Source organism: Harpegnathos saltator, unplaced genomic scaffold (genome assembly GCF_003227715.2).
Source record: "Harpegnathos saltator strain DR-91 unplaced genomic scaffold, Hsal_v8.6 scaffold1, whole genome shotgun sequence".
Taxonomy (NCBI): Eukaryota; Metazoa; Arthropoda; class Insecta; order Hymenoptera; family Formicidae; genus Harpegnathos; species Harpegnathos saltator.
The window spans coordinates 309,218-562,483 of NW_020229872.1; the positions used below are offsets into that span (position 1 = coordinate 309,218).

Here is a 253,266-nt window from a genome sequence, read left to right on the forward strand (position 1 = left end):
CGCGCGTCGCAGGGGGACGTTCGATTATCTGATCAGGTGGAACCGCGGGTGGGCGGCCACCGTTGCGCCATCTTCGGCTGCAGCGCGCGTTTGCAACCCCTTAGAAAATAAATAATGCGTAATCGTCGCTGCCATCTGCGGCCGCTGTCGATCTCGAGAGCGAGCGCGCATCTGCCCGCGGCTGAAAATTGATAGTGACGTGATAACTTTGTCCTCGGCTGAATATTTCGACGTTCATCTCTCCGAGAGGAGAAGGGAAGCCGCCGCTTTATACGGACGAGAGTACTCAAGGCTCGAGGTGATCCAATTTCTTCTCGCGAAGAAGCGAGTAATTGCGAGCGCGGCGGCGCATTTTCATACTAATTTCACAACAAATTTCAGAGTAGGCGCGGCGAAGGACGGCGGAGACTCCCCTCGTCAAGGCTCTGCAAGGTGACCGAGCGCGAAAGAATGAGCCGAGTAGCGAATCAATTAACGCGAGATTGAGAACCATCTTTGCTGCATTTGCTGCTCCTCGTGTCCGGCATCCCGATATAAAACTCGATAATTCGAATGGACGCCCTTCGTTCGTCCTGACAGCAGGTGCTGCCAACAAGAGAGCATTCGCGTAATGTTCGTCAACGTCCCTTCGTTAATCGTATCGCTCTTAATTGCCGCGCTTCGCGCACTCGCGGGAGAGCTTGTCAAAAATTGCCGGGCGTCCTCTTCGCGCGATTCCAGCGGCTTCAGCGACGGAGGACGAAGGACGATCGTGCACGATCGTGGATCTCGAATAATCGACGGGCCGTTTTGTACAGACGGCCACCGTGGAATTTCACCAGAGCCTGGAGGAACACTGTTGCGTAGGATAGAAGGAGGGAGGGGGAGGGGGGAGGGATGGGACAGAGGGGGTTGAAAGAGTGGCCGTAACGGATTCCCGCGGCGACATCGAGCGTCGAGATTGCGATAAATCAAACCAACGCTACGGTACGCTCTCCTCGGCGGGAGAGGATGTAAGGAAAGAGAAGTGGACCGGGGGAGGAGAGAAGGCGAGAAGAAGAGCCGGGAGAAGAAAAGGCACGCTCTGTTGTGACGCCGGATGATAATTTGTCCGGTCGTTCCGGCAGTTTGCGAGATTCGGACGCACAAAGATCTCGGCCTTCCACGTGATGGCTTCTCTGTGGGGTCCCCTCAGAGGCGGACTCTTGACTCCTCGACACGGCAGGTTCTTCGGGAATAATAAGCTTCGCATCTGTCTGTTACTCTCTCGCACCGTCTCTCTTTCTTTCTCCATCCACCTCCACGCTGAAAGAGAGCGCGTCGATACAGGTGTATGGGACGTTGGGCAGAGTTTATAATTACGGCGAGCAGGCAATCACGGGTTGATCGCGAGCTTGTTTACGATATTGCGATAGCCATGGACTCCTTTTAGCACCTAACTTGCGAAATTGCGACGATGCTCTCTCGCAATGTTTTCTTCTTTTTCTTTTCTTTTTCCGAATTGAATAATCGGTGTCATTAAGTTGCTTGCTTTTATCATAATAATCGAAAGTATCGTGACAAATATATATTGTGACGATAAAGAAGCTTTTCGAGATATGAAGCTAGTCGATATTTCCCATCAAAAATATATTCTGATTAATGGAAATATATAAAATGGAAATGTATAATCATGTATTCGCGATACAACTCGTAATAAGTGAAAAGCTAATATTCGCGCGGTAATACATGGTTTCTGGTAGCAAAAGGGACCGGCAATCAATTATATTCTTGGTTTTTTGCGCAATTACTTATCAGCGCCAGGTGAATCCCCATTGCGCTTTGAAAAAATTCCTGCAGACTGTTGTTGCACGCGTGCAGCTTTGCACACGTACACGTTGCGTCACTTATACGCGCGTGCACAAGCCTGACTAGAAAAATATCGCAGCTGCAAAACACTTCTGAGGAAGAGTGAGGCAGGATAAAGAAGAGAAAAACAACGGAAGGAAAAAGAGAGGGAGAAGGGCGGAATGGCGGAGAAGCAGAGAGGGGCGGTGCGTTTAACCGTATAAGTCGAGCCATCATGCTTAAACACTGTTTCACTATAGTGTAAGTTTTCTATTTAAATGTATCACATGTCGATCGTGTTTACATCGAAACGAGTACGCTCGGTCTACCGCAAACCAAAGACACCTGCATTTCTCCTTTATCGTGATCTGCATTTTTCGTAAGATAAATATCTCAAGTGTGCGCCAATGGTTCGGCTCTTGAGATACGTCGCAAATGGATTACGCACGTTCACCGAGTCGTTCGACAGAAGAAAAGAAGTTACAAAACGGTCCGCGGATGCGCTGACGTTTCCGGACGCGGAAAATATCTTTCCTAGCGACAACGCTGCGGCAGACATCACGCTGCGAGATCGAGCCGGCGGGGGAGGCGGGCTGTGCGAGTCGCGTTTCAGCTATCGTTTCGTTTTCATAGACCCAGTAACGCTACCCCCATCGTCTCTTATCACGAAACTTTACGGATACCCGTGCGGCAACGACTCGCGTGTAAAAAAAAAGGGGGAGAATCGGAGGAAGAGAGGCAGCGTCGGACCGGTAGACAGGCGGAGAAACAGGGAGAGGCAGAGAGAGAGAGAGAGAGAGAGGGGGGGGAGGCAATGCACTTGCCCTTATCTGATCCCACGTTTCACGACAGATTAATGTGGGATCGAGCCGCGATCGGGCACGAAGGCGAAGAAGTCGCTGCGCCTTTTATTGCGCGCGTGATGGATCACTAATAGAGCTGACCTGCCGCACGCACAGGGGATCCCAGCCGATTATTGTGTCCCGGGGTCCTTTCGACGCGACACTCTCGATATTCTTTTCTCCGTTCACCCCCTTCCCCCTGGCGTCGCGTCGCGTCACCGGGGAAGAAGCCGGCCTAAAAAGAGGGAAGGAGGCTCCTACTTGGCTTCTCCACGCGCTCGCGGATTCCCAGGCGATTATATCTGTATACGAAGAGTTAGATCTGGACACGCACGACGCGCCGCATTGTCCCTCGCCCTATATCGAGGGAATTCCTCCTCTCCGCTGCGCTCTTCTCGTCGTCGTCGATAGCCCCCTATATCTCTCACCCCCTGTCCCCTTCGCCCTTTCGTCTCTTCTTCTCCGCCTCGTCGGGAGAAGTCAATGGCTTCTCGGGCTACGAGGCCCGCTGGTGGAATCTGAAATCGTCTCTGAATGAAGACCTCAGCCTTGGCTCGACGGTGGGGAGAGCAGGTAGCCCTTTTTTCTTCGGGTAGGTGGGCTAGCACGACCGCACCGCCAAAACCGGCTACAAAACGTTTTATTTACGCTTACGGTTCCAGGGGGGGGGAGGGGAGGGGGAGGAACCTCGCTTCTCTCGGTCCGACAGCGGCGGCTCTCGTCCGTGGAAGGAGGCGTCGTCGTTCGCCTCTCCGTCTTCCTCGCGAGCGTCTTCCGCTTCCTCACACCTCACGGACCCTCCCCGAGCGCTGCGGGGCCCCCGCGAGGCCCCCGAGCCTCGAGGAGGCTCCGCAAGGTGTTACACGAACGCGACCCGATTTCGGGACTTTCGCAACAAGTGCCACTGTGCCGGTCGGTCGATCGGCCGCTCGATCTCGCATCTCGCGTCTCCGCTTTCGAAGGCACGGTTAAGGCAGCACTGATTGTCCGCGCTGTGGTATTTCTCTTGTTGTATCTCTCGACGACTTGTATTTCATCGTTATTCTCCCGGAGGACGACTTTCGTCATCCGAATCCTCCAGCGCGCGGCGTCTCTCCTCGTTGTTTCTCGTCGGCGAGCGTTGGCCGAGCGAGTTGGGACTCGACGGCGATCGACTATCGCAAGAAACGCAATGAGATTCCTCTTTAACCTCCTCTCGCGCGCGCGAGTGCACGCGTCTGTGTTTATAATTGACGATAATTGGCCGGCCGAGTTGTGTGTTTACGGGTGGATATTACGAGCCGCCTGAAGATTCCGCTAAGAGAGAAAGACGCGGCATTAAATGGTAGCCAGGCGGGCTTGTCCGGCCGACGTTTTCAGATCATTTAATGTCCGCCGTTCACCCGTAATTCGCCAACTTACGGATGTGTGTCTCCCGTCGCGCGGGCATAATCTTTCCGCCCGTTGTGCGGAGGATTCGAGAGAGTCGCGTTACGCTGCCGCGTCGTGTCGCTCGATGAGCGTCGGCGAGAATTGTCCGGTTAACAGTGTACAAACGTGTACGGCCGAAACATCGCGAAATATTTGCGAAACCGCTTCGCGAGTTGCGAAGCGGTCAAAAGTGACCTGGCAATTTCTCATAAAAGTTGCTTAAATTTTCTACAACGACGCATTTTATATTATTTTACGGATATGGAATAAAACCCCGAAGGATAGGAAGCTGAACATTTTTGTCCTTGCAAAAAGTACAACGAATTTTTCTTCCAAAACTCCATCTCTCGATTGATTTCGATCGTTTCGATCTGATGGTTACGATGATACATCGATCTCTCGGTCGATAACCGACGCAGCTGATGCAGCGAGATGCGTGTGACAAAGAGGAGGGCGTTTATTTGCGTCGTTGAGTCTCATTAGGCAGGTTACGCGTCGATACGCACGTAAAGATAAATCATGCGTTAGCGAAGTGTTAGCTTACGAGGCGACCCGAAGAAATCGAATTTACGAGTGACGCGCGAGCGACAGCATCAGCGACATTCGTCGGGAATTAAACAGCCGTTTAATGTTGCGTTAACGGTTGCGCGACACACGCCTTCGGGGTCTCTCTTCATGTTTATAGATGAATTGTTGGAGCGCTATCGCGCGAGAAGTCGCCGTATTCTCGCCGACAGCCTTTCGGGTTCGTTGCGCCGCAGGCGGAACGAACGATTTTTACGGCGGTGAGAGCAACGAATGTGCGGTGGAGCGAAGCGACTCGTATTAATATCCCATTCTAATTGTACTTTAGACCAAGTAGCGTGGTTATCTCGCCTTTGAAATCAATTCCTCCGGATCCGCGATCTCACGAGCCGCGATAATTGCTTTTGCGCGAGCAGGCGCCGCGCGCGGCAAGGCGGCATTCAACTCGCGGCTGTTATTAAAGAACGCGCGCGCATGCAACTGGAATATTACGAGGGGGAGAGCACGAGGAGGAACAAAGGGCGAGCGAGAAAAAGGTGCGATCGTTCACGCGCCTCTCTCGTCGATGACACGAATATATACGCTTGCGTGTACATACATAAACACGAAAGACGGAGCCGGCAAGGTTGGCCGAGCGACCTTCGATCGATTGTTTATCGACGATCTCCACGGAGAGCGAGACGCGTCACTATCGTTCGGAAATTTATAAGACGGCGCGGCGGCGGCACCGTTCGCGTGCGAAAGAACTCGCGCCTCTCTCGCGGTCGATTTAGCGTGGTCGCGTTAGCGCGGCCCGTTGCGAAAGTTTCGATCAGTTTTGCGACGGGAAAATAGACCGAAGGAATTTCCGTCGAGAACAATTTCCACCAGGTATTTTCCTCGGCACATTGTACATCGCCGCATGTTTTCGGCGCTGCATCGGCGCACATCTTTGAGAAGGCCTTTCGGAACTTTCGCAGCCGCTCTAACCGTCGAAGCTGACGAGCTGGCCTGGCGTTGCAGCGTCCCCGGAAACCCAGCGCCGCAGCGGCGACGGCGCATGGCTGGCGTCGGACGTGTGGCGCAATTTCGCGGCTGCGAAAAACATCCCTTTGTGCGGCCCCTGAGCGGCCAGGCGGCGTGGGCTTACGCGTTTAAAAGGATTTTCATTGCGGACTGAAGGGTTCCCGGACACGCACGTCGCGCCGGCCACGCCGGGCAGGCGCTTTTCACGGACGTGCTGCGCGCGACAGGTCGCGCGTCTATTGTGGCGAGAGCTTAATGTCGTTACGCGGAGTCGTCGCGGTGTTATACGAGCGCATTATGGCGACGCGCAGCCCGTTCGACGGGCGGCCTCGCGACCACAATGCGTACGTTGCATCGATATTCATAGGGAGAGACATCCTATATCCTTCCCGCCTCGCCCTCCGGAGCCCGCTGCCGAGGCGAAAGGCGCGTGCTCCTCGTCCAGGTGATGCCAGACCGCGCCGCGCCGCACCGCGCCGCGTCTCGCCGCGCCTCGCCGCGCCGCTCGTCCGTTTTCCTTCGTCCTTCCCGCTCGTTCCTCCGTGCACGCCCACGGGAACATATGTTTATCGAACAATGCCGATTCCCGATCGGTACAAGGGCGCGAGCGCCTCCGCGATTTAACAGAGTCCTCTTGACTCCCCCTCGGCTGTCCTTTCATCCCCGACCGCTCCCGAAGTCTTTCGATCGCGTTCTACCTCGAATTTGCTGACTCGGAGGCAGACCCGTGCGAGCTTCGAACGAATCTGTGTTTCGCTGAAATTCTCTCCCGGCGAAACGTCCCGCGCTTGATCTCGAATCGATACAGAAGAACTGTCCGCCAGCCGCGCGTGACAAAAGCTCGCTCATTATCGTAATGTCGTTAGGGATAATCGAGAGTCTGGATAGGACTCTCTGGACGGCTGCTTATCGGCGAACGTACGTTCCTTATCGAGGCACCAATGATCCTCGGGGTCGAGCCGGGGCCGATGGCTCTTCATCCCTCACTATTAATCCCCTCTTAAGCCGCGATAAAGACCGCGTCCCTTAAAGATCACGTAATCGAACGCGGTGCTCTCAATTATTGGGAAGCCCGAAGTTTCGTCGCCGTTCGAGGTGATTCGATTCGCCGCGGGCGATTCGCGGGATATATTGACGTTACGGTCGGGCCTAGCGATGCTCATTCATCAGCAATGGGGGAAAGGTTTCCGCGACACCGTGTATAGAATCTCTCGGCAGTGTGTCAGGCGTTAATCACGGCTGCCAGCTGAAGGTTAACGAAGACACGACACTTTCGGCATTGAGCGCGCGCGCGCGCGCGCGCGCGCGGCCAGGCGGCAATTTTCAAGATGAATAATTTTGCGTGCGTGGGGCTCATAATGAGACGAGGAAACGCGCGCCAGCGAGAGGAGGGATCGCGAGATGAAAGGTTAATCCGACGCAGCCTGATCGGCGCGGCGCGGCGGAAAGAGACAAGAATAGGCGTATAATCTCGCGAGGCACGCGAAAGCCAAGGAGAGGAGAGGACGCGCGCGCGTACGCAAATCGGGCCGTACCTCGAAGAAGGACGCATCTGCTCGTCTCGGAATCGCGAAAAATCCGGCCGCGGAAAAATTCCGCCAGCCGGCAGCTGCAAACTGCCACATCATGTGGCACACGCCGAACATTTATTACGTAGCTCGTTGCCAGCGCGGTGCGCGCGCGATTGCGCGCCTTCACGCTCGACTACTATTCGCCGGAGCCGCGTCCGCCCGCCGTTTAATTCGCCTCCCCCTTCGCGTTTAATTACACACGTGAATTACGTTCCACCGTCGCGTCGCCGAGCGAGCGCGGGAGATCGGTGCTTAAGTCGACGGTTGCGTAAGATTCGCGGGTCTCCGATGCTCTCGAGAGAAAAACCCGAAACTAGAAATTTATCTCATCAGTCCTGATCAGGCTAACCTCATTTGGACATCAGGTCCCAATAAGGTAATACTATCGGGTCCTAGTAAGTCATGTAACGCAGCGTGGATATCAGGACTTTAGTAAGGATTCATAGTCAGGTCCTTGTTGAGTTATCTTATTGTTGGAATCCTTATTACGTTTCTTTTGTTTCAAATTATGGCTCCTGATTACTCGCCATATATATCCTGATTACTCGCGGCTATATTGGATGATGACATTAGAAATAAGAAATGACACGCTGAAAATTCTTTCATGTCATTTCCAAATAAAAAGATACTTGCATGAAATAATATTTTAGATCGCTTGAGCATACTTGTGAAATGTTTCGGAAAAGAAATATAAAACGAATATCATAAGATCATAAAGGTGACCACAAGGTGACAAGACATAAAATAGTATTAAAGAGAAAAGTTGCATATCACGTTAATCTTACAACTATTTATTGACTGTTGAAAAAAGGATAGTTTCTAGAGCATTGTACAAATATATTCAAGTGATCTGAAGTGTTTCTTCAATGCAAACATCTTTATATTTGGAAATGACACCCAAAAATTGTTTTGTTAAAACTTGATGATGCAAATCATATTAGGTACAATGAATAAGATCCCGACAAGGATCTGACTAACTGAACCATATTATATCATACTCTAGGTTGGTGCATTAAGGACCCAATCATTATAACCTTATAAAGGTCTTCCTTACTCATTTGTCGTTAGGACATTATAAGGACTGGCTTATCTTTCATTGGATTACCTTTTATTCACGCTATTAGGTCCTTATCAATGTTAGATGAACCTGATCAAAATTTCTAGTCGGGAAAGTCCGACTCTTGATTCGGCGCGTTTGGCCTCCGCGTTACAATCCCGCAAAAATCCCGTTCTCCCGTGAGGAGATCGATGAAAAATCCCGAGATGTAACACTGTGCGAGAGCTATTTCTCCAGCCGCTGATGATACAAATTACGGTTCTACTTACGAGTAGCGTCGTTTTGCCGAGTAGCCCGCGTTCTGTGCTTGTCTTGAAAAAACTCAGCCTCCAGAATTACTCCGGATGAGACACGCGGACGAATAACGCACAGGTGGCGGGGATCCTCCTTGGAATAATAATAAATATGGACGTGGCTCGCTCATACTAACCGCGCGCGCGCGCGTGGTATCTCTTTTTGCCGGTCGCGTATAATTGGAACCCGCCGGTAAGCGTACACGGATAAAGGGGCGCGACGTCGCGTACGGCAAAATGGATTGCGAATACAACGATCCGCGCTCATAATGATAATTTATGAACTGGCTGCAAGCGGCTGATTACTTCGCCGTTGGGAATGCGGCAAAAGAGTTAAGTGCTCTATTAAGACGTGCCACGTCCTCCGATCGCGTAGGCGACGGAGGAAAGACGAAGAGTCGCGACTGCGATCGCGATCGCGATCGCGCTTACGCCGATTGCTGATCCCCGCGCGAGATTAAATTCTCGCAATCGGCGGAATCCGCCGGGAGGAGGTCGAACGGATCCAATAAAATCCGCGCGTCCGGAATCTCCCGCCCCGCTTAAGGTCGCCGCGGTAAGCCGTGCGACCGGCGCTCGTAAACGATCCCGATCGGCAATTAACGGATAATTAAAGTCCGGCAAACGGCCGGCTTTCTACACGAAACGTAGGAGAATCTCGCGAGGTGAACGAGAGAGGTATAAGACGTCTTCTCTAATTCCCGGCACGGATTTTACGCTATTTGTCGCGACGTTATTAAAGCTCAGCCGGTTACCGTATCTCTCGCGATTCGGCTTTCGCTCATTGATTTTGCCGCTCAGACAACAGCTCGGTAAATTCTAAATTCGCTGCGAGGGAACGGCAATAAGACGTCAAATTTCGATGACGTCGGTCCTCGCGCGAACTCTCGCGACGGAAAATGTGCGTCGCTTTATTAATCCTCAACGGGACCGCCTTGCGCGTTCGATAAAACGAGATGGACGACTTTCTAGAGTAGCGTGAAACAACAAGCCTCTCATTTTCTCTTAATTGGCGGCCGACTCGCAGCGGCCGGTCGTGCGAACCAGTTCCTCTGGCAGAACTGACCTACACTTAGCACGCCCGGCCGCCACGGCACGCGTAAATATCTCGGCTGAAAGAAGATCGCGACAGTTTTTGCAGCTTCTCACTCGCCCGCGGCCGCGTCATTCACCGTCGTCTCCGCCGCGCCGCGACGAGTCGTCGAACTCCTCGCGGTGCGACTGCACTCCTCCGCGAGTTGGACTTTCGCCTCTCCGCTTTCCGCCCCTTCCTTCGTCGCGTCGCGTCGCGTCGCGTCGCGTCGCGTCGCGTCGCGCGCGCGAGACAGTGTCCTGTCGTTTTCGATTCTGATTTATCCCCTTCGCTCGCTTCGATGTGTCTCCCCTTTTGTCCTTCCCGCGCGCGTCTCCGCCTCTGTCCCTTCCTGAACTCGTCCCTTGCCACTCGTCATTTTCTCATGCGTCGGCTATCCTTGAGACGCCACGCACGGCGTTTTCTTTTCCTCCTCGGTGTAACCGCGAAAAAACGTTTGACGTGTAATAAAGCGTCGCGTCGAGTAGACGCGAAGATCTTATTCAGCCCTGAGCCTTGGCCTGTTATTAAAGGAATGCTGAATTTGAGGGAAACGTGAGTGCTCGTTAAGTGATTACGCGGTGAAGACGTATCAAATTGCCATGTTACGCTCGCGCACGAGGCCGGATTTTCTTCGATCGATCGATCGATCGCCTTGAAATCGACGCGCATTCTCCACGGGGATTTTAATTGATTCGTGTTCTCGCTGAGAAACGCAATCTCAGCCGAGCGTCGCATGTTGCTCGGCTCACGGATAACGCGATGCAAATAAATCGGAGCAACTCTTTAGTCTTGCTCGTACAAAGAGAATTTTCACGTTGCAAGGTCATGTCTCCGAACGTCTCCGAACGTCTCGACGGACGCTGTCGCATCGACGACGAGTCGAGCCGAGAGTTCTACGTTAATCCCGCGAATCCCGCCGAATTTCAATGCAGACCTAGAATATCGAGTCGCTCGCGCGTTACAAAAAATTCCCAAATGCAAATGCTCAACACGGAGCTCAAGCGTCGACGTTTAGTCGTATCGAGGCTGAACAGTAGCCTTTACTTACGTGTTGTATCTGTAGATTTTTTCCATTGATCCTTCAAATTTGACACTATTTGGGGGATTGACGTGGAAACGAATGTCCCCGATTCGGCGGGGACAGTCGTTTTGTGAAGAGGCTTTCCCAAGCTAGCGCTTAAGTCAAGTACCGCACGTCAAACCCTCTTTATAGTGTGCGAACACGGCGGTCGCTACAATAACGTCGTTCGATCCCTCGAAAACCGCATCGCGTTCGAGTAGCGCTCGATAAGTGCACTCCGCGCGATCGAACGTTCGCGCTCTCGTTGGGAGAATCGGGAAAGTCGCCGGCTCGAAAGTTAAGTCCTTCGACGCCCGGCGAGTGCTCGATAATGACACGAACGAAGAAGCGAGATGAAAAAGGAGAAAAAGAAGAAAAAGACAAAAAGTACACGTTCTCTCCTCGCTGTACAATTAGCGCAAAACGGCGGCAGATATCGAAAGAGGTTGGCTTTGACTACGAGTCACCCTCCTGACCTTCTTTATTCCGAGTTCGTACGTTAGCCAACCCCTACGGGGCTGCGCAGCCGCGATTCCCGCTGTTTGGACAAATTCGATGTTATCTCGGAGAATCGCCTCGAAGGCGGACGAAGACGCGAATAAAGGAACGACCGCCAGATCCGATCTCTCGGCGTCGGTTGATCGAGAAACTCGACTGTTACGATTTCCTGAATAGACTCTGGGCGACCCGAACATGCTCGATTCCACCATTGGACTCGGGCTATTTACGTCTTGCTCGATTGTGGAATATACCTGACGCGTCAGATTTCGAAAATCCCTGACCTCCGGGAGGAAGCTAGCTGGTCGACGTGCGACAGGTATTTCTCCTCGTCACGCTCCATCGACCTTCCAACCGCGAGCGTTCAGCCTCGGCCGGGTTTGGTAAGTCGAGGGGGCGGTATTTGGGAACGAGAAGATTAACGCGCGCCAAGGAAGTCCCGGGCCAATTGTCGACCTCGCGATCCCGAAATCATGTATGTTTCCCGCTAGCGCCGCGATGCTAGAGCCGGAAGTCAAAAGATTCGGCAGGTCGTGCATGCAGGGACGCGGTACGCGGTACGAAGGTGCATGAAAAGACGGGCGTCTGGTTACATCGCGCTTCGCGCAGTGGCTTACGTTGCGCGCGAGCTCCTCGACGAGAGACACTCGTCGTGTGGAGCTCGCGTGAGATTTCGTGAAGGATTACGCGATCCTTCGCCGTCCTCGCCGCGTCTCCAACCGACATTTTGAGGACGCGCCGACGCGCCGACGCGTATTATATACGGGCTATTTGAGGGCTGCCGAGGGCATTCTCAGGGGTGTTTCTCTCCGCCGTGTGCTCGTTGCATACAATGTAACACTATCCCCCTTTGTAACGCAGCGCAGCCTTGGAGTGTCTTTAATGCAAAACCGAACGCGCAAGCGTCACGACGCTCGGCCGCCTCCCGCCCTCCCCCGGCATTACTTTTTCATGTGAATAGTTATGAGTATCTAAGAGGCCGAAGCTCTCCCTCTTTCTCTCGCCTCCCCCCGCCTCTCTCTCTCTCTCTCTCTCTCTCTCTCTCTCTCTCTCTCTCTCTCTCTCTTCGAGGCAGTGGTTTGATCTCGTGAATACGAGCGTACGAGTTTACCGTTGTTCCTTGATCCATTTTTCTCCCTCCCTCCCTCCCTCCCTCCCTGCCACTCTCTCTGGGATAATGTTTGCAAGATTGTCGCAAACGTTCCCGAGTGGACTAGCGCGCGTCAGATTATTCGTTGCGCCGATGAAATATTTTGGCACACGTCAGCAGTCATCCCCATAGCCGCTCGTTAGCATTCATTGTCCCCCTCCGGCCCTCTCTTCTTCCGCGGTGCATATTGCTCGTTTGCAAAAACGTTTGTGTACCGGCGCTTACGGCGGATCATTATGGGGAAATTTGTGCGGCATGGGATTCTACTCAATACACGTCATTTCCGCGTGCCCGCCGTGTTATAACACAAGTTTCTTACACAGAAATAGTCAGCCGTAATGTTTGAGTGTCGCGCTTATATTGTGTTTGCGACTACACATGTAGCGACATTTATTGTAGAAAAGTTGACGAAATTTCCGTAAATTCTCCTCCGGGGACGTTCTCTCCTCCGCCTTTCCAAATTTCCAAACACGGATATGCGAGCAACTTTGTACAATCCCGAATATGATTCCGGAAGCAGCGCGAAATCTCGTGACCGAGAAGCGGCTAATTGGCCGCGTCTGTTTTCCCGGCGGCGGCTTCCTGGCGAAAGCTGCGGCGAGTACGCAGCCGAATTTCGTTACAATCGGGCGTTTTGCAGCGAGGGGTGTGTTTCGCGCTCACAATAAGTCCCTGAAGTGTCTTTAGCGCGTACAGTAGCGCGCCGTTCAATGGTCGGTGCTCACAAATGCTCAGCGGGGTGTCCGGCTCTCTCTCTCTCTCTCTCTCTCGAGATTCGCCACTTCGATACGAACGCCGGTGCGATCGGGGGAAAAATTAATGTCTACCCCAGCACGGGGCCCGGGCCGGGCCGCAGCGGTCAATACTTTGGCCCACCGCGCCTGGATTTAATATGTTTATTGCTGTGAGAATGTCGGCCTCGTATAGAGGCCGCTAGAGATTTTTATCTGCTCGCGTCGCTCTTTAACTCGTCTCGTAACATTCGACGGCGATTGAAAAGCGATCCTTCGCTCTCTGTGCTCCTCTCTTTCCCTCTCCCTCTCTCTCTCTCTCTCTCTCTCTCTCTCTCTCTCTCTCTCTCTCTCTTTCTTTCTCCTCTCCTCTCCCCACAGTCGTTCTAATGACGGTTCTTTCAGTGCCGTGATTTTTCACGCGACACCGGCGCATAAATCGCGCGATATTTTCAGAGTCGGAGTGATATCTTTTCGTACGAGCTTTGTACGAGCATGAATTTGCGAACGAAAGCGGGCGAGGTAAAAAGCGATTGTCCGGCGATCGATGCGTTCCTTATCGGCGGAATTAATTAAATAATTGAGTGATTTCTTTGTGATGCTGACCCGCGCATTAATTCGCGGGTATATAATAATATAAATTGGCAAACGCGCGTTTTATCGTTTACGTTCGGCGAAACATTATCGTATCCGCGCGTGTTCGCGATTAACTGCATTACGGCGGCATTTTTGCGGATAAATTTACAACGAGATTGGTACGCCGTCGATGTCCGCCACTGTCTCTCGCAAAGAACACTTTCGATCGAGCCAATTTGCTTTTCCCACGTATTTATCGTCGTTTTACGACGAAGGGACCTCGTAAATCCTTTGTGACACGAAACCTCCTTTACGATCTTAAACCGTCGAAAATTTAACAGTGTTCGAAAGGTACGTTCGTGCAGAACGGATAGATTCTCTGTGCACATTTTTATGCGAAGCCGTTAACCGAGTTGTGGATATACGTGCGACAAAAAGCTCCATAAAACAGGGTGCTGAAAAAGCGGTTTTATTCTGGAGAAAAAAAAATCGATTGGTTCTACCGGTAGGAACGATCTCTGCTCGAGAGTCCGCATTGCGCACGCTGAAGTCATCTGCCGAGCGAGAGGCAAACTAAACTTGAGCTGTGAACGTCTCAAATACCGCTACACGTTTATTGCACGCGAGGAGTAACAATTTGGAACGATTATCCCTGACGTCCTTTTGCGTCGTCGTCTCCTCCTTTTTTATTCTCGTTTTTGGTTCCTCGTTGAGCAAACGTGTGTCCGGTGCGGAACGAGTAATACACGAATGATGAAGAGAGACGTTAACGTCACGCTGATCCGGCTCAATTTCTCACGCAAGCACCGCATTCTTTTCCCACGTAGCGAAGCAAAATGCTGAAGGCAGATCGAAAATCTCGTCGGCGGTCGTTCGCGCCCATCAGCGACAAGTATTTGGGCGCCCGGGAGAAGCGCATCGACATACCGATGGTCGACAATGAAGTATTCAGGTAAAACGTCCAGGTGAAACTTTCTCCCCTTGCTTGTCTCACCGTGTTCGTCTTCCTGCTCGCGGGAAGCTCGAACGCGCGAAATTTCGCGCGCTATATAATCAAAATTCGTCGCGCACGACGCGTAGGAAGACCTTAATCGCGCGCATCGAAGCCGTCACCCTGAAGATAATAGAGCAGATATCCGCCGGGCGGTCGCCGCGCATATCGTACGTCGGCGGGCGAAACGCGGAGGAGTCACAGGAGACTGCCCAGCCAGGACGCTCGGTCGATTCTCAGCAGGACATGGAGTACCTCGACGAATCTCCAGTCGAAGAGCGGGACGCGCGACAGGCCGACGAGAATTCAGGGAGAACGAGCGTCGATTTCGCGGCGAGGCGCAGCAGAGACAAGTTCGTCCTGATGACGATGCTGATGGCCGAGGTGCATCGCTTGCTGCTGACGAACGCGACCAGGACCAGGCGATCGTTCTACTACGACCTGAAGAGCCAAATGACCGAGAGCTTGGCGCCCAACCAGCGATACGTCGACCGCGCGTTGAACGACGTCGCGAACTTGTTGGAGTGCGCGCCGTGGGACCTGAGTAAGTTCAAGTTGCGCCTCATTAGGGAAGACACCAAATACGTGCGGAGCGAAACTAGATTAAAAGACGACGACGACGGATACGCAAGATACGCAAGCCGCTAAGCGCGGGTCTTTTCAGGATTGCTGGCGACGGCCAAGGGGTTAGCGGCGGGCAATATGAGCATCACGCTGACCGACGGTCACGTTATCGACTGCACGATCCCGGGGGGCGCGCTGATCCCGCAGATCGCCTCGAATGTGGCTTCCATCCGCGCGAAAGCCAAGTTCGTGTTGGTAGTCGAGAAGGACGCGACTTTTCAAAAGCTGCTCGAGGAGAACTGCCCCCGCGCGCTCAACTGCATTCTGCTGACGGGCAAGGGTTACCCGGACACCGCCACGAGGATGTTGCTGAAGCTATTGTCCGACAAGATGGACCTGCCGGTCTACATAGTCGCGGACGCGGATCCCTTCGGCGTGGACATCGTGTTGATCTATCGGTAATTCGCCGTCACCACACACAAAGTCGCCGCCACGGAAAAGAAATTAAAGAAAAAAAAAAAAATGCGAAATGCCAGCCGAAAATTGCGACGTTTTTACTTCTCACTCGGCGGTGGACTTCGTCCACCGAGAGGCAGCCGAGGCCTCTGAGTGTGATCGGCAATGTGTTTTCCGCAGCTTCGGTTCCATGGCGCTCTGCAGGGAGAACGAGAACCTGACGTGTCCTAATGCGCGCTGGCTCGGGATCTTTCCCACGGAATTGATCGCTTTAGGAGCGAAGACAGTCCCGCTCAGCGAGGCCGACCTCGCGAAATTGAGGTCCATCGAGGCCCGGGCTTACGTGAACGAGGCTATATCGAAGCAGCTGAGTGTGTTGCGGAAGGGCAAGGCGGAAATAGAGGCGGTCTCGACGCTCTCGACGAATTTTCTCACGGCGACGTACTTGCCTTACAAAATTGACGGCCTGGATTACATCTGAGAAACACGGAATTCTTCGATAGTTGCGTGCTTTTTGTTCTCAAGAGGTATTCTCAATTCTGTCCAATCAGTTCCACGAAATTATTTATCATCGCGTTATGTTTTACGTTTCACGTTCTAACGCAACGGGAAGACGGGGCGTTGGAGGAGATTTTCTAATCGATACGAACGATACAATTAAATTAAACAGCTTGAGGTGTCTGAAAGATCGTCTCAGAGACGTCTGGAAGATGTCCTACTTGCTTCTCAGACGTCCTCAGGATCCGCCTCTAAGTCGACGTATCGTCGACATTTGGGGAACGACGTTACACTTTCGCTCTTCACGCTGGTCCATGTTCTCGGCTGAACGACTCTCTCGGAGATCTCGGAGCAGCTCTCGTCCTCCAGCGTGATGAGCTGCGGACTTTTGCGAAACGAGCCGAGATACACGACGCTGCTGTCGGACGTGCTGCGTCTCGATGGAACGTGAGATTCCGTTCGATCTGTCGTCCTTTCCACCTCACGAAGCGTCTTCGAGCGCGTCCTGTACGGGTGCTCGTGCAGCCTTGAACATGGATTTCGCGCGACCCTTCAAGCAACACGCGTCTGATTATCAGTGAGGTGGTTTACCGATTTCTCGCACGACTGTTCCTTGCACGCTTGTGCGATCTCCGTCGTCGCTTCAGGCGTCTCTTCCTTCTTCCTCGATGAGAGACCATGACCCACTCGCGGGGTCCCCACGATTCGATCTCCCGATTTCGACGAGCTGTCGCGCCGGGCCAGGCGGCGGCCTGTCAGACGCGCACGCGTGTTCAGGAAGAATTAAGAATGCTTCAGGTAATGTAACAGTTTATTGAAAACACTTTGTCCGCCCGATGCCCGGGCCGAGCCTCGCTGATATTAAAAAACGCAGAGTCTTAATAACATGATTATCTCGTGGGTGTTACGTGGAAGATAACTCGGACGATATCCGCGAAATCGGCGACGTATGACTATCGACCATGAACGAGAAGTCAGCTATAGTCGTGTCGTGAAATTCCGGTCGGACGTGATCCTCGCGATTCCCCGCCAAACTTCACCGACAGAAATCAGATCCGAAGGTTCGCTCAATAAATGTTGATAGAATTCTACTGGATTAATAAATGCATAAGCTGATATCACGAAGAGACGTCAAATATCAAAACGTTATAAATTTCGTTTGTAGTATCTCTCCGAGATCGCGTCGTGCAACCTCGACAATTTTTTTTTCCTCCTATCTGTCAACCGCGCGAAAGAGATCGCTCGCTTTTGTTTTTTCTCTTTTTATTATCGTATTTCTTTCCTTTCATCATCAGCGTCGTACGAGCAGTTGACCGGCCGATTTCGTGGATACTTCCTGTGCAGGTCCGTGCGAATATCGCCAAAAATCGAAGTAGAAATAACTTTCGTGCCCGTTCCGCGCTACGTATCGAAGGCGAGAATCGATCGAGCGGTCCGAACGACGTCCGTGGCTCTCTCATGGAACGCGTGTCGCGCGTTTCGATGAAATAGATATAAAAAACAATCTTTCGAGACAGCCGGACACGGCGCTGAGCAAGCACAGAGCTACAAATCGTTGGAACAAAAGCGATCACTCGTCGCCGAAAAGTCGATTTGTTTTCTCCTTTCTTTTCTTTCTCACTCTCTTTTGGTCGCTAACAGGGATCTCGATCGTCAAACGATCAAGGGACCGATATTCCCTACGCGTCATCTTCCAACTTTGTTTTCGCACAGGTTCGAGGATTTAAAAAGTGTTCGAAACTCAAGTGGAAAAACGTCGATCAGATCCGAGGAGACGCTTCTCTTACTCTTACTATTTCTCTGCGCGTCGCGAATAATCGTAACGAATACGATCCGGTTCTTCCTGTTTTTTTTTTTCTTCTTTTTTCTTTTGCCTCAATTGTATTCTCTCATTGATACGACTGTCTTTCGCGATCGATTTATGCGACGAGTGCACCCAATTCATTCGTGAAGCTATCGTTCGTTCGTTCGTTCGTTCGTTCGTTCGTTCGTGCGTGCTTGCGTGCGTGCGTGCGTGCGTTCGCACGGGCCCAAATCTGACATTGCGTTCCGCGTGTGAGTTGTCGGTTTCTTTTCATATGTATTCGTGTGTCTAGATGTGCGTGCTCGTACGCGTGTGTGTATATGTGTACGCGTGTGTGTTTTGCGCTGTATTGTGTTTCTTCATGTATGTCCATATGAGTGTATCTCTTTTTGTGTCTCTTTTATGTGTTTTTTTCTCTTTAGCCTAGCGGCGATATAATACGTTACCAAAAGCTATAGATACCCTTATGCGCTGCTACCAAGGTTTCTCTGTTGCGATTAATTTCATAACTCGCGCATGCTTGTTCGCGTGCCTGCCTTCGTGACAATCGTCTTTTTTTTCTTTTTTTATTTTTCCGACGCCCTATGCTTACGTTTAATTTGCCTGTCTCACACTTTCTGCCGTTATTATATTTAATAATTGATTGTGAGATTTACATATGCACACACACACTCTCTCTCTCTCTCACTCGCTCTACCGCTCTCTTTACCCCTCTCTCTCTCTCTCTCTCTCTCTCTCTCTCTCTCTGAACCCCTCCTCCTAATTTCCTTCTCCTTCTCACAGTGCCCAGCGGTTCGTTCGTTCTTTCGATTCTCATTCAATCAACCGGTCTCGGTCACTCTTCCTCTCTCGCTCTTTCGATCGAAAGAATCGCTTTTCGATCGCTCGCGTTATAACTTACTCGGGGATAAATGGAAGCGATATTGTTGACGACGAACTTTTTGTTTTTCACTACAAACGACCATTCATTTGTCGCGTAATGGAGGGGCCTCGTCGGTGTTGCGCAGATTGCACGTGCAATCTTTCGCGTTGATTTCAGAAGCTTCCTTACGAGGGTAATATTTACTGAATGTTAAAAAGACAGCGAGGGGGGCGGACGACGGGGCGCGTCTTCGAGCCGAGGATCGAGGTCTGTTCTCTGTTCGTGGTTGTTGTCGCGCGGAAGTTGTAACGCAAAATTTTCCCGAGGCTCCGTTCCCTCCATTACGCGTGACATCTTTGTACTTTCTACGGTCAACAGCGGGCACATCGTCTCGACCTATGACGACCCTTCGCGCCTATTTTTATTCGCGCGAAGAATCGTCCTCGCGAAGCCTCCTCCTCCTCCTCCGGGTCCCGCCGACAGCTCGGCGGCACTCGGTCGGCCTCGCGCGTCTCGCGGCCTATAATTACACACGAACCACAGCGATCGTTCACGAGTATATTCATTAAAATTATTAAGTAGTTTCTCTTCTCTCCGTTTTCTATTTATTATCGTTTGATTAGTTGCACTAGCCTTGATTGTCGGCATTTAAGGGCTGCTGGGCGTGCAGCGTACACATGGCGACGTGCGACACTTCTTTGTCCGAGCGCGCCTCTCGCTCTCCTAATTAACGATCTTTACGAACTCGCGAGTTACGTGTGTTCTTTTTTTTTGTTTTTTCTTCTTTATCAGACAACGACTAGAAATCAGATCGGCGCGTTCTCGAAAATTATCTGCGATTTGATCGAGTGACCGATGGGATAAATACTGACGAAAGGGTGAGGCACAGGCCGAAGAAGTGTTGTAGGTGATAACGACGTGGTGACAGCTCTCTCTCTCTCTCTCTCTCTCTCTCTCTCTCTCTTTCTCACTCTTGCACTCTTGAACTTTGCTCTGACGGAAAGGTGTGAGCGATTCTTTTCTCTCGTGTCTACAATTCCTAACAACAACGCGCGAGTAAGATCGCGCGCCCGGCATCAAATCGCAGGACAATAATTTTCGAAATCTTCGCGAAATATCTCGACTTCCGAAATACATGTGAAAGATCGTAAAAATGTCAACACCGCCGCAGATATCTTCGAGACACTCGCACGAGTCCCGTTGTGTTCTCGAGGTTTCTGAGCATTCGCTCCGACCGTTGGTGGAACGGTAAAGTCGGCCATCGTATAATTCGGCTGTGAGAACGACACGCTACGTTATTCTTCCTCTTCGTTCTCTCCTGCTCCTTCACCATTCCACCTGAAAACGTCACGAGCGAATACTCGGGATCGCGTGCGATCGATGATTAGTCGCGCAATGCGACTGCGTGAGTACATCGTCTAATTAGCACACAGTCATTGATCCATTCGGCTCGATCAGGGTATCTCGAAAGGGCGTACAACGCATCCGACAGCCGCCGTACTTTCGACGAGATTCGAGCCCAAACAAATGAGACCGACGAATGTGCCTTTACGAGCCTTGTCGCGCGAAAATCCGATCTATCAGGACCCGTGATATCGCTCGTTTCATCAATTATTTACGATCGTGCCGTCCGCGGCGTTAGCCCTCGTGAGGACCTCGTCGAAGGTATCCTCGTGAAAGGACTTTTCTCATAGTTGTATATGTATGTACAAGTATTCGAAATTTAAACGGGTCTAAGGAAGAAAGGAAGGGAGGGGGGAGGAGGAAGGAAAGAAGGAAGGAAGGGGAAAAACGGTGGGAAGGAAGGGCGGGTCGAGATGAGGATACACAAGGGTGTTGTTGTCTGCGTATGTATGTGTGTATGTGTACGTGTGTGTGCGTGTATATGTGTGTATGGATGCGTGTAGATGTGGAACAACTTCTTATGGTTTAATAACATTATGATACATAGAACTAGGCGCCAAGCTGTACAACATAAAACTTACGATAGCCGTCCGATTCTATATATAATAGTAAAGTGTGTCGATGCCTCTGGACGAACGTCACCGTATAGGCGTAGATACTTTTTCCTCGTTTAAAATCGAGGAGGCACCAGTGACGTAGCTAGAAAAAGAAAGAACGTGAGGTGGAAGCTTGCAAACTCCTCGCGGACCGACGTGACTCGACTACGAGATTTTAGAGATCGCGGGTTTCTCTCAGTTCTTGCCCAGCTTGTCGTGAGAGCCTCGATCGGCCGGCCGGCTCGCCGGAGCATGTCGGGTGGGTTGGGGGTGTGGCCGATCGTTCGGTAATCGGGATTACGTTGACTCGAGTCCTGCGCGACTCGACTCCTGGGCTCCGTGTGGAAAGAGATGAAACGGAAATCGAGGGAAGCGCGAGTTTGCAGACTCCCGATAAGCTCTGTACGTCGAAATGTATTTCAATTCATGATAATCTCCCCCCCCCTCTCTCTCTCTCTCTCTCTGTCTCGCGAATGTAACCGCTCTACGAAACCTCAGGCCTTTTCTATATGAACGCCCGTGGGATTTGGAACACAGCAAAATGTTAATGACGCGCTTGCAAACGCACCACATCGACTCCGAAAGCGACATCGCTGACGTCGCTTCGATGGCGCTGAACGTACGACGCTGAATTTGCAAGCTGTCGGTAAGCTCCGCACGTAGTAATTCGGTCTGCGCTTTCGAACACGCGCCTCGTTTACTCCTTCGCTTCTCGAGATTCGTCCAAGATCGATTTCACGGCAAGCACGCGCGTTTGTCTCTTTCTCTCTTCCCTTCTTCTCTCTCTCTCTCTCTCTCTCTCTCTCTCTCTCTCGTACCTGTTCGCTGCTGTACACATTTGCCATCGCATGTCATCGTCGAACCTATCGCTCGCGCGTTATTCGACGGATTACGGGGCTATCGACGTGTCGAAATGGCGCGAGAGGCACGTAGTCCGACAACGCAGGCGTAAAAAAAAATCGCCGGAGGGCGATCCGTCGCGTCTTCCTCCGACGTTCTTCGCGAAGGATCTCCTCATCCTGCGCCAGCGAGCCGAACCACTTGGCGATTCAGGCTCTCATTCCGCTTGCTCCGCGAGTAGTAATTGCCGTGATCTCGAGGACGAATCCCCGTATTGACGTCCGTTTTGGATGTGTCGGAAATAGGCGCACTAGAGACAACAAAGGATTTTTCGGCTTGAGGCACTAGGAGGCATCCAAGGCGAGGCACTCGGCGAGGAAGTCCTCCATGGAACGATAAGCGTGTTCGAGCACACCCGCCAGGGCGTGATCTTCGTCCGCGTAACTCTGTTTCCAAAGGAGAAGGAAGCGGTTATTACAGGCGCGAAACACACGCCAGCATCCAGCCGTCACGCTCTCATGACTCTCTCTCATCATTCCCTCTCACCTGGTATCTAAAGATGACTCCCGCTTCGGACAGAGCCTTGGCGAAGGCAACGCCGTGCGTATAAGGCGCTGTGAGGTCGGCTAGACCGTGAAGAAGGTAAAGGCTGTGACTGGGCACCAATCTCGCCCGTTGCGTGAGGTCGGCCTCCACGTAACCCTTGTAGTTCTCAGCCGGGGCGCCGAGAACTCGTTCCGTAAACGCGGAATCTGCGGGGGGCACGAGGGGAGATTTCGTCGTGAAATTCGCGAGAACGACAAGTGTGTGTGCATGCGCGCGCGCGATTTCGAATGCAAGCTACGCTCACGTACTGTAGTACATCCAGTCGGCGATCGGGTTGACCGCGACGCCGCACTTGAAAACGTTCTCCTGGCTGCCGAGGACCATGGCGGTCACGTATCCGCCGTAGCCCCACCCCCAGACGCCGACCCTGGTAACGTCGAGGTACTTGAGCGTCTTTAGCAGGTGCCTCAGCACCGTAAGCTGATCCTGCACCTCGACGCCGCCTATCCTCCTGAACAGGTCCTTCTTCCCCTGGCCCCGGGCGCCCCGCACGTCCAGTCTCACGTAGACCACGTCGTTGTGGCTGGACATGTAAGTTCCCCAGTCTATCCGAAACTTGTCCGTGACCGCCTCGCTGCCCGGACGACCGTTCACCTCGACGAGCACCGGAAACGCCGCGTCCCTGAGCTCCTCCCGCCACGAGGGAGGCAGCAGCAGCTGTACCTGCGCCCGCCAGCCTTGGGGTAACGGCACCTGTCGACCACCCGGGATATATATCGTGTGTGTGTGTGTGTGTGTGTATCATCGACGCGACAGATCCGACGCCGGAGAGACCCGTCGAAAGGTCCCAAACGACTTGGCGACTAACCTCGAAGTTCCGTCTGGTAGGCAGTGCCAATTCCGAGAGCTTGTCCGCGCGTTGGATCCTCGTGTCGTACAGCACGCGCAGCATCTTGTGCGACGACATCATGTGCACGGCGGCGAGAGGGAGGCCGGGACCCTCGCAGTGCAGCACATAGTAACCCTGGGTGTCGTCGTTCACCGGCGGGCTGACGGATGCGCCAAAGTGCGTGCAATTGGTGTAGTAGAACCTGTGGGGTTTCCCCGCGCACATGTGTGAGCTATACGCGTCATGCACATCGCTGATGACGAATGAGTGACACTTGCCTGCTGCTCCAAAGAACATCGCCGAGGTCGCACGTCACGCACAACGGCTCGAAGTGACGAGGATCGTCCGCGGCGGGATCGCGCACTATGTACAGGTGTCTCTGGCCGGGCCTTCTCTCTCGGGTACCCAGGTAATACACGAGATGCGCCTTGGTGTCCCACGCCAGGATCTCGCTTACCTGTCGTTTACGAGAGATTGCGTTGCGATATTGCCGAATTATCGAGCCCCAGTCGCGGAATCGCGGTGCGAGTAATACTAGGATGCTTCGGTTCATTTGGAGAGCTGACCACGAGAATGGATTGTTTATTATTTGTTGCTTAAATTATCCCAATCAAAATATTTTCCACCGCTTGCTGCAACCTTGTTTTCCATCTTTCCGGTGGCTTTCACCGGAAAAAAGGAAAAAAGACTCGTCTTTATAGTAGCGATTCCATTCGTCGTCAAGCCTCAAATTGACCGACGCACCCAACGCGCGAATTATTCGCGTTGATTCCGCGACCGTGGGGTGACCCACGATCGTCTCTCTCTCTCTCTCTCTCTCTCTCTCTCTCTCTCTCTCTCTCTCTCTCTCTCTCTCTCTCTCTCGCAACTGATCGCGTGGCCGGAAAGAACACTGCGGTCCATCTCTGGACCAGAATGAAGCGTGCAGTCGCCTCTGTGATCATTCGTGTCTCCCGTATACGTACACATTTCCCGGCGCTTCCGGCCTAAAAATGTCGCTCACCTCGTAGCGGCCATGAGAGAGCACCGCTATTCTCTGCTGAGTGAGCGTGACGTGTTTTATATGCGTGAAATGCTCCTTGTCACCTTCCTGCACCGTCGCCAGCAACAGGAAGCTGTCACCGTCCGGAGCGAAGAGAGGATGCGGCTGGGCGTCCAGCCACAGTCCTTCGGGCGCCCTCTCCGAGTGGGTCTCTTCGCACTCCCACGTGGGACCGCGGCAGGCCGACACCACCGACAGATTCTGCATCCTCGTCATCCAGACGACCGCGATCTGCGACGCGTCCTCGCCGACCCAGCCGGCCGATGTCAGATAGTAATCTCTGAAAAGATTCGCGAGGATTTTGCGGGGTCACTACGACGCTACGCGATGCGGCTACGGGCGAGAATAACCGACGCACACTCGCATTTCTCTTTCTCTCTTTTTCTCTCTCTCTCTCTCTCTCTCTCTCTCTCTCTCTCTCTCTCTCTCTCTCTCTCTCTCTCTCTCTCTCTCTCTCTCTCTCTCTCTCTCTCTCAGCTCTCTTTCTCTCTCCCTTTCTTTGTTTTCTTTTCGCAAAAAATCGCCCGCTAACGAGAGTAACTGTGTATGAAAATCGAGGGGAAAATTCAGTTACTTATTGAGTGGTTAGGCTAATCGAGAAGTCTTCGACAACTTGACGTACTGTCCGTCCAAGGACGGCGGCGGCTTCAGCTTCATTTTGCTCGGCCACGTGACGTTCCCGGTGCCGTTGTGGCTCATCGCGCTGAAGTTGCCGAGCTCCATGAGCCACAGCTCGACCTCCGGGTTCGGCGAGCCCGGCGTCGGGTATCTGACCGACCTGGAAGGCGGGAAGGAGCCTCTCCTGGACGCGCCCAGGGGACTCGAGCTGACGCCGTCTTGACCCGGTTGCGTGCCGAACCACGGAAACTGCAACGCGCTCACTCGGCTGTCGTTGAACGTGGCGTAAAGGATATGTGTGCCGTCCGGGCTTGGCCACGTCGCTTGCGGTTGCGGCAGCACCTCCTCCTGGTACAGCCAGTCGGGCACGCCGTTGTAAATCACCCCGGGCACGCCCGTGTCGGTCAGCCGGATGTCCTCCATCAAGGCGGGCGCCATCCTCAGATAAATGTCGTTCTCAGAGATCATCAGGAGGCTGGACGTGTTGCCCAGCCACATAGCGTGTTGCATTCGCGTCTGCTGCATACGTCGCGTCGCTTGCAGGCGAAGGGGTGTGTGGTGACTGCCGGATTTGGAATGACAAAGACGTGGCCGTTAGAATAATCACACAGACGAGCATACGCGCGTAATATCAGTCGTGTGTCTCGACATATCTTTTTCTCTCTTTACTTCTCTCACTTAATTGCATCACGTCCTCTCATGTCACGTAGAATACGACTCAGCAAGGCTGTATTTAACGCGAAGAAACTTACTCGTTTGTGACATCGTAGACGGTGTAATGAGCGGTGAAGGTGTTCCGAAAGACCTGCAAAGACGACGCGTTTATATATCGTAGGGAATACGGATTACTATACGAAGAGCACACAGAATGATGCAAAGCGTAGAACCGCAGGGGGTGGGTGAGGAGGGAGCGGAGAAGGAAGAAGTAGATGCGTTTTTCATGGGGATAATCGAGTCCTAACTGCAATAAAATTGCGCCCCGTGTCCTATCACATGCCGGGACACCATCGATAAGCCGGCACAGATCAGAAAGTTAGGGATGCAGCTGCCGCATCAGAAATTTCCCCGCGAGGCTCCGCTCTTCCGAAGCTACTTACCGGCTTGACATTGTGCCTGAACAGTACATAACGCAGGTCGGCGCTGCACTCGTAGCCGTGAACGTTCAGTTGCCTCTGGAAAAGAAGGTCCGATGAAAATTGCGTTAACTCCCCTCCCCTCACCGACTCGCTCGTCTCTCGCTCTCTCTCTCTCTCTCTCTCTCTCTCTCTCTCTCTCTCTCTCTCTCTCTCTCTCTCTCTCTCTCTCTCTCTCTCTCTCTCTCTCTCTCTCTCACTCTCGCTCTCTCTCCCCCTCTCTCTCTCTCTCGGCGCTCGTTGCCGATCTAATTTGAAAGCCGATCGCGTCGCTGCGCCAGTTTCACCTCGTGCGCGCGCGTTTATCTTTTATTTCATATCCCCTTCGCGATCTTCGCGTCCGGAGCTCGCTTCCGCGATAACGAGGGACGCATCGGCGTGAGAAACTTTTAATAGCGTCGACTGCTAAATTACGAGACGGTTGAGCGGAGGTGCCTGATATGTATCACTGCCACGCTCCGTCGTCGCGATCCCGTCTGTAATAGCGCGTCGCGGCGTTCTTTGGCGAATATCCGCGTACTTTCTCTCCCTCTCTCTTCTTCTCGAGAAAGAGTAGCTCGTCGATAATACCGTCGCGTGTAGACATTACGCGAGCGGCAGTCGATACTCGTGTCCGAAAGAGCGGCGAGACGCGGGCGAGTGACGTATCCTGGTGGACGCCAGGTCGGATCAATGCACCGTATACGCTCGTCCATACACCGGTCCGCCGGCACGGGAGGGAAAAAGGACGCGGATTTGGAACTCGTCCAGACCGAGCGAACCGGATCTCTTGCGCACGCACACTTATCGCGCTACTACTGTCGAAATCAATCTCTCTCTCTCTCTCTGTCTCTCTCTCTCTCTCTCTCTCTCTCTCTCTCTCTCTCTCTCTCTCTCTCTCTCTGTCTCTCTCTCTCTCTCTCTCTCTCTCTGTCTCTTTATAAGCTGCTTTCATTCCTCGTCGTCTCTTTCTTTCTCCTCCCCGCGTATACGGAGTCTCCTCAGGAGCGTGGGGGGTAGGGTAGGTCGTCACGCGTGTTCCGCTTCCATCTCCGCGAATAACAGATGTTCACGCCACGCTCGTTCACGGATTGAATAAAATTAAAAAAATAGTGGAGGGACGATGATTGTTGTCATCGCGGTCGTTCAATCGTCGCTTCTTTCCGCTCCGACGGATTGATTATCCGTCGTCATCAAAGCGCCTCGGGAAACACGCTCGATAGTGCCCGATCGAGCGTAAAGTGCAATGCTGCGGTATGTAGGATAACCCCGATTTATCCCCTCCCCCTGCTCGCCTCCTGTCACGGGTAAACCTTGGAATGTCTCGGAATCCGTTTTATATGCAGCACGAGGCGTCTTTGTTTCATGACGCGCCGCAATCCGGCGATCGGCAAAAGGCCGAGATCCCTCCCCGTCCGTCTCCGTCGTGTATTCTCTATCGTCTGTCGAAATGTTCACCGTGTAAATGCGCGTGGAAACGCCGCGCTCGGAGCGCCGACGATTCGTTTCAATTAGGAATCCACCGGGAACACGCCGCGATGTGCTCGAAGAAGGGAGAGGAGCAGCCTCGGCGCAGCTTGGCCGCGAGTCGAAAGAGCGATATTTCACGCCAAGATACAAGTCTTCTTGTACCCTTGATCAAACTTACCCTCTCTGGAGGGAGAATTCGCGGCCGAGAAGTCAAAATTAATACGTCCTGGCGGTGTGCATATATTTATACGGTAGCTCATTTCTTCCCGGATATATATATGGATATATATTGTACAATATACATAGGCAGTCTGAAAAGTTCTCGACTTAACACATACATGGCATTAGAAACTGTCAAACTATAATTGTATTGGAAAGTGGCATCCCTGATATAAACCCATGTAAAATTTTATTCGATCTGTCAAATCATTCGAGTAGTAGCACCAGTTGAAAAAGCTTTGTGCAAGATGGGTGCCGCATTTGCTAACAATTGACCAAGATACGCATTCGAATGCGTATTTCTCAAGCGTGTTTGGATCGTTTTAAGCAAAATAAAATGGATTTCAAGCGTTGTTTCATAACTGTTGATAAAACTCGGATCCACCACTATACATCAGAACGAAAAGAATCTTCCGGAATCACACTTTAATGATGGTATTGAATTATTGGAAAAAACGTTGGAATAAATGCATTGAAGTTTTAAGAGATTATATTGAAAAATAAAACATATTTCACGCCAAAAAAATTTCTTTCATTGTCAGGCCGAGAACTTTTCAGACTACCCTCGTATATATATATATATATATTTGCGGCTCTACAGGGTAAATACACGATACGCCATGGGGATGTGCTCGCGTAGTCAGTCAGGCGCGAGGCCGGCACGCCGCGGGAATATATTTGCGCGCCGACGATTAGCGCGTAATTATCCGGCGAGCGCGGGGAGTTCAGTACGCGCAGCCAATTAACCGTAGATGAGTGTGACAATAGCTTGGCGCCTCCCTCCCATCCCCCGGAAGATTAGGCAGCGCGCGTGGAAGACCTAAGATACCCCGGCGCATCTCGCTAATACGGATATCCCGAGTCGGTGGTGGTCAGGGTGATTTAGGCGGGATCCGTCGAGAGAAATCTGACGGAAATAATCGATCTCTCTTCTTCCCGCTCGACCGCAATTCGGCCCCGAATTCGCCGGAGATTATCGGCCGGTGAACGGATTTGTCGGTGTTCGCCGTGGCCCGTACGAAAAATTCGGCAACTTCGTTAACCCGCGGCATTTCCATTCGCGACGCGCCGACCGTGCGACTTTATTTGGCACGAGACTCGAATCCGAATTATCGTCGATTAGTTTGTTCAGCGTAACACGGACCGATTTAATGTCGAAATTCATTCCGAGCAAGTCTCTATTTCTCCTCCTCCTCCTCCTCCTCCTCCTCCTCCTCGCTCGCTCGGCGCTATACCCTCGCGGAATAACGTTCTTCTATTAATAACGCCCGATCGCGGATTATACGGCGCGCGTTTGGATCTGAGCTTCCAAATTATTCGCGATCCTCGGATTTACGCAGGCCACAGTCGTCGTGGTGGAGTTAGTTACACGGCCGAGTAGCGCCTTATCTCCTACGTCGTGTGTCTCCCCGGAGTTTCGATCGTTGCGTAATTTAGAAGCGGACCTCCGGCGTAATTAATCGCGCGCGCGCCGATCGCGCGCAGTCATTTTCGCAGAGACATTCATTCAATTGCAAGCAGCCCGTAATTAGTCGATCGCTCGTTAGTCAAGCGCTCTTTACGACCGATACGCGGGTGTCTGTGCGTCTAATTAATTCTTTATTTACCGTCGCTCGCGATACTGCCAATCAATGCCTCGTATCGGATTTTCGGCCATCTATTTATCTCTTTCGCTTTCATAAATCTCCGTCGAATAACAGAGAATTTTTCAATTAACGGACGCGGTGGCTCTCTTCATAACATCCGTCGAGGATGAACTTACGAGCGGGGAGAGAGAGACAGACAGAGAGACAGACAGACAGACAGACAGACAGACAGACAGACAGACAGACAGACAGACAGACAGAGAGAGAGAGAGAGAGAGAGGGAATTGATCGTTGTAGCGCGAGTGTCATCAGCAAGTTTATCGCTATACGATTTGAGTACACAAATATACACATATTATATATGTGTGTGTGTGTGTATGTATATATGCGTTTGTTTACGCGTATGTGTATATACGTACAAGCGTATGATTAGAGACTAAGAGGGACACAATATTGTTGCTGGTGTCCAGGAGGGTGAGGGAACCGTCGTCGGCTTGGTAGACGAACTTCTCGTGGGTGATCCAGGTCGGTGGTAACCTGTGCGGTGTCAGGTCATCACGAAGGCACTCGTCCAACGTAAGACGCCTGCCGCTCCAGTACAGCAGCTCGTCGACGTACCTGTAATTTCGTCGTCATGTATATAATTAGCGGCGCGCGCGTTTGGTTGCCGTTAAGCGGCAGCCGCCGCGCCGACGACCTTCATCCGGCGCTCTGTAGTAACTTTGTAACTCGATAGCATGCCCCGACCATTACCGCGCGCCATCGTCTTAGCGCGCCGGCGAGGGTGCCGGCGAACGCAGGCGTTACCGGCAGGGAATATCGCGAGGATAACCAGGGAGTGGGATGAGAGGGAATGGAATAGGAGAGCGCAGGCAAATATCGCGCGCTAGACTCACCCGAGGAGATAAATGGCCGTGACGATGCCGGCGATAACGAAGCCGATGACCAGCAGCGAGAAAACTATACTCCGCCAATTGTGGCCGCCCTCCCCGTACGTTAAATCCTGTGGAGGAAGACAGTCAGCCGCGGTAATTATCGCTCGGTAACCACTGTCGATGGAACTAGCAATGCAGAAGCGAATCGGCACGGGAGAAAGAGAGAGCATGCGGGTGAGATAGAGATAGAGATGGTGAGGTCGGGATGATAATTAGGGAGGGAGTTCGACAGAAGACGAGAGAGAAACGAGCGATCAGAATCACCAAAGACACACTCGGCACATTCTCATGTAGTCACTCGGTCGCACCCGACGACTACGACGACGTCTACGAGTGCTAATCTGTGGTCTCCGTGGTGAGAGACGAGTGTAACGCACGACGACACACACACGCACGCACTGAAAACGTCACACAGATCGTTGCGAAGAAAATTCGCATATGGAGACGCCGATGACGATGTGTATTGCTCGCACGGTGTTATCGTTCGCGCTAATCGTATTGCTGCAAACGTCTCTCTGGACGTTTCCCTCGGCTTTCCGCCAAGCTAGACGTATCTCGCTGTGCGTCGCCTGGTTCTTCGTTAATCAAGTAATAGTAGCGGCGCCGGCGGCCGACAGAGCCAGCATGTCGCTCGTACACGCGACTTTTTGCGCGCCCTCCTCCCCCCCGGGACTACCGGAGTACCCGGTGTAACGCGAACCGCGCAAGAAGCGCGCGCCAAGCTTCGCTAGATGTAGTTTGGGCCGGGGTACAAAGGAACTTTCTTTTTTCTCCTCGTCCGCGAGCGTTTTGCGCCTCTATCGCGCGGATCGCAATTTCCGGGATGATTTATCGTCGACTCCGTTCCCTCGCTCGGCGCAGTTCCGCGCGCGCGGCTCCGGCAAGGAGCGCGGCGGAATCTCCTTTGAGATCATTTGTCCAATCAGACCCTCCTTCCCGCCCCGGCGAAATTCACCCCATTTCTCTCTCTCTCTCTCTCTCTCTCTCTCTCTCTCTCTCTCTCTCTCTCTCGCGCCGGTCGCGAGCGGCGGCTAATCGTAGAAAGAACGCGCGGCGGTACTCCCCGCCGGAGAGAGAGAGAGAGAGAGAGAGAGAGAGAGAGAGAGATTGTCCTAGCGCGGACCGGCGAAAATACCGTGTATATGTCGTGTTACACAGGAACCCGGGCTTTATTCTCGTAGATTGTAAAAACGCTTTTGGGGTCGCACGCTTCGATCGCGCCGTCGTCCAAAATATCGCGCTTTTCGTTCGTCCTCATGAAATACGTCATACATAGACTGCGTTATGCATATTGCATACGGGATATGTCTGCGCCGTACGGTCGTCCTGGCCGACGACGAGAGAGAGAGAGAGAGAGAGAGAGAGAGAGAGAGAGAGAGAGAGAAAGAGAGGGAGGATGAGAGGCCGGATAACACACGCAGGCGACTGTAATATGGCCGAATAACGCGGCTGAATTTCGCATCACGCGCGCGCGAGTTATATAATACGTCACGCGCAGAGATCCCTCGTTATGTGTGTACCTGTTAGAACAATCCCTCCCTCAGTCGCCCCCGCCCGCAACTCTCGGTCACACGTGCAGCCGCACGCGAGTTTGCTGTCGCTGCTGCTCGCACCCACCCCCGCCGCACTCGTCGATGAAAGGGCCATTTGTTTCCGACGCACGCTAATCCGCCGATCCGCCGTTATCCTTCGAACGGAAGAAGAACGCTGGCATCGTGCACCGTCTCGTTCGAGTAACTCCAAGCGCGCCCAAGCCTGTCCTGTCCCTCTGCCTGTCGCTCCGATCGATTCGGTAAATCGTGTTGAATCGAAAATTGCCAGCCGCAAAGTCGACCAGTGCAACACTCCCCCGCTCGTTATCCAATCACGATGTTTACGCCGTGCCATCAGCGACGATCGCGTTCGCGTTTTGAGGAAGGATGCTTCCACGGACGGAGAATATTCGCCAGGACGAGCCCTCCTCTCAGCCGAGTCGGTCATTAGATCCGGCAGCGACGGATTTACTGCCCGGAGCGCGACCTAAGGTCTTATCTGCACCACAACTCCGTGTTGTGCAGCGCCGTGCCACCACCGATAATGACGTCGCTCCGTGCAAATGGACGCGGACGATCGACTGCTGCGCGCTCGCGTCAATTGGCCGTAGTTGCGCCACGGTAATCGCTTTCGGACGACTTGTTTATCCGGATAAATAATCGCCGATCCGTCCTCTCGAACGAGCCGGCGTTACTCCCGGCAGCAGGAGCCATTCTTTCTTTCCGTCCCGCCGCCGATCGATTCGCCGCGCCGCTTTGAATTCAAAACGCATCGCCGCGCGTTGCACGTGTGCAACGAGATGTATAGGGTGACCATAAATTCACCCCCGGAAACGCGCGACGGCGCTAGTCGCTCGGCGAGCGAGAGCCGAGCCGAGCCAAGCCGATATCTACATCGTCGCGAGCGACGTGTTGCACGACGCAGACATTACTCCGCGAAGATTCACGTCGCAATAACGCGATCGATGGGCCGCGTTTAATATTTATGACAGGCGCGCGCCGACTTTATTCGCGCTTCAAATATTATTCGACGAGTGCGCCGAGCCGGGCGCGATGGCGGCGGCCCGGTCGGCTCGTGAATAGCGTGAGCCGTGTATTAACGACGTTACATTGTACATTTGCGCGGCGTGCCTCCCTCCTAATGGCTCTGTGCGCTCGAATTCTTTTTCTCTTCTTTTCTTTCCCTTTCACCCGTCACACACGCGTCACAACGACGCACGAAAGGGAGCGCGCGCACGCGTGTCGCTGTGTGCGTCGCGCCGCGCGCAGGCAGGCTCCGCGCGTATCACCCGCGATAACGTTGCATAACGGAGAGACGGCGCGGGGAAACGTCCGCCGCAGCCGAGACGCAGCTGATACGACATTACCGCTTTTAAGTGTCCCATCGCGGCGCCGCGCAAATATGTTCGTGAAAGTTCCACGCGAGGATCGAAGACGCGCGCGCGGATAAAATTCCTCCTGCTCGACGGACGCTCCCGCGACTGTCGCGCCGCGTGAACAACCACTACCTGTCGATTACGTTCCGACAGGGAGAAATTTTTAGACGCGATAAAAAAAAAGGAGGCTTGCGAACCTTCGATACGTTATGTTGGACCTTTCCCGACGTTAAATTCTGATTTTAATCGGCCACGTCTGTCTGTCGACCCGCAAGGTCGAGCCTTCAAGCCAGCTGGCGAGCGGCCAAGAATGGTGAGTGACTGTTGGTTTATTAGAATTTTTCGGCAGCCCGTCGCGAGAACGAAAATTCGCTTTCATCGCCGGATTACCGCGAGCCCTCGTTCGTCTACGAACGGCGTGCAACGCCGCCGCAAATTGGATTCTCGAAAGCTCATCCGGGCGAATTGATGAATTTTATCGAGGCGATGTAAGAGGCTCGGCTCGGCTCGGCTCGGCCGGCCGGCGGCGAGGCACTTATCGGAATGATTACACGCACAATTAATACGTTATCGCGCCGCTTTCTCGTTTTGTCGAGCGGCGTTATTGGTTGCGAGGGGAGAGATGCGCGAATACAACACGGTTCGGCGCGGCGTGCAGATCAGCCGGGCCGAATGCAACTGGGATTAATCCGAAGGAAATATCTACAGCGATCGCGCGGTAATCCGACACGGCGCTTTTCGAGTATTCCACCGTGGCGTGTAACGTACCACGGCGCTATGATAGATAAGGGTTGTCGCGTCGAAACAATTGCGTCCGATCGGCGCAGCTGTTTGCGGTCGCTCGCAGCGCGTTTCAGCGTGCGTATAATTCCATTTTTCAGCGCGATACGCTCGGCCGAAGCCCAGTTTTATCATATCGGATCTCTCTTTTCTCGCTCGTCGCAACCTTTGCGACGTTTTACGGCTGCGGCCACAAGGATCGATAGGCGCACCGATGATGAAATAAATAAATTAAACTCTGACGCGCAATTACGCAGCCATGTTTTATTTCATTCGTCCTCATGTATATATGTATATATGTGTGTGTGTGGGTGCACACAGCGTTATAGCAATCTCGAACAATGTTTGCCCGCCCCCCCTCTCTCTCTCTTTCTCTCTCTCGCTTTCCAGCGATGGGACGTCGTAGTGGGCGACGAAATTTTCAGTCTCCAGTCTCTAGTTGCCAACGATGGAGAACGTCGTAAGCTTCTTCGGGCTTTTCCAATATTTGTCGTGAGATCCCGGCGATCGGCTGCGCCGGGGCCGAGCGGCGCCCCTGAAAATTTAATTTACCCCGGCGCGGCGCGGGATTCTCTCGTTCCGGAGGACCCTGCTAGACACGCTCGACGGCCGTCGAACGGCCAACAATCGCGTGCACGGTCACGGGCGAGTCGCGCGCCATATTATGCTGCGAAAAAGCTGCTGTAACACCGCCGCGAAGCCGCGTCGTTTGCAGTGGGTGCTGCTTTCGGCTGCACGAGGCGAGGCGAGGTGAGACGAAGCTTCCCGTTTCCGCGGAAATGGCGAACATTAGCCCGCGTCATCGTCGGATCCGATGTATGTGTATCAGCGCGCATACGGAGTAACAATCGGCGAGACGAGACTCCGGACAGAGACCGAGCCGGAATCCCGAGGCGCACGATTGGCGCGTATGCGCGCGCGACACAATGCGGTTGTCACGAAATAGACCGTAGAAGCGGCGAAATTGGGCCACCATCGCACAGCGCGTCGGGACGAAAACTCGAAGCTCGATCGGTGCCCCGCTACTATAGACGTTACCGCAAACACGGCGAAAGGCGCGCCGCATTTTTCAGCGTCTCTGTCTACGCTCCTGGCGGAAGTTATTTACGACACGCGACCATGTCGTTCTCCCCGAACTGGATCTTGCTAATCCGCGCGGCGGATGGAGCTCTCGTGAAGCTATCACCCTGGCGGAAGGCGCCATTGCGATTGCGATGAGCGACGCGTGATAAGCCGCGACCGCGATCGAGAAAGTCGCGACGAGCGGAGGGAGGGAAGGAAACCGCGACGGAGCAATAAATCGGGAAGAGAGAGGGGGAGGGGGGTCGTGAGACCAGCTGAGGGACGTAAGTGCAAAGACAACGGAGCTGATTGCTTATCTTCCGAAAGATCGGTGGAGGTGTTGACCATGGCGGTTTCTCCTGCTCCTGGCCGTCGCGTTGATAATAATATCCGATCCGCTGCTTTTGGTCACGAGAACAGCCGCCGCGCCGCCGTTATTTTCGACTCGTGGCACGCGCGAACATCACACACGTTCCGCCCGACACCAATAATTAATTCACCCGTCCGTTCAAGTGGCACGGACGCGCCGGCCAGACTGCCGAGCGCGTTTCTGCCAAGTATTTCAGTCTTCCCGCTGCCCACCTTTCGGATCCTCCCTCTCTGTCCTCCCGCCGCGTGCACACATATATATATTTAATATAGAAAACGCGAGCGCGTACATACACGCGCTCATTATGTCACGTGTCAAAATATCGCATGACCGATCAGCGCGGCGGCGGCGACGGTTGCCTCGCGATCGATTCGCGGAAACCGATCCAACCTTACGATAACGCCGCTAACGTCCCAACACGATATCCAGATCGACGCGATCGCGGCCGACGGCGCGTCGCGGGGCGTATCGAACGTTCCGCCGTCGACAGCTCCGCACTCCGGGACTAACAACGCCGGACTAGCTGTTAACGCTCGCTGCCGCGCGCCGCGGCGGACGAGATTTTCTCGAGAGGACGGAAGAACGCTTCTATCCGCCGGCGTTTTGCTCTTTCTGCCTTAACAGGAAGTTCAAAGAGATGGCGCGTGCACACGTATATGCGCGGCCGTCCATGTATACGACCCTCTCGGGGTCACGGGATCAGTCGTGCAAAAGGGCCGATAATCGAGCGTGAGCAAGCCGTGCCGATGGGCATCGCTGTCCTCTTTCTCTCTCTCTCTCTCTCTCTCCCCCTTCTCTCTCTCTCTCTCTCTTTCTCTCCCTCTCTCTCTCTGCTGCCGACGCGGCAAAATTTCCCATCGATCGGTCCGCGTGATGCATCAGAATGTTGCGCGATTTCGGCAGAGTCTCGGAGAGGAAGACGGTGGGCCGAGGGGCGGGGGGGGGGACCTATCTCGATAATTGTCGAGTGGTCGCGCGGACACGGCAGCGTTAGTCCAAGTTGCTTGCTTGGAAATAATTTCGCCAAAGTTTCGACGTCATGACAAATGGAGCGAGGCTTGTGGTTTCGGCGCGGCGCTCTGAGAAACGAGGAAGCCGGAAGTCAAAGTGAGGATCGAGATACGTGTCGGCCGCGACACAATAACGCGCGCTCGCGAGCGGCGACGAAGTTGCAGAGCCACCACCAGCACCAGGCGGTTTTCACTCGACGCTTTTCCTCGGGGTTGTATAATGATTTTCCCCGGCGCGAATTACAGGCTCGCCCGGGGTGCCCGGCCGCTCAAGCGGTTTTGCTGCGCGGAAAATTCGCGATAACGAAGACGAACGACGAGCGAGGGGTGATAAGTATCGGCCCTCCCCGGTCGCGCTGTTGTTTCCACGCGGCGGACAAAGCCCGGCTGCGTCCGAAGCGAGGCGCGCGACGTTTAACCCGTTTGGTTGGGAAATTCGTCGGAAGGTCTTGGCGAGGACCGACGCCGCACACCTTGTGAACACCGCCAGCCGCTGCAACGGGACGGGAGTGAAATAGCGTCGTTGGTTTTGCGGCAACTGATGGCTCTCCGTCGAGTCGTGTAGGAGTGACTCGCCCGCCGTGTGTGTGTGTGTGTGTGTGTGTGTGTGTGTGTACGCGCGCGTAGAATGTGGTGCGCGGTGCAAATCAAAGGGGTAAAAGCGTGTAGCCACGACACGTCGCCGCCACACACCGCCTCCGTTTTCCATTCTTCTAGACTCCCACGAGCTAGCGGACAAACCCGCGGCGTTACCAGGTAGTCCGATAATCAAGTTATTCTAGGTTTGTGTGCGCCGCTGGCGAGCAGCCGGCAAACAGGAGTTTCCCGATTCTGTCGTCGGAGCCCTCTAGCGTGTCGCCGTCGCCGCCGTTGCCCCTGCCCCTGCCCCTTGTTCTCACCGGTCTGTCTTCCTATTTTCCACTCACCGGCGTGGCGAGTGATAAATTTGTTTACACTTGCAGATCTCGCGGCTGGACTGCGCGAAAGTTGCATATGAACGAGTGCTTGTATACAAACGACAGAGAGAGAAAGAGAGAGAGAGAGAGAGAGAGAGAGAAGGGAGTGAGATAGCGATCAATGGCACCGCGTCCTATCGAATTGTTGACGAATCGCTCGACCGTTTTTTTTCCTGTTTTTTTCTCCTTTTCCGAGAAAATCAAAGGGAAGAGTCAAACACACACACAGTTTGGCACTGCTAGTCGGAGTAAGGTCACCTGAGAAGAGAAGCAAGGTCGATCGCGGAGCAACAGTCAACCGTGATGAAACCCCTCGCCGCGAACACGCTAATAAACGTTTAAACGGTGTTAAGAATGAATGATTTCTCCCGAGGACGGCTCCTGGATCTGAGTCCTCTTATCAGAGCCGGTCGTCAAAGAGCAGGTCGCGCCAGCCGGAAGGCGCTTTGCTTTCGCGCGACGACGGCGCTCGTTCCTCTAATCGACTCACAGAGCCCGGGGTACGCGGGTAAAAGTCAAAGGTGAGCAAAGGGCGAGCGGACACGGTTTGCGAGATTGCGCCGGCAGTTCTGCTAATGGATCGGCGTGATAAGTGCGACAGTAGTTGTTAAGGCGCAGCTGTTGTGCGAAACGTCGGCCGCTTTTTCGCGCCGCTCGGGATCCTCGCGCTACGGCCTGTCGCTCCTCGTCGATCCAATTAGCCGATCGCCACGAGATCGAAACGCGGTTATGATCGATGGGTATGTCCAACACGCACACACGCGCACTCACGCGCGACGACTCGGCGACGTTTTGTAACGCGGGTGTAACGAAATCCTAAAGAATAGAAAGAGAGAAAGGAAGGGAGAAGGCGCCAAATATAATTACAGTTTATTGCCGGTACAGCACGGTTATCTATGTAGTCTAAACGTGTTCCCTGCGGAGCGAGCGGGATGAATTCGGGAGTAGTGCGACGGGCCGCCCGAATACATTTGCATACAGTCGCGAAATTTGCATAAGAAACACCGCGTCTTCGTCATACGTAAATACCTCCCCGTCGCTGAGGGCCGGGCGCTGCGCGATAGTCGCTCTTCGTTTCCTCGTCGTGAAAATTCCCCACGGTATAATTGCTGCGGATCCGCGAGCAGGAGAGAGAGAGAGAGAGAGAGAGAGATCCTCCTCCGCGTGGAGAACAGCCCGACGTTACGGACAAAGTGCCCGAAGCACCTAGTCGAGCTCGTGAACGTCATTCGTCTTGTAATAAGTTCCCGGGCGAGCATCCTCGGGAATCGTCGGCAGGAGAAAAAAAGGAAGAAGGGAGGAGGAGGAGGAGGAGGAGCGTCTGAGACGCTCGCGAGGGAATTGTGATGTAGCATTCAGCTGGAACAATATCGACTACGTGTGAGGACGTTCTTCGAATGCGGATTCCCGAGAGATTTGCAGGACAATACGGGGAAAGGAAGATAAGGGGAGAGAGAGAGAGAGAGAGAGAGAGAGAGAGAGAGGCGAGGGGGCGGGGGAGGAAGAGAGAGAGGGCGCGTACATTGGCAGTCTTCGCATAATGAATCGTGGTCTCCCGACGCGGCAGCCCGTTTTGTACACCCGCATACACACACACACACACACACACACACACACACCCACCACAGACCGTTGGTTAATTAGCGCTTATGCGCGACTTCAGAGAATCTCCATTAGCCTTTATAAGATCGCGCTGCAGCATCGCGCGACGTTCGCTCATACGTTGCTGCTCATCCGTTATCACGGAGAGCATATTTGCGCTCTCGCAGTTCTTGTCGCCGGCTAATCTCCGGCCAAAAGCGAGACCCGCTGCGAGAAGCAGCCGCGAGATCGGCGCGCGGCGCGGGCGCGACGCGATGACAGCTGCTGCCGCCGCGTGAATCACGTCGCTCTCGACAGGGGTGCGATTCGCGCGAAGGGGGATGAGTCGTCGTTCCGCGAGGCCGGGGGGGGGGCATTGTCGGCTCGTCGTCGGACTGGCTAATTGAAATATAATTAAACTACTCGCGCAGACACACGGCAGCGGCGGAGAGCGCGTCGGCGAAAGTTTCGCGACACTCCCGCGGAGCTGGCGCGCGCGCGCGCGCGCAAGTAGTGCTCGTAAATTCGAACGAAAAGAGCCGTTTGGCGGATAAAGAACGCGGATATTACGAACCACAACAGCAGCGGCGGCGGTGTGCCTCGAGGAGGAGTCGCGCGCGTGGATTGTTCGCTTCCGCGACTTGGCGAACTTGGATATCTCCGTCGAGGAGAACATAACTCGCTTGCCGCTCTCCTCTCCGCTGACGAACTCAATGAACGCGCGACCTAAGCGCGATGGCTTTTTATCGACTGACACCGCGGCGGTAGCGCTGCCGGTGGACGTCGACGTCGCGTTATTGTCGCGTTTTCGCCTTCTCATGTCCGAGGAAATGTCGACATCGACTTAATGAGACGTTTACTTAAACCGTTCATTTAAACGCTCCCACTCGCCAAGATAGCAGCCTCTCTCGCCTGTCCGGCGAGCGCGACGTAATTGACGCGCTCGTCGGCTCGCACGGCTGGCAATTTAAAGTCGGGATATTGATCGACCGGTTCGTACGTTGTATGAATATTTAATGTTTGCCCGATAGTTCGCCACGCTGACTGAGCTGCGTCGAGAGAGTACGTGCGATACGCTGTCGTCGCGCCGCGCCGCGCCGCGCCGCGCCGAGTTATACCGCAGGCATAGTTTGTACTATGCACTAATACGCCGAGTGGTCGCTAATGCGCGGCTTAATGCAGCTTATCCCGCAACACCTGCGCAAGTGTATCAGCGTGTGCATGAACTCGTGCGGCTCGAGCGCGATCCACTCGGACCCGCCGATATCGTCCGGCCGGTATCGAAATGCGACGCGCACCCTCGCGCATTCCTCGCGCGATTCGCAATGTCCAGCCCGAGTTTTACGACTCGGGCGTTATCCTCTTCCGTCCTTCCGCTCTTCTCTCCACATGGCGTTATCGATCATCGAGCGAGAGTATCCGCGACGAATGGGATGATCCGACTACCGAGTGCGAGTCTACTCAGTCGAGACTACTACTCTCCTCTACGCAGATCCGTCGTAAGACTCCGCTAAGCAACTCAACATCTACCGAGCGACTGCGTCAGCACATCGACGCTGTATCCACGTTTTCTCCGGCGCATCCCTGGATATTGTTACACACGGATACGGGACAACTATTATGCGAGCAGCATTTGCGATTCTGATCGCGGCCGGAAGTGCGGTTTCCGTCCAGCTAGTTTCCGATCGCGTTTCGTCGTCCCCTCCCCGTCCGCGCGTCTGTCCGCGCTTTGTTACGAATTTCTCTCTCTCTCTCTCTCTCTCTCCCTCTCTCTCCCTCTCCCTCTTGAAATTCGGCTCTCGGCGTCGGATTGAAACAAACGACGTTAGCGATTCTTTCGCGACTACCGCCTGAAATTTTCTAATTCACTCCGAGCCGAGAAACTTCTTCGGACGATTCCGCTAGAATCACCACCGCCTGGCGATTTCACTCGCACGTCGCGGAAGACGAGCTCACGTTGCTCACGTTGCTCGTGAGCAGCCAAATGCACGCGAATCGATGACCGGTGTTGCAGTATCAACTTGCACATGCGTCTAAATTGTACTGATTGATGGAAAATCAACGAGAAGTCGGGACGGATGGGAATAATGGGAAGGGAGGGAGTTTGTGGTGAAAGAAGAGAGAAAGAAAGAGAGAGCCGGTCGAGCGATTTACCTCTTTTACCTGGGCTGATTTTGAACGGGGATCGGCGACCTGGACGGTCTCGTCGGGAGGCAGCCGCCAGGAGTTCCTTTCGATGTTGACGCTGGCGTTCATAGCGGCCTCCTCCTCCGCCTCCCGTGTCCTTCGTCGGTCTCAGCCACTTCGTCCTCGCGCGATCACCTGCCCGAGGTCCCCAGGGTAACCACCCCCGGGCCACTCCTGGGGCCGAGGTTCTGCTGCAGCAATCCACAGTTTCTCACCTGAAAAACCGAGAGAAAGAGGACAATCCGACGGAGTTTCACACACGGAAACGTACGGAAACGGCGACAGGATATTAATCGAATCGAGCGCGTGTGGAATGTTACCGAGTCGGCGGCGTTGACTTACCGAGGAAGACGGAATACTTAAGAACGACCGATGGAAAAGGGCAAGAGGGGGGAAGGAGAGCGGAACGTAAGAGGATAAAGAGGACGGATTATAAACTGGGCGATGAGGGCGGAACTCGATCAAGTTAAACGCGTTACACCGCCGCGATGGCAAATTGAAGCCGCGAGCGGCTTCTCGTTTGGACGAGTCGCTCGGACGTCAAGCGTTATTATTCGCGTATTCGACAACACGGGAGCGGGGGGGGGGGGTGTATACGGGGGTGCGCCAAATTGATCCCCCGGTCAATTTCTGAACTCTCGCGGATCAGACCCTCGGCACCTGACTCGGGACTGTGAATTCTCCTTGCGATTGCGGTCACGAGTAGTTTCACGTCGATCGGTCAATTCTCTGCGAGAAAGTTGCGCCGTTTAACTCGCGCGCGCGATTCGCAGCGGATGGAGGATGGGAAAGGGTCGCGGCAGTTCGCTGCGGCGCTTACTTTTCCGTGCAGCGCGCGGGGTCGCGGCGCGGCCGATACGTAACCGGAAACGTGGATACCAATCTTGGTCGCCGCGAATTTACGGCCCGTAAAAGAAACACAAAGAATGCAGGCGGGGAGGAAAGCGCGACGTACGATCGAACTTTTCGCGTTGTCGTTCGCTTGCCTGTCGTTACGGTGAGCGTTTCCGCGCCGCCGGCGGAAATTCAGTGAGAGAAGGATAAAAAGAAAGAGGCTGGGAAGGAGAAAGAGAGAGAGAGAGAGAGAGAGAGAGAGAGAGAGAGAGAGAGAGAGAGAGAGAGAGAGAGAGAGAGAGAGAGAGAGAAAGAGAGGGAACAGTGATTGCACGCCTGCAAAATTGCACTCGGCGCGATTAACTCGATTAACACCGCCGCGTAATCTTACGCGACGAAAATCCGCCGTGCTTGCGCCGTTCTAGCTAGCCGTTGCTCGCGCTCGAATCGCGTCCCGAGTTCGTTCACGTGCGTAAACGTTCGCCGTTCAAAGCGCCGGGCACGACATTGTGCGACGATTACGGCCGAGGGGCTCAGCCTCTCTCGGCTGTCCTAAACGGATTTGTCTCGAACGAGGCTCGTTTCTCCGCGTTCGCGCGTTACCGTCGAGAGCGTATGCGAGCGAGAGAGAGAGAGAGAGAGAGAGAGAGAGAGAGAGGAAGTAAAATTGAACGGGGAATTCGCTGCCCTTTACGGAAACGAAAAGACTCCTACGACGCGAGCCGGCCGAATACAATTGAGCGCGCGTCGATCACGGGTCTCGGTTACACCCTCAATTCAACACCCTTGTTATCGCAGCGCCCCTGAGCCGAGCGCTCAAGGCCACGGAGTAAATATCGCGGTGCAATTGCTAACGCGTGTCGGCTCGCAAACATCATTGACGAACATCGCTGATAAACATATAAAAAGTCCACGGTGCTCGCGCGATCGAAGCCGGCCAGCCCGACACGGCACGAGAGAGAGAGAGAGAGAGAGAGAGAGAGAGAGAGAGAGAGAGAGAGAGAGAGAGAGAGAGAGAGAGAGAGGGGGGGGGAGTGAGACGAAGGACGTTGTCCTCGTGTCGCGGGGGTTTGCAGAGGTAGCTCCATGTGTGACGTCAGAGGGATTACGTCAGTGGTGCGGCAGACTGTGTGCGGGTCCGTGTCGACGATGGTGCGAGATGGCTGCGCTGCGGAAGAGGGTCCACGGGAGGACGGGAGGACGATGGGTCGCGGTCGAGAGTCCGCGGGAAGGGCCGGGGGAGACACGTGCGCGCGAGGGTGATCGAAGAGGGTCTCGCGGATGCCGCATGGAGGACGCGGCTGACGCAAAATAAGGTCGGCCACCCCTGATTTCATTCATCAGTCACAGTCGAGCGTGGCCCACTCGCAGGCCCGGGCTAACCTGACGAGATTAATCCTGCGCGCTTGTCTGCACAGCGGAAAGGACGAGACCGAGCGCGGTATGTCCGATGTCGTCCGATACCGCCCGCCGCGCGCCGAGTTGCCGAAGTGGGTTGCGGAAATTTACAAAGGCGACAATTACCCCCCGTTACCGCCGCCGCCGCCGTCAAGTGTACGTCGATTACCGGAGGAAACGCGCTGGTAATTTTTAGTGACCGTTGATGGCGTCGTCGCAGTTGGGTGGGAATTATCCCGAGCCTCGGGATGGAATTGCCGCGGATGCGTTCAATCGTCTCGACGCGGGCCGACGCGAGTTTTGTCCGATCTGCATCGTGCCGTCGCCATGAATCAATCGTCGTCGCTCGTGCTCCCTCGGGCAGAAACCGTCGCCCGTGAGAAACGCGCCACGAAATCCCATCGAATTCGCGCCGCGCGAGCGCGAGTCGGATCCGCTTCACCTCGTCCGAGCTCTTTCGCGGAATGCGTCCCGCGTTCACTCACATGCGGGCCCGCGGCGGCAAATTGCCTCGAGAAATCTTCCGAAGGTCGGCCGCCCGTCGCTCATCTGACTCGAGCCGGATCGATCGACAGGTGCACGTCGGCGAAATTGTTCGAACCGTTGGACCGAGCGCAGAAATGCGAGAGGCTTCTCGTGAGGAGAAACAAAAACAAGCGCGGGGGAGGAAGAAATCCTCGGGAGATTTATCCCGTTGAAATTACGCGGGCTCCTCCGCTTGTCAAAACGCAGCTGACGTGGCGATCAATCACGCCGGGGCTGACGTCTCTGGCGCGCGCACCTCGCGACAGACACCTCGCGACGATGCTTTCCCGGGCTTTCCAGAGCGCGCGCCGCGTCCCCCGGATGCTCAATTCGCCTCGCGACTTATCTTCATTGTACTTTGAAGGAGCGAGATCGTTATCCCTCCCGGCCGGAAGAGACCCAGCAATTACGGCCCGCTCGGGCCGCCCGGCAAAAAATCCCGAGCTCGCGGCGCGCGATTCCTTTCATTTCGTCTCTCTCGTCCTTTCGTCTCTCGTCGCGTCTCCTCGCGACAGGAGGCTGCGCGAGACGCGCAGACGGCGTGTCTCCGCGAGGAATATACCCGGCTGCTCCGTAGATCGATACGAATCCCCGCCGACCTCCTCGTCGGTGTCGACGTTGTTTTTTGCCGTCTGCTCCACTCCTGCCTCGGTCGCCACCTCGTTCTCATTTCCATGTTGCATTCACGCCGTCCTTGACGACGGCGCGGCGTCGTTGACAATCCGACCGTCGACCGTGGTATCGGGGATTTCGTTCCGCGCGAGGCTCATGGATCACACGAGGAACGTCGAAAAGCGGGCCGCGATCCATCGCTATCCGCTGACAGGTGCCTCGCGTATACGCGAATTCGTATTGTCGAATTCGCGGCGTCGCTCGTGACCTCTCTCTCTCTCTCTCCCCCCCTCCCCCCCCTCTCTCTCTCTCTCTGACTGACTGACTACTCGTCCATTTAGCGCGCGAAGCGAAATTTGACGACAGTGCGAGTCTCGGCGGCGGATTGACTTTTTTAATTATCGCGCGGCACGAAATTGCGCGCGCCCTTTTCCAGGGTGCATCGTTTGCGAAGTGAACGCGCGTTTGGAAATTGCACATACGCGGCGATTTACCGTCCAGTTCAAACGCTCCTCCGCCGCTGCCGCTATCGCGCGCTGTTTCGTATTTGCGAAAATTTTCCATTTACCGACGGCACTCGCGAAAATCCCGCGATAATTACACCGCGCGTGGGCAAAGCCCACGAGGAACACGAGCGGCCCCCCTCCCCTTCACTCCCCTCTCGCGCTCTCCCCCTCGTGTGCGGCGATAATCCGCTCGGAACGAATAATTTGCTGCGCGCAAGTATTGCCAATTATTGGACGGTGCGCGGCTCGCTGTGTATCGCCGGCAGGAATTATCAATTGTTACGCGTTGTTTAAGATGAATGTCCCAATCAGTAACAGTGTCCCAATTTGTCAATTATGCCCCGCCCCCGCCCCGTTTCCCTTCGCACATCACCAAGTTCCGAACAAAATTAAAAGCCGTATTAAACCAAAGTAACTCGCCGCGTCACTAAATAGTGCACTTGAGTCATTTCCGAGAGAATATTCCGAGAAGATAAATAAAAGTCTCCAAAGAATTCCAAAAAGTACTATGCGATTGAACGTTCGAGCCCTCCCGACGGGATCAGCCTTCGTCTGCTTTTTGCTGGAGAGACGTATATTATTAATTCCTCTTCACACGATCAGGTCACCCGGGCCAATAATCGGGCAGGATTCACTTCGCAGGACGAGCGTACGCGGTTTTCGCGGCCGAGCGACCACGCTCGATCTCCTCCGGGGTCGCGAATAGCCAAGGGACAAATGGCGTGTCCGCGTTTCCCCCGGAGCCAAATTCCAGGATCATCCGTCTACGGGGGAGACGGGCGGCGCTTAAATCAACAGACGTATCGACGCGAATAAAGCGAACGTATAAACGATATTGCGTGGGGCCGAGGGGAGGGGGCTGGGGGAGCCACCGCGGCCACGACGGCGTACAAATACGTGGGAGCGCGCTATTCGTCTAGAGGAAGAGAGAGAGAGAGAGAGAGAGAGAGAGAGAGAGAGAGAGAGAGAGAGAGAGAGAGAGAGAGAGGCTGATCGAACAGCGACAGTATTGCATGCACGTGCGGACGCACGTTCGGCAAATATCCGTCCGCTGAATATGCCGGACCGCAGCGCGACGACGTCGTCATCCTTGTCTTTCTTTTGTCACGAAGGACGAGATCCGGCTACTCTGCGGCCACTTCGGGGCCGACGTCCACTTTGTTCCGCGGCACGAAAGCCGGGCGATTCGCGGGAGTGCGAACCGAGCTCTGTGTACACGAATAACGTGTTTAACGCTAAACGCGACCCTCGCTGTCCGAGCCTCAAGCTGAAACAACACTGCGCGTGACCTTCGTGCAAGGCAGACCGAGAAAGAGGGAGAGAGAGAGAGAGAGACTCGGGAGCCGGCGGTTGCATTTAGCGCTAAATGCGCGGTCGGAGTACCGGCGGAGATGTTTGTTCTTGAAAGGGCTTGAATCAGTTCTGTTTCGGGGCACTCTTGCTTACACTCCAGTTAGCGACGAGCGTATAATAAGGGAGCGAGCCGCCACGGGCGACTAATATTATTATCGCTGCCAAGTTCGTTTATACTCGCGCGGTTATACGGGCCGCTTCCGCGCCCGCGAGTAGATCATCGGGGTTAAACATGTCCGCGCTTACAGTTTCCCGGGCGATCGTTGGAGTTATTAGTCTTCCGGTCGTTTGAAGCCGCTATCGCTACGAGCGGTTCGTTATCGTCGCTCCGGATTCGCGCCGAGCTTGGACTTCCGTTGGAGCGCGAGTTCATCGGCAGGTCCTTCCCTCCCGATGTCGTCGAGTCGTTCGACTTACCTTCGGTAAGTCCTCTCGCGGAATACCGAAGGGTGAGAATTAACGGAAGGTGTGTCGCGCTACTTCGCGACGGTGTCTTCTCTTTCTTCCTCTCCTCTTCTCGAGGATCTCCGTCGTGCCTGCGAGCAACTATTCGCGAGCCGGAGAAAGAAGCACCCTCGGCAAACGTTGACCGCTCGCAACTTCATTCCCGAATCCAGGAGTTCGGTCAAAAGGGGAGGCGGCGTGTATTTTTCCCCGCGGCTAACCGATGCCTCGTAAATAACATCGCGCTCGCTTCGAGCAGCTACGCGTGTATCGCGCCGTATCTGCACGAGCAGAGCACGAAGTGAACTCTTTCCCCCGTCCCCGTCCCCGCCAACCGACGGTAATCAATGTCCGCTTACGCGGAAACGTAGTTAGAAAACAAAGCCATTTGTCTGCCTCTGGATAGGAAAGGAGAAGAATGAACACGACTGAGCCGCGACAGCGCGAAAAAAGATGACGAATGCGCCGGGATGAAGGTCCAGCTTTGCACTTTGACGTCGACGATGATCCCGGGATTCGCCGGTTTGCTTTTTTCTTCTTCCAGCTTTTTCCATTTTTTTTTTGCTCTTTTTTATCGTTCCACGTCCTTCAAACGTCAGTCGTTGCGCGCACGTGCGCCACGCAAAAACGGACTCTCACCGGACGGTTGGCGGTTAATCCGCCGACCTCAGATTCTCGTCTCTGTTGCTCTCATCCAGTATAGTATTTAACGTATGGTACTCAAAGAAGCTAAGAAGCTTCGACAAGATGAGGAAACAAGTCGGCAAGGAGCTGCGCAAGCTGAGAGAGTCGGGAGAGCCTCGTGAAGCTCGCGCATCGCGCTGTGAATGAACGAAGCCTATCCGTTCGCGACGTCGAATATTTCTCAGTGACCCGACTAGAAATTTTGATCAGGTTCATCTAACATTGATAAGGACCTGATATGGTGAATGTAAGGTAAATCCTAAGTAAGTCAGTCCTTATAATGTCCTAACGACAAATGAGTAAGGAAGACCTTTATAAGGTTACAATGATTGGGTCCTTAATGCACCAACCTAGAGTATGATATAATATGGTTCAGTTAGTCAGATCCTTGTCGGGATCTTATTCATTGTACCTAATATGATTTGCATCATCAAGTTTTAACAAAACAATTTTTGGGTGTCATTTCCAAATATAAAGATGTTTGCATTGAAGAAACACTTCAGATCACTTGAATATATTTGTACAATGCTCTAGAAACTATCCCTTTTTTAGCAGTCCATAAATAGTTGTAAAATTAACGTGACATGCAACTTTTCTCTTTAACAATATTTTATGTCTTGTCACCTTGTGATCACCTTTATGATCTTATGATATTCATTTTATATTTCTTTTCCGAAACATTTTACAAGTATGCTCAAGCGATCTAAAATATTATTTCATGCAAGTATCTTTTTATTTGGAAATGACATGAAAGAATTTTCAGCGTGTCATTTCTTATTTCTAATATCCATCGTCCGATATAGCCGTGGCGAGTAATCAGGAGCCGTAATTTGAAAAAAAAAAAAAAAACCGTAATAAGAATTCCATAGGGTAACTCAATAAGGATCTGACTGTGAATCCTTCCTAAAGTCCCGATATCCACGCTGCGTTACATGACTTACTAGGACCCGATAGTATTACCTCATTGGGACCTGATGTCCAAATGAGATTATCCTGATCAGGACCATGGAATAAATTTCTAGTCGGGGAGCTGCGAGCCGATTCTAGTTCCCGCAGCAGGCGGACAGTTGACGCGATGCATGGCGAGGACAACTGATCAGCCGGCAGATCAGCGTGATCCTCGCGAAGCAGCACATCCTTGCGGTACGCGCCGCACGTATGCTTTTGTACACACGCGAAGCTCATTCATCACGCGCGGGAGTGCGATCGGTGCAGGCGCTGATGCATGCGATGATGCGGTGCATCTTGGAGTGCAGTTCGTCGATGCGGCTGGTGAGAGCTGAATGGGGCCTGGTTGAAAAACAACGAGCTTGAAGAACGGACTGGGGCGGGAGAGCCCTAAGGATGAGCGGAGAGAACGGCGGCGGCGGCGGTGACATGACGTTGATAAATGGCGAATCACATTTCACGATAAGGATCAGTTTACACGTGGATACGCGGAAACAATCGCGAGATACTGCGTTTTTCTCCCGTAATCGCGTCGGCGATGAGATGACGACAACGACGATTAATATCCGCGATTAAATAAATTCCTGCCGCGTTCCTTATTCTTCTCCTCCTCGATTCTCGGACTCTTCGAGCGAGTCGCCTTCCTCTGCTCGACGTTAACGGCAAGGGAGGATTAAGGACGGTAGGTGATAATTACAAATGGACAGAAACGCGGATCGACGCGGGGTGTGCGCGTGTTCGAAGGTGGAGGGACGCGGGGATGCGGAAACCTCTTTTTACCGTCTCCCAATCGACCACGGAAAATGGGAGATTCATCGGGCCGCCTCGCGGTCGAATCCGAGAGACAAATAGTTACTTAGGGATAATAGATCCGGCTGTGAAACCGGCGAGGCGAATTTTTTACAGCCAAACCGTAAAAAATTCCCACCGTTCCGCTCGCTGCGCAGAACCAATTAAGGCGGAATTATCTGAATTCGTCTTCCGTGGGGACACGATTGTCTCGGATTTCCTAGGGCACACTTCCCTCCGCGTGCGCGCTCGACGAAGAAAGAGAAAGAGAAAGAGCACTCTCGCGATACACTGTATTAATTAATCGCAATCACTGAATTTTTCCCGACGCGCTGGCCCGAGACTTGTACGAACGACGACGACGACGACGAGGACGAGCGGTTCCCCGATCCGCGCCATTTCTGGGAAGCGATCCACGGCGAGGATGGATGGTCGCGACTAGTCCGCGGTAATCTCGTTATTGTCTCCCGAAACTACCTGTTGTATGCATAGCGGAAGGTGATCGATCGATTCGCTCGGGAGTAGATTCGCTTAACGACCGTATTTAAGGCTGATCCGGCAGGCAGGATCTCCGGCGTCGACGAGTATCGGAGCTCGCCGACGCCTCGTCGACGTTCGACGTATACGCTATCGGTACCGGCCATCAGCACCGTCAGCAATCCGGACAGGGTGCGCGGCCATTAAATCGCGCGATCAATCGCGCGATAAAAATGAGAAAGCACCTCGGACGCGCGGCCAGTGCGTCGTTGTTGTTTCGCGATCGTCTCGCGCGCGCTTGCCAACTCGAGGCTGTTATTCGTGTCGCGAGGATGTCGGGCGAGAAATCCGTGCGGCGACGCGCATCTCTACGCACGTCGCCGAAATAAAGCGGCCGCCGAGAGGAGACCTGGCTCGTTACCAAGACACAGCTGCTAATCTCGCGCGTCGCGCGTCCGATTTTCATTCGACGGCTGCGATTCTGAGAAATATCTCGTCGCGTCATGCAGTATGCAGCATCTTGCCGCGCTCGCTCGCGAATCGATCCTTCTCCTCCTGCTCCGCCTCCTCCTTCGCCCGTTGTCGCGCGCGATACCCCCTTATGCTTTGTCTCGGTTATACGACCCTCGCGAGCGGATGATCCCTTTTTTCCTCACGCACTGTGCAACGCGAGCGGAAGATATCGCTAGCAGTTTGATCGCGCGACGCCGCGTCATCCGTTGCCGCCCGCCGTCACTTCAAAGAAGATTAATTACGCTGAGATGAACAGACGGAGTAACGATACCATAAATTGGCCGCGAAGAAGAGAGAGAGAGAGAGAGAGAGAGAGAGAGAGAGAGAGAGGGAGGGCTGAATTTTACAAGTGTATGGATGCAAATTGCGTTCGGCGGAGTTCGCGTGGCGCAGCCGGCGATCTCCTGCAGATCCTGCAGCGGGGCGGCCGCTTTAAGATTACGCGGGTTGCAAGGCGTTGCAAGGCGCAACCTGTCTATTTCGCGACACGACTGGTCCGCCGGCGGATCGTGGCGCGTGTTAACTGGTGCGGAACTTTAATCTGGTAATGTGGAGCGTGCGAAAGACACCTGGTCGCACGCTCGCGCGACGCTAAGCGTCCCGGAATGGAAGCCGGGGGTGGTGGCTGCTGGTATGCGGAGGCATCTTGAAAGCCGGGATAACGGCCGCCGTTGTCTCAGCGGAAAGTAAGCGTTTTGCGAGAAAAACGCGGCGACACGGATGAACCCGCGCCATACATTCCGTTGTTTTACCGTGAGACCGGGGCCGAGGGGGCAGGAGAATTATGGAGATTTCCGCACCGTATTGTATCGAGTTTTTCGCGCGTGCGAATACGATGGCTCGCCCCGTTCGGGCCTGGCTTCCCCTTCGCTTTTCCGCGACGGAAAAGAATCCGTAATGGTCGGGCGATCCGTATACGCGCGCAAATATTATCGCTATTTTCTCGCGAGAATCGTCACCCGGAAAAGGCGCAGGATCGGCGGCTTCGTCTTTGTATCCGCCAAGTTTAATCGCCGGGGGCGCAGCCACTGTGTGGGGGGGGGGGGGGAATTCGACCGAAATCCGCGCCCGATCTCGTTGCAATTCCAACCGTTTCACCGATTGCCATGGATCGCCGCAGCGCGCGAGCGGTCCGTCGCGATAACGTATCGTTCTGTAAGTTTCACGTCTCTCTCTCTCTCTCTCTCTCTCTCTCTCTCTCTCTCTCTCTCTCTCTTTCCCCAGGCGAGAGAGAGAGCGATCCTTTTTCGGAAACTTTGTGCCGTTCGCTTTATCGAAGTCTCGTTGGTCCTCGATATTCTGTTCTCTAAGAAGGATCCTTCTCCGGGCTGATCCTGACGGATAACTCGAGTCTGCGCGTCTTTTATTTTTCAATCGTCTTTCCGTCTACCGCCCTGCGACTTTCTTCCCGCCGCTTGTCTGTGTGTGTGTCTCTCCCTTTTTCTCGGTTTGCCCGACGAGCGTGGATGTTCATTCTCGAAAGGCAAGCTCGCGTCAATCCCACCGAGGAGATTCGGCCCGCCATTTTGCCGAAAAATCGAATCCTTCTCTTTCTTCTCAATTTGGCCCGGGTCAAAATCCTCTCAGGATTCATCGTTAAGAACGAGATAGAGAGAGAGAGAGAGAGAGAGAGAGAGAGAGAGAGAGAGAGAGAGAGAGAGAGAGAGGGAAGCTGCGCGCACTTTTCTCTCTTCCGACGAGCCTTTTAAATCACGGCCGCAGCATCGGCGAAATTCTCTCGGCAATTTACTTTTTTAATTATAACCGGAACGGGCCGTCTATGAATTTTTCATCTTGCGCGGACTTCCTTTATTGCTGCGAAATTGTCTCAAGATGGCCGACCAGCCGCGTGTTCTACACTCGGACTTGTCCTCGATAATGTCGCTTTAAAAATCAGTTTCTCGAAAACGTAGTTCCGTCCGTGAAGTAATTGGCATTCTCGAGAATGCGCGCGCTTCGCAAAGTTATTTGAAGATTAACAAAAATGCTCCGTATCGCGAAAGTCTGACACTTTCTATCGATCTGTTTTAATTCGTCTCGGGGGCGGAGGGGCGGGACTTATTTCTGTGCGATCTTAAAATACAACCGCCTCCTCGGAATCTATGGACCGCTCTCTTTTTTCTCTCTCTCTCTCCCTCTCTCTCTCTCTCCGGAGCGCCGCGCGCGCGTTTGCTCGCTCGAACTTGCGATAATAGGCCGCCATCAGCGCGAAATCGTAAAATAGTCGCCCGACACGCCGGAAACTTTGGGCCCCGCCGGCGTTTTTCCGCGGCGTCGCGCTTTCGCGCGTCCGCTGCCGACGGCTGAACACCGCCGGAAAATGAGGCTTGGTGGTGCGAGGGAAGGAGGAGGAGGGGGTATCGGCGCGAAACAAGTGGAAAACTTGCATCTCGCTGAGTCCACACGCGTTGCGCTAAACGCCGGTAAATCAAGTCCCGGGGACTGACAGTGACAGAGCGACGGCGGAAAAGCGAGGCTGCGCGAAAACGCGAGGTCGAAGTGTACGACGGCCCGTGCAGCGCGACGCCGCGGCTGTATTTCGCGAACGCGGCACGCTTCCTCGCAGGATCGACCGATGCGATCGAAGCGGATTCTCCGCGAGCTAGCGGAGTCTGCAATTCCATTCCTCAGCTCCGCCGCGCTGCAAGACGCGCGGCGGTCAGGTCGTTGTCGGTGGCTCTAGCCGTCGAGCTTGATCGTTTTAGAGCGTCGTTGCCCTCTCCCCCCCCCCTCTCTCTCTCCATATACGAACGAGAACACCTCCGTTGATCCTCCGTTGAATCACAACGTATTTCCGCACGGCCCGAATAAACGACGCGCGCCACTATAGTCGCGGGCGAAAGCCGTTTAGCGGCACATTTGCTCCGTTTAGCGGCTGTTATAACTCGCGCACGGCATCATCGGCCGTCTGTCTCCACGCAGACGCACATGTTGCGTCGTTTATCGGCGCGATTCCGCCTTCCGCCCGGGCGATTCCGCATCGCGCGACGGGAAATAAAAAAATAATACTTGTACATGTGCACGTGCGCATGTGCGTGTGCCCGTGTTTCAAGCCCGTTAATGGGGTCGTATTGTGTCCCGCGGGTCGCGCTGGTGAGTCGGCTGACCGTAAAAAGCGATCGGGCAACATATTTTCCCGGGCGAGCACGCTGAAATTTCTCTGCCGCGCGCGCGCGTGCTGGCCGGCCGGCCGGCGACTCTCTGTCTCCCTCTCTCTCTCGCGTCGCTATTAATTAATTTCCGCGTCCCGGATCGCAGCACTCGCGATCGCTGAGCGCTGCGATGAACTCGATTGTCCCGGAATATTTTCCGCGGCGACGTTAATGCCCGGCTCGCAGCTCTCGCGCGCTGCCGATCCGCGGCGAGCGGGCGGCGGCGGTATTTTCCCATCCCGTTATCGACGCGGCGCGACGTCCTGCCGCGCGCGCCTTCTCCTCGCCGGGGATAATTTCGCGTTGCCGTGTTAAGCGCCGGGCGTTAATTAAGCTGTATCTCCGCGGCCTCGCGCGCATCAACACACACAGACAGAAGACACGCGTACGGCGTTTTTATGCCCCGCGCGAATATCCTAAGATCGTCCGGGCGGAGTTGAACGCTTTTCCCAGTACGACGTTTCCCAGCGGAATTTTCCGATGACACTGAGGAGCCGGCGGATGTTGGGCGGCCGCCCAACATGAAGCATCAGCGAGCGTTAAACTTTCGGACGTCCTGTGTGCCTCGGCGCGAGCGACGAGCGTCACGGTGAAATTGATTAACGCCGCATGTCGAGGAAACGAAGGAATCCATTTTGCGGTCCATCGGCCGTCGACCTGCGTCGCACACGCCCGTGAATGGCCGGGGGGGGGCTTTTTGTCGGATGAAATTTTCCCCGGGACGGTTACTCGCGCTCTCGAGACACGCCGGAATCACCGAGTACCGCTGAATACGCTTTAGCACGTTAACGATCGCACGGCGGGCGCGGCGGACGCGTGCATGCGCCAGTGCCGGGGGGAGGGAGGGGGAGGGGGGACGCGCGGGACGGAGCGAGCAAATATTTTGTACGGAATGCGCCATAAAGTGTTCACGAATGCCGCTCGGCTTGACCCCAGTGTTCTCGCCCCGCTTCCTTTTTCGCTTTTCTACGCCCGGCCGCTGCCGGCTAAGAGCGGCAGATTATAACGATAAATTTACTCCGGCCCTTTTTCCGCGTTTTGCAATTAAAAGCGTTCGTTACGTTTCCACGCAGGAGGCGAAAATCGGTCCGGTTCTCTCTTTCTCCTCTTCTTCTTTTGTTTTTTCCTTCGTTCCTCTGCCCAGGTGAAATCGCAACATCGCGAAAGCATCGCGCGGATATCCCCTTTTCCAGTTTCCGAGACCGAGTCTTGCGTCTTGCAATTCTGCCCGAAATTAGCGGCGGAGGGGCCGCACACAGTGGAGCCCGATGACATTTTTTGGTTGAAAATTCTCTAGAGACCTGAATTTCCAAGCGATCATCGACACCAATGGATGAGGTTGATCCTGAATAATCTCCAAAGAGATCTGTCTAGCCGGAATTTTGAAAAAATTATCGGTTCAGGGTTCACGGGTTTAGGATTTGTCTCAAAAGTTTATCGTTTAAAGTAGTGTCTTGGATTCGACCTCAATGGGTTCGAGCCTACGGATGCTAAATGCGAGACCTCAGAACTTATAATCACCTGCTAAAAAACTCAGAATTTCAAAGCTCATCATTTCAGCCCGCATTAAGAAAGAATTACGGATTAAAATCCCTCGGTTTTGTGCTTAACGGTGCTACATTTGACGTTTTTGTATTTTGGGCATATGAGTTTTGGGTTAGTGGGTTTCTGCTTCAAGATCGACAAATCTCGAGGTGTCTATTGATTGGTTTCATAGTTTCAATCCGCTGAATACGCTATTAGATAGAAATAAGTGTCAAATAATGAGTATTTCACAGGTTTCTCGCGTTTAACGATAATTTTTCCTCTTTTGGGGCTAGTAATCCGAGAAAAATATATTTTTTTCTTAATTTTGGCGAGACAGATCTCTTCGGAATTTATTCAGGGTCAACCTCCATCCATTGGTGTCGGTGATCGGTTGGAAATTCAGGTCTCTGGAGAATTTTCAACCAAAGAATGTCATCTGGCCCCACTGTGCGCCGGCCCGATATATCTCGCCGTTCAGTGACCCGTCGAAAAGCGGATATCGAACATTTCGGCGGGGGCTTAAAACACGACGACGTAATACGATGTTTATGGCGTCACCGCGCGCGTTTTACGACGACAGCCTTTTCCGTTTGTATCGGCCCTCGGCCGCGCCGGCCGGCCGGCCAGCCGGCGTTTGCCGTGGTCTGCTCCACGCATATTTACGGTGTTTGACTTTTGCTCGCGCACGAAAGGCTAAGCGAGCGATCGAGACAGATCAAGAGAGAGGGAGAGGAAGAGGAAGATAGATGTCGGAACACTCTTCGATTCCAAATATGGCTTGTCGCCAAGAAGTATCGAGAGTCATACACTTGTGTTTGCCGAACACGTCGTCTCTCCCCCCGCCCCCCCCTCCCCCACCACCTTTGGAGCCTTGCTCATTCTGCTGCTTCGTTGCTAGCCTTCGTGCCACCCTCGACCAAAGCCAGCCGGGAGAAAGGTACAAATTTCGCGTGAGCACGCAGTGAGGGAGGTCGGGAAAGCAGGCGAGAGAGAAAACACACAGCGAGGAGCTAAACGCAGCGCCGCGATGCGTGTCGTTTTCGCAGCGTTTATATAGATCCACCTATCTCTCTCTCTCTCTCTCTCTTTCGCACCTCGTGAATTCTCAAGAGGGAAGCTGAGGACTACTCTCTCCGGGGACTCCAACGCGGAAAAGAGACGTGTACCTCGACGCTCGTTGCTTCCTTGTTGCTCTTCTCTTCTTTCGCCCCTATCGATCGCGTCGGCTCTCTCGCGAGTTCCCTCGCGCGAAAAGCACAGCTTCGCTCGAGGAGCGCGTCGTCGCCGATTGCAGACGGCGAAATTGGCTTACGCTGAGGAGATACTCTCAGTTGTCCCACTTGTTGTCGCGATTGAACGCACCTCGATTATCACCGACGGCGCGCGGCTGGCCCGTGGCGATAAATAATGCAAAATAGCGCGCCGGAGACGCGGCGTCCCGTCGAGGAAGTTCTCGGCGATCAGAACGACTCGGTAAACGTGCGAGCAGTAAACAGATCCGCTGCGCGTGGCGTATCTCAATTAATCGGGAGCAAGACAGAATCTCAGAGATTCTCGCGGCGCGAGACGAGTATTCCCGACTGTGTAACGAGCGATGAAGTTCGCTGTCGGGTATCGAGACGGAGGAACTCGCGAAGAACGTTCATCCGAGGGCGCATGTCTTTCTCGTATCTGTGACTTCGAGAGGATTCGATCCTCGCAGTTGCCGACTAAACGCTCACACACTTGTACACACTTACACACACACACACACACACACACACACACACACACGGATCGTTATTCCGAACTCATCAACTGGAGATGTTTGTTCGCGTTAATTTTCCGCCGGACTTTGCTCCGCGGAAATGGAGCGGGGAATCGACGAGTGAAATATTCGCGAGTCGATTGCGTCATTCCGCCGTGTGTCGCTGGAAATGTTCAGGTTACGAAGTGGGGACGAGGGAAGAGGAGAGACCGCGCTGAGCATGCTCGTGAGAGAGAAAGAGAGAATCGTCGAGAGAAACACATGCTCTTATGCAAAATCCCTCTACGCCGACCGATCCATCCTCCCTCTTGTCGCGCTGCAGCAGGCGCCGGTGAAGAGACGACAGTGAGAACCGTGAAAAATAAAGACAGAGAGAGAGAGAGAGAGAGAGAGAGAGAGAGAGAGAGCGAGCGCTCACAATGTGAAAAAAAGGGCACGCGATGCAATGCGGGCGATGCTCGGGGGATTCTCGTATTTTCCGCGGAATGCGACAACGTGGGGCTCCCCGCCTGCGCGGAATTTTCTGAGCTCGCGTGTTCGCGTTACGCTCATAATTTCATGTCTGAAATTAATCTGCGGCTGCATGCGAGAAAGCGGTCCCTGACGGGACGGCGGATGATGACGTCGTCGCCGGCCGGCCGGCCGGCCTGCCGAAAAATTCGCCGTTCGCGCTGGTTCCGCGGAGGGACGGGAGGGCTCAAGGAGGGTTACGCCTCGATGCCTGATGAGCGATTGTTGTCGAAAATATACAAAACAAAATATAAAACAAAAATATAAGACAAAATTACAGGGTGGCCCGTATGTACGCACCACCGCGACACGACGCGGGGGGGCCGAGGGGGGGGGACGTACGACGCGACGCTTCGTCGTCCGCCGCCGAAGAGCGATTGTCGCGCGATGGAATATCGATCGCTCGATTGGTTCTGGCCTAGTCGTGTGCATAGTCGCGCTGTATTGTACGATACGCGGTCTGTACCTCGACGTGTTTCGTCGGCCGCGAATGAACGCGATCTCGCGCGATTTCGCCGCATGGTACGACAACGGTACGATGACGGTACAACGGCGGACGATGACGCGTCGCGATCGCGCGCTGAGCTACGTCGCGCCATGGACGTCGGGATCGATTCGTTGCCGAGGGTGCGCTTCGTCGGTAATCGTCCGCCACATCGTCGACGGATCGACGCGGCGGACGTCGCGGGATCGACGACGAGACACCGCGCTGCAACGACGAGGTTGGACGCGACGGACAACGAGCGCATACACCACACGTGACGTTGAAGCCACTCGTCGGCATGAATCCTTCGCGCGATAACAACAACGGCCAGGCCGGCACCAGTAGCGCGAGGAGTAACAACAGACATCAACAGGCACCGTTTCCGGACCTCGTGACGAGGTCGAGAATCGAACACGAGCGTATTCGCACGATGGCCCAAGTGTACGATTACATGCGCAATTACGACCGGCAGGCTCGATCGGTGAACAATATGCCGTTGACCGATAGACGCTTGCTTCGTGTGCAGGGCGATCGTTCGTGCAAAGCTGGCTTTTACGACGTACGCGGGCGACTGGTGCAGAGTCAAGATGTCACGTCGACACAGAGTATGTTAATCGCGTGTCTGTAATATCGAGACTGAAAAACAAACGAATGTTTCTTTCTTTCTAATCGAGGCATTTTGTGTCTTTTTCTTGGTATGTTTTTTTCGGTGTTCATGCTTTGGCCCGCTCGCGCAGCAGCACCGGACAGACTGTCGTACGGCCTGCCCATGCCGGACACTATAAACGATTTGGCTGCTCGATTGAACCGCAACGACTCGTCGTGTCGTTGGGACAGTAGACGGTGACTGCGAGAACGCGCTGTGCAACGGCGAGCGGCATCTCGCTGGTCGTCGCGGCGGCCGGCGGAACGACGATTATGCGGAATATATATTCATAAGTAGTGGTATGAAGATTTCGGGGAACCGTCCGAACGCGGTCGGGGGACCGTCGGACCGGTGCGGATCCTCGCGCGCCAAGGATCACGAGTGGTTCCCCGACCGCGTTCGGACGGTTCCCCGAAATTACGTCGTCACGCGTGCGGTAGTAGAGCGTACGGGCCACCCTGTATAAAATAAAGCTACACAAGCTTACGCGCGCTCCCCGCGCGTACTTACGCGACGGAATTCGCTTTCGAGCACGAGCGACGAGGGAGGGCGCGGGGGCGAGGGCAGAGTCCAAGGAGAAAAGTTTCACGTGTTCTCCAAAAGCAATCCGACCGCCGTCTAACCGTGCACGCGAAAATTCCTCGTCGAGCAGCGGCGTTTCGAGGAGTGCGGCATCCCTCACGTCTCGCAACGGGGCCGACGTTTGCGACGGTGATTAATTTCTTTCTCTCGCGCCCGCTTTGCACACGATCAAACGGGGATTCCCATTCCCTGCCGGCGCCACCGCAGGTTCGTCCGTGCCAATCGGCTCGTCGGTCCTTTCGCCATCGTTCGCGTCGACGTCGACACGACAACTCGGCTGCCGACCGACGGATCTCTTTCTCCGCTTCCGCGAGCGTTGACGAATACGGTATTGTCCACGGGAGCTGCGTTAGCTGCGAAGGCGACGATATGCGGCATCTAATGAAACTGAAAGCGCCATTAATCCGACGCGGACATTCGAGCTCCTATCAGCTTCACTATTTGTCTCATTTATACACGTGTGTGTGTGTGTCTGTGTGCTATCGTCAAATTATTCCTCTAGCGAATGCGGCCTTTTCGGAATAAATATCGCCGGTATTGGGATCTATTTTACTCAACGAATATAGTGTTACGTCGAATGTTGCTGTTGACGTTCGCATTGAAAAATAGAAATCCATTATCGACAAGATAATGGATAACGTTTAATACGCGGGCCGTGTGATGAGAGTCGAAAGTACATATTAATTACTAAATAACATACACGGAATAACTGATAACACCGCCGACGGCTAGTTAATTCGCGAAGGACGATTTTAATTATCGCGAATTAATGAAGAGAGAGAGAGAGAGAGAGAGAGACAGAGAAAAGGAGAGAACACAGCCGCTCGTCGTCGTAATCGCGATCAAGTGAGTATCAAGTTGAAATCGCAATGTTGAAGTCGGACCCCACATCGAGCGTTAAGACGCCGCTTGAGGGATGAAAAAACAGTCGTTTCGTCGAAATACCGTGCTGAGAGGAGGAGTGGTCGGTGGCGCAGCGCGCGCGAGATGTCTTCCGCGATTTAATTAGAAGTCTAATTTGTGCCCGACGTTTCTTCTTCCTGCCCGGCCAATTCACGGAATAAAATTCCCAAATAATCTCGCCCGAAGATCTCTTTCTCGCTGCTCGTGAAAACGGAAGGACGTCCGAGAGACGAGGTCCCGTATTATTCAGGATCGCGAGAAAAGTATCGTAAGCAGATCAAAAACAGATACGCTAGAGAGAGAGAGAGAGAGAGAGAGAGAGAGAGAGAGAGAGAGAGAGAGAGAGAACGACGAGGGTGTCGCTTCGAAAGGTCACATGAAGCCTCCACCGAGCCTCCCCGTGCTCGTCCCTCCGCGCTGCGAAAATTGTTTCCTCCGCCTGGTGGAAACGTTTCAAATTTCCTGGCGGCGGCCGCGCACACGTTGTAATCGAGCGATCGGCTAAAGTGGATGTCGACCGGTGCGCGTCAGACCTCTCGTTACAGGACGACGTTCCGAAGCACCGCGAGACTCCCCGGCGACTTTGAGCGACCGAGAGACAGAGAGAGAGACAGAGAGAGAGAGAGAGAGAGACAGAGAGAGGGAGAGAGAAATAGAGAGAGAGAGAGAGAGAGAGGGAGAGAGGGAGAGAGAGAGAGAACCGTCGACGATAGCGGTTCATTTAACGCGATGGAGTTCCGGGTTAAGTTATCGCGGTCGTTACGGCTAATAGACAAAAATTCCGCCGAATTACCCTGGATTAACGCAGCGGCGAACGAGCGCGCGCAAACTTTCATCCCGCCAAAGAAAGGAGATCCTGAACGTCGCACATTTTTCCGCCGAGCCGCATATCTCACGCGAATTGCGAACTTTCTGGACTCTACATTTCCTCGTCTGAGTGTATGGTGTAACGCATAACGCGGTTTATCGCGTGTACTCGCGTGCGCGCACGCGCGTTAAACGGCGAGAGAGCCTCACGCGCGATGTAATCGGATTATTAGGACAAACCGTTCGCGGCAGTTTATACGTGCGTCATCGATTTGTTATTCGACGCGTACGGTGACGCTGATAATTGCGTCGCGGTGTGTGCGAGTTCTGCAGTTCGGTGTTCGGATATGCCGTGATCGCGTGGCCGATGCGTGCAGCGCGAAACTTCGAGGAGAACGCCGCGTCCTTCCGCGTCCGTGCGTCGACTTTTACCGGAGATACAGCCGTCCGAAAAGTCCGGACCTTTCGCGGCCGGCTCTTTTGTCGCCGATCGGCGAAAGAGCGCGCTCTAGCGCGCCGTAGCGCGTAGGGATGCAACGATTTCTCAAAATATCGATAACGATATTATCGTCATTTAGAACTATCGATAACGATAATATCGATAATTCTGAAGAAATATCGATATCTATGTAAAAATATACACACATACCAGGTATACCGGTAAATCTGACTCTGAGACTTCTCCGGGGAATCTCACTTCTCCAATCTCGATTTTCCGCTCCGCAGATATTTCCGCTTTTCTCGAGCCGAAGCCGGGTCCGCGTAATTTCTGACTGTAGCGAGCATCGATACCGTAAAATCTGCAAATAAAACCGCGTGATAAAATGACGGTGCCCTCTCTTCAGAAACACTAGAAGATCAGTCGGCGGGATTAACGGTCCGCCGTAAAACCGTCTCGCCGGTCTGCCCGAGCGATCGACAACGCGCTAATAAATTCGAGTAACGGTGAGCCAGATGAAGAATCATCGCGTCGACGTCCGCGTCTTCTCGCTGCCGTCGCGCGCCGTACGCGCGCGTTATTATCCTCTCAGTGATAAGTGCATCGGGTCGACCGTCAGGCCGCGAAATTACTGCCGCCGTATTACGTGACGACGATCGACGGCGGTCGAGCCGAGTCGAGCGCGAGACGCTCCAAAGATTCTCTCGCCGTCGCACCGCGGCATTATCGCGCGCGAAGCAGACCTGTCGTTGGGATTGATTATTACGGCATTACGCGCGCGTCCCCCGAGTTATTCGACGCAATTACGAGAGATTTATCTCGCCGCCGGCGTCTCCTTCGTTTACGTCACGCCGCGAAAATTTACGCAACTCCCGGACGGAATTCGCGCATAAATAAGACCGCGATGCTTTACGCGCTTGTGGGCGGCTCGAGAATACTCCGGGGTATCGCCCTGCTGCTTTCTTTTCCCCTCTCTTTCTCTTGTCTCTAACCGGCGCTCCCCTCTGATCCGCCGCGTAACAACGCAGCACGTTACGCACGAGGCGAATGGGGCGGTTAAGTCACGCACACCGGCGGATATCTCGAGAACGGGACGGGACGAAGGCGAAGGTGCGCACGTCGAGTTTACCTCGTAAAATGTCGCGGGACCGAGAAGAGAGAACGACGCGAGACGAGGAGCGGAATAAAATTTCGTGCTCCACCCCGACACCCTCCTGGCTCATACGCGCGGCGGCGGCGGCGGCGGCGGCGGATATATACGTTGAATCGGTAGTCTATAAATTTACAGATCCGTGGGTGCGCTTCAGGAACGTCGAGATTTATGGCCTCGATGTTTCGCGCGACGAAGCTATTGCGTTCGCGAAATCTGGGGAGCGGGCGGTAGTGGAGTCGTCCCCCGTGATTGGTAGGACCGATCGAATACGTCGCGCTACTGTAATCAAGTGCCATATCGGTGACGGAGGAAGACGACTACGGCCACGACGACGAGGATGACGCTGATGACTACGGCGAACGGCCTGGCTGGCTCGGGGGGGGGGGGAGGATAATATCGGTGCGCGCGCGCGCGCGCGGAGTTTGAACGCGGTCAGGCGCGTGATTAATTGGCCGAGTCTCTCGAAACGCTGACTAAAGACCCCGTTTCGCATCCGCAGGGCTGAGCACGTCGACCGGCTCGCGAAATTAATAACGAACAGCGTAGGCTGAAAGGCGGGCTTTAAGGAGTTTCCCAGCCCTTCTCCCCCTTCATCTCCCCCTTCGCCTCCCCCGGCCGTCGTCGCGCGCGAATGCCGATCTCCGAAGACTCGTCATCTGTCAACGGCTACGTGTCAGCAATCCCTGTCGGGAATTGTAATCCGACGCTTCGTTTCACGACGCCATGACGCGAACGGCCGCCCAAGAGCGAGGCAATTTTTTTCGTCGCTCACGTCGCGCGACGACACGATATCCGTGCGACGGCTAATTAGAACTTCTTCCTGCGATTCTTTTCCGCTCGTGGGGATACAACGCGCGACGCGATGCGATCTTCCAATTTTTGCTCCCCTTTCCCTCCCTCTCTTTTTTCTCGCTGCTTCTCTCTCTCTCTCTCTCTCTCTCTCCTACACGGGTGCGTCGCGGATACGCACTTATTTCGCGGCTAATCGCAGGAACGGACCTCGCGTTATACGAGGAGTTACGTCCTGAAAGCAAGCAGACATCGTCGCGCGCGCGCGCGAAATTCCCGATATTCCCAAGTGCGATACGCGAGAATAGAATTAGACGGCCGCGGATTCCCGCGCATCTCCCCAGGTGACTATTCCTCACTCTTTTAAACACAATAGCAGCTCCCCGAAGGGTTCTCCCCCATTGTCTTGGATAGCTCGCGCGGGTGCAATGCATACGCGTTCGTATCCCTTCGAGCGAAAGATCCGACGGATGATCCGACTTGCGGCGCGCGAACAATTTCAGCCCTCGCGGGCTTTGTCTCCTCGAGTATGAACGAAATAAAAGCGCCGTGCGTCGTCGTCGTCGTCGTCGTCGTCGTCGTCGTTGAGCGATTGAGGTGGGGCCAAAGCGACAAAGCGGGAAACAGCGAGAATCGAGGATCGCCGGCGTCGACGGAGTGAAATTGGAAAAGCGGCGTTTCGTCGCTCGCCGAGAGCTCCCCCCCCCCGCTCCGCCGCCTCTCGGAACGCCACACGCCGCTTGCGACCGGTTGGAAAAGAAAATAATTGGACCCGGCGTGTCGGACTGGTGATGTGGATAAAATCGCCGCGCGGATTCGCGCTGCAACGGCTCCCGCGTTAAATTCGGCGACGCCGATCGATGCGCGGTATTTATTATTCATTAATACGCGGCTCCGACGATGTTTATCTTCGCGGGGAGACGATTAAGCGGATCTCTCGCAGCGCTTGGCTATTAATAACTCAGATCACATTCGTCGTCACGTGCTTCGCCGTGCTCCTCTAATAATACTCATCTGGGCTATTCCCACCAAAATGTATCGCCGCGAGAGTTTACGAGAGCGCTCTTTCGCGGCGCAAAACTCGCGCATTGTCGGCTAACCGGGTTAATTGCGCGGCGGCGACGTTTAATGTACCGTAAGACGGAGTGGGAGTGTAAAAGTTGGCGGCGCTGATCAATTCGAAGGTCCGAATTTACGTACGCGTTCGTCCGCACTGACGCGTCCTGCGGATTAGCTCTCGTATCTCTCTCTCTCTCTCTCTGTCTCTCTCTCTCTCTCTCTCTCTCTCTCTCTCTCTCTCTCTCTCTCTCTCTCTCTCTCTCTGTCTCGCTTTCTCTCGCACTCGCCAAGTGCATTGATGTGCAATTAAGAGCCAGCTTACATCCGGTCTACAAGACGTTACATCATCGTCGGAAGAGAAATAAGTAACTTCCGAGGTATCTCCTTTCTTCCTCCTTTGAGGTCGATTCTCCTCTCGACCGTCGGACCGCCGCGCCGTCGCAGCCGCCGCTGGCGAAGCTCGCGTAATTGACGACTTTTATCCGGCCGGACTGAAAGTTTCGTTGGCGCTTATGCAAATTATCTGCCGCCGCCCTCGTTGCGTTTCGTTTCCCCGCAATTCGCGCGCGCACGTATCACGGAGTGATAAAAGCTCGTCGATGACGAGCAAGATTTCTCGCGCCGCGTGTCGCCGTGAGGCTGAAAAGGGGAAAGGGAAAGGAAAAAAGCATCGCTCGCGAGGTGGAAAATCGAACGGCAGCGACGACATCGCGTCGTCGACGGGCCGGCCGGTGTTCAACTTTTGACGATCGTCGGGAAAAAAGCCGCGCAAGGCTGCGAAAGTACGCCGGGCGGAACGTATGTCAATTAAGACCGCGAAAAGTACAAGTACAGCGAGAGCAACTGTCCCCCCTCGCAGTCGCACCGCTGAAGAAAATCGCGCGCGAGAGACGTGTGGTACACTGATAGAAAAATATAGTTGAATTAACTATAATCTCACTATATTTTATAGTTCATTTCGGCGTCAACCATATTTTTATAGTTCGTGGAACCTGCAAAATATAGTAAAATAATTGTTTAGTTACCTTTACCACATACATGATAATTTCTCACTCACAAATGTAGTGAGATTTAATATTCATGTAGTTATATCTGTCATCACTTAGCAAATATTCTGGTAATATTGACTATATAAAAGAGTTATATTTTACCTGCCATTTTATATTTGTATCCGTACAATAATTTTAATTACTAACTCTTAGTAAATAATTCTTAGTAAAAATATTACATGTTACACTATGCCTACCTATATCGTAATTATCACCGATATTATGGTAATACTTACTGTATCTAGTAATTACTATATCATTATAGTTCCAAATATCATATACTTTTCTCTCAGTGTACCAACGTGGAGCCAACTTGGTAAATTGATTGGCCACGATCGTGGCCCCAATCTTGCGATGGATAACCGGGAATGTTACGAGCTTCACGGCGCGTCGCGAGCGCGTCATGCATACACACTCGCGGCCCACGGAGAGCTGCTATTTAAAGTTTAAATGACTTTGTCTCGTGGTCTGGCTTAATTCGAAAATAACGAGTCACCTGCGAACGGCCAGCATACGCAGCCACCTGCATACGCGTGGCCCACTTTAGACGGATCGGAATAGCGCGCGCGTGGCGCGCGGGGAACCGGTTGACGAAAATTCGGAAGAGGAGGAGGAGGAGGAGGAGGAGGAGCGCGAAAAAAATCACTCGCGACGTCTAAAAGTAGCCGGCCAGCTCGTAGCTACCCCGCCTGTCTCTCCCGCCCCCCGCCGCCGGAATCGTAATCACGTGGCTATAATAAGCGGACTCTCGCGTTCCAAGGCCGCGGTCCTTCCCTCGCGCTTTATTATTAAACGACGTTCGCGCGACCACCGGCTCTCTCTCTCTCTCTCTCTCATTCTCCGTCGCTCGTAGAGTCACGTCGCGCTCCGACGATGCGTGGCACGTGGCGCGATTTAGCGCTTTACACGCCGGCTGTTTGCACTGACAATAACGAGACTTGTCGTCGTGTACAGCTGAGGAAGCTTCAAGAGAGAAGATTGACGTTCCGAAAGATTCGGGCCCTCGGGAGTTCGGATTTTCCGAGAAACAAGAGCCTCCCGACGCACGATTGTCGCCTGCCCCTCCCCCTCCCAGGGAGGGATAATTACCCCGGAAGAAAAACACGCGGGTGTTTTGATGCCCCACGCACTTATGGATACCCTCTTTTGCACAGGATTCGAAGCAGAGGCTAATGCGCTCGCGGCTGTACAACGGCACGTATTTCCGCTGTCTCGATGAGATCGATAAATCCGGGAGACACTCGCGTGTTTCGGTATCGCGACTTTTTGGGGGAATTGTCTCGCTTTTAACATTTCCACGCATTTCTTCCGGGGCCATGCATGTCCGCCGAGATTATAATCCGGATATTTCTATATCCGGTTGTCCAGTCCGAGCAGTTCCCCAGGCGCTCAAGCTTCTCCGGGAGTCGTCCAGTTATTACTCGGACATCCGGATATCCATATTCGCCGTGCATTTGCCGATCAGAGCGATCGGAGGATACTAACGAGTTAACTTATTTACGAGTCTGCAACACGTCCGTTTTTTGTCGCTTGCTCGCGTCGGAGGGATCGATCGTTTCTAACGTGACTGCTGGAAGCGAGCAAAGCAATTCTTGGTTATCCGATTGCCCGCGCAACACTCGAGAAATCCGGTGACTAGTCGGATAGTCGATAATTGACAGCACCAGCTGTCTAGCCGCCGCCCCCGACGTTTCGCGAGATCAACTGCGCGTGCAGAAGTCCGCATTCCGTTTCGTCAGGAGAACCGAGAGAGAGAGAGAGAGAGGGAGAGAGAGAGAGAGAGAGAGAGAGAGAGCTCCATTTCTCCAAAAAATCATCCGTGTCACCGGTGGCGTCCGTGAATTCGCAGGCGCATTCGCCTGCAAATCACGCCTGAAAAGTCGCGAGCCAACGGCGTAAGCCATCCCCGAGGATACCGTGCGCGCACAATTCACCGCGTCCCCCGCGTGCCCTCCTCGCGACTCCGTGAAGCTGCGAGAGCGGCACTCGTGTCGTAAAACTCCGACGGCGCAGTCGACTCGGAAGGCTCGAGCGTCGTCTGAGTCGAGTCGGCGACTCCGTTATTTCGAACCCGAGCGTTGCGATTTTAATTAGAACCCTCGCGTGTGCGACAGCCAGAAAATGCGCTCGCACGCAGCGCGAGCTCGCGATGCATCGACCGACTGTTGCGGACGCGGCCGCGGCCGCATTGAATATTCCTCAGGCGGAACGCAGCGCGCTCGGATCGATCCCGCCGCGGAAAAAGACTAGCGTCTCTCGTTCTGGCTTTCCGCTAAACTTGGCCAGGGGACTCTCTCCCGCGGTGTGCCATCGAATCTCCATCGTCGTCGTTACACACCCCACCCGCTTCATATTCCGCCACTTTTATCGGCTCATAAAGCCAGTCCGGAAATGGTCGTCGCGCTATGGACGGCTCGATTTTACAGACACTCTCGCAGACGCTCGGGCGCGCGCGCGCTGCCAAAAAGGACGGGGAAGGTTATTTGTAACATTATGAAATAAAGTAGCCTTGTAACGCGCGCTTCGAAGTCGTCGTGAATCCGTGAGTCATCAGTCGCGTTTGTCGGATTGTTCTCTCTTTCTCTCTCTCTCTCTCTCTTCCCCTCCCTCCCTCCCCCCCCTCTCTCTCTCTCTCTCTGTGTGTGTGTCTCCTCGTTTTTTTCAGCATGTACTCCCGGAGGTGGAAATTTGCGTTCGCGAGTGAGCCGGTGCAGCGCGCGATTTCTGCGCTGCAAAAAAAAAAGAGAGAGAGCGTTCGTTTCGTTCATTCGTTCGTTCGTTCGTTCGTTCGTTCACTCGCTCGCTCGCTCGCTTTTTCTTTTCGTCTTCCGAGCGAAGCTCTATCGGCCTCGGGCACATGACTGAACAAACACTCCTCTGTCTCATTTTCCGCTCCCTCTCCCCGCTGCGTCGCATATTCGCTCGCAGCTTCGATCTTTACACCTGGCTGTCCTCTTTCTCCTCTCGTCTTCTTTCCTCTCTATATCACTCTCCTTCCCTCCCTGTCTCTCTCTCTCTCTCTCTCTCTCTCTCTCTCTCTCTCTCTCTCTCTCTCTCACGGCTCTCTTCACATCGTTGTTTCGAGAGCCGGAGAGGAGGTCTCGAGACGTCGGATCGAAGAGGAGGAAATAGCCGAGGAAAAGACGAAGGGCCGACGTATTTATTTTCGAAAATGTACCCACGAGTGAGCCACTTTGACACGATGCGAACCCGATCGGGAACCGGAGCATAAATAGAAATGACCGAAAGCCGCTGCAAAACGAGACGCAAAACGCGACTGCCGCTCGATGATATCTCGGCGACACATTCAGCCGCTCGATAATCTCCGGAAGTGGAAAATCGAGGGAAAGTGGACGGCAAGAGTGAGCGAGCGAGATCGAGCGTCGAATAGCGGAAAGACGAGGGTGCTCCAGAAGACGCGGCTGACGGGGGAAAATAACCGAAAGCGATGTGCTTTTCCGGCGTGCCGAATGGCAACTGCGATTCCACGGGACGCTATTATGGCGTCGCACTCGCGACGTAACGAGCCGAGCGTTCAGCTCGGCTTTTCCGCCTCGGCATTTAGCAAACGTTGTAATTCGCAAACGGCTAATGTCGAGCGGGGACGCGGACGGAAGCGATGTTGGATGAAGTATCGTACGGGTTAATAATTCCGTTAGTTTCCTTTGCGCGCGCGGAAAACGCTCGACGGAGGAGCGCGATTCGATCCTCTCGATGACGATCTTCTATTTGCCAAATCGACTTTTTTCAATATTTCTCGTACTTTCGCGTAGCTGTCGTCTCGGGGTTAAGGAGATTGACGACGATCTCAAAATTAACGTTCACCCGCGAGATCGCAATGTTCGCGCGATATCGCGGCAATGATCCTATCGCTTTTAATCGTTTTCGCCTTGGGCTCTGCTAAGTCCAGTCTCTTTCTCTCGCTCTCTCTGCGAACATCTCGGCGAACGCGGCGACCCGACCGAGTTACTCCAGGACAATGAAAACGATGGAGAAACCGAAACGACACTTCGCAGGGCGACCGGCAATGGAGGCAATATAACTTACGAAAAAGTTGCTCCGCAGATTGATATTTGGAAAATGAGAGACTATAAATAATATCCGTCCGCCTTAGAAGCGCTATTATAAATCAACGCTTATTTCGAATTAGCTCGTTTCGAGAGCGCTCGTTGCATAAATCAATAAGCCTATTGTGCGAAATTCATTCTCCGGTAATAATCCGCCGAATCGCCGGTTCCACGGCATTCCTCGCAAAGGAACAAACGGAGAGAGGACGAGTCCCGTTGCGTCGCTTCGCGTCGCGCTCGCCTTGCACTCGAGTGCGCTAACAAGACCGCCGATTATTTCGGGGCGGATCCGCGATGCGGTCAGCGCGAGACTCGCGTATTTCTGCCGACGACGCGGCGCGGTTCCTCCGAAATAGCGTGCAGTTGTCCGGCGTTATTTCATCTCCGGAATCGACGTCAGTGGGCATCAGTCTTCCGGCGCGACATCGCGCGACCGCGCCGCGGATCATCGCGGTGACTCAGATGAGAACGAAACGAAATTGAATTCTCCCGCGGATACGCGCGAAGAATTGCGATACCTTTATCTCTCTCTCTCTCTCTCCTCTCTCTCTTCTCTGTCTATCTCTCTCTCTCTCTCTGTCCGTCTACCCTCGTCTCTCTCTCTCTCTCTCTCTCTCTCTCTCTCTCTCTCTCTCTATCTCTCTCTCTCTCTCTCTCTCTCTCTCTCTCTCTCTCTCTCTCTCTCTCTCTCTCTCTCTCTCTCTCTCTCTCTCTCTCTCTCTCTCTCTATCTCTCTATCTCTCTCTCCATCTCGCGGCTTCTCTTGCGAAAGATTAGACGCCATCGCGCGCGAGCGTTACGCCGAGCGCAAGAGAGAGGAGCGCATACATTCAGCCGAGCAGCGAGTCCAGAGTTAATTAACGCCGTAGAACGCCGCGACGGTGTGTGATCCAGCGCGACCGGCGCGTTATAACACCGTCTCATTAATTTATACATAACGTGAGCCACCGCAATGAATATATCGAGTGAAACGGCCGACCGTGGGATAAAACGTCCATAGCCGGCGCTCTCGCGCGGATTTTGTCGGTAGGGAAAGAAGGGAGAGATGTACGGGGATTTATTCATTATTTCTCAATTGCTTCTTAATTATCATTATACGCGTTGGAGAGAACCTTGCGATAAAATCCGCCGCGCGCGACAGCGGCGGGAAACCGAGGTCGCGAACGAATGCAAATGCCGCCGCTCGCCACCGAGCGTGTTTCACCCTCCCTTCACCCCGCCCCCTCCCCCCACTGGTCGAATCAATCGAACGAGAGACGGCAGGCGCGCGCGTCGGTCTCGAGAATCGCGTCTAATCGCCATGTCGATGGTCGAGAGCCTCGGCGGAGCTTCCGAGCGATCTATGGAAATGGACTATGGTGTGCTGTTCGTCGACTCAAGTCTCGAGAGCGGGCGAACGGCGAAAATGCTCGATCGCGAAACAAGGACCGCGCGCGCTTTCTCACACGCGACAATAGTGAATGGTCCGCCGCGTACCATTCAAGCGCAGAACAACGCGCGGCGAACGCGGCGGGCGGCGGCGGCGGCGGCGGCGATGCCGCGTAGGGTCAAAGATCGATGTCTCCCTATTCTCCGGCGCGATACACCGCGAAATTACCTTCCAGGTGAGGCTTGTCGTTTCCATGGTAACCGAGCTTGCCCCGGCTGTCTCTGTCTCTGTCTCTCTCTCTCTGTCCCCCCCCTCTCTCTCTCTCTCTCTCTGTCTCTCTCTCTCTCTCGATCGCTCCATCATTCTTTCTCCCTCCTAGGTCAGGGCCGCTCCGCTGTGCGTTCCCTCTCGGCCGGCGTTTCCTCTTTTGTAGTCGGTTCGCGTCGCTCAGCGAGCGTCTTCGTTTCGACCTGTTTATCGCGACGTTTATGCGCCACGGTAGCGCGCGCGAGAGAGAGAGAGAGAGAGAGAGAGGGAGGGTGAGACTCATCTCTGTCTGTGTCTCTTCCGCGACTGTGCCGCGAAGCGCGGACGGCGCGCTCCTCCGCATTGATATTCCGCGAGAGCTTTGATCGCGCGCGCTCCAAGCGCGCGTCGTAAAGAGCGCTCAAGCCGTCGCGATTATTTAGTACGCCCTGCGCTGCGCCGAAGCCGCGGAAATGACGCGGCCGGGGATGAGAGAGCGAGCGACGCGGCGGTCGGCGTAATCCCGAATCAGCAGCCGATCGCGCTCACGTCGGCTAACGACTGTTGACTTTTCATACCGCAGCCCGGTGCAGGTAATTAGCTAATTCGATAGGAAGATACGCGAGGGCGGGATGTGTTTATGCGCTTAATGGGATAATGATTAGCATATTCATGCTCCCCATCGGAAATTCATTCTCGACTCGACACGATGTAACGCGAAATTACATCCGCGCTTCGGCCGCTGGTCGCTTCCCCGACCCGACCCTCCTCCCCACTTTGCCTGTTAATCGTCTTGGTCGTTAATTAAAAATCGAAATGGCTATGCGGCAACGGCGCGGCAGGTATTGCCCCGGCGCTTGTACGTTCTGATCGACGTTAATTATTCCTCGAAATTAATGGACGCCGCGCTATGGGCGTTACACTCGATCCTCGCCCTCTCTCTCTCTCTCCCTCCCCGCCCTCTCTGTCTCCCCCCGCGCGCGCGCGCATAATATTCTGAATAAGTCGATATCTCGGAATTTATTATCAGCGCGAGCCGCGCACGTCGAATAATGACGACCTCTCATCCGGTCGCCGCGGCGACATCGTCGGGAAGGCTGCGCGGTTCGAGAGGCGACGAAGAATCACTGCGGAGAATTTCCAAGTAGTCTTACGTCCTCCTCGGTCACTCTCGACTACATTTGCCCGGCTGATTTATCGCCCAACTTCTCTAAACGCTTAAGTTTCTCGCGCGCCATTCTTTGGTCTAATTCTTCGGCCACCGGCGGCGACCGAGAAGAGCGCGTTCTTCGTCCATGATGCATAACACGACACGCCCGAACTCTCCCGGAGACTCCATTATTGCTGCAGTCGAGAGAGTGACGCGGCGAATTTTCAGAAACGCCGGCCCAAATGTCGCGATACCTTGCATCGTGTCGCGTCGCGTGCACGTGACGCGTATCGAAAGGACAGAAACATCCCTTTCCCCCTCGGATCCTCGCGTCGCGAAACCGCCATTGTTACGTTGCGAGCTGCCGAGAGCCCGGTCGACCGATCAAAATGTGTTCGCGAGATAATTTCGAGGCATGGGAGGGAGGGAGGGAGGACGTCGTCCTTGCCGCTGCGTGACGTCAACTCTAATCCTCGTCTTCGCGAAGTGTCGCTTCGAAGTCGGATTTACCTTCTTCGCCCTCCTCTACTCCGTCGAGGAGGAGCTACCCTTCGGTCGAAAGATGTGCGTGCCGCTCGGGAGGATCGATAGGGAGGGACGACCACGTATCTGCCCTCTCTCTCTCTCTCTCTCTCTCTCTCTCTCTCTCTCTCTCTCTCTCTCTCTCTTCTCTCGTCGCTGTCCCTCGCCAGCTTATCCTCTGCCCGCGACACGTTCCGTTCGGAGATCGCGGAAATGTCGACGACACGTCGAACATTCCGAGCAGGTTGCTCGGCAGTACGTATGTCGGACTCTCGTCGCGAAGCGCTTCGCCGTCGTAAAGGACGTCGTCCGGGGCTCGCAGTAGCCTCGAAGCCGCGCGCGACAGCGGCAGCCGTGCTTCACCGTGGCTCGATATCGAACAGTGCTCGTTTACATTCAGTGGATAGCGGCTTTTTACGTATATACTCACTTGGAACTTTATAACGTTTTTATTTTAGCGACATTCTCTCTCTCTCTCTCTCTCTTCCTTCCTCCTTCCTCTCTTTCCATCCTCTCTCGTCTGTCGGCGAAGGAGTAATTCTTCGACGAGCAACGCGATCGCAGTGAAACTTCTCCGTATATTCCTCGGCGAGCGTTTTGCTTCCGCCGGAGGAAACTTCGCGCTCTGTGTGTATTTTCTCCACTTTAGATCGGAAACTACTATATATATATCTATATATATTCTTCGCAGCCAACCGACGGTTAATTAATTTCGATATCGCGCGAAGAAAGTGCGCGCTGCCTCGACGGGTCAATTTTGTTAAACAAATAGCCCCCCGCGATTGGATCAATGAATAAGAAATGGATTATCGTTTAACCTCTTTCTCTCCCTCCCCCCTTCTCTCTCGCGGCGCACAAAACCGTCTCGGTCCTTTTGCATCACATACACATTTATACGTCTACACGTACGCGCACAACGCGTCTCCGACTACGACACAGGGCGGATGGATGACGGCGATATCAGGACGGAAATCTCGATATGCAGATGACGAAGGCTGAATATAAAGCGAGAAGCTGGGCCAATCGTGACGGCGGGGGGGGAGGACTCCACTTCTGCAACCCTCTATCCGTTTCTCCTCTTTCTTCTTCTTCGCCTCTCTCTCTCTCTCTCTCTCTCTCTCTCTCTCGCTCACTCTCTCTCTCTCTCTCTCTCCCTCCTCTTCATCCTTCCACGTAAAATATTCAATTGCTCATCTCCCCTCCTTCCCCCTGCACCCAGTCCTCAGCGTTTCGTCGGCCAAGCGTGAGTCCGAAATTCAAGCGCGCCCCTTCGCCAAGTCCTCTCACCCTCGACCAGACCTAAAAGCCATCCCTTCCTCTCGAGCTACCCCCGTACTTTATTTCGAATGCCGAGTTCTCGACTTCGCCGATGTTTCGGGTGATCTGAAAATTTTCCGGCCCTTCTTCGCGCGCGAGCTGACCTTAACGAGCGTAGCCTCGGGCTTAATGTCTATTACACGGTGTGGCGGTGCAATTAAAAACGTCATAGTCCGCCGGGCATTTATCGACTCGTGTCTCATGCTCCTCACGACGACGAGGTCTAATTTCGTATCGCCCGACGCGAGGCATTTTGAACAGGCGCGCACGCTCGATCATAACTACGCTGTTATCGTGCCCCGTCATATCTTCCGCTAAATTTTGCATCTATGATTATTCGACGCGCCGCCGGCGGCCGAGGGATGTAACGCAATTATAGAGCGCGGCGCGAGCGGCTGTAACCGTTCTGATTATGCGCGCGTGACCGCATAAGCCACGCGGCCGCGCTAATTACATTACAATATTCAGGCGAATAATTCGGAGAAAAAAAATGCACCGTCGCGTTGACGCTGACGCTCGCGCGTCGCGACTTTGCATAAAACGCCAATTACGCCACCGTGACGCGCGCGCGCGCGCCGTCCTTGTGCGTATTGTCGCGCGTCGTCGTCGTCGCGTTAAGTCCCACGATATCGCATTAACATCCGGTTCAGCAAACCGCGCTTACTCTTGCCGCGCAATTTAACCCGCGCATTTTTTGACCATCACCACGCCGCGAATTAACCACATCGCTTCCGGCGAGCCTCGGGCAAGTCGTCGCGTTAATTACCCGTGGCGTCTGTGCGCGTGCGGCACGCTCCATTCTCGCTCATAAACAGCACGTCCGTCTATATAAATGCTAATTAAGTGCGCTCTTTTTCTCATTCTTTATCCATCTCCGTTCTCGTTTCAGAAATTTGTGTCACCGAAATTTATGCTACTCGAGCGGCAATTAAAAATGCGCCGATCCCATCTGCCAATTTTTCTCTCGCATTCCCCCCCTCCCCGCTCTCTCTCTCTCTCTCTCTCTCTCTCTCTCTCTCTCTCTCTCTCTCTCTCGCCCCATCTATCCGTCTGTCTCTTCACGTTACAGTAATTTTGAGGCAGTTTTGAAGGATGTTTAAACGAGCCCTTTCGAATTGCAGCTACGCAATCAGCCTCCTCTACGGCCGCGCGCCAGGCTTGTTAGTGCTTTTCTCTCGCAACTGCGGATTTCCTCGGCCTGATGAAAAAGCGAATTCAGCAGGATCGGCTTGGGCGAACGAGAGAGAGAGAGAGAGAGAGAGAGAGAGAGAGAGAGAGAGAGAGAGAGAGAGAGATCCGCGAGCGAGCGAATGGGCGTGCGAGGGAGGGAGCAGGCGCTAATAAAGCGAGTATTACGAGTACGAGCCGGCGGGCAAGGAAGAGCATTTTCGGCTACTTGCTGATATTTCCAGCGTGCTATCCTGCGCGCAGGACACGCCGTCGACGATATTATCCGCTTAATGACGAGCGCGGATTACGCGGCACGGGATCCTCGCCGTCAGTAACGGCTCCTCGGCAGGTCGTTCCGACCGACAAATTTGCTGGAGACGCGATGAGAAGGACCATATATGTCGTCCTGTACAGTAAAGCGTCTCCGAGCACGCGGTCGATATTAATCGCTGGTCACGGATTGACGAAAGTCCCGCGCGCTTCTTATTCACTTGACTTGTCTTGTCTTATTCGCTGTCTTGTCCGAAATCACGTCGCGTTTAACGCGTTTAAACGCGTTAAGTGATATCGAAATCGCATCAAATGACGTGATTCCAGACGACAAGGAACGCGTGAAGAAAGCTTCAGCTTATATACATGTCAAAATAACGCACTCGGGTGTTGCAGTGTTCGAGCGTCGCAAACGGTCGCGCCGAGGGGAAGGTGAGTCGCAAACGTGGCGAATGAAATTCTCGAGCACTTGGCGATCGATCGATTCGATCGAGGATCACACTGCTAGAACGACGTGAAAGAAGTCTCCTTTCGCACGGCGAACAACCGAATAATTCGCCGTCGATGGTCGCCGCTTGATCGTCTCTAATAAAAGTCCGGAGCGAGGTAGCCGCGGGTCATGACCGGCAGCCGCAACTTATTCCCACCCCCATCTTCCACTCACCCCCGGCCGTTAGATCGCGGAACACCGCGGCGGGGCGGAACGTCCTCGCCGCCGGCTGCTGCCACACGCAGTACGTGAAATCGCGTGTTCGCGTCACGTTGGAGGAGGTCCTTTTTGCTCGATGTCCCCCTTTCTCCCCTCCCCCTCCCCTCTCTCTCTCTCTCTCCCTCTCTCGTCGATTTTCATCTCGGAAACCGCAGTCGCGAATAACAGTCGGACGATCTTTTTCGTCCGCGACGCGGCACGACGCGAGTCTCGGGGGATGGCCCGACGACATCATTCCTCAAGGATCAACAGGACGCACGGCCGTCGTATCCTTATCTCTCGCCTGCTCCTCGAGCCGGTCCCGAGGTATTCGAACGATCGGCAAACGCGGACGGAAATGGATCGCGGATAAATCAAGTGACGCTCCCAGCGGACGAGTGCGACCAGCGACAAAATGTACGCCGTCGCGACGCTTGGACTAAATTAAATCGGCGACTTCTTCCTCGCCGCGATGTGCCTCGGCGGCTGCGCCACGGACGCGGACGTCCCTGTTTTGCACTTTTTCCGCGATTATGAGCTCGCCCGTTTATGTAATTTCCTCCTCCTCTTTCTCTCTCTCTCTCTCTCTCTCTCTCTCTCTCTCTCTCTCTCTCTCGCTCTTTCTTGCCGAGCTCAATCTTTTCCTCCTTTTTTTCCTCTCTTGCACGCGCGCGAAGATTTCTTCCGTAACGATAAAAACGAAGAGGAAAGAGGCGGAGGGGTAAAGCGGAGCGTGCCGGATTGCAGCCACAGCGTCGCTATTTCAATGTGAAAATATAATGTTTTACTCGGAGCGGAATAAGGGTGAGAGTGTTATTTCCGCGGCGGGCTTCTCTCGCCTTTCTTTAACGGCTTCTCAGTCTGTTTGCTCCGTGCCTTCGCCTCGGCCCGCGCGTCTATTTCTACCCCATTCCGACCGTGCGCTCGCGCGCGTTTGCACTTCTCAGAGAGGCGGATGCACTTCACCGAAATCGTCGGCGATCCGTTTTCGCCGACCGTTATCACCGCCGCGGATTTTCCGATGAGTGGGAAGGACTCCGTGGGACGTGCTCATCATTATTTACCCCAACCTGCTCGTCCTATCCTTACACCCTCGCCCCAGTTTCCGCGCCTCGTGCCCCTTATTGCGCCCGGCTCCTCCTTGCCCGAGTCGAAATTTTGCTTCCGCATTAATCCTGCGAACACCGTCGGCAGCTTGAAGGATCGCCGGGGAATCTCGAATTTGCGATGCTCTACCATCGCAATCAAGATCTGAATTTGAGTTCGGCGCAGTAACGAAGCCAAACGAAGATAAGGAGTAGGCGTCGGCGCACTCGAGCACTGAAACTTGCTGAGTTGACGATCTTTGAGAGAGAGAGAGAGAGAGCGTAATTAGTGACAGGTTAACGGTAGATTGCAAAGACGCGCTAGAATCGAGCGCTCGAGCGTATTCTGACGACATCAATCGATAGTTCTACGGCGGAGGACCAGGAGCTTCAATTATTATCTTACAATAGCGAACGAGACGTTTCAATGACGCAACGGAAATAATAAACACGCGCTCGTCCCTTGAAAGTGACCTCGTAGTGGCCCGATCGCGAAAACCAAAACAATAGGCGCAAACACACTGGGAAAGAGGCAAAGTCACTTTCCGCTAATCGCGAACCGCAGGTACTCGCTCTGATCAACGGCGAGCGTATTCGCTGAGCACGAGAGATCACGGCAATCAATGCTCCCGGAGCATTCCGGGAGCTTTGAAGTGGCCAAATTATCAAATTATCCAATTATCCGAACGGTTGCACTCGCGATACGTATCGAAGTGTTGGACGATCGTCATCGGTGAATGTTCGGCGGCGATTATTAGTCAACGTCACGTTTCCGGTCTACTCGCGTCATCATTGAGTGCCTGGCCGCGATGACGATCAGGAATTGACTCTAGAACGACGTTTAAGAAACGCAGGACGCATCGGCAGTCGGCGGCGAGGACTGTACGATCCTTGGTTTAATTTTTCGTCAATATTTACTGTCTACTTAAATTTTTAATATTTACTGTCCACCTAAATTTACTAAGACCGACAAAAGATAATAAAGAAAGGATTGTGAAGGAGGAACTTTTGTTACCTTGTTTGCCGGTAAATTGAACTTTGTATAATAAGGAAGCTTCGTGTAATAATCAAGTATTAAATATTTCTTAAGTAAGTCCTTCGCGAAGCCTCAATAAAGCGGCGAACCACTTGTGGCGTTAATAGCCTGTGTCGCTGTACCTCGAGATCCTCCATTGTTGCTCCGAGTTCAACAGAATTTGCAGGGTTAATGTAGGACCGAAATTTTCACTCAAATTTCGCCCGCAGGAGGATCCTTCGCAGCTCCTTCGGAAGGGAGACACGCGAATTATCGATATCAGGGCTCGTTTCTTCGCCCGCTCGAATAAGTCGCCCGATTAAAGCGCCGGCGAGGATGCGACGCGAGGACTCCCGCGAATCTCCGCATTCGTCTGCGATGAACGAACACGCGCGCTGGAAATTACGCGGGCGGATTGCGCGGGGAACGTCACGTCGTTATTGGAAACGCATGTGACATTCGTATAGATCGCGCGCTACCTAATCGCCCGTCGCTGATTGAAGGATTTCCGCGAGCGGACACTGAGCGAAGAGCAGGCGGAAAAAGGAAAAAAAACATGCGAAACGAGAGAGAAAGAGAGGCCGGACGAGGCTGAAATTGGCGCGGCCACCTGTCCTTTCTAACCGTCCCTGCTAATTACTAACTGGTTTTCTCTTCTGTCGGATATTCACCTGCGCTCGTCATCGCGCTCGTCTCCATCGGGCGATCGTCAAAGCGATCTCGTTCCGGCGACTGATTCAAAGAGATGCTCGTCTAATTCCGCAATTCCCGCATCGCAGATCCGTTCGTCACTCGCGGGGGAGGGGGGAGGGAGTCGCCTCCGGAAGGATCGTCCGGCGAGCTGGAAGAGAACTCTGTAGTATCGAAAATACACACGGACAAATTACGTCGAGTTCTCTCTCTCTCTCTCTCTCTCTCCCTCGGCCGGTCCTCATCTCGACGCTCGAAAACGCGCCGCGATTCTGGCGGAATTCCGAGCGACCCTCACTTTTTAACAGGTAGAGACACCGAGCGAGACACGACCGAGCGAAATGCGGTCGTCTAATAAGATCGACGCCGAAGGGATAAGGGATGGAAAAAGGTCAGCCCGAATTTTATTTGTGGCGCACTTCCAAACATCGATTTCCACGAGCGACGGCGGCGGCGGCGGCGGCGGCGGCGGCGGCGACGACGACGACGACGCGACGGTAACGGCACGTGTGCCGCCGATCTTTTATTTCTATTGAGAGCAGAAAAGTACATTCGCCGTAATGAATTACTCAAGAGTCACTCCGCGTCTCTCGGCATAATCGGCTTACGAGGTCTCTCCCCTTCTCTCCCTCGCTCGCTCACTCACTCCCCTCTCGCTACGGAGTCCGCGTAATATCATCGGCTGCAGGCTGCAGGCTCGCTCTCGCGCGGGCTTTCGCCCGTCGGATTTAATTGAAATGCGCGCGCGGGGAGCGCGATTAATCGAATCGGAGAGAGTAAGGGGAAAGCCCGCGTCGCTTGATGTTGCCTCGCGATCGGCTCGGCTCCGCTCGGCTCGCCTCCGCAGCTCGCGCGCGTATACGCTCGTCGGCGCATTAGCGAGCTGGGCAAAAGCGCGCACGGTGTCGTTGGGAATGCTGCAAGGTTTCTGCATTAACACGTACACGCGCGAGAGAGAGAGAGAGAGAGAGAGAGAGAGAGAGACGCGTACCTCGAGAATGGAAGTGTAAGTAACCGACTAATGTGCATTTGCACGTCGCTGGCGCGAGACTGAGCGGGCGAGCGAGTCAACGCGGAATCCTTCCGCAAGCGACCGCGTCCGGCATTTACTAGGTGCGCAACTAAGTTTCCGGGTTTTACACATGGATGGCGCTAACGACACATGTAGTCGACATACATGTCTGAAGTTGTGTTTTTTTATAGCTTGGACAAAAATATTTTTTCTAACAACGAAGACGTCGAGTTTTGTGCCAAATAAACAGCATTTGCGGGAAGCTTTGCTTTTGTGCTTTAACTTGAAAAAAAAAAGTGCAGCTGAAGCACGTCGTTTGCTCGAGGAGGCCTACGGCGAACATGCACCATCGAAAACTACCAGTGAAGATTGGTTTAAACGCTTCAGAAGTGGCGATTTCGACACTGAGGACAAGGAGCGCTCCGAAAGACCAAAAACAATTGAGGACGCCGATCTGCAAGCATTATTGGATGAAGATGATACGCAAACACAAGAGCAACTTGCGGAGGCATTAAACGCGACTCGCCAAGGTATTTCCAAACGTTTACATGCCATGGCAGAAATTCCAAAGGAAGGAAAATGGGTGCCGCATGAGTTGACTGAGAGACAGATGGAAAATCGAAGAGCCACTTCCGAAATTTTGCTTTCGCGGCATGAAAGAAAGAGTTTCCTGCATCGAATTGTTACTGGCGACGAGAAGTGGATATATTTCGAGAATCCCAAACGCAAAAAATCGCTGGCTTTCACCTGGCGAAGCATCAACATCGACGGCACGGCCAAATCGCTTCGGAAAGAAGACAATGCTCTGCGTTTGATGGGACCAGGAAGGAATCGTGTACTATGAGCTGCTGAAAAAAAGCCGGGCGAAACTGTCAATGGGCATCGCTACCGACAACAATTGATCAATTTGAACCATGCATTGCTCGAAAAACGGCCAGAATGGGACACGAGACACGGGAACGAGTGATATTGCAGCACGACAACGCTCCGTGCCATCGCACTCCCATCGTCCAGGACACCATCAAAACGCTGAAACGGGATCTGCTACCGCACCCGCCGTATTCGCCAGACCTTCCGATTATCACTTGTTCCGGTCGATGACGCATGGCTTGGCTGGGCAACACTTGGCCAATTTCGAACAAGTGCAAAATTCGTTGGATGAATGCTTTCGGTCCAAAGACGCGTCGTTTTATCGTCGCGATATCGCCAGAGAGATGGCAAAAATGTGTGTAGCTAGCGAGGGCCGATACTTCGAATAAACCATCTTTTGTATTTCTGAAATTGAAATTTTCCATTTTTCATTGATCAGAAAAACCCGGAGACTTAGTTGCGCACCTAGTACAAGAGGCGACCGCCTCCTCGTGGATCATCTTCGCGCACGTGTCCCTCGAGCAGCCGCTGGATGCGACGACGCGGACGATCGGAATCGTGAAATCGCTCGGCCGCCACGCCTCGTTTCCCCGCGCTGTCGAATCGATTGCGTTTTCCCGTGGAGCGCTACAAACGGACCGCCAGATCCCGGCCATGCGCTCGTGGTTAACGCGGAAAACGGAACGGCACGCTCCCCGCGGAGCACGGCGGCGATTAATGAACACCCCCCCCTCCTCCCGCCCTTCGGCCGCGTAATAATGGATGCCCGAGTGGCTTTCGGCGTTATCGGCTAACGACGACGAGCAGCGGTCGCTCGGTGTCGGCTTGTCACAGCGACACGACTCCCGTCGCGATATCGCGTTGCCGATACGCGTGTCCTTCTCGCGCCCGCGAGTCGCGCTGCGAATTCGAGCCGTCGGGAAGGAGACACCGGGATGAGAGGGCAACGGGGAGGGAGGGAGAACGCTAGTCGATCAGGGGAATTGTTTCGGGAAGTCCCACGTCACAGTATAAGAAAGAACAGTAGGTTCACTCGGTGGCGGTGCTTTTGATCTCAGGTGCTACAAGACCGCCATGTTATTGGTTGTTGGCGCGAGTTATAATTTGAATGACAATGAATAGTAGCTAAAACAGACTTATTGCTGGTTTTCAATGTTTACTGTCAAATCTATAATATACGTTGTAAAATAATATAAAAGTATGAACTTTATTGATATAACATGTTAATAATATTATAATTAATAATATATAGCATATTACCAATTATAATACAGAAAGATGTATATATATATATATATATGGTGCTAAATTTCAAACGTAACAGGTAAAAAATCTCGAAGACTAAATGATATTGAGGTCCGCCTTTCTTTTTATATTGTATTGTTTCGAAGGGGACACATTTTGATTAAAACAAAATGTAATACTTTGCAAATATAAATTTGCACTTTTGCAGTTTATTACACACAACATTTATACCCAGCTCTTTCATTCATTTTACTGATTTTAATAAAACAACAATATTATATTAAAAATTCGGTCATATGGTTGCTTACACTAACACATTTTGACAGCTATTGGCCGCCATATTGTCGGTTGTGCAGTTCGGTCATGCGCGACAAACGACCGTTCGCACTATTTTGTGCTGAATGAACCTACTGTTCTTTCTTATAGTACTGTGCCCACGTGATACTCGCCGGTGCGACGCGGCCGCGCTCGCTCCCTCGAAACATGCCGGATAAGCCCGGACAATTCGCGCGTGATATCGCTCGCGGCTCGTTTTAAGACCGTATCACACTAGCGACTCGCGGCTGCGATTGCGATTTCTTGTTTTCCAATCACACTTGCGATTGGCGATCGCGGCTGCGGCAAAATACTTAGTTAACATTGCAAGAGCATTTTCTGTATGAATATGGATTTGATAAAAGAAGATATGTGCAATGGTGACATTTGCTATAATTACGGAGTATTATAAGACACTACCACGCAGGAAGATGTGGGTGAAACCATAGATAGCTCTACCACTCATGGATAGATCTACTAAATAATAGTCTATCTCCTTATTAAATTGTTTTGACATTTAAAAAAAAAAATATGTAACACATAAAACAACACTAGATATAACCTTATTCTAATGATCACCGAATTCTACATACTATTAAATAAATGCGATTATGACGAAAACACGTTATAGCCGTATCACACTGGCGACTCGCGACTGCGGCTGCGGCTGCGATTACGATTGCGATTCTTCCTCGACCAATCAGAAAGCAGCGACTCGCGGCTGCGACTCACGACTGTCGTTTGGACGGCTTTCTGATTGGTTGAGGAAGAATCGCAATTGCAGTGCGATACGGTCTTTACGCCGCGCGGATCGGCCGCGGACGTGTCCCGCGGCTGCGAGCGCGCGTGCGAAACTCCGAGTCGGAGAATGAACGAGAGGAGGAGCTCTCCCCTCTGCTTTCGCAATGAATCCTCGCGTCATCGGCGATTCTTTTATTCTGGCGACAAATCAACAGATGGACGCCTCCGGCCGAGGTGGTGAAAATTACGCTGGTCTCTGGGCGTTGCTCGACGACGAGCGGCCGCGATTAAAGATGAAGAAGCAGCCGCGCCGCGAAAACTTGGCTTTACAGCCGCGTCGTTGTTTATGCAAATGCTCGCACCCGAGCGGGAAGAGGGGGGCCGGGCGAAACTTATTAGATCTCGTCCGCCGCGGGCGCGCGCCTCGTTGCGCGGCGAGAACTTCGACTTGGCTTGTTATATTGGAAGACGCGTAGAAACGCGGCGGACTCTCCCGAGCTATCTGGAGCAGCGTAACTTGCGTAACTTATCGTCTACCTGTGTGTCGTACGTGCGCCTTCGTCCTGGCGCAAGGATTGTCCTCGCGTTGCACCGAGGCCGGCGACCAGACGCGCAATTAGAGAAGATTGGCCCGATCGGAGCGCTTTCTCGTTAGGGATAAATGATTCAGCCTATACATAAAACGACGAGGGGTGGGTAATGCGCGACGGTCGAGTCTGAGCGAACAATCGACGAATGTTTTGAGGAGGTCTCGTTGAAATTTTCATGAAATCGCATCCCTCTGCAGCCCTTCGCCGAGTAGAGCGAAGCTGACGCAGGAGAGACGGAGTCAGTCTCTCTCTCTCTCTCTCTCTCTCTCTCTCTCTATCGCGTGGAAACTCGGGTGAAAGCAAAGTTGCATGAAATAAGATTTCCCCGCGTTCTCGCCACCCCCCCCCCTCCCCAGCTCCGCTGCCCTCGCAGGGAGTTTTTTAATAAGGATTCTATTGACGAGGCGGGCGAGAGAGGCGAGCCGGCGCGCGATATGAACCCGCGATAATTGAGCTCTCGCGGCCGGCCAAGTAGAGTGACTTGATTGTTTCCTGCCGTTGTCGTTAATGACTCAGCCGAGAGGCGTGTTTCGCCGAAGAAAGTTCCTCAGCTTCGGCGGGCGCCAAGACGCCAAAGGAGATCCCGGGACCCATTACTCTTCGCCTGTGTAGCTGCTTATTATACCGATTATCAGATTATCGGCTTATCAGAAGTATCAGCGCGTACCGCTATAAACATATACCTCGACCTCGCGCTTCGGAGGATCCCGTCTCGGCGGCCGAGCGATGGGGCGGTTCCGCGATAAGGAAGTTTAGATTTCGCGCGTTTCGCACGGGGAAGCTCGCGTCGGCGAGCGGGATCGGTTTTCTCCGATGCGAGCCTCGACAATGTACGACTGCAATTTGGCCCGTGTACATATTTGCTCAAAGCGGACGTCCCCCTGAGGGGGAGCAGGACGAGAGGAGAAAAAAGGAACAGACAAGAGAAAGGAAACGAAGGACTGCGACGCCCGCTGCCGTCAGCTGCACCCTCCGAGAGCGGCATCGAGACGACCAGACGCGCGAATAAATTCCGAAATCGATCCTTCCGTTCGAACGCGCGCGGCCGAGTGTCGCGATCGACGATCATTGAATTTACGTTTCACCCTCGTCAAGCAGGGTCGCCGGAGACGGCGCGTAATTGTATTTTTCTTCCTCGCTTTCCTTTTTTTCCTCTCTCTCTCTCTCTCTCTCCTCTTTTCCTCTCTTCCTGCTAGCCGGGACGAAGATGCCGATTTTAACGAGTCCACCAGCAGATCGGAGAGTGGTCAAGGCCGACGGAGAATACTTGGCGCATGTTTAACGAGCTCGTCTTACAGCCGCTGTCGGCGAACGCCACAGGTGCTCGCTGCGCTCCCCGTGTCGAGATATTATTTCATCAAGCGTCGCCGCGTCGAAAGTCACGGATATCGGATATTTTTGCGCCCGGACGGACGCTCATTCGCCTGCGCGCGCGCGCGCGCGCGCGGCACAGGATAAATACCGTCCGAGCCGTCCGGAGGATCCCTCTCTCGACGCGCGCGGGCGCGCGTAATGTTTAACGTTAATTCTCTCGAGCGCCATTCAGAACCGGGCGCGCCGGCACTTCATAATGCGCGAATGTAGTTTCTCGATGAAACTGTAATCCCATTTTCCGCGACAAGGGACGAACAGCGAGAGAGAGAGAGAGAGAGAGAGAGAGAGAGAGAGAGAGAGAGAGAGAGAGAGAGAGAGGGAGGAAGGGAGGAGAGAGGGGACAAAAAGGATAGGCGGGGAGGAACGGCAATGGGAGGGAGAGGAGAAAAATCCGCACTGTGAAAATGTTGCGTGACGCGCAGAGTGTCGCTTGCAAATATAAACGCCCGAGTGCGCGAATGCATTTTAAAAATGGCACATGTTTCTTCTTCTCCTCCGGCTGAATCGAGTCGGCGGCGCGCGGCGCTCTGCGATTGATTTTCGAGGCCCCTGCTCTTATCCGGGCCACTCTAGGGGGTCGTTCGCTGCGCGAATCCACCGCCGCGATTCGCCGCGTTAATCTGGAAGACACGGCAATTCGACGCCGGACAGATTTTCGGGCGTCGTTCGATCGCCCTCGACGACAAGCGCCCCGGCGCTTATTATTATTCGCTCGCGCGTGCGATGATAGAAATTATTTCGACAACGTTATCTCCCGACACGCACAAGTTCCGTTCCACGCACGAGAAAAAAAAGCGACCGCGCATATGTATTAATTTATGGCGGACGTTAATGCACACGCGGCGGAATTCCGTTACCGTCGGGCGAAAAACTTTCGCCCGACGATTCTCGACTAAAAAATTGGAGCGGCGCGAACGAACGAGCGAGCAGGCGGCCAGCCAGCCAGGGTGCCGGCCAAAAAGTGATGCAAATATTAATGCCGCTCTTTCGGGAGATGCATTAAACCGTTGCGCTCTCTCGGTCACGTCGCGTGGAATTTTCTCTCTCTCTCTCTCTCTCTCTCTGTGTGTTTCTCGAGCGTAAGAGCCTTCTGGCACACACATCGAGGAGGCCCTTGAAAGGGATGAATGTTCGCAGAAGAGAAGGACAGAAAGAGAGAGAGAGAGAGAGGGGGGGGGGAGGGGAAGGCTCTCTTTACCGCGCCCTGTTTCCTGCTGAAAAGGTGTTTTTAACCATCGCGCCGCCATTGCTCCGACCAATCTCGTAAGAGGCCCGGGCTGTATGCTAATACAGCCCTCGGAAACCGTCGAAGAATTCACTTCGAGATTCATCGCAACTCCGCATCGGGGAATTGTCGTGCATGAATACATTTGTCCCCCTCCGCGATCTCCGCCGCTCCTCGCTCAGCGTCTTGAAAAGTCAGACCGAACGAGCTTTCCTTCCGAACGATTCGTCGCCGCGCGCTGCTGCTTCGAGACGATAACGCCTGGCGAGCAGTTTGCATTAAACGGCGAAACAGCTTCGCGAAACGCGCTACCTCCGCCTTTTCTGCCGAATGTTGCAACAAATTCCTGCCTCGCGATGATCCCATCGTCCCGATAGCGGAGGACGGTCGCCTCGAGGAGAAGTCTTCGGGAGAGATCGTCGATACACGCACTTGTCTCCTCTTCTCCCTTTCATCCCCGAATAGAGAGGGAGAGAGAGAGAGAGAGAGAGAGAGAGAGAGAGAGAGAGAGAGACAGCGAGGGATATTAATTTAATTCCCTGTTCGAAAACGCGCAGGAGCCGATTCAGTCGTGTATCCGGGAGCGCGTAATCCGCCACAATATTGCAACGCAGCGAGCGCCACGCACGCGATCGATAGCGCTGCGTCCGTGCCAGCTGACTTCGCCGAGTAATCCGCGATGCACGTGCAGAGACAGAGGCAGAGGGCGAATATGTGACGTTCACGTTCCGGGACGAATCCGGAGGAAAATCCCGAAGGTCAGAGCGGAGAAGCGAAATGCTGCCGAATGGCGGGCGGTGGTCTAGTGGTGCGCGGCGTCCGCAAGCAGGACGACAGGACGGATGACGCGCGGCGCCTGGAAACTTCGGGATTGTGGGGAATATCGAATTAGCGATGGATGTGCACAAGCGCCCCCGAACTCTTGTTACCTACCACGGAGTAGTCCCGACCGACCCGTCGTTCCGTGACGCCCGCCGTCGCTCCGAAGCCGGGCAGACTACTAATTACTCGGAAGCATTGTCGCTAGCAGTTCGTAGGTCCCGACACGGTCCATCCGCGAATACGCGTGGCAATACGGCCGGCTAATTCGCCGTCGTGAATGTTAATCACTCGGGATTAATCCGGAATAGTGCGCGTCCGGGGTACGTCGCGAACTCCCTCCTTCCCTCCCTCCCTGTGACCAGCTCCTCCTCGTACGAACGGCCCGGGCTCATTTCAAACGCGGTTTATACGTGACGGGTAATGCCATTTTCGCGCGACTAGAGCAGGCCGCGAGAGAGAGAGAGAGAGAGAGAGAGAGAGAGAGAGAGAGAGAGAGAGAGAGAGAGAGAGAGAGAGAGAGCGAGCGGAACTGATCTTGCGATCGAGTGAGTCTCGGTGTGTTCGGAGAGGAGATAAACGAACGCGGGATTTCTCAGCTCGCGGCGCACGCGAGACGGGCCAAAATTGAGACGCTGGCAATCGCCGAGCAACAATGTATCGCGATGTGGAAAAATAACAAGCGGCGCCCTTACGCGGAGATGGCGTGCGAGCTTCTCGGTGCAGCTTCTCATTCTCACTTTCGACGCTGCCGCGTCGCGTCTCGTCGGGCTCTCTCTCTCTCTCTCTCTCTCTCTCTCTCTCTCTCTCTCTCTCTCTCTCTCTCTCTTCCTCTCTTCCACGTTCTCCGTTAAGATAATAATAAATTATAATGGATATTTAAATTCCGCGGAGGCGGAGGGAGAAGCGGTAGATTCCACCGCGCCTCCGGGCTCCGCCGACGGCGCCGCGGGCGCGTGTTCCCCGAAAATCAACGACGACGTGCCTTATCTTCGAAACTTCCCTCCTTCGATCTTCTCTGTTTTCTTCGAAAGAAAGAAAGAAAGAGAAAGAGAGAAAAGCCGAGAAAAGGGGAACAGGAACGGTGAGGCGGAAAGAAACGCGCGCGCGGTTCTCCGAAAAAAGGTTCTCGGTCGCTCGAGAATATTCCGGAGAGACGAAAAGGCCGGCATGTTTTAGCTAGAAACGCGATGAAATATGAGTTACTAATACGGTTGGTCCGGCGATCCGGTTGAACGCGATGATACAGCTAGGTACGCGCAGACGAGGAGTGTCGCAATCTCGAGAGCGTAGCGCTGCGAGACGAGCGATATGCGACGTGATGTTTCGGCGCATCGCGGCAATTTTGACGCTCGCTAATTTCGCTCCGCGGAGAATCGCGAACGAAACACAGCGCGGCAGCGTGGCAGCGAGCGTCTCGTAACGACAAATTGTACCGGATTTATCGCGCGGACATTATTACTTGGCGTTAACTCACCGAATTAACGTGCTCCGCTCGGCGCGACTACGCTTGATTCCGTTAGACCGAGCCGAACGAGATCACGCCGATACCTCGAAGCGTAAAAGTATAGCCGCTCTCTTCGTGACCGAAAATCTTATTAGTCCTATTAAACGGACGCTCGGGCGAGGATCTCCTCTCCGAGGAAGATATTAAACGAGATAAGTAATGGAGGAAGAAGACGACGAGACGTACACAAGGACGCCGAAGCGGAGACGTATAATGGGATTTGTGGTCGGCCCGGCCAGTTTGTGGCTACAAACTGTCGACGCAGCACGACACAACGGCGAGCGGCAGGCTCGCGGCCGAAGCGCGATACGGTAAAAGCCTCTGCCTCGGCTCGCCCGCGCTCCTCCCTTATAAACACGGTTAATTAGTCGGCCGCGAGAGTGTTTCTTCGGCTCGCCAAGACGCGCGGACTCGTTGCGGTCGGCGACACCGGCCTGTTTGCGCCAACTTCTTCAACTATTAAACGGTCGCACGGGCAACGCGCCGCGCCACTCGATAATTGGCCGATTATCCATCACTAAGCGGACGGGCGAGAGAGCGCGATTGTCAGGATGGTATGGAATGGACCACACACATCCTGCGAATCCTTTTCGCATTCGGGACGAAACTGCCGGCCGGATCGATGCCGGGGACAGGGCGGGGGACGGTTGCTTTCTAGATTGCCGCTATTCCGCAGAGAGAAAATGATTTCCGGCATTGGAGGAGCGCCTTCAAGGGCGCGTCGACGCGAGGGATCAGTATCGGCGAGGAGCGATCTCGCCCGAGGGTGGAAGAGAAGACGTCGTCGTCGTCGTCGTCAAGGATGCGATACGTATGTTTGTCTTGTGTGCGGCTTCGAATTCTCTCGTACTTTTTCTCTTTCTCTCGCGCTGTCTCTCTCTCTCTCTCTCTCTCACTCTGTCGACCGACAAGTGTCACGCCAGATATTAACTTTTGCCGCATTACGGATAATTTAGCGGCGAGCTGTCGTTAGCACCACGGACGCGCGCGCCTCTGTCGTTGCGGCCCGCGCTCGATGATGAATCGCCGAGCGATGATGAGCGCGACGTCGAGCCGTGCGCGAGCAGCGCGCCGAAGCCGCGTGCAAATTGCGATGGGATATTAATTCCTCGTTCGGCCGCACGTATTCGCGACGAGAGTGCGTCGCGTCGTGTCGTCGTGTCATCGGCACGATTCATTTAGCGGCGAGTGCACGAGCGAGCGAGCGAGTTCCCGGTATCTCGCGTATTCCGCATTTTCCGAGAGTCGCGAAATTCCATCGCGAACAAAGTCGCCCTGCCTGCGCGATGCCGCGCCGCGGCCTGTCGACCGGCGCGCTTTTAGTTTCTTCCTCTTGCCTCGTCTCCTCGCTCTTGTTCTTTTCTTCATCTTCCTCTCCGTAAAGCCGGGAAGACTGCAGCGGCGAGTCGAAATGCGCTCGAGCCGAGTTCCCGCGGGGGATCTCGCGAGGAATGCGCTGCGTCGAATTTCCTGCTCTCGTCGCCTTGGAATTCCGGGACTCTCTCGCGACAACTTCGAACCCGGGCCGTCGCGCGCGGACGGACGAGTTTGTTTGCTCTCGCACAAGCGAGACAAGTCGAGGGGGTGCGAGTCGCGATCGCGGCCTGTTATTATTAATTCTAAGCGTGCCGAGGCGACGCGGAAGGCCGCGGAAGGACGAGCCGCAATGCGCAATGCGAGAGCGTGGCCGAGGAGGAATTAAGCGTGCGAGTTCGCGCGGCTGGGTTCCTTCAACCTCGACGAGTCGATCGATTCATCGCGCCGACGCGACGGACTCGGCGGAATCGCGCGAGACACGCGCGTCAAGATAACGCCGAGTTGCCGACGTGATAAACGGCGACGGGGCCGCGGAACGTCGCGTCCACCCGCCCGCGTCGTTACTTACTTCCAGCAGGCTCGCCCACCGGCATCGTCGAAGAAGCACAACGCTAATAACGCCATTAATTCATCATTTCCGTTTCGCGGCGGAGCGCGCGAACGCGGCCGGCGCGTGCTCGAGCTGAGCCTGCCGCTCCAGCTTTACGCTCTCGCGCCCGCATGCTTCGCGTCCCGCAGCCCCCCCCTCCTCCTCCTCCTCTGCTTTTTGCGGCGACTAAGATGGATGTTCCGCTCTGCGACAAGCGACTCTCCGCGCCGCTCGTTTTCCTTGATAAATCAGCTAATCAACCGAAGCACGCTCCGAGTTGAACAATTTTATGCAGCGTCGATTATACCAGCACCGAGCGAGACGAAGAGCCGCGGTAGGGGGGCTGCGATTGTTGGGTGGCGCGATGACTTAATATCCGGACGTCAAATCTGCGCGGATATTCGTGAGAACTTGTGAAAAGGCTCAACGTCAAGACGCGTCAAGTCGTTCGATCGTCCGCGAGAAGCGCGAGCTCGAGACAACACTCGACTTTCCGCGAAATTGCGACCGACGTTTCCCCGCGGTATGGTGCCGGACCGAGAGAGAGAGAGAGAGAGAGAGAGAGAGAGAGAGAGGCAAGCAGAATGGGAATAAACGACGGGAGTAATTTTAATTTTCACCTTTACGTACGTCCGTACGCATGCGAAGAGGTGACAGTTGCGCCGAGCTCGACATTTTCGCGTGACGCCGCGACGCGACGCGACGTGACGTGACGCGCATCGTCGGAGATGCACGAAATGCCGCATCGTCCGCACCAGCGTCGATGGCCTCCCGGCCATTAGATTCGAACGATAATGGAATAAAGATGAATCCCAAGCACCGCACGCGCGGCCGTCGGAGGAGAGGACCGAATTCGACGGTGCGAGGTCGCGCGGCGAAGAGAGCGCGACGACGCGTTAGAATTTCGCCGGCGGGCCGCTGGGAGATAATTTTTCGGCTTGAATAACAAGCGCACGCTAATAAATCAGACTTCGCGCGTGAAAGAGCGCGCTGATAACCGCGCGTCCGCGCAGTGATAAACGACGGACGCGGCGCGTCCGATGTTTCATCGACAATTAAGCGGCAATTGTTCTCCGAGTAACTGCCTCTCGATCGCAAAAAGAAGCGTCCGCCGATAACTACACTCGCCGCCTTCATCGTCGTCGCTCGCATTATTTTCGGCGTATCCAGATTGGGAGGTCGCGCCACGTGCGATACGCGCCGCAGTAAATCATCGATAATTAAGCGACGTTATGCTCGACACGTCGATTAATGGCAATACGAACGACCGCCGATGATTTCCGAGAGGCCCCGGCGCTTTGTATCCGCTTGCGTTCCACTGGATATTTTCTCACTCTCCCCCCGCCACTGCGGACTCTCTCCCTCTCTCCCTCTCTCTCTCTCTCTCCCTCCCTCCCTCCCTCTCCCTCTATCTCGCGCGTGCCCAAAGATCCGGAAATATCCGTTTCCGTAGTCATCGATAACGCTGTTGCGGGAATCCCGGCTGCATCCGATATCGGACATGAAAACCTCGCTGATAATAATAACAACGGGAAAAATAAAACGGCAGAAATGGCGGCCGCAGCTGGGAACGCGTCCGACGCGCGGCGGCAGCAGAGGGAGAGAAATCCGCGCGGCAAACCGGATTCATTATTATTATCATTATTATTGCAATTATTATCAAAACGGGGGACGAGCGGGTTCCTCGCTCGGCGGAAAGCATCATTTCGATGTGCGATGCTTCTCTTACAGCCTCGCGGACGAGGAGACTCGCGCGGCCGACGGTCCTGGACGACCCTCTCGGTGCCGTGCCGTCGATCGCCTCTCTCACAGAGAGATAGAGAGAAAGAGGGGCGAGAGGGGGGCGGGGGAGAAAGCGCGAAGGAATTTAATCAGATCGGTCACGTAGACACCGAGCGAGCGGCTGGGCGATTCCGCGGGCGCGAGTTATTATTGTTTGCGATTCCGCGCGGGCCGCGAGTACGCGCGCATCGTTAGGTATTCCCGTACGGGCGCCCTATTTCTCCCGGGAGTGCCAGGTATCCCACAGCGAATTTAAAATTAGGAGAAAGAAAACTCCCGGTGCTCCCGCCGCGCTCGCGGTGGCTCCTCCTCGCTCGATGACGACGTACTCGGAATTTCCATCTCTCTCGGCGTACGTGCGCACGCTGAACTTCCTCAAATTCTAATTCGGCCTATTGGCCTACTTTGTGACGGAAGTAGCGGCTAACTCGGTAAATCTCGCGCGGATACATTGACTGGCGGGGGATTGAAACGAACGACTATTCCGTCCGCGGCTGACTCGCGTTTCCAAACAACCTGAGAAGCGAGATCGCGCTTCGGAGTATTCTTCCCGGTATTCCTGCAACGCGTTCTTGATCCCGACGATCTGTCTGAGCCGGGACTTTGACGTCGCCGCGCCGACGCGGCGCGGCGGAATCGGGAGCGTGAGCTCACGCTTTCGCGACACACTCCGCGGCCGCGATGATACAAAATTAGATTCGGGAAACGCCCGACGGGAAATTAATGGGCGCCCGGAGGGGACACGGGCGACTGGCCGCGCACATTGCGAGTTCGCGGGAACGATTCCGTCGCGGGGAAATCAGCGCGTCGTCGTTGAAGAGAGGAATTATGACATCGCGCGTCCAGCACGTCGGGATCGCGCGACATCCCGATTCCGACGCGCGCGTGAGTACGTTCCGTCAGCCACGTCAGCGCGGTAACCGAACGTCGTGAAAACTCGATCGGCTCGAGCCGATCGACCGAGGGATTTCTGTCGCGAGGCTCCGCCATAATTCATTAGAGGATCGGCTAGTTTCGGTAAATATTTAGAAAAGGGTACACCTCAGCGATTTTTTTTTCATTTTCAAATATGTTACAAAGGATGAAATTCTGAGTGACTTTCCCTAATACAATTATATGGAGGTCGCTTATAGTTTCTGAGATGTTTGATTAAAAAATTTTATAATTGTACGTTGAAGTAATACTTGAAGTAGAGGTAAATATATAGAAAGGGGTACACCTCACCGGTTCTTTTCATTTTCAAATATGTTATAAAGGATGAAATTCTGAGTGACTTCTTGATGCAACTACCGTATATGGGAGTCGCTTGTAATTTCCGAGATATTTGATTTTAAAGTTTTGGAATTTTGATTATCCTGGAATTAAATTCCAGATATCATAAGCCGACGTTATTTACAGTACAATTCAAACAATTAATCCAAACACAATGTATAGAAATATAGGAAACAGTACATTTAAGCGGAAGAGGAGTCCGCCCCTCCCCCGCACCCCCTCCCCAAAAAGACCCTAACCTAACCTAACTTAGTGCATATTTATATATTGCCGGGCGATGTTGAAAAGATCTCCTTAAAAGCCACAACACCTAATTATATGCAGATATTATAATAAGTCTAAGTTGATAGATCTAAGTAGATAGATAGAATAAGCCAGGTGATAGATCTTAGGAGAACTTTTTTTCAACAATGTCCAAAAATATATAAAGATGCAATAAGTTAGGTTAAGTTAGGACTTGTTTGGGGGGGGAGGGGGCGCGGGGGAGAGGCGGAGCCCCTCTCCGGCTTATATGTACTGATTCCTATATTTGAAGTGAATGAAAACTGCTTGTCTACTTCAAATACACTTCAACGTACAATTATAAAACTTTTGAGTCAAATATCTCAGAAACTACAAGCGACCCCCATATAATTGTATTAGGAAAAGTCACTCAGAATTTCATCCTTTGTAACATATTTCAAACTGAAAAAAGAATTGGTCAGATGCACCCTTTTCTATATATTTACCCTAATTTTATTAGCCGCATGTATGCATGTCGACAACGCGATTATCGGACATCGTCGTGTCAGGTCGATCGCTGCTGACGCGCTGCGGCACTGAGGATCCGTCGACGGACCGAAGGCGTCCCGCCTCTCGCGACGATCTCTTCGAGGTGACCTCGAGTGCGAATCCGCGGTCGTCGGAAGACGCCGTGGATTCGCGCTGAATTCGAACGCCGATGTGAACCGGGCCGAGAGCGACTTCATCCGGGATTAATGCGAAATCGGTGCTTGGAGATATCGCGGAGGAAGAAGACGCTCATCGTCACTCCGTTTGTTCCCACAGGCGCTGCCAAACAGCCGGAAGAGCTTTACGAGCGCTCCCGTCTCGCTTTGCATCGCCTGCAAATGGACGCGAGAAGAATAAAACGAGCCTACCGAAGCGCTCCCTCGAGAGTCGCGTGCTCCGACGACGACGACGACGACGACGACGACGACGACGACGACGACGACGCCGCTGTAACGTAGGCCTCTTTTATCTCTTGAATCAGACGGTCTTGAGCGCTTCTCACTTCGGCGAACGTTACTCGCAAACTGCCGAGTGGAAAGGCGTATTGCGAACAGACTGACGTGTTTAATACAAAGAGAAGAGAGAGAGAGAGTTATATCGAAATGAACTCTCTCGTTATTCGTCTTATTCACTTCAAATCGTACTTGTACAAAGTGACCACGACGAAATTTCCTCCCGAAATTTCCTCATTTATCCTATTCGAACATTAATGTTCCTCTTTCTTTTTGCACCTAATGGTGGCCCTCCTTTCTTCCCATCCACTCTCTCTCTCTCTCTCTCTCTCTCTCTCTCGCTCCCTTTTTCTTCCTGCCGTTAAATATTCCTCATTTACGCACTCCCTTCGCGAGAACGATAAATCGTCCGATGCGTGTGGGCGTTTCGCAGGGCGTCTCGCACGTTACGCGGATATTTATTTCGCTCCCTAAGATGTACGCTATACGTGTCTACGAGGAACCTTAATTAACACGGTCATTCCTCACGCGGCACAGGCAGGCACGGGGAACCGCGCACGTAACACACGTCCGTTCTGTCAGGAGGCGCGGCGGTGGCGGCGGGTGGCGATGGTGGTGGCGATGGTGGTGGTGGTGGTGGTGGTGACGGCAGCGGCGGCGGCGGCGGCGGCAGCAGGGTATCCATCGACATCGAGAGCCCGGGCGTGCCCGGCTAAAATTCCTAGAGCATACGGTAATAATAGGACGGTCGACGTTCACGTCCGCGCGCATTGTTTACGCGACAGCATGATTCACGCTTGGATTTCCAGTAATTAATGCGACGTCCCCGTAGCTGCAAAAGCACTGCGTCGCGAGACGCATGCACCGAATGCCTGCGCTGTGTTTCGCACCCCGGGGACGCGACGAGCCCTCGAACCGTATTAACCGGCGCGAAATCTTCGCGGAAACGCCACGTGACGTGATACGCAACGTAACGTAACGTTGTTATTTGACGTCGATGTAACACAACTCTCTCTCTCTCTCTCTCTCCCCCCCTCTCTCGGTCGTTTTCGCGAGAGTTCAAAGTGAACTCGCGCTTTTACGCTTCTCTTTCGTGGACTTTCTCGGGACAGAGAGCTGCCAGGGGACTCTGCTTGGAGTAGAGGAAGCTTACGAGAAAGCCATAACGATCTCTGAAACTTTTATCGGGCGGCTAATTCTTCGGCATTACGTCGGGTCTCTCGTCGACTGTTACCAACAGAGAGAGAGAGAGAGAGAGAGAGGGGGGGGAGGGGAAGGAAAGAAAGAAGACACGACACGACCTCTCTTCGGTTATTTAAAGAATTCGCTCGCTCGTCGGAAGCGGAGGAGGGAAGATCTCCGTGGAAGAGTACCGCGAGTCGCACACACGATCCTCGAAAAATAGGAAACTTTACAACAGACACGAGGTATCCGCATTCTACGTGCGCTTACCACGCAAGAATAAGCTCGTTTGCTCGAATTCGCGCGATTTGAATTCCGCGGAAAGCGGAGAGGAACGCGGGAGATCTCTCCCGCGTATCTCTCACGCGATTGTCCACGCGAATGGGGTCGAGTCACGCTACAGCTCGCTTCGCTAGCCACCTGGCTAGCTAGAACGCTACCGGAGTGCGAGAGTCTTCGGCGGAAGATAGCGTTCGAGAGGACGGTCGAATTTTGCCGTCTTCGTGTACCGCGCGAGGCCGGTTGTCCCTGTCGCCGACGCGTCTTATCTCGGGACACGCTGACAACGAGCGATTGTCTTGGAAACGACTGTCTCCAAGGACACGTCGTCGTTACTCGATACAAGCCGACGAACGTTATTGACATAATCCGACATCTCCCTTCATGAGACGATGATTATACGTGCGTCGGCAGCGACTGCATCGAATCGCGGATCCTCGAGGAACAAGGAAGAGATCCGCCGAAACAAGGCGGAATATAGGCTTTTGAAGGGTCTATCGACTTTGCGGTCGCCCCGTGTAATCGGATAGAAATATCTCGGTAGAATGTAATTCATCAAATGCTCCCCGAGAAAAGACGTCGGAACTAAGTTTCAAAGTAATCCTCTTGACTTTTATCACGGCGAAGAGAGAGAGAGAGAGAGAGAGAGAGAGAGAGAGAGAGAGAGAGAGAGAGAAAGAGAGAGAGAGCCAAACATCTTCCAATCAGCGGTCGTGCGGAATTCGCAGCTTGAAAACTCACATTCCGAGAGCGCAATCACAACTGGAGGATCAACGAGCCCGCGTGAATTATTTAAGTAGGTTTACGCAGGGTTTTTCGCAGGGCAACGTAGGATTCGCAGGGAGCGATCGACCAGCCGAGAGATCGCGTGAAAAGCGCGCGCGCGTCTCTCTGACAGCGGGAGAACTTTACATACGTACACTTTTTCCATCTGAAGCTGAAGGACGAAAAGAGCCGCTTTGTTTTTCCTCGCCAATGATTCGCCACGGTTTCCGACGCTCGCTGAGAGACATTCGCGTTTGCCTCGAATGTCCGTGTAATCAATAAACGAAAAGCCGATCACGTTGCGTTCCTATTCTCCGCGGAGAAACGCGACGTCCGCGAGAGTTCCATCCACTGGAGGAATGACACGAGTGCGTGAGCAATCGAATGAGCCTCGAGAAATCCGCCAAATATCACCCGCGGTCGCCATTCTCAAGTTCACCGAGTCCCCGACAAACGCTTGCCTGGCAAACGCTCGATCTCGCGCGATTTCACTCCTGCGTCCAGAACGACAATTCTCGATCTCTCCATCAGCGGGAGCGAAAGGACCGCTACGGTCTCTCTCGCGCGCAGCCTCCTCGCAGTCCTGCCGGGGTCGAAGGACCTCGCGATACGATCTCGCTGGATTTTTTACCTCAACAAAAGCGAGCACGAGCCGGTAGCCTCGAAGGATGGGGAAACGGTAGTTGGACGATCCTGCTGCTGGCTGCCTCGAGGGAAGCTCGTCGCCCGGGTGGCATGGCTCCCACCTCTTCACTCCGATCCTCCCGGCCGCTGTTGCCCCGGCGAAGGATGTTCTCTCCGTTCGTCACTAATCCCGGTTAACTGTATCGTCGCTGATCGTTCGGCGACTCGCACCTCGAGCCCGCGGCCGCTGATCGGACCGCGACGTCGCTCCCTTGCGCGGTAGCCGCGCACCCCGCGCCAGCACCGTTCGCCAGCGATACGCGAATATGTCGTTAGCACCTCGCGCGCACCAGCAGGTTAGGCCGTGTCCTTCCAGAAAGACATCTCGCCGGTTGTCGTCGCACCACGTCGCGTCGCGGCGGCTCTCATCGAAGACGCGGACGCCGTGCGGTTCGTTCGATCGTCGACTTCACGAAGAGAAGACCGAGGAAGAGGAAGAGTGGCAAAGAGAGAGAGAGAGAGAGAGAGATAGGGATAGGGGGAGAGAGAGAGAGAGAGAGAGAGAGAGAGAAGGGGGAAGAAAGAGAGAGAGAGGGAGAGAGAGGGTGGAAGGTCCGCGACGTTGGCAGGACGCGCGATGGAACACCACGGAGCAGGGAGGATCTCGAATCGGAAGAGACGCAACAGGGACTACGAGAACGAGCGACGAAAAGGAGGACGACGGCAATGTCGACCACTGCGACGACGGCGACGACGACGACGACGACGACGACGACGACGACGGCGGCGGCGGCGGCGGCGGCGGCGGCGGCGGCGGCGGCGGCGGCGGCGGTGGCGGCGGCGGCGGCGGTGGCGGCAACGGCGGTGACGACGGCGACGGCGACGACGACGACGACGACGACGACGACGATGCCGTGCGGAGTGTCCGTACGACTGGCGACGAGATCAGAGACGGAAAAAGGAGAACACGGAGACCTGGGCACAGGACACGATGGCCCGGCCACTGCGCCGGCACTGAGGCTACGCCGCAGCCTCGGCCTCCTGATACTCCCTCTTCCTCGCTCTCTCCTCCCGTCCCGCTTTCGTATCCAGCCGTCTCTCTCTGGCTTTCCGTCTCTGTAATGCTCTTCCACCCCGCCGCGGACCACCCTCCCCCTTCCGTCGTCCCTCTTCTCGCCGCTGCTCTCGCGCTCGCGCTCTCCCGTTCACCCGCCTCGCGTCTCTTCGTGGTCGAGGAATTTTGAAAACCCTCCGGGCGTATGTTTTAGGTCCTTCCACCTCCTTCCCTTTCTGCTTGTCTCTCTCTCTCTCTCTCTCTCTCTCTCTCTCTCTCTCTCTCTCTCTCTCTCTCTCTCTCTCTCTCTCTCTCTCTCTCTCTCTCTCTCTCTCTCTCTCTCTCCTCTCTCTCTCTCTCTCTCTCTCTCTCTCTCTCTCTCTCTCTCTCTCTCTCTCTCTCTCTCTCTCTCTCTCTCTCTCTCTCTCTCCCTCTCTCCCTCTCTCTGTCTCGCCATCCGTGATACATGTATACATCTCTCTTTCGAAGTTTAAATGCAGTCTACCGTAGTTTTCGGAAATTCACCTTCCGTCTCCGTTCCGCCGTCGGCTTTTCGCCGTTTCCGCTGCCGTCACCACGTGAATTTCTCTCTTTCTATTTCAAGTCATCCCGCTCCCCTCCATTCCGCCGTCTCTAATTTGCCCGCGTTTCCCTCCACCTCCCTCTCTCTCTCTGTCTCTCTCTCTCTCTCTCTCTGTCTCTCTCTCTCTCCCCCTGTCGCTCGCTTTCTGTGTCTTCCCCTTCTCTCTTATCCCGCACCCCCGTTCTTCGTCTTTCCTCCTCTCTGTCGTTTCTCTGAAACTCTCTTTCGTCTCTTCAGCGCCACCGTTTCCGCGTCTACCATCTCTCATCCTCCCTCCCTCTCCCTCTCCCTCCCTCCCTCCCTCCCTCCAGCTCGCTCCTGCTTCCACTCTTGTTTCAAAATTTTCGCTCGCGCTTTCCCTCGGTTGCTATCCACGTCACTTTCCAGCCGCTACTGCCCTCTCCCTCTTTCCTACCCGCATCGTTCACCCCCTTTTCTCTCGTCGGATCTCTTGAATACCGCTACCTTTCCTTCCATCCAATACATCTTCTCCCTCGCAGCTTTCCCCGCTTTCTATCTCTTTCTCCCTCTCTCTTTTGTCTGCTTTTCGTACATCCTTCCCCAACTCGCGCTTCATCCCATCATTCCTCCCTTCACGGCTTCTGTCTCTCTCTCTCTCTCTCTCTCTCTCTCTCTCTCTCTCTCTCTCTCTCTCTCTCTCTCTCTCTCTCTCTACTACCCCTACTACCGACTGCTACGAGCTATACGTGATTCCACCTCTCCCTTCAGGATCTTTCATCCCTTTCCCATCCATCTCTCCGCGCCCCGACTTTCGTCCCTCTCGTTCGCCCTCGCTCACCCTCCGCCAACCTCCCCGGTTCCTCCGTCAGCGTAACGCCGCGATCTCGCGTTCTTTGTATCTCCCGCGTCCCACCGCGAAAGTCAATCCTGTATCGTCGGAGGGCGCATCTTCCCGCGAGCCGTCACCGCGATGGAAAAAACCGAGTTCGGGAGCCTCGCGACACGTCGCTGGATGGAATAAAATACTGGCGGGCCGGACGCTCTCATGTGGTTTCCGGACGGCGCTGCGCCGCTCTCGCGGGCGAATGATGAATGCTCGTGACGATTTACGACACGCTGCGAAGAAATGCGCTCACATGGGGCGCGCGACGCGCGCGCCGCGCAGGGTCGTACTTTCATACGGTTATTAGATTATCGTAATAACACGATTGCACTCTCAAACACAGGCGCGTGCGCGCGCGCGCCATCGACCAAGGTAATTAACGAAGAAATAATCTTCCGTAATTACAGCTAGCCGGCGCGCGGGCGAAGAACTCGCGTAATTAGCGTCGCCCTTGCGAGTAATATCGGGAAGCGTATTTTCGCGCGGCTCTTCGACGAATTAATTAAACGCCGCTGACCGCCGAGAGCGGGCCAAACTTTTCTTTGTTCTCTTTTCCTTTTTTTTTCCCCCCTTTTCCTTTCCGCCTAACCGCCACCGACCGAGGATCGTTCTGCGAGAATCGCCGTGTTCTCTCTCTCTCTCTCTCTCTCTCTCTCTCTCTCTCTCTTTTTGTCTCTTTTGAAAATCAGTTGGACAACATCGACAATGCCTCGCCGTCCGCGGCACCCTCGAACGCGAAACGAGGCGAGGTCGAGGAAGGCTACCGATCGGGATCTCGCGATGTCGTACACAGTCGGAGATGGCCTCGTTTGCAGCCAGATGCTGCTTGATTCTGAGTCTCGTTCGACCGCGTCGCTGATGAAAAGTTTCAACTTGGGAGAGTACCCGGCTGAAAAAGGAGCGGCAAGAGCAAACGGAGCGAAGGGAATTAAGAGTGCGCGAGATACTTAATCGATCTTCGACCGCGCTTTAATATCGCCGGAGAGCACACTCGCCCGCGCTTTCCCCGCTGTCGCGCGGTCCGGCTTGATCGTCATCTCGGACAAAACGGCTTTTAAGGGATTTACGGGGGTGGCTATCTTGTGGCTATCACGGATCCGCGCGGCTCTTTCCTTCCTGCCCCCGTCGCCCTTTTCTTCCCTTTCTTTCTCTACCTCTATCTTGCCTCCTCTCTTTTTATTCCCTCCCTGAAGCCAGAAAGTGTTGCACCGAGGTAAACGTACACGGATAACGAAAACGGGATTGAGTTCGCCGCGCTTATTTAGCCGCAGAATGGGCGGAGGGGATTTTTGCAAAAAGCCGCGCGCTCGTCGCCCTCGTCGCTCGAGCGAACGCTCGGAACGGTTTGATCGAGAACGTTCCCGACGTCGCGGAGGCACGCAGAAGTGCTCAAACGAAACTTGCACCGGAGATGTGAAATAGCTCATTCAACTTTAATCTCCAGCGAGAAATCATTCTCGCCCCCCCCCCCCCCCGCGAATGGAGAGAGCCGAACCTCGCGACATTGGAAACCGCAGAGGAGACCTCCGCCATTGTTGCTCGCGCGGAAACGGATAACGGGCCGTCATCGAAGTACTCAGGTGAGAGCGAGCTCGCTCTCGTCGGACGCGCTCGCGCGCGTCTCGCAACGTCTCGCGGCGTCGTAAAGCGAGCTTCCACTCCCCGCCGCCACGTCCCGTCCTCGTTGTTGTTTTACGCCTATCCTACTTCCGGGAACGCGCGCGCACAGCGCGTAAATGTCGCCGGCTCGCCCCGTAAATATCATTCGTAGAGAGCGACGAAAATAATCCCTCACGCCGTCATGAGCCGCGCTGCCACGCGAACGGCTCATAAAGCGCGCTCTCTTCTCTCGGACCTTGCGCTCGCGTTTCCCGCTCGGCCGAATAATCTCTCTCAGGAGGCGCGCGAGTGTGAGAGAGTACCCAGCAGCGGACACCGACGCGCGCGGTGTGTCAGCGGGTGCTTAACGCAAGGCGCTCGCGAAGACGATATATCCGATATAGCGATAGGGTCGAGAGCACGCGAGAACGTTATTACGGCGATAGGCCGTAATGCAGGGCGGACGAAAATAGTAAGTGCATGCAGGTTTCGGACGTCAGCGGCGGCATGCAGGACTCGGGCAGGGTATCACGTGTTAACTCGTGGTACCAGCCAAGGTCGATCTCGAAGCCGAGGCCGGGCACAATCCGAGTCGGTACTTCCCTTCGTGGTCACGCAAAATGAAAAGCCACCTCTGTGGCTTCTAACCTTATATTCACAGGATATCGATCGACCGGGACAAGAAACATTGCATGCGCGTCCTTGACTCCGAAAACCTTTCCGTTTCCGGGGCCAAGGTCGCCAGGTGAGGAGAGTGATTAATCGTCCGGGGGAGCCTCCCTCGCGCGCGCGCGCGCGCTCGCGACCTCAAGGACCTCAAGGACCCTCGCCGATTCTTGCGAGACCGCCGTTTGATCGCCGCGCCGGATAAGTTCACGGCGATCAGTTTGCACGTAGCGCGTTTGCCGCGCCGAGCCTCTTTCCTCCTCGCCAATTCTGCCGGCCTCTTGGCGCCTCGAGGTCGTCGATGCGTTCGAACGGACGGCGACGTGATGCCGGGGCGACGAGAGGCGAGGGTCGATGCGTTCGTGCGGACGAAAGGGGGCCGTTGCGTTTCCCAAAGGGGGACACCTTTTGGAAATAATTTCGCAGGATCTCCTCGTTTCTCCCGTTTATTACGTTTATTAACCTAACGTGCCACGACTCTCTCCGTGCGGACTCGCGGACGGGCAAACTAGGATCCTGGGACGACGGCGAACAGAGACGGTGCTCTTGCCGTGTCGTGTTGCATTATTCCCGGCGCCATTTGTTCCGGCCGAATAAAGAGCTTTCCGTTCCCGCCGGCTGCAGTCGCAAAAACCGAATCGGCCGCTCTTGGCAACTCTGCCGCGCCGTCGGGCTCGTCCCTGCACGATAAATTCGAGAATAACGTCGGCCGTACAAAGGGCAATAACGAGCTTTCGAGAGGCCACACAGGCGGAAATTCGTCTCGCGGGCTCGCGATCGAAGTGCAGTTTCGATTTGCGCGAATTCGAAGTAGATCCGGAGCGGATGCGCGCGGCCGTACGTTGACGGGGACGACCAGAGGGCGAGGAAAAGTGGGAGCGAAAGAGGGTGAGGGAGGGAGGGAGGGAGGAAGATAATTCACCCTCTCTCGCGCGCGCCGATGACGTTTCGAGCGGAGGTAGATGGGTCGATTATGCGACGATCGACGCGCTGGGAGTCTCTGCGAAAATTTCGATTGCCTCGGGGACGTCGGACGTATTCCGGCGGAGTTTCGCCGCGGCTGCGACGAAAATGAAGCGCAGCGGCACGTTAAATCGAGTCGCGCAACACGCTACGTACAACCGCGCGCTGCTCCGGCTGATTAAGACGCGAGATTGACGTTAGAGCCGATTTGTACTTTCGTGCGCGTTGAACAATCACGGGGGGGACAGGGTTGCACGCAAAGGCGTGACGTAAGCCACGCCGAGTCTGAGAATTTCGGCAGGAACGGAGATCCCTCGGCGGTCGGCGCGCCGCGCAGACAATAGCCTTCACGCTGAAGTGACTCTCTCTCGGCGGTGCTGCTGAGAGCGACGCGACGTGGACGAGGACGTCCACGTTTCGCTAAACGCGAAACAACAACGAGCAAGCCGCGTCTCGCCGTTGTCTCGTTCTTCGAACGACTCTGACACTTCCGCATGACAATTGGCTTTTTTCTCGCAAAAATTCCGCGGCACTCGCTGCTGCTGCTGCTGATGTGAAGGTAGAAATGAATTTCCCCTCCGGCCCCACCGCGCCCGGCTCTCTCCCGCTCTCTTGCTGGCTACAGAGGTTTATTCCAGGAGCGCGCTAACGCGGTGCTTTCATGGCGACAGGACTCTTCAATAGCGAGACGAACGCGCTCGACAGGATCGTTCCTTCTACTTTGAACGATCGGTGAACAATAAATATTAGTATCGCGTGCGATAGAAAAAGTAATAATCCAAGTAATAATCCACTTGCACAAAATGTTAAGACTATTCCCGGTCGCTGCATGTTTCGCTGCAAGGACTCGCTTCGTCCTTCTCTCGTCCTTTCATATATTCCTGTTTCACATCCACCCCTCTCTGCATTCTCTCTTTCGCACAAGACGATTTCAGATAAGTGGAGAATTATTTCGCCCGCGAGCAAGCCAGGCGGATCAGGCGGAGGAGCGATTATTACTCGTCCAATTTCGTTCACTAGATATAACAGGCACAAAGTGAAGTTATTTGCGAGATATCGAATGAGACCGCCGCTTCTCCAAGTTCGACTTCCCGTTCGCAAGTCCGGCCGCTTCTCCGGAAACTTTCGAAGTCGAAGGGAGAAGAAGAAGGCTTGCGTCTCATTAGTCAGGCAGATGTACTCGCGCTTCATTTGTCCCGCGGCCGAAGATCGCTATCGGCGTCGCCGATAGCATTTGCGGACGATGAAAAGCGTGGGCGGATCGGCGCGCGCGCGCGCAGCGCATTGTTGTTGTTCGCCGAGAAGCAGCGACAATGGGCCGGCCCTCGCCGCGATCCCGGCGGTACCGGCGCAGATTCCTCCAGCGCGGGAAATAGGCCGCTTTCCCTTTGTTTCGCAGCCCTCAAGGATAGGAAACTGCGGCCGGGTAGTCGGCGTAGTCTCCGCTCCTTGTGGGCTCGCGGCAATTCAGTCTTCGAGTCTTTCAGCGCGACGGGGAGTCTTCTCCACGAGGCGACGGGATCGATTTTCGTGAAAATTCCTACACTAACGCGGCGCTTTGTCTACATTCCGCCACGCGATCCTACGTTCTCTCTCCCTCTGTGTGTGTGTGTATGTGTGTGTGTGTTTGTGTGTGTGTGTGTGTGTCGCCAGCGAGCGTAAAAATGAAAACAGAAGCTTAATCGTCGTCTCGATGAAGCGCGACTTTTTCCGATCATCCCCATTGTGTGATGAACCGCTCGAGGTGAACGTAAAAGATTGGAAAAATATCGTCGATATCCGAACGCGGCGGCGGCGGCGGCGGCGGCCTCGATTCCGCCGGAAAAGAGGCGGAACAGTCCTGAGATGTATAAATCGCTCGGGCTGTGTGCCGTATCGCGTATTCGCGTGCCAAAGCGACCTTCGCGATGCTCTTCAGCTATTAGAGCACCATTTAAACCTCCGGCATGTACTACGTATTACGAATGGCGGAGGTCTCAGCCCAGTTTCCACCGTGCTGGATATTCGACGTCGCTGATCGTTAATATTGCCTTCTCGCGATCTGCAGAGATCGCCCGGTTTGGTGCCAGCATGCGAGAGAGATTGGAAATGCAGCAGCGGCGCGCATTCGTTTGTAATATTATTGTACGGGCGGAGTGCTTGTCTGTATTGCGTCGTAACAATAACATGTATTTTTTGTTCCGTTTATTTTGTTCGCCTGCCGGTCGACGGCAAATCGAGCGATTATTGGCTTTCGATTTGCCGGAACAAAGTTCCGACTGGAAATTTTGCTTCTATATTAACCCGGCAAATTTCATCGAACTTGCGGGGACCAAGGGACAGGATCAAAGGAGAATCTCGCGAGATATAACGAGATATATGCACAAGCTATTGTCCTGGTTACTGCCTGGTTTCTCCGTTGATTCAAATGTCAGACTTCAAAGGGAAGGATTTTAGCTCAGAATTATTTGATATTTCACATTGCCCCGATGTCTATGTTCCATTCTCGTTTGATATTTATTTTTAATTTCAGCCGACGGTGTATTCGTTAAATATAATTTGCTCATTTGCAGGCAAGGTATGTGAGATGAGCAAATATTAAATTCCCTGGCGAATGACTGAGGAAGCTGAAGGATAAATAAAAGAAACTTTGTTCGCAAAATCCTAGCAAAAGCCGTTTACCGGTCTCGAGAATGTTTCAAAGTTTCCGTTTAATCGTCGGCATCGATCATCGTCCGCAGCGTTAATAAAAATTTCGCGGAACGGTTTATAAAGCGGCCGCGAAGAAGCTGTAATTAAAAAGAAATATCTCCGAGATGCCGGACGTCGAACCTGAAGAGATTGTCGAGGACAACGATGCAGGCTGGATGAGAAGATCCGATAGGGCAGATCCTCCTGGCCGATCCTCCTGGCGATCTCCTCGGAGCGGAGTCGCGAACTCGCTGGAAACTCTCTCGAATGTTTGAGAAAATATTTTTCTCCCTGGCAGGCGAGGATTCCGGGTCAGCGAGTCGAGTCGAGTCGAGTCGCCTCTCCCGAAGATTCGCCCATCGTCGGCGTGTGGGACTCGCGGATACGCGACGGATAAAATGATGAAATTTTCCCTTGACTGTCCGACTAACCGACCGATCGATCGACCGGCCGACCGACCGACCGACCGACCGACTGACTGACTGACTGACTGACTGAACGAATGAATGAATAAATGAATGGATGATCGAATAACTTGGATTGGATGACTGATCAGGCTGAACGGTGGGTGGACGCTGGTCAGACGAAAACGCGATTGTCGGTGGACGCAAGGACGAAACGTGCCGGTCAAGCTTTACGAAGGAAAAATAACAAAGTTTGTTTCCTCTTAGCCGATAATATAAAAATCCGGGTCACACCAAGCCGGTGCCGGAATCGTCCTTGAAGTCGTCCGTCACTACAACAACAATGCTGAATTCCTCTTTCCTCTTTCCTTTCTGAAAAAACACGGTGGGAAACGCGAAATCAATTACGCAGGCGTCCGCAGGATACATGCCAATGAATAGATTTATTATTTCGTCACACAAAGTTTCGTCGCTCGTTTCGGCGGTATTCGTCGAATTGTTACTGTCGTTGCACTTAAGTCGACTGAGTCATCCTCATCGCGTGCACGTTCGTCCGCGTGCAGACCGACTCACCGATCACCAACGCGAGCATGTCGAAGCAGGATACTCGCAGCGGACTCGCCGCCATAATTTCGTCCAGTTGCCCGAGTCGGTTCGGTCTGACGCGCGTCGCGAGTGACGGGCGAGTTAACATTCGCTAAATCGATCGACCGGTCCATCGGCGAGCCGACGTCGGTCGTGTTTGGCACTATAAGGGGTAAGAGGAACTTTGACTCTGGTCGCGGGCTTCCACGCGGGCTCTTCGTCGGAAGCTGAAGCCGTCGAGATCGACGAGAGACCGATGCGAAAATAAATTTGACAATACACGCGCATATAGAGGGCTGAAAAATGACACTTCGTGTCTTGGATGGATCTTTCGTGGATCTCTATGCGATCGCATTAGGACCTATCCTCATCAAAGATTACGCCGACACGTAGTGCATCCATTGTTCCGCGATGTTAGACGTCGCCGAAGGATCGTCCGACGGAATGGCCCCGTCTTCTCGCCCATGGCGACTCGGCCGTTAAAGTAAGAAGGTGTGGTCCAGGTCGAAGCACTCGCTCCAAAATTTGTCCATCGTGTGATAAAGGTGGGGCGTCACGCGGAAGAGACCGTGTATCTCGTCGGGGTATGTGACTTGGTTAAACAGGATATCCTGATATTCCAGCGCCTTGGCGAGCGCCATCGACTGCTGATAGTGTACGTTGTCGTCCGCGGTGCCGTGTATCAGCATGTACTTCTTCCCGCGTATTCCTTCCACTCGTCGCGAGATGTCCGTGTCGTTGTAGCCGGCCAAGTTGTCGTTTTCGCTCGGCAAGCCCATGTATCGCTCCGTGTAAATGGAGTCTGTAACGAAGCGGACAGCGCTTCTGACCAAGTGTGTTAACCGGAGTCCGAGCTTAAGGCGGACTGCCGAGGCTATTCGAGCGAACTGATCGAGTGTATCCCGGAAGCGGAAGGCGCGTCCGTCGCGGCTAACTCGCGGCGAATTTACTTGCGGAATGGTGGTGCGACATCGAGGAGAGGATTCGAGGGAGATGAGATCGATGAGCGCATAGGGGGATATGATTGACGACGACACTTCGCGTTATCTGAGAATCCGAGTCGCGGATTACCGTAATAGATCCAGGAGGATACGGGCGCGACGGAGATGCCACACTTGAATACGGACTCCGCGTCCGTCGCGAGCACCATGCCGCTGGTGAAGCCGCCGTAGCTCCAGCCCCATATGCCGGTCCTCTGCGGGTCGATCCATTTGTAGCGTTCTTGCAGTATCCTGGAAGATTACGAGGGGGGGGGGAAGAGGGGGAGGGATAATTTTCGCTGCCGATCTGCTCTCATCGAGCCGTCAACAAGACGATGATGCGTCGCGCAACATCACAACTCACTTGGTAACCTCGATGGTATCTTCAACCTCCACGATCCCTATATGCCTGTATATCTCGAAGAGCATCTTACTGCCCTTGAAGGCTGATCCTCGGCCGTCGATCCACGCGCAGATGACGCGCTGGTTGGTCGTCATGTAATACTCGTAGCCGTACCTAGCTGCATCCGTGATCCTGATGGTGTCCGGGCCGCCGTAGCTGCGGGATTTTCGACAGGTCTTAGTCGACGTCGAACTGACGTCATCTCCCTCGCGCTCGTCCGTGCGTGAAGGGTAGAGGGGAGAAAAAAATGTGGGAAAATGCTGACGACTCCGCGATCTTCAGGATGGACTTTCCTCGAGGGCGATGAGCTCGAAGCGCCGAGAGAGATTTCGCTTTATACGTTCGATTTATTTCCCCTCGCGTCTAGAATCCGTCTGAGAGAGAGAGAGAGAGAGAGAGAGAGAGAGAGAGAGAGAGAGAGAGAGAGAGAGAGAGAGACGTTTCGCGCACAAAGCAGCGGGATCAGTCGGGAAGCGGCAGCTTCCGCGAATAGTTTCCATCGACGTCGACATTACATCGTGTTCGATGTTATCGGTTACTCCGCTATACGAGCGTTCGGCATAAATTTCCAAGTAGATAAAAAGTCCGATACGTCACAAACGTTTCTTGAAAAGAAGCAACCGCGCGCGAAGAGAGAGGGCCATTAAAAGCGATGCGAAAGGATCGATCGGCACGAGTCGGCTCCGACAAACAGCCTCCGCCGACGATGGCTCTAATTTTAAATGGAGATTGCGAATCCCTTCGCGCGCGCCGATCAATCAAAGCGCACGCCGGCGTAATTGCGCCCGTAGTCGCCATTAACGATGTATACACAGCGAACGTTGTCGTGGATAAACACTTCGCGTCTATCCTGATCGCTGCCGTCGCGAGCGGGACAACATCGCTTCCTCGGGAGCTGCCTCGTTTCATCACGCGACGCGGCAACTTTTCAAACGGCGACGTGAACGTCTCCGCTCGAATTCCAAGCGACGCGCGGAAGTGCGCGCGCTCGGCGGCGAAATTACGATTTCCGCTCAACGTTGCCCGCTCCTGCGTGCGTGATGCATCTCCGACATTCTTATATTTCGCGAGCGCGCGACGAAGTGTTCTCGATGTATTCAGTGGTGAGGCGAATCAACATCGCTCAGCAGTTTGGATTTCATCTTCGTGTAACGAGGATAGAAAGAGGCAGAGAGAGAGAGAGAGAGAGAGAGAGAGAGAGAAGGGGTGTACTCACACGTATACCAGCATGGGATAGGACTGTGTCTCGTCAAAGTCCGGCGGCAGGAACAACCTGACCCTGCAATCGTAGCCGTTGACGGTGACGTTGAAGTTCTTCTGCAGCGGCATCAGTCGCAGCGACAGCATGCTCCTGATCAAATTGTTACCCTGCCACGTCATGATCTGCCGATTGTCCTCCGTGTCGTGTATGGTGACCGTGAGCGGGTCGGGACCGAGACAGATGAGGGCGTAATGCGACATCCGGCTTGAAAAAGACGCGGTCGCGTAGGCGCATTTGTTCCCTGCAACGTTGAAATCGTCGGAGCTTGAGCCGCGCGCGATCTTGTGCTTCTCACCCCGTGCCCTTGCGAGGGGTGCTCGCCATCCCTCTCCCTTCCGTCTCTCGCGCGTTCTGCGCGATTTCCACTTTCCTTTTCGCATGTGTGCTTAACCGTAATAGCGGAACATGCACATACTTTTATGCGAAGTTCACCGCGCTGGCTGGCTGGCTGGCTGGCTGGCGCGCATATCGCTAAGCCCGGCTCGAGAAGAGATGGCGGGCATAAATTCGCGTGCACTTTCTATTTGCCGCCGGTCGATATAAATCCCGGCTGGCGTCATATTTTAAAGGGATATAGGGTGCAGCCGGTACAGCCGGGGATCGGGATCGGGGCGGATCCTTCGTAGACATACGTGCGATTTTTTCCGGCGCGCATAGTCGAACGAATTAATCTTCCTCGCGATAGCGCTCGATCGTGGGAGCGCAGCTGCCGCCCGGCCGACAGTCGGAAAAACCCGCGCGAGAGAAGTAATATTTCAGTCGCGCTCTTTATGCCTTCGACGTTGCGCATTAAGTCGATTCTCCGGAATCTTCTTGGTATGGCGACAAGCAGATAAGTTGGCGCGCCAAGTTTCGGGCGAGGGAAAAAATTTGAATATTCTTATTCGAGAATTCGGTGGAACTCCCTGTGCATCTCGCGAGCGCGCGCGACGTCCTGCAAAAATACGAGGGCTAGAAAATTGCGTCGATTTTCAAGAAAGGGGGAGAGAGGTTGAAATGTGCCTCGTAGATCACGTCGTCGGCGCTCCGCGTGATTCCGAGTTTCGCGTCCATTTCCCCGCGGATTTTCTCGCCGGCGCCATGCATACGCGATTAGTATTATCATCGTTTTTGCCCTTCCCCCCACCTCCTTCCCTTCCCTTGCCGTACCTATGTAACGATATCGACGCGACGCGTATGTGTAATACACCTTAAGTGTTTGCCGACGGCGGTTCGCAGTTCCTGCCGAATGTAATTACTCTCTGCAGGTCTTACGTTTTAATTGAAATGTGTATATGTATCGCCCGGGCGAGTCTCTCGAATCGCTGTCGACGATGCGGTCGTGAAATTCGTCGTCGGCCACCTAACCGACGAGACACCCCGCTTACACAAGCGTGCGCGTCCCCGTCGCCTCGTGTCAGCGGCCTGCGGTGTCCGAGAGAGAGAGAGAGAGAGAGAGAGAGAGAGAGAGAGGAGGAGAGGAGAGGGAGAGGTAGACAGAGATTTCGCTGAGCGAATCGAGTCGGGCATTAAGAGTCGACTCGGCTTGCCTCGTGTCTCGCGCAGGAGTATAAAATATTCCTGCGCGCAGGAGAGAGGCGCGCGTCGTGTTCTAAATAGAATATTCCGACGCCGCACGTTCGCGCGAGATAGCGTTACCGTGCGCGCGCGCGCGCGCGATGTAAGCTCGTCATAGCGAACTGATGAAAAGTGCCAGTCGCCACCCTCTTTCTGCCCCCTCCTCTCCCCCTCCCCCTCCCCCTCTCGCCCTTTTCCCCTCGCGCGTATTCGCGATGCTAGGGCGGCGATTTCGAGGGCTCACCTTCCGGCGTAAGCTGCTCGCAGGATATGCAAGTCGGATTCTGGCTCGCGTCCAGGGCCACCGAATACAAATTCCTCTGGCTCGGCTCGCCCGGCGCCGTGGCGAGGTAATAAACCCTGCCTCTGCGCGCGTCAACGGTCAGGATTGCCTGCACCTCGGAAGAGCCGGGCGTGAGGTCCACCGGCGAGGTAAACCGGCTGCCGTCGTACGCGTATCTGAAGATTTTAAGCGAACGAGATTACAGCGGAAGAATATCGACGAGGACAATTTTCGACTCAGCCCCCTCGGTATATATAACAGAGCGTAGGAGGGGACGGGGGGAGGGGAGTTACAAATTTCGCGCATCCCTCGTTTCGGATCACCGCGGGGCGATTTTCCGGAAAATCGCGCCCCGACGACCGCGACTTGCTCTCGCGAGTCTCGTTCGCTTCTCACCTCACTATGTGTTGGAATTTACCGGCGCTGCTGCCGGAATCCTCCCGATGTAAGAGCAGCGCGTGCTGGCCGACCCTCATGGGGCTGTTCGGTTGGAGCCAGCCTCGCCTCTCTTCGTCGTACCAGACAGGTTTAGCGGCGCCCTGCGTGTCGTACATGACTAGCTGGGACTGATTCTGCACGCGGTTCGTCCACGTCGCGAGTACATGCTTCGGATCCCACCAGCTGACGGTGAACAGCACGTGATCGCTGCGATGGGCAATCGAACAGAGAGACACGAGAGATTAGACTGCGGCGAATCGCCCGAGGAACCGCGGCGCGACGACGCGAGAGCTCGTGGAAAATCGCCGCGGATACTTGCCTGCCGACCACGTCGATGGGCGCTTTTAACGCGACCGCCGTCGACGATCGATCGGCCAGGTCGATCAGCGACAAGGACACCACCGGATTCGGTGTGCCCACCTGCAAAGCGTACACGAGAGCGTTATCGCGAACACATCGCTGGTTGCAAATTACGACTTGCGATACCGCGAGATGACGGCACCTCGGAGAGAGAGAGAGAGAGAGAGAGAGAGAGAACAACCGCGGCGCCGCGCCGATAACGCGTGTGATTGAACAATTACATCGCCGGCGGAATTAATCGGCTCGTAGCACCGACCGACGACGTAACGATGGCGTCTAAACGCCCTGGGGAGTCGTCCGGCCGAATGAAGAGCCGAGCAGACAAAGACCCACACGACCGGTCGCCTCTCGCGAGGCGGAGGTCCGCCAACAAAAAAGCGGCAAATAGCCGCGGCCTTTCCCGCGCGGAATCTCCGTTCTCCGTGCACTTGGACAATTGGATTACCAGTCGTGACGGGACAAATGAAGATCTAGAAGGTGGAGTAAGCTCCGTTTAAACGAGCCTTTCAACGCCAAACGCTACGGGCGGCCGCCCGCGCGATTACAGCCGATTACGGCGAGTCGTGCCATATTGGTCGTAAATAAATTCTCGTTACAAGTTTTTTCAGGCTCAGCCGAACTCAACGGGATCTCCTCTCCTCTCCTCTCCTCTCCTCTCCTCTCCTCTCCTCTCTTCTCCTCTCCTCTCTCACCTTGGGATACTTGATCCGCACTTGCGTGGGATATTGGTCCTTGAGAGAGCCGGGCGCGCCGTAATAAGTGTACTCCATATCCCTCACCAGAGTGTCGTTGAAGGTCGCGAAGGCTAGATACCGCCCGTCCGGGGAATACCATATTGCGGACGACGAGGAGAACACTTCCTCTGCGATCAACACGCATTCGCGATTACGTACGCTCGTGGTCTCGAGAGAGGCTCGCGAGCTCTCTGTACACTGCAACACCTAACCCGAGTGTGTTATTTTGACACTCGGTATATAAGCTGGAGCTTTCTTTGCGCGTTTCTTGTCTTGTCTGAAATCACGTCGTTTGATGCGATTTCGATATCACTTAACGCGTTTAAACGCGTCAAACGACGTGACTTCAGATAAGAAGACAAGATACGCGTAAAGGAAGCTTCAGCTTGTACGCGTCAAAATAACGCACTCTCAGGTTTGCAGCGTACTCGCTTACGTTCAGGTGCCAGGTACCTTCGTACACCCAGTCGGCAATCCCGTTGAACACGACTCCGGACTTGCCGCTGCGCGTCAATCTCCGCACTGTGCTCTTGCCGTCCTTGAAGACCATGTGATGGATATCGTTAGCGCGGACGTAGACCAACTCGCTGCCGATCGGCAGCCATGTTGCCAATGAGATACGGGCTTCGTTCGCGACCTTCTTGAACGAGCTGCAAAATAGTACGGGTGAAATGTCTGCCTCAGCGGTTCGTCGTTCGGACGAAGAATTCGATGTTGCTCGCGAAGGTTACACCTGGCAGCAATGGCGGGAGATATTTATTTTAATGTGTTTCTTTTTTTTTTTCTCCTTTCCTTTTTGTGACCAAGACAACAGTCGTCTGCAGTGTGAAAGTTCGAGTGGTTCTTTGTCACGTGTGACGATTGGATCCCGAGGCCGTCGCCTATCTATGTGGAGGATCTGATAGCGATTTATATGACGAAATGACGGCTCAATCGTGCCGTCGGGTTTTATCTGGACAGCCGCACGTCGCGCATTCTTTCGCAATCAAACTTATCGCGCAGTCATTGTTATTATCAACCGTGAGTAAAAACGTAAGTAAATATACTCACCCCCGTTTCACGTCGTGCACCACGAGATTCATGTACTTCGAGTGCCTGAATACCTGTAAGAAGGAAATTCACCTTCACGCTCGCATTTACAGTGGGCGAGAGATTATCATTATCGATCGATCGATCGACGTCACACTCACATACTTGATGTTGTAAGTGAAGAACACATGCTCTTTGTCGGCCGAGAAGCTTGCCGGGGCGAACTTGTATTCCGGCTGAAACAATTTTAACGAGTCGGTCTGTCTGTCGCGAGTGTCGCTTACGTCGATTAGGAATTCACGAGTCGCCGGGATGTCGGTTGCCGCGAAATATCGCGGAACGTTGTTTCCTCTCTAAATTCTTGCGAGTGGATCGCCTCGAAAAATGTCGAGAGGGTAAAGCGTCTCTTTGTAAATGGCACCGACGCGACTCGTTAAAAAGTTAAGGCTTTATTTAGTTAACTCCTGCCGTCATCTATCTCCCTCTCTCCTCCTTTTCTCGGACAAAACGCAGAGATCGCTCGCTGTGTCCCGAAAAATATCCCGCGGATTAAATAAATATGCATCTCTCGCGATGAATCACCACACGCAGGCGTGAGACGCGCGTTCTCACCGGTAGAATCTTTCCGTCGAATATCGTCGTCTTCTTGCCAGTCACCACGTTGTACTTGGTGATATAGCCGAAGAGCAGATTCTCGACCATGATCTCATTATCGGAGATCCACGTGCCATTGAAGCCAAACTGTCCGTAGAGGTTCAGATAAATTTCCTCCAATGTGAACGGTTTTTTCTTGCTCCTGGTTGTCGAGTCCTGGTCAGCGGGAAGGACACCGCGTTCGTCGCCGCGCGAGACTACGCGGATAGATCAAACGTAAAAAGAGATTATGAGTGACGGCTGCGATCCGCGCGATCGCGGGATCGATCAAAACCGGCGGCGGCGGCGGCGGCGGCGGCAGCGGCGGCGGCGTCCGACAGTTTCAATCGGCAGTTACATATTCTTCGATAATCGATTATGCGAATGTATCGATCGCTCAAAGGTAAAGTCATTCCAAGGTAAGGTCAGCGGACTAAACGCGAGCGAGCTTACCTGTTCGTGCTTGCCCGATGACGAACAGCCAGCCGGACAGCAGCAGGAATAAGAGGACCTGAAAAGGATTTTAGGTCGTGTCAAGTGCCACGATGCCACCGACGTAACCGTCAGTCCTTACATTGTCCGCGTTCGCGGCAATCTTCCTCTTATCGCGGTCGCATTCGCGCGGATGCGACAGTTTGAGGGTGGGAAGGGACGTGGAGGAAATTCGAAAATAGCGCGTGACAGCGGCCAGAGAGCGACGAGGATGAGCAATTTCGTAAAAATCCAAGACTCAAAATTAAAAAGCTGTCGGCGGAGGTACCGAAGGCACGCACGACTGGATAATGCCCGCCGCAGTCAAGGCCGTTACTGCTGGAAAAAGTCACGACGTTACTGCTGGAAACTTCCAATTACGCTCGTAAAGCGCCCTCCGCGTATATTCCTGTTCCTCGGGCCGCGACGCGAAGAACGAACGCGAAAAGTTTCGTCGCCTCGCGCGGGATATTGTCACTCCTTGTCTAGCCTATAAACATTTTCATCGGGGACGACGGGGATTCTCCGTTTCTTCGGCTCCGCGAAGAAATCTGTCCGCGGGAAAGTGAAAAATGCCGTGCGCGCGGTTCTGATTAGAAAAAAAAGTCGCGCTCTCATTAGACTGACTTCTTTTCACCGGCTAACGAGAACATTCGACGCAACTAATTAATTCGAGAGAGGTTACACAGCGCGACTCTCCTCAGCTTCCTCCTCGGATTATAAATTACGATCTTATCCTCTCGTGCACGTAGTGCCGACTCGGCGAGGTAGCGGTAGTCGGTCAGAAATCTCAGACTCGGCCGATCGTCGTGACGATGCGACGTCGCTGCTTCGACGGTTACCGATCTCGGCAAAATGTCTTATCGCCGCGATCGCCACGATTAATATTTCGAGCGTGTCGGCCCGCGCCAGCGTCAGCGTGTATTTTCTATGACGGCCGGAAGGGTACGCGACTTCGAAAGAGCTCCGAGGCGAGAGGCGATAAATCGAGGCAGTTCGGACCCTCGAAACTTTCCCATCGATGGCGCACATCCGCGCGCACAAAGAGTGCTCTCACGAACTTATCGATTCGATATGTCGGGACGTTGCGCCCGCGCCCGTCCCGTGGATGAAATCGAAACAGAAGCAAGTCGGATAAAAGCCTCTCCGGACGGAAGATCGAGACTTTCGACGAGTCGATACTTATTCTCGCGCGGCTGGCCCTTTTAAGTGCATCGCGGGCGCGACGAGTCGCGTCGCAGGACGACGAGTGCCTGCAGGAGCGGCGGCACTTCGCGGTTCGCCGCCTCTCAGAATCCTCACGTTCGTGCAAAGGCCGCGAAGCGAACTTGGACAAATTTCCGCGAATATGCGCGGAATGGATCTCCATGTCGGGATTTCCGCGACGATCTACAGCCGCGATCGATCAAGATACTCGTCGCGCGCGCTTGTAGATCGTACATTATCGCACACGTGTGTGTTTTGAGGTCGCCACGGTGACCCGTGCTGGGCGATAGTAATAGTTTCGCGGCGATAAAGAAGCGATCTCGCTGGTAATGAACGGGGCTACCGCGCATTTATCAGCGAGTATCGGCCGTGGAAAGTTCCGCGGAAATTTCTAGCGACGAAATTTCTAGGATTCGACGAATTTCGCCAAAGTCACAGTTCTACGAAAAACCGTAGAGTCTCGAGGATTTCTTTTTTTTCTCAGACTCGACGAGGTACAGTCGACTCGGAGGCTATCGATGTACGCGCGGGCAATGCGAATATTGACGGATCGACCGACGCGTTAATTGGGCTCGAGGTAAAACAGAGAGACAAGTCGGAGCTACGAGATCGGCATAAGCCGACGACTACGCGAGTAGCGAGTCGTTTGCGTAGGGCCGCGCTGTTTCTGCGTTGTCACGCGAGAAACGCCGGAGAGATTTGCTCCCTTTCGAGAAGCCAAAGAGCCCAAGGTAGAGCTCTCCCGCAGAGAGAGAGAGAGAGAGAGAGAGAGACTCGGCAGGAAAATCCCTCGGTTTTGCACAGCTCGCTGTACGCTTCGCAGTTCTCCCGTCGCCTCGTGAACTTCGTCCGCGCCGCGGGCGACCGTGTCGCGGAAAATCATGGGAGAGCAGGGAAAGGAAAGAGAGAGAGAGAGAGAGCGCGGAAAAAGCGAGAAGCAAAAGGGAAAAAGCCAGGCTGGCGCAAAATTCCGTGGCGCTGTTTGTTCCGTTGACGTACCGTGTGTCCCGCCATGTGGATAGCCGTCGGCCGATTCGTCGTCGATCGCGAAGTCCGGGCGACGTTCGGAAATACCGCTGCAGTGCGCCGATACGTCCGACGGAGACTAATATATCGCGTGCTTCCTCGGCGTGCTCGTAGTAGCAGCAGGTGCTCCCACCTCCTTCGACAAATTCAGGGCATACTGATGCGTGAGCGCGTGTCTTCCGTCGCGTCGCGTCGCGTCGCGTCTCTCCTTCCTCTTTATTAATTCACTCGACTATCTGCCGAAGTCGCCTCTTCAACACACACACACACATACACGTACAAGCCCCGACAACAAGAGCCTCTCTTCTCTGGGGCGTCGGCAAGTCAGATCAATCCGTGCCGGGAACCTCCGCCTCCCTCCGCCAACCCCTTCAGACGAATAAATTCGGAAAAGTCAGCGTGGCTCGCTTGTCACGCGGCAGAGCAGAATCGAAGTCACGGCAAGTGACTTTCCGTCGACTCGATGAGAGTCGCTGACCGTCCGTGAGTGGAAATATCGAGAACTGAAATTGTTAATTATCACGCGCACGTGCCCGTCATTCTTATCACCATGTCCATGAATTCGACGTCGGACTCGTTCTCGCTCGGGCTCTGTAAATCGCCCTTACACGTGGAAGCGCACAAGTATAGCGTAATAGCCGTACCAGTTGACTTGTTTGATATGCGTTTTATGCGCACGCGATAAGTATTATTGTATGCAATTCATGACACGCGAGTATAGACGGAAATTTGATAGCGGCTCTTTTCCTGCAGCGCGTCACGAGCTGATAATCGAGTCGTGACAAAAAGTCGCGCTCGGTCAGGACGAGTCGACGAGTCGCGTTAAATTCCGCCACGGTGTTATTACTATCTCAAGGCTGTCTGTGTGTTATTTAATCGCGCGCGCGCGATAAGCGGCGGTCACCAACGCCGGTGCAGCCGTGAGGTAAACAAAGTGCACGCGCTGTCCGGTGAGGCGCGATATCGGCGGATCGGCGTGATCCGCCGATCGGCCGGAAAAGAATTCGACGAGTCGGCCATCGATATCGGCCCGGGTCGCCGAAGACTCAGCCGACGGTGCGGGGTAAACGCGCACCGAGCGCGACGATAACGGATGATTACCGCTCGAACGAGTCGTCGCGACGAGTCGCGCGGTACTCCTCCCTCCGTGCGAATTCGAGGTGCGGGCCGAGCTAATTAGCGCGGCTCACCGCCGCGACGAACGGCGCATTTTCGGTGCGAATATCCGCGAGCGTAAAACCGCCGCGCCGGCAGCGATAAAAGCAAAAAATTATTAACGACGTCGAGGCACGCGAAACACCGACGCGGCGGCTGGTCGAATTCGATTTCCCTTTAATCTCCGCGCATAAAGCGTCTCCACAATAAAGCCATCGAGCTATCGCGAGTTTTTTCCTACCTCGACGAACCATATCCCTATCGGGAGGGAGACTCATGACTCCGATTCTCGCAATAATGCCACCGTAAACGAAACTGCGAGAGCGCTCTTGCTCGCGGCTTCTTTCGCGCGCGCGCGCGCGTTTTTCCTCGGATGCTTGCTTTTTCCTTTCTTTGCTTTGTGGTCATTGCGGTTTCCGATGATCCGCAGGACCGTCGCAGGACAATCCCCGAGAGAAGTGTCAGGCGTCGCGCGTCTCTCCGCTCTCAGCTCATACAATTTACATCTCAGCGTCTCGCTTGTCGTCGCGGCTCGCGGCTTCGGCTCGACTCTCGTCGGAACGCACCTTTCGCTTGGCGAATCTTTCGGGGAGAGACACGATCGTCGCGCGATCGCTTGTCGGTGTGCGAGTCTCAGGCAGGTCAATGCCGTAACCTTTTGAGCATCAGAGAAAAGAAGCGTACGACCTTCCCGCGTCGCGTCGCCTTGCGTGTCATCATCATCTCGCGGCGTCGCGTGTGACACACTTTACGAGAGGAGGAAGAATTGCTGTCATCATCGTCATCAGCGCCGTGCATGCGTCTTCGTCGCGGCCACCTCGTCGCGCACGTGGGTCATCATCGAATTCTCAGCCCGCCGCGCCGGCAATCAGCCAATCTGATTCGATTGTGAGGTCGTCCGCGCTTCTCGCATTAGCGGCGGTTAAGCGAAGGAAACGTGCGGAAAATTGCGACCCCGTGAATATACATGAGGCAACGCGACGACGAGAGAGCGAGCGAGAGGAGATGACTCTGAACTTTCTCGTGCGCTCGCGGGCTTTTCCTCCGAGAGAATGGGACGTGCGTCGGACGCTTCTTCGTGCGATTAACACGATTATGCATTCTTTTTTGTCCCGTGCGCGCCTTTTGTCTCTCTCTCTCTCTCTCTCTCTCTCTCTCTCTCTCTCTCTCTCTCTCTCTCTCTCTCTCTCTTCGTTGTATCGCATATTTATTTCGAGCCTCGTCTGTATTTCCCCGTTTGACATTGTTTCCGCCTGTGCTACACGCCCCGCGTGTATTCCTTTCACCTTATGCGATATTCATGTCGCCGTTTGTTTTCGCACAGATCGGAGAGGACAAGATGTGAGAGGCAACGACGAGGAAACGATCGCAGTGGTGACTTTGATTCCATTCGACGATTCGTTATCTTCGTCGATGGCCGCGAGTTTCCTCTCCGGAGGGTCTGGCCTCTGCGTTTGAATCTGCGCTTCTTCATTTTGTTGACGTTCCTCGTGTCTGTCGTGTACGTCGAGGTGGCACGCTGCCGTCTCCCGACGATGCCGAAGCGGCGTGGAATCGCCGCGATAGGATATCACTGACGAGCGATTTCGTCGCGTTGGCGCGGTGCGGGATTGAAGTTAGTCGCCATCTCGCCTTAATGACACGAAATACGGGAACCTGAAGAGCGCGACTTAAGTTACCTACCGTTAAGCCTGGCGCGTGTGCGCCTCGACGTGCCTACCAGAGGCCAACCGAACGTCGTCTTTCATTCTTTAATTCGCGTTACTTGCCAGTAGATGGCTCCTAAAATACAGTTAAAAATTTTACGAGCAAGACATGGGGGTATGTTTACACGCGGTAGTCAACCTTGCCCCGTCCTCCGCCCAGTCGGCAAAATGGTGTTGAAAGGAAGTACGCGAGACCTTAATTAAAAATCTAATCTTTATTATATAGCTTGTGTGTAAATGGCGCGCCTATTAAAAGGGAGACAAGAGCGAAAGCGGTCGATCTTCTCCTCGTCCCACGTAGTAACGCTCTCGGACAAGAAGTCGCTTCAGTACCATTTAAAAAAGGTATCCCAAAAAATACAAACGTTTTGCAGAACGAGAGCGCTCGTTCCACACCGCGGTGACCATGCTAGAATAATCTGAAATCTCTGTCATTCGCATGTGAACTCTCTTCCACCCCCGAACGAGCGAGAAAAAAATTTCATGCTCGCCAGCGTCGAGCCTGACAGGGAGGGTGATGTGCCGAAACTTCCGGGGACGACAGTGTCCCGCGTCAGCCCTCCTTCGGCCAGCCCCGCGAAGAGTATTTCCGATCCTTTCGTGGGCGCGTTTACTATCGATCGAGGGGATATAACGCGTACCAGTCGCGTTGCCACGAGTCGAGCGAGCGAGAAAGGGCGAGCGAGCGAGCGAGGGGAAGAGAGAGAGAGAGAGAGAGAGAGAGAGAGAGAGAGAGAGAGAGAGAGAGAGAGAGAGAGTGCAAAGGCCACCCCCTTCGGACCGACGACTATAAGTATCGGTCGCGGTCGGTCCGCACGGCTTATGAGCGCCCTGCGGCCCCACCGGCGCGGTTACCGTTTTCGCGCTCGCGGAAAAGCCACTTGGACGCGGCTTGGAGGATCGTTCCGATCTATGAATAGATCCCGAGCCGTTGGAGACGCGCGGTGTTTGCCATTTGCAATCGAGCAACAGCGGCCGTGCGATCGTCGCCCGGCATCGGCCGGGAGTCATCGATCCGCGGGGGAAAGCCGCGACGAGCGCAGCACGTGGAACTTCCGGCGGTGAAGCGAGCATGACGACCTCACGGGATCGAGGAGTTGGCGAGGAACCGGCGCGGAGGCCGGACTTGAGGTGGAACACCTGAACGCGATCGAGCGGCCTGAACGGGATGTCGATCGACGTCACCTGAGGAGAAGCCGGCCGAAATGAGGAAGAGCAAGTCGAGGGGCAACGTCATCGACGACGTCTGCGGCTGCTCCGCTCTGTCGTCGATCATCCCGAGGAGGGACTTGAACTCCACTTCCGGTAAGATCGTCATCGCCGCTCGTCCGAAGGGAGGGCTAAGCTCGGCCTGCAACCACGTTTCCGTTTCCATGCCCGCGTCGTTAAACTTGTGGGATTTCTTCTTACGCTCTCGAGACCCGATGGCCGATGTCTCTTAGAAGGCACCACGTGGAATTATCCTTCTAATTCTAGATGTTGAGCGGTCTAAAACCGACAAAAGCCTGAATTAAGGAGCCACGGTGATTACAGACGCTGGCTAATTGTCGATGTTTAGAGTAATCGTCGAGCGGGACGGAATGATGGCAGTCGCACGTGGAAATTCGACGAAAGAGCGCTCACGGTACCGTAAATATAGCGGACCTCGTGCGCACAGTCAGATTTATTTGGACGCGGCTATCGACGTCGAATTACGACGTCGACACCAACGAGCTGCTCAGAGTTTGTCTACGATGCGATTCGAATCGATCGCCACGCACGTGTTCTCCAGACGACGGGAAACTCGAGCGATCGATGACGCTCGGCGAAGCCGCTCGTCGCGCAACCTTGAACGAGAAAAACGATAATCGGCCGCGTCCGTCGTCTGGACGCGAGATCCCACTTTTATCAGTTTTCTCCTCGTCTCTCTCTTCCCTGTCTCTCTGCCCTCCACCGAGTCGAACACCGTTTATACCCGCTACGTTTTCTTCTTCTGCTCGTTCCTCCTCCTCTTCCTCCTCTTCTTCTTCTTCTTCTTCTTCTTCTTCTTCTTCTTCTTCTGCGTTGTCTCTCTCTCTCTCTCACTCTCTTCGAACCGCCTCTCTTCTGGTTGCTTTTAACGATTACCGCATTGTTTCGTCTCGCGGTTTTCGCTCTCTTTGAAGGCAGGCCTCGTTGTTATCCAATCTTGCAGGTATATAGGTATATTGGTCCTTAACGGTGTGCTAAATGCGACCGCGTCACTTTCTTCAGCGGTAAAATTAACAGTCGTTACCAAGTCGTCGCGTCTCGCGCCGAGAGAACGGACGCACGAATTTTCGTCCTCTCGGGCTCTCTTCGCTCGCCACGCTCGTCATCGCTTAGCCCGTCTTTTCTGCCTATCATTTTCCATATCGACAGGCAGAGGCTAAAATTGCCAACGACGCGACGCGTCGAACAATCGACGTTTGGCGTCACGACGTCCGCCGTGCCGTTCCCCGCTCCGCTTCGCGAGCCGAGCCGATTCCCGCCTCTCATTTTTCTTCTCTTCTTTCCCATTCTACGTGTTGCCCCCTCCACTGCTGTTGGCCGCCGCAGCCACCAGCTGGTTTGTTTCTGGATACATCAACGTTTCACCGACCCTTCGTAGGAGCCAGCTTTGAATCTCTGAAGCCAGTCGGCAATCGGTGGTGCTCACGATTAGATCCGTCTGCTGCGACAGACCGCTCTTCGACCGCTGTCTCGCCTGGATCTTTAATTGTTCTCCTTTTCTCCCCCGTTCCCCCCGTCTTCCGCGAACGAATCAATTTGCGTCGCAATCGCGTTCGCCAGGCGATTTTCGCTCAACTGCGCTCAACCGCGGAGCGCGTTCTCCAACAACGAGGAATATGAATTGTACGGCAACGGAGTCGCGTGAACGAGCGCCATCGGCTTCACCTTAGTCGCCCCCACCACTTGCAGGCAGGGTGCCTCTCTTGCGGTCCCCTCGTCTGGACCTGGGTATACCCGGGCCCCGGCGGATGTAAGACAGTCCATTCCATTCACCGCGAGGTGATACCGAGGAGAGCATCGGCGGAGGAGGAGGCGTTGTCCTCGCGCGAGCCGCGTGAACTGTGCCGAATCGAGCAGTGCGACCGGCCAGTGATGATTGACAGTTAGTTGATCAACGTTAGTTGACGATCAGTGACGATACGTCGTGGAAAGGGGCTTGGAGCGGGGCTCGCGCTTGAAACACCGACGGCGGCGACAGTGAAACGACGTATGGATCGTAAAAGAGAGAACGGCAAGCGCGAAGGCGCAAGAAACTGCGGAGCAATGTGAATATGAAGACGTGAATATCGAGCTGCGCTGAAACTCCCGGCGAATTGATATCGACGACGAGCGGGTCGCTCGGATGTCGCTTTGTATGCCGCGCATGCCGAGCTGAATGTCTCCACGATGGTCTTCTTCGGGCGGAAAGAAAAGCTGGAGGATCGGCGGCTGCTGGCCAGCATGGACGCTGTGAACGGCGCGAAGATCCATCAAATCGACAACGGTAGTCCTTCTGCTACTCGGCGCGTAGATCGTTACGTAGACGGTCCTTCCCGAAGAATACGACGAAACATCCTTTTTATATCGCGAGTCATGCTTCTCCGAAATTAAACGGAAATATCTCTCTCCGTTGCGTCCACGTACGAGTATGAGCTCTCTCTCTCTCTCTCTCTCTCTCTCTCTCTCTCTCTCTCTCTCTCTCTCTCTCTCTCTCTCTCTCTCTCTCTCTCTCTCTCTCTCTCTCTCTCTCTCTCTCTCTCTCTCTCTCTCTCTCCTTCTCCCACTCTCTTACACATATTTCCGCGAATGCCCATCCGGCGAGCAGCGTGCGTAAATATTATCGCCGGCGTATTTTTCATTCCACGCGCCTTTCCCGCGCTGTTAAGCGTCGACGTAACGGTTATGCCTTCCGGTCGACGCACTTTCCACCGTCGCGTTCCCTCGTCGTCCCTAAGCGCATACATGAGTTTTGTCGGCCCATCGCCGTAACGAAGCATCCCGGGGCTGCGCCCGGGGCTAAGCTGATGAAGTCGGCGATAACGCAGCCCCGTGTGTCACAAGCGAACAAACATCACAACCGTGAAAACACAGCGCGACCGTGGTGAGAGAGAGAGAGAGAGAGAGAGAGAGAGAGAGAGAGGAGACGGCAGATTTTCGCAGCGGCATTAATCGTCCCGTCGAATTACGCAACCGCGATTTTTCATATTTACCGCGCGCATTCCCGTGGATACGATACGCCTGTTTATTCTACCCGCTCGTTCGTTTAATTCATTCACGAGCGCGCACACGAGAACACTTCGATGCGAGGCAGGTAGCGTACGCCTGAATCGATGCCGCGCATTGTGTTGCATTTTGCATTTTGCACTTTGCAAAATTCGCCTAAGGAAACACGGCGCGAAAAGCGCCGGCTTGCACGTCGTATTACACGTCCATGCCTTCGTAATGGCGTGCATTTATCATTCATGCGCTGCATAGTTGGCGCGGGTTATTATTACACAGTCGAGTGGCTCTTCATCGGGCGCTCGGCTTTCAAACGTGTCGCCGAGGCATGGCCGATCGATAAATCGCGTGCTGTTCGAATCATCCCTACATTTTGCCCGAAACGAACGGACGACCCGGAAGGACGCTTCGCGCGCCCTGCAAATTCCCGTTCCCGCGGCCGCGCGCGATTAATTTCCTTAATCGCGATCGCCGGTCAATCCCGGGATCGCTAATAAATGCGCGGCGTATTTAACGACGTGCGCTATCAGCGAACGTAGAGCCGCTCAAGCAGAACGCGATAATAACGTCTAAGAGGCCTTGGCGTTCCGTCGAAGCCGCGAATGGAGTGGCGATGTTAATTGAAATGCATTCAGACATGTCGTCGGCGATTTTGCGACCTCGAGCTTGCAGCCGAGTCTCAAATCGAACGTACGCCGATGGACCGCGCCGATTTGACCCTCTCTCGAGCGACGGAAAATTACGTGACCACTCCGCTCAGTCACGCTACCGGCCCGGAAAAATTCTCCCCGCGTCGATACGATCGCGTCGCGCGAAACTGCGTCGCGCAACGAGAACAGCCGGTTGACCGTTCCGACCGAGTCGATCGATCGGCCGCTCGGCTTCGAGTGTTCTCCATATTCGTCCCGTCATTCGCACGGACAATTAATCAACTTCTAAGCGATCTATTAAGGCACGCGAACGCGCCGCTCCCGAGGGCTCTTCAGCAGCGCCTCACGCTCGAGAGAGATAGATCGATAAACAGACGGACGAACGCGTTTATTATCGTTTAATCCTTGAGAGGAAAATCACGATTATACTTATATATATATATATATATATACATAACGACAAATTTAAATGACGAGTATATAAAAAAGAGAGAAAGAGAGAGGAAAAGAAAGGGAGAGAAAGGAGGAATCGGAAAGAGATCGGCCGATCTCGCGTGGCGTCTCGGCCACCTGTAGCTAACCGAATATTGATCCGGCCGAAAGATGGCCACGCCCGGGTTCACCCTCGGCATCGCCACAACCTCGTCGGCACCCCGCTTCTCACTCTCGCCGCACTACCCTTCTCTGAGCTCTCTCTTTCTCTCTCTCTCTCTCTCTCTCTCTCTCTCTCTCTCTCTCTCTCTCTCGCTCGCTCGCTCGGCCGCTGACGACCGCTGCTGCCGACGCGGCCGGTGGTGCGGTGGAGTGCCGTGAGCGTTTCTCCGCGTGGAATCCGCGGCCAGTTATGAACGAGTGCGCCGTTCCTGTTCCAGCCGCGTTCATGCACGTGCGCGACAACATCGAGGAGCTGGGCAAAGTCGCCGACGACACGGACCTGCTGTTCCTCAAGGGCCTCCTCGACAGCCCGGTCGTCACGTCGCTGGTGAAGGTGAGTCCTCACCTGCGGGGTCCGGAGCGGGCCCAAAAGCCGCTCATCACGCGATAAACAGCGTCACGGTGAGACCCGCGTCGTCGTGAGTGACTCCTCGAGCTCGCCGGGACGCGGAGGACTCCGCGAAGGAGTCTCGTCGACGCTGACTCCCAGCCGCGTCGTCGTCGACGCAGCGGCGGCGGCGGCGGCGGCGGCGGCGGCGGCGGCACGTTGCGTCGAATTGCGGGCGCGAGAGGGTTTATTTTCTCAGCCGTCGATCACGCTTTTTATCGAGTCGTCGCGGCGGCTACGAGGAATCCTAGTGCCTCGGCGAGATGTATCTCGCCGATTCGGCGGCCGACGAGCCGCCAGCTCGTAAACGCGCACGGAGAGTGCACGTCGTTTCTCCGGGCCGGCGCGCGTAACGCGCGCGCACGCACCGTCGCTGTTTACTATCGCCGTGGAGATTTACGAGGGCCGCGAGCAGCATCTTTACGAGCAGCTCTGCCCGCGACTTTCTAATTCGTCGCATCGCGTTGAATGAAGAATTAAGACGCGCGCGTGTTCTGGCCGGCTGCCCGCCCCGACGCAGCGTTCGGTGTCGTTGAACCAGCGCGACAGCCGGTGCTGTCTTGAGCGTGAACGCTCAAGACAGCACCGGCAGCAGTCCCTCGAACACGCTCGCCTCATCGGCGGAATCGAGCCGCCGACGAGGACGCCGATCAGCGGCGCGACCGCCGCCCGCGCCGTCGCCGAGGAGCCAATTCCGACCCGATTCCCCACGGCGAGTTCGTCGCGAACTCGCGAGCTCCAGAAGTGCGTCGCAGCTTCTCGCGTCCCGAACACGCGAGCCAGTAGCGCAAATAAATAGCGAAGGATCGTCCGCGCTGCGGTCGGCAGGCGCGAGCAGGATGGGGAGTCATCGGGGGAGTCATCACTCGCGCGAGAGAGATCTCGGGAAATCGCTAGTGATTTTCCTGCGCTCGGCAGCGGTGCGGAGGCGTCTTGGCGCGGCGCTCGCGCGGAATCCGCGACACTCGCGCTATTTCGGTCGCGACACACTTCCCCGTCGAAGCGAAGAGTGCCGCGCGATGCGACCTTCGGCGCGGAAAATCTTGTCCGATTGGCTGGAAACGTCGCGTTTACGCGACGCGACCGGCTCTCACGCACTCTCACGCACACTGCTACACGCACGCACGTAGGACGTTAAAAGAGCGGCTCACGTCGTCTCCCCTCGTCGTTCCCGCTCGAACGCCGAGAGCCGGGCCCACATTCCGGCGACTTACCTGCGCAGGTAAAACGCGCCGCGCCAGGCGGGGCGCGTCCGGCTCTCCGAGGAGCTGTTGAGGAGTCGTTGGCCCGCGTTTCCCGCTCTTAATGTCGATACGTGCCGACAATGAAAAGCGTCGGGTGGCGAGATGCCGCGGAATCGTCGGGATTGCCTCTGGAAAAGTAGCTTAATCGTCGAATCGAAGGAGACTCCGATCCTGCGAAACAAATGAGGACAGCTGACGAATGAAAGAGAGAGAAAGAAACAGAGGGAAAGAGAGCGAGAGAAATGATCGCGAGGGCAGCAAACTGAGAACGTACCCAGGAACTGCGAGAGGTGTCTCAAGGACCTCCTTCCACAAGAAGGACGTCCTAACCACGTCTTATTCTTCGAAGCATCCTTAAGCCCTTTAAAGCCGTTTCCGAGACGTCTGCCGAGACGAAAACTTTGCGCTACCTGCTCATCGAAAGAACCGAACCGGTCGCCGTAAGGCGACGTGTTAGAATTTGCGACGAGCCGAGGCAGAAGTATTGAGATTTACGCTCGCGTTCCCGTCAATTGACCGACTGTAACCTGCCATTCCTCCTCTCGCCGGCGTCGGACAATTGACTGCGACCTCTCAATTGGATCAGGTCGTAGGCGCCTCGTACTTGCAGAGATCCGTGCGTGTCGCGACGGTGCGCGGTACACGCGCAGTTTTACGTGCGTGTTTTTGTAAGCCCCAGCGTATGTACGAGACGATGTAATTTCAGTCGGGGAGTCGGCTTCGTAACCGTACGGCGGAGGAAGTGGGAGAGAAACGTATATCGCGTTGTTAGTCGCGCGCGCGCGCGTGTATGTGTGTGTGTGTATGTGCGCGCGCGACAGGGCTGTATACGACTATCCGATCGAGCAGGTAGTTCTTTTCCTTTATCTCGCCGTAAAATCGAGTGAACTTCCGTGTGGCTGAGCGAGGCACCTCCTCGGCTCCTTATGCCCGGAATCGTCCGCCTACGAAGGAGGCTTTGCATTGTTACCGCCGACCGATTGTCAAGCCGACAGCCGCGGATCAGTCTCGTCGACGACGGGATATTTTCAGCTCTCGCGTTGTTCTCCGTCGTCAATGTCGTCCGTAGCGACATCGTAGTCCGAGTCACTAATGGCGGAGTATTCAAATGACTCTAATTACCGTTGCGTCAGCGGCCGTCGAGCGTTCGGGCAATTTCCACCGATGACAACAATTCGCTCCTGAAGTGCGATTCTCCTGCGCGGTTCGGCTAAAAATAGAGGCCGTCGGCTAAAGTGTATCGCAACGAGGTCACCTCACGTGGAATGGTAAGCTGGTCGTGTGTGCGGACGTTTCGGAATTTCGAGTTATTAATCCACGTGAGGCGGAGGGTCTTGCCGGCCGACACCTGCAGGCGTCATTCATGCTGCGCGTCTTCTCTCCGTTTACAGAGCAAATAATCCGAAGTAGCGAGGCCGAGCTACGTAGATCTCCGGCGTGCGTTCCGTCTCCGTTCGGGACGAGAACCTTCACCGCGGGTGCCACGACTCTGACATTTCTCACAAAGGGAATCGGATCGCAGCTGGCGAGTGAAAAAAATATAGCCCCTGTCTTCTCTCTCGCTCTCGCCAAGCGTAGTCGTGAGAACCCGGGGGAGGGGGGGGGGGATTCACACGACAACTCCGATGCTGCTGCACGACTCTCCGAATTCGAAAGCGATGGATATGCAGGTCCGTAGACGGCTCTTCCCGTAGAAATGCAGGCTGAGAGAGCGAACGGAAAGAGAGCTCGTCGTTTGCTTCACCGCAGATGAAATTGAAAAATTGAATTTGCGAGCGCGCGTCCCGTCCCCCGTCGCGCGTACCTTCCACGGGAATTCCACCTGGAATCAGTCTTGAGAGCCGTCGCGCGTCGCGACGGCCGCCGTCGTTAGGGAGACAGAGGAACGTGAGGAGCGCGCACGAAGAATAATAGCAACGTCGGCGGGATCTTCACGCGAGTCGACCGCATGCTCTTCAGGCCGAAGAGAGAAAGTGTCGAGGCTCGTCGAGGACACGCGGAAACGCGGTGCCCCTCGAGAGAACCCGACAACCATCTCTCTCCGAGGCGATGGTCCGGCCGCGAGCGACTACGCTCCTGGAGCCAACGTAGCGGAGTGTTGCGTGCCAGGAGAGGAAAGGGCCCCCACCTGTTTCAGAGCGGCAGGAGACTCGCCTGAACGGGCTGCCTACGCGGAGGGACGCGATCCCGACGTCAGTATAGGCGCGGCAGTTTTCAGACGTAGCTTTCCTCGGCGAGAGGGTGTCGCGCGCTTCACACGTCGCGGCTGCGAGGGTCTCATCAGCATCTGCGCGTCATTTAGCCCTCGTATCGGACGTAGTTTATCCGCGCTATATCTCTCTCTCTCTCTCTCTCTCTCTCTCTCTTGGGCCACACCGATCGATAGCGTCATCGCGAGGGTACCGACACGAGCGCGCTTTAGCCGCTTACAGTTCGCCTTGCAGCAGTCGTCCGCGTCATCCGGCTGAATCGCCCAGGTGAGCGTCGCGCTCGTGGAGCACGTAATATACAAAGAAGTGTCTCGGTGTCTCTTAAGGCGGTGTGTGTCGGCGCTGAGGAGGAGGAGGCGCCTCGCCTCGCCTCACCTCGTCTCGACTTTTGCGTCTCTTTGGGTTTCTCAAAGTGGAGCGTTAGTCGTCGGGGGCCGAGAGGTGCGCGAAGTACCGTTCTAAGCGAAGTATTCGTAGCGAGGGAAACGCTCGGAGTACCGTTACTGTCGGTGAGTGAGAACGATGACGTGATCTAGCCGGCGGCGGCGGCGGCGGCGGGTGCAGCGGTGAGGTTGACTGGCATAATTCGAGTCCGCTGGCGCAGCTGTTGACGGAGCTGTGCGAAGGTAAAGGTTGTCCCACCTTCAGAGGTGGACGCGGAGTCACCTCTGAAGGAAACGCCGACGATATCCGGAGGAGAGGCCAATGGGCTCCTTTGGCGTCTTCGCGAAAGCGAAGCACGGCCACTCTCACCGGAGACGACGCGGCCGTTCTCGATGGATCGCGAATGACCGCGGCGAGTCGAACACACGAGCCTCGTTTCTTCGCGGGAAACGCGTGGAATGCGGCGATCGATCTCGCAACAAAGTGGATAAATAAATCCCGCCAGATTTATGGTCCATAAACAATCGAGAGCTGACCGCAGAAAGCGTGCCATTGACGTAGCCTCCGCTACACCTCGACTATTCCGACGCGCGATCGAGATCGAAACAGTCCCAACGTGGCCGACGTTCCGAGAGAGACAGAGAGAGAGAGAGAGAGAGAGAGAGAGAGAGGAAGAAAGTCGGAACGCGTTTATTGTTGCGCCGTCGACGACGGTCACGCGGAATCGGTGATCCACGGCGGAGCGAGCACCAGCGAGTCAGCTCGCGTGACAGCAGCAGCGGAGTCGCGAGTCGCGTTCCAACGTGCGAAGGCACCACGTGGGCGCGCGTGTTGAACAAACAAATCGGGAACGCTCGCCGAGTCGTTCGAGAATCGCACAAGCGCGAGCCGTTCCTTTCGGCCGGTCGTTAATCGCCAGGGAATCAAGCGTCGATTTCGCAACACGTCTCGAGAGCACGTACACACGTCGATGATGAAACCGAGCGAGCGCGAGAGATCGCTGTGATCGGTAAAGCGCGCTCGATCGCGAGGAGGAAATGATTCGACAATGAATCATCTAGCCGCGGTCGAGCGAGTCAACCGCGAGTACAATAAGATGACAATATCGCGATCGCGACAACGTTGTGTCGCACGATGGTGCGATAGGTCGTGCTCGTTTCAGGAAAATTTCAACATTGTTCATAGGCTTTGTTTGGGGGGGGGGAAGGGACGGTCGGGGATGACCTACTTTTCTAATTAATCGCTCATTGTGTCGCTATGACTCCGCCGTGAGCTTCGGGTGAAGCGTAGATTGTCATTAACTTTTGTGTGCATGTGTGTGTGTGTGTGTGTGTATGTGTGAGTCGACCGAATTAGCTCTAATCCAATCAAACACCATCAACGTTGAATCCAGCACTCGTCGTCACGCACGCGTCGGTTATTAACGACCGAGCGCGTTAACGACCAGATTGCTTCCCGATTGACGCGTCGTCTCATCTGAGGGAAATTTCTCTCTCTCTCTCTCTCTCTCTCTCTCTCTCTCTCTCCTCTCTCTCTCTCTCTCTTTATTTCCACATCGGCCGAACTAACGAGCGTCATTTTCTTCCGGCTTGCCTCTGCTTGGCCTTGTTCCTTATCTCGCGCGCACGTTGCTTCTTCTTCTTTTTCCTCTAATTCGTCGAGCGAATACGTCAAAGTTTAACGTAGACGTGCGCGCGCGCGGCACGGCGGGCAAGTTGTACTTGAGGAGAAATTTGTTGATTCAGCTGCACATAGTTCCTCTCCGTTCGCTTCTCTTGCGCTGGACGACGGACAAAGACGGACGGAGAGCGACCAAGGCCCCGAGCCGCGTGCTGTGCTTATGGTGAATTTAATACGGAAACCTGTTTCTACTTTCACGACTGGCAAGAGAGCCGCGGTTAAGGGGGCCATCTAAATATGGACACCGTAGTGCAGACGGAGAAAGAGAGAGAGAAAGAGAGAACGAGAGAGGCCGTTCGCGCGCCGCTTGAAACAACATCAGGAATTGGCTCGCAATAATATACAAGTTTTATCTTTCGACTCGAAGCATCGGAGAATCGCTGATCTCTCTCTCTCTCTCTCTCTCTCTCTCTCTCTCTAGAGATAAGACGCGAGACGAACTATTCGGAATGGCATAGAAAGCAACGAGGGCGCTCCTGATGTTACTAATCGACACGTTATTTTCCGAGACCGCGATAGCGCTGTTGAAAAGAGCGCTGGCAGGTCAGGCAGGAGGAAATACCTCAGCCTCCAACGCAGCTATCCACATTTCAGAGAAACCAGTTTTCGAAGGGTCTTCACTGATACGAGATTTCGTCGACAGGTCCAGGAGCGTCTCGAGGACCCGCCGGCGCCCGTGGAACCGGTATGCTCGTCCGTTTGTGACATCATCGACGAGGTGTGTCACGCTTACCGCACCTCCGGCAATCCGCAGGCCCGGGAACTGGTGAATCTTCTGAGCAAGTCGCACCTCAGGGCTCTCTTGGAGACGCACGACGCGGTGGTGGAGCGCAGAGGGGCACCCGAGGCCGCTAAACCGAATCCCCCGGCCGCGGTGACGATGCCGACGAACGAGAGAACAGAGGCCGTGAGGGTGGTTGGCCTCAGAAGGCAGTCGGATGAACCCTTGGTGAGTCGTTTATAAATAAACAAAGCTTAAATAGTTTCGTTATAAATAGAAGCGGCGTTAAAGCGAGGATAACTTTGCACGGTGAATGGGATCGAAGTCGTTCCTTTATCACGGGGATGGTCGTCGTCTCGGACTGGAGACGCCAAGGCTCCTTCCAATTCTCTTTGATCCAGTCGGGACTCGCGCGAGTCACTTAACGAAGAGAAGAGCAGTCGTGCTCCACCGCGCGGTGCTCGCGAGCAAGCAGACTCGAAGCCGTGTGTTTGGCCGGCGATTTGGGAGATTTATCGCTTTGGGGAAGCTCTACCCTCTCTCGAGTTAACTCGCCGGCGTTCGTCCCGGCGGAAAGACGGAAATGCCACTTGCAGAGTTCATAAATAAGTACGGATGTTTATTTCCACGGTGCGGCCACGTACCGGCCGCTGCCACGTGGCCCGCGGCGCTTTTCTGCCACTGCGTGCTCCTTCGAGATAACACGGCGAAATGTAGTCGACGCCTTTCAGCGTTGCCCGTCGTTTTCGTCGACGCTTTGTTTATCGACGAGGCGCGAGAAAGCCACGGTGTCGTGAGCGAAGTGTTCTTCACCCGGCTCGGCTCGCCGCGGCGATTGGACCAGCGAGACGCACGTCTTCACACGCCCGTGTTTCTTTCAGGGTCTGACGGTGCAGGTGGACGAGTCGGGCAACATGATCATTGCCAGGATCCTCGGCGGCAGCACAGCGGCTCGTCAAGGTCTCCTGAGGACCGGCGAGGTGATACTCGAGGTGAACGGCAAGCATGTGCGGAACCCGGAGGAGCTGCAGCAGGCGATCCACAACGCCAAGGAGAATCTGTCCCTGAAGCTCTCCCCGGGTATCGCGACGGACGCGAACCGGCCTGTCAAGTCCACGGTGAGCGATTCTAACGACGTGACGTTTGTCTTTCCGCTTCGATGCCTCCGGTAACCATTGGCTTTTTGCTCTACTTCCTACTCGTGGTGGTTTCCTTGGATCGTATTCTTTAAGCATCGCATTATGAACGTATAAGTGGGAAGAAAATCATAGGCTCCTTGGCGAAGGACTATTCGACCTGTCGTGTTGTTACAGTGTTACATGAGAGCACTCTTCGACTACGACCCGTCGGACGACACGCTTTTGCCTTGCAGAGAGATAGGTCTGTCCTTCCAGAAGGGCGACATCCTTCAGATCGTCGACCAAGCCGACCCAAACTGGTGGCAGGCGCGCAGGGTGGAAGGTGAAGGTCTTGGACCGCCTGGTCTGATACCCTCATTGGAACTGGAAGAGCGTAGGAAAGCCTTCGTGCCGCCCGAGGCCGACTTCGTTCACAAGATCAGCATCTGCGGCACCAGGATCTCGAAGAAGAAGAAGAGAAAGATGTACCAGTCCAAGTCGAACGGCGAGTTCGACGGTGCCGAGTTGCTCCTCTATGAGGAGGTCGCGCGAATGCCGCCGTTCCGGCGCAAAACCTTGGCCCTGGTCGGGCCGCGCGGCGTGGGCCGGCGGACCCTGAAGAACAGGCTGATCAACAGCGACCCCGACAAGTTCGGCACTATCGTACCTTGTGAGTAAAAATGTCCAGCGATGATTCGGTTGTCGTTATAAAAGACCTCAATGCGAGATTTATTTCATCCACGCCTGTTCTTCAAGCCTGTTACAAATCAGTCAATCTTCAAGTAATCAGTTGACAAGGGCGCGAGAGCTCATTGATCGCGCTGAACGATTGTAATCTGCGCAGACACGTCGAGGCCGCCCAGAGTCCTCGAAGAGGACGGTAAAAGCTACTGGTTTACCGATCGTGAGAGCATGGAGGCCGACATTAGGGAGCACAGGTTCCTGGAGCACGGCGAGCACAGTGGACACCTGTACGGCACGAAACTCGACTCCGTGCGCGACCTGATCAGAGCCGGTAAGATGTGTGTGCTGGACTGCAGTCCGGCCGCCCTCAAGATCCTCCACAACAGCACGGAGTTCATGCCCTACGTCATATTCATCGCCGCGCCCGGCATGGAGCAGCTGAAGTCCCTGTACGATCTCGGGAGATCGACCGGCGCCAGCAGCCGGAACTTGACGGTAATTTTCCACCAGACTCGCGCCTGCGTCCTACGTAAAATCACTTTCTCCCCGTGATTCACATCCGTGATATTTTTTTGTGCTCTACTCTCAAGCTCCTCGTATCGCTCCTTATGTGATATGCTAGTCACTTTACTGATATGCAACTACCTTATTCTTACTCTCATTCGCATTCAGTTTTTTGCTGTATTCGATCTCAGTTTAGTTAATTCGTCGTATAAATTTGATGTTGGCTTCGCTAGTTCGACCGCCAGAGTTCCATCAGGTACAGCTCGAGGAGAGCCCGGACGCTGGAGTCCCTCGCATCACTATACGAGGTTTGTATTGCATGACTACTCGATCAATGAATGTGAAAACAACACACGCTTATGTTACGTTGTGCACTTCTCCGTTCGATTCTCCAACTTGTGCAATTGTAGTCCTCCACGTAGCGGCGAATTGTAGTTCTCCAATGCGGCACGTGTTTATATAGCGTCATCTTTGCCGTGGTACGCCATTAGCGGCGAATTAAGCATGTCGCTGCGTCGCACGCGATTTCGTCGTTCCAAATCGTGGGATAGAATTCCGCCGACGCCGCGTGACGAAAACCACGAGGAAGTCGACCTTTTCCTTCGTCGATCCTGACGATCACTTCTTCAGCCTCGTCGTCGTGTTATTGACGTCGTAGATATATTACGCTTGCCCGAGCACTTTGGCCATTGCTAATTAAATCGCAGCTCTAAACGTGACCTCGTCCGAAACGCATCTTAGCGCGCCGTCTTTTAGCGCGAGGCTGTGTTGCGCCAAGCACTGTTCTCTACTAGAGAAATAACGTAGGCAATAATACAACGTAGGAGCAAACGATTAATCGACGATCTATCTGGTAACAGGAGGACGACCTCAAGTCCACCCTGGAGGAATCCGCTGCCCTACAGAGAGCCTACGAGAAGTACATCGACTTGGTGATCGTGAACGAGGACTTTGACCACACGTTCAGGCAGGTGATCGCGGCTCTGGACGCCTTAGCCACTGAGCATCAGTGGGTGCCGGTGAATTGGATCTACTAACCACTTCCCGTGTGCAGCATTTCACGAGAGAACGCGCGGTACTCGTTGCTTGGAGCTCGAGCGTGTGGGAATTATTACGTATAACGTCGATACCATCGCGCCGGGAACCGGCCGAGATTACATCGCACGAGCCGCATAAATGAAAGAGAAAACTCATAAAAAGAGAAAAAAGGGAAGCGAGGCACATTGTAATTAGAGTACAAAGAACGTTACACTTCGTGCCGCCGCCTAGGATTACCGACTTCACCGCGCCCGGAAGGGCCGTCCGAGAATCTCATTGCCGTTTATATGTAGTTAAGTACAAGATAGAGTTTACGTTAGTTTACGTTATAGGTTTACAAACGACCCGTTCTCCGTCTCCGTCTCCGTGGAATCTCATCAAATATCCGCGTGTCAAAGTACGTTACAAACCATATTATAACGGAGCGCAGAAGCATCTCAGACGGTGGATCGGAATCGCAGCGAGGGTAACCGATCGCTTGTTCAAAAACGAAGAATGCGATCGCTGCGTTCGGCGGTGACGGAGCGCTTGACGAGCGATCCGCTCGAATTGGATCTGGTCGAGGTCTACGACGACCTCGAATTCGCGAGTCGAGCGTGTTAAATGCTTCGTCGCCGTCGGACCCGACGGCGGTTGCCGTCGTCCTTTACGTTTGAATAACGACGCGAAAATCACATCGCACGCTGCGTGCTTTTTACTGCCAACCTCTCTACAACGATTGTAACGTTAGCAACGGGTCGATTGATTGATGTAAGTGTTGTTAGACCGCCGTCCAATTAATTTTAGCGTACTTTTAATTCTTACGTCGACTTTCAGCCGCGTATACATGTATGATGATGATGATCTTTTCTAGTTGTCTAATTGTCCATTACCGCTCGTCTCGTTTCGTGCGCATTCTCTGTCTCGTTTCGTTGCTCGTGCACGCGCTAAGTATATTCCTGGCATAGAGTGCCTTAATAGCACAAGCCTTATAAAATCGGGTTGATGCGAAGACCTACTATATCGAGACAGACTCGTCTTACATTCGGGTTTACGTAAGGCAGAACTAATAAACGCGTTTTCTAACGTCCGACAGAGAGACAGAGACAGCCATCACACACGACACACACGTATACACACGACGCGCGCAGAAACACGTATACATATGTAGACGCAAACCAAATACATCTGTATGTTAAATCGAGACGCATGTCTCGAGGTGCAACGTAATACACCATGTGGAATAAAAGTTTATCGAACATTTGTTACGAATCAAGAAGCATAATGAGTTTTGTCGATGATTCATTGTCCGCGTTTACGTTTTTTTTTTTTTTCCTTTGCGGTGTCATTAGTACGCTTCATTAGTGCGCTGAGCACTAACAATTTCATGTTACTTATCTTCTCTCCTAGGTAGAAATTTAAGTTCCGTTAGAAATCAATTAAATCTATCGTATTCTTTTGGACCTACCACATCTATTGCATTTCTCCTTTCATTAGGAATTCTGCTTTTCTTTATCTACGAAATCGCGAATCTTTCTCCTTTTAATGTTTCTTAATTAAAACACAGTTTTGTTGGTTACCTTGTTGATGGTTTTTGACATCTTTTCGCGATTATACTCTATGTCTGTTAACATTTATGTTAATTTGGAGCTTCGTATTCCAGCCACGTTTTTTCTAAGAGGGCACCAGCGCTCAACGAGATTTCTCTGGTATTTTAAATAAATTCTAAATTTTATGGAGGACGACAACGACGACGACGAGGACTTCCAGTAGCAGATTCATTATAATAATGATATATTTATATAATATTTTCATGTCGTCGGTAATTTGTATCGCCATGATAATCGAAATATAGAATGGTATAAATGTTCGTTTTATTTTCAGCGTAGCCATCGATGGAGTACTATAAAGACTTACTGTTGGTCTTACGGGATAAAATGATAAAGAAAACTCATTTTTTCATCATGATTCGATCATTTTCTCGTCATTTTGATGTTATCATGATCTTCTGTTCTGCCTGGGCAGTCTTTACAGTATCTCGTCGGTGTCATCGGTTTTCAATTACCTCTGGAGCCCCCGGGGCCCCCTTGCCAATACGAAAATTTACCCAGGTTTGACAAAGACTGCGTTCAGAAAACACAACGGTTACACAACCGTTGAGTAATTCGTCAACGTTATTGGTCCGAATGTAAAAATCTAAAGCCAGCGGCACACGATGCTTGTTTCGTGCTGGATTGCTTGCTGGATGAAAATATTGCGTTCTGATTGGTGCATTTTCATCCATCTTCGAAAATATACCAATCACAACGCGGTATTTTCATCCAGCAAGCAATCCAGCACGAAAACAAGCACCGTGTGCCGCTGGCTTTACAGTAAGGGCCAATAGTCACTAATCGCTCACTGAGCGGTTTTCTCCGCTGAATGCACCCAATCTTTAGCATTATCAGAGAGAAACCTGAGAGCGGCCACCGGACCTGTTACGCTGGGACGCTTTTTCCGACGCGCCCCCTGAGAAAATGTATGCACACTACGCCCATTCTGACAATAACGGCAAAGCGTGAACGTTTCTAAAGGCCATTGCACGTACAAAAGTTTTAGTCGTAACCGTAAGTCCGTAAGCAAATTGACCAATCACAATTCGTATATTTCGAGATGCTGGATTGTGATTGGTCAATTTGCTTACGGTCTTACGGTTACGACTAAAATTTTTTTACGTGCAATAGCCTTTAAGGCTCGTCTGCAATAGCTGTAAGAGTGAGGCTGTAAGGCTGTAACGTAAGCTGTCAGCGAATGAAAATATTTCATTTCGTGTCTTGCAACCTTACAGCCTTACTCTTACAGCTAATGTAGACGAGCCTTAAGGTCATTCTACAATACGTGTCGTAAATTGTAAGCCGTAAGAATTGGCGAATCACAGTCGATTATTACAAAAATAATCGGCTATAATTGGTCAGTTCTTATGGCTTACAACTTACGACACGTTGTAGAATGACCTTTATTCATTCTACTTCCTTAAGGAAGATAGTAAGATAGAAAAGCATAGACGATCAATTGCTCTCTGTCTTTGTCGCACCACCGATGAGCATACGCGTGGTAAGAGAAGGCACGAAGCGAATCAGCGGCAGGTCTTATCGCTAAATTAGAATCTCTCCCCCCGTCTTGCCTTTTCGCCTTCTCATCTTCCGAGCAACACACTTGTCCGCAATTCGGGAAGAAGTATTTCGAGACCGCACGGGAAACTTTTAGCAATGACACAAAATGACGCTAATGATTGGCCATTTTTATAATTTTTATATTCAATTATGAACATATACATGCATATGCGTTGTAAATGTTAACATTTATTGCAATAATACAATAATTATTATATTTTAATTATTAATATTAAATAATTTTATTAACGCTAATAATTTAAATGATATCATAGTAATTTGAGATACTCATCTTCTTGCGAGGGAATTGACATATCCATCTGATTTCGAAAATATTTCTTTGTTTGAGATTTTTACGAATCAGCATGCAAAATTATATAATGGATTGTTGAGTGTTTGCAGGAAAAAAGTGAAAAGTTTAATACATAGATATTGTTCTCAAGTAGAGATGTTAAAACCTTTAGGGCCAGAGCACAGGCTTTTGCATAACACATAATACATAACGCATAAGAGAATAAACCAATTAGTTTTCTTCATTTCCCTCCTCACAGAACAGGACAGAAATGAAGAACTCTGATTGGTTAATTCTCTTATGCGTTGTATATTATACGTTATGCAAAAGTCTGTGCTCTGGCCCATTAGTTTCATCTTCTAAGTAATCTTATTCAACGGCGAATTAGACGTTCTTTATTCTGTCACGAAAAATGGGCAAAATTCAACTAGTTATAACTTCGGTGGAAATAAGGATAGCAAAATGATCTGGAAAGTATTTTAAAGCTTGATGTCTCTACTTTTCAGCTAAACAAAATGTATAACGTTACTATTGTTTACTATTAGTAAGTTACGAGAAAAATGCAGCAATGATATTTTAGTTTTATATACAAATTTTAAAAAAATCACTGGCTATTAGTAAACAAAGTTCACTACCAAGAGAGTCCAATAATTTCCAAATTTCATTAATTATAAAAGATCAACGAGTTTTCGATTTTTTGGAAGAAAATTATTTTTTTCAACATCGCCCTACTTTATAACGCGGTTCATAATTGATTATCGTGGCGCCTTTATTCCAACGAGAAAAACGTCTTCGTATGCGAACGCCATTACGCGGCGAAGGCGTTTTCATTCGCCGTTCCTGTCGTCTCGCTACATACGCATCTCGGTCGAGCGAGAAATTCCATGCCAGTGTCAGGGTTGGATATGTGTGCGGGTGTGTGTGCTGTGTGTGTTACGTCGTATCTATTACCGGTGGTGTAGTCGCGCATTTTCGCGATTGAACGCGAGCTTTCTAACAGAAAACGAAGCTATACTTGTCGCGATTATGGTGCAAGTACGTTACACTCGTAACCTGTTCCTGCGCGGGATCTGCATTATATATTTGTTCGCCTTCCTCAGCTTTTACGTACAAATCCCGGGTAGGTATGCGCGTTTGTGGTGAAAAAAAAAAAACTTTCTGCTTGCCTGCGTTTTCTCCCGTTGTGATTGTTACCACCGCGATTATGCAGAGCCTTCTCTTCTGTTCCTACGGTGTTATTCGCGAGATATATTGATTCAAAAGATGCCCAAGGTTTATTCATATAAAAAAAGAATTAACGTTTATCAGTAGTGAACACTCACGCGTGATTGTATGTGGTTTGAGATGTTAGATAACATTATATAGATAATTTCTCACTCGTCATGTATTAATTAATATTCAGTCATTACATTTATATACAGTATAGAGAAAGAGAGAAAACTTTGATAAATATTTAGATCATGAGTATATTTGATAGAAATATGACATTTTTACACACATATTATATTGCAATACCATATTATTTATTATAATTGCATCGGTCACAAGAGAAGAGTTTACTAAACTTTTATGACATTATTTTAGAAATATAGATTGCAACATTGCAGTGATTTATATGAGATTTATCCTTGTTGGCTACTTGGAAGCAACAATGTAAATTAAAATATATATATTTTTATAAAAATAGGATTGTACGGTGATAATGGAATTCTGCCAGCCAGAACAGAAGTGGATTTCAAGAAACGCACACTATTCAACAAGCTGAAGCAGAAGCCAACATTAATATGGTTTGCACCATATCTAGGCTTAAATGTGGAATATATGCTGGATGTGTTGGCTCTTCTTGGAGTTATTTCCTCCTTTGCAGGGTATGCATAATATATATCTGTGTTTATAATCTATAAAATTAAAATGAAAGAATACTTTTATCATCAAAACTCATTCTATTCATCTATTCATATATAATGATTTGTGAGCTTTGTTGTTAAAATATAACAAAGTAGTCAATGTTTAACATTATATTTGCTTGCAGATTTGTCTCGCAAAAATTCTGCAATGCTTCAGTATTTGCAGGGCTGTGGTCTCTGTATTACTCCTTGTACCAGATTGGGCAAACATTTATGTGGTTTCAATGGTGAGCCATGTATTTATCTTTTTCTTATTTGCAGCATAATTTATATTATATCATTGATAGTTATCTTCTAGACAAAGATAATATTAATATCAATTCAAAGAATACTGCCAACTGTTCTAATATTTCATATAATTTAATTAAACTTTGTATGATATAAAGTCTCCATAAAATATATGATATCATACATGTAAAACAGATAGTAGCCAAATTAGGAAAATACTTCCTGTCATTCTATTTTAATTTGTAAAAAATAGAGTTTAAATATGTATTCAAATATGACATAAAAAAATTTTTTTTCATATTTTGTAAAAATTTGCTCACTTAACCACAAGTAACTGAATTGTTTAATAATTTAATTTTATATATTCCCATTACAGGGATGTTTTATTGCTAGAGGTAGGATTTCTATGTATATTCATAGCACCATTTTGGTATTCACGCTGGAAGTCAAACACTCCAAGCGATGCCATGGTGTTCTGGATGGTACGCTGGTTGCTCTTCCGTCTCATGTTTTCTAGCGGAGTAGTGAAACTTACTTCGGGATGTCCAATGTGGTGGAAGTTGGATGGTAAAAAATATATATTTTTGCGGATTTTGCGATTTTTGCGGAACGTTTGACAAGTAACGTTTGACATTATTGTGTTAATCGCGATGCGCTCCCATGTTTTACAGCTCTAAATGTTCATTTCGAGTCTCAGTGTATACCTACTCCTCTGGCATGGTACGCTCATCATCTACCAGCATGGTACCTTCGTCTGGCTACTGTCTTTGCAAACGTCATTGAGCTCGCTGTACCATTCTTATTTTTCTTTCCCGACATAAAAGTGAGAAAAGTGGCATTTTATGCTCAGGTATGCAATCCATAGAAAGACAAGATGTCCACATGGACCGTTGATTATCGGTCGAACCACACTTGTTGTGTCGTAGTAACTTTATAACGGTGCTGTTCTAGGTGTTTCTACAAATATGTATCATTGCCACTGGAAATTACAATTTCTTCAATTTCTTAACCATCTGCTTATGCATATCCTTGCTGGATGATCAGTTCTTTTACAAACGACGATCCCGAGGTGACGCGTCTCATATGCTCACAATGAGCACCGAATCTACTCTACTAGCTGTGGTGGTTTACGGAGCGTTAATGTATGGAACGTACCTTTGTTATGACCTTAAGATAACAAACTGGACCATTCAATCGAATATTGGTATTAATCAATGTTTTGTCGACAAGAACGAGCAACGATTTAGCGTAATTTTTACAAATCATAATTATCCTTATTTTTGCAGCATTTACTAAGGAACAATTCGATTATATCCTATCTCGTGTAATACCTTTTTCTATATATATTGGCACGATCTCTCTCGGAGTTACGACGATGTACGCGCTAATTAATTCGGCATATTTCACGAAAGGGATGTACAACAAAATGACGTCGACTATAGTTACGATTTTCTACGGCTTAGTCGTATGGTCGATCTTCACTATAAGTCTCGTAAGTACATACGGCAAGTGGTTACGTCATACGTGAACGTTACATCACTACGTTCGTAATCACTGAAAATACTCGCCGTAATCGAACGCACGCATAAAGCGCGTATGAAAGATAAGATGAATGTTCACAGGTGCCGTATGCCGTTTCACATGCGTCTAACTCGACGATACCTCCTAAATTGATAGAAATTCACACCAAGGTGAATCATCTTCATTTGGTGAACAGCTACGGCTTGTTTCGTCGTATGACCGGAATCGAAGGTAGACCGGAAGTTATAATAGAGGGCAGCGACAGTATCGATGGGCCATGGAAGGAATATGAATTTTTATACAAACCAGGAAACGTTAACAACTCGTTACCGTTTGTTGGTGAGAAGATCCTAGATACAGTAATAAATATAACGAGAACCACATCTAAAACAAAACAAAGTGATATTGCGAGTTTTATATTTTTGTTCCTCATTAAGTTTCTAATGCACAAATTAAATAATGTTGCGAAAAAAAGTCTTGACAAAACGCAACCTTAGTAACATTCTGCTTTCTGCAGCGCCTCATCAACCTCGCCTCGATTGGCAAATGTGGTTCGCCGCTTTAAGTACATACAACCGCAATCCCTGGTTAATGCCGTTAGTTTATCGTCTGTTGACTGGGCAACCTGAGGTATTAGCGCTAATGAACACCGTCGAGAGTCCATTCCGAGACAGACCGCCGAAATATATCAAGGCCGAACTCTATTATTACCGTTATACGCCATGGAGCCAGACGTGAGTACTATTTTACAAAGTTGATATGCAGAGTGTCCTATGGAAACGCTCTTCTCCAATACACCGATTATAAATTGAAACATCATATATTGTCACACAAATATATGTTTTCACATATAGATCGAATACTTATGCTTGGTGGACCAGGGAAAAAATAGGAGAATATTTCCCAATATTCAGCCGAGATCATCCACCACTTCTCGAATATCTGAAGAATATGAAAACTCTGCAAGATAAGCCAAGTCCCAAGATCACAAACGAGACGCTCAGATGGATTTTGGATTGTTTGAGGAGTTTGGTCGGTAAAATGGAAGCGTGTCTACTATTGTGGAGTGTTCTCACAGCGGGATCGGCTATAATTGTAACAGGTTACAGCAATTCGATTTCGAAAAAGAAGTAATTACCAAGCAATAATCATTACGAAAACTTGTGAGTTATAAAACTAAAAAAGATATTGAGTGTTGATAAAATAGAATACGAACTATAAAATATACACACGTATACCGATTAAGAATTACTTGCATTATGATGCAACTGAAGGACATGCAGATATTACTTTTCCTTTTTTTTGTAACATATCTCTGCATTTATTCTTCTCATCTAATAGATCTCTGTCGGACAATATTAATCGTTATACATATGTAACGATCGGTCGTATATAACACATTACGCATGCAATGAATCTCCATTAAAATCAATCTGAATTCAGAAAGATGAAGATATGACGTTTATTGTTTTGTATAAATTAAGCGATGAATTCAGTAAAGGAGATATGACTATATTGTTCATCGTTCAATGAACGATATTTTCCGAATGCATTTTATTGCGTCTTGTTTATATTAATAAAATAATATCCATGTTTTTATAACACTGATTGCAGGAAACGTGTATATTATTTATAGTATCTTAAAATTATCGTATCTCTCATTTCATAAATATTGTTGTATAATGTAATATAATTAACTTTTGCTATTCTCGATTAGTATAAAGAGTTTATATCGAAATGAAGGAAAGAAAATGTATTTATTTTAACAAGAAGTAAATGAGAGAAAAGGAAAAACGCGAATTTTTCCATATACAAAGTATATTTTCTCAAGTGAATTGTCGATATTCCATTTTTCTTACATTTAGTCAGTAACTGGAACTGGATTTTTCGTATAAAACTACTTTATTCTTACGGCCTTCCGATAATAATTTAATAATTATAATCTATATTCTACTTACTCACTCTAATTATATGTAATATATGTGTCTTTAATATATGTGTATTTGTACATATATACATTTATACATACATATTTCAATATAGCATGATAATCGTCACCATTATATAATATATTATGAATTATTTTCAGAAAATTATACATTTATATTAAATAAAAGTCGGTCCTACAACCGCCTACTTCGATATAAAGAAATGTACACTTGAGAATATAAGTAATAAGACTTTTGTGCTTCCTAAATAAATTTTAATTAGTTAAGTTGTATTAGTAACAATATAATTTTATTCATCAAATTCATACAATATCACATGTTATTTGAACAAAAAAAGAATGATGTGATTACTTCAATATAATCAAGAAATTGTCATTTTACACAATTTCATTCTCCTTTAAGATCATTTTTTAATATGTCTATTCTATGAGAGACTGTTATTCGCAAATGTTTATCGTCCATCCTTCTCAGCCTGTGTCTCCAACGATTTCTCAGTTGTATCCTCCTTCTGTTCCGTTGCAAACAGCGATTCTGGTTTGGATAACTCCATGAAGACATGCGACAAAGCCAAGGGTAATCGAAATAAACGCATTAGACGAGCTTTCAATGTCTGATACGCTTTCTTGTGTTCAGGACTCATCGATCTTATCATTTGTTGCGTATTATTTGCTGGTTGCGATTTGTTGATTTTATGTTCATATAACATTTTCCAGAGAAACAAGTTTTTCAGACCTAATAAAGTCTCGTTGCTCGGTGCAATTGCTTTCTCCGACATAACTATTTCTTTATCTTTTTCACTAATGTGTTCAGTGCAAGTAGTTTCTTGTACGTTATGCGATCGTAAAGTTTCGGTATTGCAGTTTTCCATTTTTATTCTCGTATTTGGTCCAGATCTTAAGGAGGCTCGAGTTCTCACGGACGCCCGAGTTCTTACTTTATCATGAGGAGCCTCGTATTTAAATGATGCGTGTGGATCTACATCTTGTGTGTTATAACTATAATAATCGTTGATTAAGAGTTGGCTAAGTTTCTGAAACTGGATATCTTCTTCAATACTAACGTAAAGCGAATTAATACTACAAGGAATTTGTCTGTCTGTAGGTATGTCGATAAGAAACTTCTCGCTTAGATCTAGATTATAATTTATGGAATTCGTTTCATATTTTTTCCTTTTTTTGACATATCCGTTAAAAGGAAGCGGCGGAATAAAATGAGAGGTAACTTCTGTTTCTGAACCGAACATTCGATGCCTGAATCTTTCAATTACTAAGTCGCGTTCATCGTTGCTCACACAATGATGTGCTTTCACATAACTTTTCAAAGAAGTAAAAAGTTGTCTTTCTTTTTTACTCAGATGCGCATAATCGAAGAAACTTGTTGGGATATCGAGATTAGCATTTAATTGTCTCAATACATCATATAACTCTCTAGTATTACGTGAGAGTTCCGTAGCGTCGAGTTCCTGTGAAATGATGTTTTCAACAATAGGCGGATAGCTAAGATTTTCGAACAATCTTGCTTGAATCGTGTCTTTAGATGTGTTGAAATTTGATTGAGATTCTTTAGTTTTCAAATCATCGGACGACGTCGATGATTCACAGGTTTTTTTACAGTTGGGCGACGTTAGCGTATCGTATCTGGGTAAAGTCTCGATTGTGTAACCCTTGTTTATGTATCTCTGCAACGCCTTATACCGATGTCTCACTTGTGTCCTCGTCCGCAACGTGAAGTTCCTGGCTATTTCAACCCACTCGTTACCGTACTTCTTATGCAACTTCATCAGTTCTATGTCATCTTCGTATGTCCAGGCGTTACTTTTACTCTGCAATATTGTTTGATAGTGACCGCTGAGTTGCACAGTGGTTCGATGTGGCATCACGTGGCGTGATATCTTGCTGAAGTCCGTGCCGTATTGTTTTATCGCTTTCAGGAGAGTCTGTGTTTCGTGATACTTGAATCTACCCTTCCTCAAATGCGGCGCTTTTCTATACATCCATCGGGCGTAAACCTGTTGCTTGGTTCTATTGTCCAGGTAGATCGCGACCTCAGCCCAAGGGATGTAATTTCCAATCTGAAGTCTATTTATAACCAGTTCGAGCTGTTGGTCCTCCGAAATGTTCCAGGCGCGCCCCACGATCGGCAAATTTTGAATAGTATTAAATCGAATGAAACACTGGTAAGCGCTGCGTTTGGTACCGAGTCTCGCCGCGATGATATCCCAATCTTGATAATCGCATTTCTTCGCACAGTATAGCAATACCTTATCCTCTTTATTTGTCCAGTCGGTTTTGTTGATGTCAGGGTGCAAGTACACATTCCACATGGACTGGCACTCACTTGGTGAGTGTTTATTCTCGAAATCCTGACATGCTATTTTCATCCAATCGAACTTTCTGGAATCCATCATTTTTACCATCTCGTCAAAGTTTGTGGGAATTCGTACTAACGTCCTAGTTGAACTGTTCTCAGTGTTATTGCTCTCACTGTGCATTCCGTCGATTGTTTTGTCTAGGTTTCCAGTTTGATTACGCAAAGTATCGGGTTTTCTATTAGATGGCTGCTCAATTTGTGTGTAGGAACCTGCTATTGGTACTAACTTGAAAATTTCATTATATATAGCGTTTAAAAGTGTTGTCCTGTCCCTCCCTGACCAACGACATGGTTTCTGTATCTGCAATACAGACAATTCTCCCCGAGTCTCCTTTAACTTTGTGTCAGAATTCTTGGGGGCTGTGAAACCAAGTTTATCCTTGAAATATGGCATTCCAGCTATGGAATGTTTTGTACGTTCATTTATTACGCTCCCATTCTTGCTTGCTTCTATTTCTTCATTTATCTCTTCTATTTTTTCCTCGCAATGCTGCAGCAATGTATTCACGTTCTTCTTAACCATCATCAGACCTTTGATCAATTTTGTATTAATTTCATAGGCATTTTCAAATTCAGTATCCTGACACGACAAGATGTAGAACTCATCTTCATTATGTGAATCATTGTCAGATTCATCAGACATGGACAAATTGCTGTCATCATGTGAGTCATGCCACGAACGATCAGTTTTATCATTGGTATTTATCATCAAGGCATTATCCAATGCCGTGATATCTGCCAAAATATCTGAACCCTCAGACTCACTCATTGTAAGTTTTATTTATCACGTTCCGTCCTATGTTTGCGTTTCTACCACTGCAGGAAGTAAGTCAAATGCTGCAATATACTGCTTAACTTTGGGTGCATTCCGTTTCACGCATATACGCGCATTTTTTATAGTATATGTGACATAAACCATAGATAAATGCACGCATATGTGTGAAACGGAACGCACCCTTCACTGTTTAACTTACTGTTAGTAATACGTTTCTCTGGTAAATAAGTGCTTACCAATAAATAATGATCCACTTCTCTCCTTGAGCAAAATTATATGTACCAATTATTGCTGAATCAAGGCAGCATCAGAAAATCCATCCTGTGTTAAAAATATCTGCAAAATCAAAGTGTCATTCTCTTGAGATTATGTATCACTTTAAATGTATCACGTATGCTTGCTGTATTACTATTCTTACATCATTATTGCTGTTGTTATCCAAGCAAAATTATCCGAAAGTGCACACAGTACAGATAGGTCTTGCCACACGCAGTATATTGCTTAGCTTGTGAAGAACAAAAATCGAGTTTTTTCGTATGTTTTCGTTCAGTGAACTCTATTGTAGTTGGGTACAACTAGATGAAAACACACGAAACAAGCTACATGAGCTACAAAATGTGTTGTACGTTCAGTTTATTTCATATCTTTATGATTGGTTTCGTCGATTATCCTTCTATGAAATATTGTTCCTAACAAAGCACAGTTTTATTGCTTAATAAAATGATCATGATATTGTGAAAAAAGTCAATGAACCGCGCCACATGCATCTGGCATGTGTATATATAAAAAAGTTGTCTTCTCTAGCTACACTATTGTGCACTTTCTGTACTTAAAACGTATTTAAAACGAAGAGAGAGAGAGAGAGAGAGAGAGTGGGGAAAAAAGGAGCAATTAAAAAGAACAGATTCCAAGTTTCCAAGTTTAAATAGATTTCGCAAATGTCCACGATAGTCGATCGGTTCTTTTTCGCTGAATTAGTTTATATATCTAGAACTTAAAGAAAAAACTTAAAATATATATACTCGGTGGGAAAAAACGAGAAAAAAACTGGACCAAGCTAATGTAAGGAGTGCAGTGAAAAAGAACAAACCGAATCTCCGAACAACCGGAAGTCAGCCCTAAGTATCGAAAAACGATATAAAGCTTCTTCTTTTTGAATTCACTTCTAATGTAATCGCTTTCGAAACTATTGCTGACTAACGATTATTTCATTACCGCCATCTTACATTTGTATCGTCGTAACTGTCGTTTCTTCTCGCGCTTTTACATCATGCTCCTCGGCAGTTCTTCCATCCGTACCGATCTCGGTTGTCCTGACAGTACAATGCCGCAATGTTCAGCTTCGACCGCGAATCTTTCTCTCTGGAGCTCTGGAATTCATGAAAGATAGAGTTATCCTGATGAAATCATTTGGAAATATTCCCTTTTCACGATTTTGGCTCCTTCCGGAGATTGAGAATTACCAGAGATCAGAGAATAAAATTCGACGGTTCGTATAATTTCGGCCTTCCTTCACTCTCCGTCCCGATTCATCAAATTCCGACCTCGAAGTCATCCTCACGGATCATATCTTCGATACCTCGTTCGGCACAGGTTTTACAACGCTTTGCGACGACGCGAAATCAGCAGCAGCCGTCTTCGTCGGCTGCTTTCCTTGCCTCGGAGGCCGCGCGCGCGTCGCGGCTACAGGCTTTTGACATTCGGCCGGAAGTCGCGCACATATGTTTCCGTTGGTCGTCGCTGCGGAGGCGCGGCTGCGCAGTCGGGCCACGGCCTGAATATGTCGACCGACCGCGGCGCAGGGAATGCGCGTAACGTACGCTGAGAATTGCCGAACATGACCGTGGCGAATTTCGTCGGTTGAACGCGTCGACTCGGTGTTAACGCGCAGCACCACATTGCCGAGGAGTCGACACGGCGGCGGCCACTAGTGCGCAACGTATCCGCCGTCCGGAGATCGGGATCAGGTCTCCGGAGGAGAACGACGACAACGAGCAGGGGGAGGAGGAAGAGGAGGAGGAGGAGGAGGAGGAGGAGGAGGAGGAGGAGGAGAAGGAGGAGGAGGAGGAGGAGAAGGAGGAGGAGGAGGAGAAGGAGGAGGAGGAGGAGGCGGCAGTGGCGGCGGCGGCGGCGGAGCAGGAGGAGGAAGAGGAGAGAAGTCCAGTTGCGAGAGAGCGAGCGAGCGCCGTGTCGTGTCGTGCCGTGCCGTGTCGTATCGCGTCGTATCGTACTTGGCGCGAGACACCGCACCGCACCGTGTCTCTCCTGATACCGTATCGTTCCGGGGGCGGTGATCGCAGACGCGAGGATTAGTCGGAGCGGAGCGGAGCGAAGCGAGCGCGGGAGCCTTATGTCAAGTCGGTTCGCGGTCGGAAGGGAGGCCGCCGACGACGACGACGAGGACAACGCGCGTCAACATGAAGAAGCTATTCTCGAAGATCGACAACACGTCGAAGGAACCCAACAGCTACCTGGGGAAGGTGTTTGTGGTGGGCCGACATACTGTCACCGTTGAGGAGGTTCTGGCAGAAGGTATGTACGCATCGTTGCCTTACTTCACTTCGTTACTCGATACTCGCTCTCCGTCTTTCTATCTCTCGCTCTCTTTCTCCTCCACCTCCTCCTCTCTCTCTCTCTTTCTCTCTCTCTCTCCCTCTCTATCTCACCGCTCGCTCGCTCGCTCGGTCACTCGCTCGCTCTATCCAGTCTGTTTCTCTCTTTCTTGCTCTCGTTCGATCTCGTCTTGCCGCGCACAACCCTTTCGCCCCCAGCTGGTTGTCGTCTCGCTTGTCTCCTTTTCCGCTCGAGCGAACGAACGAACGAACGAACGAGCGAGCAAGCGAGCGAACGGTCGCTCGCTTGCCTGCACGTTCCTTACGCGCGAAATCGTCGCGGGAGATGACGACTATGCGCGATCGTCTTGCCGATATCGCGAACACCGGACTTCGTGGCGTGCGTGCGGAACCGCCGCGGTATCGATAAGAGCGATGATGGTGCGCGATCTCCGTCCGAGACGATATTCGGGGACGTCGTTGGTTTCGTCGTGGATACTCAACGGGCTCTTTCCTTCTCATGCAACGTATTTCACGCGGTGAAATCGGGACACTTGGTCGCGAGGAGGACGCTGTCTTGAGGAGAACGAACCTGATCACTTCTCGGAGTAACACGAGTGCTTGATTGTTATTCTGATAGCTGGCGTTGCGAGACCTTTCTCAAGGATTCTTTCGAGTACGCAGTCTGCATCTGTCATAGACGGTGTCGTGGGATACGTTCTCTCGTTAGGTGCGACATATCGACGCTGGCGAGGAGAAATCGATCGGCCCCATCGGCGAGTGTGTGCTTTGAGTGTGAATAATGAAATGTGTCGCGACTTTTATCACCGTGTTTTATTCGCGTCGGCGATTAACGCCGATTGTAATCGTATCTGTGTCAAGTTACAGTATGCGGTACTGCGTTTTGCAGTATAATCTCGCGACTTTTCGTGGGTTTCGCATACTAATTATCGCGGTTTGATCAATTTACGTTACTCTGTGCTGCATCCGACGTAACACGGAGTGTAACATTGACGGTTTGACGTTCTACGTAAAGAAAGTAATATTTGTGTTTCTTTTATCTGTAACGACTTCTCAAACTTCCTTGTATTCTTCATTCGCAGGAGGATTTGCAATTGTATTTTTGGTCAAAGCGTCCGGTGGGCGATATGCACTTAAACGGATGTATGTCAACAATGAACATGATCTCAACGTATGCAAAAGGGAGATACAAATCGCTGTGAGTAAGAGAGCAGAGCTTTCTGTCTATTTAATTTACAATGTATGATACTCTTCGCACGTAAGGACTGCATGTAACATTCGTATTTGCAGAGCAACTTGAGTGGTCATAAAAATATCATAGGATATGTAGATAGTAGCATAACTCACACTGGCGGAGGAGTACACGAACTTCTACTTTTAATGCCTTATTGTAAATCTCAAGTTCTTCAAATGATGAATAACAGGTTAGTGCTGATTTAGATATAGATATGTATATCCCTCTCAGTGAAATGAGATATTTCTCTGGTTACAACAATATATTTCTTGACATGTATACTCATACATTAAAAAATGTATCTAAAATTGCCTTTAATGGCTATTTCCAATTGCGAAACTCAACTGATACATAGCAGTTTACATGTAAACAAGCATGATCTATAGAGAGTCTTATTAACTCAAGAATATTATGATTTATGGCATACATTATAGCGCACGCGTGATACGTTTTACTTCTAGGTTGCAAACAGGTTTCAGTGAGTCAGAAGTCCTGCAGATCTTTTGTGACGTCTGCGAAGCTGTGTCTCGGTTGCATCATTGCCAAACCCCCATAATCCATAGAGATCTCAAGGTAAAGCATTTCTTTCAATGTCACGCACACAGGCGTGTAGTAGAGGTGTTATGTAACGCGACACGCACGTAAATCGTATCGGACCTCGTATCTGTCTCTCTGTCACAGGTGGAAAATATATTGCTCGCCGATAGCGGTCACTATGTTCTTTGTGATTTTGGATCCGCGACGGGGAAGGTTCTCAATCCTAGTGTTCACGGCGCCGCGGTAGTCGAGGAAGAGATCAAGAAATACACGACTCTGAGCTACAGAGCGCCCGAGATGGTTGATATGTACTACGGAAAGCCTATTACCACGAAAGCTGATATATGGGTGAGCATATACGTTCTCGCACGCAGATGCGTCACGCGACCGTAATGAGAACGGTAGAATTAAGCAACAAACATTAATTAGACAAATGGGACTGATGGAAATCCTATTAGAGCGCCGCAAGTCCCTTTACACCGATGTTTCGTGTTTCAGGCTTTGGGATGTCTGCTGTATAAACTGTGCTACTTCACATTACCGTTCGGCGAGAGTACGCTTGCCATACAGTCTGGGAATTTCACTATACCGGATAATTCAAGGTACGTGGAAGGCCGTGTGCAGAGCTTGATGGAAGTTTTCCTGAATTGTTAATCACTTAACGACCCTACAGCTACGTTTTGAACACGGCGAATCGCGTAACGGCACTGAGAGTTCAAACGGGCGATTAAAAACCGAGCGACCGAGATGATGAAACGTTCCAAAAAGTACTCGAATATAGCGGATGTAGTCATCGAATGATTAAGTGAAGGGAATACAAATGAGCATAAAACACTTTTCTGCATGTTACAGATACAGCAAAGCTCTTCATTGCCTAATCCGGTATATGCTCGAGCCGGATCCCGACGTGCGCCCTGACATTTATCAAGTTTCCGTGATCGCCTTCCAAATCCAAGGCAAGGAGTCTCCCGTGCAAAATTTACACGTACGTGGACAATTTACACGATAATGTACATAGCTATACCACAATAGCTAATATTTAATCGTATGAAACACTTTCCTGTTTACATATTGAATTTTGCATGTAACGAACCTGTCCTCTTTGCTTCTTTGCAGAAAGTTCCAACACCGACGATAGAGTCATTACCGTGCCCACCTATGGAATCCGAAAACATTAAACGATCGGCTTCCGTGAAAACTCCGAAGCCCACGCCTATAGCGGCGGTCGAAGGCACGTCCGTGACTCCAAGGCAGAGACCAAAAGGACAAGCCGTCAGTACAGGTCCGATCAGTTTAAGCGGTCAGATTGTGGGGCAGATATCGGGCCAAGGGAATCAAGTGCAGAATCCACCGGGAAATTCCATTTCTTACGTTCAAGTAAGTCAGCCTTGTAGATATGATCCTTTATAGAGATGACCTCTTCGTTTGCTAAAACGGCCACGAAGATGTATTGATATTCTCGGCGAATATCTATATATACATATGCATCTACATGTTTCGAACTTAATAACAATCTCAATGGGTTTGCGATTGCTATTATTCTTCCTGTTAATACACTAATATGTCTGAATATCCACGTCGAATTAGACACAAACCATTGTACGTCTCATAGACTGCGTTCAGAGAATACAACGGTTAAGTGATCGACATGTAGGAGATTGTGGATGTCATTTGTAAATTTAAAAATATACATCGATTATAGATAATGTTTATTGAGCTGTTGTACAAACCCGTTGTGTCTTCCGAACGCAACCAGAGCGTGTCTTATCGGCGCAGAGCAGATGTCTTTGCCGCTCGAAGACTTTAGACTGCGACAAGAAAAATGCTCGAGGGTTAGCGGCTGCTACTTTTTCACAATGTCACTGTGTGCTGAAACATTCTAGTAGCCGATGCATTAACGGGAAAGTGAAAAATTATGCATTGACACTTGGGTTAATGTGATCACTATTCTATTCCCAGGTATCGCCTCATGTTTGCACTCCCAATCAAAACGTTCCTTTCGGCCAGTCACCGGGTCAGCCGACACAGTACGGTCAGTCGCAGAGCCCGATGATCAGTCACTCACCTCTAACCCAGCAGTCACCTGTGACCGTTCAAGACAAAAGCTCGTTCTACTTCGACTCGAGGCAACACGACGCGCGAGCCACGACGAACGTGAACGAGAAGAACCTGGAAGCTTTGTTCCCGCCGTCAGGTAATCCAAACGGGATACGCGAACTCGAACGCAGTATAACTAGCGCGAAAATTGTAAAACGTTCGACTGATTCTTGCGTTTGTTCGTTGCCTCAGGATATCCGGATCCGTTTAAGGACGACGCGAGAGCGATGCCGCCGCCCACCAAGATACCACCTCCCGTAGCTCCGAAACCCGCGAAGATCCTTCCGAAAATTTCCAATCCCAATTACTCGTCCAAGTATCCGCCGGTCGCTTCGTTACCGTCGAAATTGTCCATCCCTCCCACGGGGCCTAACAAAGCGGCTCCGACGGTGACGCCACCAGCTCTGCCGAAGCCGGTCAACAAAACGGAGAGTCTGAGCCAGAATATCAGTTCGAGCACGTCTCCACCCGACAGTCCGACATTGGCGTCTTCGCGGCACAGGAGGAACGTCAGTGACACGAGTGCTTTTAACAAGTGAGTCTATTTCGCCACTGAGACTTATATAACTTGCTATCGCGTACACGTAACACACACTCGCAGGAATTTAGAAGTAAAAAACATTCTCTGATGTTCCGATGTAATATAATGTGTCCCAACGTCCAATTAGCTTCCAAGGTTGCAGGAAGAGTGAGAGACTGGACTACACACTCATGATCTCTTTTTGTCGAGATATTTCTTTTTATTTTTGCTATAATGACCATTTCAATGTTTACAGAGCATTTGCAACTGAAACCACTCAATTCTTAGCACCGTATGAGGCTTCCGTTAAGCCACGTGCTGATGATACCACACCTCCAGAACTTCCGAGTGATATAAGGCCTTGTATAGCAACTAGTGCCTCGCATGTACGTGTTGTAAGTACATAAAGCGCACAATTTTATTTTTATTTTTGTTAACGCTATTTGCGAGATTGTGTTAGTGATTTTTTACTGCTATTCATTTCAAATATTTATATTTAATTTTATGTGAGAAGAATAATTTTTTGGAGTGATGACGTAGCATAAAGTTGAAGAAAAAAAAGTTGAAGTTTTTATATAATTTCATTTTTACAATTTTTGTAATATATTTTCTTACATGTCTATTTAATTATTTATTTGTCGTTATTTCACGCACTGCACTAATGTTAATAAGCGATACCATATTACCTTCCTACTGATTAGTTAGCAATTAGCTAATAAAAGAAAAAGAGAAAAACCAACCAACATTAAATTATCGCAATTTGTACTTTATCGACATAAAACAAGCAATTTAAGATCCGACCGTATCTTAAATAACACAGTAGGAATTGACACGTAAAGCCACTTTGTATTATCGAGTAATATCTGTCTACGTTGGTATCAGGGTGAACTTTCAAGCCTAATAGGATCAGAAGGGAGATCATTAAGCGCGGATGTAGCTGCATGGAATCCGTTCGAAGATGCCCAGCCTTTTAATCAGTTAACAGAGGATCATATCTTTGGTGCTGAATTCGATAAAATAAGGAGAGGGAGCAACACCAGTATCAGCGGAGTGAAAAGTCGCGAAAGCCTTGTCATGACATACACAGAGTTACCGGAGGACCCCTTTGAATCTGCACCCTTTAGCCTGCCAAGTAAGTACCTCGATGGAATTGTGTATCAGTTGAATATCGGAAGAAAGGATATAATACACGAACATGTAATGATCGATCGTTACAAACCCGTGATCTCTACTAATTATCGGGTTTTCTTTTAGCAGGAAAGAAGAACAAGATTGGATCAAAGACTGCTGCTATTGCTGGAGGTAATGCATAAAATCCTACTTACACTGTGTCCTCCCCATCATCTTTCTCTTCCACTTTTCCTATATTAATCTATTAATCTATATTTGGTTTAAAGCCGCTATGAACACGCTCGCTGTCTCTTAATACTTGATTTCTTACATTTGCCGAGTCATTGCTACATAAGATTCTAAGCTGTCATCATAACCATTGTCTCTCGTCGTTTTCGATATATCTCAATGCGTATACCAAGTAATTCCGGCAAATTCGCTATTTTGATTTATCAAGCGTTATAACTGAAGTTTCTCGCTTATTTAAAAATCTCTGAGAAAAATTAAACTCAATTTCTTTCCAAATATGTTCAAATAAGTCAATGAGATCTTTATGGGTTGATGTAAATTATATTGATATAATTTATATTGATATAATTTATGTTGATTAAATTTTGAAGTAATTTTTATCACGTCTAGCTTACTGCAAAGCTTGTTGAGTTACTTTGTAAAGACTAAAGTACCGGAGACAATCTTGGTATAAAACTCAAATCACCTCCGAATCTATACTTTTAGTTTAGATCATAATTTTAAAAATATTCATACAATGAATATGTTACAATTACGGATTACAAACATCACATTTTTCATATTTTTGAAACTAATCGAGTCAAGAAGAGATAAGCATAGTCATTTTCATTTTAATTGCATAATACATTTGCCTCCTTGTTTACTTTTTTTAATTTTATGCAACTAATAACATCATTAAGCATTAACGATACATTTAACACAATTTAAAAACGGATCTTTATTAGTACTTTTATTTTTGCATTATTTTTGTATGATTTTATTTTTGTTCTTTTCTCTAATTAAAATTCAAAAATTTTAATTTGTTTCAAGATTTCTTATTTTTTATTGGTATTACACCATTGAAATGACTATTGAAGAGAGCTATAAATACTAGTATATTTATACAACATGTTTGTGGACAATAGATATAGATAAATGCTGAAACAATAATTGTCAGCATGTTATACTTTTGTGCACTTCCATGTACATAAATATTAATTTTTATTAATAGAATGATGTAATGGTAAATGAAAAAAAAGGAATATTTCGAAATAATGTAGAAAATAACAATGTTTTTTTTTCTCTCAATTTAACTAAAATTGATTTTAAAATGTACAAAAACTTGATTTGTGATATAACAATCAGTTATTACTTACAACATTGGTCATACTGTTACACTGTTTTATGCAATTAAAAATGTCGAAAATGTTTATATATATTTTTGTTTTTTAAATAATATAAATATATATATATATATAAATAAGTAAATTGCGAATTTTTACTAACGTTTTTCTTCTTTGCCAAAGATAAGTTATAAAGCTTAAACACTATTATATTTACAAATGAGAATTAATTACTTCAGAATTAGTGGATTAAAATAAAAAGATTTGGCACTCATTATTTTGAACAAATTTTAACAGGTTATACTTGTTAAATATGATAGGATAGACGGTTGATAGAGAGAAAAGTATTATCTATGAACAAATTCTACACACGAAATGAAACTAAATGTAATTTACCTCAAGAGTATTTCCAAATTAGATCGAATAGAATCTACTAGTGCCTCTACTGGCGCTAGTAACAGAAGATACGGATTAATTTAGATTTTATTTGCTCATAATATTTACAAAATATAATTGGGAGTTTCAAAATTTTTATATTTTATTTCGACAGATGCGTACGTGTAAGTGTTTATCGAGATTATTTCTATGCTTGCTAAAGTGCGCTTATTAAAGATAGTCTATTTGTAAAGATAATGTGGAAGATTTTCTTTCTTGATATAAATTATGTTGATAACAGCTTCAAAAACTTTATTTTTTTGATATCGCGGAAGTTTCGATAAAGACGATTGTATGTGGAGTACTTTGTTTACTAGCAGAAGCATATTTGCGAAAAAACATAAAATAATGTGATGCAAATCTGCTCAGTTATGCTCAATTGCACGAGAGGAATGGTGAATATTACAAGTGAATGACATAACATTAACTTCTACTTACCTCAAATGATAAGTTATGTAACAGAACATAATACATCGAATATTAGACTCACACAAGATATGATATAAATAAATAAATAAATAAATATATATATATTGATTATGTTATAGAGAACAAATGCAATTAAAAATTGTTGAAAATATGAACATATATGATGAACGATAAGGAAAGAAAGAAAAGATTTTGTCTTTATAATAGATGTTCCTACGGTATATAATGCACAAAGCGGGATTAGCTTTTATTTTTAGTGTTTCCGTATACACGAAGTGGTTATTGTGCCGACAAAAAGAAGGAATAAATTACATATAAATATTGCATATACATATATAAATATATAAATAAATAAAAATATACATACATATATATATATATATACACACACACATATACATACACGTCATGCAACATATGAAAAGTTATGTTACATATTATGTGATATACAAAGTTTAGGTACACTATTTTGTCCTACTCATATATATATATATATATATATATATATATATATATAAATATACATATATACGTGCAAACGTATATTGAATGTTATAAAAATTGTATTATATAGCACATTAAGATGTGTGGGAAGAATGGGTTTCGAGTATTTGTTGCACACATTGTAATTAACGATACCACGAATCAATTACTATGAAAATTGCGTTCTTAGAGGACTAGATACTTCGTTTTTGTTTTCTTTTTAACAAATATATATATACGTGTATATATTTGTTAAAAAAAATGATAGTTCGTAGATCGTTACAGTGAACGATACAGTGAACGATACCGTGAACCTTTCCTTCCCACGAAACGAAGGCTCTGCGTGAACGCATGTGAACACATACATACATAAACATACATAAGGGTTATTATATATATATATATAATACCATGAAATTGTATCTCTCCCCCTGCGCGATGGTAATACTACACAGTGACTGGCAAATAATACTTATAGCAATTATTTTCTTTTCTCGCTCTTCTTCCTCGTCCTCTTGTTTCTTTTGTCTTCTGTCTCTTCTTCATTTCTATTTGCGTCTCTGTTTCTTTCGACTACAGTGCTCTTCTAAGTTTCATCGCTTTTACACGACACTCACTAATTTGGGTTTCTTCTCGGTATATAACCAATGTTTTCTCTCTATCTTGTATTACGCTCATTCGACTCGTGTCGAGTCTTGGAGTAGGACGATGCGATTCTCAGCGATATCTTCGCGATTCTCAGCACAATGCGATTCCGTCCATCGGTGACGAATGCGCGCTGGAGATGCAATCGAGAGGCGATATCACGCCGAATCGTCATCGTCCTATCTCATTTGGGGACGTAAAAGGAGTCGCAATCCGTTGCGTATGTGTGTATGCTCCGCGTATACTTTCGCATATCTGCCTTACGTACTTTGTCGCCCGCGAGAATGCGTTAACATTTATATCGAATAACATATCTTAATGTAACGAACGCTGTATAGACACTAATTAACACGCGCGAATACTTATCTTTTTAGAATTGTTGGTCCTTCGGTGGAATTTTTACGCGAAACTATGTAATGTGGCTTAGATATAAAATATCCGCGGGATATCCGTACAGCAACTTCTTGAATCATGGAAAAGCATTCGGAGATATTGCGAATAATCAATTCCGTTCGCGTACGCTCGAAAAAAAGAGAGATAGCGCGAAGCTCTCGTGTGATGTAAAGGCGAGGTCGAGCTTCGTATTATCTTTCCTTTGGCACTGGCACTAGTAGTATTACCGGAACCGCCGTAATATGTTGATTCTTCCTTGAGTATGTAAGTATCGCAAAACACGGAAAGAGATTCTTCAGGGTATGACAACAAGCGAAAACAAAGATAATTGACGAGTGCGCTTTTTTGTTTTCGTGAGAGAAAGAGAAAGAGAGAGAAGAATTTATGAAGGAGCAGAGAGAGAGAGAGAGAGAGAGAAAGAGAGAGTATATCTCACACATTATCTGTCCAATGTCTGGAACAACCTAATGAGTTTGGGAGGCACAAACACTTTCGTATTCATTTCGAACGAATTTTACCGTTTGTTTATAAAATTTTTTTGATCCTGTCCTGCTTTGTTTGCCTCCCATGGTGTCTCTGATTACGCACTGTCGCGATCACGGAGAGATCCCTGGTGAGTCAAGTTGCATAATAATAATATTAACAGTAATGGCCAAAAGACAAAAAAGGAAACACCGTCTCAATGTTCGTCACCGTGGAACACGAGCACGCATCTCCTTGTGGTCTTCGTGGCGAAACTCTCTTATTGTAAAAAGAGAGAACGAGAAATTTCCTGTTGCGAATTAAGAGCACTATAGGGGGCTGACAATTTCGGATGGTACCTTTGTCGCTGTATTAAGACAAATAATGTTACAGCAATAAAAATGTAAATTAGCATACGGAGTATTTGTTTTTTTCTGAACGCTACCGGCGCAAAACGCAGCAATACTTTGTACTTCGAGGCACGAGCAATCTTTGAGAGAAAAATAGAGAGAGAGAGGGGGGGGGGAAAGAGAAAGAGAGAGAGAGAGAAAAAAGAGAAGCGTGTCGTTTCAATGTGTCACTTGTGATGAGCCCTTCGTGTAAGAGCCGTTGCGACGAAATCGTCGTCGCAACAGGTGCACGTCGTTTTATCAGGCTGCAATTCAGAGCATTACTGCGTTTTTCACATATACTTACCCTTTAACCCCCTGAATCTGATTAGGACTGTTCCAGACCTATTGGTGGCGGTACTAACAATAGCTTAAACTAGAATATATCTGTTGTGCTATCTTTCATTTTTTTCTTCACGCCGAGAGGACCTCACTCTCGGCCCGAGTTATCTTTTCTTTCTCGTTCCTTTTTTTCCAAGGGTGATTATAGTAAGACTAAATGTAAATGTTTTAACGCACATCACGCCTGGCAGAGTGCATTGTCTGCGGCAGACCTAATCAGACGTATCCTGTCTCTTCCGAGTCTCTTTCTTCCGTAGAAAATACTGCGCTTCTTATTGTGTGTGTATACGCGTGTGCGTGTATCTTCACTATTCTGTATAAATATCTTTGTAGAAGCTCGCGCGACATTCGAATTGTTGAATCTACAAATGTTCCAAGAGTAGAAAAAATGTAGCGTATTAATTTGCGCGTTATATTTAATTGATTAATTTACACGTCGCGTTTAGAGAACGAGATTACTTTGTACACTTGTATATAGGATGTCTCTTTGTTACCGCGGCGATCCCAAGTAGCCTTATTAGTTTCTTCCACGAGATCAAGAGTGTCCGTCGGAATATATGTATTCATGCGGAGTGTCCTGGAAGATCTCTCGAGTCCCGGAGAATCGGTCTATCAAGGATTCCGCACGATATGTCTCGGCTGTATTAAAATTTGGCCGAGATAATTGAGAATATTGACCGAATAGATACCTACAGAAATCTACCTCTTCTTGCAATCGAATTTTTGTCTGATCCGCGGACAGCAGAAAACCAGTGACACAAATTGAATTCTCCTTCCGTGTAAGATAGACTCCGGGATACTCGGCATGCTGTATGTGTATGAGAGAGAGAGAGAGAGAGTGTCTCTCAAGTTTCATTAGCCGAGAGGAGATTAATATGAAACCACTGCTATCGCACACGTAGAATTACGTTTCTCTGACGAGGTTTCGCGAATGTAAGAACGCAATAGGTAAGTGACGATACGATTTCTCAGTAAATAACAGACTCGACGCTTCAGATCGCGCTGATGACGTATATAAATATCTCGCAAAGACGCTATAGAAGACTCGTTATCTTGAACGTAGAAGGACAGACCCTGCGGCGATCGACATTAACGAGGGCCACTCTCTGTTTCACAGGGAAATCGACGGTGAACGGCAGGTCGAGAGCATCCCTGGACCGGTGGAACTCCGGTCTGGAGCATCGCGATGGAAGCAACGACGGTGCTGGTGTCGTCGGCAGCAGTGGCGGTGGCGGCGGTGGTGGTGTCGATAGCGCTGCTGGCATCGTCGGCGGGGTCGACGAAGAGGCGTCATTGATCACGGAATCGAGCCCGGTCTCGCCGCCGTTCGTGCGTGCTCCTGCGGAAGACCGTTCCAAGTACGAGAAGCTGGCGTTCAACGCGGACGAGGTATCGAGCGACAGCGACAACAAGACTGGTCAAGGGCCGGCCAAGGAGCGCACGAAGAAGGTCAAGCGGAGGCGGGTGAAGAACGTGTTGAGCCGCAGGAGGCGGGTCGCGCACGACGTGGACAATGCGAACACGGTGGAGTATGAGTCTGACGACTCGATCGGCTCGGCCAGCGACCTACGGGCGATGAACGACGAGGAGGGCAACCAGGAGGAGAACGACGACGGTGACGAGCGCGAGCGCACCATCGACGAGACCATCTCCGAGAGCGTGCGCACGTGCGGCAGCTCGGCGTACCACGCGGAGTGCGAGTCGGTGGCGACGCACGAGGACGACTACAGGATGAAGAGGCCGAAGAGGCATTACCGGGAGCAGCAGCAGCAGCAGCAGTTGCCGACCATCGACGCGGACCCGATTGTTGGCCACCAATACGGCGAGAAGCCGTTGCTGCTCGACGACGAGCTCGACCCGGAGTCGAAGCCGGAGCAGTCACACGGCGATCCGTTCGTGCGCCATCAGTACGGCTCGAAACCGTTGCTGTTCAACGGCGACAGCTCGTCCGACGACAACGAGCGCTCCAAGTCGTTGAACAACGGTATCTGGAAGCTGGAGGACGACGTGTTCGCCATGGCGCCCTTCCCCAGGTCCAGCAGCTCCAGAAAGAGCAGCGACAGCCGCGGCAGCGAGTCCAAGAATTTGGGTAGCGGCAGGAACTCGCCGTCGCACAACTCCAGCCTGGTGACGCCAATCTCCAGCTCACCGGTGCCTACGCCGGCGGAGGTGTTCGTGGATGTGGACGCTGGCAAGGCGTTGACTCCAAAGTCCGTCTTGTCCTGCATCCAGTACCCGAAGAGTATCGGTAACAAAGCCATCTATGAGGAGGCCCCAACGAGCTTCCACCAGCCTGTTCCCAGCCAAACGTCTCCGTCAGTCAAGAACAGTCCTCACCGCGTCAGTATCGCCGAACAGGAGGAAGAAGAGGACGAGAACGCCGAGAAAGACCTCTTCGGCTCGTCTCCCTTCAGTCCCAGCGGCTTTACGAATCCTTTCAACAACGTTCAACCTGGCTACGCGAGCATCGATGCGCCCACGCAGCCGGCTATGTCGACGATCCTCAGCTCCCCAGGTTCCACGTATCTCGATTACACCAACGTAGCTCTGCAGCGGCCGCACAACCTGGCGACAGACGCGTATTACGTCACCTCCGTTGCCGCTCATCCGACCACTGTCGCTTCCGCGTCCAAGTTCGGCATGGTGACGGTGACGCAGTCCGAGCCGCTGGTCGCCGCGGACAGCTGCAAAGACCTCTTCGGCTCCATCCCGTTCGAGGAGTTCGCGTCGTTGAAGATCACCGAGCAGCAACGTCCGACGTCCTTGGCGTTGTCGCAGTCGCACTCGGTGAGCTACATCGTCGACAACGTGACCTTGACGACCGGCGGCAGCAGTGGCGGTGGCGGCGGCGGCGGCGGCGGCAACGTGCAATCGCCCAACTCCGTGATCCACTTGACGCCTACCCCGCCCACCGCAGCGTCACAGCAAGTCACATACACGATCCAGCCGACCGCGCACACCGCCCGGATTACGGTGCACGCGGTTAACAGCGTCTCTAAAGTGGACATCGCGTCCGATATGATATCACCCATGTCACCCGAGCCGCTGGTCGGCCCCACGGACGACGACACGCCGAAGCACAAGCGGGACAAGTCCAAGTCCGACCGGTCCAAGTATCACCTGATCAGCGAGAACCACGGCGACATCGTCAACGTACTGCCGGCTAAAGTGTCGCACAAGAGCAAGTCCGTGAGCCACAAGAAGACGCCCAAGGGCAAGCGGAGCACTGCAGCGACCGCCGGCTTCAGCAACATGAGCTTCGAGGATTTCCCCAGCGACGAGAATGAAGAGAAGCAGACGCGCACGAAGGTCGCGCCCTTCGAGGTGATCCGCGAGCAGTCGGAGAAACGCTTCGGTTCGTTGAAGAGGAGGAGCAACCCGTTCACCTGAAATGAGCTATCCGCCGGGACCGGTTAGCGCGCTCGGCGCTCGTTTCGTCACAGGCGCGTTCGCGCAACGGCTGCGGGATTGAGTCGTAGCTGAGACGAAGCAGGTCGATGCATTGTACACTCGGTCGCAAAACGATTCAGACTCCTTTTTCGGATACAGTTCGAAATGTTGCCGATGAGAGTGGGACTTGCTTCTGACACATTCCCAGATGCTAAATTCTCCTTGTTGAACATCTGCGTTCCGAACTGCGTCCAGACCAAGTGTTCCTCAAACCGTTGTGAAATCCAGTGCACACTTGGTTGCGAAACGGTTTAGACACGATGAGGCAAGTTGAAACTTTTAACACGATCAGCCGCGAGCCGCTGTTTGTAAGCTTGCGCGTTGACTGGTTACAAGATTGGGAATGAGAACGAGACGTCCGTAAGGTCACTACTGACGATTCAGGAAAGTGTGAATATCTTTATTATATTTTTATCAGTCCGATAAGAGCATGATAAAAAGTCGATATGTGCACTTTTTCAGCTCTTGTAACTAATCGCGACTTGCTACGTAAGCATGTCGATACGTAGAGAAAAGTATCATTCTGTTGCTCTAGAGAGACGATTACTCAGTTTCCTTTTTTTCTTGTATGTAATGATTATCTTCAGGAAATAATAATTTATTTCCCTGATAATAGTTTCTTAAGATATATTCATCGCAGATTTCTGAAGAGTATTATCATCCATTCAAGGAAAAAGAGAACTTTTTTTTTTTTATTTAACATTCTTGATCGAAGTTAAACGTCACGGATATCTCTGTGCTGAATTTGGTTCCTTTTCTTTTTAATACCAAGCTGTATATTTTCTGTATATTCTAAAGGTGAAAATCTCATCAGAGCAAAGTGTTGAAACCGTTTCGCAAACGAGTGTACATTGCGAGAGGTCGAGAGATGCGATCAAACAATATTCTCTGCTCACAGTCGCGGTTAACGAACGGCTGAGAGGATCTTAGTCGTGACAAGAAGAGAAGAGAAAAGTGACGCAGTCAGATGATCTCTCACAAATACCGGGAGAACACAATCAATACACAGCTTGTGCATTTCAAGGAGAGCGCGTTTAAGGAACAGTTCAACGTCTCTCTTCACTTTGCGAATTCGTCTGCGGAGTTTGTGCCCGTTTAACATTACCCGTTCCCGAAATGCGCGTTTGTGAAAAAATATAGGACAAAGAGGCAGGGCGCGGAGTGAATTTGCGGAGAGGTACGTCAATTCGCCATCTATCTCGGTAGGTTTGTTATCGAAGTGTAACTGTAAATTTGCCGAACAACTTTCATTCGTCTCTCTTCTAACGTATGACTCGTTTTTCCGTATTCTAGCGTTAAAAAGTTGCAGGATGACGATGTGTATTTCCGAAGGTTGTAGAAACAGCAAGCGCGCTAACGTTGTATCACGGTTTCTCCCGACGCTTGTATATTTTGCCAGCTATTTTTTCACAAACGCCGACAAGGCGATGTGATAGCAGCTAGTACAGCTGCGTACGTTTATATCAGAAGGCACACACACATGCATATACACACATACAGCATGACCGAATATATTTATACATGTATAAATCCACATGCCTAACTGACAAATGTACGACGAGTCGTATAAAAACGTGATTTACACAAGTCGGAAAGTATTAATTCATATACTACCACTTTTTAATTACTTTTTGCATTTTTAGGAGATTTACACAGGGAGGTGAGAGAAAGAGAGTGAAAGAAAGAGTGGGAGAGAATGAGAGGTAGTGAGAGATAGAAATAGACACAGATAGGAATAAGAAAAAGGAAAAGATTACATTACCCAGAGAGAAATGTGTTGATTCGTGCGAGAAGAAAAAAAGAGGCACTCTTTCCAACATGTTTTAACTGATACCAGGTTGTGGAACTTGGCAGCTTGATACCAAAAATGATAAATAGGTAGAGAAAGCTCGTGCATCTATTTTTGCAGCTAAGTCTTTTCGCTACGTTTGTACTTTAAAATTTGTAGATTTCTACTAGTAGTACAACCTATACCAGCTCTTACGAAGCAATTTTTCTAAGAGAATTATCTAAACTATACATACATCTGCAAAACGTAATCCTGTTGCGAAGACTAACATCGACGAAAGAGAGAGAGAGAGAGAGAGAGAGAAAAAGAGGGGAGAAAATTTTTACCGTGCATTCATGGTCTCTCGGTTGACAGAGAGAAAGAGAAGAGAGAGAGAGAGAGAGAGAGAGAGAGAGAGAGAGAGAGAGAGAGAGAGAGAGAGATCATATATACATAAACCGAGTATTCCTTACGAAAATTCTAGTAATACATAGTTCATGAAAATCGGTGTTACAAAGGCGCAGATAATAGCACTTCAAGCATACTAATGCATAGCATTCATGTTACAGGAAAGATAAAGAGAAAAAAAAAGAAACAGAAAAACACGACCTACATGATATATCGCAAAAACAACACACGGATTCGCCTAAAAAAAAAAAAGGATTGGCCTTATCGTGTAAAGACTGACTTATCGTTTAACGGTCTCGATTAATATTCAGGTCACACAACAAGATGGCTAATAGCTCTTTTTAGGTAATCGCTTGTAACTCAACGACGCATTAACGCCACGATACGTGAATTATTCTGACAACGCGACTCCTGCACCCGTGATAATCGAGATCGTCGAACAAGGTATAGAAATAATAGAAGAGTTACTGGTACGTTAGTAATGGTACTGGTAATAATACTCACTAACGTTTACTTTTATCACGCTGAATCCACATACCACACACATACACATCGAATTGCTCGGGCGTAATATACCGAGCTCGAGCGAAATAGAGGGAATTTTTATAACTTCCGACTTATCGTTTCGATCGCGTAAATTTTCTACTGCTAATACTGCGCCTTTCTAATCGAGAGTCCACGGACTAAAGATCTAGTTCAGTGTAAAAAGATGTGACAATATTATAGAGAGGAGAAATGTTTATATATATACATAATCTAAGTGTTTTTATGCACACGCATATTATACATATATGTATACATAAAGTGTAACATAGTTTGTAGATATTAGCTCATATGATTAGGTGCCTTCCTTTACTAAGTAGCGTTCGAAGCTTGCAGTCTTTGCTCTGTCGTGTAGTATAAAGAAAAAAAGAACCGATAGTATTATAAGAGAAGAACAGAGTCAATTGTATTTATATGTGTAAGGGATAGCATCTGAAAGTTTATTTTCAGTTTAGTTCCTATGCATATATTATATATATATATATATATATATAATATATAAAAGGAAAAAAGAACGGTGAAAAAGAGATGATACCATGAGTAATCTATGTAGAATATTGTTAAAAAGAAAAGAAAACGCCGATTCGATGCTGCTACCACAAGAGTGAGGGGTGATTGTATGTATATGCAGATAGAGTTAGAGTTCAAAATCTCGGCGAGCGAGATATCGAATCGTACAGACAGGATTATCGTCGTGCTGATCACGCGAGCGCGCGGGTTTCTATTGTATTTATTGAACATATTACGCGAGAAAGAAACGTTGTTATATTATTATTCCAAGCCTTAAAAAATTACTGTCGATCTGTATGCACCGTGTATAAAATAGGGAACGATAGGTGCTATTGAGAAACACCTCGAGCATTTTCATTTCTTCTTTTTTCTTCTTTATTTTCTTTTTTCGATTTCTAATTTAATATCTTCCCACGAGAAGATGTAATAATTTGAAGATTGTATAAACTGTTACGACTGTGTAATAGTATATAGATATACGATACATTCCTTCTTGAAACTTTCTTATGCAGTTATTTATTATTGTTAGTTTGTAGGTTCCTTTTTTTCATGTATACACGCAGGAAATAAAATGTGAATGTCGAGAAAAGTCTCACGAGTCTTTTCAGCAGTTTTTCATAGTACGAGAGTAGTCCCAGAAGTACCTGACCTGACGTATAGATAGCGGTTGTTGTTTGAAAAGAATGACTATGGTAGAAAGTACCAACCTTATAAAGCTTGAGTTTGAAGTTTGACGACGCTACGTTGTTTAGTATTTGTTTGGCAGCCATCAATAGTGAACGCTCTCAGTGAATTTGTAAACATGGAAGAAACATGGTCATCGTTATGTGATACAGTACTTTCATTTGAAAGGCCTCAGTCCAACCAATATCAAAGCGGAGCTAGATTCTACTCTGGAGAAGTCTGCTCCTTCGTTTACAACAGTAAAATATTGGGTGGCAGAGTTTAAACGAGGCCGTACAAGCTGCCAAGACGAACATCGCAGTGGTCGACCAAATGAGGTGACCACGCCAGAAATGGTGAAGAAAATCCACAAAATGGTATTGGATGACCGTCGACTGAAAGTGCGCGAGTTAGCAGACATGGTAGGCATTTCAAAAAGTGCTGTACATCGCATATTGACTGAAAATTTGGACATGAGAAAGCTGTGCGCAAGATGGGTGCCGCGATTGGAACAAAAACAGCGTCGTGAGGATGTTTCAATCGAGTGTTTGGCGAAGTTTCGCAGCAATAAAGCCGAGTTTTTGCGTCGATTCATAATCATGGATGAAACATGGGTCCATCACTTCACTCCTGAGACGAAGGAACAGTCAAAACAATGGACGACCCAGGTGGCTTGATGGCTATTTTGAGGAGCTCGACGATTCCCACTATAAACAGAGTATCGAAGCTATTGAACATCGCTGGGAAAAGTATATTGAGCTAAAAGGAGACTATATAGAGAAATAAAGATATTTTTTCCCAAATTTTTTGTGTTTTCTTTGTTAGGTCAGGTACTTCTGGGACTACCCTCGTAACTCGTCTCGTCACACCACGCACAAATAGCTGTTACAGTGATCTTCTGCAGCTTCCTGCATTATTGGCACGCGATATTGCGGCGTGTTTCAAGGATTAATGTAAAAGCGGGAGCTTCTGATCTTCTGAACATCTAAGCACACATGCGTACGTGCGTGACGCAGTCTGTACGAAAATGTACCGAGGAAATGCGATTAACTTCCCGACATTCCGGGCGTGAAGAGAAGCAGTCGATCGACAACGTTGTCTTTGTATAAAACGTATGAAATGTGTATCAATGTGCTGATGAATTAACTGCAGCTACGCGCGCGTTTCTTTCAGGAACCTCCGAGTCGCGGATTTCACACATCACTTCGGTGGAGTACGACGACTGTGAAACATCCAGCACGAGTTCCTGGAAGCTGGTACATTTCACGACAGATATCGAGACGCTTCCAGTTCGTGACACGTGGAGTGGTGGACACGCGGTTCCGTGGAGAATGTCGTTCATCAACAGCAGCAGCAGAACTTCTCTCCCAAGTTATGTAGCCTCTTCCTCGCCATGACCATGTTTATCGAGAACGCCGCGAGCCAGACGAAGAAATTCAGCCAACTCGTGGATATCGCGAGCTGGAGCGCGATGCCGGTGTTAATCTCGCTGCCGCGCACCCAGTTGTTAGCATCCGGCTGCAGATAGTCCATGAAATCGAAGATCCCGCCGCACGACAGTCTGTCGTGAATCGCCTGCGAAACGACGCGAATCATCTCCGATTAATGATCCGTTGATTCACGTCCGCAGCTTACAGCTTACATGTTCAGTTTACACTTTCAGCTAGAAAGCTCTTGAAGAAATGAAGATAGGAATGAGGGTAGAAGTAAGAAGTTGCAAGAAAAATAAGGAATTGAAGTAGAAATGAAACATGAAAATAATATTGAGTTATACGACAAGTAATCTCCGGTAAGCTGAGCCAATTGAGCCAATTGAGTGAAAATTGATCCGACTGAAACACGCTTCTTTCGTACCTGAGCTTCGCGTCCTCTCGATCCTAACAATTGTATGATATTTCGTCTGTATTGATTGCAGGTTTCGTAGTAACCGTCGGTTAGCACGACCGCATGGGCGAGAGACAAGCAGCAAACCAATGCAGCGATGAAAGCTGCTGGTATCCACTGTTTGCATTGCGATCTCGATTTCACATGGATCACAACTTGCTCGTTGAGGTTGCGCCTGGACAAAGAGTTCAACAACAAGAGGAATGATCACGGAATGTAGCAACACCAAAATAGAACTGCGTAAAATATTAATAGATCTGTTTGTTAAGTCTGTGAATTACGAGAGCTGTGGTGAAGAGAGAATATTTTCACGCACCGAATCCAATCAAAAAGTTGGGTTTGACTTTAGAGTAAAGGATTGCTCTTGTTGAATGGAAACAACTTATTCGCCAGTCACATAATTACTGTTGTTGCTTACGATTCGCGGTTCTGGCGACATTCGTACTTCTACAACTAAACTTTTTGATATGTTTTGACAACCGATATAAAAAGTATAATATTTTGTATGTATATAATTATATATAGTACAATTAGTGTACAATCAATTGTATATATATTTATAGTAAAATATTTTTTATAATTACGTGCTATTATACTGTCTGGAATATTTTTTCGAATAACGCATTTGCTTCGAGATATTTTAGGTGAGCATTTAATAAGGGACCACCTTGTATAATTCGGTGTGATCGGAAAGATAACAAGGGACTATATCAGTCGTCGCTCATAAGCACCTGTCATCGTTGCGTGTGACCGCGCCGTTAAGTCGCTTAGGCTCATCCAGATTCTTCTGCACGCAACACCTGTATCCGTGATACGAGCTGAGGCACAAGCCGATTACGATGACGGGTATGAGGGCGTACGCGCTGAAATGGCAGAGCTTCACGTCGCCGCCGATGAACGTGTTGAATGTGTTTATGCCGTACAGTATGCAGCCGCAGCTCACGTTGAAGCAGCTGTCCAAGGTCCATGACCAATGCTGCCACGCTGTCACCAGCGAGATGATGGACGTGACGGAGAGGACCATGGAGCTGCCGTAGAAAACTGCCAGCCAGCCTTCCGCTTGCTTCGGTGTCATGGTCGCTTGGACACTCGCGACTTATCGATCAATTAATTGCGATCGGTTCTCTCTCCGTGTGCCGTCGAAATTTTGTCGATCGGCGCGCGACTCGTGATGCGTTCACGGTTCGCTCTCAAGCGCAGCTTCCGTCTCCTCCGTGTCCTCTTCTACTCATGTCTTTGCAATCTCATGTATGACGAGCTATGACGACGTGCGAGACGAGAGTTTGTCTGAAACATATCGGAGAAGACAGGTCTCATCCTCTTGCAGTTTTCTTTTTTCCGTTTGGCGGCTTTTATGAATTTATTAGGGTCGAATCGATCGTTCTTTCGTGCCACCTTCACGGATGTTGTACCGCGTTGGGGAAAGAACGGTCGAAGAACAATATGAACGCCGCTAGCGTTAACATTATTATTAAGCGGCCGAAGATGACCAGTTTGTAAGTTCTCATAAAAATTACTTAAATTCGTAGAACGATACGTTTTATGCTTTTAACGGACTCTTGAATAAGAATACGAGAAGCAAACGTTTTCGCTCTTGCGTGACGTATTTCCTCTTTTTTGTTCCTTAAACCTGTCGTTTCCATCCGCCCCGGTGACAAGGTAGACGTGTGTTAATTGACGCGGTAGTTTCAGCGGTTAATAGCGGTTTAACAGATGGATCGCCATCCGCGACAGATGGGTCGAATCATATTTTGCCGGAAGGAAAAAAAGAGAGGAACGTTTATTGCATCTGCTGACGTCATCCTGATGGTGAAATTGTGAATTGCAGGCCCCGAGAGGAGCGCGAGGCGTGCGAACGAGGCGGCTGGTGCGCGAAGACCCGCGTGGGACGCGGCGGAGGCTTTGGAACATGTAAACATTTGCCGACCTACTATTTTTCTACGTTCGACGCGCTATGGACAGATCTATTTTCGAGCTAAACCGCATGCGGTCCTGCGCCGATGTTGCGCTCCCCCGATCGCCACGACCGTCGGACGAAAGAAGTGTTCACCTTCGCAGACCGCGGCTGCTCACCGAAGATGATGCGACGCACCTGTGATCCCACGCTGCGGCGTCAGTCTCCTTCAACGGGACTGTTTCCCTCTCCGGAAACCTGAAGACGAGTTACTTAGCAGTAGTTTGTTGTCGTAATGAGTTAAGCGAGTGCCGCCTGAGTGATTATCGCGATGTTAAATAAGATATGTCGTTGAGTAATTGGTCAGTCAGTATAAGTTAGTAAAATAATAATTCAGCCCTTGTAATCTCGCTTTCTTTTCTCATACGTCTCGTCGCAGAACGAAACACGTTTCTTATTTGTCGGAGAGACTGTCTTCGAGGTAAATTCACCACTTACAAAGTCTCTTCAGCGAAGAGAGCACCCGGTTCGGCGGGGAGAGAAAAGAGAGAGGGAGAGGCACGATCTCAGCGGTAGGACGCTGTAAAAACGAGCGAGTCGCTCATACTAAGACAAGGAGCATCTTAACGAATTGAGCCGCTGCTGCCGGTTATTTATTCGACGCGAGAGTCATCGCGATAAGTGTATGACGAAAGTTTGCGAAATTTGTGTATATCGGGTTACGCACATTATCTCGTCGCGGTATTGGTCAGATTCGATTGTGTTGCAACGCGAGCGACAACGATGGGAGACGAGACGAGAGATCAACACGCGTAGAGAGAAAAAGGAATAGAAACGAGAGAAAAAAGAGAAATCAATAAGAGCACAATGAAAAGAGTCGCGTTCACACAAGTACGAGTATTGCGCGCTCGAGGATCGAAGATGACTGACTGACCGACTGACTGACTGTCTGACTGACAAGGGCAGGCCGCACTTACGTTGATTAGCCTCGCTCAGAGATAATAAAATTCTTCTCCGCACGGCCGATGCCGCTGATAGGGCTGAAAAGAGACGGAGAGGCGCTAATTAGGATTGATTAGCAATTCGCTCTCGAGCGGGAAATGCGTTAAATATAGACATCTCGAGCGCGCGCTGCAGGATGCGACGCAGGTAGCGCAGGTACCACACGCGAGTCCGAGCGATGCGAATGCGTAATAATTGGGCGAGAGAGGAATTGTCGGTTCTCGCCTCTCTTCCGCTCTTTCTCTCTCTCTCTCTCTCTCTCTCTCTCTCTCTCTCTCTCGTAAAAATACAACATTTCCGATTATTACTTTCGCGCGCGCTTCGCGAGACGATAGTGCACCGCAAGGATCGAGGTGAGGAGAGAACGAATAATAATTATTTCTCGCGTGATAAGCTAAAAAATGTATATTCATGAAGATGCAGATTCGGTCACTTTCTTTTGGATACAATTCGAGCTGCATTCGAAAAAGTGTCCAAACTTTAAAAATCCAATATATAACTGTGTTTACTGTAGCGTATAATATATAATTGCGCATGATTACACATGGCCACGTAAAGATAAAATCTGATCGTTTCTTCACGGGGAATGAGAGAGTAAAATTACAGAGAGCGATTTTCAATCTGCTGCGAGCTTTTTCTCCAGATTCTCCGTCTCATCTTTCATCCTTGAAGTGCAATTGAAATCGGGCTCGTCTCTCGAGTCTACTTCCTTCCTTCGACGAGCCAATAAATCAAGGTGAAGCAACACGCTTGATAAAGAATAGTCATGAACAGATAACGGCCGACGATTCACGATAATGCACGCGCAAGAGGAAGCGTGGAGGAACGTTGCTCGTCGTGGTTTTTAGCGACCGAGACTCACTTCACCGTGCGAGTGCTCCTCGGTCGCTCTTGAGACTCTGAGACTCTTTCACGTCTTCTTGACGAAATCGCACCCGCCAGCGGCGGAATATCCGAAGCGACTGTTACCTCTTCCGCACGACTTCCGTGCCGCGATCTTTTGCGTCGTGTACGCGACGTGTGTCGTGTGTGCGCAAAAATCACGCGTGTCTTGTTTGAGCAAGCCGCACATTTTTGTAAATATTCGTCGCTGTCTCTCACGTAGCTCCTCCGCGCTCGACAATGCTCGTCGTAGATCTCGCGGGTGCAAATATTGACACGAGGCGAGGCCGATCTCTCGACGGTGAGAATGCAATGAGGACGCTCTTCGCGGGCGACGAGCAACGCCGTTCGATTTCCGCGCAAGAGCGATTAAAATCGCGCATTTTCATTCTCACGTAAGCGAAGTAAAGCAAATGTAGAAAAGAGTGGAAAGAACAAACATAGAAGGAAACAACTTGCGAAGCATAAATGAGGTGAAGCAAATGTAGACACAAAAGTAGAAGAAAGAAACAGAAATGTGCAGGAGGAAGGAAGAAAAGTAGAAAATACTTGGATTTTTCTGTCGATATAAATTTCCCAAGCTATGAAAAAAGATCTCAGTTCAATTAAACGTATCTTCTTGCTTTCTCGCCGTCGCGAAGAAAATATCTCGATAATGTATTAATATCTAAATGATATATAGAATTTGTTTTACGCGACGAAGTAATAAGATTCAGAATAAAGCACACACTTGACGCGTCTCGCTATCAACTGGCACATTTTCTCTTCGCCGATCGCACGATGATAAACGAGTCTGTCCGCCCTGTCGCTCGTCTAAGATAAGGATGTCGAGCGTTCGGTTATTCCAGATAAACATTTATCTATGATCGATTCAGTGTTACCAGAGAGATAGCACGTGCGACTTAGCTTTATTCAACCATCGAACGTCCACGTGAATCACATCGTGACGAAATATCCGCCAAACTCGCGTCACTCGCGCTTTTTTCTTTTTTTTAAGTATAACGCTAATCACAGCACGTATTCTTTCTCGCGCGACGCGTTCGGCGTTCAAGTATCGCGCACCTACTGTCTGCCTGGCTGTCTTTCTCGCGGGCCGTGAGCGGTATTACGAAATGTTTGCGCGCTTCTACACGCTGCCGCGAGTTACGGATGTTCCAGGTGGTGGTATCGGCTTTTTAGCGCTGCGTTACTCCGACATGCGTGCACACATTTACGATCAAATGCACTCTGATCAGAGAAACCTCATTGCCATTGTACGGAGAAACGCGATACGATGGCGAGATAAAATTTGATAAGATTATCACGGTCTTTGTGACGTCGGTGTCTACCGTGAAACAAAGTCAAAATCGTTCTATCGCAGAAACGTACGGATGCATCTCGGGTGACGATATATTCATATTTGTAAGCGAAACTCTGATATGATATTTAATAAATATATAATTTGAAAAATAAAACGGAAGGGAGAGAGAAAATGTATGTATGATAATTTTGCCGATTTACCCGAGCAACGCTCGCTAGTTTTTCGTTCGTAAACGAAAATGATTTTGGTACATTCGCTCGATGTGTGATACAATTGGATTTATTCTTTGCATGTTATTTGGAACACAAGATTTAACGAGTTTCGCGTCCATGGTACTGTACTAACGCAAATTACATAAAACGTTTACGAATTGACAGTACTCGATTCTTCGAATTTGATTCTACCAATTAAGAATTCGATACAAACGAATGCCGCGTGTCGAAATGTCTCAGCAAATGTCTTCTGTTCCTTGTAGAATTTTATCATAAGCCTCCATTTCTTACGTTATATTAGAAGCTACCTTTGGTACAACATGTACACAGGACTATTGTACAAAATTCTGAGGTTCTATACACGGAAGAAATCTGCTCCTGACCAAAACAAATGATGCGCTTAGAGAATGAAAATTCTTTACATAGTGCCATAGTTCACATACGATACTTTTCCAATCCTCGTCGTTGCGCATACAAGTTATTATACTTCGTCTTATAATTTGCATCTGTATTATAACTATCGCAACTGAATTACATATTATCTTTTGTACGTGTATCTGTTATTTAGTTTTACAACGCGTTAAATAGCGATTACACGGTTAACAATTTATTCCCAATATTCTCTTAATCCCGCTTATAAATAGATTCGTACAATCTGCCCTCTTCAATATTCTTTAGCGTAATAGTCTCTACGGTTGACTGCCGCAAGGCAGCGATTGTGAAATGTGACGTAAAAATATACAGGCGAAGTATAATTTAGCTAAATAGTTTACTATATATGTACACATTTTTACGACCGATACGACTTCCATTCCCTCATACGTTGCGACGAGAAGCCACCATTGTTCCATATGCAATACATTGTTGCAACACCTGCAGCTATAGCACTCGCAAAACCAGCTTTTCTGACTCCGGCTAAAATGTATTAATTATTAATCATGAAGTACAATTATTAAGTACATATCAATAAACATATACATAAGTTGCCATCTTACCAGCAGATCTAAATAATGCGGCACTCGCCGCTGCTGCGCCTATTGTATTGAGACTATCGTCAGTTCCTCTGATCCAAGTTATACCTATGCCAGCACATGTATACATTATCGTTATTACACCAAGAGAATTTGCCATATTAGCTCCACCTTTCATAACATGATTGATCAATCTGGAAGCAGAAAGAAAACAATATATAGATGTGCACTGATTTGCTTTAGATATTTAGTGCTTAGAAAAATCATACTGTGTTCTTCTGAGTTTGCCAGTTTCACCAGCGATAGTCGTTGCTTTAATGCCTCTGTATAAACCTGATGCTCCACCGATTCCTGCACCTAATATACATGCTGCTCCAATCTGGCCAAAAGCTAATTCCAAACGACCTCTTTGCTTCACAGCTCCCTCAGGAAATATAAATTCTGGTTGACTAATGGGAAGATACGATGGGTCGACATTCATATACGGGCTAAGAGATAAACCTTGTTGTAACGTAACTGGAAAAAGAACATAGAATTCTTTAATTTAAGCAACTGTAGTTCATTAAATAATAATTCATTTATTCTATATCTATGATTTAACTATACCTGATTCACTGTCACATTAATGCAACATATATTTTTGTTCTAGTTGCATATTATTATTGCATACATGTATATTATTGTCACGAGTGTGATCATATACATATACCATTTTTATAAATAGTACATACTTATTTTTATATACGTCTTATTATGAATAGTACACATAACTCATGCAATAAGGTTAGGGACACGTTTTTCACCACGAGTCGAAAAAGAAGAATGATTATTCGTATTGCAATATAATTTAGAAAACGCATAATTGTATACGTATCTGACACTTTGTTCGACAACACTCCGAAAAAATATCCTGTTACTTTCAAATAAGAGGAAAAGAAATTAGAAAAGCTAGAAATTAGAAAAGAGAACGTTGGAGCAACCCAGAAATCTCGACGCAGCGCATAAAGTCTCGCTTTCTGTTTACCTGGTATGTTAGTGTTGCTGTACGCTCCATTATCGACCTCGTTCTTTCTTGAATTACCCATAAAATCTAACATTTTGTCAAAACAATTTAAACTTTGTATTTTACAACTAGAAAACGAGATTCGAATTATTACAAAAGGCACGACGATATATCAGACGAAATTGAACATCGAGAAAGCCGGGTTGAATGCTAGAAAGGACTTCCTATCAGGCGATCATCCCCACTATACATTTATCGCTATAGAAAGGTCTGTTCGTTTTAGCTGAACCAACGCTGCACTGCAATTTCGTTCCTTTCCTCTTCAACGTAATAAGTTTAAATATTTATTTCACTCTAACAAAAGGTGCAAAAAGGCAAAAGGTGCAACTTAGATCAGCTAAAAAGAACAAACCTGGATTGTGCAGGAGTTTAGAAATTGATAAAAAGAACGCAGTAATGCGATGCATCGTCACGCAAACGAAAATTGTTTTATCAATTATATATTTTGTTATATCGTGATATGTATATGTACATTGAGTCGTAGTATAACTTAACAATAAGGTCGTTATTTTCAAGTAGTACAAATCAACGACGGATCAACCGAGTTGTTTCATTTTCAAACGATATATACAATTGCAAGTCGAAGGATCTTTTCATTCTCAACACGACTCACACACAACGACAAATCGAAAAAAATTATTTATTTGAGGGCTGCGTTCCGATATTCACTGCCGGTACTGAAAATACATAGTTTCTGTCACATATACTATAGATTCTCAGTGCTGGCAGTGAATATCGGAACGCAATCTATGTCGTATTTATTTTACGTCATATTTTCAGGCTTTAGGGGAAAAGAGAGCGAGAAAGAGAGAGAAAAGGAATCAGGTGCCGAAAATGCAACTGAAAGGATGTATCTGCTGGTAACTAGATAAATATTTGGCGCGTTTTATCATTAGATTCCTTCGTCTTATCGGTTATATGGGTGTCGTATGTACGTAAGTATCTCATTTTGATGCTTTATTCTCATATGTCATTCTTTGATTATTTTAATTAGATATTAAAAAGAGCGAGATTCTAAATGTATAGATTAGATGTAATTCCGTCAGGCTTTGCTAATAAAGAATACAACAACGGTTTTTCGATGACTGATAGTTAAAGCAATTGCATCTGTAGTTTTATGCCGCATTTGTTGTGATAATTACCGTGCATTGTTTATTAGATGAGTCAAAATGTCTAAAATACGCCGGCTATCAGTTCGTGGTATTCGCAATTTTGGCGATGATAATGAGGACGCATTGTTGCGTTTCTCGTGTCCGATGACGTTGATCCTGGGGCCTAATGGAACAGGGAAAACCACGATCATCGAGGCGTTGAAATATGCTACGACTGGTGAATTCCCACCTGGCTCTGAAAAAGGAAAATCCTTCATACATGATCCTAACTTGGCATCAACTGGCTCGGTATAGCAGATATCAGTCCTGTTGTAGCAATTAGACAATTAAAATTTTATTATACAAATTTGTATCATGATTGAAATATTTCTGAGATCAAAAAAGATATTTCTGAAGGATCTAAAAAAGCCAATTATTTTTAATTTTTCTTATTTTGTATCACATATTGTTTTAGATTAGAGGTGTCGTTAAAGCTGAGATTGTTGATTCTATTGGTAATATGTATACAGTATGTCGAACAATTGAGTCCATGAAAACAACCAAAAAATTCAAAACTCTTGATAATACTTTAACCAGAATAAGCAAAGATAAGAAAGAGGTGAGTGTTTAGCTATTTTTATAGATTATTATATTTTTTAAATTCATTTATTTCGATTTTCTGAATATAGAAAACATCGATAACCAATCGATGTGCTGACATTGATGCTGAACTCAGCATAGCATTGGGTGTTTCAAAATCTATTCTGAATTATGTAATATTCTGCCATCAAGATGAATTTAATTGGCCATTTGATCAAGGAAAAACATTAAAAGATAGATTTGACGAGATATTTGACAGTAAAAAGTTTAACAAAGCTTTGGAAAACATTGGGAAGCTCTATAAGGAGTTACAAGTAAATATTCGAAGCCTGACTGCAGAGAAAGAATCTTGTAATATAGTGGTGTCTGAGGTAAAGTCTAGAGAGACCAAACTTAAAGATTATAAGCAGAGACTTAACACTACAAAGGAAAAAATAAATGTTATTGATAAGGAGTTGGAATCCTTGCAACAAAAAATCAAAGACATGGAACAGTTACATTCAGAATACAAGAATATACAAGCTGTTGAAGGTGAGTTAAATAAGAACTTGTGCGTAGAATACAACTAATAAAACGAACATGTTACTTTTTTATAGAAAAGAAGAAGATGGAGTACACAATGCTCAAAGAACGATATGTGAAACTAAGAAATACTGTAGAAAATATTTTTGAAGGAACAACAGAGGAGTTAAATGTTCATATACAGTCGTATGATTCCATATTGAAGGAGAAGAACAATGAAATAACGGAGGTACAATGTTGATGAATTTCTATTCAAATTTCTAGGTATATATTTCGATATATTCATGATTGTATGCACTGTTTCATTGATTTGTTGTTTTTAGAATGAAGCAGAGATCGAAGATATCTCTACGAAAGAAGCCAGGATCTCGAATATCTTGGCAACGCGCAGGGAAACTGTGGGCACATTGAAACAACAAGTAAAAGATCAAGAAAAAAGGATAATTCGTCGTAATCAGTTATTAGACGATGCACTGAGGGTCTGTGGGTTGGACACGGTGGGACCGGACGTGTCCGAAATAGGTATTTGAAAAATAACTTTGAGGATTAGTCACGTATAGAATTTTATGATATTTAACGAATGTATCATTGTATAAAATTCTTCATATAGAGGTAAAAGCTCTTACTAAAAGATTGGAGCAAAAAATGCGGACATTGGAACGAAAATTGGAGGAGAATCGATCGGCCATGCAGAGGCAGGAGGAAAAGTTACAAAAGGAGCTTGATAAGGTGCGTAGCAATCATTCGAAAATAGAATCCGAAAAAATCCTCAAAGAGAAGGAAGTAACCGAGATAAGAAATGACGTCACTGCGATTCGGAATCAAATAACACAGGTTGGTACATTTCTGCTGCACATCAGAAATGTTTAGTTTTCCAATGGGAATTTTGCTTCAATTTCTGTTTTCTTTTTTCATAGATCGGTGCGGCGGGAAATAAATTGAAGTCTCTTGAGGAAGCACTTCAAACAGCGAAACAGAGAATAGATGACATCAGCAAGATGTTAGACGTGGACTCTGTTAAAGCCGATATTAAAAGCAAAGTAAAATCCAGAGACAAGATCGAGGAAAGTTTAAGTGCGGTCGATGATGAAATTTCCTCCCTGCACAAATTGAGCTCGTTAACGGCGGAATTTGAGTTAAAGAAATCGACCTTGCAAGCTAAAGAGGAAGAGTTCGAGAATCTGAAGAGAAAACATGGCGAGGATATTAAAACATTGTTAAACGTTCCAGAACTGCAGCACACGAAATTGAGAAGTTCCTTACAACGTGTTCATCAGCAGTTAGTACGTATTAACGTTTATATGTTTATTTCTTAATGTTTATATAGTGCTTATGCAATTGTATTTATTACAAACTCTAGGAAAAAGAATCAAATTCCTTAACACGTGAGATACAAGCGCAGGAACGCAGAACTACTGCTCTTGAAACAACAATGCGGCACATGGAATTTGACATTGCGAAGAAACGGACAGAATTTGAACGTAAGAATTTTCTTGGGGGGTTTTTTTTTTTCATTTTACGTTATTGATGTATAATATTGATTATATATGTGTATGTGTAGTTACTTTGAATATTTCATTCTTCAGGTGATAAGCAGAAAATATCTGTAGTGTGCGATTATAAAGATTTCGACGAAACTTTATTAATGCAATCAAAGATAGTCAAGGATCTTCAGGATCAGAGAGGAGTTTATGCTTATCAGGCCACAGCTTACAAGGAATACATTAAAAAGCTTTCCATGAAAGATCCTTGCTGCCCGTTGTGTCATAGAGATTTTCAGGAGCAAAAGAAAGTTACAGAGCTAATAAAAGAAATGGAAAGCGATATAATACGTAATCAGCCAAGCCGTTTAAAGAGATGCGAAGAGGAATTGAAGACTGAACAGAAGAAATATGACAATATGCTACAGTTGAAACCTATCGTCGAGAAGATCATTCAGTGTGAAGAAAATGACTTAAAGAAATTAGAGTGAGTGTATTCAACTTGTGTATTATGTCATTCATATTTCACGTTTTACATTGCTACATAATACTTGGTAATTACAATTTTCCTTTCAATTAGCGAGAGGTTGGAGAAAACGAAGAATAATCTAACGCAATCGAAGATGTGCGTTAAGACTTTAGAAGGGTCGAAAGCAGAGCCCGAGAAGAAATTGATGCTGTGGAAGAATATCATCGGCGATATTCAGCTCTGGGATCGATGCGTAGATGAGATACGGCATCTGAAGACTACCGTTGACAACATGCAAACTCAAATGGCCAATGCAGGTGACGTTTACGACAATTCATAACAAAAATTCAGGATTATCGAGTACTCTCTCCCTCATTTTCATACGTAACCTTTTCTCGCAGGTATTCAAACCCAGAGGACCATGGAAGAAGCACAAACGCAACGAGAACAACTGAAGAAGTCCTTCAAAGAAATTCGGAGTCACATCGAAAATTTGCACCTCAAGTTGAACAAGCACAACGAGAAATTGCAGGATGCTAGGGCGACGTACAACGAGTTGCACGAAAAGCAGTTGCAAATACACTCAGATATGCAGAAACTGAAGCACTTGAAGGATAAGCAGGAAGATCTGTACACGCGAGAGGTCAACGTGGCAGAAGCGGTAGAAAAATTGCGGGAAGATTTGATGGTCGTCGAGGATCAATTGAATTCTAGTATACAGATATTGGAGAAAACTAAGGTTTGCTCTTTTGCTTTTCTCGACCAAACCAATTGTTTTAGATTTTTTACATATAATTATATATATATATATATATTCATTCCTATCTTTTTTTATAGATTATCTTATAAATATAATTGAATTTAAAATAAATATGGATATTTTATTATTTATATATAGTTATAGATTTATACATTATATAATTATATATGACTACATGTAATCTATAGAATTCGAATGAAAGTATATACCAATGAATTGTGAAAACGCTCTTTTATTGCAGGCTGAAAATTGGCAGAAGCAGGAGACTGATAGGAAATCAGTAGCGGAAAATACCAGACGTTTGTCCGACTTACACAACATAATAGATGAAGTTGAGTCATTCATCAACAGCAACGTGTCCGAGAAACTCACGAGCTATGAACGCGACATAGAGACTCACCAGAAATCGTTGGCAGAACTCACGAACCTGCGGAAGAACGTGGAGCAAACAATTGGCAAACTGAAGGAGGATGTCGCCACTCAAGAAATCAAAAAGAGAGAAATGCTCGACAACATGACGTTGCGCGAGACCAAGGAAGGAATGGAGACGTTGAAAGAAGAACACCGGCAGTTGGCTTTGCAACTGAAGGACATGAATTACAATGAAATATCGACAAAATTGAAGATGTTAGAAAACGAGAGACAGACGACACTTCGTCAGGTAAGCGACGCGTTTTTGGCATACATCGATCGTTTACTAATTAATAATCTACATGACCTCTTTTTATCTTTACTTTTTTTCAGAGAAACGTATCTCTGGGCAAACAGGAGGAGCTGGAAAGAGTGATCGAACAGTACACACAGGAACTGCAGAAGGAAGTATATCGACTCGCTCGTCGCAATTACACTGACAAGTGTATCGAATTAGCGGTGAAGTATCATATACGAAATAGCATACGTCTCGGTATATTCGAACTAGACAACTCTGTACACTGTACTGAGATACGTATGTCTCACCTTCTGTTTAGGTTGAAGAAGATACGATAGCCAACTTGAAGGCTTACAGTCAGATTTTGGATGCCGCGATGATTGAGTATCACGAGGAGCGCATGGCGACGGTCAATAAGATAATGAAGAAGCTGTGGAAGCATATTTACAAAGGCACGGATACAAGTAGCATACAAATCCGCACGGAGCCAACGGATGGTGTAGGCAGCAACAGGAGGAGCTACAACTACAAATTGATTCAGACTAAACACGGCTGTGAGATGGACATGAAGGGACGCTGCAGTGCCGGGCAAAAGGTAAAATTTTATTCAATTCGAAATAATTTTATTAATCTTCATCTCATTAAAATATTTAACGTTGAATCGCCTGTGCGTGTACTAACAAGTAACAAAATAGCATTATCTTAATCGATTTTTACAGGTGCTAGCATCGATCATCATAAGACTCGCCTTGGCAGAAACGTTTTGCAAGGATTGTGGTATACTCGCCTTGGATGAACCAACGACGAACTTGGACGAAGAGAATGCAAACAGTTTGGCGGATACGCTCACCAAGTATATGTGACCATTATTATGTGAGACGTGGAATTCTTATATAATGTAACATAACACGCGATATTTTGCAGAGTGGTGGAGATGCGATCGAAGCATCAGAAGAATTTTCAGCTCATCATAATTAGCCATGACGAGAAGTTCCTGCAAAAATTAGCTGATCTAAATAATCATAAGAAATTTCACGAACTTTATCGCAAACAGAAGTACGTTGTATAAAGGTGTTCTCGTTCTCTATGGGGTGCTAAATTGTCAGACATTAGCAACTTCTTTTTTTATAGTGGATTGACCGCCGTGAAAATATCCGACTTCAATGAACCTACGAATTCCTTGATGCATATCAAGGACGAAGACGAATCCGATGAAGAGGAACGGCATCGTCTTCCATCGAGAGATCTAGATACGGACACGGCCAGTACATCGAATAGAAAACGATACAATTGGGACGATTTCAATGATGAGGAGAGGCCCGCTAAGAAGAGATATTGCTTCAACGAATAATCAAAAAACGTGTATTTCCTTTTATTATTCTCTAAATTTAAATGCCATATGTATGTCCTATTATATAATATAAAAATTATATTTTTTATTTTTAATGTTTTCGTGATGGTTTGTCAAAATGTACATGTAATATGTTAATTTATTCTTACAGAAACGGAGAAAAAGAGAACAATTGTACGCATAGTTGTAAGGTGTTAAAAAATACCTCATATTATAAATAAATATAAAGTATGTTTTATATGATACCTTAAATGTATGATAAGTGTCAATATTTTTTGCCAAAAATCTTATCATATGATTGAGCGAACGATAACTACGATGATTTATGGTCGTTGTATCAGTTTTATGTATTAGAATTCGCATGTGATTGTATTAAATTAAAAAGTAATGTTATAATTTTCGTAAATCTTCTTTATGTACCTTATGTACAGTAAAATCGAAGGGGTGACCATCTTTCCTCGATAGTATAGTGGTTAGTATCCCCGCCTGTCACGCGGGAGACCGGGGTTCGATTCCCCGTCGAGGAGTAGTGCTACTGAGCCTATATACTTTTGCTTTTTTTTTTCATCGTTCTTAATTTTTGCCTTAATATTCCACATTTTGTTGTAACACATAAATGTAGAAGCATCAGATATCATTTGGAAAGAGGCACGCAATTAAGAATAAATAGTATATTCAACTTATAGCAATATAGAGAATATCGACACCTCTTCGACGGCGTGATAAGCATTTTCATCGAATTTGCCGAGATGACGCCACACGATCGAATGAGATTCACCGCTGCATTGATGAAGATGGCGCATCCGCGAGGCGACTCGATAACGCCGTCGATATATCTCGATCGCCATTGCGAGATGTCGTCGCTTCGAATAGAAGCGATCGTTCATTTCGAAGGCGGCTCGCACCGAATTCGAAGCAGAACGGAGCCTCCGGGAAGTCGGCTACTGCTCTTGGCATTTGGTTACGTAAGTTTCACTTCAATGTACGTATCTTCGTCTCACGAGACCGCACTTTAGACAAGATGTCGTCGAAATCTCGCAAGACTCGCATGTACGACTCGCGCGTGCGACACAACCTTAAATTTCTCAATTTTACGTCAACCTCCTCCCAGCGAGACGAGAAACATAAATCGAGTCAAGTTGCTCACGAGCTTATCGCGACGAGAACGCCGGGAGAGCGCGATCGACCGGCCGATTGAAAATCGTCGAAACCAAACGAAATGTAGCGCAACGCCGAATCAATCGGGAAGTTAGCCGCGGGCTAACGTTCCCCGATATTGTCTGTCGCACTCGCCCTCCCTCTCTCTCACGGCCGGGTACGACGCGTCTAGATGATAACCGTTATAGTTAGCGCGAGTTATCGCGAATCGTTGGCGAACGCGCCTGCGAAACGGGCGAGCCGGGCGGCATCGTAATAAACGGTAGCTCTCGACTCTCGTTGCCGCTGCCGCTGCTCGGGGAGCCGTAACGTCATAATAGAATAGCGATGTTAGTAATACCATCGCGCGCGCGCACGGCGGGCGCGCGCGACTGGAGGCAAGCGGCCGGGCGATTGACTGGCCCGGCGCGGCATAGCGAGTCTAACCAATTTGCATCGCATTGTGTACTCGTTACGCCTCCATCTGCGCGCTCCCGCTCTCGCATGAACGCACGAATATACGCCGCTTGCGGCCGAGGCGGCGGACGGCGACGGCGTCAGCGACGGCTCGACGCGCGCCGGCGCCCGAGCGCGATCTCGTCGCCATGGGATCCCGCTTCTGCTGCTGTCCGCGAGAGCCTTCACCGTGCGAGTCTTCGACTTGTAAATCGGGGAGCTGGTTAGAGTCGATCGGGGTTGATGACGGTAGACTGAGAGAGAGAGAGAGAGAGAGGGAGAGAGGGAGAGAGGGAGAGAGAGAGAGAGAGAGAGAGAGAGAGAGAGAGAGAGAAAGAGAAAAGAGAGATGTAGATGCCTCGTTTCTTCCTCATGTTGGTCAAATTTGTGTTTATGGCTTTTTTGAAGACGATAAAGATGTGGGATTTCCCAGGGAATGATTATGGGGATCTTTGAAAGGTCGATCGTTGTGATAATAAGATTCGTATGCAATTATATATAGTATCGAGTGCCATTAACCGCCGAACGGTGTCGGGGAGGGCACGAGCGGTCGCGATGGCGCACCGCGTGCGCCTTTGGGTTTTCGTCGAAACAGCGCTTGTTGAATGTTTCTACGGGTGTTTTATTAAATTTCTTTGTTATCTTTATATTGTATTATATCTATTTTATTTTAATTCGTGGACAATGTGAGAAAGGCTCTCAAGAGGTTTAGAATTTCTCTCCAAATTTTCTGGAGAACTTTCGACCACGTGTAACGTTCGGAGCGTGTTTTGTTTCGCGTCGGATCAGACAAAATTTTCAGGCAGAATCGAACACAGGAGCGGATCCAGATGGCCTCGATCAAGCCGGTACTGGGCGAACGGCGTCGCCGTCGCCCTCGTTCCCTCGTCGTTCCGGGCATCCCGACGGCGAAACCGACCGCCGCACCGTTCCAGCAATCAGCGCCCTGGGAGAGCCGTGGAAACCGCGGAAACCCCCAACTCTATTATCGTTTCTGGCATCGTTATCGTTATTAGCCGCTCCATCGCCCGGCCATCGTATACCGGAGAGAGAGAAAGACGGAGCGATAGAATGAGAGAGAGAGAGAGAGAGAGAGAGAGAGAGAGAGAGAGAGAGAGAGAGAGAGAGAGAGAGAGAGAGAGAGAGCGACTCGCTCCAACTACCGCTTGGTTAGCAGCCAGACCAGCAGCTCACCGTGTGCTCCCTGAACCCGCGTTCTAAGGGTTGAAGCTTGTACTTTCATAGAAAAACTCTAACGTTTTAATTTACAAGTAACTTTGATAGACTTCTACGTGAGAGCCGATGGTGACGATAATTAATGGCCGACACTCTCGATCGTCAGCCCCTCGAATACACGTTGGAAGGGTTGAAGTTCGCATTTCCATTGAAAGACCTTTAACTCACGGCTAAATCTGACGGATATACTTCTCTACAAGTTAGTAAGAAATTAGCCACCGATACGTTCAATGGTGTGCTTAAAAACGAACCAACGCGCCTCGCGCGGAGACAACAATAAATAACACCTTCGCCTTTGCCGCACAAACCGCGTCGTCCCTCGCCTCGGTCGCGAAGCGAGCCGACACACGTTCGCTCGTTCGTTCGATTGATTGATCGCGTTGTTGTGCCACCGAGATGCGGTGTGATGTTGACTCGCGACCGGGATATCTCGTCGAAGCAATTGGAGAATAGAATCGTGCAGCGAGACACACAGAGAAAGAGAGAGAGAAAGAGAGAGAGAGAGAGAGAGAAGATCCCCCCTCGCCAAGCATCTCCGGTGCGCTTTGATCTCTTTCTCGCGCTCCTGATTCGACCCCTCGGCAACCCGAGCGAGGGACGGGGCGACGAGAGAGAGTTCGTCCGTCCGCGCCCCCTCTTCAAAATATCAACTAAACGATAACCGTATTTATTATTCATTCGACCGCCTCCCTCTCACCCTATCTCTCTCCTCTCGCTTTCGCTCTCGCTTTCGCTCTCGCTCTCGCTCTCGCTCTCGCTCTCGCTCTCTCCCTCCGTCTCTCTCGCGCAGCCCGTCCGCCCACCCGCTCGCCTCTGCGCGTCCCCAATTTTACAAAGTAGTTTTTCAAAGAATTCCTGCGAGCGGCCTGCATCGCCCATGAGACAGCGGAGGCAGTAAGGGCTGAAAGTGCTCGGATCATGAGCCGTGGGAGGGCTCTCTCGGCTCTCCTCGGGATTATCATACTCGATACGATATCCTTAAGAATAAGCGATAAGGATAACCGTCTATATTACTGGGCGGAGGACGCGTCGCGAGATATAACTATAAATTACCGCTCCTGCACAGAACCGTGTCTCACCTCGCAGGCGCGTCCTCAGCGGGCACGCGGGGCCCGATTTTGCGCGCGGAGCTCTTCTTGGCAACTCGACGACAGTTCGACCGCACGTGAAGATAGAATAAACGAAAGACGAGATCGAGAAGCGAGAAGAGCGGGTGCTTGGGAAGGGAAAGATTCGCACTCGCCGCGGCGCGGGGGACGGAGGGAGGGAGAGAGGAGAGCGATACGCCGGCGAATCGAATTGACGCGGGCAGAATTGAAGCGCGTGTACTCGTCTCGGTTATTTCGGCGGAAATCGAGTCTGGAAAATCCCTCCCCACCCATCGCGCTCGCTAGACAACGGGGGGTAGGAAAGAAAGACGCGCGGGACGGATCGGGTTATCGAGATTAACGCGAATGCATCGGAGCCGCGCGCGCGATCGGAGGATCGAAGGCGGCGGCATCGTTCCCGTCCGTCCAATCCGACGATATCAATTACTTCGCGTTCGACGTTGTGTTCCGATATCAAAGCGGATTAAACCAGCGCCCGGCGGCCCTCGAGAATCTCCATTTAATACTGATTCGGAATCGCGCCGTACAGTACACACATGTACACACATATGTGTGCGCGACACGTACACTTATACACGGTGTCCCAAGCGTCGCGATCTTAATTTTGCCCGGAGGTCCTCCGAGCAATTTGGAGACAGCTCTTCCTCATCAGAGATATCGGGGGCAGGGGGGGGGAAATGCCATTACACACGAGGACCGTTCAGTTGTCAATGGTAATAGTTTTCGCGACTTGCGACCAAACGGAAGTAAGCTTTCGTCAATGTTTGCGTGAAATCGGTCGAGAAAAGAATTGCGTTGTCCGTTTGATCGCTCAAAGTTCAACTCGCGGAGAGCGACTGCTCGTTTGATCTTTTGTATATTTCGAAGACTATAACTAACGAAAAGTGAACTTTTAGGCTGGTATTCACAATCAGATTTTACGTTTAAGAGAGTTCGTCCTGGGCTCATCTGCGGATTCCTCGTTGCCAACGGGACGGCCCGTGCTCAAGATAGACTTAAGACAATCTATAAGAACCGACTGTGTGAATACCTTGGCTTGGAATTGCTCGGAGAACCTCTCGGCGAGATTGAAGTCGCGAGGTCTGGGACAATCCCCGTGCATCCGCGATCGCGAATTGAGATCATAACAGTGCCGTGAAATGAAATTAAGATCAATATGTCGACGTGACATCTACGTGGCGGTGCTTCATGTCGAGCTCTCACGGTCCGAGTCTCTTCATGTTCCTCGGCTACCCGCACCCGGCCGCTGCCGCTCGCGCGCGCTTACGACCTCCTCGAGATCAGACGCCACTTTTCTTTTCGTTTCCTGCGCTCATTCCCCCGCCTACGAGAGCGAGTCCCCGAGGATAAAGGGATCACGAGGTAGAAGGGGATATGGATTGACACTCGAATTCCTACGGTAAAGGATCTCTTCCTCTCTCTCTCTTCCGGCCGGTCATTTTTCTTACCCTCGTCACACGCTCCCGCCAGAGTCACCCTCGCACGCGCGCGCGCGCGCGAATCCGCCCGGGATCCGGCTCGCGATTTAACAAACTGGATTCATCAACATTCGACACCGGCCGTCTATCCGCGGTGTCTGCCGGGCTCCCGTTCTTGATTTCGCGCGCGCCGGTATTGAGGTTACACATATCGCGATAAGCCGAACGGCCAACCAACGTGGAGCCCGAGCTCCTAACTTGTCAACGGGAATCCGCAGCGGCGGATCTCCACGCCGCGTGACGCTTCCTTCTAGGATAAAGGCGGATAAAGCGATATCGTTGAATAATTGGATGTATTGAATTATCGTGCGCAATGCGGCGAAAGAGAGTCAACCGACTCATTATCGCAATAATTACTCAACGAGGTGTTATACGATTCTTTTCGTTTCGTTATCAAGTTTCAGAGTTCTTTCTCGCGTGACCCGTTTTCTTATGTACGTTCATTTTAGACGCGCAAAGTAACGATAGAAAACAACAATCATATTCGTTATCGTTAATTTAATGATTACGTTATTCGCGTCGATCGAGAATGGAGAGACGGGAGGAAAAAGGAGGGCGGCACGCTTCCAGCGAGCAGGCGACTCCTCCTCTTCCTCCTCCTCCTCCTCCTCCTCCCAGCGCGCGATGTTTGGCGCGATATTGACACGAGGAATACCGCGCTAAATCATCTGTCACCCCCAACTTGAGCCCCGAAGCATCACCGGGAAACTTCAAGTCTCCGGCTGTCTATTCGCCGTCACTCATGAAAGCTCCCGCCGCGTTACGAGGCCAACCCCTCGTGTGCCCTTCCTTCCTTCCTTAAAGTAGGGTGTTTACACCTAATCACATTTCGAGGGTCCAATTTATTAAAAAGACACCGTCCGACCTGACGATCTGTCCCAACATTGACTTCTCGTCGACGAGTTTCAAAAGAGAGCTCACTGCTTCCCCGTCGATACCGACATACTGAAGTCGTCCGGGAAAATCGGCAGCCATGCGAATTGTCAAGATTGATCCGGGGTGGGATTCTTCGCAGCGCGCGTGGGGAATTTTTCTAAAATATCTCTAAATTTCCTCGCGCCAGAGAAGGGAGAAATTTCACTCGGAAATGGAATTTCCCAGGCTGAATCTTCGAATGAGCATTTTTATCGGAAATTGAAGGATTAAGTCTTTGATATATCTTCCATTTTATTTCATAAAAATAAGAAAGATCATTCTGATCGGTCGGAACATTCATTCTTATGGATTAAGATTTTAAGGTTGAGTTATAAACATTCACTCTTTTTTTCTTCCTCTCTTTCCCTCTCCCTTTCTTGTGAGCATAGCGCATAGCGATATCGTCTCTATCGCTTCGTGCAAAATTTCACTCTTGAGTGAGATTTTACTCCGAGAAATCTGGACGGTAGGGATTTTCTCATCGCGGTCCGCGATGTCCTACCGATGTACGTCGCGGTCAACTACGGCAAAGTTTTTTAGCAAGCGCGACGCTTGCTGCAGGTGCAAGTTTTCGCTGCTCACAACACGCTCGCACAATTTGGCGATTTTGCTTCCGCGCGAAGATCGACCTCGCGAAGATCCGCAGCAGCGCGGTCGCCCGACTTCGGAACGCGACGACTTCGTCTCTCACGACGTCACGTCGAAATTAGTTTGTTGCGGTTTACGTTCTGCTTCGCTCTCTATAAAGCGTCCGATGTAACTTAATTTGTCCGAAACGATTAGCGGCTAATCCGCCGGCTTGCCGGGTAATCCGAGCCGCCGTGGCTTTCGCGAATAACGGAGAACTTATCAAGTTACCGAATATCGCCAGGTCACTCGAATTTATCGGCCGATTAAACACGAAACGCGATCGCACCAATAATATTTAAAGGTCGCCGCGCAATCTATCGCCCACGCCTCGGCTAACTCACTTAGCAACTCGCTCTCGCGTCACATCGCGACATCTCGCTCAACTAATTTGTTCATCACTTTTCTTTTACACAGTTAAAATCTTTTTTCTATTTCGACACGTGATTAAACAGATGTTACCTATTTGCGAGATAAAATGGCCGTGTCGCGCAAACTAATAATAAATCGAGGATTTCGATCTTTCGGATGGATCAGGGTAAGATAGTCTTTCGTCCCTCATGAAAAGTTAGATTAAATCGACGACACATATGGACGCGTCGGCCTCATACGAGAAAAATATATTCAATAACTAAATTTATATCCAGTCGATCCGCGGTGAAGGAAAACGGTGAAACAAAACGCCGACAAGTGCAGGAATGCTTCTTGCGCGTGAGCGAGCGAACAGAAGTCCTCATCCTTCTCACAATACGGCAAGGAAATCGCGAGACTAAAAAGACCGGGGGTTGACTGAGGCACAGTCGTCGGGGCGAGCGAAAGGGTTGACCTAATATAAGGGATTATTGCGCTTGGGTCGCGCGCGCCCGTGCGACACCGCGAAGACGGGGTAGGAAGAATGGGAAAGAGCGACAACAAAGTAGACGTCGGAGGTTGCCCAAGTTACCAGTCGATGCGGCGTAAGCGTCGCAGGAGCGCGTCCGCGAAAGAATTTCACCCCCGTCGCCGCTTCTCCTTCTCTCCCTCGTCTTCCACCTCTTTCTCCTCTCCTCCTCCTCCTCATTCTCCTCCTCCTTGCCCTCCACAGCCTTGCTCACGGATGTGGAAGCTTCCGCAGCGTCGGTGGGCACACCACCACTATGATCGGTGACGCCGACGCCGCGCACCACCTTCTACTACTCTTCTTCGTTCTCTTCCTCCCTGTCACACCCCCGCCCTTGTCCCTCTGCTCCGCACCCTCCTCCTCTCCTCCTCCCCGCCCTCGCTTCCCGTTTCTCGCAGGAGGAACATGGCTCCCAGGCAGAAGATCCGTCCGTCCACACCCTCGCTCTCTCGAGCAACCCCCGCGGAGCCCGTTTTCTCCGACACGTCTCTCCCCCTCGCCGCCCCTCGACACTTCCCTTGCGCCCCCTTCTCGCTTCCTTTTACCCTCCCGACCCCTGCCACCGCCACCCATCTCCACCCACTCCGTCCACCCTGCCCGCCCTCTCTCCCCCGTTGCATTTTAAATCAAAGCCTCGGATGTAACGCAATCACCAGGCATCACGACGCTTCCACAATTTTCTACTTTAAGCTACTTTATGTATTAGTACCCCCGCCGTGTTCCCTCCTCCCTCCCCCGCTGACCCCTCCTGCCGCTGCCGCCGTCACCGCCGCCGCCGCCGCCGCCGCTGCCGCTGCCGCTGCCGCTGCCGCCGTCGTCCTCGCTCCTCGACGGTACCAAGCAAGGCGTGCAGCTCTTCTCCCCGACCGTCTCTCCCTCGCCCTGCCCCTGCCCCTCCGCCAACAACCCCCGCCCCCCGCCGCCCCGACGTCAGTGCCCGTCACATCCCCGCTTCGCGTAGCGCCGTTGCTCTTCTGTCTCGCGGATCCTTTTCTCCCGCACTCTCACCCCCTCTGCATCTCCTCGCACCCCTTGACCACCGTCAACCTCTCCCTCTTACCCCCCCGCCTCCGCCGCTCCCCACGAGCACGAGCTGGTAACAAGGTTATTTTATTAAACGAACCTCCACCGCTCGCTCGCCAACGTCGCCGGAATTCGAGACGCGCAGGAGAGTCTAACCGCGAGCGAGATACCACACCGCTCGTCCGTACAAACAAAACGAGAGAAGGCGGGGACGGTAGGGGTAGCGCTGGCCGCGGAGCGTTAAGCAACGTCGGTGTACGCAGGGTAAATATGTTTGCGGAAAAAGTGGAGCGTGCAGTCGAGGAGATCGATTAATCCGAGTCCACTCAGCTTGCTCTTTCGGCGCAGGATAAGGGGCGCGTGGTCGGGGTAGGAGTCGTCGCGATGATTTCGAACGCTGCCGCGGACTCGCGCGCGAGGTGACCGGAACGTCGATCATTTCTCGCAAGCGGAGTTCCAACCATTCGAGATGTGGCAAAGAAGCGCAACGGTCACGAGTTACTTTGTTTTACCGGGTGACTCCTTATTGGCTATTTTACGCGATTGCTTATGTCCTGCGTAAGGACGCGACGACGTTGTGTCAACGTCGGTCACTGGCAAATCCCACGACGATCCAAGTGTCGAGCGAATAACTCGTTTACGCCCTTCCTACGACCGCTTTTCTTCCGCTTCTCCTGCCGCTTCACGGCGCGCGTCATCCCCGTCCAGCGGGGAGGTTCGCCGCGTCCGCGGCAGTTCCAGCGGAACGACGGAAACTCGCTTAATGCGTTTCGCGCGGAAGGAAGCGGCCGTCTCCGCGATAAACGACCGCCGGCGGGGGGAGAAACGGGGGGAGAATATTTTTAGTATACCCCCTCGCTCTCCCGTCTCTCCCCCCGACGGCCTTCCTTTTCCCGCCGCGGTCCAAATGGACTGGACAGCCGGACGACGTTCCGGGGTGGTTACTTATACCGAGGGGTGCGGCGTGAGGAGAGAACGACAAGCGAGGGTGTGTGTGTGTGTGTGTGTGTGTACGCGCGATATACAGTTCGCAAACGTGGCGGCGCGGTGTAATCCAGTCACCACGTAACGCGATTACGCTTCTAACTCGGCCTCTCATTCTGTCCAGCCTGCTCCTCCCCGGCCGCTCTCCGCTCCGGCCCCCTCTTTCCCGCTTTTTCAAAACCTCTCCTCTCTTTCTGCGGCCGCGCGCGCTCCCGTCGCTCTCGCGGCCGAAACTCGCGAGCAGGCTGGAGGCTGAACGACGAAGCCGAGAGAATCGCCGCAGTCGGCTGCTGCGAATGCTGGCAGCCTTGATAGATGACGGATCGGCTGAAATTTTCGACGTACACGTCGTTATCCTGTCGTTATCCTGTCAGCCGACAGCCTCGGGCAACGGGGAAAGTCAGTTTGCACGTCGCTCGCCGTGCGCGACACAAACCGCGGTCACCGATCCCAAACTTGGCGACCTCGAGTTCGCGCTCGTCCTGGCGTGCGCCGGGCAGCGGAAGTTTCCGCTACTTTCCGACGTTGTCGGAGTCCCGCGGGTGCCCGCCGCGCCAGGAAAAGAAACGTTCTTCCCGTGTTTCGGACTCGTCGTGATTCCCCATTAGCGTTGCATTCATTTGTAAGCAGCCGCTCCTGCTTTTTTTTCAGGATCGACGCAAGCGATTAACTACTTTTTTGTAAAGCTGGACTGACATTGCCATGGTTGCGACTCGTACACGTGAAATATGAAGCGAGCGATTAGTGAAATGAGGATTGAATTCGAAGTATATTTCGAGTGTAAAAGGAGGGCGTAGGGGAGAGAACGGGCGCGCAGGCTTCTCAGGCGCTCGCTCATTAGTCGCGCTCGCGAGCGCTGATAAGCGGGATACATGTGATAAGGCGGCGGCAATCGAATCGGGCGGGAACGCTCGGCGAGACGTTTCGCTCGCGAGCCCAAATCCGCGCGCGCTCTTCTTCTCCTGCGACTCCGTCGCTCGCTCGTCCAAAGGATACTCCCCTCGGCGAAGGGTGACGACGCTCGCGGGGAGGACGAGGTGGTACCGCAGTTAATACGCGCTCCGGAGGATCGCAATGGACTCGAGGGGCTAAACGCGATTTACACCATGACGACTATCGCCTCTCTCTCTCTCTCTCTCTCTCTCTCTCTCTCTCTCTCTCTCTCTCTCTCTCTCTCTCTCTCTCTCTCTCTCTCTCTCTCTCTCTCCCCTGCCAAGTGCCTGTGTGCAGCCCCGTGAACGGACAAGGGAGGGTGGACGAAGGCGAGGGGGAGGAAGATAGAGGGAAAAGAGGGTGAGTTGTTACGACACACCGGGAGACATGAGATTCCGCTCGCGCTCGCGGTTACGACGAGAGGGCGGAGGGGGTGAGAGTAACGCAGGGAGGCCGGGAGGGTGGGAACGAGGGAGAGGAAAAGTAGGGATGTTTGTCGTACGCGTTATTTGGCCAATAAAACCACGTGGCGGCGCACGGAGCACCTCCGCGTCGCCGTTCGCCGAGAGACGATCGTCGAAAAGAGCGAGAGAGTGACAGAGCGAGAGAGAGAGAGAGAGAGAGAGAGGGAGAGTGAGTGAGAGAGAGTGAGAGAGAGGGAGCGAGCGAGCGAGGAGCAAGGGAGAACCGACCGCGCGATTTCATCAGGAGGGGGAAGCGATTCCGCGAGAGGGGGGACAAGAGAAACGACGTGATAGGCCACGCCTCGTGGTATTTTGAGCGCGTGTGCAACTCCGCCTATCGCGAACACGCTTCCCGTCATGGTGAGGCGCGTTATACGCGACCGTCCGCGACTTCGCGACCACGACGGACACCGTCCGCGACACGTCGTCGTACGCGACACACTCTGTCGTCCGGGTTGTTGGGGTCCTGTCGCGCCTCGCAGCTCACGCATCGCGCTATTCGGAGGATCTCCGGACTGAATAGACAGAAAGAGAGGAAAAAAGAGAAAGAGAGAGAGGGGGAGAGAGAGAGAGAGAGAGAGAGAGAGGGAGGGAGAGAGAGAGAGAGAGAGAGAGAGAGAGAGAGAGAGAGAGAAAGAGAGACAGGGAGAGAGGGAAAGACAGAGGGTACCCCCGTCGACCCACGTCGTCGCGCGCTCATTCACGAGGAGCGATCAGATCCGAGTATATCACGTGAAAAGTCACTCACCTCGGGCCAGTAGTCGAGCCCGTCCGATATCCCGACCGGTCTTTTGGGATTCGAGTTCCCCCATTCGGCCTTAGTCGCGTGGATCGCCGCTTCCGAAGAGGATCCTGTGAAACGTCCGTCGTCAACGTCCCCTTAGGCCACGCTTCGCCTTCGCTGCGCGTCTCAGTCAGGAATCGAGTCCTGGCGGAAGCGTCCTCGCGCGCGATGCCTAGGTCCAGTCTGAGGGGTGGCAGCGTTGTCCTTTGAGCCGCTGCTTAGAGAGAGAGAGAGAGAGAGAGAGAGAGAGAGAGAGAGAGAGAGAGAGAGAGAGTGCCACGTGAAGCAGGGAGAGAGTCCTGCAGCCTTTCGGTCTCCACGAGTGCTCGCGACTTCCTCGTCGACGGATGATGATATCGTTGACGTCTCCGAGTCGGCTCTCACGCGACACACTCGGGGCGTTCTGACGCCGTTGCGACTCGCCGATCGCCACGTCCTTCGTGACTGCCGTGAGAAGGAAGGCGGACTAACAAGAGCAACGCGCCCGGCCGGCCACGCGAGCGAACGTCAAATCGCGCGCGCCAGGAGCCGGCTGTCACTTTCGCGACGGACGTCGCGCTCGACGCTCCGCGCTCGACTGCTCGCCGTTCGGAAGCCACAGGATCGGATTCCTCGTGAAGAAACCCGCGACAGTCTGCGCCGCCGAGTCGCGATCACGACGATCGATTGTGCGTTACGATCGAACTTAGCGATCATCGGGTCACGACGAATGCGGGTCAGTGAGAAGAAGGATACGTCAGGGTACGTTTGACGACTACCTGTCTCCGACGTGGTCGTCAACGTGACAGCGCCGAGGAGCGGACCCGCGCGGCCGACACGTGTCGATCGCGAGGACGACGGCAAGAGGGAGAGAAAGTAAAGCGCCAGGCCGGACAAGTGCGAGCGGAAGTAGTGAATAGCGGGAGCGACGTGTCATCGATCGGGGATCGAGCACGATCGACGTCCGTCGTCGTCGGCCGGTTGCTGACAGCCGACGTCAACTTCGCCGAAGGAGGCAAGCGCGACGCGGCGGCGGCGGCGGCGGCGGCGGCAGCAGCAGGAGGTGCGAACGAGGCTCATCGCGCTGCGGGATCCGCGGCAGTGCGGAGACGGTCGAGAAGGTGTTGTTCAGTCACAAGTCCAGGATTCTCACCCCCGGAGGCGGCGCCATCTCGCCCGGGGGCGCGGGGCCACCCGCGAGCCCATCGCCGGGGCACTATCATCCACCTACGCACAGTCCGCCGCTGGTCAAGGTGAGTCCACCCACCCTCTCTCGCTTCGGCACGCAGGCAACACTCCCTGCGAATTCCAGCGCCGATCGCCGCGCCGGCGACACGTGCGTAGCGCGAGAAGCACTCGCGGGCGAGCAAGCACGGAGGGAAAGAATCGGTTGCGACTTGACGCGACGGCGAACGAGCATCAACCGGACGCGTTCTGGTCGATGGAAGCTAGAATATCCGGTTCTTAGCGGCGAATTTTATTCATAGGAAGCACAGAAGTCCCGCTTCTCGCGATCAAAATGTGTTTGCTCCCCGTTCATTCGAGCGAGAGAGCTTTTTTCTCCACGGGGCGCACACCGAGGAAAAGAAAGACAATTGATCTCGCCGAAAATTCAACTCATTCGCGGCAACAGTCATGTTTCGTCGTTACTCCAATAGAGAAGCGATAGTAGCGCGATATTAGCGATAATTTGCGGTGCTAAAGGCCGGATTTACGAGGAACCGGACAATTTCGGAGGGAAGAAGTTCCCGGACGAAAGATTTTTCGAGCAATTAAATGCTGGCAATTGCGCGATGAATGAAGAATTCGCGAAAGCGCGTCGCTCATCCCGATACAGCTTGCGCGCAATTTATGAACCTCGCGGGGTTTATGAAAATCGCGCCGCCGAATTTATTAATTCGGTGTACGACGGTGGTGGAAATTTGATCCTAGCCTCCATTTCAGAACCTAGCGGAATTGTAGGATCTTGTCACACTTAAGTGGCCTGCTGGGGAGGCTAGAGCGGATGAACGTAATGAGCGCCGTGAGACTTATTATTTGCATTTGTGTGCACTCGCCACTTTAAATAATAGAAACGACACCGAAAGATTTCTCCCGTGTGACGTGCCGTCGTTTGCGCTCGTGAAACCCGATTTTCAAACCCGGAGACACGCAGAGAAACAGAGAGAGAGAGAGAGAGAGAGAGAGAGAGAGAGAGAGAGAGAGAGAGAGAGAGAGAGATTGAGAGAGAGAGAGACGCACGAAATCTCATTCGACCTAGCGTCGCGGTGAGTCAGGATATGTATATTACTTCAAAAGTAACCCCCTCGACCATCATCGAATTACTTTAAGATTAACCGTTAGGTGTCGTGTGCGAACTAGCGCATGACGTAATAAAGCTCTGAGTAGAAAATTGGCCCGATTCGCGCGCGCACGGGCGACTCGCTCGTTCCATTTTCCATAAATAATTCGCATCGCGCGATCGATTCACGCGTCATTGTATCGGATCGACGTGCGGGTCGTTGCGGAGATCCCAACTTTCGTGAATAACGGAATAATTTTGTGACCAAGCACGGTACATGCGGAGAAGTATACACTTCCTTTTAGACAAATAATGTGGAAAATAATATACTTGCTTGCACCGGGAAAAAAAAAAATTTTGCAATATAGCGTTCTCATGAACTTTCACTTCGCGGACGGGGAGGAGATGAAAACATCTCCGGCTGGAGCTCTTCTGGGCACGAATTTTCCGGCGGGTTTTGTCCGCATTACGAGGCGACGCGAGGAAGCCGCGATTGCGGATAAATAAACGCGATAAATAAACGCGATAAATATAATGTACACCGAAGTTGAACGGATTACCTCGCCATTTGGCAGCGAGACTAATTCGCTTCTACGCCGCGAACGGACGATGGATGGACACGCGCGCGGTTGGCAGCGTTCGCTCGACGTTGTGCATCATTTTTCTGGCCGTATCGGGCGAGATATTTGACGCGAGAGATAACGATCCCCCGTTGATGGGGATCCAAGACGCCCGCCGCCGAGAGTGACTCGTCGTCGACACGAATCGCAGGACCGGGGCCGGCGGAACGCCGGGTATTATGATCCGCGGATCTGTAGCAATTACGCGGCGCAGCCGATAATTCCGTTTTAGCTTGAAACTTGACTTTGCGCTAACAGGATTAATTTGTAGCACGTTCGGGTGACCGCTTATTCTAAGCGCGCACCGTCGAATCCCGCGTGAGCCACCGGGCGAACTTTAAGCCGGGCGCATTATTTATGTCGTGCATTGTCACGACTGCGAACGCCAAAGGTGGACGGATCTTCTTAGCGCGACGCCACGTCGAGGGAAATATCGCTCCTGTCGATGTCGACGAGCTCGAACGTCGGCACGAGCGTCCTTCGATTCACTTCTTTATGCGCGCGTCTTATATTTATATATCATTTTTTCACATTTTCGAATAATATTCGTAATGGCACCGCTCGGTATTTTTTTCTCTCTCCCTGCAATTCTTTCGTCATCGCTCTTCTGTTACAATCGCAAAGAGAAAAAGAAGGAGTAACTTACGGAGTTATCCTGAATAATTGATGGCCGATAACGCCTCGCCTTGCGGGTATGTTGATGGCAATTTCGCAGTTGATCTCTCTCTCCCACCGTTCTCACTCCGCGCGAGCGTTCAATTATCGCTCTCTTGTCTCCCTCTTTTTCTCCTTGAATTATCTCTCACCTCCCTCGCTCGCTGCTTGACCGCCGCGCTTTCCCTGCCGGTAAATCCGCCCGGACGAAAATATCAACCCCCGTTCGCCAGTATTTGGCCGAGCGCTCGAACGTCCCTCCTCGACGCGGTTTTATCGGCGACTTTGTGTCTCCCTCCCCGTCGCATCCCTCCCCCGCACCGACATGTCCCGGATTCTCTCTTCTTTCTCTTCGTCTCCCTCTCCGCGTCACTCCCGAAATCAAGCGTGATCCCGGAATTTGACGCGACAAGCGCAATACGATATCGTCCTGGAAAAGCGCCTGCTCTTTATGGTCACGTAATAACTGTGCGGGGGTGGCGGCGGCGGCGGCGGCGGCGGCGGCGGCGGCGACGGCGACGGCGGTGGCGGCAACGAGGAACAGTTTCGCACACCCGTAAGGGAGAAAAAGGGGAGAAGGCGGGCGGGGGGACGGGAGAGGGGACGTGAGAGAGCGGTAGAGACAGAGGACGCGAAGCGCGGTAGGTAGACGAAGAAGAAGAGGCCCGACGATGATGGGTATAAGGGCGGCTGTCCGAGCTCGTTTTCGTCAACCACCGCTGCGAATCCCTCCGGGGACCGCGCGGCAGCTGTCTACGGCCGGGGCTTTCCCGTCGCTGGGAGCACAGTCGAAACTTAACGCGGAACGATTCTTAATTCGGTGCGCCGCCGGAACTGCCGCGGTCGGCCTCGTTCACTCGCGACTCTCGATCTCGTGTCCTCGAGGGGCAGTCGATGAGAGGAGAGGAGGATTTGCATGATGAGGGCGAAGCGTCGCTGTAGCCGTCGCGGAACAGGGACGTCCGAGTTCGCAAAGTACCGAGACACACTTACCCCCGACGCGGTTTCTTCGCTTTCGTCTTCGTCTTCTTCTCCTTCGCGTTTAAAGAGGATCTTACGAAGATCGCGGATTCGATCCGGGCAATGAAGAGAACCTACGAGGTGATTCTCACGAATTTAGCGGGCCCGCGGAAGAAAGAAAAGAAATTACGCAATGGGAAGAGAAAAATGGCTCGAAGGTCGAAAGGGAAATCAGCTGGCTTAAGTGAAAGCAAAGAAGAAGAAAATTCGTCAAAGTAAGAAAACGTGATTGTTTTCAACACGAACAATTGTTCCTTTTTTCTCGAGCAGATCGCCCGCGCGGTATCTTCCCGCGGTTCGCGTGCACGTGACGAGCGTGACGTCAACGACGTCGGTGTCACAGAGTTATCAAGTCGGGATATAAAAGAGCGAGAAGGGTGAAGGGCCATGCGGCCCTGCGAGAACGCTCGCACACGCGCCCGACACTTTCGCTCTGATTAAGCTTAATTCATTCCGTCGACGAGAAGCGAGGCTGCAGAAGACGTTACGCTAACTTACTGCCCTAACGCTGCCGGCTTGCGCTGTCTGCCGTCCAATCCTGCCAACTTAACCTCATTAATAAATTAATTAGATATTATTGTGTCGGTAGCCAGGGCGGCAGCTGCGGGTACGCTCTTCTCCTCCTTCTCCCACCCCCCACCCCCTTCTCATCCACCACTTCTTCCTTCCCCTTCTCTTTCTCGTATCGCACTTCTTCCCCTCCCCACCCCCTCCCCCGCCCTTGTCGCCGTTCCATCACGGTGTCTGTCTCCTTGTCGTTCTTTCCCGTCTTCCTTGAACCCGCAGACGACGCAGGCGACGGTCAGATATGAGCTGGGAGGGAAGGGTGAAGGAATCAGAGTGACGTCATTTCTTATAATGACAAAACGCGTGTTATAACCGCCCGCTCGCTTGTTCGCTCGTTCGCTCGCGCGCTACCCGCACATTTTTTTCGATTTGATTTCATCGGACAACCGTCCGACATACTGCGTCGTGTCTCGTCTCCTCCGGCTTCAATGAGGTCCTCCGCATTTGACGCAACATTGTGAGATGTTCAAAAGTGAAGATCGTACGTTGCGAAGTTCTTGCTTCCAAATTCGCCGACGTGTATTTCCAAAGTAAAGCTGAAAATTTTATTCAGACAATTAGAAATTCCGTTTTAGGAGATTTAATTGCCGAAATTCAGAAAAAACAGAGACGATTTTCTCCCTGCTTCCCGTCTCCCGTCTTCAGAGACGCGATTTTGAGGAAAGACTTTATTGCGAGTCGTCGATCGAAATTACGGATCGCGAAAATCGCGATGAATCGCGCACACGCGTTTCGCGGAGCGCTGCGGACTATCCAAGGAGCCGGTCGCGGCTCTCATTACCGGACCGGCATCGCTCGTACTGGTAATGACAAAAAGCACATGCAGCATTATCATTGCGGAGCGTATGGCATTAAGCTGTAGGGGGTCAGGATTAGGATGTCGGCCATTACCGCGCGTCACTGACCGTTTATTCTGCGCCGTGCACGGTGCGGTGACTTCCTCTAGACGCGTGTGTATGCCTGCTATAACCGGAGGATGAGGACGCTCGCGAGGCCGCCGTGCATTCTCTATAGGCGTGATTCACCTTTCGATATCAATGTCAATCAAGCTGAATCGCCCGTCTTCGTTTCGTTCCGTCGCGTTTCAGCGCTCGATCGTGCGACGCGACACCACGACATGTATCGTTACAAAAATTCATTTCTTTTTTTTAAAACATGGTGACCGATCGACGTTGATGTTGAGATTGCTCAGCAGATGTCGACACCACAAATTCCTCCGATTGTTCATTACGTAATTTTTTAATTGTATCATTATCATCATTATTATTGAAACACCTTAGGAGCGAAATTTCGCCAAGTCAAAACGGTTATCCTCTCGATCGAGTTTCCCGTTTCGTTGTGCCAGTTCGGCGCGGCGAAAATTTCGGTTCTCCCAAAGGGGCGAAGTTTCGAAAGTTGCTCGTGAGTACATTACTCGCGATTCCTTCCGCGAGGCGCGTCTAGAGTTCCATCGAGCGACCGGCAGCGACTCTTGCCGAGACCCTAATTAACGCGCCCTCGATAACGCGACAATATACGCAACGCGCGACGATAATCGCGCCGCAATTAGATTGAGCTGCGGACGTTTCCCGGGAGATATTCCCTCGCGATTGAATTTGATTAGTCGCGATGCGATGTATGATGTGCATGAACTATCGTCCGGCACTGGGGCCCGAGGCAGCGTGCAAATACGCTATCAGTGGAAGGAAGAAAGATCTAATTACGGTCGTGAATCATGGCGGCGGCGGCGGCGGCCGTCGCACGCGCGCTTTGAATCGCGCGAGAATCCGGGCGTTTTAATGGGCAGGAGGAATGTTTGCGGAGTCTTTCGTGCCGCGTGAGCGAGCGAGCACGCTACGAGAACGAGTCGGGATCGAAATTGACCTTTAATCGCAGTGGCGCCACGCGAGCATGAATAATTGGCCGCGTCAGGAGCGAATTCGACGACGGATAATGCCGCAATAGCCGAATCGGCGCGTATCATTTATTCATTCGGCCGGCCGTAGCCCGGCGATGGCCGAGCCGCGAATTTGCAAATCGTATTAACCCGCGCACGAGCGCACGTGCGTGCGCCCGCGCGCAGGAGGGGCGGAAAAAGAGGGACACACGGCCAAATAAAAGGGAATCCGCCGTTCGCGCGGAGATCACAGAGTGACCGCGCGATTTTCACTTAGCGCCGGCGACGTCCCGCCCGTCGCACTGGCCCCGGCGCGGGGGGGGGGGGGCGGCTCCTGCGACTCGTCGTCCTTCAGTCTCGACAATTCGGACATCGGATATCGCAAAGGGGTTGACGCGATCGTTCGCAAGTCGTAAGATCCGTCGTCGTTCCCGCGACAGTCGCGGTCTTCGACAAGTCTCCGCCATTTTCCATCGATTATTCCGACATCGGATGCTCGATACCTTTTATTCTGCGGCGAAATCTGCTGAAAAGGAACTTCGAGTCGAATACGCGAAGCTTCCGACACTCGGAATCGTAAGAGTGGACTCATCAGCTCACACGTCACATCCGTTTTATTCCCGAACTCGTGCTTCGTGCGGTCCAAGTTTCCAGATTAAAGCATTCGCTCCCGGCGATACGGAGCGGGAGATTATCCTACTCGAGCGAGAAATCACTCGATTTCGAATGACGTCATCTGCGCCGCTCTGCTTTTCGAGTGAAATTTCGCTCGAAGACATTTTTCGAGAGCACCGCCTAAACTCCTCGGGATGAAATCTCCCTCGGAACGAGGAGGAATTCCCTCGAAGCGCTAGCGAAAATACTGCCACTCCACTTTCCGATTGGAATTTTATCCGAAGAAATTTAGAGAAACTTGGAATGCTTCGAACTACCGAAACGATCCATATATATAACCCAGCTTCGCTGGGTAATTTCGAAAAAGGGGGACAGTAGCCTATATGTATCTCCTCGTGCCTTCGTGCGATCGGGAGCACGACGTTGAACAGGAACGAAAGATAGATAGATAAACAGATAAATAGAAAGATGGAGAAAGAGAGAGAGAGAGAGAGAGAGAGAGAGAGAGAGAGAGAGAAAGGAACGGAAGGAGGGAGAGAGAGAGAGAGAGAAGAGCGATTTCTCGTGAGGAAATTCACCGGACCTACGAATCGGAATTCTCGTACGCTGGCAGGCCCGATAGATAGCGCGAACGTATGTAAACGAATACTGTGGGATACTTGACGATGAAAGCGAGATTCTCCCCGGGGAGGCGAGAGCGGGGCTGAGAAAGAGACAGAGAGAGAGAGAGAGAAAGAGACAGAGACAGAAAGACAGAGAGAGAGAGAGAGAGAGAGAGAGAGAGAGAGAGAGAGAGAGAGAGAAAGAAAGAAAGCGCTGCGTATCCGCGCGGCGGAGCGTTTACACGGAGAAATGCACACACGCGCTTTTCGCGCGGACACGCCTCCTTTCCTCTCGAAGGTGCACGGGGGCAGAAAACGACCGAGAGAAAGGAGAAGAGCGAAACACGGTGGTGCGGAACGGATGATGGGGGCGGCGGCGGCGGCGGCGGCGACGGCGGTGGCGGCGGCGGTAGTGGAGGCAGAGAACGGCTCCGCGGGCGACCGCGGGGGGGAGGTAGGTGAGAAGAGAGCAAGGATCGCGCACTGGGGTTCCCCTGGGTACATATATATATATATATATATATGTATATATACATATATATCGAGGTAAGACGCGCGCGAGGCTCTCCTCTCTTCGTCCTCCTTCTCTCCTCCGCTCCCCTGCCTCTATCCAGTTCCCGGCGGTGGCGGCGGCGGCAGCGGCGGCGGCGGCGGTGGCGGCTCCTGTTTTACGCTTTTCGACTTTTTCAAGATTTATCCTTACCGCTTCCTCGCTAAATCGCTTTCCGGGCGAAATTTACGGTCGGGCAATAATACAGGAGGAGCGCCCGGGCGAGTTGCACACAGTCCGGGGTAAAGAAGCGAGGCAGAGGGAGAGAGAGAGAGAGAGAAAGAGAGAGAGAGAGAGAGAGAGAGAAGAGAGGGTGCAGGCGGCAGGGGGAGGGCAGGAAAGAGGAAGAGCCCGGGCTCTCCAGCCGTCCGAGTAACGGGGAGCCTACATACATTCCCGGCACGTTCCCAGCTTCTTCTCTACCTGACTGACTGCTTCCACCTCTCTTCATCCTCTCCTTCTTCCTTCTCTTCCTCCTTCTCTTTCTCCTCCTTTTGCCTCGTGCCGCTCGCGCTTTCTTTACGAGCTTCCTCTTTACCTATCTACCCCCTACCTACCTACTGTGCGCATCGCTCTTCGGCTGGATCTATTCTGCATCCCCGGGGAGGGGAGGAGGAGGTGGTTGCGCCACGTCGGATTCGCCGTTCGGCGTGTCGCGCTCGTCTGTGATTTCGGGGGAGGTTTGCGAGTCGGCGGTGGCACGCTTCTTTCAAGCGTCAACACGATGTTATTAGCAAGGGGGAAATAAATCTGGCCGCAAACAGTGGAAGACGAAAGTTGAAGCGAGCCGAACGCTGTGTTACAAGAGCGTAATTGATTTCGTTTGACTGCGGCAACGGCGCGCTTAAAGCGTCTCTCGGTCTCTTCCACAGCGCCGGTGGTCTCGCACAAAAGCCGGCTGAATTTTCATAAAATTATTAACGTGACGTGATCATGGAGGAGAAACGGAACTTGCAATTGGAGGAGCCCCCGCTTAGCAGAGCGCGCTCGCATCAAGGTCCCAGGAGCTGAAGCGGATACGAGAGGTTCTCTCCTATGCGGCAAAGTAGCGCGAGAGCGCGAGCGAGCCGCGATTTTGGCAGCTCTCGACCGCGCTGCGGCGCCGGCGAATTGAATGCGCGCGCGCGCGCGCGAGTCCGTCCAGCTTCCTCAGGCCGCAACGGCATCGTCCAGCCGACGCGCAACGTGTCCGGGACGAGCGCCAAATCCGCAGCGCGGATTGTGAAGCGAAGAAACAAGCGCACGCACGCGTTTATTCCGGCCGCGACGTCGCCGTGGGAAAGAAGAGGGAGAGAGAGAGAGAGAGGAGCGCGCGCGCGCGCGCGCGCGATTCTCCGCGCTGTTTCGCCGGATTTCGCCGGCAGATTCGTAAAAATGAATCTCTCGCGGGCGAATGGCGAGAAGTCGGGCGCTCGATCCCACTGAATAATGTATGCGCGAAAATGTTATGCCCGATGTATAATTCATGAGGACCATTAGCGAATGTATCGGTGCACGCTTATTGCCTTACAATTATCTGGGTTAATCCGAAGAAAGCGGCCGGTTTTTATATTCACCGGCGATTCTCGGGACTTTCATTCGGCCGCTGCCGCTTCGATCTTCGTGGCGATGACGAAGATCATGATAACAGGGACAGCGTTCTAGTCGTAAGCGCAACTTTATCGTCCGCATGACAGGAGGATGCTGCTCTCGACGAAGGCTGGCGTAACACTCTAACCAACTACATTTGTTGCATTCATCGTGCCATCGGTAATTCGATCGTCGGTAAAGTTTTTGCGCAATCAACGCGACGATCAACGCGGTGGCTAACGCATTAATTGCACGCGTTAATTACGTATCAAGTGGCGAGCGGAGGGCGAGGTATCAGTATCAAAGCTGTCGCGACTGTCTCGTCGCATGAGGAGACGCGTCGTTAAAGATCGCCAGTGAGAAAGAGAGGGAGGAAGGGGGGCGAGAGAGCGCGGGCCTTGAAAAATTCATCCCGAATTCGTCCCCGCGCGCAATCGGATCAACGATCACCCCGAGAGAAAAAAGGGAGAGAATAACATCCGTTTGCGTTTTCACGGGGGGAGGGGTGAAGCGGGCAAACGTAAGTGGACACGCGCCGGACATCTCGCAAACGTCTCCGGGCTTTCCCCGCGCGGAAAAGTCGGCCGGTAAATAATACAAATGGTGCCTCGAACGTGACGACGCGGCGAGTATCATCGAGGATGAGAGAGATCGAGAGAGAGAGAGAGAGAGAGAGAGAGAGAGAGAGAGAGAGAGAGAGAGAGAGAGAGAGAGCTGGTCACTCGGCAACACGTGACACCCCTTCGCGCACAATCATCTCACACGCCGGAGAGATTCCCCCCTGGGCGACGCCGGTCTCTCCGGCATGTGAGACGCCGTCTGCGGGCAAGGGTGAGAAGGGAGAGGAATTCGAAGGGGGTAAGTGATTTTTATTCTCTCTCAAAAAGTAGAGAAGTGAAGGAGCTTCGAATAATGAAGAAAAGGACAGATAACAATGTCGAATGTGTCATGGGCGACGATAAAACGAGATAGACGAGACTGAGAGAAGGGCACAAGAATCATAAGACGAGCATGTGGAAAAGACAACGGAACGAAGATGTTCCTCCTCAGGAAGAAACCAAATGTGCTCTAAACCGCGCCGCGATTGATACCGCATTCTTATCGCGCTTCTTGTACTCTCGTCAGCGAGCGGGGCGAGTGTTTGAACAATTTCCTATCAACAAACCTTTGATTTCATCGCCCTGAAACACGTTAGTGTCCAACAGAAAGAAGAAGAGAAACGTAAACGAGGTGCACCTCGTCTCTTCTCATATCTTCTTCCTCTTCTTCTTCGCTCGTAGTCGATGCAAGCCGCATACGTCGGCGAAAGAGTCATGGAAAGAGAGAGAGAGAGAGAGAGAGAGAGAGAGAGAGAGAGAGAGAGAAGGAGGGGTGAGAGCGGGTTCGCGAGCAGAGAGTACGGGTGAATCGAGTCGTCTAAGGGGGCGCGACATATTGGACGAAATTGGCGCATATCAAACAGGGAAGCAATTGGAATAGCGGCGGATCCGGAGGATCCCCGCGTCCTCCCGGCTCTCTCTCTCTCTCTCTCTCTCTCGCGCGAGCTGCGCTCTCGGTTCCGCTGGAAATGGTGCCCTCGGGGCTCGAAGCCGGGCTCGGAAACGAAACCCTCGACTGCGCATCCCCTATTCCCTCTCGCAGCCCGCGGCTTCGTCTCCTTCTCCGTCCTCCCCTATGCCGACGTCCGCGCATCGAGTGATATTACACCGCCTAGGAGTCTCTCCTCTCTCTCTCTCTCTCTCTCCCGCCCTTTCTCTCTCTCTCTCTCTCGCAGACGCGCGAGTCCAAGAACACTCGTCTCGGTACAAACTCAACTTCAGCTTGATATAACTTCGCGCCGGCGAATACAATAACGCGCGGCGCCAGCGCGCGATGACCCACGGGGGTGCGCGCGGCCACTCTCGGGGGGGGGGTGAGAGCGTGCGATCGCTCGCGATGACACCTTCCCCGGTGTTTTTCATCTCGCCTCATCTCGCGTGCGACGGCGCGAAACGCGCTGCTATGAGTTTTGTGTTCTCGTAACTCGGTATCGCGGAAAATTGCGGCACGTCGCAGCTTTCTCTTTCTCCGTCTCTCTCCCTCTGCCTCTCTCTCTCTCTCTCTCTCTCTCTCTCTCTCTCTCTCGTCGTAGCGCGAGTGCTCCGTTCTCCGGAGCCGACGACGGGATTCTCGCCCGGAGGCGGAGAAGTCGGGACACGTAGCTGTCGCGAATTTCTCCCTCTCTCTCTCTCTCTCTCTCTCTCTCTCTGTGTAACCAGAGAGGAGAATCAATACGATCCTCCTCTACGTTCGGCGTGCCAATTGAGCTCGTTGAATCTGTGCGCCGAGCCGCGCGCACACGCACAGCTTGCACAGTGTCGGTCGCTTCTGTGTACACGTGCATAGCGCGATTTCACGCACACGCGCGAAATCCGCGGCGGATCGGCGCGCTCGAGCGATCCGCTCGCGATCGATGAGTGCGCGCGCACGCGGCGCGGCCACCGCGGACAAATTCGCCCGTGTAATTGGTAAATTGGCGAATTAATTCGATCACTGGCGAGATGCTTTTCTTCGTCCGCAGTTGCTCCCTCGTGTCGACAGCTCCGCGTCCGCGCTCGTCTCCAGCGGTTATTCAAATTTCATCGTGGCCGCTCGAGAGACGCATCGATCGCCTCCGTTCGTATCTCTCACCGTCAGCGCTCTCGTTCGCGCTATTCGAGCCTCACGTCGCGTCGCCTCGGGGTGTGATTCGGCCGAATTGGACTTCAGCGCGTTGCGTCGTCGCGGCGAATAAAAACGCGAATAAATCTCGCGCGAGCGCCCGGTGACGATCCGTGGCGCGATAATCGAAGCGTCCCGTCCGCGGCCGGTGCGCGATAGACGGAATAAATCAAATGTTGAACGGGTAAGCGGGAAATAAAGCGAAAACCGCCGGGCAGTCTGTGAATCGGGTGAGGCAGGGAGTCGGAAAAAGGCAGGGCGAAAGGCGAGAACGGGAGGGAACAGAGCGGAGCGAGAGAACGGAGGACACACGAGCGGAGGGTACAAACACGCGGGTGGTTTCAAGCCCCTTTCTGTAAAAAGGGCGACAGAGAGGAGAGTGGCGACGGCGGTCGCGGGCGCGCGGCAAAACGAGAAAGGGAGAACGCTCCGTTCCTCGAGTGTGCACGTCGGAAAGGGCGTGTGCAATGCGGTGGAATCGAGTGGAGCGAAAAGTCAAATGGAGCCGACCTGCCGCGGTGTCGGAGAAACGGAGCAGGAGTGACGAGGCAGGATAGTAGGAGGAGGGGGGGGGGACAGTAACGGAGGGGTACGGGATCGGATCAAGTGTGGTTCTGTGCACACAAGCGCGATCTCGAATTAGTTACCCTTTTCGACGTCTCTCGCGACGCGGACGTGATTCCCCCCGCGTCGTCATCGGAGAACTCGGACGAAGCGAGCAAGTGAGAGAGGAAGAGAAGGGGGATGATTTTTGTGTCATCGCGTGTTTGCAAATTAAGCGAATCGCTCCGTCGGTGCTCCCAAGCACTGCAGTTCTTTTTCGACGAACCGGATCGCTCCTTTTTCCTTTAAAGTGAAATAAATACGTAAAATTTCCCTTTCTTTTTTAAGAGAGAGAGAGAGAGAGAGAGTGAGAGAGAGGATATAACATTCCAGCGCAAGATTAGCTCGTTTAAAAAAGGATATCCTTTTCGTCTCGCGCGCGGCACGAACGCGTTTATCCGTGACGTCGTCATCGAGAGGAGGAAGCGAGAAAGAGTAGACGGAGGGAGAGATCGAGAGGGAGAGAGGGGTGATTTTTGGGTCATCGCGTGTAAAAACACGCGAAATTAAGCGGGTTGAGTCGTACGAGTTCCTGCTCCTGCGCTCGCATATCCGTGCAGGCGCATCCGTGCGCCTGCACGGATCTCAATGAGTCCCGTTGTCGCGCACCCCACGCGCGGGGAAAAGACGTGATCCGGACGTGATCTCGCCCCACTGGATGGGGGAATCGAGAGGTTCCGTTTCCGGACGTACGTTTATGGTCCTTAAATGTCACGCGAGAGCCCCGCGACGAGAGCAAAGCTCTTTGTTGTCGCTGACTTTGTTGTCGCGCGCGCTTCCTCGGCCGCATTTTGGAAGGTGGAGTTGCGAGGAACTAAAACGATGACATCGGCCATTGGGCCGAATAAAGAGATTCGGTTACAATCCCGCGAGGCGCACCGTGCGCGCGCGCGCGGGCTGAATTAAGGCTGTAACTGTCTGCGGTAGCGCAGCGCTCTTAATCAACTTTTAATTAAAACTTGTCTTTAGACAGCACCTGCGGCGTGGCGACGGGGAGAAGGGGCGGCGTAAGGCAGAATCGATGTAAATCAATAATCAGTTCAAATTCAATCGCGGCCCAAGTTCCGTTTTCTTACTCGATAACGAGAATTCCCTGACTTGGTGCTTGCGTCGTAGCCATAATGAAGTCTCCCTTACTCCGCCGTTCCAATTTAGAAGTGGACCAGTTCGCAAACTTGGTCGGGGTCTTAATTCTGTATTCCTAATTAAACTCGACGCAACTATCCGGCCCTCGCGTATTTCACCTCCGCGTCTGCATTTTTTTTCCAGGACCCCGCGTGTTTGTGACTTTCGACGAACGGCGAATCGACGAGAGGATCGATTTAGACCTCCTTTTGTCTCCTTCAATCGATATCGCGGTTTTGCGAAATTGCGAAAGTTTGTCGGATCGTCCGGCGATTCCGTTTCGCCGAAAGGACGAGTCATTTTACGGGCGCGGGATTAGATAATTATTCAAAAGCCGGCGGGAAGTGATGAATAATGATGACGGATACTTTGATTGAACACGGTACTGTTAATAATATCGTTTCGTTATTATTAACGCGTTGATTGCCGCGTTGCTCTCCCATTGATTGTACGAAAGCTTAACAAACGATTGAATTACCGCAGAGATGCGTGAAATTAAAATTTTCATCATGCAGTGTCGGCCAATGACAGAAATTGTGTCTGGCTAAAGATTCGCAAGAACACGCATTTTTTATTTTTTCGATAAGCAAGCTGTATAAAAATTCGTCGAGTAGAGTACAGTCTCTTGAAAAATCGCAACGCGATTGTATTGTCTCATTGCTCGGATTTTGGTTGTCCGTGATTTTTCGCGAAAGCGCCTCACTTTCCGAATCCCCGACGTTTCGACTTTTCGGGGCGCGATACGCGTCCACCTAAAAATTCCACGAATTTCTGCGGGAGCGTCCTGATTGCCCAAACAACGAAGCTCTCCTGAATCCGCCATTGTCCCGCCGCGACGTCGCGAACTTTCGAGACGGCCCTCGCGATCTCCTTATTTTTGCGATTCTACCACGGCGATAACAATAATTATTTTCGCGCGGGGCCATCCGCGCGCGAATCCCCGCGTAATGTACGAGCTGATTGCTGTTTAGCGGTCGTATTTATTATTTAATGCTGTTATTGTTGGTATCACATAACCGCTCGTCGTTCCAAATGGCACCGGGGGATCGCGTCGTCACGGTTCGCTCATTACATGCTATTAATTTATAATCAGTTATTCAATTCGGTCGAATTAATTTATTTACACATTTAATACGGAGTTACAACGATACCCGCCGGATTCTATATTTGCGGCTTTCACGCTTCGGCCTTGCCGAAAACGATTTCGCGTCGCGCTGATATGCGCAGCGCGTAATTTCATCGCACTCTGGCGCAGACAGGACGCGCGCGAGCGCAAAATTCATCGACGGCCGGCTCGTCCTGTAGTCCCTTCTTTCTCTACTTCGCGCGTGTCTCTCTGTTGCGCGCTTTCGGTGCTCCGGCGCGCTTCTCGCTCTTTCTCTCTCTCTCTCTCTCTCTCTCTCTCTCTCTCTCTCTCTCTCTCTCTCTCACTCTCTCTCTCTCTCTCACACTCTCACTCACTCACTGCCTCTCTTTCTTTCCGCCGCGACCGTTTGGAGAATTCGTTGCATTCCGAGCGATAATTTTGCGAAAACGCGACGTTTTAACATTATACCCCGCCCGCTAATGAGCGGATTAAATCAAGGCGTACAATTTGATAGTACAATAATATCACGTCGCTCGGTAATCCGCTTAACCCTTTCACGGCCCAGCGATTTCAATTGGAATCACATACGCCATGTCTTATGCAGACAGATCCGTTTAATCCAAAAGCGGCCTGCGCGCGTGTTTTCTTCGCGTGTCGATCGAAGAGACAAAAGTCGCAGACGAGCTGCTTTCAACGCGCCGGGGGCGAAGTTAATCGCCGCGGCTCCCTTCTCGACGCGAGAGAATCACGTCGACGATAATTACTTTGTTTATAATTATACTCTCGCGGAGTTATCCTTGACACGCTGATGGCCGTGACACGATCACCGGGGCGCGCCATTAGACGCGTCATTGAGTTTTACGTATGAAGTACAATTGACAGCCCTTGAGAAATCAATCGCACGACAAAGAGTCAACGGAGAAGCAGATAAAAAGAATCGATTACAACCACCATTTGCCGTGTTTACACGTATTCGTTACGTCTCGCGTTACAAAAGCGCAGGAAGGATAAAGGCAATTGAAAGAAAAGTGAAGTGGCTAAAACCAAAGGGATTAAGAGCATTTGTCGTTTACAAAGAAGTTAACCGCATTGAGATTAATTGAAGCGCGCTGAATTGATGTTCATTGGACGGCGAGATAAAGATATTACTCGCGTTGCATTTGTCCGTTCCGTTTTCCGCTCGCGCAATCGTCATCGGGGCGCCGAGCCTTCGTCGTTATCACAACGGAAATCATCGCGCTAATTTCCATCACCTCTCCTCCCCGCTTGTGTCGCCGAGCCTACGTCGTTGGGCCGTCCGCTCGCTCTCGCTCGCTCCTTACGTCGACATCTCGCGCATCATCCCCTCGCGGAGAGAGGAGCCGTGGAATTGCCGTCTCGCCGATGTTCACCGAGTGATATACCGCGGAGGCGGCTGTCTTCGAGGAGGCGAGGAGCGGCAAGCTCGGGGCGCACTTACGAAAGTTTATGTACGGGCGGCGCAAATAGTTTTACATTATTACGTGCGTGGAGAGCGAATGGAGAGGAGATGCAGGCGGTAGTCGGGCGCAGGGGGGAAATGGGGGCGGCGGCGAGGGGGAGAGGTGGTACACGTAAGATCGATCAAGCCGCCTCGTAATTATCCGCTTTGTATCGCATAATTCCCGGTTAGTTTGGACGCCGCGGCGCACGTTCGATACGTTCGAGTGCGCCGCCAGTAAAGGGGTTACGGCACGGGGGAGCAATACCATATGCAAAGTTAACCTCCATTAAATGCGTTAACTCGGCGACGAGCATGCTCCGATGCGCTTAACCAAAGTACATTACACCGATGCTCGATGCGAGAGCGATCCCGGCGTAGAGAGAGAGAGAGAGAGAGAGAGAGAGAGAGAGAGAGAGGAGAGAAAGCGGGTTGGGCCGCTGTATACAGGATGTTCCAGAACGTCTGGCGTCGTCTCTGTCTAAGCCCTGTCGACCGATTTTCCCGCAAATATCGAGGAAAACCGACGATCTTCGAGTTGTCAACAAGAGCGGATCGACACACGCGGTCACGAGGAAACGATTTTTCGCGGGATTTGAGAGAACGCGGGAAATCCTCCGATGAAAACCTTGGAAAATCCGTTGAAATTGGCAGAAGCTCGCGAGGTCTCTCTCTCTCTCTCTCGCTCTCGCTCTCGCTCTCGCTCGCTCATTTGCAGCGGAGCGGAGATCCAATTTGAGAGTCAATTACAAGAATACCCGGAATTGATTTTCGACGGACAAAATCACCTACATGAGATGTCAGCGTCGGATCGGTTTGACGCGGTGAGAGCGCGCGACAATCTCTCGCTGGTGGTGAAATCTCAGCGATTTCCATAATGCACACACACTGACACAGCTTGACGCATTGAGAAAAAGAAATGAAGAAAATTGACAGATCAACTATCAACAAACGCGGACACCCCGTACATATATCGCTCGCCTCTAATTGCTCTCTCGCCGAGACGAGAAGGCGGCCGCGGCGTATTTTACCCACAGTTCGTTCCGTCCTCGATTTCTTTCCGACGAGACAGCAATGCGGCCCGTTAACCCGCGCGACCGTTCATGCCGTAATATTATCGAAGGAGCCAATGTACAATCATATTGTGGACGACACAATATTACATTCTGGGCCACGCTCTTCCCTCTTGACCCGCGACGATCGACGTATGGGCTCTATGGGCGTTAACGTTCGTTTCGTTGAAGACGATTCGCTGATGGCAACGATGCGCGGACAAAAGCAAGAAAGAGCGACAGAGAGAGAGAGAGAGAGAGAGAGAGAGAGAGAGAGAGAGAGAGAGAGAGAGAGAGAGAAAGAGAGAGAGAGACGGAAGCACGCGCGTGTGTGTGTGTGTTTCTGGATGCGCGAACGTAATATGCTGGGAAACACACAACCTCGATACAGCGCCTTCCAAGTATCCCGTGGCGTCTAGTCGTTCCAGATTAAATCGAAGCGTCATCGTGCCGCACAGAAAAATTGTCAGTCGACAGCAGGCGCAATTTCGACGACTCCGGGACCATCATCTCATATGCGACGCCGTTCTCGTCCCGCATTCTTCTTTATTCCGCCTCCGAGTAAAGGGCTCATCGCTTCTACTCCTCTCTCTCTCTCTCTCTCTCTCTCTCCCCCTCCCTGTCTTTCTCACTCTGTCTCCTTCTTCTTCTCGAATTCTCTCACCATGTCCCTCTTTCCCTCCGGCTCTCGCTTCACGTTAGAAGATGCTTATTAAATTGTGTCATCCACGAATAAGGGCTAACGCGCTGCATCCAATTTGTGCCGCTTAATTAATTCCCTCCAATTTATACCCCGAGACCGGCCAATAAAGAAACCGGGACCCGCCGCGCCGGTCAACGAGCGCTCGCCGATGCCACCACTGCAATATTGTCCCTAATGAAATCTTCGTTAATCGCGCGTGTAAGAGAGACGGAGAGAGAGAGAGAGAGAGAAGAGAAGAGAGAGAGAGAGAGAGAGAGAGAGAGAGAGAGATATTCCTCTGACGTTTGGAGTTTTTTCCGACGTATGAGACGCGCGTCGGCCGCGGTTAATTGCAGCTCCACGAATTTCTCGCTCGGCGTCGCACGCGATGCCGCGCTGACGGCGCACGCTCGCGCTCTCCTCGCGATGAGAGAGCCGGAGAACCGGAGATCACCGAGACTCTGCTGCTCGGCGATATCCTCGCGAAAATTGACAATCGCCCGAAATCGTTATCTTCGAAATGACCGCCGCGGGCGTATCGTCTCGTATTTTTCCAGTTCGTTGTCGGAGATTCCTCGAGCGAAATTCCACTCGCAGGCCGGGAGGAGCGAGTCGCTCATACCAAATGGATTCTGAATCATTGGCTGAATAGATTCGCTCGAAACTCAAGAGTGAATCTGATCCACTCGTTATCGTCCCGCTGGAACAAATTAGCTCTAATCAACTGGAACATTCACTCGAATGGATCAAGAATCCACTCCAACTTCGAGTTACTTACTTGAGTCACGTTCACTCCCGACTTTGCGCGACTGTACCTTCGCGATCGCTCCGAGTGAATTTGCTCGCACTCGTGCTCCGGCTGAGATTCTGCTGTTGAAAATTTGCAGGCACCGCCGTACCTTTGAGTACCGACGCTCTCGAGAGCAACGCGACAAAAATGCCTGTCCGTTTTGTTCGAAATTGAGGAGCGAGTCCGATCTGCACTCCGTCGTCTCGTCAGGAGAAACGAACTTGAATCGAAACATTCGACCGAGCGAGTCAAGAGCCCATTCTAACTTCATATCACTTGCTCGAGTTGCCTTTTTACCTTTGACCCCGCGCGGCGATATTTTCGCTGCAGCTCTGAGCGTGATTGCATCGTCAGAAATTTAGAAGATACACGCACGCGAGTGCGCAGATATCTGTCGCTGACAATCGGCTCCCGAGGAAAACACGAAATATGCATGTCCGTTTTATTCGATAGCGGAAACGAGAGAGCGCGCGCGCAGGTATCGATAATCCCATATTAAAATCAAGCGTCCCTGAGTATCGCACGCGCGGAGATCGAGGGCGGCGTATCTGTCGCGTCGGAATGGTAGCGCGCAAACGGGGTGGCCGCGAGCGGAGGGACGAGGAGGAGGAGGAAGAGGAGGAGGAGGAGGAGGAGGAGGAGGAGGAGCGCGCGACGGAAAGCTAATTACAGAATTATCGCTTTTAATTGCGATTCCTGCTATTTGCGCAATGGCGTGGCGGTGCAGCGCGCGCGCGCGCGCGATTGTCGTCGCGTGCCGAATTATTGGATGTTGACGTCAGCCGCCGCCGTCGCCGCCGCCGCCGCCGCCGCCGCCGCCGCCACCGCCGCCGAGCTCCCCGATGCGGCACCGCGCTTTGCTCCGTAATTGCCGGCACCAATTATGCAATTAGCGCCGCGCTCTAATGAGCGTAGTGTTATACGCGCGGAATCTAAACACCCGGCCATCCGACACCCGGCCGCTCACTCGCGCATTGTTCGCGCCGCGCCGAACCGAACCGCGCGCGCTCCTCTCTTCTGTGTGCGTATGTGTGTATGTGTCTGTGTGTGTGTGTGTGTGTGTGTCTTCGTGCGCCTCTCCGGAGTGCGCGATACGCCCCTATCCGGTTTAACTCTCATTAATTCATAACGCGTGTGTAGTTAGCGTCGGAACGCTAACTCGAGACGCTTTTCGTCGTTTAACGGACGGAGACGAGTGCGTTACGGCCGGCTCGTCGTACTTGAAAATCCGAAAGCCGACGGTGCGATTTACCCGACTCCGACGCGTCGTGGATCCCTTGGACCGCTGCTAAAGGAATCATAGGACATGAAATCTTGTCGATGTGGGAAATGAAGAAAAATTGCGCCGACGCGCAAACGCCTATTGTCTGCCGCAACTTTCCCTTTGTCATCTCAAATTCCGCTCTCCCCGAATCTCACCGAATGAAATTCCACTCGAGAAGTAAAGCGACTGCCGAGTCACTCGAGTTTGAGTGAACCTCCACTCGTTTCGAGTGCGATTTCGCCGCGATAAATTCAGAGTGCGCTCTTGGTTTCATCTCTGATATTTTTTCTGTATAACTTTTCTGTATTACTTTTCCCGTACACACTAAAGGCTTATTCAATAATAATTATTATTATCATTAATATCACCGAGTGGATGCAATTCGGCTCGATGAAGTTTGACTCGCGCTCGATTTCACTACGAGACAGAGACTCGAGAGTAAGCCCTCTCTTCTCCTTCCCCCTCCTGTCGTCTGTGCACGGATCAGTTACGGAATTTCGGAGTGTCAAACCCCATCTGAACTGTCTGAAAGCGGACCAGCAAGAATCACGCTGAAAAACGCATTGTTCCGTTCAACCCCTCATTCTCTTCACCTCAAACATCATCGTATCCTCTCTCTCTTTCTCTCGCTCTCCCGCCGCTTCCCTCATCGGCTTCGGTAAACCAACGTGTAACGAGCGTGTAACAAATCCGCCGGCGTGTGCCAATGTGTAAACACGCTCCGCACTCGAAGCCACAATCCCTTCGCCCTCGCACGCAACGCGCGCGCGCGCGCGCGCGCACACAGTGGGGCGTCGTCGGGAGATGATCGCACAATAAAACACTGGCACATAATATTTCGCCCGGCTGGTTGAACACCGCAAATACACTCTAGGACCACATGCCGGCCCTATTTTGCCGAGGGTGAGAAGGAGGGGGGAAGGGAGGCGACGGATGCACGTATGCTGGTAGCGCGCGAGGGTGGCATCGACGAGCAGCCCCCGCGGGGGCCACCTCTCGAGTACCGCCGGGACACCCGCGGGCCCCGCGCCATCCCCCCTTCGCGGATTAGCCTCGCTACATTTCGTCCCTTCTGTCGTTGCGTATGTCCCGTCATTATGCGCCTAACTCTCTGCAAACGCAAAACCAATGGGCCACCGCCACCCACGACGGTCGAATTTACGGCCAGCGGGACGGCGGTGAATAGACAGGGGGAAGGGGAGGGAGGATGAATACGTTGCGACTGTTCGAGTGTGACTGCCCGTTCATCGAATCACGTCGATCGCGAGGTCGATCAATCGGTCGCTTTTCCGCCTCCCGTTGGCGACCGATCGCCGTCGGCCGTATTTCGCGAGTTGGCCAGTTTCTAACGCGAACGCATGAAGACAAAGAGATTGGGAGAGAGCGAGTGGCAGGTAAACGCGTGAAAATTAACACTTTCGATTCGCTTTTATCGAGGGGGTGTGCATTTTTCTATGGGCCGGCTAGCAGTGGCCACGGCCAGCGGGAGCGACGTAACGCGATTTAGCGTTACGTCGAAAGTGAATTTGGCAAAAAAAGTGCGTTTAAGCGTGTACGCGATGTAGCAAAAGGGGGAGGAAGGAAAGCGGGGGGGGGGCGTGAGCTGTGTGTTGCACAGCGTGCGTCGCGTCTTTTTCGCCGGAGGTCAGACGGCCGAAACGCGAATTGCTCGAATTTTGTTAAGTTTGGCAGCAATTACTTTTGATACCCGACACGCGGGCGTAATTGCGTTGGGCCAAGCAGAACGACGGGAGGGGTAATAATTCGCTAATATCAATTTCAAATTTCAATTAGTATCATCTCGACGTCCGCCTCTGCACTTCTCTCTCTCTCTCTCTCTCTCTCTCTCTCTCTCTCCCTCCTGCTCGCTCGCTTCCTCTCTCCCTCTCTCTCTCTCTCTCTCTCTCTCTCTCTCTCTCTCTCTCTCTCTCTCTCTCTCTGTGTCCCTCTCTATCCGCGGACCCCACAGGAACACGCCATGATCTAAAATTCAATTTGTCCCTTCGTACCGGAGCCGCAAAGAGAGGAGGGAGAGACATAGTGTAGCACCGGCGGATAGACGGAGAGGGAGACGAAGGGGAGACGCCGTGATGGAGCGAGCGAGATAAACAGCCACATAGAAACGCATAGAGATATAAGGGGGGAGGGCGAGATCGGGGGACGAGCAAAGAGAAGGATAGACAGAACGAACGAGCGAGCGAGCGAGCGAGCGAGCGAGGGAGGAAGGCAGAGAGGGGGAGAGAGAGAGAGAGAGAGAGTCGAGATACCGGGTATAGTTAGTGTACATCGGTTCTCTAAAGCCACTCGCGTGCACGCCGTTATATAACGAGAGAAACGACGGGCGGCGGGCCCCGTAGGCACGAGCATGCGCGACATGCCGACCCATTATAAATTGATAACTCCGCCGTTTATTAAGTTCCACGACCGATGCCTGCTTAGGCAAAGAGCCCTCTATACGCCGCGTCGCTCGCTCTCACTCTCTCTCTCTCTCTCTCTCTCCCTCCCTCTCTCTCTCCCTCTCTCTCTCTCTCTCTCTCTCTCTCTCTCTCCCCCTCCCTCTCTCTTTCACCCCGTGCCGGCTCCTCTCTCGCCGATACATACATTATTTATTTACGCGAGTTTACAATCCCTCTAATGGGGATTGGCGTAATCGGCCACCCATCCGTACCCCTCCACGCCTCCCACCCCCTCGTAACCACCCAGCCTGCAGCACGCCGCTGTCGCGCTCCCTCTTAATCAGGTTTCACCCCGCTTTCGAAAATCCGCGCGTCGCCGTGAGCTCGACGAAATCGGAAGTGGCTTCGATGCTCTCCCTGCTTACCGATGGACAGGGGGCGGGCAGCGGCAGGAGGGGTGAGACGGAGGGACTGTCGCGATAGCACTCGGGTATCGCTCGGTGGAAAAATTTCACCGGTGCCCGGAAGGGACGGGGATGTTGGAGAACGCGAGACTGGAAGCGTGTCTGATTCAACCATCAGCCGTCTGATTCGTCGAGTTCGTCGACGGTTGTCCGCTGAAAAAGATGTCTTATTTTCCGCAGCGCCAGAAGATACCGAATTTCCCATTTCCGTTTGCGCGCGCGCGCGCGCGGGGAAAGAGCGCTGTGCGTCGATCGCTGAAAAAAGCGCTGATCGCGGCGATCCTTCTCTCTCTATTTTTTCTCTCTATCTATATCTATCCGTCTATCCATCTATCCATCTTCCATTTTTCACCGCGGACAAGATCATAAAATCAAACGGCGCACGTGTGTGCGGTTGTTGCAGATTGGCTCGGTCCACGCCCACCAGCCGAACAATAACCACCACCACCAGCATCATCAGCAACAGCAGCAGCAACAGCAACAACAGTCGTCGAGTCAACCGCAGGTGCCGACCGGTGCGGGAGGGGGTGGCGGGCCGGGGGGCGGCGCGGTGGCCAGGGCCGGAGGCATGTTCTGCTACCACTGCCCCCCGGGCCTCCCGGCGCCGCGATTACCGCCGTCCCTGGAGTATCCTTTCGCCCCGACGCACCCCTGTAAGTAAAAATTCGATTCTTCCTCCCGCGGCCGCGAGCGCCGATATTTCTACCTCGAGCTCCTTCACCCGTTGGCCCCCCCCTCCCCCCCTCCCGTCACTCCGCAACCCTCGTGGTCCCTCGTCGACCTCTTGGCGAATCGAATGTCTCAATTGATACACTTCGTAAAGGAGAAAGAGCGTACCTCGTGTGTGTGTGTGTGTATGTGTATTTATGTGTGTGTAAAATCGCGCGATTTGACTTTGGTGAAACGCGACGCGCGGGATTCCCAGACTCGCAGAGTCTCGGTTTCCCCCGAAGAGTCGCCGGGCCGAGCGACGAAACGATGACTTTTGCGGGATTAATATTGCACGACGCTCGGTCGAAGAGTCGTGCAGTCGAAGAGAATCGCGCGTCGCGAGACCTCCGCGGGAAACTTTAATAGAGGAACGGACAACGCGTGGAGAAGTGCAAACGTGTGCGCATCAACGCGTCAACGGAATCCCCCGCGAAATCTTCATTTCTCCGCTCGCGTGGGCTTAACTTTTTCAATCTCGAACCGACGACGCCTCCTCGCTCTCTGAAGCAATCGATATTAACCTTCTTCTTTTTCTCTCTCTCTTTCTCTCTCTCTCTCTCTCTCTCTCCCCCTCCCTCCCTCCTTCTCCCTCAAGTCACGGTTTTCAAGATAATTTCCGCGCAACAACGCGACGTAACAATGCGAGCGAGCTCGGGAAGAAATCGCGCAGTTGGAAAAGGAAGGACGCGCTCGCGCACGATCGGGAGACGCGGAGAAAGAGCGAGAAGTCGGGCGCGAGTGGTACATAGAGGAGGAGGGAAAGGCCGGCGGGAGGGAGGGCGAGGAGGGCGGACTGATTGTGCCGGCACTTGCTCTAGCGGAACACATCGATGAAGTTACATTACCGACTAGACCGAGTTACGCAAAGTGGACGCTACAAACTGGACGGCCGCTAAACTTAATTTGCACTTGGAGCCAACTTCCAGTTAAACCGCGTCCCGCCGGCAGTGCCGGAGACTCGCTGCTACCCAGAACTTTGACGGCAGTTTGCCTATTCACCGATCGTTTTCCAAGTCGTATTCCATTCCCGCGGACGAATTTCGCTCGCGTATAACGACGCGATCCGTCAGACCGCGGGACTTGACTCGCACAGCGCGCGAGTTTCCGCGATTAAGCGGCGCGCTTAATCGCGGAAACGCGGACGCGAGATTCATCGTTAAGGCGTCGCGCGTATGACGATCCACGATACGACGACGACCGCGACCACGGTCGCTTCCGCGACCTCGGCTCGAAAGGGTGGAAAGGACACGGGGGTGAACGTTGTTACGCCCGATTTAATTTCTCTTTGTTGCCGATGCAATGAACGTTAATCCAGCTGCGATTAGTTTGTCGGTAAACGCTAATTTTCCAGTCGCTTGTGCGTGCGTCACCTTTCCTAATTTCAGCCTCTCGGTTCTCTTTAATTCCTCGAGCAAAGTTGAATAAATTTTCGCAAAGTTCGAGTCGCCTTGAGCGGCGTGATGATTCGGCGTGGTGATCCGATTAAAGTTTAGTCGACGGTAAATAAATATAACTTGAGATGCAAGGATCTCTCTCGATTTTTCCTCTCGTTCCAATGCATTTAATTACACGATTAAGCGGAGAATATAGATAAGGTAAGAAATTACATGGAAAGTATGCTTTAATGAAACACAGCACAGTGTGGCACATCGCTCGTCGATACTCACGTTCAGCGTTAATTGCCACGTGCACTCTCATTGGCATCGTCCTCGCAACCCCGAGGACACGCGGCGGCGGAAAGTGCGCCGCCGCCGCCACCGCCGCGCTGGAACGCGCGCGCGCGCGCGCGCGATCCGCGATGAATCCCAGAACGTGGGAAGCGCGAGAGAGCAGTCGCGGACGCGCTGTTCTCTTTATTCTCTTTAAAATACAACGCCCATTGAGGCTCATCAATGTGGGAGGCAGTCCGGTAGATGATCGAACGGGGCGTCGTGGCGGAGGCAGCGGCGGCGGCGGGGAGGTCCGGGGGCGGCTCGGAGAACGAGCGTCCTCAGGGACGTCCGGGCACCCTTCCAGCTCCCGATTGCCCCCGCGCCGTCCCCGTCTCCACCGACGACTCCCCCCGGCCCCGGCTCGTAGCCGTGGGCCTTCCCCTCGGCCGCCCCCTCCCCCCGTTGGGATAAACAGATTAGGTAACTACGTGATAAGTCGGTAAGTGGGTTCACTCGGCCCACGGTCCAGACCCACCGACATTCGCTCTAACATCTAACTACCTCGTTAGTGTCATTAGTAACGGTCGGGGTGTCATTAGATTTCGTTCTACGTGTAGTTTTTCCACGGGTACCGTGGCGCGTCGCTCCCCCCGCCGCGCCGCGCCGCGCAATCCCGTCGCCGCCGCCGCCGCCGCCGCCGACGGAGCCGAGCCGCGGAGTGCAACGGATACGAGCGATCATGCGGCGGCGTGACGCGCGTTTAAAATAATTTTGAATCGTCTCCCCTCCACAACCCCCGGCACACCGCGTTTAAATTACGCGCATGTGAAAATGTACGGAGGGGAAGAGGTGACAGAGAGGCGTGGGGGGGAGGGGGAGGCGGGCGGAAGGGAGCGGAAAAAGCGACTTGACGCGAAATCGATGTCAGAAATTTAAGTAGGAATTAAGCGATACATATAGCGATGGTACGAGCCCGCTATTTTTACACGAGAAATTTATTTTCGAATGAAAAAAATTGAAAAGTCCATTAAACATTTTTTTTTTTTTACGGAATCACATTTTTTCTTTACATAAATGCATTCCCCCCTCGTCCGTCCGCGTATAAAAATATCAAAATAAGGCTGCAATCGAATACTCCCTCCGCAATAATAATAATAATAATAATAATAATAATAATCTTCATTAGCAGAGAAATATCCTTCAATATGCGCAATAAAGTGAAATCTGCCGGATACCTCCCGCGCGTATATCTTTTTGAAGGAATAACATTGCTCCCGAAATAAATGCGAAATATTTTCCAAATAAAAATCGGCCACTTGGACGCGCGCCCGAGCGTCCCAAAATATCAGGGAAATATATCCGAAGCATTCCACGCGCAAATTGACAGCCGCCACGAAGAGGCAGCTCTCACGCGCGAGAATTAAGCGCGACGATCGAGATCCGACAATTTCGGCAATTAACTGCTCGCGGAAGCGTTCATTAAATCCGACTTTCAAATCCCAGGGAAAACACGACGCGGCTGAACGCGCACGTCGGTGGTCGCGCGCGTCCAACGCGCGATTTTACGTTTCGTTAGTAGTTGACACGCGCGTATTAACGTCACTCTGCTCACCCGCCCCCTCCCCGCGCGCGCGCATGCACGCACTCAAAACAGAGAGATCGGTCGCGCTCGCCCTCCTTTGTGCTTTTCTGTTGTCAGCTAAACAAAGCGCACGTCACAACGACGAAGCGTGTCGTGAAAAGAAGTCGTGCTCGCGCGCGTCCTGAGCGCAAAGGTCGCCCAGCGGAGTCCTGGTGTTTCTTTATTTCTCTCTTCCTCTCTCTCTCTCTCTCTCCCTCTCTCTCTCTCTCTCTCTATCTTGCTGCCGCAGCCGGGATGTACTAATAAATTGGATCAGACCGACTCTCGATGAGTTGTACGAGTTGTCTGGATCCGGGCTTTACCTCGGCCAGACTCTAATCTAAGATCTTGAGTGGATTTCAGTTTGGGGCACCGGCAAATTTATTTAGCCGCCGCGGTCGTCGCCCGATTCGCTCTTCTCTCCACCTTCGTTCTCATTCTCTTCCTCTTTCTCTTCCTCTCCCCCTTTCCCGGCCGACAATAACGCCCCGCTCGTTGCTTACCGATACGCTGAGAAATGAGAGAATAACCCTCGCGCGACGCGACTGCGTCGTTATTGCCGAATCCGGCCTCGCCGTGAAACTCGATATCACGCGTGGCGCACAAGCAGCCAGTCGATGAGAAATTAAATCGCTCCGAGTGAAATCCCAGCGAAAGCGCGGGAGGCGATAGTCCAGACGCTGCCATTTGAAATGAAGAATGAACATTGAACTTGATTCAACGCCAAAGTAGATTCTTCATTCGCACTCGAGCACATCTCTATCGATTAGAGTGCACTCGTTTACCGGCCGATGGGATACGTCGGATTCATCCTGCAACGCCGAATAAAAATATTTGCCTGACGATTCAGAGCGAGAGAGAATGCACTTTGTACAGCCAGTAAACAACCAGTCGTCTTCGCGTGATTTCTCGAGTGGCACTTTGTTCAGAGGAATCCGACGGGTACTTGCTTGAAAAAGTTCACCCCGTGCAATCGAAAGCGTACAGCTTTGGTCGATTCGCCGCAATTTGGCGGATGAAAATTGCAAAATGCGATCACGCTGACACCGCATTATCGGATCACGGAGAGACGGAACTCAAAGTCCTCGGCCGCCGCAGCGCCGGACGCGCTGCTTCCCGAGAACCGAGGAAGAAGCAGAAGTGTATATTTCATGTGAAAGGCCCATACTTCGCGCAGGAAGCGCTCACTGCAAATCCGCGCGCGCGATAATCGCAACCGGAGACCGAAGTTTGCGCGGCGCTCTCTCTCCCTCCCTGCCGCTCCCTCTCGCGCGAGTCGGCGGCAACGTCGTTAGACGCGCTGATAAAATATCAGCGGACGGATCGGGGGACTCGGGCGTTTATTTTCGCGTGCGGCTTAGAGCGCAAATCCTCGCGAATCCCCGTTAATATTAATTTTGCAAACGATACGGCGGATCTCGTAGTACCTGACCGTGGCCGCGAGAACGAGAAAGAGAGAAAGGGGAGGGGGGGAGAGAGAGAGAGAGAGAGAGAGAGAGAGAGAGAGAGAGAGAGAGAGAGAGAGAGAGAGAGAGAGAGAGAGGAGAAAGAGAGAACCGCGCGCTCGTCCAACGGTATAATTGCGTCCGCGACAGTTATGAAAATTCAGTGGCATCGTCGACTAAGTCTCGATGCGTCCCTATGGATGCAACTATATGGATGCAACTATACGGATGCATCGGTTGCAGTTGATGGCACAAAACCACAGTGCAACGTCCGTCGTTTCTCTCTCTCTCTCTCTCTCTCTCTCTTTCTCCTTCTCTCCCTCCCTCCCCTCCCTCTCTCTCTCTCTCTCTCTCGATCACTCCGTCTCGCTTTCCCTCCGTCACCGTTATCGTTCTCTCTCGGGAGGACAAAAGAGGGAGAAAGGGTGCGAGAGAGAAAGAGAAAGGGACAGAGAAAGAGAGGGAGCAAGAGACATTGCGTGAACAAGAGAGGCAGGGAGGGAAAGAGAGAGAGAGAAAGAGAGAGAGAGAGAGAGAGAGAGAGAGGGAGAGAGAGAGAGAGTGAGAGAGGGACGAATAGACAGAGATAGAGAGCCGGCGGTCGGGCGGCGGAGAGAGAGTGGCATGAATTTTTATGAGCTTAGGAAATTAATTTGTGTTTTTCGCTAAGCTCCGGCTTAGCGCCGCGGTAATTAATTGCGCTGATTGCTCTGCATCATTGATGAGCGTTTCCGGGCTTTCGTAACGTCTGCTCCCACCTCGCGTGTCTCGTCGTTGTGTGTGCGCGCGCGCGTAGCCGACCGATATGCCTTGATATCGGCGTTTCACTTTTCGATGCCTCGCGCAGGTGCGTGCGAGCGAGCGATCGGAGCCGAGTACGCTTTCGTGAACATTTTTAATTAACGCGGCCCACCGATCGCGTAATTGCAGCCGCGGGACAGGGGGAGAAAGAGCCTCGCGTGTGTGCGTGCGTGCGCGCGCGCGCGCGCGTTTTGAGATCGCAACGGAGCGCGAACAAGCGGGACAAAGTCGAATCGCTGATCGAGCGGATCGCGGGCGATGGCATTTTCGTTCAAATCGGCGCCGGATTACGACGAGAACCTCGAGTATGCGAGCTTCCTTTTTCTCACTTTGAGCGCGCAACCGACGGATTTACTCGCGCGCTAGCGAGCCGATAACGCGAGCCATCGACTCGAAGAAAGCTGCTGTTTAACGACGTTGATCACTTTGCTTCGTGCGATAACGCTTACTCACGCGTATAAATTTGAAAATTCCGCGAGATTGTCAGTAACACGGAAGTTTTCCGAAGTTATCGAGTTTCTCAAACTCGACTCCCTCAGACTCCCTAGTGAAGCACAGTCAAATATGCGGAGTGCCGAAGCAAGTTCCGCGCGCGGTACTTAGCGAATTCGAATTTGTCGAGAATTAAAAGACGAAACTTCGCGCTATTTCGCCGTGCGATTTCGCGGGTCGAGGCAATTTCCCCGACCGATTCTTCCGGATCAACGTGTCTATGACGGCCAGCAATTGTCACACCGGCAATTATTGTGCCGCCGTGTCTCGTTCGATCATTCGTCGCAATTCAAGAGCTGATAAAAACTCTGTTGGAAGATACACGTCTCTCTCAAATCATACTCATTTATCCCGCATATTTTCGATGACTGAATTACCAATTACATTGTTGTTGATTGATCAACGAGCCGTTCGACACGGAGCCGTTAAGCAGCCCGGAACTTTCGGAATTGAATTTGTTATTCGATCAATGGAGTTTGCTCTGAATTGAATTCCGCTCGAGTCGGATAGAAATTAGGAATTTGGTTTCAAGATTTGCACGGCGCGGCGCGGCGGGGCGTGGCGGTACTTGGCGACACCGGCCGATTGTCACGAGCGTTACCGCGATCACTTTTCACGGAGCGACCCGCGAACGATCTTCGATACACACTCGACAGAAGCGGAAACGACCACTGTTCATCCCTCTTCGGCTTCTTCCGTTGCAGACACCAGCTACTCCGCCTATCACCCGGCACTGCACGGAGTCGGCGAGGATTCCTTCGTGAGGAGGAAACAACGGCGGAACAGGACGACTTTCACTCTGCAGCAATTGGAGGAGCTCGAGTCCGCCTTCGCGCAGACTCACTACCCGGACGTCTTCACGCGAGAAGATCTGGCGATGAAGATTAATCTCACGGAGGCCAGAGTTCAGGTGAGCGCCAATTGCGATACGCGACGATTCGTTTGTCCGCTTCGAATCGGGCCGATTCGATTAGGAGCGAGCCGATCGCCTCGAGTCTCCTCGAATCGTCTCGAGTCGCATCCCTAGGAGAGTTCGCGGCTATTCCGCGGCCGAGATTACGCGTTAATCTTAATTGTTATTAATAACGACATCCTTCCTTTCTCGTTCGCTCTTACTTTGCTTTCAGCGTTGCCTTCGCGCGAAGTAGCTTACTATAATCCGACACAATGGGTTTGTAATCTCGTTAAATTATAAAAAGATTTATTATAGAGCGCAAGGCGGACTCGAATAAATTTGCAGAGAGGAGCAACGCGTTCGCGCGGAGAACGAGAGAGAGAGAGAGAGAGAGAGAGAGAGAGAGAGAGAGAGAGAGAGAGAGAAAGAGAGAGAGAGAGAGAGAGAGAGAGAGAGAGAGAGAGAGAGAGAGAGCGAGCGAGGGCATTATATTTAAGGATATATTAAAACGGAGTACTCTCGAAAGTATGCTAATCACGTTGTGTATAATCACGTTTATTCGATAACGTGAAAGCACGTGCATTAAAACTTCAGAGAACGTTCGCATGCCCGCGTCCGCGCGGCATTGGCAGCGCCGGCCTTAATCTTTTAATGCGTCTCAGTGCATTGAGATTGGATTCCGCGTTTTAATACGATGAGAAAATTACGCGCGGCAACCCGGTAACATCTGTTTTTCCTCCTTTTCTCTCTCTCCCCTTGTTCTTTTTTTCTCTCTTTCTTGTTTATCTTTTTTTTTTTTTCCGTTTCCTTTTTCCTCGCTCGCTCCCGTCAAGCGTCAAGTATTACGGCAAATTCCGAGAGTATTTTTCAACGCGCCCAACGCGTGTTTTTCCCCCGCGTGATGTGTTCTCGCAGGACGCACACAATAGAGAACGTATTAGAGCCGCCTTCATAATTAATCTCCATTAGTATCAAAATGATTATTTCGCGGAAATGCGCGCAAACCGGATTCCGCGATCCGAAGCAGAATTTCAACGAAATTACCGAGATATCGTTTCCGCTTTTAGCTTCTGCCGCCCACTTTTGTCGCTGCCGCTCCTGTGCTCGTCCAATTATCCGCCCGGGTTTATAATATTTAGAGAACGCGCAAAGCGTATTATTTATATTTTGACCGTGAAAATAGCGCGCCGCGTGCGCGCGAAGAACTGCTGCAGATTTCGGCCGGCGCGGAATCAATCAACTCCGCGCGCGGCGCCGACGGCGGCGGCGGCGGCGGTGGCGGCGGCGGCGGTGATTGTGAATAAAAATGAGTGAACAAAAGAGGGCAAAATCTGCGAAAGAGTCGCGGCGGTGATCGATTGTCTGGCCACGCGTGGTAGCGTAACGTTGCCTGTAAGAGCAAGAGTGTGTACAGAGGGGAGTAGATCGGAAAGGGCGGCCGGGCAGAGGGCGGATGGTAGGGTGAGGAGGGTAGAGGTGGAAGGCCCCCGGACCCCAAGGGGCGCGCTGACACCCTCGACCTGACGTAATCTTCTGACAGAGTAAGCCGGTAATCTCCGGGATTACTTTGTACTCCTGGCTACCGTCCTCACGGCCGTATTTACTCGCGCGCCGCTGTAATTCGCGCTGAGAATCCCTGCAGCAACAGCGATTCCCGCCTAAAATCCTGTCGGAACATCTGCAGGATATCTGGTTACCAATGGCGGCTTTTTGATTTCTCGCGGCCGCCGCCGCGACTTTGCCGCGCATCTCCGTTGGATTTCCGAACGGATCGAACGCCGATCGTAATCGATGAGTGGCGACGCGCCGATTTGCTTTCCTTTGCGCACGTCCCGCAAAAAGAAGCAGCACGTGGTTCGGTGGTGAAACGACGACGCAGGATGAGCGATATGAGGATTGGCATCTCCATCGCCGTCGGCAAGCTGGTGAAATAAAATTCCTCCAGAGCGTGTCAAGCAGGAGCATGTAACAACAATTCGGTGATGAGAGTGCTGCATTCGTACACCGCGAACGATTATGTCGTTTGCCCCATTAGAATTTGTCCTATTATACTTCCCGTTTATTTAATCGCCACGCGCCAGTTCCGTTTGTCAACGTTGCCGAAAAGCTCGAGCGGAAACTGGATTATTAAGAGTACGGCAAATAAGAGTACGCTATATCTCTCGCAAATATTTGCACTGCTCGTCTCGTTTCGTTAGCTCTCCGCTGACTATGTAACCCAAATAATTCCCCAAATGCAGTTTGTCGGAAACAAAACGAGTACCGAGTCTGCGAGTCCGAACAAAAGGAAAGTCGGACTGCCGGAAGGCTCTTTTTTCGCTCTTGTTGACAATTAATTAGATTCTGCGTCGATTGCGCCGCGGCGTCGAGTACATGTAACTTAATGAGTCTCAAATCTTAATGGGACGCGATAGTAGCGCAGCTCCATCCGGATGGACCGTCACGACATTCGACCTGCTGAGCGTCCCTTCGTAAGGGACGACGTCGCACTTGCTCGCTCTCGCGTCCGGCTCGTTTAATTTGAAGAGCCGCACGGAGAACTCAATCCGACGTCGCACCTGCCAGTCGCGCACTTCGCCAAACGCCCGGAACAGTCGCGCGCAAACCCCGACGCTTTTCCACCCTCTTCCCCCCTCTCTCTTCCGCTCTCGTCGTTAATGTCTGGACTTTCGCGAAGGATCCTCGATCACAGAGAGTCCGGGAGGCAGCCTGGCGTGCATTGTGCGGATTACGAGAGAGGTGGAGGAAGAGGAGGAGGAGGAGGAGGAGGAGGAGGAGGAGGAGGAGGAGAAGGAGGAGGAGGAGGAGGAGGAGGAGACTGAGCGCACGGCGTCTCTCTCTCTCTCTCTCTCTCTTTTCCCTCTCTTTCTTCCTCCTCCTCCCCCTCTCTCTCTCTCTCTCTTTCTCTTTACGAGACAGTATGTACATACAACAACAATGAAAGACACAGAAGGGAGGAAAGCGAAGAGGCGAATGACGACGACGACGACGACGACGACGACGACGACGGAGACAACGGCGACAACGGTGGCGGCGGCGGCGGCGGCGGCGGGAGAAATAGTCAGTTGGCAGGAGGGACGGGAGGGGGGTGGGGCGACCGGTTGGTCTGGCTGTGACGCAATTACGGCGCAGACTCATTGTTTCATTAGCGAAGACAAAGGGAATCTGGAATAATGGACAAATAGGCGCGTTTATGTAGCGCCCGTCCTCTTCTCCTGCTCCAATTAGAACCTCCTAGAGGGGAACCGGCGGACCGAGAGGGAGGCAGTGCGGGGAGAAGGAGGCCTGAAGAAGGGTTCGCTGTATCGTCGAGGCACGTACATGCATCCCCCGCTCGTTGTCGCGCACGGCGAGCGAGCTGTGCGAAACCGCGCGTACATGTACCTCCTCTCTCGCACACGCACACACACACACCACACACACACACACACACACACACACACACCCATGATCCGCGCATCGCACGGTGCACAAGGACGCGCTCGTGCGCACGTGTGCCGGGACAGGTGGCAATTACCGGCATGCGTGAATTAGACGCGCCGCCGCGCGTCGCGTCAAACGCCGTTCGCACCTGCGCTCGCGCGACGCCCGCCAGCAGCGGCGCCGCGCCGCGCCGGCGGGCTCTCCCTATTTTTCGCGGACGAAAATCTGGCGGATTATTCCCGACGCGGTTATCTACGCTCCTTTGACGTCGTTAGGTGTAAAAGGGAGGCGCAGGTAACGCGGATCGGCCATTTCAAACGGAAAACGCCGCCGCCTGCATCCTTCCGGAAAACGCGGCGCGCCGCGTGAGCGTGCGCGCGAGGGAAAATAGGATTTTTATCAGACCGGTTAGAACGAGTGAGAGAAAGAGAGAGAGAGGGAGGAAAAGCTGCGGTCTGCTTTTTAGCATCCCACGTGCTCGCGATTGTCGCGCTGCACGGGTCGTTGTAACGCGCGCTAGTTATCATTTACAGCGTGAAAAGCGCATCGCAGCGATAGCTGGTGATTCCGCGACAAAACAGCAACGCGTCCGCGTGCGTTTGACGAGAGGGTTGAAGGTGGTGGTTGTGGCGGTGGTGCTTGGTGGCGGAAGGGAGGGCGACAGGGCGAGCCCGATTGAAAACGTTTCAGCGACGACACGGAGGTCGAGTCGCGTCATTATCAGCGGGAAATTTCGGATTAAATTCGCGTTGGAAAAATAAGAGAACGCGATGCGAGCGAGGGGAAGAGAGAGAGAGAGAGAGAGAGAGAGAGAGAGAGAGAGAGAGAGAGAGAGAGAGAGAGAGAGAGGAAGGCAGAGAGAGAGAGGGAGGCAGAGAAAGATATATCGCGAGGGGGTGGAGAGGAGAGAGCGACGCTCTCTAGCGGCGGTCCCTACGGAACCATGCTTTGTTCCCAGCTATTACTCGCCCCTCCTTCCGCGTAACCCTTAGGATATTATTATATTTCCCTGCCTGCCGCCGTCTGCCCTCCTCTCTCCTTCTCGCCCCTCGCGAGATGTTCGACTTCGTGGCCGCGGGAGTCGCACCCGTCGTATTTATTTTATTAAACCGTTCTTCTCCCCTCCCTCGAGCTACATCCCTCGCCTGCGCCGAAAATTCCGAGCTCGAGCGTAAGATAATCATTTTCCGGGCCCGTTGCACACAGGGTCTGCCTTGTGGCTTCTCGTCAAGGCTCTCGTAGGCGAATTTCGCGGTGGCTTCCGACACTCGTCGGGAAGCTGGCGATGCTTGTTACTCGATACTACGTCGTTACCGTTGTATCATACCCACCCCCGCGTGTGACTATTCGGAAATTCCGGATCGGATCCGTACTGCGGAGAGGGAAAACGCTGCGGAAGAGAAGATATACATCGCGCGCGCGCGAAGGACTCTCGCATAATCACAGCTGTCGAACGAGCGTGAACCAAGTGGCTCTCTCCTCGGCACTTCAGAGAGTTCTGAGGTCCCTGCGTGCGACGTTTGAGCGTGTAGCGTGCGTAGACGACGCGCACGAAGACGCCGGCGCACAGGAACCCGGTTATTGTGCAGCCGTCCTCGGGCGCAAAAGTATCGCGGAGAGAGAGAGAGAGAGAGAGAGAGAGAGAGAGAGAGAGAGAGAGAGAGAGAGAGAGAGAGAAAGAGAGCCGCCGGGTGTAATAAAGTCTATTTCAGCCGGTATTATGTCAAGTTAGCCTCGTTAGCGGAACTCGAGCTTTTTAAAAAACACTCGGCCGCCGTGCTTGCTGTCGGCTCGTTGAACATGCACGGCGGAAAGTGCGGCCGTCTCTCTCCCTCTACCCCGCGCTCCCCCCGGCCTCGTCCTCCGACCATTCGTCTACCGCGACCCGCCGCACCCTCTCGTGCTTTCCTCTGCCTCAGAATGCCGCCCCCGCAGCATGCAATTATCCTTGCGCATTTGCGCGACGGCGAATACGACCGTCGGTGACCGCGTAGTCTCGTTTTTTTCCCTACGCTCCCCTCCGCATCCCTGTCGCGCAGCGGTCGACTCTCGGAAGACTTAACCCTCTCGACGTCGCAGCGCACTCGGCGTCGCACGGCTGCGACGTCGGGACGTCTATTGAATCAGAGAACTGCCGCGCCGGCCGCGCCGGGATCGAGAGAAGCTCGGGGTCCTTGCGCTCTCGCGCATCCTTTTCTCTATTTTTATTTTATTTGTTTTAATATTATTATAATGAGAGACCGCTAAGGTGAGACGGTCTACGACGATAGCGGTTCGGCTTGATGTCTGTCTTCTTCGACTCTGTAAGCCGGAACGATCGCGAAGAATCGAACGACGAACGACGACAGCGATCACGCTCGATTACAGTGGCGAGCAATTTGTTTCCGTTGAACGCAAAAAGGCCGAGTTTAACTCGAAAGTTGAAGCAGACTTCTGTACAGAGCCGTTTCTGTATAGAGAGTGAAGGAGAAAAATTGAGGGCAACGGTGGTCTCTAAATATCTCGAGATGAAATTTTGCTCGGAACGAGCGGAAATTCACTTACAGCGGGGATGAAAACTCCAGCATTGGGAATCACAAGGGAAAGGGAGGGAGGGAGAGAGGGAGTGAATATTTGAGCGAAACTTTAGGTGGATTGGTTCCTAATCCATACGAACGTACGTCTCAGAAGTAATTACATACATTAGAGCGAACTTATTTTAGCGAAACTACATTAGCTTCGCTCTTCCATTTCGAAGCAAGACATTCACTCGACGATCCAAAGACGGAGCTTAACACGAGTGGAAAGTCGCTCGACTCTGCACTAGGAAAAAAAATTTAGTATCTCTAACAAAACTGTTTAGTTGAGGCATTTTTTCATAGCAACCAAATATCTTGTTTCATATAACATAATATTTAGTTGTCTCAACTAAATCTATTTTTCTGCTTTGTTCTCTGGACCAAATGATTTTGTTCTCAGACTTCGTGTATAAAAATTAAGCATTTTAGTTATTTTATCCATAAAAATGACATAATAACGAAATATTATTTTACATAAACTAAAATAATGCCCAATGGATGCTATTTTGTCTTTCTATGCACTAAAATTTACATTTTATATATTAGGAAAAAATTATAGTATTTTTAACAAAACTCATATAGTTGAAGCTTTTTGGTTGCTATAACAAAAGTATTACGTTATACAAACAAACCGTAATCAAGCAAGACATTTGTTTACAGGAACTAAACAGTTTTGTTGGGCATATTTTAACCAAATTATTTTGTTGTTGCAACAAAATTTGGTTTCACGCAACAATACATTTTTCCAAGTGTGAGTAATTCGGTAGCCGCTCTACCGCGTTTCCTTATCTTTAACGCTAATGCGAGCGCCTTCCGTGGGTCGGAAGCGAGGAACGAGCCAAGTTGACCGTAACCGCGGCAATTTTCAGGTGTGGTTCCAAAACCGCCGGGCGAAATGGCGTAAGAGCGAACGGCTGAAGGAGGAGCAACGCAAACGCGAAGGCGGCAGCGCCGCTGGCAACGGCGGTGGTAGCGGTAGTTCCAGTGTTGGTAGCGGCGGCGGCGGCGGCAGCGGAGGCAGCGGTGGTGGTGGCGGCGGCGGCGGCGGCGGCGGTAACGTGGAGTCTTCAGCTTTAACCGCGCCGACGTCTTCGTCAGCGGGTCCAAGTCCCACGGGGAACGACCCAGAAGGTACGACCAGCAGCAGCGCCGCCGACACGGAGGACGCCGTGCCGGAGGGTGGTGGCGGCTCCAGGAGCCCCAGCACGACTTCCGCCTCGGTCAGTCCTCGGCCCCAGCCAAGTCAGCCGTCCCTGAGTGGCGTCTCGACGCCACCACCGACCCCCATAAGGGCGCCACCGCCGTCAGCGAGCACCGTGGGGGGCCTCGGACCGCCCGCCGAGAGGTGAGCTTTTAGCTTCGTTTGTATTTACGTCTTTAGGAAACATCTTCCCCCCTCCCCGGCCCCTTTGCTCGTAGTTCCTCCTGTCTCTTTCTTTCTCCTTTTCTCTCTCGATCCCTCTCCGGCACCCCCTCCCGCCGCTGCACCCGCGGCCCCGGCGCTCGGCCGCGCGCGCGTCCACCCCTTATAAACTCCCGGACGATTTCAGCGAGAGCGGGTGCAAGCGCCGCTGAACACGCCGGGCCGGATGCTCGACACGCGCCATTAAACCACTACTCGTGATGACGGCGCTGCCGACGTTCGCTGGTTAAGCCACTTCTTCCCTCCCGCGAGAGCGGCCGCCTCCGCTCCGTCACGTCGCGTCGCGTCGCGTCGCGTCGCGCCGTCATCGCCACTCGTATAATCGCGATAATCGTCGCCTCGTTAAACTGCAACTTCCACGCCGACGGCGACGGCGAGGCGGAGGAGGAGAACGCGCGCCGCTCTTCGCTTTATCTTTCTCCTCGCTGCGGACGCCGGGGTCGAAGCTGAGTCTCGCGGAACCAGACGGCCGGTCGTTCAACGTTTGCTATGCGCGCGGAGGAAGCGAGGATGTTGCTGCGCGACGGAGGCGATAACATTCGAGAATTCGCGATATCTGGGAGTAAATACGAACGCGTGTCAAAAATATTTACTCGACGTGACACAACTCCGCGGAGGGATGAAAAGACTGCAGGGGTGAGAGGGGGGGAGGGACAGGAAAGTGCGCTCGTTTGCAGAACAGTTCGCATCGCGGGCGGAATGTCGAAATTATTTCATAGCTGGCGGTTCTACTGTTGCATTCGGCTGCATCTTTGTAATATCGGTACTGGACGTCTAATATGTCGATATAATAACGACGTTTTTATAATTTACCAAAATCTACGGAAGTCCCGAAAGATGCCGACACAATAAGGACATTTTCGAAAGTGACTTTGACAATATTTTGGCTAATTTCCCGCGCCGTCTTTTCAATAAAAAAAGAAAAAGAAAGAAACTGATTTTGTTTCTCCACGCGGCTTCACCTTTTCCCCGTCGCATTTCGAAGCGCAGGAGGTGTCCAAAGGAACAATTTGTTTTCTCAGAGGATTTTCTTATTGAACGTCAAGTGCGTTTCGAAGTGCGTCGATACGAAGGGAGATATCCAACCGTTCTGCAAACGAGTGTATATATTCGCCGATTACACGCGCACACACACACACACACACACAACACACACACACACACACAGACACGTATTCATAAGAGGGCTCGAGCGCGTTCGAAGAATATCGGAAAAGGGCGATTTATCCCGCGCGGCCGGGCTGCCTTTCCACGACCGAGCGTTCGTTTATAATCCCCGAGACGAGACGCGGTCGGCTCTTCGCGGATCGACGTGGAGGCGGGAGAAGAATGCCGAAAACGTAGTAGACACCGCGTAATACACCGTGAGGTACGTTAGTAGACACCGCCAACGTCGGCGGGACGAGCGCAAGGGGCGGGGGCGGCGGCGGCGGCGGTGGCAGGCCGCGGTAGGCAGAGAGGGATGAGAGCGACCGGGGGCAGGCCGGGGTCGAGGGAAAAGGTAAAGAAGAAACGGCAGGAAGATACTCCTTCGCCGTCCCCGCAGTTGTAATTTATTTAAAACCGCTCGCCGTAAATATATCCCCATCATTTATTCAGAGGCACGGTAGCTCCTCCGGAGGCCGCGGCAGCGGCACTGCGGAGAAGCACGAGGAGCGACGGGGGCGGCTGTAAGCTCCGCGTTCCTTCTTACCTTGGCTGCTACCCCGCCGCGCGGCTACCTTAAGAGCGGCTTCTTGCTCTCCTCGTGCCGTAGAGGCAGATCCGGCGCGAACGCCTTGTGTCTCGTCATCGGGTCCTTTTGTCCTCCGCGCGACGGAGGCGGTGAAGAGAGCGAGTCGAATTGATGAATGTTACGAAGAACCGATGAGGTGGTTCGATGACGAAAAGATGAGACCGCGGAGAATACACGGAGTGTGTCGTGGACGACAAGGTTGTTCGTAAATTTTCGCCTGACTTTCTCGGAACGCAACCGTCTTGTCCGAGAAGTCTCCCATTGGAGAGCGAATTCTTCCTTCCTTCGCAACATTTTTCTCGGATGAATTTTCCAACATATTCCGCAGCCGATAGGAGAATTATTTTTCTCACGACTTTCCGGAGATCCATCACTTTCTTATCGGACACGAGACGCGTTCGACGAGACATCATCGAAGAAAAGCGCAGCAACCTTCGATCGGATCTTCCCCTAAAACTTAGCGGAATAGCCCCTTCCTACACAGCCTAACTTCACGCATGAAGACTTTAATGCCGGTCTGCTTACACGTGAAAGAAAAAATTGATAAAAATGAATAACGAAGCGCGCTCGATTTCTCGCGCTCGAATCCCGGGAGTGGCGGAGGAGGAGGAGGAGGAGGCGGTATCAATCTCGCTGCATCGTAATCCGCGCCTCAGCCTTCATCACCCTTTGTGTACCGTAACACGACACCGTGGCTCAAGTGTCGAGCGGCGCGTCGATAAGGGGTGGTCGGCTCGCACGCGTGCACCGATAAGTCGCGTCGAATCACCGACGCCATCCTCGTCCACCACGTGAACGCGCCGTCGGTACGCTCATCGGTGCTCGTACGAGTGTATGCACATGCATCTACTCGCACGTATATGCGACGCGTATATCCGTATGTGTGAGCATGTGCGTGTGTGTGTGTGTGTGTGTGTGTGTGTATGCACACGAAAGGCAAACGAGCGTACGTAAGCAAGGTGCACGGTAGACTACGCGGCTAATTGCCGCTAATTATCGCGCTTACCGCGGTTCGGCTCTTCCTCTCGCCGCCGCCGCCGCCGCCGCCGCCGTCGCCGCCGTCGCCGCCGCCCGCCGCCGCCGCCGCCGCCGTCGCCGCCACCGCCGCCGCCGCCACCACCGCCGCCGTCGCCACCGCCGCCACCGTCGTAGCTTCCGCGACGGCGTCGTCGTTGCCGCTGCCGTCTCCCACGCCCCCGTTCGTCGTGGTTTTCCACTCACCCCCCTGCACCGCTTTACCCCCCGGGCAACCACCTGAAATCCGCTACTCCGGCCTGCCGACGAACTGCAGCGTCTTCCCACCCCCGCCACCCTCCACCCCACTAACGACCTAAATGCCGTGGGCTGTCTGCCCTAACTCTTGCTCACCCCCGTGCGTCCTATCCTCCTCCCCCTTCGCCCTCTCCTCCTCTTTCTCCAACCCTTCTCGCTCCTACCCTTGATCTCGACTCCGACTCGAGCACCGACTCGAGCTCGTTACATTAATTAAACAATATTTGCGATTAATATTTGAGATAATCATCAGCGCCTCAAAGCAGCCTCCGCTCCTCTCGGAGGATGCGGAACATCGCGCGTGCTAATCGGATTAGCGCTTGCGAGGCTGCGGCTCCTTCACCATCTCTCTCTCTCTCTCTCTCTCTCTCTCTCTCTCTCTCTCTCTCTCTCTCTCTCTCCCCCTCTTTCTCCATCTCTCCCTTTTCCTCTATCCTTCCTACTCACCCTCGCACGGTTTCCGCACGGTACTCCTCCTCTCGCGCGCCCTGCTCGCCGTCTCTCTCGCTTTCTCTCCTTTGGGTAGTTGGAATCGCGCGAAATTGCGACGTCCTTTTGGCGATAATCACGCCCGTGCCTGAAATAGCATTAATTCGCGGACGAGTTAAGATCCGACGAGTTAAGTTTCCGGCGTGTCGATTGGAACATCGTGCGCCGCACCGTGCTATGGTGGACTTGACGTTGACGTTGACGTGAAAATGAAATAAAAGACAGAGCGGTGTGTTGTGTTCCGTCATCAGAATTGCGTCCGTCAATTTTGACGGACGGAGTCGTTACTTGAAAAATGCGACGTTACGCTCTCAATTCAGTCGCGACTCAATTGAACAACCCGCATCCAACTCAGACTCAAACCTCACTCAGGGTCTCGCTTGAGGAAAGTTTCAAGTAACGACAATGCGGCTCTTATTCACGAGACACGTTAATACGCTCTATTTTGACACGGCGTTTTGGCGGACGAAACACACTCTTGTTCTAGTTGAAAAATCTAAACTAGGACGAGCCTCCTAACCGGGGCGCCAGCTGACATCGTTACACCGAGAGACTTCCACCATCCAAAGACGAGAATTTTGCCGAAGAAACAATTTCTTTTTTTTCACAATTTCCAATCTCGACCTTCTTCGTCACTTGTTCTTTATTTTTTCTCGCATTTTTATCTTCCCGTCTTTATTGCACATATTTTTCGTACTTTATGCTACATTCTTATCGTTGTACTTTTTATTATGCAGTCCTGGTAATTTACATACGCACGCTCAACTTTAGCCTGACATGTGCGACGAAACTCACCCCCGTCCCCCTCGTCTAACTTGTTCCAGCAGCACGGGAATAGGCGCGGGTTTCAGGCCGGTGGAGCCGCCGACGTCGCTCTTCTTCTCGCCGCACCTGGCCGCGCAGTTCTCGCCGCCGCTGTTCGCCAACAAGGTGGTCAGCAGCGCTGCGTCGACATCGCTGACCTCGACGACGCCGTCGCTGTGGACCAGCAGCGAGCACCGGCCGGGCAGTCTGCAGGAGATGCTCTCTTGGTCGCCGACCGGCTGGCCCGGCTCCATCTGCGGCTGCTGCAAGCCCGGCACCGGCAGCGACCTCCACCGCAGCAACAGCCTGGCCGAGCTCCGCAGGAAGGCTCAGGAGCACTCGACGGCCTCGGCGCTACTCGGCGGCCTCGCCGGCTTCCCCGGCGGTCTACCTCTGCCCTTGCCTCTGCCGCTGCTGCCGCCGTTGCTGGGGCTCTCCAGGCGACCGGAGCACCATCACCACCATCACCTACCTAGCGTGGTGCACCAGATACAGCCCAGCACCAAGGAGGATCCCTAGGATCTCCGCGCCGAAGTCGTCGTCGTTGTCGTCTCGTAGACACGGTGTAGTCGAAGCCGAAAGCGTTCCGAACGCTCGCAAATCGCGCTGGTCCGGGCGGTTGACGCGATACGGTCGCGGTGAGTCGCGGATGTCGAGACCGCGTATGAGAGAGAGAGGAGAGAGAGAGAGAGAGAGAGAGAGAGAGAGAGAGGGAGAGAGAGGAAGTCTCTGCTCGTGCAGGTCGTTGAACAGTGACCGGACGGAAACTCGTTGATGGGAAACGATTGAACGTCTGAACGTTCGACCGTAACACGATACGTCTGTTGAACGATAAAAGGTTCATTGAAAAATAGCGAATCGTTCGTCGCAATCGTCTCGTGCTCCTTTTCGTTCTTTCTTCAACGTTTTGCTTTTCGTGAGCAATTTGGAGCGCGGGTGGAACAGGAGTTTACTGTTATCGTCGTGGTTACAACTCGCTCGGGATTACCGTTCTCTCTCTCTCTCTCTCTCTCTCTCTCTCTCTCTCTGCGGCAATCTTGCTATCCCTACGACCGAGTTTTCGTCCGGTCTCGGCAGGCGACAGAAAATCCACCGCACGAACCGGTTTCTTCTGTCTGCGCGGGCATGAAGAGTCCTGCGTTGCACGTCAACCAACGTTGGGTCCAGACGCGGAGCGGCCGGGGCTTCGCGTCCTCCTCCGTGTCTGCGGCGTCGAAAACTGGACTCGTCGACACCGCGTCGCTCATGAGCCTCTGGTTTCGAGTTCGTTCTTACGATCGCATCCTGATTTCTCGTATCTTCCCGATCTCGGTGGAACACCGACGGTGTCCGAGCAGACGACGAGTGTAAGTATCTCGACTGTTCGAAGGACGTCGTTCACCGTCGCTTTTTCTCGGCAAGGCGCAAATTCGCTCCTCGACATCCTTGAAGTTTGTCGCTTCGGCGCCGATCACCTGGGCTTGAAGTCTCGCTTGTCGACGGAGCGAAGCGAGATACACACATACGTTCGCCGACATCACCGAGTCACACGTGTGCGAGAAATGAAGCGTCGAACAATGCAGCACCGTCGATCAATCCCGCAGATTACTTGGTTACAACCGCGGACAGTGTAAATAGGCGCGGCGCGCATCTCTCACGATAATCTTCAGTAGTACCCACTCATCCACACGCATAAACCTCTTCTTCTCGCATATATTTAATCCACGATAACGTTCGAATCTCCATTCTACGCGGAGTGCTCGTTTATTTATTGCCTTATTGCCTCGTGAACTCGCGAGCCCGACTCATTCACGCTACACCACTACCACCACACACTACCACGTTTCCACGAGAGAGAGAGAGAGAGAGAGAGAGAGAGAGAGAGAGAGAGAGAGAGAGAGAGAGAGAGAGAGAGAGAGTCGTTGAATTCCACACGTAATGTAACGAGGTTGACAAGTCCGTTATTCATAGCAAAGAGAAGAAAGAGAAAGAAAGACGGAGGGGGGGAGAGAGAGAGAGAGAGAGAGAGGGGGGAAGCGAACAATTCCATGGGAAATGGAGGGCGAACTGCAATTGCCGACATCTCGGATTTCATTACGAGCGTATATCGTAAAGGAAATGTTGATGCGCCGCGACACGTTGTGTACATAATGCAAAATGATAAATAAAAGCGAGCGTGGCGAGGGCGACGGGGAAAGGACGCGGAAACGCGCGCGTCGGTGGGGCCCGCGAGAAGAAAAGAAAGGGATACGTAACGAAGGGTTCACAAGAGAGAGAGAGAGAGAGAGAGAAAGAAAGAGAGAGCAAGAGAGAGAGAGAGAGAGAGAGAGAGAGAGAGAGAGAAAGAGTGAGTGAGTGCTTTCGTTTCCTTCCACACGAGTAGAAGAAGACGCGACGGACCAACACGTGCCTGATGCGCTGTATATTCAATCGCTCGATACGCTCGGTCGATCGGTCGATCCGCTCGCCGTGCTGCCGCGCGAACGGGATCGAGTATGCATCCGCAATCCGTTGTAACATTCACCACACGAACGGGTGTCGACACCGGTATAATCTCGGGGAGTCCAGATTTTCAGCGACGGGACGGTCGATCATCTCTCGATCGACCGCTCACGTGTGACCACTTGTTTCCTTTCTGTCCTTCTTCTCGTTCGATTAGACGATCGATCAGATTTTTCCCGACCCGCGATCCCCGCGAAAAATCGCCTCCGGATGTAGCCGATCACGTCGCAGAGCCGCGTCGTGAGTCGCGCGAACGAAGCTTTCGAAGTTCGGGCCGCGATGCGCCAAGTAGAAAAAGCGAGGTACGGCCGGACACGAGGCGCAACGACCAAACGCGCGAATCCGCCGGGTGTTCGGGACATCTCGCGCGAGAGTGGGCTGATCTCGCGATGTCTCTCCTCACGTTCGAGAATCGAACCCGCCGAGATTATATCGATTTTGATCCCCGTCTGCAAGTAACGCGAAGAAACTCGTCTCGAGTCGGCTACTACTCTTATATGCCTTAAAAACAAAAAAAGAAGGAGAAGGAAGATTCGTCGGTCGACCGACGACATTAATCGATTTCAGATCTTTGCCACGTGTACGATGACCGTAATCATCAAATAGAATCCATCATCATGACTCCAGGGATCAAGAGAGAGAGAGAGAGAGGGAGGGAGGAGATGCGGCGAGAGAGCGAGAGGGGGCGATCGCGCGATCGCAACGAAGGGAAACGGCGGAACGGATTCGGTTTGATGCTTACCGGCAGGTTTCGACGAGAGATAATTCCATTTACGTCGTAATTCCTCTGGATTTCGCGAGAAGCGAGAAGCGTAGAAGCGAAGCGGACGTAGTTGTTTGTAGAGACCTGTATATTACCTTCCCGAGATAAACAACAGTCAGTGCTAATCAAAGATAGTCTAAAGCGAAAGGTATATTGTAAGGTAGCGATTACTGTGTAGCCAGAAACTGTGGTAGCGATATATCGAATAAACTTGTTCTCTCATGACATGAATGTCTGTGGTGGTTTGCGAGTTATTCCGCGCCGCGCGCGACGCTTCATCTGCCGCTCCATTCCCTATCCTCCCCTCCCCGCCCCGCCCTGCGCCTCCTAATCCCTCTTGTTCGCGGTCGCGGCGTTGCGATCTGCATAACGTCCCGGAAGATCCCGGCGAAGATTCTTTCCTTCGTAAACACATTTCATTACCGAGGCGAGTAAGAACGCGCGGGGGTATTTGCGCGAGAATTTCCCCTCCCCCGCGCCGAGACACCCACGCATCCGTCGCGGAAATTCCGCTGCACGGTGCTCCTTGGCTCCGTTGGCGGCTCGCGTCCTCGCCGATTCGATCTCGACGCGATCTCGCCTGGTGCGGAGAAGGAGGAGGAGGAGGAGGAGGACGCGGGGGCGGTATCGCTGTCGCGCGCGTCTCGTCGCGAGCGGGAACACCCGCTCGCGCCCATATAGACAAATAATTGTCCCATAACCGGGAAGAGAGGCGAGAGAGTCGCGGCAAACGAGAGCAGCACGAGGAGCGAGAATAGAGGTGGGAGAAATAATGCAGCGACACAACGCGTGCGAGTGGAAAGGAGAAAAGAGATGTTCTCGCGCAAGTGGTAGTGGGAAGCAGATCGCGGCACAGTAGAACAACCCGAGAGAGAGAGAGAGAGAGAGAGGGTGAGCGCGCGGGGGAGGTAGGGAGATAACACAGGTCGGTGGTGCAGGAGGAAGAGGAGAGGGTAGCGGAGGGTCGGTGGGTGGTGAAGGGAGGAGGGTGTTGGCAATCAATGCTCCTCATAAGAAAAGCTCGCCCTCTCTTATGGGATCAACCCTCCTCGAGGGTACGCGGCGAGCCTTCGCGCGGGGTAAAAAGGAAGGAGAGAAAGTGCGGAGGGGGGCGGTAGGTGCAGGGGAGCAGCAGCGGTGACGGCGGAGCGTTAGCAGCAAGAGGACGAGGACGAGGAGGAGGCGAAAGAGAGAGAAGGAGAGAGAGAGAGAGAGGGGAGGGGGAGGAAGGAGAAAGAGGGAGAGAATGTGCGGGGGTGGCGATGGTGCGCGAGAGGGAGAGACGGAGAAGCGAGCGAGGGGTTGTTCCTGGCTCGACCAACCAGCGGCAAGACGCCATTGATCGGCACGTGGCTCCCGGTTGGTGCAACGAATTTCGCCGGGGGTGGAGGGAGGTATCTCCTCCGCTTCCGCTCGGAGACGATGTATGCGGAGGTGGTGTGCGCGACGCTGGCGGCGGCGGTGGAGATGGCGATGGTGGCGGTGGCGGCGGCGGCGGTGGCGGCGGCGGCGGTGGTGGCGGCGGCGGCGGTGGTGGCGGTGGCGGTGGCGATGGAGACGGCGGAGGTGGTGGATATAGAGATAGATGGACAGAGGGAGAGAGAGCGAAAGAGGGGAAAGGCAGCAACCGTCCTAGTAGTGGAAGGCGAAAGGGGATGGAGGACGAACGCGAGCGCGTGTTCTGCACACTCCGTTACACTTACTGGTAAACCATATTAATCAACGACATCATGGTTTATCCCCCATTCCTCTCCACCTCCGCGCATCCACCTTCCTTAACCTTCTCTCTCTTCCTCCTTCTACTTCTCCTCTCTCTCTCTCTCTCTCTCTCTCTCTCTCTCTCTCTCTCTGTGTCTTCCGTCTCTCGCCCCCTCATCTTCGTCCTCCGCCACCGTTCGTTGTCGTTCGCTCGCTTTCGCTTCTTTCTCGCTTCCTCCATCTCCTTCTGCTCCTCCTCCTCCTCCTCCTCCTCCTTCTTCACCACCACTTCCGCAGACTCCATCGCGATCTATAGCCAACGTGTACCGACATAGCTTTACAGCACCCATGCTCGCTGCGAGTCGGCGGAAGTGGAGAGTGGCAGACAGAGAGATAGATAAATAGAAAGAGAGAGAGAGAGAGAGAAAGAGAAAGAGAGAGAGAGAGAGAGAGAGAGAAAGATGGAGAAAGGGGTGAAAGGAGGCCGGCGGAGGGTTGAATCAAGGCGCCGGGCCACTTTGGGAGAGGCGATCGACGCTTAACGATGTCTCTCGATACCCATTACGTGGCTAGCCAGGATTCAACGAGCCGATACCGTCGCTCTCGCGTCATTGTGTGCAGAGAGCGGACTGGTGCGGCGCGGCTCGCTCGCTCGCGCCGCAGAAAAATCCGATTGATCCTCCCGCAGCTATCCCGATACGTTCCTCGTAACTCGCCGGAACGGGTGGGTGGATTTTGCGGATATCTTTCTGTCCCTTTCTCTGTTTCTCTCTCTCTCTCTCTCTCTCTCTCTCTTCCTCCCGTTCGCTCGCTCTCTTCTCACTCTCTCCGTTCCGGTTAGCGGTCCTTTACAATTCAGACAACGCGCGCGGAGTATCCCTTTTACGGCAGGCGCGATTTTCACGGCGATGCGAGTAAAATAGCTGCGATAGCTGTTGGCACGGGAAACGAGCGGCCGCCCGGTAGATTCGACGGCGAAATGGCATTCCGTGGCTACGACGAACGCGAATGGAATCGGATCGGTTACTTGGGAAAAGTAAACCAGTCAGCGTCTCAGCGCGGGGAAATAAAACGGGAAGACTCTCGCGCGCTTAACGTTCCTCTCTGTTTTACTTGAGTACCGAGAGGAATTACAACAACGCGAGAAGTAAGACAGAAAGCGTGAGAGAGAGAGAGAGAGAGAGAGAGAGACAGAGAGAGAGAGAAAAAAAAAGGGGAGGAAGACAACACGCGTTCATCCCCACGCCAAGCAGTACGGTGAGTTCTTGCGGAAAATACACGATCGTATACTGAAAAATAGGAGTTGGAACGGGGGGGGGAGGGCAGAGAATGGTGGAGAGAGAACTGTTTTCTCTTTACAATCTACGTAACCATTCCCTCTTCCCACCATCGGACGTGCAGAGACGGCGAGGCACAGAGAAAGAGAGAGAGAGAGGGAGAGAGAGAGAGAGTGAGAGAGAGAGAGAGAGAGAAGGGGGCATGTTTTCGTCGCTCGCGCCTGGAATCAATCTCAATCCTCGCGCGCGCCTACCGCGTCGTTTTAATCGGAGCGGAGTAACTGATTTTCGAGTATCACGGGATCCTCTCGGCCGCGACGGAGAAGACGGGAGGTGGCTCTCTGCCGCCGCTGCTCCGCTTGATGCCGGTAGACAGTGATTAATACCGCGACGTCGTCTGGCGTCTCCCGAGCCGCCAATGCATGCGTGGGATCGTGCACGAAAGGGCATGCTCCGCTGCTCCTCCTCTGTCTCTCTTTCCTACCCCCGCGTATCCCCTCTCTCTCTCTCTCTCTCTCTCTCTCTGTCTCTCCCACTTTCTCCGCTCCCGCCGCGCGACCCCGCGACCCCGCACCGCCGACCCCTCGCGCGCCACTCGCGAAGCGCACTCTGCGGTAAAAGGTTTTACGAAATTCATTGTCAGGCAATTTGCATGTCAAAGCCGCTGAGAAACGCGCTCCAGGAGCCGGCGGCGCGGCAGCTACGCTCTCTCGGTCGAGTGTCTGTCTTTCCACTTGGGCTTCTCGCCGCGGCAGCCGCCGCCGCCGCCGCCACCGCCGCCGCCGCCGCCGCCGCCACCGTCGCCACCGCGTCGCCACTTTCGGAGTGATGGAATTAGGGGAAAAATAAGGCCATTTTGCGCGCCGCCAGACTCCGCCGAGCAATTGTTTATCAACCGGTTTCGCGATCTCTCAGCTGCTCGGCCGCGGCCACAGCTTGTTTATCCGCGTCCGTTCGATGTTCCTGTCGCCGCGGAATTTTCAAGTCCGCGATTTCTTGCGATGGGGCTTTCGCGCAGGAAATCATTGCCTTCTTCCTTTTCCTCGTCGAGGGGTGCCCTCCCCCTTGCGCGAGGGTCGCATCATCGCGAACAGACGCTCCGCGCTCCAACCTCTCTGTGCGAATTTTGACGAGTCTCGGAAGAGGTGGGAGGGAGATTAATGCGGTAAGAGTCTCCGTTGGATTTGTACTGGTCTAATGCTCGCCGAACCGGCTTAGCCGCGTGCTCTCTCGTCTATTATTCTTTAACGAGCCGAGGAGTATTAAAACTAATACTCTAATTTTCATCTTAAAAGCGCTCCCCGGCACTTTTCTCAACTTTAACGCGGACTCTCTTATTCCATCTCTCGAGAAAACGTCGTAACGCAATTAAAGCTACGAAATGGGAAAAAAAGGAGGAGCACCGGGGAGAGATCTCACTTTATATCGCAATTCCCCCTCGAAGAGATATCAAATATACACTCGGCTCTTAGGGCTGTATTAAGTCTCGACTTGAAGCTTGTTTCAAGTAAGGATATTCGGATGTGAATTTCTCGAGTTGGATGTGTGCACTCTCAGTCGGGATCGCGATTTCAAATATAAATCCGTGCGTATCAGTCACACGGACGAGTCAGGTCTAACTTTAGATTCCGGTCTGTTGTGAGTTTGTGTCTCACGTGAGAAAAGCGTTTCGAGCGAGAGCGTTTCACGTGAGAAAACTTATCGCGCGCGACAAGCTGTGCTACGTTAAATAACAATTAATTATATCAACCGGACTATTCTCTCCGCACAATCGCCAAGTTCGAGGGGGCGCAAACTGTATCGACGCTCACGCAATTTGCCACGCTAATAGCGTGTACGCCGTTATTCCCGTGGGGAGAGGGGCAGGTTCGCCGAAGATACGGCCGGACAAAGGACGCGAAGGAGGAAGGAGCCGGGACGGTCGGAGAGGAGGAGACAGAGAAGGAGGAGGGACTGGAGAATGCCGGATCCTCCCTCGATATAACGCCTTATAAAGAATAAAGCCACGGGCGAGGGCGAGCGGAGAATTTATTGAGGTTGTCTGGCGAAACTAAGGGGATCAGAAGCCGCAATGATTTTCAATTTTCGAATCCACTTCGCGGTCGTTCCTTCGTTCTCCTCCGACTCTACGGGAGATCAGATCGACGTATCTGGTTCGCGTGTAACGTATACAGGATCGACGTAATCCCGCCCGCGGGAAAAACTCGCTCTCGCTCGTCGCCGGTCCCCGTTTCACCCCATGACGCGACGCGGATTTCCCGCGCGCGTGCTCATCGCGAGCTTTATATCGGCGTCGGAATCGAGCTCGGTATCGGGCTTCGCTCGCGCGATCTCATCTAACTTGTCGCGTCGATCTGTTCTCGCTGACGATCCCAGTGACAATTTTCGCACATCGGCCGAATAGTCGGCGAACTTTTTTCGAAATTCCTTTGCGGATTGCAATTGAAGAAGAAGCGAATTATATAACTGTATTATATAAACAGAAGCAAATTATATATAAAATTATTTTCATATCGCTGCGTGAATTATCGCGAGCGTCGTCGCGGCTTACATTCGTATCGAAATTGCCATCGACGTCGGGCTGAACTTCTTACACTAGGAAACAAAATTTAGTATCTCTAACAAAGCTGTACTTTAGTTGAAGCATTTTTTAATAGCAACCAAATATCTGGTTTCATATAACTGAATATATTTAGTTGTCTCAACTAAACTTTGTTCTCCGAACCAAATGATTTTGTTCTTAGACTTTATATATATAAGAATTAAAGCATTTTAGTAACTTCATTCATAAAAATTACATAATAACGAAATATTATTTTATTATACATAAACTAAAATAATACCCAATGGATACTATTTTGTCTTTCTGTGCACTAAAATTTAGATTTTATATATTAAGAAAAAATTATGGTATTTTTAACAAAATTCATTTAGTTAAAGCTTTTTGGTTGCTGTGACAAAAGTGTTACGTTATAACGAACAAACCGTAATCGAACAAGATGTTTGTTTGCAGGAACTAAACAGTTTTGTCGGGACATATTTCAACCAAATTTATATGATAATTTATAAGATAATTTTAACCAAATTATTTGGTTGTTACAATGTAAAATTTTTGCTCACGCGACAATACATTTTTCCTAGTGTAGCAGTTTCATTTAATCCGCCGCTCCGCGCGAATGAATCAACAAGGGATCGGAAGCAAGCTGCCGCAGAGTCTTCCCGCGGAAAGCTCTTCGGCCGGAGCATTGTTTCCCGCGGCCCACCGACGTGCATAATTGCACACTCTCTCTCCCCCTCCCCTGAATTCGGCGATCTTTCAAATTCTACTCGCGCAACGAGGCCGAAAATGGACCGGGACGCCAAAGGCGAGCACGGTGGCCGAGTTCGATCGGCGGCACGTGGCGACGCGGAAGGCGAAGACGCGAAAATGATCGGGGAGCGGCGCGGTCCCTAATGGAATTATAAATTCAATACCGGCCGGCGCAGCGCACCTGAGTCTGTTTCCTGGTATCCGGGTAGATTTTCTCGCTCTGGGTGCTCGTGGGGTGCGCGCTACATACATGTATATATGTATGTACGTACGTATACGTATATGTATACATACACATATACATGTATGTGAGTACATAACTGCGCTAGCGCGCGCGTATGTATCGCCGCTGTAATTGCCATCCTAATAATTGTCACGGTGTACGCGCGCATACCGCAGCCGGCCCGTTCCTCCTCCCTCTCCCCCCCTTCCCCCGCGGCCGCCGGTGTCCACAGTGCGCGCCGTGTGTTTCCGGGTAAATGATGGCCCGCTATCCAATCTACGTTCATCGAACGAAACCGCGTAACGGCCGAAGATTAGTAGCCGCTCGCGTATGTGCGCGTACGTGTGCGTGTGCCCGAGTGCGCGGGCGTGTGTGTGTGTGTGTGTGTGTGCGCGTGTAGCAGGTACGCCGGAATGAATCACTCGGCGCCGCGCGCTTCTAATTGCGGGTATTATTAGCGGGATCTATCGAGCGTACCGTGGCGGAGGACGGCCATGGGAGCCCGTTGGATCATCAACGAGAGTACGAAGGAAGGAAGGAGGAGATCGCGACGGAAGGACACGAGCGCCCGCGCGCGCCGTTCAGCGCGGAGTTTCTCAACGGGAGATCCTCGCCGAGGAATTTCCCCCGCCGAGAATTGCCGAATTTTCCACGATTAGCGGCGATGCGTCTCTTCGGCTTCTTCTGACGGAAGTGTGACTCACCGCTGATTTCACTCCCGATTTTTTGCGACCAGTGAGTTTGAGGGAGCTCCGGGGGAGGGGAAAGCAGACGTCGCGTTCGATTTCGATCACGAACGACGGAACAGCCACTAATCGAATCTACTTGTCTGCGCGATGTGAGTAAGAAGAAAATTGGTTAGCGGCCTCGTTAATTTTCATCGCCGCTGCATATTCATTACTATTACATATTATTACATGAAATCGCGTGAATTATTAGATATTTGATAAACTGTTTAGAGAGGGAGAGAGCGTATGCACGCGCACCCGCGCGCACGCGAAACAGGAGAGAGAGAGAGAGAGAGAGATACACATAGCGAGTGTGGGGTTGCGAATATTATTAGAGCTACTAGAGCAAATAAACATCTATGAAAAGCCCCAAAATGATCGATCACTTGTTGTATCGAGTTGTCGATCGGTTGTTGCATCGAATTGTGTCAATTAAAAAAGAATGAAGAAAGGACGGAAGACGCGCAGGAGAAAAAAGTAAAAGAGAAAAAACACCTTTCCGATCCCCTACGAGAAACCACGAAGCTCTCTAACGTTCCAGCGGACTTTCAGGCAAGGATAACGCGCGGCTTCACTCGCAACCAACACCTTGAAGTGCTGATATGTTAATTTTCTCTCCACTTATTTCTAATGCGACACCGCCGCTCAAGCGTCTCTCCGTCAAAATTACTATAATACACAGTTAATAGACAGTTTTGATATGCCGACGTCGAAGAGAAGGTACGTCGATTGTCCAGCAGTTTCTTTGGCGATCCGAAGCAAAAATAGCGAAGATCGAGATCAAGATCGGTATTGCCCACGGATACGTTTCGCAAAAGTCCAGCTATCGCAAGGCATCTTTGCCGCCGTTGCTCAAGTAAAGGGGGTGCTCTCCTCGCACCCCTTCACTTTCCACGGCCTCACCGTCGGAAATTCGTAATCGCTATTTTGCTTCTCGCCGGTGTGGCGAGATTCAATCCCGCGGATACGGGATACATCCCCATCTTCGAGCAGCTCGCACGCGTCGGCTCGTATCCTTCACTACGGTCGTATTATCGAGATTGGGCTCACCTCCTTCTGCCCCCGCTCCACCCTCCTTGCCGACCGGCCATCACCCTCCCTCGCCTGCTCGCCCGCCCGCCCTCGCCCCGTGCTCTCTCTCTCTCTCTCTCTCTCTCTCTCTCTCCTCTCTCTCTCTCTCTCTCTCTCTCTCTCTCCCCCTCTCTTCCTCTCTGTACGGTTCTGTAGCCCCAATCACACCGGCAGCCGCTAAGTGCGATCCATTACGCGTAATGGAATGCGCCAATTATAACATTTGCTGAATAATTGGCGGATGCTCGGCTGCGCCTGCCGATGGTGCAGGCCGGCACACAGGGTATATACGCAGAGGTGGCTGAAAGGGATAGCGAGTGGTGGCTTATGGGTCGAGGGATGCGGGAGGGCGGCGGGGGTGGTTGCGTGGCGCCCGCTCGATACGCGCGCGCTCACCGCGCGTGTGTACGCCCACCCACACGCGCGTCCCCGGCCGTGTGTACACGCGTACGGCACGGCAAACATCAAATAAATCATTTAATAAATTTTGCGGAAGTGGTGGTGGTGGTGGTGGTGGCGATGGTGGCGATGGTGGCGGCGGCGGCGGCGGCGGCGGCGGCGGCGGCGGCGGCGGTGGCGGCGGCTGCAGCAGCGGCGGCGGCAGCGACGGCGGCGGCGGCGGCGGCGGCGATGGTGCTGGTGATGTGGTGCGGTGCGGTGTGGTGTGGTGTGGTGATACTGCTGAACTCTAAAAGGCTAGTCTGTTATTTCGCAGTGACGTCCGCGAGCGTCGCCGATGACGCGACCAGTTTCTCGTTTTGTCTCGCCTTGATATCGAAACAATTAAATTTCGCGGGGCTTGGCCCGCCGCTGCTGATACTTAGTGGCGTATCGATATCTTGCGGAATGAGAAAAAGAGAGAGAAAGGGGGGGAGGAGAGAGAAGGGAACCAAGGAGAAACGTGAGGGAAGAGAGGGAACCAAATGAGCTAATTGACACGATTGAGATAATAGAGAGATTGAAGAGTGAGAGATGAAAATGATGTGCGATGAGGTAGAGAAAACTTAGAGAGGGCGAGAGGGGAGGAGGAGAGGAGGAGGTGGAAAAAGTGGCATGTTATAAAGCGACAACGCGAAATCGCCGATTCGGAATATGAAAATTGCACGAGCCGACAAAAAGTGCCCATAAAAAAAAAAAAAAAAAAAAACTTGCGATCAAGCACGCGAATGGTAAAGATAAATGGCAAGTTATGGCCCCGGCATCGCGTTTGATGAAAATAAAAGAGGGAAAAAAGCAGGCGCGCGCGGCGAGAGGGAAAAAATCAGGACTGTATTAAAAATCTATGCTATGAAACTACGGTGCAGTTCTGTCATATTTTTTTGCGAGATATTGAATTAAAAATATATGTTTTATATACGCCGACGGGGGTTCTAAATACTTTTATAGAACGCACGCGCGCGCATCGTTCAATTTGACGTTGAATCGGGAAATATTACACACGTGTTTTAAAACATGCACGCTCCACTAGTAACGCAATTTTTCAATTACATCAATTAACTGTTCAAACATTTGCATATTCAGCCTCGATTCAAAGTTCCACGCTCTTTTTTCCTCCCCCTTCATCGTTTCCGTATTTTCTCCGTGTTTTTCTTTTTACCGAGCCCCCTCTTTTTTTTTTAATTTCCGTCCCACCGTTGCCCCGAGATTCTCGATCGCGCGACGGGCGCTCGTTGCACGCGCGCGCGCGCGCGCGCGAATGTAAATTGGATGGCGGTAGTCGCGGGAAAAGAGTCAGCCGCTGCAACAAATCCGACCTCAAAAAGCGTTAAAGAGCGGCCGCATTAAGATCCTCATGTGAAATTGACGCTAATTGGGTAATCCGCCGTATTACGAGCGAGCAAATGAAACGTTGCCGGTGTTTCCGGCGGAGAGGGTGGGGGAGGAGGGCTCACGGCCGCGAGGAGGGTTGTAACAGTGGGATACACGCGCGCTCGCGCGCGGCCACGAGGAGCGTATAATGTCAACGGCGCGCACACACCGACAGCCGTCGTCGGGGATGCGTAAAAACGTCGCTCGCCGACGTATGCAGTCTATAATCGAGTTATGCACGCCGCATTTTTCCATCAGCTGCCTCTGCGATCCGTCGATCAAAGTGCGACGTGGGGGGGGAGGGGGTGCGACGGGCGCGACGGACGAGAGCGGGCTTGCGCGCGAGCGCGTAACATAAAACGTTAGTAATGCATCCGGTATATAAAATGCCGTTCGCGCAACGCGATACATCAAACGGTTTATAAATTAAAACTTATAAAAAATTTTACGTATACGTTATTAAGCCGGCTAACGCGGTGCGTTTGCGTTTATACTGCGCGCAGCGCGCATTAACGCTCCCCGGTAACCCGTTGCCGCTGCCCCCCTTCTGCCGGCCTCCTCCAAAAGCCGAAAAGCGTTTTTCGGGGCGTCGACGAAAAATAATCGCCGATTGCCCCGCTACGGCCCCGCGCTGTCTCTCTTCGCGAGCTTTCCGCTTGGCGACACGACACGAAAACGGATGCGGAGCGCGCGAGAAGATGCGTCGCGCGGTCTTATCGTTCGTTGCG

General features: G+C 51.6%; 12 protein-coding genes and 1 non-coding gene across 43 annotated transcripts; 7 read left to right on the top strand and 6 right to left on the bottom strand.

Annotated features, from left to right (window-relative positions):
* The first annotated feature begins 14,435 nt into the window (after nucleotides 1-14,435).
* On the top strand, nucleotides 14,436-16,105 carry mei-W68 (meiotic W68). Its single transcript, XM_011156516.2, has 4 exons — nucleotides 14,436-14,551; nucleotides 14,680-15,134; nucleotides 15,255-15,612; nucleotides 15,791-16,105. Exons 1-4 carry the CDS (start codon nucleotides 14,436-14,438, stop codon nucleotides 16,089-16,091), a joined length of 1,230 nt encoding a protein of 409 aa, XP_011154818.1. The 3' UTR covers nucleotides 16,092-16,105.
* Nucleotides 16,106-16,788, bottom strand: LOC112590708 (uncharacterized). The gene is made up of 2 exons (XM_025308062.1): nucleotides 16,700-16,788; nucleotides 16,106-16,658 (listed from the first exon to the last, which is right to left on the bottom strand). Exons 1-2 carry the CDS (start codon nucleotides 16,786-16,788, stop codon nucleotides 16,337-16,339), a joined length of 411 nt encoding a protein of 136 aa, XP_025163847.1. The 3' UTR covers nucleotides 16,106-16,336.
* A 2,265-nt stretch (nucleotides 16,789-19,053) lies between these two features.
* Nucleotides 19,054-97,917, bottom strand: LOC105192379 (dipeptidyl aminopeptidase-like protein 6). 4 transcript variants are annotated; one of them, XM_011156477.2, is made up of 14 exons: nucleotides 97,143-97,917; nucleotides 60,976-61,126; nucleotides 40,862-41,100; nucleotides 29,993-30,099; nucleotides 29,516-29,714; nucleotides 25,807-25,881; nucleotides 25,462-25,514; nucleotides 24,714-25,271; nucleotides 24,053-24,371; nucleotides 23,328-23,506; nucleotides 23,029-23,251; nucleotides 22,469-22,913; nucleotides 22,161-22,366; nucleotides 19,054-22,060 (listed from the first exon to the last, which is right to left on the bottom strand). In XM_011156477.2, exons 3-14 carry the CDS (start codon nucleotides 40,952-40,954, stop codon nucleotides 21,959-21,961), a joined length of 2,559 nt encoding a protein of 852 aa, XP_011154779.1. In that variant the 5' UTR covers nucleotides 40,955-41,100; nucleotides 60,976-61,126; nucleotides 97,143-97,917; the 3' UTR covers nucleotides 19,054-21,958. The 4 variants fall into 4 exon arrangements, with proteins under 4 accessions (XP_011154779.1, XP_011154778.1, XP_025154638.1 ...); XM_011156476.2 differs by having other exon boundaries at nucleotides 40,853-41,100; XM_025298853.1 differs by lacking the exon at nucleotides 60,976-61,126 and having other exon boundaries at nucleotides 40,853-41,100.
* Nucleotides 97,918-106,342: 8,425 nt separating this feature from the next.
* Nucleotides 106,343-117,071, bottom strand: LOC105192378 (venom dipeptidyl peptidase 4). 3 transcript variants are annotated; one of them, XM_011156475.3, is made up of 14 exons: nucleotides 116,858-117,071; nucleotides 114,635-114,692; nucleotides 114,161-114,399; nucleotides 113,710-113,784; nucleotides 113,570-113,622; nucleotides 112,973-113,169; nucleotides 112,478-112,647; nucleotides 111,745-111,845; nucleotides 111,384-111,632; nucleotides 110,949-111,163; nucleotides 109,103-109,388; nucleotides 107,848-108,042; nucleotides 107,575-107,735; nucleotides 106,343-107,305 (listed from the first exon to the last, which is right to left on the bottom strand). In XM_011156475.3, the coding sequence occupies exons 1-14, from the start codon at nucleotides 116,870-116,872 to the stop codon at nucleotides 106,983-106,985; spliced, it is 2,337 nt and encodes a 778-aa protein (XP_011154777.2). In that variant the 5' UTR covers nucleotides 116,873-117,071; the 3' UTR covers nucleotides 106,343-106,982. The 3 variants fall into 3 exon arrangements, with proteins under 3 accessions (XP_011154777.2, XP_025154798.1, XP_025154834.1); XM_025299013.1 differs by lacking the exon at nucleotides 114,161-114,399 and having other exon boundaries at nucleotides 113,714-113,784; nucleotides 116,858-117,070; XM_025299049.1 differs by lacking the exons at nucleotides 114,161-114,399; nucleotides 114,635-114,692 and having other exon boundaries at nucleotides 116,858-117,070.
* A 3,456-nt stretch (nucleotides 117,072-120,527) lies between these two features.
* Nucleotides 120,528-136,487, top strand: vari (MAGUK p55 subfamily member vari). Of its 9 annotated transcripts, none has more exons than XM_011156470.3 (8): nucleotides 120,531-121,050; nucleotides 125,477-125,592; nucleotides 131,808-132,113; nucleotides 132,767-133,003; nucleotides 133,199-133,673; nucleotides 133,848-134,182; nucleotides 134,425-134,499; nucleotides 135,052-136,487. In XM_011156470.3, the coding sequence occupies exons 1-8, from the start codon at nucleotides 120,951-120,953 to the stop codon at nucleotides 135,226-135,228; spliced, it is 1,821 nt and encodes a 606-aa protein (XP_011154772.1). In that variant the 5' UTR covers nucleotides 120,531-120,950; the 3' UTR covers nucleotides 135,229-136,487. The 9 variants fall into 9 exon arrangements, with proteins under 9 accessions (XP_025155016.1, XP_011154772.1, XP_011154774.1 ...); XM_011156472.3 differs by lacking the exon at nucleotides 120,531-121,050 and adding an exon at nucleotides 122,018-123,238; XM_025299231.1 differs by lacking the exon at nucleotides 134,425-134,499 and having other exon boundaries at nucleotides 120,528-121,050.
* Nucleotides 136,488-139,678: 3,191 nt separating this feature from the next.
* On the top strand, nucleotides 139,679-143,996 carry LOC105192381 (lipase maturation factor 2). Its single transcript, XM_011156480.3, has 10 exons — nucleotides 139,679-139,772; nucleotides 140,340-140,520; nucleotides 140,685-140,786; nucleotides 141,164-141,354; nucleotides 141,459-141,637; nucleotides 141,739-141,991; nucleotides 142,074-142,279; nucleotides 142,410-142,647; nucleotides 142,826-143,042; nucleotides 143,163-143,996. The coding sequence occupies exons 1-10, from the start codon at nucleotides 139,679-139,681 to the stop codon at nucleotides 143,440-143,442; spliced, it is 1,941 nt and encodes a 646-aa protein (XP_011154782.1). The 3' UTR covers nucleotides 143,443-143,996.
* Nucleotides 143,997-144,108: 112 nt separating this feature from the next.
* Pbp95 (proximal sequence element A Pbp95) lies at nucleotides 144,109-149,405 on the bottom strand. Of its 3 annotated transcripts, XM_025299754.1 has the most exons (5): nucleotides 148,866-149,405; nucleotides 148,629-148,772; nucleotides 147,821-147,977; nucleotides 147,639-147,738; nucleotides 144,109-147,443 (listed from the first exon to the last, which is right to left on the bottom strand). In XM_025299754.1, exon 5 carries the CDS (start codon nucleotides 147,394-147,396, stop codon nucleotides 144,709-144,711), a length of 2,688 nt encoding a protein of 895 aa, XP_025155539.1. In that variant the 5' UTR covers nucleotides 147,397-147,443; nucleotides 147,639-147,738; nucleotides 147,821-147,977; nucleotides 148,629-148,772; nucleotides 148,866-149,405; the 3' UTR covers nucleotides 144,109-144,708. The 3 variants fall into 3 exon arrangements, with proteins under 3 accessions (XP_025155539.1, XP_011154784.1, XP_011154783.1); XM_011156482.3 differs by lacking the exon at nucleotides 147,821-147,977; XM_011156481.3 differs by lacking the exons at nucleotides 148,629-148,772; nucleotides 148,866-149,405 and having other exon boundaries at nucleotides 147,821-148,228.
* A 128-nt stretch (nucleotides 149,406-149,533) lies between these two features.
* On the top strand, nucleotides 149,534-167,671 carry Nak (Numb-associated kinase). Of its 4 annotated transcripts, none has more exons than XM_011156485.3 (14): nucleotides 149,534-149,934; nucleotides 151,058-151,173; nucleotides 151,266-151,399; nucleotides 151,671-151,782; nucleotides 151,891-152,094; nucleotides 152,245-152,348; nucleotides 152,599-152,731; nucleotides 152,863-153,123; nucleotides 153,706-153,940; nucleotides 154,036-154,378; nucleotides 154,620-154,758; nucleotides 155,246-155,495; nucleotides 155,621-155,665; nucleotides 161,521-167,671. In XM_011156485.3, the coding sequence occupies exons 1-14, from the start codon at nucleotides 149,820-149,822 to the stop codon at nucleotides 163,791-163,793; spliced, it is 4,464 nt and encodes a 1,487-aa protein (XP_011154787.1). In that variant the 5' UTR covers nucleotides 149,534-149,819; the 3' UTR covers nucleotides 163,794-167,671. The 4 variants fall into 4 exon arrangements, with proteins under 4 accessions (XP_011154787.1, XP_011154788.1, XP_011154785.1 ...); XM_011156486.3 differs by having other exon boundaries at nucleotides 154,620-154,749; nucleotides 155,618-155,665; XM_011156483.3 differs by having other exon boundaries at nucleotides 149,820-149,934; nucleotides 155,618-155,665.
* Nucleotides 167,672-168,496: 825 nt separating this feature from the next.
* On the bottom strand, nucleotides 168,497-174,817 carry LOC105192386 (uncharacterized). Of its 8 annotated transcripts, none has more exons than XM_025300098.1 (5): nucleotides 174,138-174,817; nucleotides 171,703-171,781; nucleotides 170,361-170,916; nucleotides 169,600-169,804; nucleotides 168,497-169,320 (listed from the first exon to the last, which is right to left on the bottom strand). In XM_025300098.1, exons 3-5 carry the CDS (start codon nucleotides 170,702-170,704, stop codon nucleotides 169,087-169,089), a joined length of 783 nt encoding a protein of 260 aa, XP_025155883.1. In that variant the 5' UTR covers nucleotides 170,705-170,916; nucleotides 171,703-171,781; nucleotides 174,138-174,817; the 3' UTR covers nucleotides 168,497-169,086. The 8 variants fall into 8 exon arrangements, with proteins under 8 accessions (XP_025155883.1, XP_025155920.1, XP_011154793.1 ...); XM_025300135.1 differs by having other exon boundaries at nucleotides 171,680-171,781; XM_011156491.3 differs by having other exon boundaries at nucleotides 171,561-171,781.
* Nucleotides 174,818-174,970: 153 nt separating this feature from the next.
* On the bottom strand, nucleotides 174,971-177,218 carry Tim23 (translocase of inner mitochondrial membrane 23). Of its 2 annotated transcripts, none has more exons than XM_011156496.3 (4): nucleotides 176,915-177,218; nucleotides 176,160-176,406; nucleotides 175,915-176,084; nucleotides 174,971-175,834 (listed from the first exon to the last, which is right to left on the bottom strand). In XM_011156496.3, the coding sequence occupies exons 1-4, from the start codon at nucleotides 176,985-176,987 to the stop codon at nucleotides 175,710-175,712; spliced, it is 615 nt and encodes a 204-aa protein (XP_011154798.1). In that variant the 5' UTR covers nucleotides 176,988-177,218; the 3' UTR covers nucleotides 174,971-175,709. The 2 variants fall into 2 exon arrangements, with proteins under 2 accessions (XP_011154798.1, XP_011154799.1); XM_011156497.3 differs by lacking the exon at nucleotides 176,915-177,218 and adding an exon at nucleotides 176,497-176,650 and having other exon boundaries at nucleotides 175,701-175,834.
* A 455-nt stretch (nucleotides 177,219-177,673) lies between these two features.
* Nucleotides 177,674-184,098, top strand: rad50 (DNA repair protein rad50). Of its 3 annotated transcripts, none has more exons than XM_011156498.3 (18): nucleotides 177,674-177,888; nucleotides 178,113-178,353; nucleotides 178,520-178,663; nucleotides 178,734-179,175; nucleotides 179,241-179,395; nucleotides 179,490-179,688; nucleotides 179,777-180,000; nucleotides 180,084-180,449; nucleotides 180,527-180,647; nucleotides 180,753-181,134; nucleotides 181,228-181,433; nucleotides 181,518-181,855; nucleotides 182,118-182,537; nucleotides 182,621-182,746; nucleotides 182,845-183,120; nucleotides 183,245-183,378; nucleotides 183,450-183,581; nucleotides 183,657-183,876. In XM_011156498.3, exons 2-18 carry the CDS (start codon nucleotides 178,123-178,125, stop codon nucleotides 183,874-183,876), a joined length of 4,116 nt encoding a protein of 1,371 aa, XP_011154800.1. In that variant the 5' UTR covers nucleotides 177,674-177,888; nucleotides 178,113-178,122. The 3 variants fall into 3 exon arrangements, with proteins under 3 accessions (XP_011154800.1, XP_011154803.1, XP_025156180.1); XM_011156501.3 differs by having other exon boundaries at nucleotides 177,674-177,884; XM_025300395.1 differs by lacking the exon at nucleotides 177,674-177,888 and adding an exon at nucleotides 184,028-184,098 and having other exon boundaries at nucleotides 178,123-178,353; nucleotides 183,657-183,885.
* Nucleotides 184,099-184,331: 233 nt separating this feature from the next.
* TRNAD-GUC (transfer RNA aspartic acid (anticodon GUC)) lies at nucleotides 184,332-184,403 on the top strand. The gene has a single exon. It is a non-coding gene; the product is annotated as a tRNA-Asp (tRNA).
* Nucleotides 184,404-184,762: 359 nt separating this feature from the next.
* Nucleotides 184,763-241,042, top strand: Drgx (Dorsal root ganglia homeobox). 3 transcript variants are annotated; one of them, XM_025300543.1, is made up of 5 exons: nucleotides 184,763-184,841; nucleotides 220,261-220,510; nucleotides 227,284-227,489; nucleotides 234,325-234,800; nucleotides 239,199-241,042. In XM_025300543.1, exons 2-5 carry the CDS (start codon nucleotides 220,426-220,428, stop codon nucleotides 239,695-239,697), a joined length of 1,266 nt encoding a protein of 421 aa, XP_025156328.1. In that variant the 5' UTR covers nucleotides 184,763-184,841; nucleotides 220,261-220,425; the 3' UTR covers nucleotides 239,698-241,042. The 3 variants fall into 3 exon arrangements, with proteins under 3 accessions (XP_025156328.1, XP_025156266.1, XP_025156241.1); XM_025300481.1 differs by lacking the exon at nucleotides 184,763-184,841 and adding an exon at nucleotides 196,809-197,134; XM_025300456.1 differs by lacking the exon at nucleotides 184,763-184,841 and having other exon boundaries at nucleotides 220,381-220,510; nucleotides 239,202-241,042.
* The last annotated feature ends 12,224 nt before the right edge of the window (nucleotides 241,043-253,266 follow it).

Bases quoted from the DNA above. Each gene is read 5' to 3' on its own strand.
- mei-W68 (XM_011156516.2), top strand. From the start codon at position 14,436: ATGCTGAAGGCAGATCGAAAATCTCGTCGGCGGTCGTTCGCGCCCATC. The intron at 14,552-14,679 runs GTAAAACGTCCA...CACGACGCGTAG, and splicing joins GTCGACAATGAAGTATTCAG to GAAGACCTTAATCGCGCGCA. The intron at 15,135-15,254 runs GTAAGTTCAAGT...GGGTCTTTTCAG, and splicing joins GTGCGCGCCGTGGGACCTGA to GATTGCTGGCGACGGCCAAG.
- LOC112590708 (XM_025308062.1), bottom strand. From the start codon at position 16,788: ATGGTCTCTCATCGAGGAAGAAGGAAGAGACGCCTGAAGCGACGACGG. The intron at 16,659-16,699 runs GTAAACCACCTC...TGTTGCTTGAAG, and splicing joins AACAGTCGTGCGAGAAATCG to GGTCGCGCGAAATCCATGTT.
- Drgx (XM_025300543.1), top strand. From the start codon at position 220,426: ATGTTCTGCTACCACTGCCCCCCGGGCCTCCCGGCGCCGCGATTACCG. The intron at 220,511-227,283 runs GTAAGTAAAAAT...CTTCCGTTGCAG, and splicing joins TTTCGCCCCGACGCACCCCT to ACACCAGCTACTCCGCCTAT. The intron at 234,801-239,198 runs GTGAGCTTTTAG...AACTTGTTCCAG, and splicing joins CTCGGACCGCCCGCCGAGAG to CAGCACGGGAATAGGCGCGG.
- rad50 (XM_011156498.3), top strand. From the start codon at position 178,123: ATGTCTAAAATACGCCGGCTATCAGTTCGTGGTATTCGCAATTTTGGC. The intron at 179,176-179,240 runs GTGAGTTAAATA...ACTTTTTTATAG, and splicing joins GAATATACAAGCTGTTGAAG to AAAAGAAGAAGATGGAGTAC. The intron at 183,582-183,656 runs GTACGTTGTATA...CTTTTTTTATAG, and splicing joins GAACTTTATCGCAAACAGAA to TGGATTGACCGCCGTGAAAA.
- Tim23 (XM_011156496.3), bottom strand. From the start codon at position 176,987: ATGTTAGATTTTATGGGTAATTCAAGAAAGAACGAGGTCGATAATGGA. The intron at 176,407-176,914 runs GTAAACAGAAAG...TTCTTTTTCCAG, and splicing joins CAGCAACACTAACATACCAG to TTACGTTACAACAAGGTTTA. The intron at 175,835-175,914 runs GTAAGATGGCAA...AATACATTTTAG, and splicing joins CGCATTATTTAGATCTGCTG to CCGGAGTCAGAAAAGCTGGT.
- LOC105192381 (XM_011156480.3), top strand. From the start codon at position 139,679: ATGGTGCAAGTACGTTACACTCGTAACCTGTTCCTGCGCGGGATCTGC. The intron at 142,280-142,409 runs GTAAGTACATAC...GAATGTTCACAG, and splicing joins CGATCTTCACTATAAGTCTC to GTGCCGTATGCCGTTTCACA. The intron at 143,043-143,162 runs GTGAGTACTATT...TTTCACATATAG, and splicing joins TATACGCCATGGAGCCAGAC to ATCGAATACTTATGCTTGGT.
- LOC105192386 (XM_011156495.3), bottom strand. From the start codon at position 170,704: ATGACACCGAAGCAAGCGGAAGGCTGGCTGGCAGTTTTCTACGGCAGC. The intron at 169,805-170,360 runs GTGCTTATGAGC...CTCTTTGTCCAG, and splicing joins GTCACACGCAACGATGACAG to GCGCAACCTCAACGAGCAAG. The intron at 169,321-169,599 runs GTACGAAAGAAG...GTCGTTTCGCAG, and splicing joins CGAGAGGACGCGAAGCTCAG to GCGATTCACGACAGACTGTC.
- LOC105192378 (XM_011156475.3), bottom strand. The intron at 111,846-112,477 runs GTGAGAGAGGAG...TACGCTTTGCAG, and splicing joins TGCGGATCAAGTATCCCAAG to GTGGGCACACCGAATCCGGT. The intron at 111,633-111,744 runs GCAAGTATCCGC...TGCCCATCGCAG, and splicing joins CCCATCGACGTGGTCGGCAG to CGATCACGTGCTGTTCACCG.
- Nak (XM_011156483.3), top strand. From the start codon at position 149,820: ATGAAGAAGCTATTCTCGAAGATCGACAACACGTCGAAGGAACCCAAC. The intron at 153,124-153,705 runs GTAAGTCAGCCT...TTCTATTCCCAG, and splicing joins ATTCCATTTCTTACGTTCAA to GTATCGCCTCATGTTTGCAC. The intron at 154,759-155,245 runs GTAAGTACATAA...CGTTGGTATCAG, and splicing joins GTGCCTCGCATGTACGTGTT to GGTGAACTTTCAAGCCTAAT.
- Pbp95 (XM_011156482.3), bottom strand. From the start codon at position 147,396: ATGAGTGAGTCTGAGGGTTCAGATATTTTGGCAGATATCACGGCATTG.
- LOC105192379 (XM_025298853.1), bottom strand. From the start codon at position 40,954: ATGAACGCCAGCGTCAACATCGAAAGGAACTCCTGGCGGCTGCCTCCC. The intron at 29,715-29,992 runs GTGAGTCTAGCG...ACGAAATTACAG, and splicing joins ACGGCCATTTATCTCCTCGG to GTACGTCGACGAGCTGCTGT. The intron at 23,252-23,327 runs GCAAGTGTCACT...GAAACCCCACAG, and splicing joins GATGTTCTTTGGAGCAGCAG to GTTCTACTACACCAATTGCA.
- vari (XM_011156470.3), top strand. From the start codon at position 120,951: ATGAGGAAGAGCAAGTCGAGGGGCAACGTCATCGACGACGTCTGCGGC. The intron at 121,051-125,476 runs GTAAGATCGTCA...TTCCTGTTCCAG, and splicing joins GGACTTGAACTCCACTTCCG to CCGCGTTCATGCACGTGCGC. The intron at 134,500-135,051 runs GTTTGTATTGCA...ATCTGGTAACAG, and splicing joins CCCTCGCATCACTATACGAG to GAGGACGACCTCAAGTCCAC.